Here is a 288,358-nt window from a genome sequence, read left to right on the forward strand (position 1 = left end):
GCTCAACTCTGTGGCTTCTACCAGTGAGAATCTCTGAGCCAGGGCACCCGGATATGTTTTTACTGATCTTAATATATAGATAATATATAGTCATGAAAATACTGAGATCTCGAGCTTTAAAGGACTTTCATTAGCAACCTTGACTTGCACCCAGAATTTGTCTGGTAACCAATGCTGCATCCTCAACCACCTGAGCCACTCAAATTCTAGACCAGCTGAAGCTTCTTAATTTTCTTCAAGGAGAGGATGTGTTGCAGTAGACTCAATAAGAGGTGACTAAGACATGAGTGATGATGAGTAAGACCTCCCACTCTTGGGAAGGTCACAACTATTACACAAGTAATTGCAAAGGCCCTTCCTATCAGTTGGACATGTTCCTTTGAACAGAAATTATGAGTCCAACCCTGTCACCAGATTCCAAATAAGGTTGGTGCAGGAGAGTGAAACAACTCCGAAGTAAACAAAGAACCTCAGATGTAAGTATGGTTTGAAACTTAAGGAAAATTTTCATTAGAGTTTATCTCATGCAACATAACATTAAGATCAAAAGGAAGAGGCTAGAGAAAATGAAAACTTTTTTGCATACTGGAGGTGGTTGATTAGTTAAAATTCAATGCCATATCCCCCTTCCCCAGCCTGGGTGTCCAGCTCCCTTTTTTTCTATCTTGTCTCCTATTTTATTTGTTAATACTATACTATGTTTATCTTATGTTGTAAGCCTCCCAGAGTTGTTGGATACAAGTTGGGTGGGAAAGAAAGAAAGAAAGAAAGAAAGAAAGAAAGAAAGAAAGAAAGAAAGAAAGAAAGAAAGAAAGAAAGAAAGAAAGATTCCTGAGAAGATCAATATTTCTACACAAATTAACTTTCTGTAGTGACAATCATCTATGTTAACAGTAAGAAAAATAAAATGGAACTGTGGAAAGCAAAAAAGAACTTTGATTTTGCTAACAAATTGTGGAAATGATTGGTGTATAAATTATGAAAAGAAAAAGAAAAGAAAATGATATTGAAATTGTAAGAGTGATACAATATTAAGAGATAATATGGCTATGCAGAAAGCATTTCATCAATATTACTCCAAATTCCATAAAGGGCAAAAGATATTTCTCTGGAGAAAATACATAAATACTTGAAGAAAGAAAATCTACTGAGGATTACGGAGGAACAGAAGCAGAGTGTGAATGGACCTATAACAATAAGGAAAGTTTGCACAGCTATAGAAAAGATTAAAACAGCAAAGGTGCCTGGACCAGATGGAATTACCAAGATCTCAATCAAAATGTTTTCAGGATGGACTTCCACAACCTTCAAAAAATAAGATAAACTCTATTGTAGAAGAAGAAAAGTGCGTGAGCGCTAGAAAAAGACTTTAACAAGAAACCATTGACCGATAACACTATTTTATTTTTATTTATTTTTATCTTGCCTTTATTACTTTTATCAATAATGCAAGATGGAAAACATACATAATCTCTGTCCTCCTGCTATTTCACACACAACAATAACCCTATAAAATGGATTAGGCTAAGAGAGAGTGACTGGCTCAAAGTCATCTAATCACTTTCATGTCTAAGGGAAGACTAGAATTCGTAGTTTTCTGGTTTCTACACCAGCACTTTAACCGATATACAGTAAGTTGCTTACAATGTTTTTGGTTGAGAGATTGAAAATAATTTAGAAAAATTTATACATGAGAATCAATGTGCATTTTAACCTTAAAAACAGTTACAGGAAAATTTAAGAAACGTGTTGGACATTTTAGAGCAATATACCAAAAAAATAAGCTACATTGCTTTTTTTTTTTTTTTGCTTTTTTTTTTTAGATGCGAAGAAGGCTTTTGACATTTTGAACTCTCCCTCCTGTTCAAATTTTTGGAAGATATGAACTTTGGAGAAAATTTTATTAAGTGGGAAAGATTGTTTTATACATCACACAAAGCACAAAAAATGGTTAAAACTTTTTTTTTATTAAAAAGTTGTTATTTTCCATTTATTCATACAAAATACAATTAAATTCCTACCCATTGGTACCGCCTACCCATTCCCCCCAGGCTGCGTCCACCCTCTCTAATCCTTCCCCACGTCCCTCCTCTTTCTCTCCTCCCCTCCTACTCTCTTCCCCTCCCCTTCTCCTCTAACCATCCTACTTCCTGCCTACTCCTTCCTCCCCTCTCATCCCGGTTAAAACTTTTTGAGATACAAAAAGGAACAAGACAGGGATGCCTGGGTTCATTTGTCTTATTCTATTTCCCGCCATTCAGTCAGCACTGAAGAAGCTTCTTGGATGAGAAGCAAAACATTTTCAAGGGGGGAAAAAAACCAAGAAATCCTTTTTGAAAAAGCACCATTGGGACAACCATGGACTGGATGATTGAAAATCTCCATAGAAATCTCTCTTGCTTATTTTAATTTTAGAAATATTGAATAGAGATATAAGATGAAAAAATTGTGGGAGTAACGATTAAGATTGAAAAAAATATATCATATTACCATGACAAATGTGAACTGTATCTTATTTCAAAATAATTAACTTAAGACATGGGATGCTGTTTCGTTTGGATGAAAGACCTGATTTGTTGAGAAATAGAAGACTCTAGAGTTAGGCATGATCTCAGATTTGGATTGCATAGATATTTGTGGTATGATAAAGTCAAGGTCAATGTAAATTTTAGAAATTTTAAATTTTAGAAATCATTATGTTAGATTTGCCACATTGAGAATATGGAATAAATACAAATCCAGGTTATGTCCAAAAAACAGATTTATGGCTTTCAGCCCAAGAAAGAATAGGTAAACACAAATGATTAACATATGTGAGATACTAGAATTCTGTCAAGGGGAATACAAAATAAAATCAAGAGAACAATTCTTGGCAGAAGTACATAAAAGCCAATGGATTTCCTATTTACAGTTACCAGAAAGATTCAAAGTAGCCAAATGAATTCATGGTATTGAATATTCTAAGGCTGAATTTGAAATGGAATTATGTGCAAAGAACGCACATGTGAGTACTATAAAGTATAAATTGTTACTGAAATCTTAAACAGAAGAAGAACAACTAAAGAAATTTATGATAAAATGGGCTAGAAATTTTGGTTACACTATGCCTACAATGTGGTTGAAGGCAATGAAATTTGTATCATGTTATCATCTTAAACAGAACTTTTGTGATTCCAGAAAATTGTTTAAAATGTATAAAGGTACTTCAAATCTATATTGGAAATGTTGGACGCAAATCTTCTGGATACTCTCTGGCTGTAATATGATTAAAATCCATTTTTAATCTTGACTTTTCTAAAATTGTTAAATGTAGTAACAGCTGTCACTGAGAAAACTGAAGCCAGTTCAAACTGGTGAAAAATGAATATGACTTTATAAAAGCAGATTTGAGGTAGTAGTCATAGATTTTCAAATATCCTTAATTTTGTTTCCCAGTGAGCATTAATCACAATTCAGAAATGACATCTTAATTGCAGATTTTGCTTAAATAAAGTGAATGGTTGTAAAATTAGTAATTTCAGTGTAATTGTTCTTCATTATCTGCATTTGATTATTTGCAAAAAAAATCATTATTGATGAACTACACAGTCTTCATTATTATGATATTTATTCTTACTGGTGAGAAAATTTTGCCAGAATACATAAAAAGCTAGGAAATGAAATGAAAAATTTCTCAGAAAACTTCATTTTTGTGTCATTTTGTTACAAATGCAACTTCCCAAAAAGTCAGTATATCTTCACTCTTCATTTGTAACCTCAGCTAGAAATGTATAGAGATTGTCTTGCAATATAGCCACAAAGAAACCTCATGACTTGGAAAATGAACAGCCTGTTTTGTCCAGTGCAATGGAGCCTCTTGACTTTTTGTGGACATCTGTGATTAATTAGGTGTCTAGCTGTCACAATACATTTCTTTGAAAAATTGAAATATGTCTATATTTCAGGTAAAATCTTAGATCAGACATAACTCGTCACATCCTACTAGAATTGGCTAATAATAGCAAAGACCCTGTGAATAATAGACCTTTAGGGTAGCTCCCTGATGCTGCTTCTTTTATTTTCACTTCAAGATATTTTTCTTCTTTTTATTTTATCTTCTTTTTTTTTTGCATATGCAAACTTGTTCTCCAAGTTCTTTAACTGATTCTATTTCATCCAATGAATTATCAAATATATTATCATACACACACACACACATCTATACTTCATGGAGAGGTCAATATTTAAAATGTAATATTTAATAATAATTTAAAATATTCATTTCCAACAAATAATTAAGCTGCACAAAAGAATTATCTATCTTCTATAAAACTGTTTAGATAATGACACACATTGATGTTCATATATATGACTAATTCTTCTCTCACGAAAATCAATGCATTTACATTTAATAAAATCAATGCATTTACATTACATTCAACCCAGGATTAAAATTTGGGGATTCTATACAGTTTTAAGGAATTCCATTATTGGTAGATGGGTCACATTTTAAGTGCTTAAATGCAAAATGATAGAACTGAAGAAATTTACACATTTACACATCAAAAAGGATGCCTCAAAAAAACAAGGTTTTTACACCAGGTTTAATTTAAGTCAATTCAGAAAGTTTCTTTCTATATCTACAACCCCATTTTGCTGTAAATAAACTTTTTTTTGGCATATATTAAATTAGACATCAGAAATTTGGCTTGCTTTCTTAAACTGAGGACAAATCGTTTTTAGCAATAAAAGTTGCTTTCTCTCTCAATGTATTAAATTTCTTGTTTCCTTTCTTACCCTAAATATTTTTTTTTATTTTAATTTCTTAAAATATATTTAACTCTTGCCATAAGGGAATAAACAAAACTGTTCATAATCAGTGGTAGCTCCAAACATACCAATCAATTCACCCTTCCTCCCCCCAAAGGACAAAAAGGATAAAGTGTATTTCTGGATACAACCTGTTCAACCTGTGCATTAGAAACAAAATAGTAACATAATTTACATTAATTTCAAGAGTCCATAAATTGGGATCGTGGTGTTGAAGGAAAAGTCTTCATCCTGGTTCATCCAAGCCAGGGTTAAACAACATGGTGACTGCTTTAGAAAGAAGGTTGCAGTTTATTGAAGAGCCAGACAGAAAGACGGCTCTGGCAGAAAAAAGGAGAGAAAAAGGGGGCTGGGCACAGGTGGGGAGTAGGTTTTTATACCTTCTGAATCCTTTTGTTTGAAAGTAGTTTCCTGTTCCTGTTTTAGGCTTTGTATTTCCCGTGCCACGTATTCTGACCTGAGTCTGGGTGTGCCTTTCTGGTATTCTTGATGGTGGTGGGTTAATCTTATTATGTCCCAAGGGTTATATCCTGCTTCCCTGGTGCTGGGGCTAATGACTCTTAGAGTTTGGGTGGGGTATGCAGATTTTAGGGGTCTTTGTCTTCTTGATCTCCTAGCTGGGGCCTTTCTGATGGTTTACATCTGCATTTGTACAGAGCTGGCTTCTGCTTGGGACAGAGAAGACTTGGGGCAGGGTTGGTTTCTGCTTTTAAAATCCTTTTGAGGAAATATATTTTTCTGCCCTTTTAATATTTCCTTCTCTGGGGGGCTGACTTCCCACAGTGTAATAAAATAATTGCCTGTTTATGCCTTTTTTTTTCTTTGTCAACCCCCACACCTGCCAAACTTTTTTGGATGCTTCAGAGACATGAGAGGACCTTTCTTGGAGAAAGACTATCACAGGAGAAGAGCTGCCACAGAAATATCTAAAAGAAAACAAGAAAGAGAGCTCGGGGGGGGGGGAGGTGTTATTTTTTTTTTAAATGTTTTTATTTGCTATCTTACTTGCTGAATAAGAAAAAAGTGACTTCTCTCCCCCCCCCCCAGAAGAGTCCCAAAGCATTGAAAATTTTCATTCCACTGTTTCCCCCCCCTTCTTTTCATCCTCTCATACTTTCAAAATGTGCTGAAAATGTTGTCTTTACTAACATTAAACTGATGCCTAAATTTATTCCTCAGCAAAATATATACCACCCAATGCTAATAGTGCCTTCAGGTTCTGGTAACATCTGACTCACAATAGGAATTTAGCTAGCTTCCAGTATGCAAATAAATTGTGACAGGGCAACCTTTCTTGCCCATTAAGATGGTCTGCTGCTTGTAATTAAATCAACATTTTGATGAGGTCATGGACCTATTTTATTTTTTGCACACACTGGACTTCTTATGCTAGGTGCTACAAACTGCAATTGCTGTGCATGTTTATTGGTTGGCAAAAAAACAAAAAAACAAAACGTGGGTCACTTTTTTTGAGTGATGTTGCTGCCTCACTATTACTGTTCTTGTCACCAGTTAACAAGAAAAAGTTGATTTTTGACAAACCACCACCTGAAAATTTAATTTTCTCTGTTCAAAATAGTCAAACTAGCTAGCTGTTGATGAACCACAGAAAATTTATGTTTTAATAATAATAACAATAACAATAGCTAAGTCCTTGTTTAGGACTCGAACTGTCATGTTTTTACCAGTCCCAGACTGTACATCAGATTGAAGATTAAATCAATAATAATAATAATAATAGGATTAATTCAAATTGCACATTGAATGCACTTGATTTAGTCAACTGATCGATTGCATGATGTTTAAATTATGTAATATTCAGCTGCTTTTCTATTATGTAATTTTTACGGTATGTTTCTGCTAGCCCAAAAAATGTGTAATCCTTCTCTGTAGACATTTAGCGGTGTAAATTTTAAAAAATGCAGTACAGAACTTAAATATTAAATTCTATTAAAATCAAGCTTTTAAAATGTGCTTTGGTTTCTTAATATGATGCTAAACTTGCTGCAAACAGTACTGTAGTGAAATGATATGAACTTGCAAAGCTTAACTATTGAAAGATAAATTGGATATAGATTCACTGTGATTCTTTAATATTTAAAAACAGAAATACAGTATAACAAGATTAATTTGTGGTCATTTGGGAAAGATATAATTCAAGAGACTTCTCATGTAGTTGAAGCAGGAACTACTTCAAAGGATATTGTAATGTGTAAAATATGTCTGGCTGTCTTAAGTATCTTTTGGGAATTTAAATGAGCCTGCATCATAAAATGCTCATTTCTGCTAGCAAATTCTTTTTCCACTTCTATAGCTAAAAGTCCCTTTACAGCTTTAGTAAAAATTAAATGTATTTTAAATGTACGGTAATTGTTTTCATTCAAATTCTTTTTCAGATCTGAGTTTAGATGAGGTAGATATAACCACTGACTTTTTTTTTAGGAGAGCATTTAATTTAGTGTCATTTTTACCTTGAAAAATTTGCAAGCCACTGTAATAGGTATGAAACAGTAAGTGTAATAGCTTTGTTTATAAAACTGATTTTAATGTATTTTAAATTCATGCAATGGCTAGAAATCTCAAGCTTTCTGAATTATTTGTACTGAAGCAAAGAGAACAGCAAAAGTGAAAATAGTTGAAGTAATAGCAAAAATAATAATGTAGGCATAAATAAAACATAAAAACTAATTAAAATCTCCATGCAGAAAAGTATTTTTATAAATTAAGATAGCTTACTATTAAACATTCTACTACAGCTAAAATAGAGAGTAAATATAAATAATCTTTAAGCAAGGATTTTCAAAATTGTTGTGTTTCTTTTCATCCAAAATTCCTTTTCACACATTCATTATTTTTCAGCCAGATAGATAAATTTAACATTAAAAAGAACCAACATTATAGTCAAGAATTGGAATGGGAAATGCATCTGAGCACAAAGAATATGAATGAATTTCAGTGTGTTCACACTCATAGAACAGTAAAATCTTCATTTTATAGGGAACTGAAATGCATTAATATGCAACACAGATTTGTTTTAAGATGGGCAGCCATACAAATATTTTAAATCAATAAATATAAATTAAGATTTGCATTGTTCAGAATTCAGCTGTGAGGTCTTTGAGCAAAGTCTGTTCACAAAAAGTATATTAAGGGAAGCTCTTGAAAGAAAAAGTATGTGGTATACAAAAGATGTATAATATGTTTACATTTTGGGAAAAGCGGACAAAAAGCATGTTTTTCATGTAGAAAGTTCCTTAACTGAAGTTGCAAAAAGATAAACAAAATCAATGACTTAAATAAAATTGGGAAAATCAGATGAAATCAATTTCTTTTGGAACATGCAAGTGATGTATGTTTAACCATTTCATAGCTGAAAGGACAGTGCATTGTCTTTTTTACCTCCAAGTGTGATAAGACAGTAGTAGGTGATATGATAGAAAACAGTTCGAAGAGAATCCTTCTTTGTGGGAAATGGGCAATACAAAAATGTGAAGAAGGGAGGGAGGGAGGGAGGGAGGGAGGAAGGAAGGAAGGAAGGAAGGAAGGAAGGAAGGAAGGAAGGAAGGAAGGAAGGAAGGAAGGAAGGAAGGAGATTTAACAGATTGCTTTATCCCTTAGCTTTGGGGAAAAAAATCTTCCCAAAATTATGCCATTGAAGTTAGAAGCTTAATTGCCAATTTTGTTGCCAACAGGACCTGGGACTGTTGCAGTTTATTGAAGAGCCAGACAGAAAGATGGTTCTGGCAGAAAAGAGGAGAAAAAAGAGGGGCTGAGCACATGTGGGGAGTAGATTTTTATACCCTCTGAAGCCTTTTGTTTGAAGTTGTTTCCTGTTCCTGTGTTGAGGCTTTGTATTTCCTGTGTCACGTATTCTGATCTGAGTCTGGCTGTGCCCTTCTGGTATTCTTATGGTGATGGGTTAGTCCTATTATGACCAAAAGTCATATCCTGCTTCCCTGGTGCTGGGGCTAATGACTCTTAGAGTTTGGGTGGGGTATGCAGATTTTAGATGTCTTTGTCTTCTTAAGCTTCTAGCTCCAACTTTCCTGATGGTTTACATCTGCATTGGTACAGAGCTGGCTTCTGCTTGGGACAGAGAGACTTGGGGGCAGAGTTGGTTTCTGCTTTTGAATTCCTTTTTTCTGTCCTTTTAATATTTCCTTCTCTGGGGGGCTGACTTCCCACAAGGCAGTCCTACCTACTGATTTTCGCAGTGCTGCCCCATTATGCCTCTACTTTGTCCTCAGTCCAATTGTTTCCACTATCAGGAGGAAGTATCCCTTGGGTTTAATTAAATTAGTAAGTGCCCAACTTCGCAAAGTATTCTGGGCAGCATACAACATAAAAAAAGTAAGCACACAAAAATAACAAAAGAATGATGCAAATCCAGAAAAAAGACTGTTGGGTACGATTAGAACATATAATTTTAGTTCTTATTAATATATATTATCCATGATCTTAGAAACAATTTGATTCCCTTTCTAGCAAATATGAGTTGAATTGAGTTTAACCTTGCCATTCAAATCAAGATCTTGATTGAGAGGGCAGGGAATATTTTGATGTGGAAAAAAGGACTTCCCACTACTGATTTTTTTTTTCTTCCATTCAATTGTGCCCAATTCTTCTTTTTTTTAAAAAAAATATTATTCTTAATACAATTAAAACAACAATGGACAAACATGACATTCCAGAGTGAATTTTCCTATCAGTTCCTATCATAGTACAAAAGTTTAATACATTGTTCTTAACCTCTATATAAGCCTCAACTTCTATACAATGCAATTATATATACAATTATATGTACAGTTATGTATATCTTTTAATTCTACCATTAACTTGAAGTCCGAGCAGTTCTTAATTCATACCAATGGTAAAATTTGCCCCAGATTTCGAAGTATTCGTGTTCTGTTTTGTCTTTCATAATCATTGTAAGCCTGTCCATCTCAGCACATGATAGAATTTTATGCAGGATCTCTTCTTCCATTGGAGTTCCCTTATTCTTCCAATTTTGAGCAAAAACCAGCCTGGAAGCCGTTAAAATGTGTAGCATTAAATAAAGTACGCCTTTGTCATGCTTTTGCGTAATTAAACCTAACAAACCCCACTCTTTGCCATTGCCATTGTCCTAGGTCTGAGAGAAAGTGACTGGCTTAAGGTACACTCAGCAGCTTTGTACCAAATGGAGAACTCTCAGTTTCCCAGTTTCTAACAAGATGCCTTAACCACTACACTAAATTTAATATACTTATTAAAAATAATAGGGCTTATTAGTAACTTATTTTTTTCTTTTTTTAATAAATATCTATGTTATTCAAACTAGACTCAAAATACTATTCCTTAAACAGGGGGATGTTGTTTCTAATATTCAATCTAATCTAATCTATCAATGTAATACCGTTCCTGGAAAAGCTCCATGGAAAGACCTTTTTCATGATGTTTTGACTTGGAATTTGATGGAAATGTGGGAAGCCATGGAGACAGTAGATCATGAGACATTGCTATACAATGAAAGGTAGAATAAACATCTTCATTTGCATTCCTTGACTGCCTAGTCCAGGGGTAGGCAACTTGGGCTCTTTTATGACTCGTGGACTTCAACTCCCAGAATTCCTGAGCCAGCCACGCTGAGGGGAAAGGGAGAGGTTTCCAAGCTGAGCCATGCTAGCTCAGGAATTCTGGGAGTTGAAGTCCACGAGTCATAAAAGAGCCAAGATTGCCTACCCCTGGACTAGTCTGTAAATAAATATAAAAACATGTGCCCATGACAATTTAGGCAAAATTATTTTCTACTTTGAAAGATTTTCTATAATAATTTCTCTTTTACCAAATTTAGTAAGAAATTGCTGGAAAAAAGCAAGAAAAATTCTCAGCTAGACACTAATAAAATATGCTGCTAGCAGTGTGCAAATTTAATAGGAAGCAATTGTGGAAAGGTCTTCCCTTAATCTAAGGAAGTATTTTTACATGTGTTAAAAGAATATGCAAATCCTATTTTAGGATTATCTTGGCCTCGTTTCTTAATCAGTGTGAAAATTAAATAAAAATGAGCATACATAAAAATTAATATAGCCATTATTAGGCTTCTTCAGCAACCGGATTGCCATTATTTTTAGGCTAGTTTCATTCGGGGGGGGGGAAACAGAGTGCATTTTTAACAGAAAGTTTGCTTAAAATAAAATGGCAGCTTACAACATCAACTTCATTTTGGCCTCAGGTTTGTTGGGGTCATAGCCAGGATTCTTGAAGGCTTCTGAAAACATTTTTTATGTTTAGTGACTGGTTTTTCTATCATTTTTTCTTCAGTAAAACAAATGAAACAGTCTAATTTTTAAACAGGCATCCCCCATGGAGGCTGTTTATGAGGCCCAAGTACATTTCCTCCCACTCTGAAATTTGTACAATAGCCTAAAATAGTTCCTTGCTTCTGGCAACAGTAAAAAAGTTTCTATTAAAATGTTGTTTCCTGGTGTGCTGTTCATAGGAAATCTGGCTCTATGTCCAATTTGCTTATCTCTTCCAAAATAAACTTTCAGAGAATGTGTTTTAATTAATGTCTTGAAATGATTATTGACACCCAACTGTTAGGGAGAATTATTTTCAAAAACTCAGTTGGAAAAAATAGGTAAAATTAGACCTGGTCTGTCATAGTTACTCCTCCTAATCCAATTAAATTACTATTCATTTAAACTTTGGCATTTATATAAACTTTCTATAATTCACCACACATGGGTTTGTGGGTGGGTGTGTCTGGGTGTATGGGTGTATGGGTGTATGGGTGAAGTCTTTGGATTCTCCTGAGATATCATGGAAATCTAAGGAAATTTGTGGGTGTGTATGTGTGTATTGAAGTCTTTGGGCCATCATGAGACATCATGGAAATCTAAGGAAATTTGTGGAGTTGATTCATCTATTCCACAGTGGATTTAGCTGGACAGGTCCCTACACTGGTGATATGTCAGCTGCATTTGCCATTTCAATGGAGTAAAACAGAGTTATGTGCTAGCCCCAGTCCTGTTCAGTCTATTCTTCCTTTGCATATTGTCTCATGCTATAGTATCCAGTGTCTGAAGGAGGGAGTGTACATCTTATACCAATTAGATGCTCTCTTTGACTTTGAACACACAGGTGAAGTAACTCCTTACAATCATCCACTAAGGAGGAAATTGCGTTAGCAATTCAACAATTGAAACCAGGGAAAGCACCGGGTACGGATGGGTTAACAGCTGCTTATTATAAAGCTTTAATGGAGGAGATGATTCAGCCATTAGGTGATCTTTTTAATGATATTTTACAGGGTCTAGAGATTCCTCCTTCATGGCGTAGTGCTTTTATATCATTGATTCCAAAGGAGGATCAAGATCTTACTTTACCAAAGAATTATAGGCCTATATCTCTTTTAAATGTGGATTATAAGATATTTGTAAAAATTTTAGTAAATAGGCTTAATGAGGGTTGTGCATCATCTTGTGCATAAAGATCAATCTGGGTTTATAACTGGAAGGTATATGAAAAATAATGTTAGACAAATTATCAATTTATTAGAATATTTAGATAAGAACAACCAAGTTCCTGCAGGGCTGATATTTTTAGATGCTGAAAAAGCTTTTGATCAACTGAATTGGCATTTTATGTTAAGAGTAATGGAAGAGATGAATTTTGGTGAAAAGATAGTACAAGCCCTTACGGTAATATATCAAAAACAAACGGCACAACTTATTGTTAATGGAGGTTTGTCAGAGGTTTTTACAATAGAGAAAGGTACTAGGCAGGGATGTCCATTATCACCGTTGTTGTTTGTTTTAACATTGGAAATATTGTTGATCAAAATTCGAGAGTCGCAGGAAATTAAAGGAATAGAAGTTAATAAAAAAGAATACAAATTAAGAGCTTTTGCGGATGACTTGGTGGTTACTTTGTCGCAACCTACTCATTCTGCAGAAAAGTTATTACAACTGATTCATTATTATGGTGTGGTTTCGGGTTTCAAGATTAATGTTAATAAGACTAAAATTTTACCTAAAAATATGACTAGTCAGGAGAAGCAGACTTTGGTTAATTTGACGGGTTTTGAAATTGTTAATAAGGTAAAATATTTGGGGGTGATGTTATCTGTTTCTAATGCAAAACTATTTAAAAATAACTATGAAAGGTTGTGGGTTAGGGTACAGAAAGACTTGAAGAATTGGGAGAAGTTGCAATTATCCCTCATGGGAAGAATTGCAGTGATAAAAATGAATATTCTACCCAAGTTTCTCTTTTTGTTTCAAATGTTACCGATTTTGAAGAATGAGATTAATCTAAGTGAATGGCAGAAAGGCCTTAATAAATTCATTTGGGCAGGGAAAAAGCCAAGGGTTAAGTTTAAAATTATGCAAGACTTCCGTGAGAGGGGTGGACTCAAGGTACCGAATTTGAAATTATACTATGATGCGGTGGTTCTAACACTAATTAGTGATTGGGTAAATTTGACAAATCCTGAGATATTACATTTAGAGGGATGGGATTTACTTTTTGGGTGGCATGCCTATTTAATATTTAATAAAAAAATTGATTGGGTCTTTAAAGCTCATATTCTAAGAATTTCTTTACTTAGGACCTGGAGAAAATATTATAAAAGTGATTTTAAAGTACCATTATGGGCTATACCTTGGCATGCGATAGAAGGAATAAAAAGAGGTGCTAAAATGGATATGGTATCTTATAGACAGTTACTTAGATGGGATGGACAAAACTGGCAGTTAAAATCACGGGAAGAGTTAGCACAAGAAAATATTATTTATTCTTGGTTCCAATATAGGCAACTAGTAGATAGATGGAAGGTGGATTGTAAGGTGGGTCTTCTTAGAGAAGATGAAAATTTTATTAAGCAAGTGAAGGATCAAAGACAAACCCACATTAAGAGGATTTATGGGGTTTTAGTTGAATTGGACTCAGAAACGGAACTAATTAAAGATTGTATGATCAGATGGGCGCAGAATTTTGGTGAGCCAGTTCCATTGGACACCTGGGAAACCATTTGGGTGAGAAATGTCAAATTTACACAAGCACAGAACTTAAGGGAGAATTTTTATAAAATGTTTTATAGATGGCACCTTGATCCACAAAAAATGTCTCTTATGTACCCTGACTTACAACCTAAATGTTGGAGATGTGGTTGTATGGATGCTACCTATTATCATATTTGGTGGTCGTGTAGAGAGATAAAAGCATTTTGGATTAAGATATGGTGGAATATCCAGAGAATTTTTACAGGGAGGGTAAAATTTACTCCGCAATTATTTTTGTTGGGTATAGTTACTGATTGTGATACAAAGGAGGTTATATTGATGTTAAATTTGATTACAGCCACGAGGCTGTTAGTAGGACAATATTGGAAGAAGGAATCTTTGCCTACATTGCAGGAATGGTTTCTTAAAGTGTCTTATTTGGCGGAAATGGCAAAGATTTCGGCTTTTTTAAAGGAACAAATGCAAGAGAAATTTCTTGCTGTTTGGGATAAATGGATAAAATTTATACAATTTAAATTGGATATAAAAAAATATCATATAGCTTTTTCATAATTTTTATTTTTATATATATACATATATATGTTAATGTTATATTTTTTTTCTTTTTCTTTCTTTCTTTCTATAAATATAATTTTTTAACTGTTTTTTAATTAAGCCTATATCCTGCTCTGGGAAGCTCAGGGGGGGAAGGGGGGGTGTTTGGGTGGGGGTGGGGGGAGGGGGGTTTTGTAGTGTAATGTTTAGTTTTTTTTCTCTTTGTATATGTTGTTTTTTGTTATTGTATTGTTTTGTTCTTTTTGTAAAATTTATAAAACTTTTTAATAAAAAAAAAAATCATCCAAGAAACTTTTGCTGATACTGTGCCCTTCTGGTACAGAAACAGTGATCTACAGTTGACGCAGCCACTATGCTCTTTGGCCTGATTATCAGTCTGAACAAGACTTATGTACTCTATCAGCCTGTGCCAAATTCCAATTCCATAAAACCAAAAATCACTATTGATGGCACCCAGCTGTCAAATGTAAACAGCTTAAAATTCTTGGGAAGCATCAGCTTTAATGACGGGCAAAGAAATTGACTCCAGGAGCAAACCAACAATGACAGCCAGGCTTTGGAGTAACTGTGAACTAGATTGCTCAATCAGAGCAATGTCTACATCTTCACAAAGCTGCAAGTCAACACACTTTCCTATATGGATGTGAGCCCTAGACCTGGTACTGATGACACATCAATCATCTGGAGAAATTTTACATGCATGCTCTCTGCTCTATCCTTGGCATTTGTTGGCAAGATTGTATCTGCAACTTAGAGGTCTTGGATGACATGAAGTCCACAGGTTTGAGTCACTCATTATCAGAGCTCAGATGTGATGGGTGAAGAATATCATTAGAATGAACAACCACTATATCAGGGGTCCCAACCCCCAGTCCATGGACTGGCACTGGGCCACGGCATTCCAGAAACTTGGACACACAAACAAGCAAAGCCCCTTCCACAAAATGCAGGCATGAAATGCATGAAACCATGCCATCTCCGGTCCGCAGATAAACCTCTGTCTGCGGAACCGGTCCCTGGTGCCCAAAAGGTTGGGGACCTCTGCACTATATACCTTCTCAGTGGTTCTGTTGGCATACTGGAGACTGGAAAGAAGCCTTGAGGTGATCCATACAAGTGTTACAAAAAAAAAACCTTTATTCCACTGTAAAATCAGTCCAGAGAATTAGATGAGAATGCTGGCAGAACTCACTGTCAAGGTCTGTGCTACTGGCTTTGAAGACAGTAATCACCAAAAACTAATGGAAAACCATGAGTGGCATCATTGAATAACACCCACAATTATTGCAACAATGGACTCCAATTTTGCTAGACTCTGAGCTTCCAGATTGGAACTGCAGAACCATCTTTGTGACCAGATATGAACTGCATAACAGCGTGCCTTCTTTGAACCCATAGCTACATATATGTATAAGTGAATACAGATTATATGTGAAGAGTGAGAAAGAGTTCAGATAAGATATTGATAAGCCCTATTAAAGCTTTAAATGAATTGTGCATTCAAATTAAATCAAATACTATGAAAAACATGTTTGGGTTTTTATTTGTTTGCGCTTTCAAGTCAGTTTTTGATTCCTTGTGACTGCCTGGACAAGTCCCTGCAGTTTCCTTGGCTATTACCTCCTTCCTAGAGCTCAGCGAGAATGACTGGTCCAAGGCCATCTAGGTGGCTTTATACCTAAGACTAGAACTCACAGTCTGACAGGATTCTACCCTGGCACCTTAGCCACTACACCAATGTTCCTCAGCCTCAATGACTTTAAGACGTGTGGACTTCAATTCCCCAAACTGTGGAATTCTGGGAGTTAACGTCCATTTATCTTAAAGTGGTTGAGAAATACTGCACTAAGCTAAACCGTTTCTCTATTAAAATATCGCAAACCTAAATTCCAATTCCATAGAACCAAAAAGCATTATTAATAATAACCAGCTGCCAAGTGTAAACAGATTAGTAAACAATATTGTATAGCTCCATTATAGAGCTTCTCAAGAAGGAGGTGGGCTTTTCAATTACATCATTTATTGTTTATTTTGCATATCTTTCAGCATTTATTTTGATATATACTTTGAACCAGGCATTTAAATTTCTAGTACTGTTGTTCTTTACAAGTGAAACTGGAATTATAATTTTCATTATGATGTTAGATATCTGTGTCATTTGGCTTCATTTGTTTTGATACAATAATTCTTATTCCTATTGTACACCATCCAGTAGGGCAAGCCTTCAGCTCCAACTGGGTTAATGTTGGTATGAAAATCAGTACAAAATGATTTTACTTTTGTGTAGAACAGATTCCTGATTCAGGAATGCAGGAAAAATTGGCACTAGTCATCATAAAAGTTACTGTAGCAATGTGAATGTTAAACAGGTCATAGTCACATTCCTAAAATAAAATTAAGGAAAAGAAATCAACCAAGTATGTTTTATTACGTAAAATAATTTACATTTTTAAATGCATATACAGGTAGTCCTCAATTTACAACCACAATTGAGCCCAAAATTTCCATTGCCAAACTAGGCAGTTCTCAAGTGAATCAGGAGGTCATTAAGTGATCTGGCTTCCCACATTGACTTTGCTAGAAGCTCCCTAGGAAGGTTGCAAATGACAATCCCAGGATCCTGGAATGCTGCAACCATCATAAATGCATGCCAGTTCCCAAGCACCCAAAGCTGGATCATGTGACTATGAGGATGCTGCAATAGTCATAAATGTGAGAACTGATTCATAAGTCACTTTTTCAGTACCATTTTAACTTTGTTGTTGTTAGTTGCGAAGTCGTGTCCAACCCATCGCGACCCCATGGACAATGTTCCTTCAGGCCTTCCTGTCCTCTACCATCTTCTGGAGTCCATTTAAGCTCACGCCTCCTGCCTCAGTGACTCCATCCAGCCACCTCATTCTCTGTCGTCTCCTTCTTCTATTGCCCTCAGTCTTTTCCAGCATTAGGCCCTTCTCCAGTGAGTCCTTCCTTCTCATTAGGTGGCCAAAGTATTTGAGTTTCAACTTCAGGATCTGGCCTTCTAAAGAGCAGTCAGGGTTGATCTTTTTTAGGACTGACTGGTATGAATGCCTTGCAATCCTAAGGACTCGCAGGAGTCTTCTCCAGCACCATAGTTCAAAGGCATCAATTCTTTTGCACTCAGCCTTTCTTATGGTCCAACTTTCACAGCCATACATTGCAACTGGAAAAACCATGGCCTTGACTATATGCACTTTTGATGGCATGGTAATATCTCTGCTTTTCAGTATGCTGTCTAGATTTGCCATAGCTTTCCTCCCCAGGAGCAAGCGTCTTTTAATTTCTTGGCTACAGTCCCCATCTGTGGAGATCTTGGAGCCCAGGAAAATAAAATTTGTCACTACCTCCATTTCTTCCCCATCTATTTGCCAGGAATTGAGAGAGCCAGATGCCAGGATCTTGGTTTTCTTAATGTTGAGTTTCAAGCCAACTTTTGCACTCTCCTTCTTCACCCGCATCAAGAGGCTCTTTAGTTCCTCTTCACTTTCTGCCATTAGAGTGGTATTATCTGCGTATCTTAGGTTGTTGATATTTCTCCCGGCAATCTTAATTTTAACTTTAAATGGTCATTAAACAAATAGTTATAAGCTGAAGACTACCTATAGAACTACTACTTCTAGGCTGAGAGCAACCAGTTGGAGTTTTCTGTAACTCTTTGCTGCCATCTAATAGTCATCTGGATTTTCGAAGATAAGTACTCCTAATCATTAAAGCATAATCTTGATTTTTATCAAGAACATAGAATTATCCATAGTGACTGGTAACAAGTTCCAGCCATGTTTGTAGATCCCTGGAGTTAAAGCTTGAATTCTGTGCTATAAAGAATTCAGATTAGGAATGATCCAATTCACATCCACACATAGTCAGAGTATGTCATTGAATCACCTTAAGTTTGATGCAACCTTTCAGTCCAACCTAGTTGACAAAACTTGCTATAGGACCGGGTCCGTGGAGAGAGGTTTTTCTACGGACCGGAGGGTGCGTGGTTTTCTGTGCTGCCTGCATCCCATAGATGGGGCTTTGTGCTAACCGGTTGCTGGCATGCCAAGGCCCAGTAGTGGTCCATGGACCAGGGGTTGAGTACCCCTGCTGTAAGAAATAAATTGGAATAGGGAATAGGCCTCTTGGAATATTTTGAGCAGATGGGGAAGAGATGTAATGAATGAACAGAATGAATAGTCTCCATAATTACTTGCTGAACACAGTATTCTTTTCTTTAGAAAAGTCACAGTAAACATTAACATCTGGAGATGGGAAAAAATAATGTGCCAAATGCTTAGGGTAGATCCAGAAGCATAGCTCACTTTCCAGTACGAATAATATTCCACTCACATGAAAGACAGGTTGTTTTAAAATACATTCTAATACATTTGCAAGCCAGAAACTCTTCTAGAGAACTGAAATATAGAATATGTAATGGGGTTACTAGATTGATGTTTAAACTGGATGGGGGAAGGAAGGGAAGACAGAAAATTGGGTGGTTGTACAGTTACATGTGAAACAGGTCACAAGTAGTTTATCAATTATTAATTACAATGTGCTCCAATTCTATTGTGTTTGTTGATAATCTGACCAATTCATACATCAGCATTCACAAAAGTTGAATTCCTTCATTATTCCATAACCACCTTGTTTTAGAGTGAAACTATCCTTTATTGCCTAAGGCTACTGATTACACTGATGTTATGGATCCATCGGGGCAGAAAACAGCTACGTTGAATGCTTTAATTTGTTTTGTTTTAAAGGAGAAAACTAATTACATTTGATACAATGATTGTATAGTAAGTGACAGCTGTCACATGAATATGCTATTGATAACAACAGCCTCAGGTATCAAGTGCTCTCTGTTACTTTCACACCTGCTGAAAAGCACATCTGAAGGTATGCTGAGAAGCATCTAATGCTTTCAGAAAATATTTGGACAGATAAGGTCATTCCCATGAATTTTAGTCACTTTAAACATGTCAGGCATGAATTGTGTTTGGCAAAAGATAGGGTTTTTGTTTTAAAGTTATTGAGATGCAATTAATACGATTAATACAAATAAAAGCTGTGGTGTTGCAGTGGTTAGAATGTGTATTGCAGCCTATTTCTGCTGACTGCTGACTGCCAGCAGTTCGGCAGTTCGATTCTCAAGTTGACTCAGCCTTCCATGCTTCTGAGGTTGGTAAAATGAAGACCCAGATTGTTGGGGGCAACAGGCTGACTTTGTAGACTGCATAGAGAGGGTTGTAAAGCACTATGAAGTGGTATATAAGTCTAAGTGTGGTTGCTAGTGCTATTACATTATGGCGTGGTGATATTTATGTAGTATTAACTAAAGATTATTAACAGTATGATAATTTAACTACCGTATTTGCCGGCGTATAAGGCAACCCGGTGGATAAAACAACCCCCGACTTCAACGCCAACTTCCATGCCTAGAAAGTCATCTTATCTGCCGGAAACTATCATAATTTCCAGCGTATAAGACGACTCAACGTATAAGACGACCCCCGACTTCAGCGCCGATTTCTGTGCTTTAGAAAGTCGTCTTATATGCCAGAAAATACAGTATCTTAAAATTTTAAAGATCAGAAAAAGGTATCAGTATTAACTATGGTTTCTAAAAAACATTAATGTTAATAAACATAAGATTGCTTAAATTGTATATATAATTGGGTGAAGCATTGAGCAAAAGTTGCAAAGTGCATTAAATTATTTTGTATAATAAAGGTTCCTGTGTTAAGCTCAATATTTAATACTAAGATCTCCATTCTCAAAAAAATAAATAAGTGCTTGACTTGTAACTTCCTTGTTCTTTATATCTTGATCAATTTTAAGTATTTATAAATATTTAAGCTTCCTTTGAAACTATGCTTTAAGTATTTACATTTAGTTTAATCCCTAATATATTGTGAATTCTTGTTTCAATTTGGTAAAAATTTCTGTTGGGATAATATGCTGTTAATTTTGGCATTGCTTCATATTCTCCAAGTTTAAGTACTCAGATTTTTTTGGAATTACGTCTTTCTTCCAATGTTGGGCAAAATTTATTCTCATTGCCATTAGTACTTAGCTCAATAAATTATGATATTCTGGAATTATGCCTACTTAAAATATGATTTTCTAACAAATGTAATTAATTTTCTGAATACTACTATTTTGGAAAGCTATTGCTACTCAGATAGGATACTTTTTAAAGAGAACAATGTATTGTTTTTCCCATTATAAAATGGCTTTCCAAATGTGCACATAATAATTGCATTTCCTCTATTTTATGTCTCAAGTGCAAAGAAGATTGCAGAGGAAGACTCCTTACATTATTATTTTATTTGAATTAAAATATAGGAAATGAATTGTAGTTGTATATTAACCAAAATGCAATGGAACCTTTTTGCATATTTTTGATATGTGAAGTTATCAACAAACAGCACTTCCCCCTTCTGTACAATAAATCCTTGTAATTCCCCAGAACTGAAACTTGACAATAAAGTATTATTATTGCTACAAGTCTTCGAGTGGTATGTATGCCGGAGTATTAGGCGACCCGGCGTATAAGACGACCCCCGTCTTTATCGCCGAGCCGCATTCCTAGAACGTCATCTTATACGCCGGAAACTACCAGTATTTCCGGCGTATAAGACGACTCGGCGTATAAGACGACCCCCGTCTTTGGCGCCGAGTTTAGCGCTTCCGGAAGTCGTCTTATACGCCGGCATATATGGTACTTATTAAGAGCATAAGCATTACAGAATACTTAATTTGTGTCAGGCACTGAACAGAAATGGGCAATATGGGAAAATGTTGAGAACTCCTTTCCTTAACTCCCAGTTAATTTTTAATATTCTAGAAAAAAATACAGTGTTTTCTTTACTATGCATTATGATTCTTTTAAGAAATGACAAATTACAAGCTTTAACATACAGATCTGTGTGATTCATCTAGTTAAACCTGCCTACCTAGTTTCTTAACAATCATAGAAGTTTAAGATACTAGACTTTTTAACTAGATATTTTACTATTGTAAGATTGCTTCCTAAAAACTATCTTCCGGGTACTTCTACTTTCTGATTTTTAATTTTTAGTTTTTACTTTATTGCCTCAATGCATAATGATTTCATTTACTTCCTTAGTTAAATTATTCTATTACTTGACTGACCTTAAGAATAAGAATTTTTTTCACTAATGTCCAGCATGATTTTTCCCCCTTTTTTACTTGCAAGCCATTAAATCCTTTAAGTATCCAATTATTCCTTACTGTCTTTAAGCTTCTTGTATATAGACATTGCTGGGACCTGCTTATTGCTATTCTTTTGTGATGACAAAATTTTTTTTAAATTACTGCACAACGTTTTTGTAATGGTTTTAATGAAGGTCATTGCATTTTTTTTTCTGTAAAGTGCATTTTTTTTCTTTTGTGTTTTTTTTCCCTTTGAATGAACATCTCTGTTTTGTCCTTTTGGAACAAACATACTTTCAATCCAACTGATATAGACTCTTAATCCTTACTATACATACTTTTACATACATAATAATGCATATTTTGGACAATCAATGTACACAGTTTGATTGACCCATTCATGAAGTTACAGTGTGAATTATTTGTCTGTCATATATTTTGTGATAATCCAACTGTTGGAGCATATAAACTGCTTTGTTCATTATAACAACATGTCAAATGTAGTTTATTCAATAAACTATGATTAAGCAGACCATATCCATGTAGCTAAAGAGAAGTAAACAAAAATTGTATAACATAGATGAAGCTTAGAAAATTCTTGAGAAATCATGTATTGCTGAACATGTCCAGAAGATAATAAGAAAAGACTGTTAGGTGTTGGTCTAGAGAAATTGCATTCTTATATCAACAATATTCAATACAATAATCTTTGATAGCAATATTAATTTAAAACATTTTATATATTTTAATTTCTCAACATTTTAGTTATCAGATACAGTCATAAAACTTGCTTTCTCTGCCTCTGCTGCCTCTTCCTATTTCATCCTCCAATCCTTCTGTGCAATAAAAAAAATGATGTACATATTAATTGTTCCACAGATTATTGTAATCTAATTTTACTTTTGATTAAGCTTCCAGTTCTGTTACATTCATTTATTGTCTAAAGGTTAAAAGCTACTCTCTCTTTACAAAAGATATGTTTACGATATTTATTTATTTGGGTGAGAATAGCACCCAAAATTACTAAACAATTCAATATAAATCAGATAAAAAATACTTTGAAGCTTAAAATGAAATACACAAAATAATAGTTATCAGGTTAAAATTTGGTTTCAGCAAACATCAGCTTTATTTATAAAATCTGATGAAAAAAAATAGCAGCTACAAAGCTGACTGAATCCTCCTGATGATCACTCTAAGGACTGGAAGAGTCTCTGTATAAGCCAATTCTCATTTTATCATTAAATATGAATAGAATATTTGGAAGGCATTTCCTAAAACTCTTCTGGAGATCTTAAAGTCTGGGCAGGCTCATAGATAGCTAATAAAACTATAGCAATAGAGAACTGAATGCAGCATGTAGTCCCTTACATTTAATAATCTGGCTGTAATAATTAGCATTACATGAATTCCCTTTTCAAAGACAGATCCCCAAAATCGTAGCCAAAGTTAGGCAGATCCTTTATGTTGTTGTTGCAAATGGTCCCGGACATTCTAAAAGCTGCCCAGGACCAGACAGAGTGGCCCCAGCCTTGTGCGCATGTGCAAGGCGCGAAGAAAGAAGAACTCTTATTGGTGCACTCTGTCCGGGTTTCAAGCCCTATAAAAAGGCCTGCGTGCCTTTTGCTTTTTGCTTGGAGTTGGAGTAGGAGAATAAAGCATTGTTAGTTGTCACCATGTGTCTTCATCATTCGCACGCGAATGAAGGATTTAACACTTTAGATCAGTGGTTCTCAACCTGTGGGTCGGGACCCCATTTGGGGTCAAACGACCATTTCACGGGGGTCGCCAAACAAGGCTGTCCGCCATTTTTTCCCCCTTTTCTTTGGCCACGCCCCTGGCACCCTGTGATCTATAAGTGGTTGGGGGTCACCACAACATGAGGAACTGTATTATGGGGTCGCGGCATTAGAAAGGTTGAGAACCACTGCTTTAGATCATTGCAGTAGTGGAAGATATATTTTCAGGAATATCTAAGAAAAACCTGCATAGACATTGGTTTAGGGCAGTGGTTTTTAATGCCGTGACCCCCAATCACTCGTAAGTCGAGGACTACCCAACTGGTCGTAAGTCGGGGACTACCCAACCGGTCATAAGTCGAGGACTACCCAACCGGTCGTAAGTCAAGGACTACCCAACCGGTCGTAAGTTGAGAACTTTCCCTGCCCGGGAGTGCCGCACGTGCGTGGTGCTGCCCCTGCTCCGGCCAAGGCGTAGCTGGCAAGCGGCAGAGACGGAACAGGCCGACCACCAGCTGGGCCACCAGCTGGCCCTGCCCAAGGGAGGTAAGGCACCCGCCGGGCCCCATGTGCACCAGCAACACTCCCTGTGCCCGCCAGCCTCCCACTCCCACCCCTGGCCCTCTTTTACTTACATTTTTAATAGTTGCTCAGCAGGGAGGGATGGAAACTTCCAGACAGCTCGCCTTCGCTGCAGACAACTTGCAGCACCGTTTGCAGAATGGGACTTTTAGCGGGCTCAGCAGGGCAGAGACAGCCTGGACAATTCCTATTGGCTTTTGAAAGCCAATAGAATTAGACTCTATTCAAGAGAGTCTATTCTATTGGCTTTCGAAAGCCAATAGAATAAAAGGGAGTAGCACAGCTAAGGAAAAGGGGGAAAAAATGGCGGACTGCATTGTTTGGCGACCCCTGTGAAATGGTCATTCGACCCCAAATGGGGTCGCGACCCACAGGCTGAGAACCGCTGGTTTAGGGAACACTCCTCTTCAACACGTTTTTAATAGGATGGCAGTTGGGATTCAGCTAAGAAATGTATCACCATAGTGAGAGAGGGTATCTTCAGAAATAGGCATCATTGATATTGTAACTTAATCTTTGCAGTCACATTCTTGTCCATTTGTGAAATCTAGGCATCCATGTTCATGAATGAATTCAAGAAAAACTGCATACATGAGGAGTCAAGGTGATAGAATCCCATCCAGCTTGAATCCATATTTTTTTCATATAAGTTGTCTGGAGGCAGTCATGCAATAATCAGTCAATACATGCAATATCCCTTGATATGTCTTGTGCTTGTTGCAGAGCACCTCCACTCAGATGAACTTTCAAACTGTAAATTTCTCAAGAGTGAAACAGGGAGTCAAGAAAACAATAAAAATGGCACAAAGTGAAACCCTGAAAATGCTCAAATGGTCTAAAAAGGAGAAAATAGCAAAGTTGTCAGTAAAATCAGATGAAAAATGAAAAGGATGTGATAAACAGTTTCATGTGCAATGCCCAAGTGTGCTTCTGTGTGGGAACTTCTCCAGGAAATGTATTTCTTTCAAAGCCTTAGTTAAAGATGTGTGCACCTAAACAACTTCTGCAGAATACACTTGCAGAATTCAAGCAGAATTAAGTGGAGGCCCTAATTTAACAGAACCTAACTACAACATGTTATTGTTAACAACAGCACAGTAGCAACTTAGGAAATGCTTCAGATTTACCAACTTATAAATGAAAGCAAAGTTTATCTTATGTATGTATACACATGCACAAGCACACACTCAAATATGAATTAGATGTCATGTTTCCAGATTATCCCACTCCATTGAGTTTGCCTGGAGCCCCAGAGTGCATTTGACAGGCCTCAAGTCAATCTTGCCACTTTGCTGTTATTATCAAATGACTGGGGTTTTGAAGCATGAATTTTGGAATCTCTTTAAGTGGCACAGCTGTAAACAACAAGACACTGTCCTGGGAATATTTCTTGCAATCTGTCCTCTAACCTGACAGAGGAATTTTATTTCTTTGGTTGAAAGCTTCCTCATCTTTACATTTCCCCTTTGGTTAACAGCAGGGGCAGTGCTTTGTTTTCAGCCTGCATACATCCCAATACAAAACTGGAAAATAACCAATTCCAAATCATTTCACCCAATGCTAAGTGCAGTTACTCATTGGTCAGTGTCAAGATACAGTGTTTGTAATGCAGACTGACATATGAAATATCACTGAAGTGTTAAAAATGAAACAAGCTTATTCTGGTTTAAAGCTAGCAAGTTAATCGAGTCCTCTTTATTATTACAAGATACTAATGGCATTGCTTTCTATATCTCCCCCCCCCCTTTTCCAGTCATGTTACCTGGCTTTAGCCAGATGTTGGTTGTTGTAATGGACAGCTAAAACCACATATGTGACTTTGCAATAGCTTCCAAATTATGCTAGCTGATGTATTTGGAACAGCACTCAGTATGCAGAAAACTTTCAGACCTGGGAATTTTTGTACGTAACTATAAAACTATATGTCACTTCAACTATAAAAATTATCCAACCAGCAATTATTGAGAATTCTAAAGGTTGACTAGTTTTGGAATGATGTATGGAATCTCTCCAAAAGTATCTCCACTTGAATTCTAGTGAAACCAATAAGACTTACTACTAATAGCTCCAATAATGATTTTTAAAAACATGAGCCAGCTGCTTGTTAATTTGCCACTAAGCCCTGTAATAACTTTATGTTGCTTCTTTTATTGCCAGATACATAGTACATGCCATTGCCAATAGAGCTTTGGGATAACAGCTCTAATTAGATTTCAGATTCGGGGGATTTTTTAAAAATTCCACCTTTATTATTATAATAATAATAATAGTAAAGTTGGAAGGGACCTTGGAGATCATCTAGTCCAACCCCCTACTCAGGCAGGAAACCCTACACCATTTCGGACAAATGGCTGTCCAGTCTCTTCTTAAAAACTTCCAGTGTTGGAGCATTTACTGCTTCTGGAGGCAGGCTGTTCCACTGATTAATTGTTCTCACTGTCAGGAAGTTTCTCCTTAGTTCTAGGTTGCTTCTCTCCGTGATTAGTTTCCACCCGTTGCTTCTTGTCCTGCCTTCAGGTGCTTTGGAAAATAGCTTAATTCCCTCTTCTTTATGGCAGCCCCTGAGATATTGGAATACTGCTATCATGTCCCCCCTTGTCCTTCTCTTCGTTAAACTAGACATACCCAATTCTCGCAACCGTTCCTTATATGTTTTAGCCTCCAGTCCCCTAATCATCTTTGTTGCTCTTCTCTGTACTCTTTCTAGAGTCTCAACATCTTTTTTACATCGTGGTGACCAAAACTGGATTTTTGCAAAAAATAACAACCCTGTGAAGTGAGTTGGGCTGAGGGAGAGTGAGAATCATGAATGTAGTTATCAGAAGTCCACTAAAGAAAGGGCTGAGTAGTGTGGTACCTATAAAAATATTTTGTAAAATTGAACCATTTTCCCCCTACTGTATATGCCGGCATATAAGGCCACTTCCGCAAGCGCTAAACTCGGCGCCAAAGATGGGGGTCGTCTTATACGCCAAGTCGTCTTATACGCCGGAAATATTGATAGTTTCCGGCGTATAAGACGACGTTCTAAGAATGCGGCTCGGTGACAAAGACGGGGGTCGTCTTATACGCCTGGTCGCCTTGTACGCCAGCATATACGGTAACCTGAAAATACTGTATGTGATCATCGTTAATGGGAAGAACAGATGCAAAGGTCATATATTTGACATACGCAGTTCCCATAACCATTGTTTGAAGACTTACAAACTTCCTCCCCCTATACACAGAAGTTCAAAGATGAATTGTGTTGTGTAGTGGGAACTACACAAATGTGAAGCCATTGAAGACACCGAGTTGAAATAATAGCTCTTTATTAGTTCTCACAGGAGCAGCTCTAGCAGCTGCTTGATTCAAATTTATACGGACCACCGCTAGGCGGTGGGCAATCAGTTTAAAGTACTCATTCCCGCCTAAAACAACGGCTTAAAGTTTATACAGACAGTCTATATTTCAAATAGAACAATCAGTTAACCGTTTTTTATAACAGACTTATGAATTAGCTTAATACATAACAAATTGATAATACACTCATTTACTATGGACATATGAACCATACAGAAGTTTCGTTACATTCTTAGGGCCAGAAGATCTGAAATTAACTTAATTAAGCAAGCTGAGTTCAGCACTTGTACATAACAGGGGTCCCTGAAAACGTAAAGCTCCAGTCTTGAGTTTTGTAAGCCATCTCATCCACCATTTCCCAAAAGATCATCTGTAGAAATATTAATAATAAAAATCACAATGATACTGTCAGGTCCCCAGAGAAATGTATTTTAATCCCATGCCTATTTTTCCCTTTCTGTAGCCTTTCTTTGTGGCCTGCCATTCTGTTGGGAGGGGGAGCTTTTGGGATTGCTTCATTCTGTCTGCAGGATGCCCTACCCCCCAGGGCAGGGGTAGGCAACCTCGGCTCTTTTATGACTCATGGACTTCAACTCCCAGAATTCCTGAGTCAGCTATGCTGACTCAGGAATTCTGGGAGTTGAAGTCCATGAGTCATAAAAGAGCCGAGGTTGCCTACCGGTGCCCTGAGGGGATGGAATGTCTCTCCTTTATCTGAGAGACAATTTGTGCTTGGAGCTAGGAGAAATCAAAAGTGAGAAAGACCTTGAGGAGCCCTCAGAAAAGACCAGCTACCAAAACACAATGCGACTTGTGGATTGGCTGGGATTCAAACAAACATCGGGATTCTGGGGGGAGATTCCCTACTGTCACTAGCCCCTAATAAAAGTTCCTTTTGAGACAATGCCTGTTTCAAAAGTTCTCCTTTCTTGGGTGGCTTAGCTGAGGTAGGTCCTTATAGATACCTATAATCTGAACTCATTGGCACAAGATTATACAGAGAGTGGCCCGTACTTAACTTTCAGCTTTATCTATCTATCCATTCTCTGAATTACTTTGATAAAGAGCCAGGTATGAAAACACTACATATATAAAAAAATATACATATAAAAAAGTTCTTCAGTTTGCCTTTACAGCATTATGTTAAAATCTGTCTAAAATTCTATATAATAATTCTTAAACATGGATAGACCTTTACATTTCGAATGATTCACAAAGTCCCATTTTATGTCATTCCTTATTAGTTTGAGCAGTTAACTTTAACGATGGTGCTACTTTTTCTTATTTATGGCCATTTCGTTTACCTGATGAAAAACTAAAGTTAACAGGTGATTGTTTATTCTCTGTAGACTGCTAGTGAGTAGCCTAAAAATTAATTTCCTTCATCTTTAATGAGGTGCTGTTATGTGCTTTTCCATATATTACTGCTTATATTAGTCATAGCTTCACTAAATGGACATATAGCATCAAATTTATTATCACAGGCATTTTCTTTAAAGTACATTAAAAGACAAATTGACACATAGCTGCTTCATTTGCAGAAGCCAATATTTTATGCAATATTGCCCTCTATGGGAGTACCTGATATTTTCTAGATCTGTCACTCCCTGTCTCTGTTTGTGCAGTTGTATTTGCCAAATTGCTCTGATTTTTAACACTTGCTTGGGGAAAAATTGTTATTTTATCTTTAGCCAATTTAGTTCAAAAAAAGTTTCTTCTAAAGCAATTGTACTGAAGGAGAAATTCATACTGCAGTTTAGAGACAGGGGAACAACAGACAGGTATTGGGAAGAAGGAATACAAGTAAATTCCATTCTGTGTATTTACGGGCATGCATTAAGAGTAAGTGGAGAAGCCAAAAGCTTGGAGCAGCACTTGGAAAAGAGATAAAAGTGCATAGTAACATCTAATTTTTCATAACTAATATTCAGAAGTATCTGGAGAAAGTAGCCAGGGAGGGATTAATAGCAATAGCAACAGCATGTAGACTTATATACCACTTCACAGGGCCTCACAACCCTCTCTAAGCAGTTTACAGAATTTATATTGCCCCCACATTTTTCCAACCTCAGAAGGATGGAAGGCTGAATCAATCTTGAGCTGGTGAGAATCGAACTGCTGAACTGCTGGCAGCAGAAGTAGCCTGCAGTACTGCATTCTAACCACTGCGCCACTACAGCTCTTGAGAGAATGAGAAAAGCACTGAAGGCACATAGAAAAGGGATGGATCTTCCATCGTGATGCCACAATGAAAGCTTCAAATCCTGTTGCTGCCTCTATTACTTTTTCATAATTACTGTTAATACCCTGATTTTCAGTGATAGCACAAACCATAAATTATTTCTCCTGCAACAAAATTAGTACTGCTGTAAACACCGAATGTGTTAAAAACAACTCCACTAGTGGAAATGAGAATCTTTATGAAGGTGAACAGAGTATCAATGATATGTTCATTTGTTTTTTTGTTTTTGTCTTTGTTTTTTTTTTTAAAAAAAATCCTTCCTCAGAGTGTATCCCTCAAAAAAGGCAAATCACAAGATATGACCCATCACTGGCTCGTTTCTGGAAAGCCCACAAATTTGTACTTAAGCTTAGTTTATATTTTTAAAATTACATAATGAGGAAAAGTGGAAGAACACCACAGAATGGTTTGAAAAATGGAAGGCATTGTCTGAGTATAGTATACTTAATGATATGGAGACATATTCTTGAAGGCACAATGTGATGAAAATTGCATACATATGTCTGCATGAAAGCCATTAGTCATAGCCTAGTTTTTCAAGAAAAAATAATGTATATAAGGATTTAATCATTATGAGAATACCACCTCTTTTTCAAGTATCACAGGTTTTCTGTTCAGGTGAATAGATTATATGAAAATAATGACTCCAGTAACGGTATCTTTGAATCCATATCTAAGGTTTAGACAGTTTTATGCTTTGAGTCAGGGTTTTTTTTTTCCCCCTTTAAATGGCACTTCCATGATTTTATTGTATAACGTATTTGCTTTGGATGGAATGGGTTTTTTTTTCTCTGAATGTCAGTATAGATAGATTTAGGTTATTATGACCATTATAGCCTGGGGGGAAAAAACTAAAATAAGTGGGTTATATGAAAATTCCTAAAACAATATGGCCATTGAAGAGTTTTAAATGTTGAATGGGATGGTATCACAATTGCATCACATAAGAATCCTCTGGTTTTGTTTTGGGGAAAGGCAGAATTTGCAGATGTTGATTGGGATGCACAGATCAGTGCCAAGACCTTCTGTTGCTCACAGTGAAGCTTTTTTCTTTTAAAGTCGTCTGTATATGTATGTCTTTGTCTGTGCATGCATGGGTGTGTTGTGTTTGAAAGGACAGTTGTAAGCACACAGTGCCATTCGGAAGAACATTGCTCTGCAAAAGATTTACAATTCTATTTCTGTTTTCATCCAAGAAATCACCAAATTTTGATGAATCAGAGTGTTCACACTATGCAGTGTTCTTTTTTCACTACTTCTACATTAAAAAAAAGAACAACCAGTTTTTAAAGTCTGTGTTGTTTGTGAGGTGTTGGGGGGGAGAGAGAGAGGGAGCCCAGTTTAACTGATAAGATGAAATAAGTAGTATAAATTCTTTTGTATGGCCGAAGGGGCAATTATATTAAGGATATTTTTTCTTAAGTTTCAAATCAGATGCCCTAGTAAAGATATCCTTCTAAGAGCCAAAGCAGAATGAAATGATCAGTAAAATGCAGTGGAAGCTTGAGATCTGAATCACAGTGAAAGGAAAAAGAAAAGATAAATGCTTTTCTAGTTTCACCTTTGAAAAAATGCTGTCTGTAGATATACTTTTATTCAGAAGTGGCCTGGGTTATTGAAAGCTCTCCCTCCAAGAGTATGTTAAAAGAGTTCCCCTTCGGGGCTTCTATACATCTAATTAGGGCTTATTCTAAGTTTTTCAACATATTTGAATAATTTAGGCAGAAGGAGGGAGAAATAAAATGAATCAATCACTTAAACCAAGAACTCTTAGAGTAAAGCCATTTCATTTCTGAACCATCAAGAAGCAATAAAACTTCCCGGATTGTAATTACATTCTACTATTTGGGTTACAGGAAATTTGTGTTTGATGTGAAAACTGGTTTGCCAAAAGCTTTTTTTTGATTTCTGTTTATTACAAACTATGTGCCTTTAGGCAAGTTGTGACCATGCTAGGCTTCAATTCTGTAGACCATTTGTTCTCTTGCGTGAGTTTTTGACTGTTTGCTCTTCAAAGAACATATCTAAAGTATTGCCATGTACTTTACCAGATGTGGAACAGTGCTCTACAGTGATATAAGCACTTGATTTCTGTTTCTCTCTTCCTATTCTTACAGAGCTCTTCTGACAGACATGTATAACTGCTGAATATATCAGTGATTGATGTTTAGTTCTTTTATTTATTTTCCACACTCCTAACACTATGATATCAGTAAGATAGCAATGACAACTATTCTGTTTAATCTTAGTCCTTAGTTGATTTTTTTAAAAGGGTGAGTTAGAATTATTCTATTCTATATTGTTTTGTGATCCCATGTACATTTATATGATCTTGTGAAATCAATGGAACTTGCTTCCAAGTAAGATTAGAATAAAAGTTTACTTGTATTTATTATAGGCCATCTCATATGTGTGTATATTACTTTCCATGAAATAGACTCTGAACTAATGAATAGCATATTGAAATACAATTCAAATAAATGTAATATAGTAGTACACATATATACTATCAAAGTCCAACACAGGTTGCTAAAATTTCATTTTCATGGGTAAAGAATGAAAGTGGAAGGATTTTTAAAACCTTTAAAAATTACTCATATCACCCCATTTCCCACACAAATATGGCTAGCCGAGAGACAGTTAAGGAAGATTAAAAAAACCAATTATAGCCAAGTCCAGAAAAGAAGCTAATTAGCACGTTAAAATGCATGTAACAAAATACAAATATAAGTCTTTGGGGTACAAGAAAAGATGAATTCCATAAGACATTTTTTGATCCACTTTTCAGACTAATACAAGAGGAATTTTCTTATCTGTACATGTACATTCAACTATTTCTGAAACAATTGCCAATACTATCATTCCTGTTTTTCCAGCCACACATTCTTTCTGTGTGGTTTCTTTTCTGCTGTAAAAACAGAATTTTTACACCATCTCACTATTTTGGTAATTTATGGAAAGTTAGTGCAATGACAATGTTAGCATTATCATTTAACTAAACATCAAAGTGTCTTCCAATAGTATCAACTGTACTGAAGAATGCATTAAAAAAAGATGGAAATCATCAGCATCTAGGCTAGAAGGAATCTTACCACTAATGCTTATTATAGTTAGCATTAGAATTGGGAGAAAAGTTTCTAGACAGTTTAATATTACATAACATGAAAGCCTTTTGTGGTTTATAGGTCTCGTTATCTTTTAAAGAAAGTGGGGCTTATAATGACTTATACATTTTCTCTTTACAAAAGAGAATGTATCCAGGGAGGGAGGGAATCCTGAACATAAATTTAAAAGACTTAATGGCACTTATTTTTTAAAAAGTTACCAAACTATTTTGTAAAAGTGGTTTATATCGAAAGACAATGAGAGTGGATTAAGCAGCAATATGAAGTTTTGCCAAAGAACAGGCACAGAGAGATACATGATTGTTTAGCATCACTAAATATTGTTCTGTAATTTCCTCTTCAATCCCTAAAGATGAACTTTCTTGCAAAGCATTCTTTTATTCTTTCTGTGAAAAACTAAAGTGATAATGCGATTTCAAAAAAATATATATGAAAAAATACACAGTCTTCCTGTTCCTGTTATTGCTTGGTATTGTATAGCTTATTTTTAAAACACTTATTGTGATCAACAGCTATGTAATATATTTGTGAAGCTGACAGGATGTAAATTAAGAAGAAACTAGAATCAGTCCTTTTTCCTTGCTAAGTTTTTAAAATTACTTTTCCAAAAATTTGGATCAGTTTGATAATTTGTATAATTTCTCTATGGAGTAGGAAGAACTGGAAGATTGCATAATTCTTTTGCCTCTTGTAATTCAACCACTTTGGTCCAAACCAATACTTTCCAGAATATTCCAACGCTCAAAAGGAAGAAAATGTAAATTGCTCATATGAGGTTGGAACCCTACCATATTTGGTGGAAAAAAATCTAATCAAACCCATTATTTTGTTCTTGGGACACTGTATAGATAAGGGAAAATAGGAGTGTCATCTCCCAAAATAAAATGTATAAATTAGTTTTACTTTTATAGAATATATTTTGCCATAAGTAATCTTCTTTTTTAAAAAAGAACAGATTTCATTAGCAGAATGGCAATTTTTTATCATATATATATACTTTGGTAGTAAGGAATATAGACTATGTATTTTTAATGTTGACTAGACAACCCATGACTTGTTGGTTCATTTTTCCTTCTTCTCTTTCTGACTTGCAGAACCTCCTCCCACTTCAGTGGGGGGACCAGGAATTAAAGAATTATGGACCATGAGAAAAACTGCTCTCCTAAGGCCCTTTCAAACATGGGCCACTCCAGCCAGCCCTACCTCGCCAGCAGACATATCTTGTTCTTCCTCTTTCTTGATACAAGGGCAATTCGGAAGTAAACCTCCACTTGAGCAGGTGTGAGAAATAGGAGGGATAGCGACACCCATTCTATGGCACTGTGCACAGTAGTTCAGTAGGCAGTGGGGTGTGGAAGGAGAAGGTTGTGTTGAAATTGACTCATCCACTAGATCAGTGGTTCTCAACCTGTGGGTCGGGACCCCATTTGGGGTCGAACGACCATTTCATGGGGGTCGCCAAACAACGCAGTCTGCCATTTTTTCCCCTTTTCCTTAGCTGTGCTACTCCCTTTTATTCTATTGGTTTTTGAAAGCCAATAGAATAGACTCTCTTGAATAGGGAGAGTTTCCACCCCTCTCTGCTGAGCAACTACTAAAAATGTAAGTAAAAGAGGGCCAGGGGCAGGAGGCCGGCGGCTGCAGGGAGGGGCGCGTGGAGGCCCGGCGGGTGCCTTACCTCCCTTGGGCTGGGCCAGCTGGTGGCCCAGCCAGTGGTCGGCCTGCTCCATCTCCGCGCTTGCCAGCTATGCCTCGGCCAGCGCAGGGAGCGGCACCACACATGCGCGGCGCTCCCAGGCAGGGAAAGTCCTCGACTTACGACCGGTTGGGTAGTCCTCAACTTACGACCGGTTGGGTAGTCCTCAACTTACGACCGGTTGGGTAGTCCTCAACTTATAACCAGTTGGGGTAGCGGCATTAAAAAGGTTGAGAACCACTGCACTAGATCAATTGAAAATGAACCCTGCCATAGAAAATCCCTCCAAATGTGAAGTGCATGCAGTAATAAAATTTCTGTGTGTGAAAAAAACTTTTGGCAGCTGCAATTCATCATGAACTGAGTAATGTTTACAGACTAAACATGATGAGTGAAGGTGTCATATGTCAGTGGTGTCACATGTTTAAAGATGGACGAACTCACATGGACAATGAGGCAAGAAGTGGCTGCCCATCTGTAGTCAGAGATGAACTCATGCAGGAAATTGACAAAAAGGTCTGCACTTTCTTTACACTTTCCCCAAATTTCTCAGACTGTTTTGTATGAAGTAGTGACAGAAAATTTGGGATACCGGAAGTTCTGTGTTTGTTGGGTACCAAAACTCCTTTCTGAGCAGCACAAAACACACTGAAAGAATTCACGATGCTGGCTTCGTTCCCAGGAGGGAGATTTTTTTGCAGAAGGAATTTCAAATCTTGTAAAATGTTATGACAAGTGCCTCAATTTGAATGACCATTATGTTGAAAAGTAATGTAATGCATTTTTCCTAGTATGTATAATAAAAATTCTGTATCTGCAAGTGTCTGTCATTGATAACCAAACAAAGGTTTATTTCCAAATTGCCTTCATATAATATGGACTTGTGCCTTTATGATCCTCAGAAAAGCCCTGGTGAAGTCTTCTCCTTCTCTTTCTTCTCCTCAGCTAGCCTACAGAACTGCCTGCCACTTTGCTGGTGGGAGGGAGAGCAAAGAAGCAGTGGGCCAATCTGAAAACTATACCCCACTTGCCATTCCAGCATATTCCCAAGGATCCTCTACCTCCAGAGAGAAAGTTATTGAAAAATATCTATTTACAAACTTTTATTATACCAGCATTTAAGATTATGGTCTATAACTTTCAATGTGTTTATTCTGTATTAATCTGAGTTTGGGTAATCTATATACTACTAAAATCTTTGTGTTTGTAACCTTTAATTTGGTTCTTTCAACCAAAGAACCTCAGATATGCTAAACTTACAGAATGCATTCAAAATTCTGAGATCCAAAATTCCAATGGATTTATATTTGGTAAAATTTGTAAAATATTTTGTGACATAAAAACCATAATGAATTATTTTGTGACACAATATAGAATGCCATAAAATACATCCTGTGGAAAACTTCTGATGTGCCATTCAGCATGAGCTACTTTCAAGGCAGATATATCTCTGAATGTCTTCCTGAATTTTTAAGAACTTTTCCAGTACATTAAAAGCTCTGTCATTGTTGAAGGCATTGAGGAATTGGTTAGGAAATATCTCTGAAACAATGAGATGATGGCTCATAGGTAATCTAGTAAAATAAAAAGATATAATTGTATTACATTTTTCCTGAAATATTAATAATGGATGAAATTGTGAGCTAGAGCACATTAAAAAAATATACAATAACATTATTTTTTTATTTTAACAAAATCCCTCACTCAGCCTTACACCATTATATTAATGGACTCCTAATTGATAAAGAAAGGCCTAAGAAAAACTGTGACATATTTATAAAACCCTCTAATATTCTGAATATACTTACTATATATATATATATATATATATATATATATATATATATATATATATATATATATATATTAATAGGATGATGATGATGCTCCTCATACATAAGTTCCATACATTTGGATTTGAAAAATATCAGAAAGTGTTATAAAGGTTAATGCTCTTGTTGAAGGAAAAGTCTTCAGTCCAAGCCTGGAATAAACAACATGGTGACTGCTTTAGAAAGAAGGTTGCAGTTTATTGAAGAGGAGAGTCAGATAGAAAGATGGCTGTGGGAGAAAAAAAGAGAGCACATGTAGGGAGTGGGTTTTTATACCCTCTGGGGCTCTTGAGGTTGTTTCCAGTTCCTGTTTGGGTCTTTGTATTTCCTATGTCATGTACTTTGACCTGAGTCTGAGTGTGCATCTGTGGGTTAATCCTATTACTGTATTTTCCGGGGTATAAGACGACTTTCTAAAGAATGCAAATCGGCTCCGAAGTCGGGGGTCATCTTATACGCCAAGTCGTCTAATATGCCGGAAAATACGGTATGTCCTGTCCTATTATGTCCTGTCTTATGTAGATTTTAGGTGTCTTTATCTTCCTAAGCTTCTAGCTGGGGGGCTCCAACCTTCCTAAATGGATTATTTACATCTGCATTTCTACAGAGCTGGTTTCTGCTTGGGATGGGAGACTTGGGGCTATTAAGAAAAATCTGGGCATGCTTTTCTGCCTCTTTAAGATCCTTTGAGGAAATATAATATTCTGCTCTTTTAATATTTCCTTCTCGGGGAGGGGGGTGACTGACTTCCCACACTCTGAATGAGCTCTTTTTGACAAAGCTTGTTGAAAACAACAAAAGCAGCTTTTCCATATATATTCAATAGAACATGAAAAGAAAAAAGAATTCAACTGCCCAATAAAAATAACTAAATGCTAGAAGGTTAACAAAAACATAACAGAACTATTCAAAATCAATTTTGACCCAATCTTACCCACAAGAGAGTTTATACTCCATTATGAAATTTTGAAGAGAACTATGAGGGCAGAATTGAATCCTTAGATAGATAATTGCCAAGGAATCCCTCTTTATTTTGGATGAGTTTAAATCTCAAGGCCAAATGGTCTGACCAAAAGTTTGCATATTATTTTTGAGAAATTTTAACTGGAAAAGTATCAGTTGTCCCTGTCTTCAAATAAACAAACAAAACAAGGGAACTGCAAATCAATTAGACTGCAATCCAGACCCATAAAGATTCTAAAATATATACTACTACAATTAGCCTGTAAGGACCTTAAAAAACATGATGATTACTAGTCAGAATGAATTTGTTAAGAACAAGTGCCACAAGAGTAAATTTACTTCTTTTTAAAATAGAATATCTTCCCTTTTAAAAAAAGTGGGAATGCTGTAGGCATACTGTTTCTTTATTTTAGCAAAGTATTTGATAAACTATCCCATGACAAGCTGATTAACAAGCTAGTTAAGCATGTGCTTGATGGCCTGATAATTAAGTAGATATATAGCTTGCTTGAAAATCATGTTCAAAAGTGCCTTCACAAAATAAGGAGAAGGTACCAAGTAGCATGAGACAAAGTTCAGTCTGAAATCTCATATCAGTTATGTCATTTATGGATGACGTGACCATGTCACTTATATAAAGGAATTTTAATTGTGAATAAGGGAATTCTAATCACATTTGCAGAGGAGAAAAATGGGAAGAAATACAATTCAAACTAAGATTGTTAGGTTAGCTAAATTAGCTAAAAGAATAGAATTAAGAGAGAAATATAAAATTATTTATTTAGTAAATCAGATATACAAATACAGAAAAAAGAATATATGGTTTGATAATAGTGCTTATGAAAAAAACACACACATCTGCATGCACACACACACCATAGTTATGATTAGGATAAAATATAGTTCTATTATTATGACAATAAAAATGATTATTTTTATGTACAGGTAGTCCTCAAGATATGACTGTAATGGAGCCTGCCCATTTGGTCACATATTGCATTAGTATCATTTCATCTAATGACCCACCACTCTCTCCAATGAAGCAGACCTATAGAGACCTCTCTAAGGCAGCAAAATGGAGCAGTTTATCTGGCAGCTGCCATTTTTTCCCTTCCTCTTTATGAGTAGTGACAAAATGGCAACCACATTTGGATTGCTACAGCAGGGCCCAAGGACACCTGCCCTTCCCTCCTTCCATAACATGAAGTCTGTAGAGTTTCAGAAGATATCTATGGGGGGGAGGCAGGGGGCACAAGGGTGAATGACCATAGGCCTGCTGCAGCTATTGTAATTTGAAATGGGGTCATAAGTAGCTTTTGGGGTGGGTGGTTGTAATTTTGAACATTCATTCAATGGAAGGAGTAGCCAACATCCCAGAAGACCACCTCAGGATCCAAAACAATCTTGACAAACTCAAACAATGGGCCCTATCCAACAAAATGAGTTTTGATGTGGAGAAAAGCAAAGTTTTACAGTTAGGCTGGAAAAATCAAAGGTACAAGTATAGATTGGGCAAGATCTGGCTTAAAAACAGTAACTGTGAGAGGGATCTTGGAGTCCTAGTGGACAATCGCTTAACCATGAACCAGCAGTATGCAGCAGCAGCCCAAAAAACTAATGTAATCAAGAGTTGTATAAACAGAGGCATACTGTAGAATCAAGATCACACGAGGTATTAGTACTGCTTTATAAAACCCTAGTAAGATCACATCTGGAAGACTGCAGCCAATTTTGGTCACCACATCACAAAAAAGATGTTGAGAGTTTGGAAAAAATTCAGAAAAAAGCAACTAAGATGATCAAAGGCCTGGAGACTAAAACATACGAAGAACAGTTGCAGGACTTGGGTTTGGCTAGTCTAAAGAAAAGAACAAATAGGGGAGACATGATAGCAGTATTCCAGTATCTGAGGGGCTGCCACAAGGAAGGGGGAGTCATGTTGTTCACCAGAGCACCAGAGGGAAGGATGACAAGCAATGGTTGGAAACTGATCAAAGAGAGAAGCAACCTGGAATTAAGGAGAAACTTCCTGAAGACAATCAACCAGTGGAACAGCTTGCCCCCAGAAATTGTGGGCACTCCATCACTGGAGGTTTTTAAAAAGGGACTACATAATTACTTGTCTATGATGGGGCTGGACTAGAAGACCTCCAAGGTTCCTTCCAGCTCTATTCTATTCTATTATAATCTGAAGGGACATGTCTTACAATAGAATCATAAAATCATGGTTGGAAGAAATCATGGTTGGAAGAAACTATACAAGGCAGGAACCTTCATACATCTCAGAAAACTGGTTGTCCAAACTTTTCTTGAAAACCTCTAGTGATAAGAGACTGGACAGCCATTTGTCCGAAATGGTGTAGGGTTTCCTGCCCGAGCAGGGGGTTGGACTAGATGACCTCCAAGGTCCCTTCCAACTTTACTATTATTATTATTATTATTATAAGAGTACCCACAATCATTTGTCCAAGATGAATTAAGATTCTAGCCTTGGACAGGATGTTAGATTATAAGATCTCTAAGCTATTCCACTTCTTAACAGTTCTCACTGACAGGAAAGTCCTCCATATTTCCATATTGGATCTCCCTCTAATAAGCTTCCACTCATTGTCCTTTTCCTACCCTCAGATGCTATGGAGAATAAATTGAGGGGGCTGCCACAAAGAAGAGGTGGTCAACCTATTTTTCAAAGCACTAGAAGGCAAGAAAAGAAACAATGGATGGAAACTAATCAAGGAGAGAAACAACCTGGAATAAAGGAGAAAAATTCCTAACAGTGAGAACAAATAACCAGAGAAATGGCTTGCCTCAAAGTTGTGGGTGCTCCATCACTGGAAACTTTTAAGAGACTGGGCAGCCATTTGTCTAGAATGATACAGGGTCTCCTGCTTGAGCAGGGGCTGGACTAGAAGACGTCCAAGGTCTGTTCCAACTCTGTTATTCTGTTCTGTTCTGTTCTATTTTTTCATTTTATTTCTTCACTATTCAAAAGCCAGATTCTCAAACTATGGTATCAAGTTGGTCTTAGCTTGATATAATACAACAACTACAGAGAATTCAAGTCAAGTAAATATATTTGGTTCTTTTTCCTCACCTTTCAGAGGGTTCCAAAAGAAGGCATATGATTTATCTTTTTATTTTTTTAAAAAAAATCTACTAATGTCAATAGATTTCAGTGTGGCAAATAGCAACAAACTAGAATATAATAAAAATGATATAGTATTAGACATAAATCTAAATAGTCAAACTATAAAACTTCAGGAATGGTCAATATATCAATGTTAATAAAATATTCAAATATCAGTGTCAGTCATATATTTATTTAAAGGAAATTGTTGGAATGTTAGAATGCTAACTCATGAAAGGTCTTTTCATCAACCATGCACAACACAGAGAATCTAGAGATTCTCATTCCCATACTGTCAACACAATAGTGACTTATAGACTATTTTGTTATATTTCTAATGAGATATGTCTCCAGGATTGGTTGCTCAGATCCCATAGTAATAACAAGAGCTTTTTTCTTGATATTATACAGTAAGGAAGGAAGTTGCTGGCTATGGAGAAGGAAAAAGCAAAAACCTACACTCCCATCTCTGAACTATGTGGTGAAAACTTTTAGCACACAGGAAAGAACCTACTTACCCAGACTTCTAATATATTGGGATAACTAGATAGAGTGACATTAGATCTTAGTTTTATTTTACATGTGCTCAAGGTGAGCATCTATTTTCAAAATAATCTTGGTATTGGTAGGTCTTAATGAACATTATTTAAACAAATATTTTTGGTGGCAATTTATGTTTGGTGGCATGCTAATAAGCTTTGACCTCTTCAGGTTGTTCAACAAGGAGTGCCAAAAGCTGCCCTTGAATTTCATTCTTTCTCAAATGAAGGCAAATACAGGTGACCCAGGATCTAACATGGGTCGGTCATAGGGACCAGTGGTTTAGTCTTCCCAGCTTTTGGACTCATGCTTGAGCCCATCCTCAGGAAACTTCTCTCTACCAGAATATGTGTTTGGGGCTACTCTGTGCATTGCATTTATATGGTGCCTGGTTGGGTATGGCTTCCCATTGGTTGATTGGGGTGTTGATGGCCTGCTATTGGCTATTCATCCTTTGTGCTGCCAAGTCCTCGGCTTCTAAGTATCTGATAAGCTGGTGGCAAATCCTCTTGACTGACAAGGGGCCTGTTTTCCAGGATTCAGTCATTTTCCTGGCTACCTTTGTATCTGCTCAGCCAACAACCTTAAGAGCTGTGAAATTGAGTATGTGTCTTTATTCATTGCAATGTGAGATTACCAACGAGCGTGTATCTCCTTGTCTGATCACTTGCCTGTGTTCTTGCAATCTGATGCTTAGCTTCCTCTCTGTCTGTCCTACATAGTCACAGGGGCAATCCATGCAGGGGAATCTAGTATATTACATTAGAAGTACCTCCGACCTCCAAGCAATCTTTGCAAAGCATGATTTGTCCTCGTATAGTAGCCTCTGGGTGGTGTGTGATGCCTGCTTGCAGATCTCAAATGCCTACTGCTCATTTTTCTTTTGATTAGATCCCCTCTAATTCTGGTTGCAGTAGAAGCAAATACCAACTACATAGGAAATAACTGCTACATCACCTGGGCTATCCTGACTGTATTAGGCAGACCCAGTAGTAAAGATATCCTTTAATGCTCCTACTTCAATGTTTTCCAGAAAAACTGCTTTTCTGAAAGTTGCAAGCACAAGATTGCATATAAGAGAAGAAGCACCTTCATGTTATTTTAGTCTTAAATTGCTTAGGCCTTAAAAGATAACTATAGCATATTGCATTGGTCCTGGAAATAACTGAGAATATGATGTAATTCTTTAAAAACCTGAAGTTAAAAAGTCAGAATTATGTTCTTCCTCAATGGCAGCTTCTTGTTTAATGCCTTATAGAAAATCTGCCCAGAAGATTTAAAGATATAGGTTTGTGTACCCAAGGAGCCATGATAGTTAGGCCTCCAATGGCAATGCTAGTTCAAAGAAAATCCTCAGATTTTGTATACTCTGTAAAGTATTGGTACAATACTTTTTATTCGTTTATAAATTGCTTACAAAGGTCCTGGAATTCGTAGAACAAATTACCAGGTAAGCTATTTTATGTATGTTTTTCTTCTTCTCAATGTTGTACCCTTTCTGCTAAGAAACAATGATTTGGGACAGACTAAAAGTATTGATTTTAGTATCTAAATTAAAATAAATTTCAGAAGACAAGCTTAGCCATTTGGCTGAAATCCCTCAGCAGGAGCATCTGTGCTAGTGGATTCTATTGATGTCCTATTAAATTCGAAGGAATAGCATGGTTTGTGTCTAACAAAACTTGGCTGAAAAGCAGGAAGACTCTGCCAAATCTTGGAATCTTACTTTCCATACAAAATGGAAAATGTTAATCTACATAAAGGTGTGCAAGATTCAGATTTCAATGGGGAATAACCAAGGATTATAGCTGGGAAACAGATTAGATTCAAGACAGTCAAAATTTAATTGGTTCTGCAATACATTTTTACTAGCTAAAAATGAAAGGAAAAAAAGAAAATACTGAGAAAATTTCAATTTGTTATTGTTGTTAATGTTAAACCTAATAAATAATAAATTTAAAGTTACAAATACTTTGTCATTTTACTCTCCTTTCACTTTTTAAAGTCCTTTTTTAAAAAGGCAGCACCGAGTTTGTGTTTGTAGGCTTATTTCAGTCTTTTGCAATTATCTTTTTCCAGTTCACATTTGAAGCATTTGTCAATGAAACAAAACATTAAGAAAATAAAACTAAGAAAATTGTATAAACTTCTTCTTCAGTCTGGCCCTTCTGGTTTATCCCTCAAATTTGTTTGTGTGACTAAAAATGAAAGGAAGGATAAGCATGAGTCGGAGGGATTGCCTTTATTATAAAGCTTCTTTGAATCAAATTGTTACTTTGCCAGTGATAGTTTTGTAACTGAATGCTCCTTCCTATTTCTGAAATGATTTTTTTTCTAATAAGAGCAAAAGATTCAAGATATACTCTGTGTAAAGTTCATGGATTACTCTTTAAGAAAGATATAATCAATTCTATCCTATATTTTCAGATAAAAGTGGACAATGCTGTTTATTTTTGTTGTGTTCAGTTTCTCACTTTTTCAAACCTAACTCAAGTTTCCTTGATTTTTACAACAAAACAAATATCTCCATTAGAAACAAGTCTGTACAAAAGCTTTCATGAGCATTTTTCTTATTTGAATTTTTCCTAACAATTTTTCTGAATTTAATATTTATATGTAATATATAAGTTCATCCATTTGTATTTTTGGTATTATTTTTCCTAATAAATCCATATATATTCTACATTATAATGCACATCACAAAATTTGGAAAAATGAAAACAGTGAAATAAGATAGAATTTCGTTGGCATAAAGTTTAGAAAATTGTGTATGAGAAATACAGAAAATCATATTTAATATTATATAATAATATTGATAATATTATATAAAATATTATTATATAGTAATATTATTAATATTATTATATAATAATATTATTTAATATTATTTCAGAACATATCCAGAAAAGATATGTTCTTTAAAAAACCAAAGAAATTAATCTATCAAATTTCAAGTTATGAAATCTTCCAAATGTAGACATCATTAGTTAAAATTCATCCATAGGTCTGTTTGCTTTGTTGCTTGTTTTTGGTGTACTTGAAAATTTCTGCACGTGTGGCAAGGTTTGTAAACATAGTCACATAAATAGGCATGGGGGTCTGAACATCTGTTTATATGATTATACTTAAACTTTACCACATGTACTATCCTTGATAACAGACAAGTACCAATTATAAAGTTTGCATATGCATTTAATTATTACGCTGCGAACATTTATTCTTAAACAATCTGAAAAAATAAAAATGAATATATTTAGCACCAATGTGGATACACACATCTGAAACAGCCATTTTAGATGTGTGCATCCACATTGGTGCTGTGTTATATTTTTTATATATGCTGTGTTATATTTTATATAAAATAAAAACTGAGCATATCATAGAGCATAGCACATCAACAGTCAGTAGATGGAAAATATGAATAGTTCCTAATGTATATTGAATGTGTTTATTCAACCATTTGAAATGCTCACTTTAAAAAAAATAAAAAGTGTCTGAACAGTTTTAGTTAAAAGCGTTTAGCCCACATCAGTTCTAGGAAAGGCAGAGAGAAATATTTGACCTGCATTTCTAATGGCTCAAGTATTAAGTTTCTATATTTTTTGAGTCATACCATGGACAGTACAAATCTGATGTGCATATGTTTATTATTTGTGTTAAGGTTTTATATATACCGGTATATAAATTATGTAATTTGTCCCAAATTCTGAGCTGCCTCTCACTTCATCAGAAAAGCTTCGGCCTATATATTTTTTTTTTTAATGTTAGTCAGAAAAGGTGCCGCTGCACCAAGATTCTTTCTGAAGTTAAGGAGAGCAGTTAATGTCTTTCCTTGCCACCGAGCATCACAGGCTGGCATGAAAACAATCACCAATCACTCTCTCTAAAGCGGAGATGAAAAAGGATGGGACAGATTGAATGGAAGGTTTAGTGATCTGTCAAGTTGCTTAACAGATGGCAAACACTAAGAGAAGGGAGGGAGGAAAGGACAAGGTAGGAGGGGCTCCTCCCAATGCTCTTGCTAAGGCAACTGCTCTCTGAAGAAAAAAAGAACCCTATTCAAAAAAAAAAAAAACCAACTGAACATGGGTGAATAAGGTCATAAGGCAAAGCTGAAAGAGCAATGGTATGCTGCAAGGACACGGCTGTGAAAGTGACCAATAAACTTTCATTTCTCATGTCCAGGAGCACCCAGAAGAAGCTGCTGGGGTTATCAAAACAGTAATGGAATAAGCAAAATTATGCTGATGTTCTCTCGGTCCATTGCACACACACACACAAAAAAAAAAAAAAAAAAAAAAAACAAGGGAATCTGGCCTGAGAGCCTCAACCAGTCAAGGCAACAGTGTACTGTTCAAAAATTAATAAAGGTAAATAAACAGTTAAAGTCTATCTCTAAGAAACTCATTGTCATCTGAAGTATCAAAAAACCCCACCTTGCAATATACTTAGTAATGGCAGATTCAGAAACATACAGCTGGCAGAACCCAACTTTCCTTCCCAGTATAAACTGACCTAGTGTGCAGCACAAGATTCAAACAGACTTTCAAAAGAACATCAAACTGGTGCTGAAATAACACATTTAATGCTCTTTTTCAGGACCAGAAAATCTACATTTAGAGGAAGCTTTACAAGCACCAGTGAGGCTTCCATACATAGCCTCTGTAAAAGCCAGATGTTGGGTGCTGTCTGCCAGCCCAGCCAAAAGGATCTTGGAAGGAATGCATCAAAGGGGGAAGAGATCAGTTTCAGAAACTAACAGGGACTGGCAGATCCCCACAACTGACTATGTCAACAACAATTGATGATGAAGAAAGAAATGAGAATTGGAAAATAAGGGATATCAGAGATTAACTTTAGGCTTAGTCAGGCATTAGCTGGGATGAGACAAAGATCATACATACTGTAGGACATTGCACAAGAAAAAGAAGTTACTGGTAGTCCTTGACTTACGACCACAATTGAGCCCCAAATTTCTGTTGTTAAGTGAGATATTTTAAGTGATTTTTGCTCCACTTTACAACCTTTCTTACCACAGTTGTTAAATGAATCATTGCAGTCGTAAAATTAGCACAGTTATTAAAAGTGTATTTGGCTTCCCCATTGACTTTGTTTCTCAAAAGGTTGCAAAAGGCAATCACATGACCTTGGGACACAACAACCGTCGTAAGTACAAACCAGTTGCCAGACATCTGAACTTTGATCACGTGATCATGGAGATGCTACAAAAGTCTTGTGAAAAATGGTCATAAGTCACCTTTTTCAGTGCCGTTGTAACTTTAAATGGTCACTAAATGAACTGTTGTAAATCGAGGACTACCTATACTATATCCAATGATTAGGGGAAACTAATGAGTACCAGTTTAAATACCTGCCCGGTATTTAAACCTGAGGGATTTATTTCTAGATCAAAGGAGTGGTGGTGATCCTTTGAATTCTATGCAAGATCAGTGGCATCTTGTCCATCTCAGTCAAGTAGAACTCTTCCACTCTGTGCCCGGCTCCACCCTCATACTTGGCAATTGTCTTTTTGGTGAGTGAAAAATCACCCTTCAAACTTTTTATTCCCTTCTTTTTATTTTTCAAAAAAGGGGGGGCGCGGGGGAAGGCGTCAGCTCCCCAAAACCTGCGAGTGGCATTTTTTCACTCCAAGATCGAAGGAAGAAGTCAAGTTAGCGCGGAGGTGGATCCCAACGTTAACCACAGCGACCGATTATGCAAATCCTGCCGGAATGGCTAATCAATCGGGCGGGGTGTGAGCGGAATCTAGCTGATCCCTGAATTCGCTGCTGTCGGAATGTGTGTTGCGCGTCGAACTCCACGCTCGTCCGGAGAGTCAGCATGACATCACAGCGGCTCCTAGTCCTTGAAAACCTTGAGGGTGAGGAGCTGAAGGAACGGGCTGCTTCTGCCCATCCTCCTCCTCCTCCAGAGCCGCCTCTATAATTCTATGTAGACGTGAGGAGGGGGCAGAGGCAGGAAAAATAAAAAAAGCATAGCCTGGCAAGGCGAAAGAAAACAGCCGCCGCCGCCGCAGCAGCAGCTGTTATACGGCTGATTAAGTAATCCTCCTCGCTTTTCTTTCCTCTCTCGCTCCTTCTTGCTGTGCCGAGACTGCTCCCTGGTGTAATTCCGAGGTCCAAAAAGAAAACGGCCTTTTTCCCGGCGTGCTGGTGAGAATGAATGAACGAGAGGGAGGGCGGCCGGCTTGAATCCTTCCAGGCGGACTTGTTTTGAAAAGACCAGGGCATTTCAATAAAATGTGACCGTGCCGGAGGAGTTCGGCGGAGAAGGGATGGAGCAGAGAGGACCTTCCAGGGATAGCATTTAAGACGTGGTGGGCAAAGGTTGCTCGCGAGGAAGCCCACGGAGCAAGTGAAGAGGGAGAAGAAAAAAAAAAAAGGAGATGGAAACTCTCCTACAGCACGTTACTTGAAGTCCAGGGAAGGCACCGCGTCCTCTTTGGACCGTTATTTTAAACGATAATCTCTCTGGGTAAGTTTATTTTGCAGTTTGCGCAGGACGTGGCTTAAGACAAGTTCCCACACGCGACTTGGGATGGGTTTATTTGGACCCCCCAACCCTGCCTTTCAACTCCAGGGGTAACGCAAGTAAAGCAGGAAGCTTTTTGAAAGAAAATAAATAAAAGAATTAAAAATAAAATTAAAAACAAAATCTTGGGGACCTGACATGGGGGAAGGGGGTGGGAGTCCTAATGCTTGCATTTAATTTTCAGAGATGGAGTTTTCCCATCCAACTGATGTAATAACAGTGATCATAAATATATTTATTTTCCCTGTAGTGATCGTGAATTAAATACGTTTATTTTTCCTGCTAATTACTTGTCTGGGTTGTCTCTGAGCTTCAAAATGTAGACTTATATTAGCTGTAAACTAGAGAACAAAACAGAGACTGGGAGAAACCGTGAGAAAATTGAATAAAGTTGTATATTGTGCTGCTTGCCCTATCATACTGTCAGCTGAATGATCCACATTCCCACCCAGTTTTTTAAATAAGCAGGTTTTCAAAAAGTTATGTTTACCTGGAACAATAACTTTTTTAATTTGTTTACCTTGGTAATTGAACTAGTAGGAAAGCAAAACAAGCATATTCATTTGGTTCCACAGGTTAGGTAGTTGAATAATGACTGCATGGGATATTGAGGGAAACTGATGTTCCATGTCAGCAACTTAGCAAACCTTAGACTGTACGAGAAGAATGCTCTGGTCTACTTTCAAATCGCTGTTTCCACCATTAGAAATTAAAATAAGTAAACAAATAAGAGAAGATTGGCAGTGATGTTCCTAAAAGGGAATCTTGCTATCCAGAAGTCAATCTTGCTAGATGAATACCTCTAGGGAAATTTCTCTTATATTTCTTTGTAAGCTAGCCTCTCATTCTTCCAGAGTAACTACTGCACAAAAATAAAATCCAAACAATGGAATAGCTTTTAATCCCCCATTTCCTATTAGTTATGCAACCTACGTTATATGTTGCATGCTAATCAGATGTTAAGTTCCAATGTTTCTCAAATAATGGGACTTATTTGTAACCCACTGGCTACAAGATTGGCTTAGAAGGGCTCCCACCACCCCAAAATCTCTTTCTTAAGAAACAATGAATTCTTGATCCAGGACTCTGAGAGTTACTATTTCTCTTTGTTAATCTATTTGGAATACAATCTGTGGGAGATTAATATCCTACTCTAAAGAAGTTTCACTGTGTTAGAAGAGAACCATAGTCCCAAGTTTTATCGAAGTGAAAAGCAGTCTACAGGAGTAGAGTAGAGTAGAGTAGAGTAGAGTAGAGTAGAGTAGAGTAGAGTAGAATAGAATAGAATAGAATAGAATAGAATAGAATAGAATAGAATAGAATAGAACCTTGGAGGTCTTCTACTCCAGCCCCCTGATCAAGCAGATGGACCCATACCATTTCTGACAAGTGACTGTCTAGCCTCTTCTTAAAAATCTCCAGTGATGGAGCGCCCACGATTTCTGAAGGCAAGCTGTTCCACTGGTTAATTGTCCTCACTGTCAGGAAGTTTCTCCTTAATTCTTGGTTGCTTCTGTCTTTGTTCAGTTTCCAACCATTTTTTTCTTGTCCTGCACCCTGGTGCTTTGGTGAATAACGTGATCCCTTCTTCTTTGTGGCAGGCCCTCAACTACTGGAATACTGCCGTCATGTCTCCCCTATTCTTTTCTTAAGACTAGTTAGACCTTTCTATAGTCTATAGCTAAAGTCTATAGTTTTCCAATTCCTATGAATGACTTTCAAATGGCTACGAATGTAGGGATTGAAAATGTTCTTTCTACCCCAGTGTTTCCCAAACTTGACAATTTTAAGGCATGAGGACTTCAACTCCCAGAATTCCACAGCCAGCAACGCTGGCTGTGGAATTCTGGGAGTTGAAGTCCACATGCCTTAAAATTGTCAAGTTTGGGAAACACTGTTCTACCCCTAGTTATATTCAACATTTCTCCTCAGATTAAACTTGCCGCGCACTCTGCCACCAGTTCTTAGATTTAGAGCCACTCTTAGATACCCAACCCAAGTTTATGGTTATTAGAAAGCCAATCATTCATATTTTAGCACCACCTGACAGAGAGTGCATCTTATAATGCTGCTGAATTGCTACCCCAATCTCATCACTATGGCAGAATTAAAGCCTGCAAATTAGTTTTAAATATAAATAATAATGGCTGAGTCATGCACTACTACTTTGCCATCAACTCCCATATCTCTTTACCAAAATTATATCTTAACAAGTGCACCTTAAAATAAACAACTCATAACACCAGCAGCTCCAATAAGCACCTCTAGACTGCCTAGATGCTGTCATATGTTCTGGATGGTTTGATAAAATGGTCCTCAGTTTCCTTTATGTTATGATGCAATGTTTGGAAAATCGTAATGAGTTTTAAAAATGGATGCAAGAATCTATCTCTTGACATAGGCAAAAGTAAATATTATTCTTGTCGCATGATTTACCTGCAGGAGACTCCTCAGTCACTATTGCAATGGCAAAATGTCTACTACGACAAGTGTTGACCAATTACAAGTCCCATAACTTTCCACTAGGTGTCTGTTGGAAAGTTGTGTACAATAAAGGCCATAGTAGAAAGATGTCCAGATTAATGTTCTACTCAGTAATTAGATTTGTTTCGTAAGGTTAGTGTTTGTATTGTTTCACACAGACTATATTGATTTGGATATATGCAGGTTAAATGATTAAGGTGATAGTTTTAAGCATATTTACCTGTAAGACCCAGCAAACTTGATATTTATTTATTAAATTTATATGCCATCCATCAATTTGATGTGATTTCCTTCAAATAACATGATACAAGTCGTATTATGCATTACTTAAGATTTAACATGGAACCATTAACACTATGCTGTGCACAGTGCAGAATTTTTTGGCAGAAAACATCCAATATTATTAAAACGAGTTTTTCTCTTAGGGAATTCCTCCTAGTGTTTGAAAAGTTTTCCAAGTAAAATAAGAATTTGTACAAGACAAATATTTCTATCTCCGTAGAATATTAACAGCAAATTATTTCTTTCAGGTTTTTGTCCTTCCTGTTTGCAAGACATCTGAGCATTGTTTTTATTTGAGGAAGGGTACTCATATTGTGTATAAGAAGTATTTGACCCCCCCCCAGTTATCTCATTGGACATAATTACTGAGTTCAACCTTGGTAGGCTAAGTAAGTTGATCTTTTCAATATTTAACCTAAATTTTAAATAGCATATTAATAGACTTCATAGACTCATGAAGAAATGGGAATCTTCATTAGTTTAAATATATTTTGAATTATATAGTAAAAAATAAATCACTGCCTATAAATAAGGATTTATCTGAACTCTCTCCCTCCCTCCCTCCCTCTCTCTCCCCCTCTCCCCCATCGCTCCCCCTCCCTCTCTCTCCATCTCTCTCTCTCTTCCTCTCTCTCTCCTCCTCTCTCCCTCTCTCTCTCTTCCTCTCTCTCTCCCCCTCTCTCTCTACCAAACTCTTGCTCACACACTATAGTTAAAATAACAATATCTTAACCCAATGTTCAACTGCAGTCATTTTCTTAATAGAATGAATCTCTCTATAGGAAAATACACATGAATTGTGATATGTAAAGTTTGGCCTGAACATCTTTTTGCTGGCATTGCAAATACAAAGATCAGACCGTTTATACAGCTGGATTTCATTTAGCTTGTCAATTTGTAGATATCATTATTTTTTCTTCCAACTGAAAATTTAGTTACCTACTATGTGCAATTGCTAGTAAAGTGTAATTGTGTGTTTATAAATAATATAAACCAATGTCCCTGTTGGATATTTGAAATACAACAGAGAGCTAAACTTTTATATAGCTCAGAAAAACGGGCGGTCATTTCCTATTTCCAAATTCGATAGAGCCTCAACTAGCAAAAATCAAATACTTAATGGCTGGCTGGAAGCCAGACCAGACACATATTGCTGCTGGAAAGAATGATGTCTGGACTGAATTTCATTAAGACATTATGTAAAAGCATGCTATTGTACCTGAGCTTTGTCTTGGAATAATTTATATTTCATATTGGCAAATCCACCATTTCTGCTAATAAGAAAGTAGCATGGTTTTATTCAGTAGGGAAGGACGAAAATACTCTACTTTCACACACAAAAGACATGCAGAAAAGTATATACCCATAAAAAAGAAAGGAAGACAAAATTCCCTTAATATCGTTGTATACAAAAGTAGAATTTAAGCTATAAAAAGAGACAGTGAAAAAAATATGATGCCTACAAAAACAAAACAGGATAAAAGTTTCCAATAACTCTTTGCATACAGACGCAAGGACCATGCTTTTACATTGGCTTACATTCAAAAATGTTAAACCTTCAGTTAGGTTATTTTATTCCATATGTTTCCCAAGAGAACATATTTAGATGAGGGCACGTCCACATAGACCTCTCCTACTTCAGTGGCTATTTTTTCTATAGTTGTGAATACGGGCAATGTATGGGGGATCTTGAGTTCAGATCTTAGTTTCTGTAATAAACAGTTGAGCTGGGTAGTTTTTTCTTCTTTAGCCCATCCTATTAAGCCGTCTTTGGATATTCCCAAGAATAATATCTACAGGTAGTGAAATAGGGGAAAAGTCCTGATCAAAGATTCTGCTCTCTTTTTGCTTGCACAGAACTGTATGAAATTCATTCCCTCGTATAAAAAAATTATAAGGAGTTGATTGAGAATACCACTGTGGGGGTGATTAAAGAATTTTTATCCATAATAAATACATTATTAAATCCACCCCTTTTCGGTCTACATGCAGTTCATCCTGAGTTCTGTTTTTCTAGACACAATAAAGTGGAATTGACTAGGTTAAGCAGAAGTACCTCGGAAAGGAAAGATTCATAACAGAGTGGGCTTTTATGGAACAAGGAGCCATAGAACCTGCACCAACTCAACTACCCACGAATAAACTATTTATATTTTTGCTATGGAATTTGGACTGTTTCCACATATTCATTTCCAATAGTCTGGGAGCTGCTTTTTTAAGTGGTGATGTATTAATAACTTGCCTCCAAGTAAAGTTCCTAAAGAGTGAGAAAGACCTATTCAATTATTGTACTTATGGAAAGCGTCTATATTTTTATGCATTGCACTATTTACAAGTGCATTCTTTGAATATGATGAAATAAGACTTTATATAGGATCCACTGTACTGTATTCGCTTAGCAAATCTCTAATTCAACCTACCAATCAATATTACTTTGTGCATAACTGTAATTTAATTTGTGGGCCATATATTGTATGACAGGTCATATACTCTTCAGAATAATCACTCTAGAAGTTATAGGGACTTATACGCACTTACTGCCTAGATCAGTGGTTCTCAACCTGTGGGTCGGGACCCCATTTGGGGTCGAACGACTATTTCACGGGTGTCGCCAAACAACGCAGTCCGCAATTTTTTTCCCCGTTTTCCTTAGCTGTGCTACTCCCTTTTATTCTATTGGCTTTTAAAAGCCAATAGAATAGACTCTCTTGAATAGAGCCTAATTCTATTGGCTTTCAAAAGCCAATAGGAATTGTCCAGGCTGTCTCTGCCCTGCTGAGCCCGCCAAAAGTCCCATTCTGCAAACGGTGCTGCACCAGTTGAGTAGTCCTCGACTTATGACCGGTTGAGTAGTCCTTGACTTATGACCGGTTGGGGATCGTGGCATTAAAAAGGTTGAGAACCACTGGCCTAGATAGATGTGAGGCACCCAATAGTGAGCACAGAGTTCTAAACAGAATAGCAAACTTGTACTTGATAGTTTTAGACATTTATACTGTAGAACAGGGGTCTCCAACCCCTGGACCATGGACTGGTACCGGGCCACGGCATGCCAGTAGCCGGTCCATTCAAACAAGCAAAGCGCCATCTGCTGGATGCAGGCAGCACACAAAACCACGCCTCCTCTGGTCCACGGAAAAACTTCTCTCCACGGAACCAGTCCCTGGTGCCCAAAAGGTTGGGGACCTCTGCTGTAGAACTTTAGCACTGTAGGGGTGTCTGCTAATCATGGAATAGAGTGTGAGATGATACCACTATTGATTCCTGGTGATAGGAATGCACCAGACATATGGATACAGACATATCTACTCATAAACCACTGAGTGCAGATACTCTGTACAATTACTGATGAACTTGAAGTCCAGTTGCTGAAATCAGCTTAGTATGTGGTACTTGATATTGGATCCCAGATATTATTGGCTTTCAACTCCTATCTATCTTTCACAGTGGTTGGGATCTTGGGGAGCTGTAGCCTATTCTCCTCTAGAAAGCTAAGATTGGAAATCAGTACGTCACGTGGAAGGAGACACCATGGATGTTAACTATTAATTAGGTAAAATGTGTCCATAAATTAATTTCAATGTAAGATCATGACTACAAATCTACCTGATGAGGATTCTTCACCTTGGTTACATCTGTAAAAAATCTTGAATCCTTGAAAAATCAAAGTGACAGTTTCTTCTCCAGATATTGTATTCCATTATTATTATTCTCGTTGTTTTTAAGAAATAATTATGCCCACAAATTTCTCTTGTCAAAGTAGATTCAAAGCTTCCTGACTGTTTTTATGGTGCCTTATTTGTTTGAAAATAGATTGAGACATATTCTTAAACTGTTTAGCCTTAGGCTAGACCTATTTTTTATCTTTGATCAGAGCAGTGATCATGATAAACAAGGATATTCACAACTTTAGCACATAAGCTCAGAATAGGGTCTTCCTTATCCACCCAACTCAGAGTGCCTAACTGCCAATCTATATTGTGCATAAATAAATATATATCTAGATATGTAAATAATTTGAAATTCAAAATCATATCCCTGATAGAGAAAGAGATCTTTCTTTCCCTAATAATGGGAGTGGCCATTTAAATCTCTTTGCTATTATGCAGCTAATATCTTTGGCAATGTACTGAAATACCACTTCTGTATTTAGAAATAGCAGTTAGTAGCAAAATGTTTGTGTAAGCTTTACTAATGGGAGAAGGAAAGAAGCACTATCTCTTTCAATTGTTTTTATACAGTTTGTGGTCATAGTATGGATTGGCTCAAGATGTTTAGTCTAAAGCAAAGCAATATCAAATGTGTTGTTTTTCCACTTTAAGCAAATCCTAATAGAAAAGAGATAGGGAACAAAGCATCAGCTCTTGAATGCCATGAAATGTGTGAAGGAGAACATTTGGCATCCTTTAATAGCACCCAAGAGTGTGCTGGAAAATGCAGCAATCCAACACAGTGTTGATACACTGAGAATGACTTCATGTTTCAAAGAAGTTGAAAATGTAATAGGGTGTGGTGAACATAACCAGTGGCAGAAGTAATGTGCAGTAGTCAGAAATTGAGTAACGTAACTCACAAAGCTCCAAATGGCTAAATGGATGTGAGGCTTTAATTTACTTTGCACAATTAGAAAGCTTGCAGACCAGTATCTCTCAATCTGGGCAACTTTAAGGTAGGTGGACTTCAATTCCCAGAATCCCCAGCCAGCCATGGTTGAGAAATATAAATTGGTCCTAATACAATTTAGGAACTTGAGAGATGGAGTGTTCTTCAACAGTTGCCATCCATCTTTTGTAATTTGTAAGCTAGCAAAGGAGAGCCAATGATAGTTATTGAAAACAGGTTCCAAAGTCAAATTGCTCAATTTTATTCTTATTTAAACAAAATCTAGTTTGTGTAATTTAGGCCTATTAGAATAAGGCTGCTTTCTTTCTTACATGTCATAGTTCTTCAGGGCCCTATTTAATCCCTGGTAAAATATTGAAATATTTCTTTTAGGAATTATTGATATTCTCTCTTCCTTTCCCCGAACCTGTTATGTTTTGTTAACTTTTAAACTGTAGTTCTTCAACCAAACAAAATAATTTCTGTGGGGTACTGTCCTAGTGCAGTGGTTCTCAACCTTTTTAATGCCGCGACCCCAACCGGTCGTAAGTCGAGGACTACTCAACCGGTCGTAAGTCGAGGACTACTCAACTGGTGTAGCACCGTTTGCAGAATGGGACTTTTGGTGGGCTCAGCAGGGCAGAGTCAGCCTGGACAATTCCTATTGGCTTTTGAAAGCCAATAGAATTAGACTCTATTCAAGAGAGTCTATTCTATTGGCTTTCAAAAGCCATTAGAATAAAAGGGAGTAGCACTGCTAAGGAAAAAGGGAAAAAAATGGCGGACTGCATTGTTTGGCGACCCCCGTGAAATGGTCGTTCGACCCCAAATGGGGTCCCGACCCACAGGTTGAGAACCACTGTCCTAGTGCATAATAAATACTTTTGTGGCTTGCAAACTCTGCTAATCTTGAAGAAAACTAAAACTGTATTTGCTTTGAAATAACTACATTATATTACTGATTCATATTCAACTTCATATAATAATATCTGAAAATTATTAGTTTCAATCTCAATTCCTTTTTATATACACTGCTGCTAGCTCTGGTACGATGCATCTGTTCATGTGATTATTATTATTTTCCTAAATGTAGAACTTTGTATTAGACTGATTGATTTTCATTTCATTTCATATTCAGACCTGTTTCCTGTTTGGAAATAAAAAAGTTATTTCTTCCTGTAGGTAATCAATATGTTCCGTATCAAGAAAGTTTGAGTTTATATATCTCCTGCTGTTCAGTTTATAGTTGTCCCAAACTTTAAATTGTTGCAGGCCAGCTCATCTTATGATACATTCAAATGAAACAAAGTTCAGCCTTTAATCATAAATCAAGATTGTGAAGATGGAATGGTATGCTAGAATATGTCATATTGCTGCCTTAGGAGATGAGTAATGATTTGATGAAAACCAAAGACCTTTATTTGTTACGTAGTACTTTGTAGCAAATGTATAAATGTACATTTAAGCACATGGGTCATACATCTTACTTCGCCATTTAGTTAGGGGAGAGCCAGTTTTGAACATGAAAAGAAATAGCTTTGGATCACAGTGTTTTTGTAGAGTGATATTTTTTACAGAGTAACAAGCTTGGGTATGCAATAAACTAATAAAAGAGTTGTCTTTAAGGACAGAGATTTTAACAATTCCTCTTTTAGCAGCCTCTAAAGCCATTTCTGACCTAAAACACAGTATCCATGCCACTCAAAAACTGAAATGTAAGCTAAAAAACAGAAAATCCAATCCTTACTCATTTGGTCTTTTTACCAACCGCTGTGATGCACCTATTTCTTAAGAGAACAGAATTTCAGAAATTCATAGAGATGTGCTAGTTTTATTTAGTTTTATTTTATTTTCCATTGGAGATGAAATTAGTAACTGATGGCATTGGAAGTTTGCTCTTCTGGAAGAGAGATAGAGAAGAGAAAAAGCAAAGATAAAAATGTGGCTGCAAGTATTTATCTCTCTATCAGTCCTACAAGACACCATTGAGATGTGCATACGTACATCTCAAATCTGATCTGCTATTGCTCAATATTTACCTGCCAGCCCAGCTATACTGTATTTTTATTCATGGCTATTAAAATGCAAAACTAATGTAAAAGACAACCACACATGAATTTATATAGATGTTTCTCATATATATATATATATATATATATATATATATATATATATATATATATATGAAACATCTATATAAATTCATGTGTGGTTGTCTTTTACATTTTAATATTCCAAAAATATTTACTACTAAAGTCCAGAACCAGATTTCACCACCAAGATTACTCCAAATCATTCCATTATAAATGACCCCAAATCACTTTTAAAAATTTAAATGCAACAAAGTGGAATTATTTCTGGAACTTCAGGAAACTTTACATTAAAAAGAGTTTTTTATAACTATAAGATAACTAGTGGATTATGAAGAGTTGCGGTCATAGTGCCTTCCTATTATTATTACAAACTTTTTAAAAATATATATTTATGGGCCCTTTACTTTTCCAGCCACGATAATGGTAAATATGTACATCATATGTACTGTAATATTCTAATGTAGTTTTACAAGTGATAGGCAATAAGATTCATCCAGTGATTCATAGGTATGTATATGTTTATATTCTGTATGGTGTAAAGGTCTGCAAAAAAATTTAAATCACTAAGAATATGCAAAATACTTTGAATCTGAAACATTTTGAATGTAAAATAACTATTTGAGCTATTAAAAAATGTTCCAACTATGCCACAAGTATCAATTTAGGACAATCTCATTTTGAGGTCAACATAGCCAAAAGATGGTCTTTCTGATTTCTGGGATAGTCAGGACAACCAGAACAATATGCTTCAAACTGTTCTGAACTCAGAAAGTATTCAGATTTAAAATATTCTGCATTTCACTAATAATTTCTAAGAGATGAATTAAAGGCACATTTTTAAACTTAAGAACCTGAATCTCAGGAAACACTACTACTCTTAGAACCTTTCCCTGAGATATTTTAAATTTTGGTACAATGAATCTGTCTAGATCAGGTGTAGGCAACCTTGGCTCTTTTATGACTCGTGGACTTCAACTCCCAGAATTTCTGAGCCAGCCTGGCTGACACAGGAATTCTGGGAGTTGAAGTCCACGAGTCATAAAAGAGCCAAGGTTGCCTACCCCTGGTCTAGATGTTGGTAGTATTTGCAGGAATAACACTTTCTAAATTTCTAATGGGTATGCAGCCTACAGAATGTAAATAAAGCCTGCAGAACATATGGTTATTCAGATTTTGGACACTATTTCCCAGCAACTTTGGTCATGACCTGTTTTGGTTAAGTAATGATTGTTCAGCTCCAATTCAAGTCCAAAATGAAAGGAATTGATACAGCATCACAATAAGCACTATAGGGTATCATAAATCATATTGTATTCTGTAATACAATAAGGTTAATTCTTTTCGATGTGTTCTCCATTGTATGAAATAATTTTAACTTTAATTTGAAACAGAAAAAGAGACAATTAGAATCAAAATATTATTTATCAGAGATACCATTCCTCCTGTTTTACTTTGATTTACCAAAGTTGTCCAGTTACCAGCTGTTCTCCTTAATAGCCATTGAGCATGTGTGCAAACACATGCTGCTGTTTGAGACTGTGCATTTGCATTGCCTGCTCTCTTTTATTTTTTACAAGCAACCTTAATGTTGCATTAATGCACGTATCTTGGCTGCAAGAGGGAAGCAAATAATACCTCAGAAACTTGATTGTGTTGTTGGCAGCCATACAAAAACAGCAGTAAATGTAATATATATGGACTTCACCAAAGCATTTGATAGTGTCTCACAAAAACTTACTTGGAAAATTCAATTAAATCAAATTGGCTCAGAGCAATGACTTGACACATGGTCCAGAATGGAGCCAAAACCCATTTTGAAATCTCGATGATACATTTTAAAATATTGACTTGTAATGTCTTGGGGATTGTCTAGGTGCTTGGCCACAGTTTTGTTTAGTGATTCAGCTTATGTCTTTATTACTTATTAGGAGAGACGTGATTCAGAAGAGAAATATTTGATTTGCAGATTTTAAAAATATGAGTACAGGCATTAAAAGGAATCATGGGACTGAGTGTTTTTGGTAATAAAAGCAATAAAGGAATTGTACATTGTGCCAAATTTAGCTCATCAGTTATTGATATCTTGCAATAAACCTCAAGCAATTCATTGGAACAATTATTCAATTACTTCAAGGTATAGTCCAAAAAAGATTTCTGTGCCATTAAACTCTAAATGGTATTCTGGTATTTGGAGTATAATTTTATGTATAATTTTGTATATGTAATGATAGGACGTTCTATAGAACACAACAAGGTTATTATCCTATTCACTAGGCCAAATATTCCATCTAAAGAGATATTTAGAAAGGTACAATTCACCAAAGAGTCGATGCAATTAAACTCTTAACAGCATTGTAGTAATTGGGAGTATAATTTTATCATTTTATGCATATAATAAGAGGAACCTCTTTGCGACACAATTACATTATTATACTATTGGGCTGGGTTAAATATCCTATTATTTGTGAAGTGGCTAGCCTTTTAGGTGGAGAAAAGAGAGCAGAATTGTATTTTTTGGTCCAATTTTTCAATTCATCCTCAGAAAATGGGTACCACAAAAAAGTTTGATTTTTGGGGTTTATCAATTATTGCTATATATGTTTAGGCTCTGACCTGTCAGAAATCTGAGTTGTCTTTTTCTCTTTCTTTCTTTCTTTCTTTCTTTCTTTCTTTCTTTCTTTCTTTCTTTCTTTCTTTCTTTCTTTCTTTCTTTCTTTCTTAATATGTGTATATTGTGACAGAACTAGTGATTATTGCTGGTGGATTGGTACTACACGCCCTTCCATATGGTCATTAAATTAAATAAAAAATGGTAAAGAAGTCAGTGCAGAATTTACTCAGCTAGTTATTGCCACTATGATGCTCATCTCTCTTTCAAAGCCATTGAGCTAGCATCATCCAGTCTATTTAAGTATCATGTGACCAGCATGATGTCTTTTGAGTTTTCTACCTCCACTTACGTGCTTTTGAACTGCTAGATTGACAGGAGCTGGGGTGAGAACAGGAGCTCACCCCACTGTGTGGTGTTCGGGTGTCAAAACTGAGCTGCTGGCTTTCCATCCGACAAATGCAGCATCTTAACCATTGAGCCACCACACCGACATTAAATTAAATGGATTATTATAAAACATTCAATTATGCCAGATGCCTGATTTAGAAATTGCTACTTAAGAAATGTTCAGGGAACATTGGTATGTATTTAAAAACGGTCACATCTTATTCTTTATTATGTTTTTCATGTCTCCAGGAATTAGATTTTAATTTTTCTTTTTTATAGAACTTTTTTTTATAAGTTCAAGACAGCAACACAAATTTTCTCACTAAACATTTTCAGCATGTGATAAAAAGGCCCCTCCCTGTATGTCTATATATTTTATATTATGATAATAAATTTGAAAGCCTTTGGAGAGATTCAGTGTAACTGCTTTATTGGGAAAAAAAGTACATAATCAGTTACTGGAGAAAGTAAGGTTTTCTTTAAGAAGGGAACATATTCATGAGATCACAGGTTAGGAAGTCTCACAACTTCAGTGTCCTTGAAAAATGGCTATAGTGTAGTGATAGTAATCTGCTTCCTTATCCAGTTGCTCTAGTGCAGGAGTAGGCAACCTTGGCTCTTTTATGACTCGTGGACTTCAACTCCCAGAATTCCTGAGCCAGCAACCAGGAATTCTGGGAGTTGATGTCCACGAGTCATAAAAGAGCCAAGGTTGCCTATCCCTGCTCTAGTGCAATGTAACATAATATGCTATGCAGAATGCAAAGAACAAAGTAGTCACATGGTAAGACTATGCAATAAACTTCCCTCCCCAACATAGTTTTTGGACTTAGGTTGAGAAAATGTTTGCACACTGCAAAAAAATCATGGTAATTTAATTATAATTGAACAAACTATATTTTCTGGGTCTGTACAATAGACAGATCCATAAAGTATAGAACCATAACGACTTGGTTTGTAGAGTATCCTAAGCAGAGTTAAATAGATTGTGTTATCACGTGAACATGTGAACTAAGTAAATATCAGGGTCCACACTAGACTCAGAACCAGAAAGTCCTGCATTTCCTGACCTAGTACTTTCTCATTCTGTTCCCTTTCTTTATCCTGACAATTGATTTGATTTGATAGTTAAGATGAATGATGAAGGTTTATCCAAATCAATTATCTATGTCAGTGGTGGCGAACCTATGGCACGCATGCCGAGGCAGCACTCGGAGCCCTCTCTGTGGGCACACGTGCCGTTGCCCCAGCCTTGTCTCCCCTCCTCTCCAGCAGCCCCCCTGGAGGAGAGTCACCCCTGAGCGTGGCCCATGCGGAGCAGCGCAGCCAAGAACATGGTAGCCAGGCAGCGTGGACAAGATTCTGCCCTCACACCCCATCATGCACAGTTGATGCTGCGGGGTGCAGGCAGAGGGTGTGACCGCCATAGTGCTGCTGGTCTGCCTGGGCGATCTGCAGTGGGCCCTGCGGGCAGACAGGGCAGGGGACAGTGGGGGTGGGGCAGGGGTGAAGTGGGGCGGGGCCAGTTTTTGGGCACTTGGTCTCTAAAAGGTTTGCCATCACTGATCTATGTTGTGCAGCCTTAGAGAAGCCAGCCTTGACTCTTTAAGTTATAATTGCTAAATTAGTCTCTAATTGAGTTGAGCTGTTTCAGATTAAAAAAAGAAAAGAAAAAAAAACCAAAGGCAATCATTCCATTTTTGAACCACTTACCTTTTATCGTAAGAGGAATGTTTAAGTTGTTACATTTTCCCTTTTCAAGCCTTAGTCCTGCATTAAAGAAATGTGCAGTTTGTTCATTGTGTCCTTTGTTACTTGCCTACATCTGATCCACTGTCGTGTATTCTGGGAAAGAGGGAACTGATATCTTCAAAGGAAAATGTTATTCTAATTTTTGTAATATCCCTTAATGAGAAATAAGTGAACAATGATCACCTTGTATTTGGCTCTGTAACAATTATAAAAGTTTTATCAGACTTTGGACAGAGGGTTTATCAATAGAGTGTGAATTGTGTGGCTTACGGAAAATAATTAAAGCAGTTTTCCATCTTGCATATAAAGAGTGACTCCCTTCTCAGTTGATATAAAAAGTTAATTAGACAGAGAGACCGTTTAAAATGCTTTTCCTAGCAAAAGGGAATTTTCTTGGCCTTCCTGTGATGATAAAGGGATAGTTTTGTTGTGTCTCTTAGCAGTTTTAACTGCTAATTGATTATCTGCCCTCAAGTTCCTTTTGACTCCTACTTAGCTTTACAGATATATTTTGCCCATGACAATCTGTTCCTAAACTGGGTTTTCAGGTCTTCTAATGGTCCACCCATGGCCACTATAATGCTATCCACTCACCTTGCTGCTTCTGCTTATTCCATCAAACTTTTCTTCTCTTTTTAAAATTTTTTTTCAGCATTAGACACTTCTCCAGAGAACTGTGACTTTGCATAATGTCTCCAAAATAGGTTAAGGTAAATTTATGCTTTGTCCTTCAAGGGAGAACTCTGGATTAATTTGCTCAGTGATCCATCAGTTTGATTTTTTGACTCTCCGTGCATTCTCAGGAGTCTTCTTGATGACCAAACTTCAAAACTTGAATAGTCTTCCTATCCTGCTTCTTCAAAGTCCAGTTTTCACTTTCTTCAAATACCACATACTATGGCTTACACCACGGGTGTCAATCTTGCCACGTCACGTGATGTGGGGGCGGCTTCGGTATGATGAAACCGGCCCGCGGACCGGCAGTTTGACACCCCTGGCTTACACAACTCCACTCTTTGAAATTGTAGATACATCATGACAATTTAATTCACTATCCAAGGTCTTCATGGCTGCTCTACCAAGTTTCTAGTCTGTGGTATATTTTTGGACTGTTTGTTCCTTTACTGTTGTTGGTTGATCAACCATAGCTAGGCAGATGCTGATATCTGCACTATCTTCACTGTTAATTCTAAGTCTTGCTATTTCTATCATCATCAATTCGGTTTTCTTTATATTTAATTTCTGCCCTATTCTTCCACTATTCTCCTTGACCTTTACTGCTACACCTTGCAGGTCTTCTGCATTTTTTGGCAGTCTAGTGTCATCACCATAGGGCAGATTATTGATGTTCCTTCCTTCAATTTTAAAATCATGCTCATCTTTTTCCAATCCAAATTCCCTTAACATATATTCAGCATAAAGTTTGAATTAATAATAGGAGAATATGCAGCCTTGTTCCACTCCTTTGTTAACCTGTGTTTCCTGCCCACCCGCCCCCATTTTAACAAAGTTATTAGGCAATGGTGAAAGTGAAAAGATTAGATGTGGAAGAAGTTCCTTGGTTGTAGAGGTGAAACGCTAAAGGATGTCATTAAATGTCTTGTCAGCTTCACTTTCAGCTGAAGGGTTTTGGGATGTTTTGCTGGGACCAAGCATGCCACTCTTCCTTGTTTTTCATTACAGTTTCTGCTGAAATGAGATTTTACACATGATTAGACCTGTGTCACACCAACAAGAGGGAAAGGAATACATTTTGAGGAAACTGGATGTATGTGCATGGGAGAGGAACAGGTTTTTTTTACTGGATGTGTGTACCTGGGAAATGAACAAATAATTTGAATTTCTTCAGAAATTGTGAAATTCCTTCAGAAAAGTAAGGTTGCCCCGACTGTATGTCTCCATAATTCAAAAGTTATGATGTTTTCAAAACTATTATCATTACTTCCACCTTTATACATGAGTTCTAGTTTATAATGTAAGGTTAGCCAAGGTGAGACTTTAAAATTTCATTTCTTTTAATGAGAAACATATTCATTTTATAGTTAGTTCAAATTCTGAGTTACTTTGAAATTCTTTATACACCTAGAAATCATTTTCTTCATATTCATTATTTTGAAATTACATAATTAAATTTCCATCTGTCAAATTCACATAGAGGTTATCTACATTATTCACAATTTAATTTTAAATCAAATTTCTTTTTCTTTCTTTCATAGTTTAGTATGAAACTGCATGAAAGACAGGAAATTATAGCCAATTTATATTATGTTCTTCACTTTTTTACAGGTCAAGAGTGAGAAATGATGTTAAGTAATGGGAAAAAAAAACCTTGCACCATCATTTATGAGTAATAAAATTATAATCATTTAGCAGTAAATTCTAGTATGGGATATCTTACCTTTTGCTTTTAGACTATTGTGATCTCTGGATTATTACATACCTACTTGTTTTACAACCAGTTCTTCTAGATAAACAGGTGATACTTTGATACCGATTGTTATTTAGAAAAAGTAGGAATATATTGCCCTCTAGTGCTGAAAAAAAATCTCTTATGAAAAACCAAATGGAGTTTAATTTAAAAATTCAAAACGTGTTCCCTAACAAATATGCAGACAAATTTGTGGTTTTGCTGCTGCTGGTGATCCTGCAAGGACAACTAATTGGTTGATTTGAGCAGCACATATCCCTAATGTGATTGTAAACTCCAAGTCTTGCATGTGATTTGAGTTAAGCTGCAGGAGTTAAGCTGCAGTTATTTATCATTGTCACCATTAAACTACATCCTTGTTTTTTCCTTCTTTGATTGATCTATAACTCAGTATAAAGAAAGCACTGGAAATAATAGTGCTCAATAAACAACTTAGAGAAAGTTTGGAATAATCAGGCTTGACCTATCCATTGTGGACTAATTACCCAAAAATAGAAATATCTATTTACGATTATATTTTTGTTAATTGGAAATATCTTAAATATGAATAGGATTGGATGTACAGTGCAAAGTTGCCTCAAAAATTATATCAAAGAATGTTCATTAAAATGATGTGTCAAATGGCAGGTAATAAGTAGTCCTGAACCGTCTAACCCTTCAAATACATTTATTAATGACTTCTAAATAGAGTAAGGATTAAACTGAGTAGCCTAAATGTCCCTTTACAAATCTATAGTTGTAGAGTTGAGTAGTTAAATCATTATGAAAATAACATACTCAAATAATACAAAAGTTTGGTTCTTTTTGGCTCTTTTATTAAACAGTTAGGTTTCTCCGTTTCAATGATGATACATTTGAAGAAATTAAAATTTATATTTTTATCTTGTAAAATAGTTAAAATTACCTCAGTACATACCCTATAAAACTGACAACTAGGGTAAAGTGTTTTTTGTTTTGTTTTTTACAAATCAGGACTAGTTAATAAAGGCACAACACCACAGGAACCAAATCCAAGTTCCTGATATTTGGTAATAGTAAGCCAAGCATGATTTAGTTTAATCATAAAGCTAAAGAGAATATTACAGAGAAGTTTATTCCTACAGCACTGAGCATAAATCACATAGGAATGTGATATGAAAGTATTGTACAGGGCTGGCCTAGAAACTAGGAAATTCAGTTCTAGGCCTGCCTTAGACATCAAAGTCAGTCACCCTCTCTCAGCCAACTCACCTCACGGGATGATTTTTGTGGAGAAAACAGGAAGAGGGAGTATTAGGTTTGCTATCTTACATTGATCAAAATATAAAAAGGAGAATAAAAAAAATAATATTCATATAGAACTGAGTACAAATTACATAAATACATACATACATGCTTACCACTTAGGTTTTGCATTACTTTTTATTCCAGTTCTCATTCTTTAAGATGCTATTTTGCTTTAAAACTATTTCACAATAATTACCCTATGTAGAGAGTGCCAGTTTTGCATTGATTTAATTATGATCTGGCCAAGAATATAAGTGTATTTAACTGCAGAAACCCATTTAGATGGTCTGTTGCCTTTTTTGCTTCCTACCCTTCAATTATATCTAAGAAAAAGTCTCATGGGCAGCTCCATTAGTTTTTTCTAGTAGTTGGCTACTAGATCCCCTATCATGAGGGGATCTTTTGAATAAGAGCCCAGAAGGATCTGAAAGTCCACTCCTAGCGTGAGAGCCTGGGAAAGGCTTGTGTGTTATTGGTGGATACTTGGGGCCCTCCACCCAGAGTGAAAGTCAGCTGGATGCATTGAGTGATCTACCCTCCCTCTGGCTGATGAGTGAGAGGGGACAGTTTAAGAGAAAAGTTACATCATATGGCATGGAGGAAGGTGACGCCCTGTTAAAACTGAGAGCTTGGACTATAGTGCCATGGGGACTCCCTTCCTCATTCATCTCCCCAGAATGTCTTAAGGGAGTGAATGGAGTGGCTGGAAAGGATGGCAGAGCCCTCTGCCCTGAGAGAGGGAGGTCAGAGGGAAAGGGTGAAGATTGCTTTAGAATATCTAGGGTGAGACAATGCATAAAGGTGATGATGGGCATGGGTTGCTACAGGAGCCAGAGGGCAGGCCGTTACAGATGCCCCAATGTGTGGTACCAGTGATGTGTTCTGGCCCCCCCAAACTCAGCCTTTGATAACAAAGCCTCAGAAGCCCAAGGTTCGGTCACTGGTGGTGAATGCCAGGTCAGTCAATAATAAAGCTTATCCAAGACCACACTGAGAAGGAACAAGTCGATCTGGTGTGTATAATCGGATCTGCTGACTCCAGAGGGGAGGAGTTCCCAACTCATTTAGGATTTGGCACCAGCAGACACCCCAGGGTAGGAGAAGAGGGTTGGCAGTGCTCATTTAAGAATCTTTTTTTGGCTTTCAGGGGTCTTGCTCCCAAGTTTCTGGTTGTGAGATCCTGTTCCTGAATCTGGGCTCATGGGATTATTTGGGATTGTTTCTACTATATCAGCCTCTGCTACATGGCAACCTCCCTGCCTGAACTGCTGGAGGCCATCTCAGGACTAGCAGTGGAGTTCCCCAGGTTTTTTGGTCCTAGGGAACTTCAACCAGCCACCTCTGCAGCCTAGAAGCTCATGGCTGCCATGGCAGCTATAGACCTATCCAGATCATTTTGGGTCTGACTCAGGACAGTGTCAAATGTAGGATCTTGTTGGAGCAATGCCAATGGTAAATCAACACAAAGTGGCGATCTCTCTCAATCAGCGTTGGTTCAATTGGCACTTCAGGGCACTATTCTCTATGTCTGGACCCTTGGGTGAAGGTCACTCCCACCGGGACGTCTCTTCCAGTTTTCTGACCCCCAGGGACCATCAAGATCAGTGTCTCTCTGAGGAAGGCTCCTGTTGCCCCTTGGGGGAATCAGGACAGAGGCATTGGTTTCCACGCCAATGTCTTTGGCTATGGGCTGGGGTCAGCTTGGCCATGCCGGATTCCCTTCTGAGTGGGCTGGGATTCTAGTTCTCCCTCCAGCTCAGGACTCTCACAGCTGCCTTCTGGCTTTGATGCAGCATCCTCACGGTTCACCATCTCTTCTTTTTCCCCCACAGGGAAGACACATGGTTGCACAATCCCCACAATAGGTTAACCCTCCAGGTGGATTGATACACAGATCTGGACAGAGTTAGCCTGCAATACTGTATTCTAACCACTTGCCACCAGGGCTCTTTATTAACATATAATAACATAAATATTAACTTATTTATGTTTTTAGTGTACATATACATATATCTTTTAAGATTGCAAGCTGCCCTGTGGTAAGATGGGCAGCCAATAAATTTTATGAATAAATAAATAAATAAAATGAGAATGGTTCTCTCATTTTCTCTTGTTGCCTAGGTTTTAATAATATGAATTTCTGATACCTGGAAGTATAAATTTATATAAAAATTCAGCTAATGGTGCTTATTATTGTGTCTTATAGAATATGAGAAATACTGTTGAACTGTACTTTTATGTAGCATGATAAATATAGGCCTGAAGTAAATAATAGGTATTTTGGGTAACAACTGTAAATGATAAGCATGTTCTTCACACATAAATTTTACCAGGAAGTCATCCCCTTGTCATCATCTCTCTCGGAATCAATAAAAATGTTCATAGGTGGGATTTATTTTTCTTTTAATAGAAGTTACTAGCTTATTTAATTAACACATTTTAATTGCTGTATGGATTTTCTTAACCTACTCTAATTTTCCACTTTGTTACAGATAATGCTAAGCGTCTCCTCCATTGATTATTGGCAACTGGTGCAGTCAAAGAACACAGCTTTCAATATAGATTTCCACCTCTTTGGACTTTCAGTATCTGAAATTTCATAGTCTTCACTTTTTCCCCAATACATGAATTGCAATGGTCACATGAATATTTGGAGAGTGGTATTAATACCATCTTGTGGTCTATTTACGATGGCACTTTAAAAGGAAGAAGCCAGTTGTCAGAAGTCTGGGGGAGATGAAACAAAAGAAATACCCTGCAGCAAAAAAACAAAACAATACAAAGATGAATGTGATCATGAAACTTCGTAGAAGTTTCCGAACACTCGTAATTCTCTTAGTCACCTTCTGTTTAGTGAGCATAGTCATTTCTGCTTATTACTTGTATACAGGTCACAAACAAGAAATTGCCCTCACTGATACTACAGGAGAAATGGAGTGTGAAGATCTGAAACTTTTGCCCTATAGAACCCTAGAACTTAAAACAGTGAAGCCAATTGATCCAACCAGGACTGATGCTATGGTGCTGCTTTTTGTGGAAAGCCAGTACTCTCAACTTGGCCAAGACATCATTGCCATCCTGGAGTCTAGTCGGTTTCAGTATCATATGGTGATTGCATCTGGGAAAGGAGATATTCCACCCCTGGCTGATAATGGCAAAGGGAAATACATCCTTGTAGTATATGAAAATATTTTGAAATACACATCCATGGATTCGTGGAACAGAGAACTCCTGGAAAAATACTGTGTGGAATACAGTGTTAGCATAATTGGTTTTCATAAAGCCAATGAGAATAGTTTGTTAAGTACTCAGCTTAAAGGATTCCCATTACATCTTTACAACAATATAGCTCTGCAGGATTGCTTAGTAAACCCCCAGTCCCCTCTTTTGCGTATAACCAAAGCCCCAAAGATTAAAAAAGGCCCATTACCTGGTGATGACTGGACTGTTTTCCAATATAACCATTCTACTTACCAACCAGTGCTTTTAACAGAATTTCAAGCTTCCAAACCATTCCCAGCATCACTTCCAAAGCTTAATCTCTATGCTACAGTGATTCAGGACCTGGGACTTCATGATGGAATTCAAAGAGTCCTTTTTGGAAACAACTTGAACTTTTGGCTGCACAAACTTATTTTTATAGATGCCATCTCCTTCTTGACAGGAAAAAGGCTTACATTATCCTTGGACAGATATATTCTTGTTGACATCGATGACATCTTTGTTGGAAAAGAAGGAACAAGGATGAACGTAAAAGATGTGAAGGTAAGTTGAGAATTTATGAGGCCTCCTCTCTGACAAATTTCTAAAAGCCAAGTCATCAGAGTCCTAGTATTCTTCTCAACTCTGTATCTTCAATTTTACACACATCGTCCTTAACAATTATTTAAAGAATGACAGCTAAGTGTTTACAATATTATTTTTGATTGCTTTTTTTAAAAAAAACCCCACATTTTTAGCATTTCATCTCTGCCAACTAGGCTCAGAACTTTCTTTCAAGGCATTCTAAATTGAATTATTTTGATTAATATGAACTTACCCATGTTCCATGATGTGTGGAAACTCAGATCTCATCAGTTCATTCATCCATACTAGCTCTCTATTATCATTGTTCTTCTTGCATTCTGAATTAAAGATAATTGAATTTATTTATACCCAGGTATCAGATTTATCTTTAACAATCTGGATTCCCTAAGATAATTAAGACAGATTGATTGGATAGAGCAATCAATTATATCTGCTGATCTTTACATTTTAGCACTAAGCCGTCATTAGATTGGTGGACTTGTAGGTTAATTCTGAATTTCATAGGCTCAATATAGGAATAGTTGAAAGAATATTTAAATAACTGACCTTGTAGCACTCAAATCACTAGAGTTTGCTTTGTGCTATGTTCTAATATTAAAAAGAAAGAAAATTATTTTGGCAGGTATCTTCAGGGATCCCAGAAAAGAAACTGGGAAAGACTTAGATATCTTTTGAAAATTAAACATTTACAAGTTGCACAAGCAGTATGTGTGATTAAACCCTCCCCCATTGGAATTATCAAAATTTGAGCAAACACCTAGTGAATTATTATTAGGTTAACCACATTTTTTATGAGAAAAAATTCTTTTGAAAACGCTTATATTATTTTCTAAAATAGCATAAAATAATCATTTTCCTACCTATGTATGTAATTTATGCATGCAACCTGGCTTCTTTTTTATCATTTGATTTGTTTTGGATGTTAGCCAAGACAACATCTGGGAAACATACATTTCAAAATCCAGTTGTTGTTTTTTTGTGAAGCCCAACATTAATATTAATAAAATAGTAGGATGGAATGTTAAGCAGTCCATTGTTAAATAAATAATGTATGCTTTATTAAGGATATGTAAAACGACGCTTGGGTAGTTTTATACAAGGATTATGTTCCACTTCGGAACATGATTAGATGTTATTAGAGCAGTCTTCTGATTTTCTAGTCTTGGTTATCCATCTGGACAAACTTGATCCAAGGAATTTCTGATTTAAATACAATAGTAATTCAAATCCATATAATATTTTCGGAGAGATATTAATGTAGTTACCATTTTAGTGTTATTTTAGTTATATATTGCTGTCAGATTATATACATAGTCAGCATTCCCATAAGTTCTCATAGCATAGAGATATAGATTATACATTATGTGATGCGTGAAGGCAAATATACATGTCCCAGGACCATGGTGGTGAACCTATGGCACGCGTGCCACAGGTGGCACGCAGAGCCCTCTCTGTGGGCACGTGAGCCGTCACCCCAGTCCTAGGCCTTCAGCTCAGTTTTATAAAAACCTTTTCACTTTAGGCCTCCACTGCCGTGTGCAAAAAAAAAAAAAAAACAGGTTCAATCAATCAATTTCAACTTGTCGCAGGGAAAAAAAAAGATCACGCAAAGTTGGAATTGATTGATTGAACTTTTTAGTCCCACCCAATCTGCCGTTACCACCGCAGTCACGCCCACCCAATGGTCCATGCCCACACGGCACCCGATGATACATAAGTGGGTTTTGGGTTGCAGTTTGGGCACTTGGTCTCTAAAGGTTTGCCATCACTGCCCCAGGATAATACTGCAGGATCCAATCTGAGGCGTCACCGGGACCGAAGATTTAATCTCCCAAGCTTCAGACTCATACTGGAGCCCATGCAGCACAGCCCAATCCAATGTGTGTTCTCTTACTCATTCTGGTGAGAGAGAAGTTCCTGAGGATGGGCTCCAGCACAAGTCCAAAACTTGGAAGATCCAGTTGGGACACCAAGGTTCAATAAGTGGTGCATGGGTGCTTTGGGGATGGGGAAGACCTTGGGAGGCCTGGAGCGGAGAAGCCTGGACCTGCGCTAGGACTCCCAGGCCACCCCTACATCTGAGTCACCCAATGCTCCAGTTAGTAAACTGCTTAACAATTACAGGGGAAGAGCAGAAGTTGGGACTATTAAATGAGGCAATAACGTGACTTGTGACTATAATGGGTAGGCTCCGTTATGGTCGTAACCTGAGAGTATCTGTACTTTTCTTTGGAGATTCTGCTAAATCACTTTCTAAACAGGAAGTAAATTAAATAGAATCATTCAAAACCAGACAATCTAAACGACCAAAGCCTCCTTCAGGAACTTGAAAACTTTTTATAAACTGACATTAGGCAAGTAATTAGATTGGGGAATTTGTGATAGTCATTTTCATTATAATACTCTCTCTCTCTCTCTTGGTCTATTTTCTTAGCCTCTTTGCTGTCTTAGAAATGACAGGCAGAAATCTCTCCTGTTCTTTCCCACTTTATATTAAAATAGAGAATTCATAGTATTTTAATTATACTTTTTAACTATTGGTTGCTGTTTTGAATTTTGAATGGTACTTTTTTTTAAAATATTCTTAATATACTTTAATATACTTGGTCTTAAACATGGAGACAATGCACATACAGACAATGTACATTAGTACTATATTATGCTTCTTATTTATTTTTCTACAACGTTAAACTTGTAGTTTGACAGTAAATATGTCAAAGTTGTAATAAGATGTTATAAAAGTATCTTTAAAGACTATCTAAGTGGGAACTAGCAGTTGCACCATAATGTAAATGCATAATCCCTATCCTGTTTAAGTTAAACCAAGGTTTTATTTGGACTGTGGAAGGATACAATTGGAAATGAAAAGCCCAATAAATCAAAACAGTGAATTTGCCTCCAGAGGAATGAAATAAATCTATCCAACAAAGTAAGACAAACCAGGAAGAGCTACTGCTCTTGAAATTAACTACTCAAAAATAAGATTTTAGTCTTCTCTAGAAAGCATTTTAAGTCTCCTTTTAGATGGAAAATTAATACAAAGCCTATTAATCAGTTAAGAACTTGAGTTGCGCATGTTCAAATTTCCAACTGCTAGATTAATCAATTGAGCAACTCTCTAGAAAGGACCTCAAAGCACCCAACACAATCCTTAAATATGTGTGCCATCAGGGCAACAGCTACATTGCTGCAGCAATTAAATTACATAAAGCTTAAGTTATATTTGTTGTTACATTGTGATCAGCTCTGTCTATAATCTGGAAGCTGACCAGTCTAAATTTCTAAAATACATACTCCATGCTCCTCACTCAACCTCACATACGTTTACTCAGTTAGAACTTGGCTGATGTTCTGAGAATTTGACTTGACAGATTTTGCTGGAATTGGATTAATTTAAAAAAAATGAGTGGGATAGTACTGAAACTTAATTCTTTCTACTAGTGTTTTTCATTTTTTCATTCTTCTAGTCCCACGGAGATATACGTCTATAGTAGATTGGCTGAGCCCACAGGCTAAGCCTGCAGATCTGATATATTTCTAATGAGGTCCTCTCCTTAGTCTTCAGATCCTAGCCCTCATGCTGCTTTCGGAAATCAGTTTTACAGTATGTCTTGCCACCTTCCAAAGAGATCCTCACCTGGAGTCTACCCACAATTTTCAATGTATGTGAGAAGACTTTTGCATTCTGTATTGCCTTTCAAGTAATTAAAAGGACAAATGCAAATTATTTCAAATTCATGGCTAGGTAACATAGTGACACAAAGCTATAGCACTTCTTCCCTCTTGAAAGATAATCTGTCTCAGTGATGGCGAACCTTTTAGAGACCGAGTGCCCAAACTGCAACCCAAAACCCACTTATGTATCGTCGGGTGCCAGTTGGGTGTGGCCCATTGAGTGGGCGTGGCTGCGGTGGTAACAGACTGGGTGGGACAAAAAAGTTCAATCAATTCCAACTTTGCGAGATCTTTTTTTTTTCCCGTGTGAAGTTGAACTTGATTGATTGATTGAACCTTTTTTTTTTCCACATGGAGGCCTAAAGCAAAAAGGTTTTATAAAACCCAGCTGAAGGCCTAGGACTGGGGCGATGGAGCGTGTGCCCACAGAAAGGGCTCTGCGTGCCACCTGTGGCATGCGTGCCATAGGTTCGCCACCACGGATCTTTCTCGTGAGATAAACAAAACCAAGCTTTATTTCTTTAAAAAAATGTAAAAACCCATTGTTATTGAGGTTTAAATATTAAATTTTATTTACTTATGTACAGTATGTGGTCACCCATTTGCCAAGTAACTTTGGTTGCATTGTCAATTTTAAATATTAAGGGGAAAAAATACATCAATCATAAAAAGCCAGGCATTAAAACTTGCAATGTCAGGATCAATTATTAATAAAACTCACTAACACTTGGGTCCTGTGCTGAAGGAAAAAGCCAGGTCTTGGGAGTATTTCTAAATATCAACAGAGTTGTGGCCATCCAGAGGCAAATATGCAGGATATAGAAACTATGCTGCTGTCCAAATCAGAAGGGAAAAGGCTGGTAACATAGTAAACGAAAGAAAAATCTCCAAATAAAATACAGTGTTTTGGATAAATCTCAAGAAGCTTATGCTACAAATGAAGCAACTGCCCTGTGTCTCTAAAGTATTAAAGGTTACAAGGCAAGAGTACAAAATATCAGTGATCCCAAAAATATTCCAAAAGAGGGAAAATATACCTTTTGTACTTGTGTTTAGGGTCCATAAATGCCGAGTTATAAATTCCTTAATCTGTGTGCAGATAAGTAGCGTTTATATGTTAGCACAATACAGAAACAATCCAACAGTGGGAGTAGCTATATAATCCCAGTGAGTTACATGGGCTGAAAAATGTGGGAAATGCCCCAAATGTGGCCATATGGATTAACTCCTATTCTAATGTTACTAGTAAATTATCCCTAACGTCCTAATCACAAAGGCAGATTCATAGATTGTATTAAGCTGTAATGAGGCATCTTTGTTTGGCTTTTGGCTTAGTGTAAACTGTGAACTACTGTCATTATGCAAGCTGCAGTCAATTTATGGCCAAGTTGGGGCTAAAACTTCCATCACTAAGTGATACAGTCATTAAGTGAGTCACCGTGTGACCCTCCTCAACTTTACAATTTTTTTGCCATGTTCGTTTAGTGAATTTCCCCATTGCCTTCACTTTGTAGAAGCTGGCCCGGAGGGTCACAAATGGCAATAATGTGGTCCCAAGATATTGCAACCATCACCAATGTGAGCTGGTGGCCTAACATCTGAAATTTGGTCATGTGACCAGGGGGATGCTGGGCATAAGTGTAACCCCTAGCCATGAGTCATTTTTTCCAGCACCATTGTCATTTTGAACAATCACTAAAAGAAAGGTTGTAAGTCAAGGACTATCTGTAAAAGCATATGTTTATTGTAAATTATCTTGAAAAAAAGTCTTACTAATTGTTTTGTAGAACACTTGTTATTTTATTATTTTTTATTATTATTTTAGCAGCAACAAACCTAGATTAGAGTACTGTATGACTCTAGTTCTCATTAATAAATGCAATGATTGATAAATAGTTGATTAATATCATTCATTACATTGATTATCCCTAAATTATGTTTGTATCAAAAAAAGCAATAAGCAGCAAGCATTATGAGAAGGATAAGAATTGTAGCCCCTACTATAACACAACCCAAAATGATATTGAGTTTGAATTTACCCTTTTTTTGGAAATTACTTTTTTAAAAAACAACAACAACAACCTTGCTGTCAAACTATTCTACCAATGGTGTTGATGGGTAGAGATTCCTTAGGTCTTCAGCAAAAAATATGTTCATCTTCTAAATGTAAACAACCAAGAACAACTTTAATAATTGCCTTAGAAAAAAATACCCTTTGGAGGCAGAATTGTTGCTTAACAACTGTTCAAACTTACAAGAGATTCAGGAAAAATTGCTTATGACCCATCCTTGAAGTTAAAACTGCTGCCCCACCTCCATAGTCACATGGTTGCATTTTGGGCACTTTGCACTCTATTTGCAGTTATGATTAGTTGCCAAGTTTCCTGCAATCATGTGATCCTCATTTGCAATCTTCTCTGCTGGTTTCCCCAGAAAGTCAATGGAGAAGCCAGCAAGGAAAGTTGCAAACTGCTTCTGGCCCCTCTATTCATAATGGAGGAGATACTTCTATTGGGGACTGAAGAAACAACTATCTTTTGGATGCCCCAGGGCCAGAGGTCCCATTCCCCTGTGCAGAAGGGAATTCCATCACTGGACTGGAAAAAACAGCTTGCATCCCAAAGTTCTGAGCTTCTTCTAATCTTTCTATTGTTCAGAAATAATAATGTTTGTAACTTTCCAGCCATACAAGTTTTTTTCAGCCTTTCTATCCATCGGGAATGTCTTGTTTCCTAGCTTTCTGACTGGAAATGCAATGTTTCTGAAGGGTAGAAAGGGTAGTACACAGAGGGGAGGGAAATCACCATGCTGGACCAGAAAAAGGATGCTTGCATCTTCAGGATCTGAGCTTCCTTTTTCCGGCCTAGCATGGTGGTTCCCTTCCACAGAGGAGAGAGGAAGACCTGTGATGGACCAGTAAAACAAAGCTCTGATTTTTTGGATCCAAATTTCCATTTTCTTACATAGCATAGGAATTCCCTTCTGCACATGGAGGAGAGCTGTTTGCCCTCTTTAAGCATGCAGTTTTCTCACTTCATCTGCCTAACAACCCACACGGTCACTTAGCAACCACAACTGGGACGGTCAGGATTACAGCCATTGAGTGGAGCGATAATCTACAGGCCTCTTAACAACAACAACAACAACAACAAAAGATTTACAACCAAAATTCTAAGTCCAATTATGGTTCTAAGTCAAGGACTATCTGTGGATATATAGGAAATATTATATGGTACAAGAATGTCGTTGTTGGATACATCACACTTCCATCTATCAAATTATACACTATAGTGCAGAAGAGAAGAAAGCTCATTATATCCCACTATGTACCTCTATTCTACCATTATATACAAATAAGGGTAAAAGCTGGAATCATAAAAAGTAATTTTCTTTGGGACTCTCCGTACTAGTTGCTAGTATTAATTCCAGGGATGCTGAAAAATTCTATGCCTTTTGCAGCAGAGATACAGAGAATGTAGATGCTGTTATTAAGTCTTCTGCCCTTTTATCTCTTGACTGTTTGTTATTATTTATTAGCAAGATTTATAAGGCTACACAGCACAACAGCATCACTCTGGGTGGCCTACAGCATTTAAAAAAATAACAACCCTCTATCTTCTCCTAGACTACAAAGCAACATATCAAAATAACCAAAATTGATCACTCAACTGGCCCCTAATGCCTGGGGGATTACCAGTTGCCCGCCCTTCCTTCCTTCCTTCCTTCCTTCCTTCCTTCCTTCCTTCCTTCCTTCCTTCCTCCCTCCCTCCCTCCCTCCCTCCCTTCCTGCTTGCCTTTCTCCCTTCCTTCCTCTTCCTTCCTTCCTTCCTTCCTTCCTTCCTTCCTTCCTTCCTTCCTTCCTTCCTTCCTTCCTTCCTTCCTTCCTTCTGCTTTTGCTTGCCTTTTGCCCATTTTGCTAGTTAAGTGTTATTGATGTGTGCTGATGTTTAATAAATAACCACCAACTATATATTTTTTGCTACTGAATAAGGTGGCGTATGTCTGCTCTGATCTGGACATAAGGACTGACTGGGAGCATGCTGGGGGCAGATTAAACTGCAAATCACCCATAATAAATTTCCAACATGTGTAACCTGTGGAGAGGCTTGCTGAAGCTTGCAGTTCATATTCAACAAGCCCCACTGTCTCCTTAAAAGTGTGGTATACATAAAAAGCACATACATACTTAAACAAATTCTCCCCGCTGCCCTTGGCAAAGTGTTCACTGCAGAAGCCTCTGGCAGCAATTTATCTAGTTGTTTAATCCCTTCTTCTGGGTCAGGACTCCAGTCCTTTTTTTTCCTCCTCCAACTGATTTATTGATTCTTCCTAGCTGGAGAAAGTTTTACAGCATCTCTCAACTCTAGCTAAGAATACCAACCAATTTCATCATTCCTTTGCACCTCACAAAATGCCCTTATTTACTTATTTATGTTATTATATCCCATCTTTGTCACCTCTTTAATAGGCCCAAGGAAGAGAATTCCAGCTGTGCAAAATGCTGCAGGAAGAAAGCCTTATGTTTTTTCCTCTGCTACTTCTTATTTACTCATGGAGAGTTCTCCTGTTTGCCTTAGGCATTATCTCCTATTCCCTTTCTCTACTTAGACTACCCATCCTCTTTCTTCCAGCTTAAAGTTCTGATCTTATTCTCTCTGCAGGTGTGCACCCACAGCTACAGACATTTTGTTGTTTTCCTAACTCTTGAGTTTTCATTCTTCCATTTTTAATCTTTGGGACAGACCCCTTTCTCTCTACCAATGTCCTGTTCTGTTTTCCTTACTAACACCAAGCTATCTACAGATAGTCCTTGACTTACAACAGTTCATTTAGTGACCGTTCAAAGTTACAACGGCACTGGAAAAAGTGACTTATGACCATTTTTCACACTTACAACTGTTGCAGCGTGAATTACATAGTCACGTGAAGTACATCTGGATGCTTAACAACTGACTCACATTTATGATGGTTGCAGGGTCCTGGAGCTATGTGACTTTCTGACAAGCAAACAATGGGGAAATCAGATTCACGGAAGAATCGTGTTACCAATTTAAGAGCTGCTGTGATTCATGTAACAAATGTGGGGAGAAAAATCGTAAAATGGGGCAAAACTCACTGAACAACATAAATTTTTGGCTCCGTTGTGGCTTGAGGACAAATTGAAGGCTACCTGCATTAAAAAAAAAAATACATTATCGCTTCCTTTATTCTTAGCCAGTGCTTAGAGTCCTATTTTCTCTGTGTCTGACCTTTTCATTATAGGCCTGTGCAGTCAGATCTCCAGCTGCAAGTTAACCACCTTCTGGCAATCTGCAGGCAGTTTGCACCGGAGACTGACATTTCCTGATACTACTACAGCCCAGGAATCCTACAGTAATAGACATTGATTATTTTACCTACTTTTATAACAGAGGTCCCAATCATACTTTTCAGTTTCTTGCGTCATTTATAAAGTAAGGAGCAGGGGTTAAAAAAAAAATTACAGTTATGTCTTTTTCACTGAGTGAGGATTTAGCATGGAGCTGTCTAGGTACACCTTAAATATTCTTTGTTCCTTGTGATCGATATCTTCTTATTGGAAAAAAAAAACGATATTTGGTTTAAGCGAAGATGATACCTGCCTAGGTAGTATTTTAAGATTAGTCGTAGATAATTTGCATTTAGTTTTAGCAGAACTTTTAGGACAGTGGTTCTCAACCTGTGGGTCGGGACCCCATTTGGGGTCGAACGACCATTTCACGGGGGTCGCCAAACAACGCAGTCCGCCATTTTTTCCCCTTTTCCTTAGCTGTGCTACTCCCTTTTATTCTATTGGCTTTTGAAAGCCAATAGAATAGACTTTCTTGAATAGAGTCTAATTCTATTGGCTTTCAAAAGCCAATAGGAATTGTCCAGGCTGTCTCTGCCCTGCTGAGCCCGCCAAAAGTCCCATTCTGCAAATGGTGCTGCACCAGTTGAGTAGTCCTCGACTTACGACCGGTTGAGTAGTCCTCAACTTACGACCGGTTGGAGGTTGAGAACCACTGTTTTAGGACTTTATGGGTTTTTTTTTCCCCTTTCAGGTAAGATTGGTTCCTCCAAGAATTTGTTAATCAAATATTTTACAAGCTGTAGTCCACTTACAAACCATTTGAATCCAGGCTGAGGTGTTGTTGTTTTTTTTCACAAAGAACACAATATTTGAAGAAAAGTGACATTTACAATAAGACAACACTAGTGAGACTTAGAGAAAGATCTGTGAACGCTTGGACAAAATGGAAAATCAATATATATGACCTTCTCAATGAGTTAAAGTACCCTCCTGAGCAAAAGAAAGAGAAGTTCAAAAGGAGACGAGGGAAATTGATTTTTCTAAGGAATATTGTATGGCTATGGTTTATATATTTCTTGATGCCTAATGATTCTGGAAAAATGGATTTCTGTTGTACAGGATCACTACTACCTGATTAAAATATTTAGGAATACCCTTGATACAATTTTCAGAGAGTCCATTACTTTAGAAATCATTTGGGGGAGATTGTTTATTTTAAATGTGCTTTCACAAAATCTCACTAAAACAGGAGAAAAATAGTGAAAATAGTAGTCTTTATCTTGACCTTAGTCTTTATGTAATCCTTCAAGGGGATTATTTCCAAACTAGCAGTTAATCATGTTTTAAATATTTTAAAAGTTTTTGCAAACATTTTTTTTTAATGTAATCCCTTGCATTTTGATGGAATTGGGGCAACTGAATGGAGCTGAGTGTTTACTGGCCGGATGCCCTTCCCAATTTCTCCACGGAGCTCACAGCAAATATTTTCTCTTTGTACCCAGAAAGAGAAATATTTGCCATTTTGTTGTTAGTTGCGAAGTTGTATCTGACCCATCGCCACCCCATGGACAATGTTTCTTCAGGCCTTCCTGTCCTCTACTGTTATGTCCCGAGCCTTTGCAAACGGCTCGGGCGTTTGCAGGCAGTCCCGGGCAGGTGCAAAGCTGCCCGGGACCAGACAGGCTGTCGCCAGCGCCGTGCGCATGCGCGGGTGCTGGCGCGGGAAAAGTAACCCATTTACCCGGGAGTTGCCTATATAAGAGGCTGCGAGGCGTTTGGGCGAGGCTGAAGCCATCTTCCTGTAAGCTGAACGCTGAATAAATGAAACTGAGAACTCCAGCTGCTTCTCGTGTCTGTTTTCCCGCCACGGACTCAACACTGGCGACGAGGATGGGATGCCTTGCACTACCTGGAAAGGAAGAAGTGTAAGCTTACCCAAGGAGTCCTGAGCGGCGAAAGAGGAACGGCGTCGACTCGGCAGCTGCCCGCCAATCCGGTGCGCCTTCGGGGGTAGGCTGGCTGATAGACCCGTCTCCTGAAGATCCGAAGATGGCGAAAATCGGAAGGCTTTCGGAATTCGACGTCTCACATCCAGAGCGGTGGGAGTCCTACGTATCCAGAATGGAGAACTACTTCAAGGCAAACCAAGTGAGGGAAGATAGCTTGAAGGCCGCCACCCTGCTTTGCGTTTGCGGCCAAGACGCCTTCGAAATCGCAGAAAATCTTGTAGCACCTGTTCCAGTAGAGTCTGTAAGCTACGCAGACCTGAAGAAGCTGCTGAAAGAGCACTTCCACCCCAAGGTGTCCGTTATCTCATGGCGCCACACCTTCGAGCAGAGGGATCAACGGTCCGGTGAAACAGCCAAGGAATACATCGCCGCGCTACGGAAGGCCGCCAAGCCCTGCGAGTTCAAGGACCTCGAGGAACGACTGAGGGACCGATTCGTGTGCGGGCTAAGGCATCGAGAGCTACAACAGAGACTTTTTGCCAAGGAAGAATTATCCTTCCAAGACGCCTTAAGGGAAGTCACCGCAGAAGAAGCAGCAGGCGGCGCCATCAAAAACATGCGGCCGATCAGAAACAGTGCAGAGGGTGCGTCCGTGCACCAGGAAGACGTCCGACGAAACTCCGAGGAGGATCCGGACGAGGAAGTCGACCGTCTACACCCCGCGAAGGAAGAGAACCAGAAGGGAAGCTCTTCGGCTCTGCTCAAGTGCATCGGCTGTGGAGGTCGCCACAGGAGAACCGACTGCAAGTTCCGCTCCGCTACCTGCCGGGCATGCGGCAAACAAGGGCATATTGCAGCTGTGTGTCTGAGCCGACGAAAGGCACAACCCCAAGAAGAACGCCTGAAAGGTACCAGATTCCCCAGCCAGAATAGGGTAGGGTTTTGCGCTTCGCGAAGAAGCATCTGTAGAACAGGCACACACAAGCCCATGAAGAAAAAGCTGTCACTCAACGTGAAGCTACAAGGGGTTCCATTATCTATGGAACTAGACACAGGGTCTGCCCTGTCCATCATTTCATTGCATACATTTAGGAAGATTTGTTCCAGTAGTGGGTCTAAGGCCAAGTTAAGGCCTTCTGATATTGTATTAACAGATTTTCAGAACTCAAGAGTGTGTGTTAAGGGGGAGGCCACCCTTAACGTGCAATACAAGAGCTTTGAAGGTCCACTAGACTTATTAGTAGTAGGGGGTGAACGAACGAGTCTCATAGGACTCGATTGGTTTGAGGCCCTGGGGATACACGTCACAGGACTCAACAGCTTACAAACACTCGACCTACAGGAAGTCTGCAAAGAATTTGCAGATGTTTTCAGCCCCCAGCTGGGCACATTCAAAGGACCACCTGTGTCCTTAAAGCTAGACCCCACTGTCACTCCCATTAGGATTAAAGCAAGAAGGGTCCCTTTTGCTTTAAAAAGTAAGATTGACACTGAACTAGACAAACTAATCCAACAGGGAATCCTAGAACCTGTTGATTCCAGCCCGTGGGAGACCCCCATTGTCACGCCTCTAAAGGCAAATGGGGACATTCGCATTTGTGCTGATTACAAATGCACACTCAATAAGGCATTGCAGCAACATGCCTATCCTGTTCCTGTGGTCAGTCACATCCTGGCCTCTCTCAAGGGGGGGCGTGTTTTTGCAAAGCTTGACCTAGCTCAAGCATATCAACAGCTGCCTGTTGATGATGATGCTGCCATAGCTCAGACCATTGTGACCCACAGGGGAGCCTTTAAAGTAAAAAGGCTACAGTTTGGAGTAAATGTCGCTCCTGGGATTTTCCAAAGCGTAATGGAAAACACACTACGAGGTATACCAGGGGTCTGCCCCTACTTTGACGATGTCTTGATTGCAGGAGACTCCACACACATTCTAGCTGAAAGACTTAGGGCTGTCCTGTTAAGATTCAGGGAATCAGGCCTCAAGCTCAGAAAAGACAAATGCAAGATCGGGGTGCCTTCTACTGAATTTCTGGGATTCAAAATTGATGCTGCTGGGATTCATCCTGCTGAATCCAAACTAACTGCTATTTTACAAGCACCCAGGCCAAAGTCTAAGGCCGAACTTCAGGCCTTCCTAGGCCTCCTGAATTTCTACAATTCTTTTCTTCCACATAAAGCTAGTGTAGCTGAGCCTCTTCACAGGCTACTAGACAAACAAGCTGTGTGGCTGTGGTCACAAGCACATGAGGCTTGCTTTAAAGAAGTCAAGGCCTTGCTCACTTCTAACAGTGTTCTTGCACATTTCAACGAGTCTCTTCCTGTGTGCATCGCTTGTGATGCATCCCCCTACGGGGTTGGAGCTGTCCTGAGTCACCTCAGGTCTGATGGAACTCAGGTTCCTATTGCATACTACTCCAGAACACTGTCTTCTGCCGAGCGCAACTACGCTCAGATAGACAGGGAGGCTCTGGCTGTTGTTGCTGGAATTAAAAAATTCCACGATTTTCTATATGGCAGGCATTTCACGGTCTTCACTGACCATAAGCCTCTGCTGGGACTGTTTACCACACGTAAGCAGACTCCCCACATCATTTCCCCTAGAATGCTTAGGTGGTCTATTTTCTTGTCTGCATATGATTTTTCATTACTCCACAAGCCTGGGAAAGAAATGGGCCATGCTGATGGCCTCAGTAGGTTGCCTCTGCCAGTAGTAGAAGCTGACCCCGCGCCAGCTGTCAACATTCTATCAATCCAAGCCTTGCCCGAGCTCCCTCTTAGTGCCAGGGATGTTACCGCTGAAACGGGTACAGATCACACACTTTCACGTGTCCGCTCCTGGGTCCTGTCCGGGTGGCCTGAGCACTGCCCTAGTCCTGAGTTTCAGAGTTTCTGGTCCAAAAGAAACGAACTGTCCCTTTCTCAGGGTTGTCTGCTTTGGGGAAACAGAGTTGTCATTCCCACCTCAATGAGGACTAGGGTCTTAGAATCCCTCCACGAGGGTCATCCTGGCATTGTCCGTATGAAGGCTCTTGCACGAAGCCACTTGTGGTGGCCTGCTTTAGATAAAGATATTGAGGCTAAGGTGCACGCATGCCACCTGTGCCAACGATCTCGCCCAGAGATGCCCCAAGCTCCTGTGCATAGATGGGAGGAAACACAGTCCCCATGGTCTAGGGTGCACATTGACTACGCTGGGCCCTTTCAGGGCCAGTTCTTCTTGGTCCTTGTTGACAGCCATTCAAAATGGCTTGAGGTTGTGCCTGTCTAATCCACCACCACTGCAAAGACTATTCAGGTACTGAAGGGGGATTTTTGCTGCACACGGGCTGCCAGATGTCATTGTGTCGACAACGGCCCTCAATTCACTTCCTCCGAATTCCAAGCTTTCTTACAGGCTAACATGATTCGTCATGCCACGTCTGCACCCTTCCACCCGTCCACCAACGGTATGGCTGAACGCATGGTGCGCATCGCAAAGGACGCCTTGAAGAGACTCACCTACGGGGACTGGCATCACAGGTTGGCTGACTTTCTCCTTTCTTATCGCACCACACCGTCCACTTCTACAGGGAGAAGCCCAGCTGAACTTCGTTGGGGGCGTCAACTTACTACTAAACTTGACCGGTTGCATCCGGACAGACTGCCTTCATCTACCTCACATCCTAGGGCACCTAGACAACTACTTGTGGGTGCCCCGGTTTGGGCTCGCAATTACGGGCCTGGTCATACATGGGTCCCCGCTTCTGTGTCCAGGATCACAGGTCCTCTCTCCTACGAGGTTGCCCTGGACAACGGTCGTGTCCTGCGTCGGCACATCGACCAACTTCGCTCTAGGCGAGACTTTTCTGCTGAGACTCCTGGGTCTTTTCCAGGGGGGGAGGGGGACCCTTTGGAGCAAAGGGAAGGGCAACGAGCTGCTGCCCATCTCCACTGAGGAGCCACAAACGGCCCATCCCAGGGTTCCGCGAGAGCTCCGAACAAGAATTCCATGAGCTACCTAACTACCAGGCATCCACGCCTACTCCAGCCAGGGAGTCACCCCGGGGGCATACTCACGTTCCACACACGTCACACAGCACTCCAGTCACAGAGGATACCCGGGGCATCCCAACAAATCATTCCCCGCAAGAGAGCTGGCACACAATCCCAAAGTTGGCCTGACCTTACCCCAAATCCTACAGGGGGTCAAACATACACAGAGCTAGTCGAGGAACCAAGTCCCGACTACAACAACCCTAGCACAAATCAGGGAACACCTGAGTTTTGGGAAAGTACAGAAACCCACACGAGCCCGAACACAGAATGGGGTTCAGGGAATGGACAGCCTCCTGACAGGTCTTGGACTGACCTAGGAGGTTCTACAGAGACGCCCAGCAGCGGCTATCACTTCAAGGGGCCTGAGGGTCTACAGCTAGGTAGGTCAACCAGGTCACAAAGTAACAGAAGCCCTGGCCTGACGAGCCCGGTGGGCAAGCAAGCAGGCCAGGCATCGGGGCACAGTCCTTGGAAGACACCAGGGCACAATAGAGAGAACAGGCTCACGCCTCCCTCCAGTCAGGGGACTTATGCCAGTAACCCACAGCTAAGAAGGTCACAGAGAGCAAAGAAATCTCCTAAGTACCTAGAAGACTACATAACATTGCTGGCAAGGCAAAGGCCAGTAAACAGTGGGAGCACTGGGGAGCAAAATGTCATATAAAAATAAATGTTGTATGTTGGTAGTAGTTTTAGCCCGGGGGAAAGGGGTGTTATGTCCCGAGCCTTGCAAACGGCTCGGGCGTTTGCAGGCAGTCCCGGGCAGGTGCAAAGCTGCCCGGGACCAGACAGGCTGTCGCCAGCGCCGTGCGCATGCGCGGGTGCTGGCGCGGGAAAAGTAACCCATTTACCCGGGAGTTGCTATATAAGAGGCTGCGAGGCGTTTGGGCGAGGCTGAAGCCATCTTCCTGTAAGCTGAACGCTGAATAAAAGAAACTGAGAACTCCAGCTGCTTCTCGTGTCTGTTTTCCCGCCAAGGACGCAACATCTACCATCTTCTGGAGCTCATGCCTACTGCTTCAGTGACTCCATCCAGCCACCTCATTATCTGTCGTCCCTTTCTTTTATTCCCCTCAATCTTTCTCAGCATTAGGCTCTTCTCCAGTGAGTCCTTCCTTCTCATTAGGTGGCCAAAGTATTTGAGTTTCAACTTCAGGATCTGGCCTTCTAAAGAGCAGTCAGGGTTGATCTCCTCTAGGACTGACCGGTTTGATCGCCTTGCAGTCCAAGGGACTCATAGGAGTCTTCTTCAGCACCATAGTTCAAAGGCATCAATTCTTTTGCGCTCAGCCTTTCTTATGGTCCAACTTTCACAGTCATACATTGCAACCAGACAAACAATGGCCTTGACCATATGTACTTTTGTTGGCAGGGTGATGTCTCTGCTTTTTAGTATGCTGTCTAGCCATAGCTTTCCTCCCCAGGAGCAAGCGTCTTTTAATTTCTTGACTGCAGTCCCCATCTGTGGTGATCTTGGAGCCCAGGAAGACAAAATCTGTCACTACCTCCATTTCTTCCCCATCTATTTGCCAGGAATTGAGAGGGCTGGATGCCATGACCTTGGTTTTCTTAATGTTGAATTTCAAGCTAACTTTTGCACTCTCCTTCTTCCCCCGCATCAAGAGGCTCTTTAGCTCCTGTTCATTTTCTGCCATTAGAGTGGTATCATCTGCATATCTTAGGTTGTTGATATTTCTCCCGGCAATCTTAATTCCAACTTTTGATTCATCTAGCCCTGCCTTTCTAGGATTAAATTTACAGCCTCCTGATTGTAAGATGAGAGCTTCATCCCTAGGCCACCACACCATTCATTGCAAACAATTTATGAGGCTGCAGAAAAGAAATCTAATCTCTGACAGGGAAAGAAACAACATAACACCCTTCATGGTTTGGATCCAGATTAAATTACTTGATCATACAGTAGTTCCTATTAAAATCACTCAATGATCTATTTATGATATTAATTGAGTGGCAGCTAAGTAACAGTAACTGTCTGGGGTAACATATCTTAAATCCATTCTTTGACCTTGTATGTAAAAATGCAGAATGGATTATTTTAGTCATTAGGTTTATACTGGATGGAAAAACAGAGGCCCATGCAAACATGTGGGACTAATGCTACTTCTTAAGCATTTATCCCACATGTTTGCATGGGCCTCTGTTTTCCATTACACTCAGATAATTATTCCAGTGAGTTTATTGATACAAAATGCAATATGGACTTTATTGATCAGCCAGTTTGTAGCATAGACAGATATTGACTTGATCTAAAAGCAATAAAAAGAACTATTGTCTCTATCTATCTATATCTATCTATCTATCTATCTATCTATCTATCTATCTATCTATCTATCTATCTATCATCCTTGAAGGGTTGGACATTGTTCTAGGATCTGGTAGAAGAGCATATACCTTAAAAGACAGTTTCAGTATTCAGAAGGATTCTGACAAAATTGAAATAAATGGCAGAAACCAGCAAGATGAATTTCAGCAAGAAGCAATGCAATGTCCTGTGCATGGATATAAATAATCAGGGTAGGTGTGTGTGTGTGTGTGTGTGTGTGTGTGTGTGTGTGTGAGAGAGAGAGAGAGAGAGAGAGAGAGAGAGAGAGAGAGAGAGAGAGAGAGAGAGAGAGAGAGAAAGAATATCTCAACATCCAAGAAATGGATTGGAGAGAAGCTATAAAATATGTCTGAGATTTTCAGTTATTATTTTATTCTGAAATGGTAAAGAATAAAATATAATCCATCTTATACTTAAAGGCAGCTTTTATAAGAGTGCTCCCCTGCATAATATTTGGTGCTGAGTGTAGTGATACCCTGTTTGCATGGCCAAATTCATTTTCCTATGGATTTCATGACCTTAAAACATTTAGTCTGCTTCGTATATTCCAAGCATTGATTGCCTTTTCTTGCTTTTCAAATGATATAAAATGCCATTAGTCTTTGACACCTTTTGGATTTTTGAAGGCCACTTTTTTTTTTACTTTCTCACCTGATCTTTGTTGTTAAAAGGTGCTTTGAACTCTGAAAGTATGCTGTCTTTCAGTGGCAAAAAGAATAAATTCAGTATAAGAGTCACACAGCTCTTTTGATTACATGGGATGAAGTAACCATAAATTCAGGAAATTGTATCCTTCAAGTGCTTGAGGAAATATGTTAGGTATAATAAATTTAATTTGCTAAATTCTGTGATCTTTTCAATAGAACCCAATAGATTTTTGATTTGCTACATAGGATGACAGGAAAGAAATAATATTCTATTTGTGGTCAATTATTTAAAAATAAAATTGCAAACTCATTTACAAAAATGGTGCATAATCTAACCCCTCACCCTCTAAAAAAAACATTTGGGTACCCTAGTACAAATACATCACTGACACTGATTGAGCATTTAAATCTAACAAAAGTCCATTAAATTTTCAAATATTCTATAATAATATGGATAGGGATTACAATGGAGGAAACATTATTGTGAATCTTGCTTGAAAGCCTAGAAGATTTTAAGACTAAGCCTTCTAAAATAAAAGAGATATCATGGTTCCGATAGATGAAACCCATCAAAAGAACAAGAACCCATCAAGGCAAGAATTCTTCCTTAAAGAACATTTTATTCAGGAAACAAAGTATCGGCACTACATAGTTGAACCCAAAACTAATTTCCCTTCCCCTGGATACAAAGTAACAAATTGCAACTCCCTCCCCCAACAAACAGTCATAAATCACATTCTCCAATTAGCCTGAAATGCAGGCTTTCTCTCCAGCCCCTCAGCCCGCCAAAATGTTATCAATTTGTCCTTGGGTTCCCACAAAGCAGCGTTTATTATTATGGCTAGATGACCTCAGCATTCATCCCAAACCCCCTTCTGCACCGGATCTCTAAATAGAAGGAAGAGCATGTTAAAAGCAAAAAGAGAAAATGGCTGCGATTTTCATCACTTGTCAGAGCGGGAACATTCAATGTTTACAGCGTTGACAAGGAATTTTTCTCAGGATGCAGTAAATTCATTAGAAATCAGGCTTTTTTTGTGGAGGGAGGCAAATAGAATAACATTTTGATTAAGAGTTCTGAAGTAGTTGGAAACTTCACATCTTTCTAGAATTTTTTGCCATGGATCAATATATCTGGTATTATCTATTTTATGTGGTTTGATGAGCATTGGCATGATTTCATAAGGAATGCTACCAGAGGTGTCATATTAAGGATGGTTAATGCTTAACTTTCTCTGTAAATTGCTTGGGTGGGTTAGGAAATGTGAAATCTGTTAGGAGGATCTAATCAGGAATGACAACTTTGGTTTTGATTATTTTGTTTTTGTTTATAAATTTGAAAATGAACAAGCTATACTTCTAAGAAATAGAGTTAAGCTGAGAAGTCTATTTTATGCAAATATCAAGGTTAGATGTTTCTAGTTTCTTACACTTTTTATGAGAATGAGGGAGAGAGAGAGAAAGCTCTTTGATAGACTATGGCACGGGTGTCAAACTTGATCACATCATGTGACATATTGTGATGTATCACGGTGTTTTTTCCTTTGCAGAGCCGGGGTGGGCATGGCTTGCATATGACGCATCTGGCCCACAGGCTGCCAGTTTGACACCCCTGGACTATGGGTTCTACCCCTCACTCCCCTGATGGGAAGAAATAGAAAATCACTCCTCACATAGTGGTCCTTTTACTAGGCCTCACCAATGAGTACAGGGGAAATAATGTCAGAAAAATGAAAAGCGGGAAAGTTTCTCGTTTTCTGCAGCATGCTGACATCAACCTCACCATGATTCCTGTCCATACCTCTATCTTGTTGGGAGCCCCACACCAACCCTGCTTTCACATTGGGTGGCTGTATAGCTCTCTAGCAATCATGAAGGAAAGGCAGGAACCTTGATGGTGGGTAGAGTTACCAATAGGGGTATCAATCTTTCTGAAGACCTTCCATGAAGATGCATTCTTATTGGATGACAAAAAGAAATAAAAATATTTCTCAGCTGCATGAGACTCTGTTCTTTTTGGCATCTAAAGGAGGAATGGCTATGTGTGGCCCTTTAACTGGATGGGAGGAGATATTCTGCAGTAGGCCCAGTTGGAACTCTGCAATCATTTTATTTCACCAGCATGAGAATTTTTCCATAAAATGGAGCATGCAGTGCTTTCCACTGGAAAATTCTAGTTTCCTGTTAAGTCATTTTAACTGAGCTTCAATCTGCTCAAGAACAAGGTAGACTTCAAGTTAGAGGTTTCACTACAAGAACCTGTCCTTGGTAATATTAATAGTAATAGTAGTAAAGTTGGAAGGGACCTTGGAGGTCATCTAGTCCAACCCCCTGCTCAGGCAGGAAACCCTACACCATTTCGGACAAATGGCTGTCCAGTCTCTTCTTAAAAACTTCCAGTGTTGGAGCATTTACTGCTTCTGGAGGCAGGTTGTTCCACTGATTAATTGGTCTCACTGTCAGGAAGTTTCTCCTTAGTTCTAGATTGCTTCTCTCCTTGATTAGTTTCCATATGTTGCTTCTTGTCCTGCCTTCAGGCGCTTTGGAGAATAGCTTGACTCCCTCTTCTTTGGGGCAGCCCCTGAGATATTGGAATACTGCCATCTTGTCCCCCCTCATCCTTCTCTTCATTAAACTAGACATACCCAATTCCAGCAACCGGTCCTTATATGCTTTAGCCTCCAGTCCCCTAATCATCTTTGTTGCTCTTCTCTGTACTCTTTCTAGAGTCTCAACATCTTTTTTACATCGTGGTGACCAAAACTGGATGCAGTATTCCAAGTGTGGCCTTACCAAGGCATTGAAGAGTGGTATTAATACTTCACGTGATCTTGATTCTATCCCTCTGTTAATGCAGCCTAATGCAGCCCATATAATAGTATTTAATAAGCAAACAGTCCATCTTAGAGGCGGGACAAACAACCCATAACAGTTTCGTTTCTTTATTTTCTTTGATGTTTTTTTGTCATTGATTTACTAATTTGTTATATTAGGACCTGCTAGAAATTAGTTGACTTAAAAAAAACCACATATGGATACAAAAATTAAATGCAGTTGGCTAATTGATCAACTGTCCTTTTGATCGTATTTTATTTGATGACGGATGGCTTACATGCCCAGTGAATAGAAAGGATGCAAATGAAATAAAATAAATAGAAGTTTCTGCCCCCTCTAAGTATTACCTAATGAAAATGTGCCCATTTTCAATTCCTATATCATAAGCGGGAAGCAAATGCCTTAATCAGCTGGTCATTGATCAAAATAAAATGAATTGATTGCTAGCCAGAACTTGCCTTTCCTGTTGTCATACTCTATAAAAGTCTGTACTTATCTCTATATAAATCATTATGTTATTCAACAAGAAGAAAAGGAAATAAAATGGAAACCAGCTACTTCTTGCAGAAGGCAGTAACACTCATGGCAGAAAGATTATCTTATCCAAGATGAAAATAATAGCTATTGTTTTAAAAACACTTGATAGGGTAATAAATGTTTCAGATCAAATGTCAGATGCAATACATTTCCACTCATAACAGCAGTATTTTTCTTCAATTTTGTCATTCAAATGCCCAGAAAAGAAAAAGTTCTCAGACCAAAAATATCAAAAATTGTTAACATTATACAAGGAATTTCTAAGTAATCCATTTCTGGGCAAATATTATTAATTCACTAAGTGCATACTAAAAGAGAAAAAGTGAAAGATGGCTATAGAACAAACTGCCATAACTATTTACCATCTGAATTGCTTGTGTACAATCTGCTAGATGGGGAGCCTAATTCAACGTTTGGAGTCAACTACTTATTTATCAAGTGTATTTTTCTTTATTTGCATTTAAAATTTAGGAGTTACTTACTTTTCTTTAAATGCGGCAGTACCCTTTGCCATATTTCCAATATATATCCCAAAGTCACTGGCAGTGACTTGTTATTAATCAATAACAATTATAAAATGAATGTTAAAAATGTCATTAGTAAAGAATATCTGCAAAGAGGGAGAAAAGTGCTAAAGACAAAACTGAATGGTGAAAAACCATCCAAGTTATAGATAACCTGGGCCATTCATTGCTGGAATTATTAACTGGACCCAAACTGAACTGGGTAGTTGGAGTGAAATATAAAAAAGCTAATTATTCATTATGCATTACATCCCATAGTGACATTGATAGATTACATCTGCCCCTCAGAAATGGAGGCAGAAATGTACTTGAAGTCAAACAGTCAAAGAATTAAAACATGAATTGGCTGGTTACATAAAAGAAGCCGAGAACAAGCATTGATGGGGCAATATAAGTTAAAAATTGGAATTTGCTGAATGTGCAAGAAACAAAGCATGAATAATGAAATAATGTAATAAAAACAAGAACAGAATGCTGATAAGAAAAAATATTACATGGTTCTACAAAAGATCAAGAGAAAAGTAGATTAAAAAAAACTGTCAAAGGGTTATAACTGGAACATTTATTTTAAAAAACTGAAGGCTTGATTTTAGCTACTCAAGAACAAACTGTTGGGACTAATCAGGACCAGAATTGAAAAAATTGTCAAATGATTCAAAGTGCAAATTGTGCATACATGCGGAAGAAACAGTATATCATATATTCTGTTCATGCGAGAAGATGGGACAAACTGATTATAAACAATAATACATGATATCAAAATGATTCATTGGAACATCTATAAAAATTACCATGTGCCAATACTGAAAAAATGGAACACAGAATTGCAAGTAGTAAAAAATCAGCAGATTAAAATATTCTGGGACTTCCAAATACAAACTGATAAAATCTCCAACAACTGGAGCACCACTTGAATACCATCGGCACTGAAAAAGCACCACTAGTCAGCTACATTTACTTTACTTGGAACAGCTTACACTCTGTGCCAATAATCCTATCAACAACATCTGCCCATCCAGTTCCTTGGAAAGGATTCGATAGGTGAATATAAATGTCAAATCCACTCTAAACATATGGCTGACTGTGAGCAACCACAATAATAACCCATCTTTAGACAAAAGCGTTTTTATAAAATTCAGTGGTTTTTGGCCACAAAAATGTACAAAAATACACTATTTTGTTTAACCTTGTTTAATGAAATGAGAGAGGCTTAGAAAAGACATAGAAACAAAAGCAATACAGGAGTTCTGTAAATGTTTTCATTGCAAACTAGAAATACAGTCTAGTCTACAGGTCAGCAACCCGCGGCTCCAGAGCCTCCTCCGCCATTTGCAGAGAGACACACACACAGAGAGAGAGAGAGATGCACTTGCTGTCTCTCTCTTCTCTCTCTCTCTCTCTCTCTCTCTCTCTCTGTGTGTGTGTGTGTGTAAAAAAGAGAGTGGCCTCACACTGTTCTCAGACAAGGTGACAAGCTTATTGGTCAGCTTGTCGGAGAACAGCATGAAGCCAGAAGATCAGAGAGGGGGAGAGAAAGAGAGGGAGGGAGAGAGAGAGAGAGAGAGAATTCATGCACATCAGCCTCTATTTCTTTTTAATTCAACTCTTCAATCAAGCTCTGCCCCCCCTTGTGTGTGTGCACGCGCATGCAAGTTTTATGGCTCCCAATGTTTTCTTTTCTCTGGGAAACGGGTCCAAGTGGCTCTTTGAGTGTTTAAGGTTGCCGGCCCCTGGTCTAGTCTAATTAAAAGAGTGATGAAAGGTAAGCAGACAGAAAAAATACAAATCTAACAATCAGTTGAGAAGAGAAAAGGAAATAACTTACTGTTGGTACGCAGAGATACTACCTGAAGCCTCAAAATGGCATTTTGATGGGGATGGGGAAAATTCTATGAACATAATTGAATTATAATGGGCTTTATTTCATATAATAGTATTTAATAAAAATTAACTCTTGATCTGAGCTTATCTATTATTAACTGCTGATAAATGTTGGATACCACTCAGAAGCCAAACTGGCCCTCAAAACATGAAAAAAAAATGTACCCTTATTAGAGAAGGAATAAAGAAGAATTTTGATGAGCTGAATTCAGCTGATAGAATAAGCAATCAAGTGGTAAGCTATTGAACAGGAGGTCTAAAAGAATCTTAACACAAAAGAACTTGCATAGTATTTTTTATTATCTATCTACCCATCCATATTATTAATTGTCTCCTACATCAATTAAGTTCTCAAATGAATGAATTCTGGGTAGCATATGGTAATTAAAGTTATATTTAGAAAACATAAAAATATGTACATAAAAGCAATATTAAAAACCATGCAACAGTCTGTAGCCAAGGTGTACTTGTAGTGTTACTGTACAGACTCTACCACACATTCAGGTCACCAAACCTGATGGCAAAACCAAAACTTTCTGGAAAACCAGCAGGTCTGGGATCAATCTGACCTGTGGAGGGACAATGAATAGAATAGGAATAGAACAGAACAGAATAGAATAGAATAGAATAGGAATAGAATAGGAATAGAGTAGAGTAGAGTAGAGTAGAGTAGAGTAGAGTAGAGTAGAGTAGAGTAGAGTAGAGTAGAGTAGAGTAGAGTAGAGTAGAATAGACCTTGGAGATCTTCTAGTCCAGCCCCCCTCTCAAGCAGGAGAACCTATACCATCTCAGACAAGTGACTGTCCAGTCTCTTCTTAAAAACCTCGAGTGATGGAGCGCTCACAATTTCTGAAGGCAAATTATTCAAAGGCAGGCACCATGACAGATGAGGTTCTCTTCCTGGATCTTGTCAGACACTACTCCCTATCACAGTGGTGGTGAACCTATGGCATGCATGCCAGAGGGGGCACTCAGAGCCCTCTCTGTGGGCACGTGCGCCTCGCTCTTTGGCTAGTTTTTTTGCAGGAAAAAGCCATTTCTCAAGCCCCTTCCTAATCAAAACAAGCCTCTGGAGCAAGCGCGCTGTTTTCAGCTTTGAATTATATCAAACCTGACACCAGAAACAGACTAACAGATGACCTGAGTGCTGCATGTGTTGCTCTCAAACTTACAAAGTATAAGTCAAAGTTAGACAAATTATCAGCATGCATACAACAGCAAAAATCACATTAATTGTTCAAAACCATGCGAAATGCAAACTTTTACCTTTCAGTAAAAAGTTGTTTGTATCATTGAAAGCTTTGACATTGTGTTTTTCTTTTAAGACAAAAGATGGTAATGTATGAGTTGTTTGTTCTAAACTAAAACCTCAGTATTCAGATTAAATTGCTGTGTTGGCACTTTGTGATAAATAAGTGGGTTTTCGGTTGCAGTTTGGGCACTCGGTCTCTAAAAGGTTCGCCATCACTGCCCTATCAGACACAAATCAGAGCAGCCGCTGCCACCACATCTAATGCGACAGGTACGTGTAATTGGGAAGACATAACACCTCATGAAGGTAATCACTTTATAAGTGATTACCAGCACTTCGAATTGAACTCTGAAGTATAATGGTAATTAATGCAACATAGAGGTAATCCTTGACTGAAAACTGTAATGGAGCATGCTTGTACGTCGTGATGATCATAAAGTGGGTGAGCAGACCCAATTTTATGACCGTTTTGCAGTGATCATTAAGCAAATGCAGCAGTGGTTAAGTGAACATGGGGGTCCTTAAACAAACACAGTGGTTGTTAAAACAAATCCATTGTTTGCCATTGGGAATTGTTGCGAAGAACTGGAAATAAATGCTGATTTTCAGCAAAACAATAGTAAACAATGGTCATGTGACCGCAGGATGCTGCCAATGTCTGTAAATGCTTTGTCATAACTTTCAAGTCTTGACCATCTGTATATATTTTTACTTTAAGGACTACCTATTTCCGGTAGTTTGGAGGGATCTAAACCCACAGGGTTTAGATTCCCTAGTTGCTGAATTTTACAAAGTCTTCGCAAAATGTTTTCAATTTCCTGCCACAGAAGAATACACACACATGCTTTCAGCCAATGCATTATTCATTAGCTCAATTCCTTTATTTATAGCTCTATGCATACTGCTAGCAACACATTTGCTAGAAGATTAAAATCTTGCTTTTTATTGCAAGAATTTATTATTATTTATTCAATAGTTTGACATCTGTGTCAATTTTAGCATGGCTTCACTTTCTATTTGTATGCTTTACATCTTATTAATGGATTTAATGGCTCTGTTATCTTTGTGTGGATACAGTGCCAGTGTACTTTTGACATATTGTGTCTTACAGAATGATACATTCTGGAAGTACAGTAGAAAACTCTTTGTTATAGGGAAAGCAAACACAAATATTATTCTCTGGTCGCATGGGAAAAAAATCATAATTTAATAATATCTTACAATTAAGTTCTTTCATTCCACATTTCATCGATGTTTTCTCCATGTTTTAATTAACATACCTATACCAAGATTTTGTGTTATGACTTGCTATTATCTTCTTACTATTTAGGATTGTTTGTTTTGCATTTTATCTCTTGCTGATTTCTTCTCTCCTATTATCTTTCCTGTTGCCATTCTTATTACTGATTTGGGCTGGGAATGTTACGCTGATTCATTTTATGCTTGTATTCATCTCAAGGGGGAAAAAAACCACGTGAATCTCCCTCTCTCAGCCATAAATTGGAGTGTGGCATAATATGTAGTGCCCCAAAGTTAATTCCAAAGTTCTTCAACATGGTCATTTCTGAGTAAATTGATAGGAAGAAATGCTGATCAAATTTGTGGTTGGCACAAAATTGCCTAGGACAGGTAATATTTAAGACTGAAAAAAATAAAAAGCTTGATATGTTAGAGAAGCAGATGAAAGTAACAGAATAAAATTTAACACAGATAAATGCAAAGTTATCAGTGTAGGAAACAAAAACTAAAAGTTCAGATATATAGGAAGTAGGATTCCTAGATTGTTAATAGCGCTCCTGAAAGACTATTGGAACAATATTTGATTTAAAGTGAATCTTCTGCTTGAATTATATGCAGTGTGTGCAGATTGGACTTCTTTAAGAAATAGTCAAGAAATTACAACAGATTCGTACACATTCAGTGAGAGTCATTGGGATTCTAAAATAAAGTTCTGTGAAAAAAGGTGGAAGAAAATTGCAGAGATAGGATATTTTAACTTTGAAAAATAAGGGAGATGAATTTGTTCTAGTAATTAAGGCATCAGTCTAGAATCCAGGGGACTGGATTCTAGTCCCACCTTACGTATTAAAGTCAGTTGAGTAACTTTGGGCCAGACACTCTCAGCCCAACTCATCTCACAAGGTTCTTGTGGGGAAATAGGAGGAGAAAGAAGGTATATTATGTGTGTTTGCTGCCTTGAGTTATTTATAAAAATAATGCAGATGGCATATAAATAAATAACAATATTTAAAGTACATCCCAGAGAAGAATTCAACATTATCATTGTCCTTAGTGGTCTCCCACTATTTTGTTTTTTTTTTCCAATATGTTTCTCATAATATCATTGCTCATAGATTCTTTCCTTTTAAATTATTTTAAAATAACTGCAGAGTGTGAGTTGTTCAATATTATACCAATTCTATTTATGTTTGTTTCACAATATATGTCAAAATTCATGCGTGCTATAAGCACAAGCACATAGTATTATGAAGTGCAATTTCACTGTATTTGTTATTAGGAAAGGGAACAGGTTTTCCCATTTGTTTTCATCATTATTTTTGCTATAACTGGAAACATGCTGCTAGTACATTATGTAGAAATAAAAGCAACTCAGACACACTGTAAATAATTCTAGGAGGCCACAGTAGATTATATATCCATTAATGGCTGGGAGAAGTTTTCTTCTAAAAGCAGAGAAGAAGCTTTCATATCCAGAACTGGAGAAAGCGTGTAAATCCTCTACCTAATAAAATTTGCAATTCCTTTATATGGTGAGGAAGAATATTTCCAATTCATGCCCTAGTCTATGAATTGGTTTCAAAGGCAATTAATGTTGCCCATTGAAAATGTAGCAAAACATAGTACAAGTAGTCCTCAACATACAGTAGTGGCTAAAATTGTGGAAACCTTTTGGGAAAAGTGTACAGTAGAAATGCCACCTTTGGTTAAGTTTCCACCAATTTTTCTTCTAATTTCTTTATAACTGTAGCCTTGTTCACTTAATAATACTATTTTACATCGCTTCCTAGGCGACCAGTCAACTCTTTTGACCATTACTTTCATTTTATTACATTTTACAAGCTCACTAAATGAAAGAACACAAAAAAACCCAACCAACTTGATAGTGATCACATAACACACTGACAAATGTCCTCCTCTCAGCTTCAATACATGACATCAATAATTGAATCCTACTGTGATCTGATTGGCTCATTGCCAAAACAAGATGACACTCGATTGGCTCTCTAAACTCTCATGCTCATTGGCTACAATCGGAAGAAGGAAAGCTACCTGATATCAACCTAAGCAAGTTGTGCTTCCTTTTTCTGGTTATTCGGCTATAGCTTTTCATAGAATACAGTACAGATAATTGAACAAACTATGTTGCATTACATTCTTGATTAAATTATCTTTCCATTGATATATAATTTTATTGTACTACTCCCAAAAAAAAGTGTATGTTATTGGCCTTCAAACCTCAAAAATACACTTTTTCCAAAAGGTTTCCACAATTTTGTCCACTTCTGTACAACAGATCATTTGGTGACTGTTCAAAATTACAACGGTACTGAAAAAAGTGACAATTTTTTACACTTACAACCATTGCAGCATGCCATTGGTCACATGATCAAAATTTGGATGTTTGGCAACTGGCTCATATTTATGACTCTTGCATTGTCCTGGGATCATGGGATCTCTTTCTGTAATCTTGTGACCAGCAAAGTGAATGGGGAAACCAGATTCACTTAATAATAATGTTCCTGACTTAACATCTGCCATGATTCACTTAACAACTGTGGCAAGAAAAGTCGTAAACTGCAGCAAAACTCACTTAACAAATATTTCATTTAGCAACAGAAATTTTGGGCTCAATTGCTGTCGTAAGTCAAGAACTAACTGTAGCAGCTGAGAGAAAGCTAGATGGGAAAAATGCTAAAAAGGGGGATGCTGCACTGTTTTCTTGTGATTCCTTAAAAAAATGTTCAGTGCATCCAGGATTTTAATATTAAAACTCTTTCAGAAATAAAGCCCACCAAGGAAGTAAAGTTTAGCAAGGTTATTATTTTTTCTTTCTAAAGGACAGTTTTCACATTATAGTAAGGGTTTTGGTCAAAAAGACTGTGCAGACTTGTAAGCACAGAAACTATGCACAAATTAAAGTTTATACTATTTTATTTTCAGAGTTACAAAAACAGTATTTAGTTTACCTTCTTTCCAGGTTTTTGTAAATTATCAATTTCAAAGTGTCCATCCATTTTTATTGGTGATCTTTTGTAGCATGCTAAGCTTTATACAGTTGTTAATGTATGTAGTTTTTTGGTCAATTTCTTTGGAAACTGTCTAATGCACATTTCATTAATATCATTAATTGTTGCACAATTTTTCTAATACATGCTTCTAAAATGCAGATTTGCTAGATATAAACTCTTCTATAATAATACACTTTTTATTATAGGCTCAGAAACCTGAATTCATTTTTATGACTGCATCTCTTGCAATAAATGGTTTTATTATGCAGACTTTGACCAGCTAAAGACTGATACAAAGAATATCAATTCAACATTGCAGTCAGATCCATTTTGAGAGTCATTAAATCTAAGGTGTCCAACTTTTTTACAAGGAAAAGGAGGACACAAATAAATTGAAAAAAAAAATATTGTAAATAAAAGACACATTTTATTCATTGCAACAGTAATACAGAATACACTATAATATGATAAATGCATAATAAAAAACATTTGTAACAATAACATTTTATATTGTAATTATGCTTACATGCCTATTAATTATTATTTAAATGAGTACTTTTTGAATGAATAATTGAATGAATATTTTTGTCAATATTTTTTCTAACAATGTATTGGAAATATCTGAAGAAGAAATATACTTCATATTGAATTTTACGGCAAGTGCTACAGCTAGAGTATCAACATTCAATCTCGATTTCTCACTTTTCCAAAAATCATTAGCAATTGAAAAAACCCTTTCAACTACTGCATTAGTTCCAGGGCAGCACAACATAAATTGAACAAGAATAAATAAATTTTCACATGGAATATGTTCATTTTTGAAATGGCTGAATATTTCCACCCATCTTTTATCAATTTCAATGTGTTTATTTTCCCATTGTATTAATTTTTCAGAATTTAAAAATACATTCAGCCTTCTAATTTCTTCAAAGAGACAGTTGTCGTCTGTTTTAATGTCTGGCATTTTTTTAGATAAAAACTCAACACAAGATTCAATATCTGTCCAATATACTTGTGATGAAGTCAAAAAACACCATTGAAAACTGTTATTTCCTGTGATGTTTGTTTCAGACCATTCTTCAATATACTGAAAACATGTGTAGTAAAAATTTTGCACTTCTTTGATAAACTTTCCTGTTATGCCCGGATTTGATTCCTCTAAGTTTGACAATTTTCTTTTTATAACTAAAGGAAGAATTTTTTCTTCAAATCGAGTTTTATATTGAAGGATAAAGTCATTCAAATAAGACTAACTTCTGTAGCTGAAATGTGTTCACCTTCAATCTTTTGAATTGTTTTGTGAAAAATAGATGCTTGATTATGTACAAAATACATTAATATCTCAGATATTTCATTATTGAAAAACGATTCCAGGTTTTTAGGACATTTGTCTAAACTTAAACAATATGAACGGAGGGGCTCAAATAATTGTAGAACACGCTCTATAGCAAGTGTTAGAGTAAGCCATCTAACTTTTGAATATCCCAAAAGTTTTTTGTATTGAACATTCGCTTCTTCACAAAATTGTTTTAAAGTAGCCACACGAATGGTAAAATGACTAAAATACAAATAAATTGTAGTTATTATTACTTCTACATCAATTGGCATGGCACATGATGCTGTGTTGATTGCATTTGACAAAATATGTGCATTACAACCTATTCCTAGTATTTTCTTTTGGAGTAAATCTTGTAATTTTACATACGCATTATTCACCCCTTTGCGTCTTCCCCCACCAAAATTTGTATTTGTATTATCAGCTGTTAGTGCAACAACTTTGGATTTCAAGTTATTTTCATTTATTACTCTTTATAGATGGTTTGACAAAATTTCAGCAGTTTTGCCCTCAATGGATTCTAAATTTAAAATTTTTACTTAAATGCCCTTGGTAACATTAAAATATCTTACTAGTATTGGATACAATTTAGTTTATAATGAAACTAAATTGTATCCAATACTAGTAAGATATTTACTAGTATAAAACCGTTACAAATGCTGCAGTTTCCAAGTCTTCTGTAAGTATTTTGTCACAGTAATTTTTAAATACTGATTTAATAATAGCCTCGCAGTTTGTCCTGGCGCATGAAAATTTAGCATCATAAAACTTTTTCAATAATTTAGTTGTACAATCCATACTACGAAAACTTTGATTGTGAATTATGGTATGGTATGGAATGCAAATGTTCCCTCCATTGCAGCTAACTGTTTTTCATCTTCAGAATGCTTTGAAGTTTTAAAAAAACTTGTTACTTTACAACTGGAAGCAGATGCATCTGATGATTGCTTATGTTTCTTGGTGGTCAAGTGTTTTGTAATAGCTGTTCTGCCCCCAACTGCAATGCAAAATTCTCCGCTGCAAATATTGCAGAAAACAATGTTATCCTTCTTTGATGTGATGAATGGAAATTCCTTATTCAATTTATCGTTGAAATGGCATTTCCTCTTTTTTGATTTTTCCATCCCTAAATGGAAGTTAGTCTCCTCCAGGTATCTTCAGGACTAACTAGGAGATGGTGTAGTTGGGTAGCAGGGAGGGGTGCAAAGTTCCTGCCAATTCACCTTCGCTGCAGACAACTTGCATGTGCAAAGTTTGCCGGCCGGGTGTTTTGGCTCGCTCAGCAGCAATTCCTATTGGCTTTTGAAAGCCAATAGGGGGAGTAGCACAGCTCATGCAAAAGTTGAAAAAAAAACCCATCAAAAAAGGTACCATTTTGAGCGTTCTATGAGAAAAAAAAAGCCCTGCAGATTAGTCTTCAAATATCGAAAAGGAGGACATGTAGCAGAACACTTTTCGAGGGAGGACAGAACTTACAAAAGGAAGACTGTCCTCCTTAAAGGAGGACGGTTGGTCACCTTATTAAATCTTCTTCCATAGACATCTACTATAAATTTATTTAGGTCCCTAGCTACAACCATCTTATAGAATGTACCACTTAGCTCCAACCATATTATTATTACTATTATTATTATTGTTGTTGTTGTTGTTGTTGTTATTTAAATCCTGTCTTTTTATATAGCAATAGCACTTAGGTTTTTAAGCCGCTTCATAGTGCTTTACAGCCCTCTTTAAATGGTTTATAGAATCAGCATATTGTCCCAACAATTTGGGTCCTCATTTTACAAACCTCGGAAGAATGGAAGGTCGAGTCAAACTTGAGGTCAGGATCGAACTGCTAGCAGTTGGCAGAATTAGCCTGCAATACTGCATTCTAACCACTGTGCCACCATGGCACACAAAAAGTCCCTGTGTGTGTGTGTGTGTGTAAAAAACATAAGGGCGAGGTAAGATGGACAGTCTATACATTTTATAAATATAAATATAAATAAATAAGGTGGCTTGCCTGATACTGTTGCCCATAGTCACCCAAAGGAGGCCTAAAACTCTCCTGCTTCCTAAGCTAGCATAGTAACCACTGCACTCAACTGGCTTTCTATATATGATATAGGCAGGCTCCAGGTTAAGAACAAGTGCTGTTCCTGCGTCTATTATTAACTGGAATTTGTATGTAAATCAGAATTCATACTTATTTATTTATTTATTTATGAGACTTATATACCGCTTTAAGTGGAAGCACTCTCTAAGCCAGTGGTTCTCAACCTATGGGTCGGGACCCCATTTGGAGTCGAATGACAGTTTCATGGGGGTCACCAAACTATGCTGTCCGCCATTTTTTTCCCTTTTCCCTAGCTGTCCTACTCCCTCTTATTGGTGGCCACACCCACTTGAGGGTCACCGCAACATGGGGAACTGTATTATGGAGTCACGGCAGTAGAAAGGTTGAGAATCACTGCTCTAAGCGGTGTACACCAGTAAGCATATATATATACATTGCCCCCAACAACTTATGGAGTGCTTGTTACTAAAAATGATGGATGATGTTATCCTTCCTCCAGTTGATGAACCACTGAAGCCGTGCAATATTTTCACAAACTGCTAGAAGCAGGCTGTATATTAAAAATGTGTAGCTTCATTATCATCGTTATACAAATACCAGTCTTACATATTAGTATGCCAAAGTCCAGAGCAAGTGCATATATTGTGACATTTTCATACTAACATCATCATGCACATTTCATAATTTTCCCTTGTTGAGCTCCAGGGATGCTCTGGATAACCTTTTGGTCTCCAAAGCTCAATAATATTAGCCTTCTTCATTATTTGAATATACTATCTCCAGTAGATACCATGTATGTATAGTAGATTTAAAAGCTGAAAAAGCATTGCAAAAGATGACAATTGCAGTCATTTTCATCTTCTTATTAAGAAAGCAACATGGTTGTACCATTGAAATATGTTCCACTTTACTTCGCTAACGGCTTCTCTTAAAATTGGTCACATCCGGTCATATCAAGCTCATGAAATAATTTGCAACAGAAAATAAGGGCAAAGCTACATTCCATACAATGAACCACTTCATAATTGAGTCTGTCTGATTGCTTTAGGTCTAAAATAAAAAGGGTTAAGCACATCTATAGTTTACATCATTCTTCCTAATAACCTTGTAGATTTCCACTCTGCACATTGTGCTGGTTCTTACTGCAGTCCAAGTGTGTTTACTTTTTACTTGAAAGGAAGTTCTGAAGTCTAAATTGGAGCTTATGTTCCAGTAAGTGCACTGGGGATTCCACATGTGAACTTGGACTCAATGAAGATAATTCCTTGGTAGGTTTATATAGGATTGAAACAGGAACACAATTAAATTGTATTTACTGTAGATATCTTAACTAAGATGTATGGTTTTATTTTATCAATTTAAAGAAGTAAATGATTTTAATGGATCTTCATATTATCCTTTTAGAAAGTTGTCACTGTCTCCAAATTTAAAAATTGTTGTGCATGTGACTTAAAACTACTTGATCCAACATTTTGGAAGACTTTTGCTGATGTGGGAATTTTTAGATAGTACTTAGAGTTCCTGTCTGTTACATTAGACAGCATCACATATTATGCCAGTATAAGGAAATAATTCTGAAAATGCACGCTTCACTGAAAAAAAAATGTGTAGGGGATAAAAAGCACTTAGCCTAGTTATAAGAAAAGGAATATTCTATGGTTTAACAACTCCCTGAAGACCAATTGCAAGTTCCACCATTAATCTTTATACAATATTTAAAACAAAAACAAAAACTTTGCATCCAACAACTGGATCCATTTGCAGTATTTTGTGTCTCACATAAGACATAGAATATTTTAATGGCTCATAAGTGGGTAGTAAAAATAGGCCCTAGTACTAATAAAGTTAAACATTACTTTTTAAAAAGTGGTATTTTTGACTCAGACTGAACAATTATTTTGTTTTTTAAATAAACTCTGCAAGGTAATTTTTGAAAAGTCTTAAAATCAGTAATACATTTGTGCGTATATATGTATATGTCAGAAAGAATTACTTATTACTTTAGTCATTAAATATATCTTACCAAATAAAAGACATTCTCATTATCTCTTAAATCTTTATTAAATATAGTCATTATCTACTTCGTTAATATCAGAACTTGATTCCTGGGGCTTCTGTAATGAATTATATGACAATTCTTTTGTTCAAATAAATACACTTATTTTTATTTTCTAAACAAATATATTTGTTGCCTAAAACTCTGGAATAATTTTGTTAGAATATATTAAGATAAATATTTACTAATGGCGATATTCTGTTTTCTAGATAATAATTCAATATTGTTATAACTTGTAAAGTAGCTCCATCAGGGAATCACATTGCCTGCTTTTAGATAAATGAAGTGAACACAATTGATGCACAGGACAAATACAACTTGACGGCATAGATTGATAAATTCATACAATATAGTAAATTACGGCTTTTCCTGGAGGTATTCACTTGTGTAGTTTACAAACAATCAAGTACTTAATAGGTCATATCTATAAGTTGGTTGCTATATAGTATTTTGCCCTTAAAATATTGCATAATATTATTTTCCTGTAATATTATTTAGGATGGCACCTGAAACATTCATTTTTCTGAAGAATAACAGCAAGAAAGAATTTTGCTTTGCTCTTGCTTGGAGCAAAAGTGACATCACAGTTATGAAAAGTATGATCGACAATATAGACTTTGGTTGAACTGACAGGAACTTTGTTACATTAGGAGCATTATAAATTTTCAGTAGTATAGTCAGAAAGGTTCATATTGACCAGTTAAGATAATATGAACCTTTTCTCTAAACTTTTAAAATGGATTTTCTCACTAGCATAGCACAAATACCTTAATCACGCAGATTGTTTCATGTGGATTCCACACAGTGGATACAATGCAGTCATTCATAACCAAGTTATATATCTATTACCACTTTAAACTATTCATCTTACTCAACTAAAATAGGTTTCAGAGAATCAGAGTTACAGGGGGCATTTAGGTCATTGAGCCCAATCCCTTGGTTAATGAAAGATTACAAATCAAAAGACAACTTTCTAATAATTGGTTTAATCCAGCCATAGAGAATCTATCACATTAGTTCCACATTGTTACAGGCAAGACATTAATTCAAAATTTTGAATCACTGTCATTAGTTCTCAAACAAACGATTGATTATTAAAATTAGAGTACAGCAGAATAAGGATTTTTACTGTTGCTACTTTTGGGGAAAGCAAATTTGTTGTTTTTTATTTGGTTTTGGTTTTTTAATTTATTTATATTATTTACTAGCTATACCCAGCCACGCATTGCTGTGGCTCAGTCTGGTTAAATGGAAAAGAAAGAAAAGAGAAAGCGCACGTTTGTAATATGTTTAATTTCACAATGCTTGTGGGTATACAATATTTTTTGTTGTTCCACTGTCTGTGCAGATACAGAGATTGTTTGAAATCATAGCGTGTGTTGCTTTTACGTCCAACAGATGGCGCTGTTTTTCACAAAAAGCATGTTTTTACCTGTCACAGATGTGACATCTATATACTAGTAGGTATATAAAAACATAAAACACACACGTATTCGAATGCAACATTGTGTCAAAATTTCAAAGCAATCGGTGAAGAACTTTCAGAGATTTAAGATTTTGAACAAACAAACATTTACATTTTTATTTATATATAGATAGATGTATCAAATTTAGAAACTGCCCATCTCACTCACAGAGCGATTCTGGGTAGTATATAATTGAAATCATGAAAACCTTATAAATATTAAACCCCGCTAGGAGCCAATTAAAACAACAATAGGATATTTAAAGTTAAAAGGATGGAGGGAGAGCCTTTAAAGTGTTAACTGTTCCAAGCTTGCATGCTCTTCTGTGAGTCCCTATTGGGGGCAGGTCTTCAGAGACGGTTGAAAGATCTGGAGACTGGAGATAGCCTCACATCTGGTTGGAGAATATTATATTGGATGGGACAAGGGCAGGAAGGCTATTTTTCTGTACCTCTCTAGTTGAAATTCTTTATCTGACGATGCGGATAACATATCCTCCATGCCTGACCGGATGGGATTAGCCAATATAATGAGGAGAAGACAGTTTTGCAGGTAGCCTGGCCCCAAGCCATGTACGGTTTTAAAGATCGTAACCAACACCTTGGCTTGAACCTGGAAGCAAACTAATTGTTTTTACGGCCATCATAATGCTTACTGAAATAAGACATTAAACAATGCTTTCTATGGGAGAGTATATGTTTTAAAAAAATCTAGATGGGATGATATTTCAAGAAAAATATTAAGATTTTACTACCTTTAGGTGTTCCTGATCAAATGAAAATGCAGTGAAGGCTTATAATTTGAAGTTGTGGTTTCTAAAGTAGATATTAAATGTTAAATATTAAAAATGTAGCTTTATTAAGTTATGAAGTGGAACTTCTTCAAAATAGGTGCGTAGAAGCAGCCATGCAATCCTAGGGAAGTGCATTGCTATATTAGGGTATGGCAGATATGAATTTGGAGTTCCCTGTTTATTCTATGCTGGAGCATGGGAAACAATAGTAACAGAAAATAAAATGTATAATTATACCAAGCCTAAAAAAACTTTGAAAATATTAAAATGCTGATTGAAAAACAGCCCTTCCAGGTATGTTGGACTACCTTATCAAGAATTCTAATTTAGCAATAGAGAATATCAGATGGGATACATTTTTCATTTAAAATGTACCATTCTTAATCTACCAGGTTTTCAATAATTCTTTCCAGTGAAAGAAAAGATGTTAATTACCTCCATATATTAGCAGGAGCTGGCTAATTAAGTCTCTTTTGGCAAGCAGATCCCACAGAAATCATTCAAGCCATAGAGAAATCTGGCATCTGTTAGCTATTCATCAGGTTAGAAGATCCTATGCAGAATAAGATATCACTGAATAACTGGCTCGCTCCTTTATTTGAATAAAAAAAAGTAGAAATCAGTCATTCAGACCACCCAATAACTGTTTACATTCCAGCTGGCACTTAAGTGTTGCATAGAAAAAACATAGGAGTTATAAATATCTAAATTAGATACGTGTATTTTTTTCTAAGGTTGAGATATGTTTATATTGTTAAAACACTTTTCATAATACCTAAATTTAAAGCTTCCTACTTTATTTAATCTATTGCAGCAGAAAATCAATCAATTTTTTATTTGGTCATAGATGAGCAAATAAAACAAGAAAATCACAATTAATTTGCAAAAAATAAAATAAAAAAATAATTCTCAATTAATTAGGAAAAAGAAAAACATAATTCTTCCACAATGTCTAAGAAAGTTTAAAAGATATACTACAGTGTACTGTACAAACTCTAGAACACTACTTAACTTTGGTCAAAGAAGTAAAATCAGACTGATCTGATAATAACAAGATAAAACAAATCAGTTTAGTTTAGGAAAGAATTCCTGGCAAGTGTTAGCATAGAGGAAACACTACAAAACAATGTGGTCCATCATTTCAATTATTTCTCCATCTCATAGATACAGTCCCTGTTCAAAAGCACATTTAAGTATTACCCTTCAGTAGCAGCTGTTTGGGAAGGCATTGAATCTAGCAAGGATAAATCTCTTCCAAATTTCAGAACTGTTATGTGGCTAAGGTATCTGGCTGATTGGAGAAGATATGCAGAGTAGCTCAAGAAGATGTTTCTAGGAAGAACTTATAAATCTGCTTGCAACCACAATTCAACGGCCTGTTGTTTGAGATCAAAGCCCATCAGGGTGATAGTTCGCCATGAACAGCCATAGAGTTGCACTTTGGCATGTAATATCTGGCATCAGAAAAACTGAAAGCTCTTGCTAATAATTAAAGGGACCAAGCTGGCTGGAAAAAAAGGAAAGCTTAAGCCAATAGGAGAAAATGAATATTCAGGCAAAAGTTTCTATTTTAAGTAGGCCAGCTTCATGGCAAAGCAATACATTCAGAATGCACTGAAGTACTTGAATCCTTTCAAGAAAAAAGAATGAGCCGTAGGAGCCCAACTGAGCTCCAAAAACAAGCTAGACTAGGATCTTAGCCAAAAACACTTTAATTGCTGCAGATATACGTTGGGCTCCTTTGGAAAAGCAGTAAGATTGTAAAGCTGACATTGTTTTTTGTGCATTTAGAATAACATAATTGGTGGGAGATTTACAGTTGCCTGTAGCAGGGAAAATAATCTGCAGATATTTAAAGGTCCTGACTTTCTCAATTAAATGATTATTTAGCCACCAGGCATGGGCCTTAGAGCACTTAGCAAAAACCACGACCTTGGTTTTGCAGTAATTAATTTCTAGCTATTCTTCTCAGTTATGTTCAACAAGTATGAAAAGCACCCATTTCAGGCCAATCTCTGAGAAAGTAGCATGACATCATTTTATAGAAAAAAACAGAAATGTGTCTATTTCCAATTTTGACACATGAAGAGATGGGCTATTTTATTTGTCTATAAGAGGAGGAGGAGGAGGATATCTGTTCAGTCAAATCTGATTCTTAGCGATTCTGTGGGCCAGGTCTCTCCACATCTTCCGATCTTATTCCATTTCTTTAAGTTTTTCTATGGTCTGGTCTCAGCTCTGATAATATCTAGCCACCATGTTCTTTGATGGCCTGGTTTCCTTTTATCACTAACTCTTCCAAACATAATTACTTTTTCCATTGAATCCCCCTCATGACATGGCAAAATTGAGACACTGTTTGTAATTTTGTCTTCCAGTGACATGTCTGATATTATATGCTGCAGTACTTGCTTGTATTAATTACCTTTGCTGTCCAAGGAATATATGCAGGAGCCTTCTCCAGCCTCAGTTCAAATGAGTCAATGTTCTTTCCATCTTGCTTTTTTAAGGTACAGCTTTCACAACCATAAGTAGCTACAGGGAACACAATAGAACAGATTAACCTACATTTGGTTGTGAGCCTGATGTCTTTGCTTTTCCGTATTCAGTTCATGTTCATCATTGATGTGTGACCCAGTGCAATCCAATGTTTTATTTTTGTGCTGCATTCACACTGTGAGCTATCTGCAATCCTAGGAAAATGATTTTTTCCACACATTCTCTCTCTTCAGTTACTATTTTGATGTTTCTATTCTCTCTGTTCAGTTACTATTTTGATGTTTCTATTTCTTGCAGTGGTCATTAGCTTGGTCCTTTTGATGTTCAAGAAGAGACAAAATTCTCACTTTCTTCTTTCATTTTGTTGATCAGATGCTTCAGGTCCTCTTTAGTTTCTGAAAGGAGGCCTATATTGCCTCTATCAAAAATTGCTGATGTTTCTTCCTCAAATCTTTACCCTGATTTTTGATTCTTCAAGATCTAGCTTACTCATGATCATTTTGGCATAAAGGTTGAATAAGAAGGGGAGAGAATGCAACCTTGTATCACTTCTTTATCTTAAAGCAATCGGGGTCTCCATATGGTGTTTGCACAGTGGCTTCTCTATTTGTGTACAGTAATTGCACCAATTTGACCTGATGTGCTCGTATCCCCAGATTCTGTAGAGCTCTCCTTAGCTTCTCAGGATCAACACAATCAAAGGCTTTCTTATAGTCAATGAAGCACATATAAATGATCTTTTGATAGTCACAAGATTTTTCAATGATCCAGAGCAGATTTCCGATATGCCATGACCCCCTTTGGAAGCCAGCCTGGACACCTGGTAATTCCCGTTTGATGGTTGGTGCTAGTCATTGAATAATTGTAAGAAGAATCTTGCTGATGTGAGCAATTGTGAGATAATTGGAACAATTTTTAGAGTTACCATTTTTGGGCAGTAGAATGCACTTAGCATTTCCAATCATGTCTTGGTTTCTCAAATTTTCTGGCACAGGTCTCTGAGGACTGTGGGTGGCACAGGTCTCAGGAATTCTGCAGGGCTATGATCACAATAGCTGGTTCTATTTCTATTTCAGGTCTCTAATGATTCTGGGTAGTATGGGACTCAGTTATTCTGCAGGGATAGTGTCAACACCTGGAATCTTGTTCTTTGGCAGTTGATTCTTTGCTCATATGATCTCTTCCTCAAGGATGTCTAGTTCTATTTCTACTTCTCTTTTCTCATCATCTGCATAGCTGTTCTGTATATACTTACCATCTGTTCTTGATGCCTTGTTGGACGGACAGTAATTTCCCTTGCTTGCTTCTAATGATCCCTTTATGAGCAATAAATATTTCTGACTTGCATAAATGCATTCCTTTGTGATCCTTCATGTAGTCCACTTCAAACTGTTTATGTCACTCATTGAATTTCCTGCCACAGTTCATCAGGCATCTTCTCAGCAATGTCCAGTAATTCAAACCTATTTTTTTATCTCTATATGTAGTAGGGGTTTTGGTGACATCAAACCTCTTAGGAGACACTGTCTTTTTGATAGAGCATAATTTGACCTTAATCTTTGCCACCAACAATTCATGGTCTGAATTGCAATAAACACTTGGATAGGTCTTAACAGGAAGGATTCAACTAGTCCGTCAATGACTACATAGGACATGGTCAATCTGATTATGGTGAAGTCCATTCAATGAGGTCCAAATGTACAAGAGGGTCTTATGCTCTTTGATATATCCATGATCCTAAATCTGTTTTCTTGGCAAAATTGTACCAAACAATCACCTGCATTGTTTTCCTCACCTAGCCTGAAACAACCAGTGATGCCTTTCTCCGCTTGTTTGCCAACTTTTTAAATAACTTTTCCAATATATTTATTATTAAATATAATGGGAGGATCACACAAATTTCTCATAATAGAGCTATCATAATTGTGATACAGAACCGTCCATATACTAATTTATACATATTAGTATACAAACATAAGGAGAAAAAATTGTTCACTTAATCATAGCTATGCATATGACTGTCACTAATTCAGTTACTGATTATATTTTTCTAGATAGGAAATATGAGTTTTAGCTAAATATGAGTTTTAGCTAAATTAAACTGGATTTTCACATTTAAACAAGGGGATCCTGTTTTAACTTGGATATTTATTCACATGGACTTTCAGGTTAGGAGTAAAGTTTCTTTAATTACTTTAGTTGATGTTTGCTTTTACCCTGTCTTGAGATTAATACTTCCAGAATTTAGAATTATTCTCACTTAGCTCATATTTACAGCTGTATCCATCATAAGGCTATACAAGTAATTATGGCCAACTATGTCTATTTAGCACAGATATAAAGAAAAGGGAAAAAAATTCCTTGAATTTCTCAAAGGATTCGATAACCTCTTCACTCTCCTTAGCTAGGAGGTGTTTTGACCTTTAATTAAAAGGCAAATTTGTTGTCTCCCATTTGGAGACAGCAAATAATGATCTCATTAAAATGAAGTTAGTGCTCAGCCCTTAAAGCAATGAGAGCTGAAGTCTCATTAGTAGCTAACAATCCAGAACACAGCATATAAATAAAGCTAATATGGCAGAGCAAAATGCCTTGGTGCATTAAATTTGAGCAGAATCAAATGTTTACAGTCAACGATGTCTGGGGCATGAAGTTTTAATGTACTTAATAAAGGAAAGCAAATTGCTTCCTATTAGCCATGAAATGTTCCTAGAGCACTAGCCCCCAAAAACTTTATTATGCAAATAGTTGTAATTAACAAGAACATTGTGAAAAAAATATCATGCCTGCTTAATAGATGCAGCAATTATGAAGAATAAAGTTAAGGCAACTCAAATAATAACAACAATATTGTTGAAACTTAAACCCTGTTGAGTACAGACAGACTATAAATCTATGTCTTATCCTATGGATGCTGAAGCATACACTTATAAAAAGTAATAAATATAATATTGATTCAACAAAAATTAATATAATGAGATCACTAATTTAGAAAGATTCTTAACAACATAAGTGCTCATTTGATCATATTGAGGAATATAAAAAAATAAACTGGGCATTTTTTGAAGGCAAACATTTCTGGTTACAGTTTGCTTGTGAACCAATACTTACATTATCAGAGCTGAAATATATCTGTGGTCATAATTTTATATAATTTTATGTTTTGCAATAATTATCTTCATACTGAACATTCAGGAAAGTTCATAAAGCCATGCATCATGCATTAAAAATATAATAAACCTCATTTCAACTTCTAAGGTAGATTATAGTATTCATTTTATTGAATTCACCCCAAGTCCTCTCAGAAGGTGATTACTACTAACATACTATTATTATTGTTGCTGTTATTATTTTATTTTCATAATGCCCTTCCTCCCAAAGGAGGCCAGAGCTATATGCAAAAAAGAACTATAAAATCAATCTTCAATTTTTAAACAATACTTTGATAAAATAGCAACAAAGCCATATAAAAATAAAGCAATATGTCACTTAAAAGGAAATTCATTTTAAAAAGTCTTAATTTTTTTACCACTAGTACTAAGGTGACCAACTTTTTTACAATGAAAAGGAGGACACAAATAAATTGAAGAAAAAAATATTGTAAATAAAAGAAACATTTTATTCATTGCAACAATAATACGGAATACACTATAATATGATAAATGCATAATAAAAAACATTTGTAATAATAACATTTTATATTGTAATTATGCTTACATGCCACGCCCCCGCCTGCAGCCACCCCGCCAGCACTGCTGCCCCGCCGTGTAGAGCGGGCCCCGTGGCTCCCAAAGCATCAGCTGCACCAGCTCCGGCCCCGGGGGGCAGCCCGCCATCGACATACCCCACTTGCAGCCGCCCCGCCAGCACCACCACCCACCCTGCACAGCCCCGTGTAGAGCAGGCCCCCCAGCTCCCACAGCACAGGGGGCAGCCGGCCACCGCCACCCCTCACACCTCCTCCCACAGCAGCCCCGCCTCCCCTGCCCCTTGCACCCGCAGCCATTATTGCCCTAGCAGGGCGGAAGATCAAGAGAAAGTTACCACGGTGTCACTGCTCCAGTCTCCTCAGGTATCTTCGGGACTAACTAGGAGATGGTAGAGTTGGGTAGCAGGGAGGGGTGCAAAGTTCCTGCCAATTCACCTTCCTACAGACAACTTACATGTGCAAAGTTTGCCAGCCGGGTGTTTTGGCGCGCTCAGCAGCAATTCCTATTGGCTTTCGAAAGCCAATAGGGGGAGTAGCACAGCTCATGAAAAAGTTGAAAAAAACCATCAAAAAAGGTGCCGGAACGCCGTTCTGAGCGTTCTATGAGAAAAAAAGCCCTGCAGATTAGTCTTTAAATATCGAAAAGGAGGACATGTAGGAGGACACTTTTCAAGGGAGGACAGAACTCACAAAAGGAGGACTATCCTCCCTAAAGGAGGACAGTTGGTCACCTTACTAGTACTTAACTGCTGAGTTAGAATTAACAAAAAGCAATGATGTACTAGTGCAGACTTCCCCGACCTTTTCAGCTTTGTAGATCAAGCACTTGCACTCAGCTCCATTTGCACAAGTGGCGGGTACGCACACTCGCCACTCGGACAAATGGAGCATGCAAGCACACACTCACCTGCTGTTTGTACGAAAGGGAATGTGCACATGTGCACTTGCCCCCCTTTTCCACTGCCCAGTTCCAAAAATCTCAAGGCCCAGTATTGGGCCATAGCCTGGGGTTTGAGGACCCATGTACTAGTGTATGTTGCATGAACTGCAGATCTATTTCTGCTTCAGTTGCCTCTATTCTGATCCACAATGCTGCTGTCCTGATTTAGTATGAGGCTTCCAACCTTCCTGGATTATTTATATCTGCATATCTACAGAGCTGGTTTCTGCTTGGGGGAGGGAGATTTGGGGCTATTAAGAAAACTGGGCCTGCTTTTCTGCCTCTTTAAGATCCTTTGAGGAAATATAATATTTTGCCCTTTTAATATTTCCTTCTCGGGGGGGGGGCTGTCTTCCCACATTAGACAGCAGAAGGAGTTCAGGACTCAGTCCAACTGAGCAATGCATGTATGAAATGATGACCAATTGGTGTTGCTGTTATTTAGTATGTTTCCTCCAAGTTTGCCCTTCCTGGTTCTGCCCTCTTGCCTTCGCTGCCTTCACCAGCAGGACAACACATCTGCTAGTCATGGTGCCTGAGCAGAAAGTATGAATCTGGCTATAGGACTCACCCCATAACAAGGTGCTTTCCATGTTCTGCCTCTCCTCCAAAACCCCATTATGCCCAACCCCCTTATAAAGTACTGAATAAAGTTTTTTTTAAAGATTGGAATCATTATGGGAGCTGAATCACATAAAGCATTTTTCTCTTTCCTTTCTTTATAAAATCACTGAGCTTTTACACCCATGCACAATCATTTCACTAGAGTATTACACCTGTTGAGTGCAATCTGATTTCAAGGTACATCAATCAGCTTTGTCTTATCTATGTAGAAGGGGGTTATGACCACGCCACTTGACATGCCTAACAAGTATCTTTCTGACCCACTTTGTACTGGTTACTTGAGTTTACATCTTGCATTATGAATTGATAACAGAGTTTACGCACCTGGAAGGTAACACAACACACTGTGTTGTGACATATTGTCTACTATTTAACATAGTTTCTATTTTGGTCTTCGGTTCTTGCTGTGTTTCATTATTGATGTGTATTACAGTATGAAAGAACCCTGTTGTAAATCCTTAAGTTATGAATTGTATTTAAACAGATGTGATTATATTATAGTAGTATTATTATATCATTGTAGACAACAGATTTATTGGTAAGTAGGAATCAGTAGGTTTATATTGTTCACGTATACAGGAATGGTCCAAAAGTATTCCCATTGTTTCGAATGGTCTAAATTCAGGTTGTTGAGTTAACATCTAGTGGATTCCTTGTATTCTTGATCAAATTCTCAGCTTATATGGAGACCAATCAATTAGGAGCTGTACAAATAAGACCAATCAATTAAGAGCTGTACAAATAAGGAATGATATATAAAGATGCCTCTCTGTGAATTGATCTTATATCCCTCATATGTGGGGAGAGGACTACTTATCAGTGCACAGGTGGTGAATTTTGTCAGTTTTCATAACACCTGCAAAGATCAGAGTTTCATATCTAAACGTATTTATAATTGTATTTATAATTTTAAACACTTTAATAATGAATGTAGTTAATCTTCACTATAAAAATGCATAGAAATGCATTGTCAGTTTATTAAGATAGTATATAGCATTTTTTGACATTATTCTTACACCCAGAACGATTTTACCGCCCCAAAAAACGTTGTAAAATCTTTTATAGCTGATTCTTTTAAAATCTAAATAAGATTCCTTTTTTTCCCCTATATGTTTTTTCAGGCTTTACTGGAAACTCAAATATTACTACGCACTCAGGTTGCAAATTTTACCTTCAACCTTGGATTTTCAGGAAAGTTTTACCATACAGGTAAGCAGGAACCACATAGTAGCACTTAAAAGCATATGAAAAATATTAAGAGATGTTTCATCATGTTGCAAGTACTTTAGCAAATATCAAAATCTACACAGTTGTCTCATGAAAATTCAACTATAAATCTTTATCTAATTAAATCAATTTATGTTTATTGATGTTTTTGGAATATGTAATTCTTTTTTAATGTGCATATTTCAATTTTGAGAATTTTAACTTTCCAAAATATTTGATGGAAACTGGAGGTTTATTTCAAAAGCATGCTAAAAATAAATAGAAAAATAGTCTGATCATTTTCTTAAGCAGATAATGTTAACAGAAGATTTATAAAGAGTAAATAGGACCATCAGGTATTTATATTAAGATTAGACAAAGTATAACTGAAGCCATAATTGACTTTGTTTCATTCTGTTATATAGAATGAAATAGAAAATGTAGACATCTGAGAGTTCTCACCTTTTAAACAAGAGTCATATTTGCATGATACACACCCTGCTGTGACTTCACATGGTTACAAATTAGTCTTACCAAAATACTGTCACATAAGCAAGGAGGCATCCTGGAAGGATTTGTTCGGCCCAGAGGAGAAAAGATGTGATTTAAAAGGAGTTTAAATTAAATGAAAAGAGGATTACTTCACATTTTAAGTCCTAAGTAATTAATTGATTTTGCCTCCACCCGCTGAGTCTGCAGATTAGTGTTACCTGCTTCCAGGTACATTTTGTGTATTTCTTGACTCTGCCTGCAGTTTCGTTTTAATGCCTGTTGAAAGTTTATTCATTTGCTGTCCATTTCCCCAACTATATTTCTTCATTAAAAGGCAGCTTTAAAAGTAAGCAAAGATTAAAGGCTTCCCAGCAGTCAGTGCAGTTTGCATAAATCCAGTCTGCTTCTCGCCAACTCAACTTCATTATTGACCTGCTTACTTTTCAAAAATTAATAGAAAAGATTAGTTAGCATTTGGCATTACTGCACAAATACTTTGCATTTTCAGCCTACTTTAAGTTGAAGAAAAAGAAATTAGAATTCATTACAGTAGTGTTGAAGGAAAAGTCTTCATTGTGGTTCAGTCCAAGCCAGGAACAAACAACATGGCGACTGCTTTAGAAAGAAGGTTGCAGTTTATTGAAGAGGAGAGCCAGACAGAAAGATGGCTCTGGAAGAAAAGAGAGAGAGAGCACATGTAGGGAGTGGGTTTTTATATCCTCTGGGGCTCTTGAGGTTGTTTCCTGTTCCTATTTGAGACTTTGTATTTCCTGTGTCATATACTTTGACCTGAGTCTGAGTGTGCCCCTTTGGTATCTGTGGGTTAATCCTATTATGTCCTGTCTTAGAGTTTGGGTGGGGTATGTAGATTTTAGGTGGCTTTGTCTTCTTAATCTTCTAGCTGGGGGCCTCCAACCTTCCTGGATTGTTTACATCTGCATTTCTACAGAGCTGGTTTCTGCTTGGAGGCTTGGGGCTATTAAGAAAACGGGGCATGCTTTTCTGCTTCTTTAAGATCCTTTGAGGAAATATAATATTTTGCCCTTTTAATATTTCCTTCTCTGGGGGGCTGACTTCCCAGAGAAGGAGTTCAGGACTCGGTCCATCTGAGCAGTGCACGTGTGAAACGATGACCAATTGATGTTGCTATTATTTAGATAGAAATTGAACAGGGTTGGAATATGCTGAATAATTTGCCATGTAGCTCAAACCCAATTAGTCATGTGGTGATAATATGGAGCCATAACTGTTTTCACATCATGAGCTACCAAGAAAAGCTAGCATAGTAGCATTTTTAACACTGCATTACTTCATTGGGTATGATAGCCTTTGGAAGTTTATAATAGCGTGCTAAATTTTATTTGTACTCAGCCTGTGGGAGCTGCATATTGCAGAGACATTTGAAAATATAAGGTAACTTTACTTTCCTTCATAATTATAGATTGTATTTGGAACAAGAGTCTTTACCTTGAATTATAGAAGCAAGTATATGTATGTGTTGCCTGCTTGAAAGCCAACTAAATTTTATTTTTAGGGCAGCATATATGAGACAATAAACCTGTACTAAAATGCACACAGAGAGAAACATACACACAAACACACGCCCACACAGTGACAAATAATAAAATAAAGGTCCAAGCAGGAATAGCATCTTATTGCTCCTTTTGTCATAATTGGGGTTTTATTTATTTATTTATTTATGAGACTTATATACCGCTTTAAGTGCAAGCACTCTCTAAGCGGTGTACACCAGTAAGCAATGTATATATAAATTTACATTGCCCCCAACAATCTGGGTCCTCATTTTACCTATCCCGGAAGGATGGAAGGCTGAGTCAACCTTGAGCCGGTGAGATTTGAACTGCTGACCTGCTGAACACAGTCAGCTAAAGTGGCCTGCAGTGCTGCACTCTAACTGCTGCGCCACCATGGTTCACTAAAAATATGCATAGCTTCTTGAGGATATGAAGGAGAGTGGCTACTAATCTTTAAAAAGCAACCCTTACAGCATGTGAATTAGTCAACAAAAAATGCCTTTGAGCATTGCCTTGAGTTCCCAACTGTGTGATTAGCCTCTGTAATGGTTGGCTATATATAATATAACTTCCTAGTTCGTTATATGGTGCTTTTTCAGGAATAAGAGAGGGCTGAATTAAATCTTAGTTTCTAAATTATTTCTATTAGCTTTACTTCTGTACTTGATGACTATATTTAAGATAAAAGTATAATAGATGCTCTCCACATTATTTTTTTGCTATCAAAGTTGTCACATTAAGGCAGGGGTCTGCAACCTTGACAACTTTAAGACTTGTGGACTTCAGCTCCCAGAATTCCTCAACCAGCTATGCTGGGAGCTGAAGTCCACAAGTCTTAAAGTTGTCAAAGTTGCAGATCTCTGCATTAAGGTAATAAAAGAAGGAATGAACTCAAAGGAAATATATTAGCTGCTGAAATGAACTTCAACTTTCAAAATCCTTTCTACTGGCAAGCAGCTAAAATGTCTGAAATCTCTTTCCTTTATCTTATATTATCACATGGAAGTATTTAAGTGAAAGGCCTGTTTTTGTGCATTTCACTCTCTATCCATTGATTTCTCTAGACACCTTAAAATATATTTTTCCACTGTTAGAAGCACAAGGTTTGGTAGTAAAGGAAAGTTTCAAAATCTAAACAACAATTCAGTGAAATTAAATTAATACAATTCAATACAATTAAAATACAAATGCATACAATTCAAAATAGAAACTAGTCTCAAAGCAACATAATATGGAGAAACATACTTTAGAGATAAGAGCAGAAAAATGAACCTTGAGAGTGTATTCACCAGAAATGGTGGCCAGGTGCAAATAAGTTCTCATTCATGAATTTATCACTCTGAGGATAATGTAATAGCTTATTGTAAGTAATAGAAGATTTTTTTTTCCAACTTCTTCAAGGGCATCCACATTTAAACAATTCAAACAACTCTTAAATTATTGAGCAAACATATTTTAAAATTGTGTTCCACATTCCTACTAAAGATTTTGCTCATGCTGACATCAACTTTCAACTTTTTGATATGATTATATTATTAGTTTTAGTTATTCCAGTCCATTGTAATCTCTTATAGCCGCGATGGCGAACCTATGGCACATGTGCCACAGGTGGCACGCAGAGCCTCCTCTGTGGGCACGTGCGCCATTGCCCCAGTCCTAGGCCTTCAGTTGGGTTTTATAAAACCTTTTTGCTTTGGGCCTCCACCGCCGTGTCCCCCCAAAAAATAATGTTCAAGCAATCAATCAATTTCAACTTCTCGCGGGAAAAAAAAAGATCTCGCAAAAATGGAATTGATTGATTGAACCTTTTTAGTCCCACCCAGTCTGTTGTTACTACTGCAGCCACGACCACCAAATTGGCCACACCCACCCAAGGGGCCACACTCACCCAATGGGCCATGCCCACCCGGCACCCAATGATACATAAGTGGGTTTTGGATTGCAGTTTGGGCACTCGATCTCTAAAAGGTTTGCCATCACTGTCCTATAGGAATATACTGATAAACTGTATATCATGTCGCATTTTTTTCTATTTGGAAATAGAAATTAGTCTGCATACTATCCATATAGAATGTAAAATGTTGCTAAGGCTTAAATATGGTGAATATGCTTATGATTATGTATTCTAGTACAAAATAGTACAAGTCCATGAGATATGTTTGTGATTTCCATTAAGCAGTTGCTGTACTATGTAGTCTTTTAAGTCCTACTTTTAAGGTTGGTATTGTTGCTTGTCATTTCAACTTAGAGGCAGCATGATCATTTTCCATACAAATGTATATATTATTGTCCAATTATAAATAAAACATGGGGAGTGTTCTTTAATATACAGTAAATGTGGCTTGTTTACCCAAACAAGTTTTTAAGGTAAGATGATGAACAGGTTTTGTTTTATCAGTTTTTGGGAAATTTTAGAAGTTTTATCAGCCTATGGAAACTTCGTGCTTTACTGATTTCCTCCATAATGCACAATTCTGATTCCTGAACACATGTCAAATATAGGATTTCAAAAAGAAAATAAGATTGTGGATCTGCCAGAAATTTATAGGTTAAAAAGATGGGATCCAGGAATATTGTAACATGATTGCATTCTACTTTACTTTGATACCATTATAATATCATGTTCAGAACAGGAATGATCAAACAACCAATCTCAAGTGTATCTCTAGCAGGAAAAAACAGTCTTTAGGGACTTATTACAGATCATCAACTATTCCTTCTTTTGCCCCTAAATAAACCACTGACATGATTCTGCAGGACGAAATCTGGAAGGTTCTGTTTGAAGAGATGGTGATTTGTATTCTGCTTGTGGGCATTTGAATTGAAATGCTTACTTTGGGGGATACCTCTCTGTCTAATTCTCATGACTTTTGTTGTTCAGAGTAATAATTTCATTAAACTATAATTAATAGACAATAATAAGAAAGAATAGTTGTTCTCATGAGAGAGCTTCAAAGGCATCTGTTTTATCACTATGATGGAGACAATAATGGATTAGATGGACTTTTGCTTTATTCAGAAAACATTACATCCTATAACGATATCTGTAACAGCATCAGACATCCACATCTGACTATCCCAGATCCTTGGGAAGGACAAAAAATGCCAAATCCAGTCTGAACTATATGACAAACCATAATAAAATCCTCCAGGGTTATTCATTGTCACCCTTATTATTTGTCATTGCTATGATCACACTTTCAATTATTTTGAAAAAAAATTCTTGGCTATCAAGCAGCAAAAAATGCTAATAATATGTCTCCTTTGTTTTCTATGGATGATACGAAGTTTCATGGAAAATCAGAAATTGAAATCCAGTCATTGATAAACATTATACTTTTTTTTACACAGATATAGAGTTTGACCTAAAAAAATGTGTTACAGTAGCAATCAATCAATAAATAAATCACACACAGTAATGCCAAATGACCAAACGTCAAGAGCCATCAAGATGAAGCCTACAAATATCTGGGCAGTTTATTGTTGGATAACAAAAAGAATGGACAGATTAAAAAGGTGATTAGTAAAGAATACATTCAAAGAGTGAGAAAATTGCTAAGGACAAAATTGAATGGTTGAAACATCTTCAAGGCTATCAATACCTGGGCCATACCTATGATACAATATACTGTTACAATTATTAACTGAACATAAACTGAACTGGACAAAACAAAAATATCCGGTAACTTATTGATCATATATTTCATCCCTGTAATAGGGATATGGATAAATTATACCTGCTCCTCAGAAATAGAAGCAGAGGTATACTTCAAGTCTAACTGTCAATCAAGAACAGTGTGCTTTGACTGATTATGTAAAATCAGCCAAGCATTGATGCAAGTTCAAAATTGGAGCTTTCTAAATGTACATTAAATAAAGTGACTATCAAAATAATGTAATAAAAATGGCAAGGAAAAGTATTGCGTAGTCAATTTCTACAAATGATCGAGGGTAAAGTGGATAAAGACTAAACCTGGATTGCAACTAGAACATTAAAAAAGAAACCTTGATTTTGACAGGCCAAGAGCAAGCTATTGGAATTAATGCAATCAAGACCACAATTGAAAATTCATCAAATCATTAATGTTTACTTCTTTAATTTAAATTTAAAAATAAATTTAAAGTGCAGACTGTGCAAAGAGACAGAAGATACAGTAAATTTCTTACACTCGGCTCATGCAAGAAGATTGAACAAACTAATTGTACAAACGATATAACACAGTGACCAAAATGATTCATTGAATCACCTATAAAAATTATCATGTACCAGTAATGAAAAATTGTGGGAATATTCAGTTAGAAAAAGTAGTAAAAAAATGAGCAGTGTAAAATATTGTAGGATTTCTGAATATAGACTGATAAAGTCTTGACTCATAACATGCCAAATATAACTGTGGTTGAAAAGAAAGCATGTGAGTAATTGATGTGGCAATACCCGAGATAGAAGACAAAGAATTGGAAAAGATGACAAAGTATCAGAATTCAAAAATCGAAATTGAAATGTTATGGCATAAATTGGTGGTTCTAGTGGTGGTCCTAGTGGTACATTGGGTGCCATACTTAGAAAAACTGCACATTGACAAAATTTCCATCTGTCAATTACCAAAGGCTGCACTAAACTCTGCTGATACATTATGAATCCTAGGTTCTTAGGAAGAACTTGATGCATATGAAGCTCAAGATCAGCTAAAGAACTGGTAGCTGTGACTACACATTGTTATGAATAATAAAGTAAAGTTTTATAAATACATTTTTAGGTGTATTTTGTGAATTTTTGGCTGCTAATCATGAAAGTAACCTTTAATTTAACTTACTGTGTACTCTTTTATAGAAAGCTTTTGTTTGGGCAATGTACACCATTCATACCTATTGGTTATGTTGCACACATGAAATAAACATTTGAAAGAAAACATGGAACTGTTGTTGAAGCATACCTGGTACACCAAGTACAACCAGGATACCTGTGGAGATCTAAAAGCAATGGCTCTGCTGCTGGAATGCAGCTTGGATATACCAAGTACTGTTGTTACATATACCAATGGGACAGCCATGCAAGACAAGTTCATTATATTAAAAAGAAATGGCCACTCTGAAAGAATTTAGTTCCTGGACAGAAGTATGTGGTACACAAACCACTTGTTGGTCTGACCAAGGTATTTTTGCTTTTGCTTCACATAAAACATGGACTGATGAAAAATTTTGTAAAAGTAATAAACAAGGAAGGTAAAAGTTTTCAGTATTTGAGACAGATGTTTCCAAGAATATCTGATGCCAAAATTAAGGAAGACATTTTTGTTGATCCACAGATCAGATACATCATCAACGACAAGCGGTTCGAAGATCTGTTAGTGGGGCCAGAGAAAATTGCCTGGAAAGCATTCAAGGATATCGTTGAGAATTTTCTTGGAAACTACAGAGCATCAAATTCAGCTAACAAATTTCTTACTACATATAAAACCATGAAGTGCAAGACCTGGCATTCAAGAAGTAACTAATGACTAGTACTGGCAATGGAATATGGATTTGCCCAAGTCAACCTACATCACAGTCCAATCCGTATAGACAATAAAAAGAGAGTACACAAACTAAGGCAAAGGTAGAATAAGATTTGTATAGAAATAACTGAGAGATGAAGCAGATACTACTATTAATAACAGTAGCAGTCATTTTGTGGCTTTAGATACTCAAAGCACTTCATGTGTAATTTTAAATATTGTAATAATTTTTAAGATATAAATATTATTGTTTTAGCCGTCTCACTACACGTGATCTTAACAGAGAGAGAATGGAAAATGAAATGAACTTGGAGGGATGGGGAATTTGACAGATTACACCAGGGGTAGGCAACCTTGGCTCTTTTATGACTCATGGACTTCAACTCCCAGAATTCCTGAGCCAGCCATGCTGAGGGGAAAGGGAGAGGTTTCCAAACTGAGCCATGATGGCTCAGGAATTCTGGGAGTTGAAGTCCACGAGTCATAAAAGAGCCAATGTTGCTTACCCCTGGATTAGACTGTGCGAAAGCCCTTTTTATGCATATCCACCCAGCACAATTCAGATGGTAGGCATTACACAAAGAAAGCTATCTTTTCATCGGATTGCAGCCCTATTTCAAACATGCATATAGATTCTAGGGATGCATGTTTCCTCTTGGACAGGACCTTATATTTGGTTTTAACATAGAGCTGAATGCAAAGCATTCAAGCCAAAAAAAAAATGTTGCTAGAATTCCTGGTGTTTTAATGCATTATATGCAGGTATTCCAAACCTGTTGAAGAAATATGTGATAAGCACATTACTTCCTGCTTGAATACGTTTTGGTAATAATTCTTCTTCAATATTGCCTTTAAATTTTATATGAAAACTCCATGTATTTTATACCCTCACTGATCTGAAAATAAATTGTATCATGACATCTTTTACAATGTAACATTTGCCTTTCATCTCTTAGGAACCGTTGAAGAAGATGAAGGAGACGATTTATTGTTGGGGTCTGTAGATGAATTCTGGTGGTTTCCTCACATGTGGAGCCACATGCAACCTCATCTGTTCCATAATGAGTCATCGCTAGTGGAGCAGATGGTTCTGAACAAGGAATTTGCACTAGTGAGTATCTCTGAAATATATGTAGGTGCAAAATTGGCTGCCCGTTAACATTTTACAGTAATTATTATTGAAGTAAGATGAGGATAAGAGTATTACTGTAGGTCTGATCAGAATAAAACTATATTTGGTAAGTTTTAAGAAAAACTGGTCACTTGGGTTTTCTAGATTCTATAAATGTAGTGGTGATTCTAGGACAGGGGTATGCAACCCAAAACACTCAAAGAGCCACTTGGACCTGTTTCCCACCAAAAACAAAACACCGGGAGCCGCAAAACCCTTTTGATATCTAAAATGAAGATAATGAAGATATATACTGCGTATATCCTTTTTTTACCTTTATTATAGGTGTGTGTGTTTGTGTATGTGTGTGTGTATATATATATATGTGTGTGTGTGTGTGTGTGTGTGTGTATGTGTGTGTGTGTATATATATATATATATATATATATATATATATATATATATATATATATATATATATATATATATATATACACATACACACACACACACACACAGGTAAAAAAAGGCAGTGTTATCTTCATTTTAGATGTCAAAAGGGTCTCTCTCTCTCTCTCCCTCCCTCTCTATCTGCCCTTGGTCTGCCACTCCTCTTCCCCCACTCTCTTCCTTTCTCTCTCTCTCTTTCCTCTCTCTCTCTCTCTCCCTCCCTCCATCTCTCTCTCTCTTTCTCTCCCCCCCCTCTTCTATCTGCTGCTCACCTGGCAAGCTTCAAGCTGTTGTCCAACAAGCTCAGGAGTAGGCAACCTCATCTCTTTTATGACTCATGGACTTCAACTCCCAGAATTCCTGAGTCAACCTAGCTGGGCTAGCTAGCTCTCTCCTGCCCTTCCTGCTTCCTGCTTCCTGCAGAGACGCAGCAAAGGGAGGAGCTCCGCCCAATAAGCTTTTCAGCTCCTCGGGGAACACTGTGAGTGCACTCTCTTTTATACATACACACACACAAAAACACAAACACACACAGAGAGAAAGATAGAGAGAGAGAGAGAGAGGCAGGGAAGCGCAATTGCCTCTCTCTGTCTCTGTCTCTCTCTGCAAAGGCAGAGGAGGCTGGGAGCCACATGGGAAGGCTCAAAGAGCCGCATGCGGCTCCGGAGCCGCAGGTTGCCGACCTGTGTTCTAGGAGCATGTCCTAACAGAGGGCTGGTTATGAATCAGATATTTTTCCAGTGACTTATGCCTCTGTACTCTCTCTGACCATATGATTTTCATCTCATACTTCTTTACTTTGAAACCATATTTGGATTGGACAATCCTTCAAGTAGAGAACTCTGTCCACAGTCATAGTTAAAGCAGGGTTTGGCACTCCTATAGCCTTATATTTCAAATCACTTTCATAACAGAAATTGCTTTATTTTAATTCAAAATGTATATGAAATCTTAGATTATATTTTTATATATTGGAATAGCTTTCATAGAATGGGTATGTATAAATAATGTAAAACAGACAAAAAGTGGTCACACAGTTCAATTTTTATTCCTTTTTGATATCTTGAAATTCTTCCCATTCCTCTTTGCTTTGAACATATTTTGAAGAATCTTAGGGTACAGAGATCACCTCAGATGGGGACTACAGCCAAGAAATTAAAAGATGCTTGCTCCTGGGGAGGAAAGCTATGGCAAATCTAAGCATACTAAAAAGCAGAGACATCACCCTGCCAACAAAAGTGCGTATAGTCCAGGCCATGGTTTTCCCAGTTGCAATGTATGGCTGTGAAAGTTGGACCATAAGAAAGGCTGAGCGCAAAAGAATTGAGGCCTTTGAATTATGGTGCTGGAGAAGACTCCTGCGAGTCCCTTGGACTGCAAGGCATTCAAACCGGTCAGTCCTAGAAGAGATCAACCCTGACTGCTCTTTAGAAGGCCAGATCCTGAAGTTGAAACTCAAATACTTTGGCCACCTAATGAGAAGGAAGGACTCACTGGAGAAGGGCCTAATGCTGGGAAAGATTGAGGGCAATAGAAGAAGGGGACGACAGAGAATGAGATGGCTGGATGGAGTCACTGAAGCAGTAGGTGTGAACTTAAATGGACTCCAGAAGATGGTAGAGGACAGGAAGACCTGGAGGAACGTTGTCCATGGGGTCGCGATGGGTCGGACATGACTTCGCAATTAACAAGGGTACAGAGAAGCAGTCCCATCATCAGAAACAGACCTCTGAATTTACCTCACTCACTGCCGGCTCCACGGTATATTAGGAATACATAATTGTTATTATCATTTACCAAATATACAATCAACAGAGTAAATGAAGTTCCAATTGATGAATTCAGAATTCCTATTTATTGGCTTTATTTCGTATTCATTTTGATGATGATAATGATGAATACTGTTTTCTAAATATATTATCTATTGTGAATTAATATTGCCACAATATTTTAGAAACAATAGTCAATAAGGGATGTCTGAAAAGCCTTCTAGATGGGTTTCTAATTTCCTCTTTTTCGATTCAAGCCCAGACTATAGTCTTGAAATTAAAAATGATTTTCCAACCTGATACCATTCAGTTATTTTGAAATTACAGTCTCCAAAATTCATATCCAAATTAGTCAAAGACTATGATGGCTGAGAATTCTGAGAACTGTATTTCTGACACATTTGGAGGGATGATTTTGTTAGAAGTTTCTGACTAGTTGCAAATCTGATAACTTCTCTACACTACTTACTTAAAGTAAGTTAATGATTTTAATATTGTCCATGAAAGTCTACCCATCAATATCAAGGGATCTGATTTCAATACAATAAACATGTTTCAGTTTTTTATCAACATAGGGTAAAAACTAAGAAATTAACAATTGGAGAAGATGACTAAAAAATAAATTGACTTGAAACCAGAATTGTTTTTGTTAGGAATAATAGGAGCTAATTACAAGAAGGAGAGCGGATATCTAATATTATATGTATTAACAACAGCAAGAATTGTGTTTGCCAAATATTGGAAAAATGAAAATTTACCAACTGAAGAAATATTAATTAGATTGTGCAGAATGGATAGATTGACTTTAAAGATTAAAGAGAAAGAAAATTCAGTTTACTTTAGAACATGGGATAATTTTTATCAATGGCTAGAAAAATGACTCAGAGAGAAAGGACTGTGATATGTTACCTCGAATACATACTAGTAAGAAGGATGACATGGAGTGATTAAATAATATTGTCTAAGATAATTAACCATACCTATCGTTATCATTTAGTATTATATCTATTATTGCTGTTTAAATATATGTACCCAGAAAATATGCTGTCTGCTAAATATTGAAAATGTTACCGGGGAAAAACCCAGTCCTAACCCCAACCCTGATCCCAACCCTAACCCAGACCCTCACTCCATTTTACCCTTAACCCCATAAAATTAATAAAACTTTTTTAAAAAAAGAAAGAAAATAAATTAACAATAATAATGTAAAAGAATTTATATCTAAAAATTGTAAGGATAATAAATATAGAATTAAAACATGGAGAGGTAAAATATATAAATCTATATTATGTATTCTGTTTTCTTAAAAAACTATAGAGTAACCAAAACTGCACAAGTACAGAACTTGAAATTATGGTAACAATATTAATAGACATGAATCATATAAAGCCTGATTGACTCTAGCTGGCAATCAGTTCCCAGAAGATTTTTGCCTGCTACCAAGCAAAACTTGGCAATATTATATTTCATGAAAAAATTGGAATTATGTATTAGTAAGTGGATATAAAATTGATCTGTATGGCTTGGTAAGCTGACTTTCTGAAGTAGAATACTGCAGATGTGTATGTAACATGAATAGGAAAAAAGAGCATTCCTTACAATTTCAGGGGCACACACATCCTAGGAAGGAGTTATTTTTATATATTCCTTCTAAGATAATTAAGGAAAGAGCACTATAGTCAGCCAGAAGTTAAGCCATTTAGCTACAGTAGATAAGGTTTATAGCTAGTATAGTGAGACAGACACAGGGTTGGAAAAAGCCCTATTCTGCAAAAACCTCAGCAAGAAAATTCTACGGGAAGAGTCTCAAATATGTCAAATAAGGACCAACAATGTGACAATAGGAATCCCATTTGCTGAGGCAGCCAGTGGAGTAAGCAAATGTCTGTGTTGCATAGATATACAATGGACGGCCACATCAAATGTTAGAGGAATGAGTCAGGGTAAATTAAATATTGTCAAATGTGAGATGATCAGGTTGAAAATTAATCTTCGTGGTGTCCCTGAGCTACACTGGTTGGACAATGGCTTTTTCCAATTTGAGGATTTCACCATCTATTATTCAGGACAGGATACAAGCAAAACAAGTAGAGTGGTGTTTATTGTAAGCAAGAACAGTGGAAAGCTTCTCAACTGTCAGTGACCAAATCATGAGCATCAGAATTCAACATCATAATGATTCAAATCTATGCCCCACAGAGCTTCATTTTAAAGATTGCTATGGATAAATATATACTGGATTTTACTTTTACTAGGTCTTCCTCCACTGTTAGAGATACAAAGGAATAATGCTCTTAGGAATGTGATATCTCTCCTATTTTTAGTTGCTATTCATTTTTTTTAAGCATGGCACCATCTACAAAGGATTTTTTGTCATTGTATTGCCATCACTATCTGCTCTTGAGAATTTCTTCCATTTCTATTTTTTTTATATAATATATTTTATTGATTTTTAACATGGTCACCTTAATATTTGGTAAACAGTGTGTTGTCTGGGTTTACATATAAAAACATTCATTAACAATTAGTTTCTATGATCTATAATCAACATAATAGCTTTACTTGATTTCCTCTCTTTCACATAATGTTCTCTTTGCCAACCTTAAGTTAATACAATTCTTGTTGTTTTGATAGATAACAATTGAGTATAAAATTATTTCTAATATTTCTACAGATAATAATCACATCAATATAATATTTCTTTTTTATCTAGTCATTCTGGTTGCCTCATCATAGATCCTGTTTACAGTTCTTGTTTACATTTATTTTTCCCACAATGTTCAAGACATTTTTACTGGTTAAGATTTTCTCAAAGTTAATTACATTTAAATATTTAAGTCTATTTTTCTCATGTAAGCCACCCCAATACTTTTACTTTTCTTAAGAAATAAATAAGACTAAAAAAGAAAAAAAGAATAAGAGTAAAGAAAAATAAAAAGGTAGTACTACTTAAAATACATGTTCCTCTTAAGCTAATGCATATTTATTTCCAAAAATTTTCCGTTCTTCTTTACCATGATTAAAAATATGTTTAATATTTTAATATTCCATTTAAATCTAGTCATCTGATCTTTTAACTCTTATTCAAAACATTTTTATCCATTTTAGTTTTCTTAAAGCCAAATACATTTAAATATCTAAAACATTTCCTTTATATAAGCTATTCCAACTTTTTTATATTATTCATATCAAGAAATAAAATAAAAAAGAGAAGAAAAAGAGAGTACTATGTTACTTGAGGGGCTTATCTCTCTTAAAATAAAATTCATATCCAAAATCTTTCTATTTTTTTAACCATATTCAAACAGGTGTTTCTTTTTTAAATATTCTCTCTGATAGGTCCCATCATCTATTTTCTTAATATTCACTTTAGCCTTTTTCTTTTGCCCAGTATCTTTCTTAATTGATATGTTCTACTGAATCAAAGAATCTTTCCATATTCTTGTAGATGTTACTGTAGATATAAAAGGTAGGTCAACTATAATGTTTTCGTAGGAAGCTTTTGTCCTTTCATGTTTGTTGAAAATCTTTTTCTTTCTTTTTCTCTGTTTTTCTTATCATTTCTTGTCTCTCCAGTTCTAATGATGTTTCTGACATCTCTGCAATCCATTTTATCCAATCTTTTTTCTTGTCCTCAAATTTGTTTTGTTGTCTTAAAGTATATTATCTTTTCGAAATCCAATGTTTCTTGTGAATTTTTTTCCACTTGCATTAAATCATACTTCTTTGTTTTGTTAGGTTCCATCTTTAAGTCTCTATCCTCGAATTTGTATTCAGTTACATGTTTTATCTGCTCCTTCTCTGTTGTTTTCTGGGATTTGTTTGTTGTAAAGTTAAATTTGAGACAGATTGGTTTATATTTTCAAAGTTATTTTGGATTTCTTTGTGGTTTGAAATCATTGTTTGAATTAGTTGTGGCATATCATATATCTCCTCTTGAAAGGTATTTGTTTTTTTTTCTTGATAAGTTCTTTCTACAAGTCTCTGATTTCCCACGATAGCCAAGAATCAAGTTTTTCTTTTCTCTGCAAATATTTTGGAGTCTCAGTTAAGTAGATATTTGTAATCCAAAGAGTTCAAAAATATTTTTTTTCTGAAGTTTATAATTCTCTCTTTGTCTGTAACCCAAATTGTTTTCTTTTTTGTCACAGCTGTTCTCTATTGTTAGAGCTTTGAAGGTCAGAAGCACAGATTAGTTTTTTCCAGATTTTGCCAAGTCCTACATGAGAACCATAGCTGTCATAGTCTTCATTCACCACTAGATGTCAGCACTAGTTCATTTTTCAATTTTCAAAATAAACAGTTGTCTTTAAAATGAGAATCTTAACCATTCAGCAATTTTAAACTTATCCAAATTTAGGTTTTATATTCATTTTATTTCATTTCTATATGTTTTAATCCTCCATAAAAGGTTTAATTTGCCACTTCCATTAGTAAAAAGAGTGGGGCAAAGATCCCCCTCCTTCACTTTTGGAGGTTTTTTTGCTTCTTGAGATTTTTTTTCCAGGAAATTAGTTGATAAGTAGGATAGGGAAAATTTATGTTCTTACCCAGATTCAAATGTGCTGATTACAATCAGCTTAAAGTAGCATTTTTTGACTTCGGTTGCTTGTAGCTTGGGCTAGACTCTGAAGTTAGGCTAGCCTTTCTCCTGTTGGTTTCTTCTCCCAGACCGATTGGGTCAACTGCTGTCTCTCCATGGTCCACAGGACTTTCATCCTTCTTTGCCACCTCTTTGGGTGACTTCTGGCCCATTTAGAGTCCCCTAACAGGAAGAAAATCAGCTTTAGGGTGCGGAGCCCCACAATCCCTCAGCTTCTGAACTACTGTGCAAAACCAGAAGTCTCTTCCATTCCTATTTTTAAGTAATCTTTTTTATTCCAGAATATAAAAACCTTTTACAATTGAGCTTCTTTGAAAACTTTCTTTAGAGAAAGAAATTGTTAAATCAATTTTTGTTCTTATAATTAGTCCTCAGATAGTTCTGCTATACATCCGGCATTATTACAATAAAAAAAAAATACGGACCTCAGTACTGTTTTGAAGAACTGTAGCTTCACATTTTCACTTGGTGCAAATTCAAACAAACAGCCCGTATCCTGGTTAATAGAAATTAAACTTTCCCATTCAGTCTGCACTTCTTTTGCACATGCAATGAGGTTTTTTTAGTTAGAAAAATACATCTTTTTTTCTACATTGTGCTCCTAATGGAATTGGAGTAACATGGGTCAACATGGTAGGAATGTTTTAGCACAGAAACTCTTAAGGAGACAAAATAAAGCCTGGAAAAAAAATGACAAATCAGAATTGACAGATACATTCATCCTACTTATGAATAGACATGTATATGATTGCACTCTCAGGCTATTTTGTTAACACATTTACTTGAAAGTAAGCTTCACTGAGCTGAATGAACTTATTTTTGAATAAATATGTCTCCAGAGGAGAATGTGAAATTGCCTCAGTTATGTCCAGGGTATGTGCTTTTTTTCTGAATTGTGATGAAATTATTATGCCCATCAGTAATGGACATCTCAAACTGCTAAAATGCACTTTGAATTATTGCTCCAAAAGGTGAGTGTATGGTTCTAACAGTCTTTTATAAATATATCATTTTGAAGAAAGAATTCAGAATGTAAAGCCACTGTTTATATGAAAACTACTATATCCTGGGGGGAAGGCAAGTTGTTTCTGACAAACAGCAGTATCATAGTAAGCACCCCACTTTTTTGTGGAAGGATTATTACATTCAGTCGAGACACAAAATATTTACACTTACATCACTGTCAAAAGCTTCTTGGCTTTTATTGTAGCCTCCCTTTCCTGTCAAATGGTTTTCTTCTCAACAACCAGTAGGGAAATGAGAAATTGAATGCAAAAATGCCAGGAAATGAACTGCTGCTATCAGTAAAAAATGTATTAATGCAATTCTACCTGGATTTGCATATATCTGAGACAACATTCTGAACTTGGAATTCAGAAAACAGGTTTCCTTTTCTTCTCCTATCCTGGAAACATCATATTTTTGCCAAATCAGTTCCGAAGCAGGTTTTGAGGATATGAAGGACATGTTATAGAGGTTATCTAGTCTAGAGTTCAGATGGTCTCTAACAGATTCCCTCCTTTTTGGAATGAGACAAACATGAGCCAGCAGTGTGCAGCAGCAGCAAAAAAGCTAATTCAATCCTTGGTTGTATAAACAGACAAATAGAATCAAAATCACATGAAATATTGATACTGCTTTATAAAGCCTTAGTGGGACCACATTTGAAATATTGGATCCACTTTTGGTCACTACATTACAAAAAAGTTGTTGAGACTTTGGAAAAAGTGCAAAGAGCAACTAAAACGATTAAGGGCCTAGAGACAAAAACATATAAAGAATGGTTGCAGTAATTGGATATGGCTAGCCTAGAGAAAAGAAAAACTAGGGTTGAAATAATAGCAGTATTCCAGTATTTGAGGAGGGGGTCAACTTATTTTACAAAGCACTGGAAGGCAAGAGAAGAAACAATGGATGGAAACTAATCAAGGAGAGAAGCAACCTGGAATTAAGGAGAAATTTCCTAACAGTACGGACAATTAACCAGTGGAACATGTTGCCTTCAGAAGTTGTAAGTGCTTCATTACTGGAGGTTTTTAAGAAAAGTGTCACAATCTGATCCTTACCGGAATCACGGTGAATGTAGCTCAAGAACGCAGATCTTCACTGGTGACAATGATTTAATTAGGATCAAATGAAACAATAACAAAGACCTCTAGCAGTAAGGCTCTTTGTCAAAATAAAGTTTGCTCTGGGAGCTACTGCCTCCCAGCGTTATTTAAACACATGTCCAAATTAACCCCATCCTTCAATCAATTCCCTATTAACCATGACCACACCTAGTGAAATGTAAACTCCACCCATCCACCCTCCCGCGTCTCGCCCTATCCCCATCTAGCCAGAATTCTTTCTCAATTAACATTACAATCCCTCCGTTCTCTTAAAACTCTCATGTATTAAAGTTCTTATGCCTCGACTGGAAATCATGTTCGTCAGCTATGCTTCGGCTATCCGCCAAACATCTGATTGGCGGTCTATAGTTCTTCTGCGCATGCATGTTGTTTCTTCATCACAGGCATTGCGTTTGCAGCTCTGCAGGACTGTCCATGATTCAGGCAATTTCGGAGGATGTCTGGCTCATGTTTTCCAACCCGGTAGCTTTTGGTTTCTATGCTGGCTTCCCCCCCGTCTCATATGTTGAGCCTGAGAGGGCTTGACAAAAAGACTGGACAGTCACCTGTCTGAAGTGATATAGGGTCTCCTGCTTGAGCAGGAGGTTGGACTAGAGGACCTCCAAGGATCCTTTCATCTCTATTCTGATTGATTGATTGATCGATCAATTGATTGAGATTTCTAGCAAAGGAGAGCTTACCACATCATCAAGTTGGAAAGGGTCTTGGAGGTCATCTAGTCCAACCCCCTGCTCAGGCAGGAAACCCTATACCATTTCAGACAAATGGCTGTCCAGTCTCTTCTTAAAAACTTCCAGTGTTGGAGCATTCACCGCTTCTGGAGGCAGATTGTTCCACTGGTTAATTGTTCTAACTGTCAGGAAGTTTCTCCTTAGTTCTAGGTTGCTTCTTTCTTTGGTTAGTTTCCATCCATTGCTTCTTATCCTGCCTTCAGGTGCTTTGGAAACTAGCTTGACTCCCTCTTCTTTGAGGCAACCCCTGAGATATTGGAACACTGCACCAGATATTCATAGTCAGGAATTCCTTTCGATGGCTAACCTAAGTCCCCTTCTTTGTAGGCCTGTTATCTTTGTAAATGAAGCATAGTTTGATCCTTCCTTAGTCCTTCTTTTTCATGTAACAAGAAAAAAGGCAAGAGGTGAAGAGATTATAAACAGATGGATGGGAAGTTGACATAGTAGTGCAACATACAGTACCCGCCACATTGGAGATTTTGCTGACAACTGTTTCAACAAATTAGGCCCTTTTTCCGTCATCATTTCCAAAATTTTTCTTTTTTATTTATTTTTTAATTAAGTTTATCGTGATATAAAGTGCAAATAAAATAAAGATACAAGGGAAAGGAGAAAGGGGAAGGCAGAGGAAGGTATGGCGCAGGGGAAAAAAGCATTGACTTCCAACTTCTTTTAGAGCAGTAAATACAGAATAGAATTATAGATTTTGCCTTTGCAATCTTAACAAGTAGTAACCGTTTCTATAACAACAAACTAATTTAATCAGCAAAAGCCAATGTTAAGATTTCATTTTTTTTTCTATCTCAAGTCCAGAAGTGGTTTCCAGGCAGAAATAAAACTGGATATATTCTTTCCTTTTATTAAAACAGCTAATTTTGCCATCTCTGCCAGTCCCATCACTTTTTCCATCCATTTTTTCTATCGTGCAGATTGATGTATTTTTTCCATTTCTCTGCATATAAAATTCTCACTGAAGTCAACATATGCAGTAACAATGTTCCAAATCTTTTCCCCCAAACTCTTTATCCAGTAATTATAAAAGAAAATCTGCAACTTTCGATTTTATATTCATTTTAAGATCTTCGGCATCATAATATGGATATGTCCCCAATATTTCTTTGCTCTATTACAAGTCTACCAAAAATGATAAACAGTACCTTCTTTAGAATTATATTTCTAACATGCATTTGAAACACCTTTAGACATCGTTGACAATGCATCAGGTGTTCAGTATCAATGAGACATCATTTTATAAAAGGCTCTTTTTTTTCAAATTATTTCCAAAATGTCACTTGTGATCATTAACAATACAAAGGTGCATTGTCAAGGTTATAAGTGAAGATACAAAATAAATTTAATATTTTAAAAGGCTGAAAAATTGCAATGGGATAAATTGATAGAAAACAACGAAATGTTTCTCTCTCCCAATACCTTTGCACAAATAATGCATAAAGCTGACATAGTAAGAATGAAATAAAGTAAAATAATCTCCTAGGGCAGTGGTGGCGAGCCTACGGCACGTGTGTCAGAGGCGGCACTCAGAGCTCTCTCGATGGGCATGCGCACCATGCCCCGGAGATGGCAACCGTCCCTCTTCAACCAGACGCTTGCTAACTCGCCAAGGTCCATGTGGCTGGATGCATCCCAGTACCCATGTGCTCGCTGGCCTCTGTGTGCAGGGACCAATTGTGTCAGGCAGCAGCCGTCCCAGCCCCTGCCTCACCTTGCCCTGCGACAATGGCTCCTCTGCCCTGCCCTGTCCTGCTTTGCCTTGCCTTGCCTCATCCCACAGGACGAGCCTCCTGCCCCCTTCCCAACTTGTCAGAGACCCCCTGGATCTTCCCCAACCCTGCCCAGCCCCCACAGGTGTCCCTCCCCACAGCAACATCGAGGTGCTCACGCCCACCTTGGCCACACCCACCTAGTCTGCCATAACCACCACAGCCATGCCCACCCAGTGGGCCACACCCACCTGGCACCTGGTGATAAATAAGTGGGTTTTGGGTTGCAGTTTGGGCACTCGGTCTCTAAAAGGTTCACCATCACTGCCCTAAGGAATCTCCTTGCCTGTCTGAGAAAAAGTACTAGGAAAAAAAATGTGTCCTTGTGCTAAAAGTAGAAAGAGCTTATGTAAATCTTTTAATTCAGCAAGGTGACAGCTGACAGCCAACATTTCACCTCTCTCTTTTTGGACAAGACTCAAAGCAATTCAGCAGGGATCTTGTTGTTATGTCAACAGAGGGCAAACATATTTTATTTGCCTTAGACTCCTGGAAGCATAAATTTACTGCGCTAAATTGTTATTGCACTTCCTGTGGAAAAAACTGCAGCCATAGGGAGAGAGCACTGTTGTGTGGGTGAGCTTCATTCAGAAATATTCTAGCCTTGACTCTTCTTCATTTAGCATCTCTCATAGTAAAAGAGAAACGTTTTTTTCTCACAGGATAAGACTGCAGCCACCATTCCATCCCAGTGCTGACTCAAAATTAAACTTCTTTGTACATTTGAGTTTTTTATTCCAACCAAATCAAAACAAAATATGCCCTGGACACATATTTTTAAATTATATAAAATGCAAGTATACTTGAAAGTATATAAACAATTAGCATTTAGGGTTTTCTGTTCACTCTTATCACAAATCTCCTTGGATATATGAGCCTAAACTTAAAACTTATTATATCAAGATGCATATATATAGAAGGAAGATTGTATGGAACGTATTGGATTTCTTAAACAGAATTCATTTCTATGGAAAAGTGATATATTTATTTAAGACTTTTTTGGGGGGGTGTTGCTCAACTCATTTTCAATAAAGCCCTCAACCCCCTGGCAGTCAAACAACAGTCAATCAAACTTCATGCACTCCATCCCATTCTGAGTTTCCTAGGTCCATTGGCAAAACCAAGGCCTTGCTAAAGAATATTAAAGTGGAGACCATTCTTATCTCCACAGGATGATGTTCTATAGGGAAGAAGCCACCACATAGAAGGCCCTTGCTCTTGATCCTGGTAGATGTACTGCCTTAGAAGAGTGGATCCATAGCATTCCCTGTCTCCCCACTCTAGTAGGTTGGCTAGATGTGATTGGGAAAAGATGTCCTCCAAATAATCTGGTTCCACAATTTAGCAACAATTTATTATGGCTTTCAATATATTGTTTGATTGTCTGATTAGATTTTAAGGAAGGCCATCTGGCTCCCAAAAATTTCTGGGCAGGTTACATATTTTAAATTAATATATGTCAGATGATAGACAGATGATAGATAGATGATAGATAGATAGATAGATAGAAAGATAGATGTTAAAAAAGAACTTGATTGTCTAGAAAAACCACATAACTTCTCCCCACCCACACCCTAAAAATAATAATTACCAGTGTCTCCACAAACACCTATGTCCCAAGCTTGGCAACCCAGCACATCTTAAGAGTCTTCTAGAACATTTAAAGGGTGGGAGCCATATATATTTCTGGAGGCTACTATTCTGGAAGTTAGGCACTGCAACAGAGTTCACATGCTTTTTTGTTCTGCAAAATGACAACATTTTACACACACACACACACACGTAAAGTAAGGAGTTTTATAAAACTTTTATTCTAGCAAAACTATTGTTCCAGCAAAGGACATCTTATATCTGAAGACAGCCATTACATTTTGCTGAAATCCTTTCTTCTCTTATCAAAACAAATATAAACCTTCCAAGAACTCTCTATTTTTTCTCCCAAGGCTCTTATCATCTTGGACATAGTTGGACCAATATGGAATACAAAGGAATAGCTATTTATTTTGATCTCAGTGCTTTATTTCCTTTGATGTGGCTGTAAACCTGTAAATGTGGAGATAACCTTGGTAAACGAATGAATGAAAGGAAAAAAGACAACTCAGTCCTTGGGAAATGAAGACCTAATACAGGCTGTCAGGATTCTGTTATTATATCCTATAATAATGAAATAGTATTCTGTTTTTTTGAAGAGCTGGCATCAGTCTTGCTTTTTTTTAATTGTTCATCCTCATTCCTACATCAAGTTCATCTCCATATTCCTTTACAGTGGCATAGAATTGCTGTTGCTTTTTGGAAACTATATCACACAATTTGGCTCTTATTCAGCTTATGAATATCAAGATACCACTGAGTATGCTTATTCAATCATCTCTGATATTGAATTCATTTAATTGTAACATAGTATAACCAACTTTTTGCCAGGTTTTTTATTAGGATTTCATGGGAGACTTTATCAAATATTTTGCTGGAACTAAAATGTCCACCACATCCCATGGTTAACTAAACTGGTTCCTATATCAAGAAAAAGATTAAGTTGGTTTAACATAACAAGGTCTTCATTTAACCAACTTAGCTCTTCTGCTAATCAACGTATTTTTCTTTAAAAAAAAGATCTCAAAATAATTGTTTAATAATCTAGTTTGGAGTTTGCTGAGTGGACAAGTGGATGACCCTTTATTACCCATCCCCCCCATTTTTGAAGATAGATAATATTTGCAGTTGAAAGGCTCTTTGATCCTATACTCTACTCAGTGTTTTTCAAACTTGGCAACTTTAATATGTGTGGAGTACAACATGCTGGCTGGGAAATTCTGGAAATTGAAGTTCACACATTTAAAGTTGCCAAGTTTGAAAAACGGTGCTCTACACCCATCTGCCATGATTTCACAATATTCTCAGAAAGTTTATGTCCTCAACATATTTGAAGACCCTTGAATGTAATTTATCTGGGCTAGAGATTTGCTTATAGTAGCCAAGTATTTCCTGACTATCACTTTACTTACTTTGGAGTATAACAGTCTTTTTATGTCACTTGATTAGTTAAGATCCATTTGATCACAGTTGCTCTTTTGGGACAAGATCACAAGTAAATGAAAGCATTTGAAGTATTTTTCCCTTTTCCCATTACCTCTTCTATTCTATTTTTTCCAAACAGTGGGCTTGCTCCTTCCTTTTCATTCTTCTTAGTATTAACCTAGTGAAAAAGTTATTTATATTTCCTTTACCTTCTTTTGCAAGGCTATATCTTTTTTAACTTTGGCCTTTCTCACCTATTCTGTTCATAGCTGGTTCGTTTCCTTGGCAATTTCACTATCTTCTGTTTCACTGATATATTTCTTTCAATTCTTGGCTCAGTTGAAATGAGTTGTACATTCACTGGCATAATGTACAATTGCACATTTACTATTTTTAGTGTGTACCTCCTATACTACTTTTGACTTAAACACTTCTGTACAACACTTAGTACTATTTTAAATTTGTTTTCTAATTTTTGGCTGTCCCTGTACAAAAATTCCATTTCTGCAGAGTCACTACTTCCCAAGCTTCCTACTGATTTTTCCACTTCAATTAACTTTTTCTAATTGGTTAGGATACAATTTAGGAATGCTGCTCCCCATGACTTTTCTTCGGTCTTCTTTATAAAGAAACCTTCAACAGGACCAAATCTTTGCGGGAGCTTGCAATCTTTCTGAACTGATTTTCTAATAGTTGTTTAGATATTAGAAATGTCCCATTATTACTATGTTCCATTCCTCAATGTTCTCTAATCTGCTCCAGAAAAGCATTATCCAGATTATATGACTGGCCCATTAGTGGACTGCAGGATAAAACATATGAAGAACAGATGCAGGAATTGGATATGTCTAGCCTAGGGGGGGGGGACATAATTGCAGTGTTCCAATATCTAAGGGGCTGCCATGAAGAAGAAGGGGTCAATCTATTCTCCAAACCACCCGAAGGCAGGACAAGAAGCAATGGAACTAAGGAGGAATTTCCTGACAGTTAGAACAATTAATCATTGGAACAGCTTGCTTCCAAATATTGGGTGCTCCAGCACTGGAGGTTTTTAAGAAGAGATTGGACAACCATTTGTCTGAAATGGTATAGGATTTCCTTCTTGAGCAAGGTCCTTTCCAGCTCTGTTATTCTGTTATTCTGTTTATTTTCCATAGCATGACCCTGTAGAATATCGTTATTATTTCTTCTTCCTATCAATTTTACCCAAATGCTTTTGATTTTGATTGGATGTCATGGTCATACTCCTGGATTTCACAAATACATTCATTCTGCCCTTTTGACTGGCATATTGTTTTGAATAAGTTACCCTTATTCATTCTTTCATTCCATCAATGTGCTTTATCCCAACAAACTTCAGTAATGTCCAGTAAATCATGTTCACCATACCGCTTTAAGATTTATAATTCCTTCTGTTTGTTCTCCATGCTCCATAGTTTTGTACACACACTTTGGTTTACATTCTTAAAACCAAAAGCTCTGTTCTTTTTGAATTGGCTGATTTTATACAAAAGCCAAATGTGGATTTTATACACATTTATCAATCCCCTTCATCCTACAGGGTGATATTCCAACCATTTCAAGCTCAAAGTAGTTTCACATTCAAAACACATTCCGATCATTCTGAAGGTGTTTCACATTTAAAGTTACTAATTTAAACATTCATACCAAAGTACTGAAGTCCAAGGGATACTGAAATAAACTCCCCCCCCCCAAAAAAATAATTCCATGTTGTTAATATTGAACAAAAATCAGGCATATTTGTATCACTGTCTAAACCAGTGGTTCTCAACCTGTGGGTCGGGACCCCATTTGGGGTCAAACGACCATTTCACGGGGGTCGCCAAACAACGCAGTCTGCCATTTTTTTTCCCTTTTCCTTAGCTGTGCTACTCCCTTTTATTCTATTGGCTTTTGAAAGCCAATAGAATAGACTCTCGTGAATAGAGTCTAATTCTATTGGCTTGCAAAAGCCAATAGGAATTGTCCAGGCTGTCTCTGCCCTGCTGAGCCCGCCAAAAGTCCCATTCTGCAAACAGTGCTGCACCAGTTGAGTAGTCTTCGACTTACGACAGGTTGAGTAGTCCTTGACTTACGACCGGTTGGGGGTCGCGGCATTAAAAAGGTTGAGAACCACTGGTCTAAACCCAGCAGTATAAAATCTTTATTTTGGAATATTTCAGTTTTTAGTAATTTAGGCTGATGACAGTACAACATAAGTGATGAACATTATTAATGCCTAACTCTGATATTGCTTGGGGAAATTTGAGTGATCCAATATCAACTATTCTCTGTTTATTTTACATTTTCAGTATAGACCATCAAACCTTCCCGTTTTTAAAAATAGCCTGGTTTGTTATATATTGAATGTCATTTCAAGGAAGTATAAAGAGGATATTAAAAAAGTTCAATTACATGCTACCGTTTGTCTACCTTATTTCATTTTATTGTGCTGATTTATCAATCTAACATATAAACAGGGATGTTTTATTTATTCTGACAATAATAGGCAGTGTTCTCCTACAGAAACTTAATGTATCTTCTTGAGAATTTCCCATGTATCATCAAAGTATCCTGCACCTAATTGTCTTTCCAGAGATTCTTATAATTAGCACCTTTATTGCTTGATATCTTTCTTCTGTCTTTTGTTATTTTCATGTTCCATCACATTTTAAATAGAGAAGGAGCACTGTAGCAAGTCATTCTTATCAAGTGACTATCAAATGACGACTAATTTTTTTCATCATAAAATATGACCATTGCTGATAATGATAGTTCCTAATAAAGTAATAATTGTTTAATACCAAAAACTAGCTTAGATGAGGGAAAACTGAAAAAAAAAATGGGACCCAGATTCATTTAATGTAATGTAAACCCTGGATCTGGATATTATCTGTCTGTCTTAGGAAAGCTACCATTTGTTATCTAGTTTTTATTACTAAAGAGAGGGAGATGCTAGTCATGATGGTATTAATTACATCCAGTATCAGAAGCAAGATGCTTCTCAGTACCATTTCCTGGGGATTATTAGTTTTCAGACTCATTTAGCAGTTTTCCACTGTAGAAATAATATGTTACACTATATATCATCTTTTTTGTGACCCATCACAAAATTCTCTCTAAAGATATAAGTAGAAATCCGTTTCTTTTCCCATATACTGCATGCTTGTTTAAGGGTTTTAATTACTGTAAGTATTTTTTTTTATATCTGATCATATTTAAAAACATCTGCAAATATATTGTAATTCTGGTGTTTTTTTAACGTACATGTGCCTTCCTCTCTTTTGCCCACTCTCAGGAACATGGTATTCCAACTGACATTGGCTACGCTGTGGCTCCACATCATTCTGGTGTCTATCCAGTTCATGTTCAGCTTTATGAAGCTTGGAAGAAGGTCTGGGGTATTAAAGTGACCAGCACCGAAGAATACCCTCATCTGAAACCTGCACGGTACAGACGGGGCTTCATCCACAATGGCATCATGGTACATTGCATTTCCATTATTTCATAATTGCTCCTGTGCAAAAATAACCAAAGCAGATTTATTTATTTGTTTGTTTGTTTATAACATTTATATAGCTGCCCATCTCATAAAAAAACTCTGGATGGATCAATCAAAAATTAAAACAACATAAAAGCCATGTTAAAACTATAAAAACTATAAATATTAAAAACAAAAACTTGGTGCCAAGTCAAGCTTCTGATATACAGTCACCTTATCCTATCATAGCACTTAAGGAAAAAGCCAGGTCTTTAGTGTTTTGCGAAAGGCTAGGAGGTTAAGGACCTATTGAATTTCAAGAGGCAAAGTGTTCCACAGGGCACACATCACCATGGGAAAGGCATGTTTCCTGACTATCATAAGATAGCAATATTTAAGGGAGGGGACTAGGACAAATAAATGTTAGGGAAAGGTGGTCCTGCAGATAACTTGGCCCACACTGCTTGCATTTTTTTTAATTGAACAGTCTATTCACAACTGGGCTAAATTTTCTTACAAGAATTTAGTGAAAGCTTGAAGGATATTTACAATATATATATCCTGCTGGCATATTTGTTTAAGTAATAGGTGCACACTTTTCTTCATGTTAATCATTTTATAGGTACCAAGTATTGGCAAATTTAGTAATTCATCTTGCATCATATCTAAAATACAGTTAGATTAGAACTTTAGAAAAATGAATAATATGAATCTACAAACAACCTACAGTTACAACTCTGTATAGATTACAACATGTTTTATTTTTTCAACCAACTTAGAAAGCATGCACATTTCTTCCGCCCAGTAGGTATTCAGAAACAGAAGTAATATTTCCAACCCAAGGTAAAGACAGGGCAGCTGTTTATATGATCTCCTGAATGTCATGGCAAAAGGTCAGAGCAGTTGGGTTGAGATCATATCCTCATAGGATTAACTTGGTCCATCAGTTAGCTAAAAAAGACTAGCTAGCTGGCAGCTATAATAACCATGTAGTGAGAGGGAACAGATTGGAACATAAGAACAGATGAACATTATCTCCAAATGAAATGTCAAGGGAATTTTAGGCAGATGAGACTCAGAAACAATTATTAAAATCCATCACTATTCTATCAGTAAAAAAGTTGCTCTCGTGATTACAACATTATTTCAAGAAAAGTTTGAGTGTGCCCAAACAAAGCTACACTACTATAAGGCTTCCAGAAATATTTCTTGTGAATAAATATTTTGAATGAAGACAGTTTCAAACTTTCTGTAAACATGAAGATTGTTTTTCACCTAAATAATAACTCATATTTCCATAAGTATGGTTGGTTACAGAGGCCAAATGGGTATCTATTTTTTTTAGAAATAACTCCATATATTTTGAGAAGATGATTGCTTAGAGAACTTTTAGAGAATTCAGTCTTTAGTATTATAAGCTAGCACTATTTTGGGCTCACACATATTACAGTAATATTCTGCTGCTACATAAATATGGGCAAAGATTATGATAAACAGGCATTTGTCTAAAAAGATAAATTTGAATAAATGTATTGAGGAAGTATGGTTGTTAGTCAAAACAATTCTCCACAGGGTCAGTATTCGGAGCTGACCTCATCTGCTTTTTCCAAGTTCTGTACTTTTTTGGTGGGTCCACTATAAATCTTTACATCTCATCCCTGCTCTCCCTGTTACCAGTTCTTTATAAAAATGCAAGTAATGACAAGATTGAGGAATAAAAACAGCATTCTTTACAAACTTTGTATTCACTTTTTTGATGAAAACCACCTGTATGGGACCTCAGTGGGAAGAAGAAAGACTGTTGCTTGGAATTATTATGGAACCGCTAGGCTAAGCTAGCATTGCTTGGAATAAAACATGTCGGTATCTTTATGAGCTTCCCAATGGAAAGCTACTGGGATAATCCAAATTCTGGACTAGATGGATCTGTCATCTGTCCAACAACATTTGTTTTAGATTCTCACATTTATAATCATTTTGTGTTTCTTAGCACTGCATGTGTCATGTAGGCATCATGTTTAAAGCATGTTTCCCTCTGTGAAAGACAAAAAGGAGACCTATGTTAAGATACATTTCTCATCTGTAGTTTTACAAATACTTATATTTAAGATAATTAACATTAACACATTCTTGAACCCAGTTAAACTTTGTCAATTTTTTATTTAAATAAAGGTTTTTAAAAAAGCTAGCTAGGTAACCTAAATTATTACTCAGATTCTATAAATCATATATGACTGTATTTATGTTTAAAGCAAGGATTATTCCAATCAGCATGCGATGGTCTTAAAAAAGTTTCAAGACGATATCTATTCAATGGGGAGAAGGGCCTGATTACCTGATTATTACCATATGTTACGACATGGACATCAACTGACCTTGCTGTATCCGATGGCAGGAAAAATTTCGGTCACAGATTGAAAACTGTAGTTTTAGCTATTAGCATCTTACAGCTGAGGGAATCACATACCAATGCATCATACACCAGTGCATGCATGAATAAGTAGTTATCCATACCAAAAGCTTGCTTGTTGTTGTTGGTTTATCTTAGGTACTCCCTCGACAGACATGTGGACTTTTCACCCATACAATTTTTTACAAAGAGTATCCTGGTGGCCCTCAAGAACTAGACAAAAGTATCCAAGGAGGTGAACTGTTTCTTACCATCCTTCTTAATCCTGTAGGTATTTTCTGTGTTTGAAGAGTAATAATAATACTTGCTGTATTATGATAGTAATATATACTATAGTAACATAATGCATGAGCGTATTTAGAAAGCAGAAATTATTTCTTTCTGAATAAATTTTTGTCTGCCATTAATATCAAGTATTTTTAAAAGAAAAGATTAGATGATAATGAAGATTAAAATATCATATTTACATTACATAATATTGGAGGCTTTCCCAAAATACCTTTATGCAACTATCCTGTGAAAACAGGTTAATATATCTTCAAGCTGTAGACAGAGAATAAGCATTTCTTATGTAATGGCACCTAATGGTAGGCCATTCAAGCGAGAATTTTCTGATTTGCAGCTCATTGCTTTCAGTTCTCTTATACCACAAATATTTCAAGTTGACATGAATTTATTTTTTTAAAAAGCAGCAAATAACAATAATAAGACAAAAGAAAGCAAAGGTAGTACCAATAGTAAACAATCTCAAAACAACTGGAGCACCACTTGAACGCCATCAGCATGGACAAAATCACCATCAGTCAATTGCAAAAGAGAGAACTAAATTAGCTACTAGATTTAAGTTGAAAAATACAGATGACTTTGTCCTATACACCAAGGCTCTCTAACCTAAGCCATCATTATCCATTATAGATAATGGTGTATCCTACTATTTTTGTTTGGAGTGATTGCAATTAATAAATGTGATTTTTAAAAAAAGAAATATAGCTAAACCAAATTTATATAAATACTATTCATTATACTGCTCTAAATGATTCAGTCCATGAAAACCATCCTTGCTTCCTTCATGAGCATGTACTGTTTCATTTATCTTTTGGTCACCCTGGCCAAATGACTAGGAAAATTGGATTTTCAACAGTTGCAGTTACCACTATAAGTAAAAATATTAATTCAGAATATGTGCAGAGTGAAAGAGACAGGCTTACAAGAAAATCATATTTCAGGTATTCTACAAAAGTAAGTTTCCAGTAAAGTAGTTTTTTTAATACATAAAATTGTAAGTTTCCATCATATTTTATTTGTTTTACTGATAGACATGATATATTTATTTCTTGCCCAAATCTAATCTCTCATTTTAGAGAGTCATGGTCCTGAAAAATTTGAGATCTCCTGCTTACACAAATAACACTAACTGTCTTGTCAACTCTCTATTAACTTTTTAATGTTTCCCAAAACACAGACATATATTTGAAGCTATGTATTATTATCTTATCTCATTTCCTTATTCTTAGAAACATCTCATAGAATTTAAGATTGAATTTCATATTGTTTTTATTAATAATGCAGGATGATGGTTGTTTAGAATATTCTAAATAAAGGTAGATATGTCTAGTGTCAATTGTATAATAATTATCATTCATTGTAATCTATCACACACTCATGAGCAGTTACGCACTGTCATATCTAAAACTAAACTGAGCCAGCGAATTTGCTTTTCTTCAACATCTCATTTTCATTCTGTAAGTCATCAGTCAATTCTTCATTTTTGGATTATCAATATTCAGTTTATCCCAGATGTTAGACAAAAAGAAAGGGTTTTTCATGGATTAATCATAGAAATAGCAGTGTACTGCTATTAGCAAATTTGCGTACTGCTCCATAGTGCTTTATAGCACTCTCTGAGCAGTTTACAAATGTTAGCATATTGCCCCAACAATCTGGGTCCTCGTTTTACTGATCTCAAAAGGATGGAAGGCTGAGTCAATCTTCAGCTGATCAGGATTGAACTCCAGACTATGGACAGAGTTAGCTTGAACAATTGCATCATGACAGCTCATTAACCCATTCAAGTAATCTGTATTTTGCAGTGTCATTGTCCATGTTTAGTCTTACTGCTGCATTCTTACATATTTAGACCATGAATAAATGTCAATAAATATTTTCTTAATTTGTCCTTTTAAGTTTTCATTTAATGTTGTATTTCTGTCATGATTTTTTTGTCCATGCTATGTCTAGTATTGCAGGTTTTTTATTAGAAGATAGCCCAATTTCTAGCTTGCTAGACAAGTAGCATCTTACCAAAAAGATAAAATTATAGCTCTAAGAAACAAGTGGGTCATGATTTTATAAGCTTCCTGAATATGGGTTGTGAAATTTATTTTTAAGCAGTTGTGTAATAAAATAATTACTTCTGTATCTCATGGGTGAAATATAACTTGACTTCAAAGAGTTTGGAGAAGATTTAAATATTTGGAACACTAAAGCATTATTAAATGTATAATATGACCTACATTTCAGGCTAAAGAGAACTTTAATGATGCCTTTATTATTAAGAAAATTTCTGTCTCCAAACTTGCTTATCACTGCCACTACAGTGCGATTAGAAAATGTTCTATTCCTGCCTTTGCTTCACTTTAATCCTCTCCTACATATTTCCACTTCTGCTTAAGCTTCTTACAATTTCCCTGAACGACCACTTGCTAAAATTTATGATGTTTTGAACTCTGAAACGCAATATTCTTCTCATTTTGTGTCACAACCTACTGAAAATATTGACTGATAACCATTTCAAGCGGTGAATTCCATGCATATCTAAACATAAGTTTCAACCAGTATGTTCTTAAGTGGCAAATTTATTTATATTCTGCCTTTCCTCTCAGGAGATGAAATCAGCCGTGTCCCATCAAAGCCAAAGCTTACTTAGCTTCACCTGTATGTCTGTTTTTAAGCTGCCCTTTGGGCCTTGCAGTGTTGCTTCCTAAGTTCACATAAAGAGGAACAAACACAAGTTTTTACCTGAATCTCAGAAGTGTTGTCTCTTTTAAAGTCAAACAGAATACTCACTGTTTTCCTTCTAGGATAAATATGGTGAATTGGACAGCAACATGATGCTTGCCTCATCCTCTCCTCAGTTCAATCTATCATGACCAGATCAGTCTCCATAAATTTTAATTCATCTATATCCTATTCATACTTCATTTTGGTATTTCTCTAGGTTTTTCTTTAGTTTGTTATGAGAGCCATTTTGTGCCACGAACATGTTTCAAGTAACTGGACATATTTAGACAGACATTTTTCAGATCATCCTTTAAAATTGGACAAACAGGGAAAGTTAAATTAAAATGGCCATGTATTTTGGCATTAATGATTAAAGTGTTATCATTTCTATATTTTGGTTGCACCACAATAACTACAATAATTATTAAACAGGAACCGAAATGGATTCCAAAGAAGTAGCAATCTAATGGCAAGTGCTCTTCTCAGTTACATAATCTTCAGGCAATCTGAAATAAATATCAGCAAAAGAGGTGCCAAATCTGATCTAAAAAAAAATGTTCTGTACTTCCAAAATTTCCTAAGCAGTGGATAATTAATCTGGATCAGGAATTATATACTCAGTAAATTGTGTTCTTTCTTTCTTTAATTTATAAACAATCTGAATCCCAAATGAGTCTGGAGAACTTTCACCTAAAAACATATTTATATATAAAATTTATTAAAAAATAAAACTGACCAGAAGAATTCAAACTAACAAAGCAAAACAAACAAGCAAAAGGACAAAAGGGGGCTCCACAATCTTGCCCTGTCCCCAAGGCCTTGGAGAACATTTTCCTGGAGGATCTAAAGTGGGAGCCTCACAAATTTCTGGAAGCATTCATTCCAGAGGAATTGAAAGAGCTTCTGTTCCTGGCCTTCCTGGGTCCTACGATGTGACACTCTTTAAATGATAGGCTGCAGAATATGCCCACTGTGCTGAACCATACCAGTCAAGCAGACACAACTCGAGATAGGTAGTTCCTCAGACAGGCTAGTCCTAAGCTTCAGATGTTTTTTAAAGATGATAACTAGCACTTTGAACAGCACCTAGTAGCCAATTGGTAAGCAACGCAGCTTACAAAGCAGTGGAGTGACACGCATATAATACCACGCCCCCATCTCTCCCCACACCACCGCATTCAGAACCAATTTTACAAACTGCAGATCACACTTTGCAGTAATGCAATTATGAGGTGACCACAGAAGTGCAACCCATTGAGAGTCAACAGTGGAATACTGAGGATGTGGGGGGAGGGGGAATAAACACAGCCACTCAGTGTTGTAGGGATTGAGCCTCAGTCTGTTCCTTCCAATCCAGACCTGCACAGTTCCAGGCACTGGGTCTGTATCAGGGTGTTCTTCAATAACTCTTGACCTCGTATTACCTGTTCATTTTTAAGCTTCATTATTAGTATTTCCAGTGAGCAGGATGGTTTTACTTCACCTAATACTAAATTATTTGTTGTTTTTCTGTTGGTCCAAAATATTATCAACTATTGTCTCAAGTATCATAATTGAAAGAAAAAATCAACTGAATTTTTTTCTTTACTCAGCATTGTTGTTGACTCAGGCTTCACATCTATTTGTTATAACTGGAAAAATTATACCTTTCACAATGTGTACCTTTATTGTCACTTTGAAATTTCTGCATTTTAATGTATTTTATAGATTTATCAATCCTGCCTACAGTCACATTCTGTAAATTTTTGAGTCTAGAACAGTGATGATGAACCTTTTAAAGACCGAATGCCTAAACTGCAATCCAAAACCCACTTATTTATCACAAAGTGCCAACACAGCAATTTAATCTGAATACTGAGGTTTTAGTTTAGAACAAACAACTCATACATTAACACCTTTTGTCTTAAAAGAAAAATACAATGACAAAACTTTCAATGATACAAACAACTTTTTACTGAAAGGTAAAAGTTTGCATTTGGCATGCTTTTGAACAATTAATGTGATTTTTGCTGTTGTATGCATGCTGATAATTTGTCTAACTTTGACTTATACTTTGTAAGTTTGAGAGCAACACATGCAGCACTCAGGTCATCCGTTAGTCAGTTTCTGGTGTCAGGTTTGATATAATTCAAAGCTGAAAACAGTGCGCTCGCTCCAGAGGCTTGCTTTGGCTAGGAAGGGGCTTGAGAAATGGCTTTTTCCTGCAAAAACCTAGCCAAAGAGTGAGGTGCATGTGCCCACAGAGAGGGCTCTGAGTCCCCCGTCTGGCACGCATGCCATAGGTTCGCCACCACTGGTCTAGAAAGATAAAGCCTTGTCACTTCAACATCTTCTGTTTTTTGTGTTGGCCCTGCTTGTGTGTATGTATGGCGGGGGATATTTGTTTGCTTTCTATTTTCTTTTTGGTTTATTTAACAAATATAAATTGCCTTTTGCACTATGATATTTTAGTACACTGCCTCCCAAACTTTAATTTAACATTGGCTAGTTAATCAGATTCTGTGTGTGGTTTGACAGTCTCAACTGGTCATAGAATATCATTCAACTGCAGTATTTATGATAACAAACCTTTCTGCAGAGACAATATTTTTGCCATAAAATATTTAATCACATTATTTGTAAGCGTAATTAAGATAGGGCAGACAGAGGTTTAGGGAGGGATAACAAAATAAGCCTTTTGCTATAATAACCATGCTCCATTCCTTTAAATGCCTGAATATATAAAATATTTTTTAAAAAGTTAGTTGTCATAAATGCTGTTGTGATGTTCATGTCAGCATTTTGGACAAAATTGTTAGATTCTGTTGATACTTCTGAGGGCAGGGCAAAGCTGCTGACCCTTTGACTGATTGAAATCTCATTGCTGGTGAGAAAGTAATTTTTTTTTTAATAAGGGGCAAAGCAACTTTTATTGCCTAGAAGGCTACTATAGACTTTGTCCATTTCTTAGTGACTGGATCCCAACTATAGGAAGAAGCAGGGAAGTTGTGCAGGAGGCAGACTTGGGGGTTTTTAGGGAGTTGAATCAATGGTTTAATATCTGCAAATTTGAACCATCTGTTTTGCATTTAGAACACTTTAAAACACATTTTAAAAATTCACTTTTTGGATTCCAGCCATCCTGGGAGGCCTGAAGGGTTACAGGCAGCCACATTTTATAGTAGTTACAGTTTGCAAATATTCAAGGGCATTAATGTAATGCTGAGAAATTACAGCATTCTATATGCCAGCACTTTGCCGGCATTTGTTATTCCAGGGACATCTAAAATTAGGCCACTAGCTCAAGCAGGGCAAAAGTCTTCCTGGCACAATTTTCCCCTAATGTTCCATGAGAAACACAGAATCCAGGAGAAACCCAAATTGCTCTTTCTGGAGGGAGTCAACCCTATCAAGAACTAGCACTGATATCAACCTGGATTCAGTCATCCTCTCAATCAACAGAATTGTTACTTGCTAAAATTAAGACTCTTTCTTCATCTTTATAGCTTCCACATACCAACTGTTTTTTTTTAATAAAAAAAACCACTTCATCTACCAATTTATCTGGGATAACAGATGTAGTACTGGGTATCATTAGAGGAATGACCTTCCATAGCAGCTTCATGTGGATGATAAAGTGGGAGAGAAAATTGGACCTGCAGCACCTCATATGCCTGATGTTTTGACTGCTTCTTTCCCATACACACAAACAAGAACCATCCACTCACAAAGGAGCAGAATCATCATAAAATAGGATCCAATTTGCAACCTGAAGAAAAAAAAACCTAAAGGACATCATTGACTACAGCAGATCCGCCCTGCTCCCTTATTGAAGAGAATCATCAGCTGGTAGATGACCTGAATGTGTTCTATTGTGCATTTAAGAAGAGACCATTGTCATCTACTGCTACCTACCCTACCTCAGATACACCAACAGTAAGTATTTTTTTTCTACAACTATCTTCACTCCTCTGGACCCATTGTCATCTACTGCTACCTACCCTACCTCAGCTACACCAACAGTAAGTATTTTTATTCTACAACTATCACCACTCCTCTGGACCCATTGTCATCTACTGCTACCTACCCTACCTCAGATACACCAACAGTAAGTATTTTTTCTACAACTATCACCATTCCTCTGGACCCCCACCTTTGGTGAGCTTAGAAAAAGATTTGTAAGGTCTATTTAATAGACAAAAAATCAGAAAAGCACCAGGCCCAGATGGAGTGACTCCTTCTTGCTTAAAAGCCTGAGCTGAAGAACTGACCCCCATCTTCTCACAGATTCTTAATAAATCAATAGAGATGTGTATGGAGAATAATCAAATTCCCAAGATGGAAATGAGATGGATCTCCCCTGATGCCAAATGATCAAGAGGATGCCCTTGAAATACATGGAGCAGAAAATTAATAAACTACTTAAAGACTTTAACATCACATGGGAAGACACTGACATACTTGCCCCAAACCAAAAATACTGGTGATCCCTTGCTGCCCGATATGCTACATAGCATAGGAGGATCTAATGCTAATGCTGCATATACTGTAGATGGGAGATTGAACAACTGGGCCTGTGGTGTATCTGTAAAATATGGAGATGAACATACTTAAAACTGTACAGATGAGAGTGGATTTTAGGAGGAGTCCTTCTATTTTACTTCACTATATTCGACAGCATGGTATCAGCAATAGACTCCTTCAAGTTTTGGGGTTCAATACTCTCCCAGGACTTGAAATGGATGCTCAACATTAGAACCATCATTAAAAAGGCACAACAAAGAATGTTCCTCCTGTGTCAATTCAGGAAATTCAGACTGCCCCAGGAACTGTTGATACAGTTTTACAGAGCAATTATTGAGTCTGTAATTTGCACTTCTATAACTGTCTGGTTTGGTACAGCAACCAAATTGGACAGGTCAGACTCCAACGGTTAGTTAAGATTGCAGAAAGAAGAACTGCAAGCAGCCTGCTTTCCATAGAAGACCTCTGCTTTTGCACGGGTAAAAAGGAGGACTTTAAAAGATATCTGCAGAACCCTTTCATGATGTAGGCTGATGCAACATCTGACTCTCCAATGGGCACTTCCCTGTTGTTATTCATCTATCTTTTATCACTATATGCCAGCTCTATCTTTTTGTCCATGATAGATTATTATCTCTTCATGCAGATACACTGGCATTGCCTTAGCCCAAGATGTCCAGTGATCCTGATGCCAGGCTATCAATATGAGATAGGAGAGATGGAAGTGGGGCTTGGGTCATACTCCTGCAACAGCTTGAGTTTAGATAGCCTTGCAATCTCCTGATTACAGGAGAAAATATTCCTATTACAGCAGCGGTTCTCAACCTTTTTAATGCCACAACCCCCAACCGGTTGTAAGTTGAGGACTACTCAACTGGTCGTAAGTTGAGGACTACTCAACTGGTGCAGCACCGTTTGCAGAATGGGACTTTTGGCGTGCTCAGCAGGGCAGAGACAGCCTGGACAATTCCTATTGGCTTTTGAAAGCCAATAGAATTAGACTCTATTCAAGAGAGTCTATTCTATTGGCTTTTAAAAGCCAATAGAATAAAAGGGAGTAGCACAGCTAAGGAAAAGGGGAAAAAAATGGTGGACTACGTTGTTTGGCGACCCCCGTGAAATGGTCGTTCGACCCCAAATGGGGTCCCGACCCACAGGTTGAGAACCACTGTATTACAGGTATTCCAATTGCTTCTTAATAATATTAGAAAGGGATAAAATCAGCTTATATCACACTAAAATGCATTTTTATTCTGGATTATACTGAATCCATATACTTAACAGGTCATCTTACTACTGTATACTTAATTGGAAATAATTTTCGTTCTTTTAACTAGGATTAATCTATAAGTATTTTGATTTTAAAGATATATCCACTTTTTTACTTTTAACAGGAATTTTGTGCACCCATAAAATAAGTCAGAAGCCTAGAAGAAGCTCTGCTTAGCATTATTTTAGCATTTATTTGCTTTATTTTTATTATGCCCTACTCCGTAAATACTCATAATCGTGAGGGATCTGGAATGCAGTCATTTGTTTCCATTTTGTTTCTTCCATTGGTAGGTTAGCTAAATGCCCATAGTCATTGGGACTCAGGTAGTACCATGTAATTATATGATACTCTTGTTGGAAAGTCACAATCCTAGTCAGGCAAATTTTTCCTAGTTTGTTCAGTGGTCACAATTGTAGGTATAAGCAAAGCAGGAGCATGTAGGATCCCCAAATTGCCAAATTTTGGCAAAACCTTCTGTCAGACTATGACTAGCAGGTATTTCTTCTATTTATATTTGTATGCGTGTTTACAGTTATTTTTCACAATATCTAATTGGATGAATGGAAAGGAACAAAGCAGGCAAGTGAAATACATGATTCATGGAATTATCCCTAAAGTAAGACTTTCTTGTGTCTGAGCCTATGAAGCAACTTGGCAAAGTATATAATCATATTATTCTGCAATGATATGACACACATCAATGTAACAGGTACTTATGAGGTCATTTCTTCTAAGGGAAACCTATTGTAATATTTACATGAATGGCATCAATTAATAGTAGAGACACAATGCACGTGGAATGTCTATATCACTTCTAATTCATTTTTAAATGTGCAAAACCCTATCATTCCTAGCCAATATCTACAATATGATTATTTTGGGAAGGGGGGGGGTTGTTAATGGAAAACTAAGGCAGCAACCTTCAATTCCTATAGTAGTATGGCCTACCTGTTACTCCAATACAAGTACAAATTCCGTTTTTAATGTTTGGTCTAATATCTGTTAAGTGAAAGAAGAGTCCTTACTTTCTGATCTCTGAGTTCCAAGTGGCAGCCATCTTGATAATCTGCCAAATTTCCTATTTCTACAGCTGACCAAATTGAATATGGATTTTTAATAAAATTCTTCACAAGATGTTTACCTATTTCTTTCTTGCCCATAATATATCCTTGCCAACTTGCCAGTGTACTACCTTGTTATTTCCTATCTGTTTCAACCCTATGAGAGAAACAGCCAGATAGTATTCTATAGCCAAATAAGCTAAGCCCAGGAGTGCAAGATAGAATTTCAGGCGGTGCAATAAAGACTGGCTTGTGTCCTTTCATGATGAGTCACAAGTTACAATTATTTTTGTAGGGGGTGTGAACATTAATCAAACATTTCCTAGGGGTTTGGGGCATAGAAAAGGTTGGGAAACGCTGAACTGAAAGATTAATTTCAACTTCAGATTCAAATATAACAGCAAACACTCAGCTAATGGTTCGCAGTTTAAGGTTTAATTGCAATATCAGCATTCATTATCATGCAAAGAAAAGCATAATCTAAAAGTCATTAAGTTTAGGAGATAAGAATGTGATGAACACAGAATAGGCTTTTTATTAAGACTGATATCAAATATTATTTTGTTTTTTTCTGAAAAATAAGAGTTATATATCCAATAAATAACAGTAGAATTAGGAGTAAGGGAAGCCTGACTTGCATGCATTATCCTTAAAGGACAGGAGTTCTTTTTTAATTTAACTAATTGAATTGCACATAGCAAAAATAAAACCAGCTAGAGCAATATGTCCTGAGATACTGTTCAGGCTTAACTCTACTATCTGTCATCAGAAGATAGCACTTTCAGGGCCTACAAAGGTATTGAACAAAGTTCACCTAATTGCAACAGGTAATTGGACAATTATCTTTAGGCAAAAACACTAAATTGATGACAGGACAAAACTCAGTGAGGTTTTAAAAGTTATGGTTCGGTTCAGTGAACAGGGATACCTTTAATATTCACTTTCTAGCATGCAATGGAAAATTATTGGGTTGGATGATTTAGAATATAGGTTTTCAAAGTACAAAATAATGTCTTGATTTGTAGTTATGTCTTAAGAGACTTTTATAGAATCAGCAGTGCAAAATATAAAAGGGAACCGCGTGAAATACCTATTTTCCAAAACTGCTATTACAACCAGTTAAACTCTGTGTGAATCTCCCAAATGGAGTGTAAATAAAAATGCTGCCTATGTGAAAATCTGTAATGTTTTCAGTTCTCTTTGCCATTATTTAGTAGAAACGTGGGAGTTCAGATTTTTTTTTTTTTTAGATTTGTCCTCAATGTTATTCCTGGATATACAAGTCAATATATTAATTTCTATTTCACTTTCTCATTTCTGTTTTCCAATCTGAACTTTAGTTTTTAACAAATTCATGAAATGCATTCTATCAGTATGAATATTTTTATAAGTACTTTGACATTTTTTTCAAGAAAGCCTCTTAATATGAAGCATTAACGTTGTGCACACTGGATTCTAAGATATGGATTCATTGGCCTCTTTGCAATTTGTTTTTTGTCTTGTAAATGCACATACAGACATCTAGTTGTATACATGTAGTTGTACATACAGGTACAATGGAATTGTGACCCACAAATAGCTCAGTATGACAACAGTAAGTAAAATGATTTCCTGTTAAGAGTTTCTGAACCAAACCTAATTAAGCTTATTTTGAAGTTTCTGTCAAAGTTGGTCATTTTATTATATTTATTGATGCATTGGACCATAAGAAAGGCTGAATGCAAAAGAATTGAGGCCTTTGAACTATGGTGCTGGAGAAGACTCCTGCAAGTCCCTTGGACTGCAAGGCAATCAAACCTGTCAGTCCTAAAGGAGATCAACCCTGACTGCTCTTTAGAAGGCCAGATCCTGAAGTTGAAACTCAATTACTTTAGCCACCTAATGAGAAGGAAAGACTCATGGGAGAAGAGCCTAAGGCTGGGAAAGATTGAGGGCAATAGAAGAAAGGGACGACAGAGAATGAGATGGCTGGATGGAGTCACTGAAGCAGTAGGTGTGAGCTTAAATGGACTCCAGAAGATGGTAGAGGACAGGAAGGCCTGGAGGAACGTTGTCCATGGGGTTGCGATGGGTGAGACATGACTTCGCATTTAACAACAACAACAATGCATTGGATGTATAGATTATCCCAATAACTATAGAAAGCTTACAGACTATCAATAAAAATAATTACTTCAATAAAATTATGTGATTTTTCTGGACTTTTACCAAAGAAACTGGAAATGGTGCTCCAGAAGGCAATTTCCACACTCCCACCAGGTGATATTTTAGATAGAAAAATCAGCATGTACTGTTATACTGTATAATTATATACACTGTTGCTATATAATTGTGCTTATTTTTCCTACTAATTTCAGATTGAATATATCTTCATCTTTTGTTCTTTCAATAAGTTTCATATAGCTACAGCATAAAGCAATTTTCAACATTGCAAATTGATTTCTTGGATATCCAGGATATCTAATGCAGAGGTCCCCAACCTTTTGGGTATCAGGGACCGGTTCTGTGAAGAAAGGTTTTTCCATGGATCAGAGAATGCATGGTTCTATGTGCTACCTGCATCCCATGGATGAGGCTTTGCTTGTTTGTGCAGACCGGTTGGTGGCATGCCGCAGCTCGGTACCGGTCCACAGACTGGAGGTTGGGGACCCCTGATCTAATGCATCCAAGGTCAAATAAAATATTGTTTTAAACATGCAGTAGATGGACTATTCGCACAAGAAAATATTTCAACATTTTATATTATTTTGAATGTTTATTAACATCTTTTAAGATTAGCTCATCTCAGAGATTTAACAACTCATTATTTACCCATTCTGCCTATAACGATAACAATGATTACAAGATGCTGAAAAATGGTACAAATGGCACAAAAAGAAAATCAACATAATTAATGTTCTATTTGAAGGCTGCACTAAGAAGGCAAAAAACCCTCTTTATTTTAGATTAAAACTGACATTGTTCATAAACCACAGGGTATAAGGAGATAGGGTTGATTTAGATAATAATCTTCACCTATTATAATATTTCAGTTTGTAGCTCCTGACTTTTTCACTTGCTATTTTATTTCTGTTTCATTTTGTAGTTCTGTTTACACACATACATACAAAACTAGTACACACCTCCTTTCAGAAATGGAAATCATTTTCTTTTTTTGAACTTCAGACTTTTTTTTTTACTAATTGCATCCAAATAGAAAACTGCGACAGAATCGAATCCTTCTTTCAAATAGAAAGATTTCAGCATCAGATCTTTCTAAACCATTGGCATCATGATTGCACTTTTCTATTGGAAGCAATGTTTTCTAAAGTGTGGAATAAAATTTAATCTCACGTTCATCTAGGAGCAGAGAGAAAAAGAGAGACAGACAGACAGGGGGAGGGGGAAGAGGAAGAGGAGGAATTAGAATATAGAATACATATATTTATTTTAAAAAATCATGTATCATTTCATATATTCTCTGTTACTTTCTATAAGTTGTAACTTGGAAAAACATTCTGACAAAGAATACAGAAGTATAATGAGCTTTTTTCTATTAGTTAAATAAATGTCAGCAAGAATTAGAATGCAACTTCCTCCAAAAGGAATCTGAAATTTTTCCATCTAATACTTGATCATACATGAATATATTTTTTAAAAAAATAATCCTTTTATTATTAGTAGTAATTCAATTTGAGCAACTAGGCATATAATTATAGACTAACAGTTTTCATGAAAGAAAGCAAGAAAGTTTTCTGTAATCTTTGACTAGCACACAGAAAAAGTAAGAGGAATTCCAAATGCTTTTTCACCAGTACTTTTCATTCAGTCTGGCATATTGAAAGCATCTCCTGAAATGAAGCTATACATCACATATGTTCATTGTCTACAAGGTTTCCTACAATGTGTTTCTCAATTCATCTCCCTTGTTCCAAAGACTATAAAGAGCAAGTTCATAAAAAAATTAAAGATAAGCTAATAAAACACCTCTAAAATTACCTTTTTTGCAGTGAGGAATAAGACATTTATTTGTCATGAAATTATCCTTGTTGTGTTAAGAGCTGCAATAATAATCAGACACCCAATCATCCAACAAGTGGAGGTGGAAAAAAATTGGTGTTTGAGAAAAATAAACTTGGTTGTTAGTATATTTATAGATAATCATATAAGGAATGCTTATAATATTAGAACTGTAGTAGGTAGGAACTCATGCATATATGTATACTTTTTGTATGAAATGATGTGTTGTGGGCTGAAAACACGAACAATTTGCAACAAAATTTAGGTAGGTCAATATTAATGTGGACTGAAAAACTGAAAATCAACCTAGGATAGTCCAAAATAATTGTATTTGGAAAATAAAGAAAACAAATAATTTCAAGTAGTAGACAGATACCTTTGAATACCTTAATAGAACATTTACTAAAGATAGGGAAATGGATAAAGAAATGTTGAGCTATACAAACACTGGTAGGGGATTAGATATATGTGGTGTCTTGTGAGAAATGAACATTCATAGAAATAAGCAAAACTAGCACTGAACAGAAGACCTAGAACAAGAGAGTTGGAAGTGACCTTGGAGGTCTTCTAATCCAACTCTCTCCTTAGTTCTAAGTGGTTCTCTCTTAGTTTCTATCCATCGTTTTTTGTCTTGCTTTTTGGTGCTTTGGAAAATTGCTTGACCCTCTTGTCTTTGTAGGAGCCCCTCAAATATTGGAACACTGCTATCATGTCTCCCCTAGTCCTTGTTTCCATTAGATTAGATATACCCAATTCCTGTAACCATTCTTCATATATTTTAGCCTCCAGCCCCTTAATCGTTCTTGTTGCTCTTGTCTGCACTCTTTCCAGAGTCTCAACATCTTTTTTTATATTGTGGTGATCAGAACTGGATGCAATATTCCAAATGTAGTCTTACTAAGGCTTTGTAAAGCAGTACTAGATCTTCACATACTGTATATCTTGATTCTGTCCCTCTATTAATGCAGCCTAGGATCGCATTGGCTTTTTTTGGCTGCTGTTGCTGTTGGCTCGTATTTAAGTAATTGTCCACTAGGACTCCAAAATCCCTCTCACAATTACTGGCACTAAGCCAGGTTTCACCTAGTGTGTACCTGTACAGTTAGTTTTTCTTGCCTAAGTGTAAAATCTTACATTTATTTCATTACAATAGGGCCCAATGTTCAAGTCTCTCAAGATCTTTTTGGATCTTGAGCTTGTCTCCTGGGGTGTTGGCTGTTTCGGCCAGCTTAGTGTCGTCTGCAGATTTGATGCATTTGCCTTCTATTCCCTCATCTAGATCATTTATGAAAACATTGCAAAGTACGGAGCCTACAACAGAACCTTTGGGTACCCCACTGCTTATTTCCCTTCATGTAGATATAGTCCTGTTGAGGGTTACATGCTGATTACGATTTGTCAGCTAATTACAAACCCATCTGGAGGTGGTGCTGTCTATCCCATATTTTTGCCAAGAAGTAGGTCGTGGTCTACTTTATCAAATAAATTATTGAAATCTAACTATACTATGTCCTCAGCACTTTGCTGAACCACTAATTTAGTCACTTTGTTGAAGAATGAAATAAGATTTGTTTGGCATGATCTGTTATTGAGAAACAGATGTTGGCTTCTAGTTATAACATTGTTTGCTTCCAGGTATTTGCAGATTTGTTGCTTGATTATCTTTGCCAAGATCTTCCCAGATATTGATGTCAGGCTAATTGGTCTATAATTTTTTGGATCTGTTTTTTTTTTCTCCTTTTTTTGAAGATGGGAACAACATCAGCTCTTTTCCAGTTCTCTGGTAGTTCCCCACTTGCCCATGAACTTTGAAAGATAAATTTCAATGGTTCTGAAATCACGTCTGCCAGTTTTTTCAGAACTCTATGATGTAGTCCATCAGGAGTCCATGTTTTGAATCTGTCTAGAGCTGACAGGTGTTCTCCTGCCTTAATATTTGCATATTTTAATTTGCACTCCTAACCTGTAATTTACGGTTTTGGTTTTGGTAAGTTGAGTAGCATCTCCTATTTGTGAGAAGACAGATGTAAAGTATGAATTAAGCAGTTCTGCTCTCTTTCTACTACCTGTTACATTTTTGCTATCTTCTGCCATTAGTAGACCTTTTGTTTCTTTGACTTTTTTCTTGTTTTTTATGTGTTGAAATAAACTTTTTTATACAGTTTTTTAAATTTGTTGCAAGTCTTACTTCGTTCAAAGCCTTAGCTTTCCTAACTTTATCTTTGCAGGTTTGGGCTATTTGTTGGTATTCTGCCTTAAGTATGTGCCCCTTTTTCCATTTTTTATACTTATTCTTTTTATCTCTCTCAGTTGGTCTGAGAGTTCTTTGTGCAACCATGTTGGGTTTTTTTTATTTTTTAGTGGTATTGAACTGGACTAGGTTTTATAATCGTAATTTTCAGAGTTTCCCAAGCTTCTTGAGTTGATTTCCCCTTTAAGGATTTTCATCCATGGGATTCTTTCCAAGATTTCTCTGAGTTTGTTAAAATCAGTCTTTTAAAGTTTAAGACACTGGCTAGATTATGTTCTGTTGCTTGTGTCTCTTTTATATTGAATTCTAATATGACATAGTCACTGTCCCCTAAAGTTCTTGCAACTTCAGTTGCTTCTACCACTTCTTCTCTGTTGGTAAGAATAAGGTCCAGTAGTTCCTGTAGTTGCTTCATCCAGCTTTGGGATGATGAAATTATCAGCTACGTTAGACAGGTATCTGTTTAATGTCCCATTTGTTGCAGAATTTGCCTCCCAGTTGATGTCAGGGTAGTCAAAGTCCCCCATTACTATTATCGTATGTTTCATACACATGTTAGTTAACTGATTAGCAAAAAATTCATTCATTAAATTAGCAAAAATTTCATATATTAAAAGATACTTCCACTCCTTGTTATATAGAAGACAGAATTGGTTATGTTTTTAAAAAACATAAGAATAGTTTGTATGCAGTGAGAATGGGTTATTTAAAAAGCATATTTGGAGCAAAAAATAAGAAATAGATAAAAAAATATAGGGATATTGAATGCATATGGACCGGATACAAAATTGAGTGAGTGTTAGGAAGTAAGTTTGTTGGGGTGACTTGCCTTTATTGAATGAATGAATGAATGAATAGGTTCCACAACAAATGTAAGTAGTAAAAATGAAACGAATGAGAGAAAGAAAGCAGAGAAAGATGAGTGGAGATGTTCCATTCTCAGAAAGAGAGTCAGGAGAACCTCAAACAACAAAAGGCAATGCATGAATTAAAGCTGAAATATCTTTTAAAACAAGCCTTTTTATATTCTTCTTAAATATCAGAATTTCTAAATTTTAGAACTTCTCTATTTTTCTCTAACTATCAGTGAAGTGTCATGTGTCATGTGGCTTCAGTTGGCAGAGAATGCAGCAATGTAAGCATTTATGTGTGTTTCTAGAAGAACACATGTGATATTGTACATCTGCTCTGTGAGTTGAATTGCTTACATATTTGCTTCTGGGACTAATTCATGGTGCTGATTTTAACTTTGAAAACCCTGCATGGGGTGGGACTGGTTATTTAAAGGACCACTTCTACTTATCTCTTGCTCCCACCTGACACCCAGATCTAGCAAAGCGGGCATAATGTCAGTCCCGTTGGTTAAAGAACTCCACACTGGATCTTTCCTGCTCCATTTTATAGAACATTCTTTCCCTTGAAATGAGGCTAGTTCTTAAGATCTGGTAATGTCACCAGACATGGAGACCATAGGAAACTGGCAAAATATTGAGAATAGCTCCAGTATAATTAACAGCTGGTCTTCATCCAATCTCTCTTCATTTTTGTGCCTTTTATAATTTTAACATTTTATTTGCTGTATGATGCCAAGAATCATTTGATTATGCGATGGGCAGACATATAGATATAATGAATAAATATCAAAGAGAAGAATACATCCCAGAATACAAGAGAGTGAATAATTTATTTCATTTACAGGAAAAAGATTCTACTTGAATGTTAAGGAAAAACTTCCTAATGTTAAGACAAGCAGAAAGGTGGAATAATTAACCAAAGAGGTGATGACTACCTCCTATTAAGTTTATTTGAGTTTAGCACAGGAAATTGGATTTGATGGATCATATTATCACTAACTATGATCCTTTGATTTTATGTTGTTTCCATAAAAATAAGTGAAATATAAAGATCCATAAATTCTACATATTTAAAGTTTTTCATACTGTTCTTTTGAATAAAGTGATATTAGGTAACTATACCAAACATTGCCTTTATATTGTAGCAGGAACTCCAGTAACGCTGAGACAAAAGTGGGTTTCTAGTTAAACTACAGATAGAATCATCACTATTTAATTACTGCTTTTTGATACTATCTTTGTTAAGGTCTGATGGCCAGAAATATGTCTTAAAACTTGGCAGGAAGCAGCCACCATCCAAATACTAACTCTAATTGTCTGCACTGTCTTGTCCTGAAGCCAAATAATTAGAATATATAATGGGGACATAGAGACAGTTCAGATAATATTCAGCAGGAAGTATTATCCTTAAATCAAGGAAGCATATATGAAAAAGAAAGGAAAATCTAACAGGAAATAGCAATAGCATTTATATATTGCTTCACAGTGCTTTACAGCCCTCTCTAAGTGGTTTACAGAATCAACATATTGCCCCCAACAATCTGGGTCTGGTGAGAATCGAACTCGTGGCAGTTGGCAGAGTTAGCATTCTAACCACTGCACCACCACAACTCATGTAAATAGTGCATTCTAACTACAGCACCACCACGGCTCATGTAAATATTGTATAAATTGTAAATATTACAATTATAATTGTTTTATATACAAAAGAGTTTTGTAAAAAAAGTACTATGGCAACATATCCTGAAAGTATGTTTGAAATATGACTAACTAAACACTGTTTTGAGATAATGGGTGGAAAGCTAAAACTTATATGTATGTGTTTGTTTTGTTTATAAATATTTATTTATTTAAAAAATAAATAAAATATTTAAATTATTATCTAAGAGCTATTTTCTTGACAAATTCTAAAATACATTTTAGAAATATTTTCATTTCCTTCGGTTGAGATTACTTATAGAGAGCTAAATCAAAAATGATCCTAAAGTGATTTCATGGGTAATCATGATACTGCCATTCTTTCAAGTGAATTTACACCAAGTCTTAATGTTTCAGCTGTTTTTTTTTTTTTTAAAAAAAAAAAAGACTACAAACTCATTAAGTATTGCTTATAAGAGAGTCAAAGATGCAAGATGAAAACAGCCTGAACGACCTTTTATGAAATAAAGTGCATTCAGCACTAATAGAGCTAAGAATAGGTCATGAGGGAAATTCCTTCTAAGTTCCTTCCATCTTCACCATATGGATGTACTAAAAGCTTTTTAAATAATTTAGCAAACTGATGGACATGTTTTTAAACACTATTAAACCCACTGTAAAAGAACTGGCACATTGGCAGGAAGTGTAGGAGTGAAAATGGAAAACACGTAGCTTCTATCTTGTGGTTATTCTAGAAAGCAGAAAGGGATGGTGTAAAAGCAACTCTTAAGTTATGGCAGGTTTGCCAGATTTCAATTTAACTTTGTGTCCAAGAAACACTTAAAGCAAAGCTATACATCAGGGCCACACAATTCAATTCAAAAGCAGAAAGGGACTTCTGCTGCTATTTTCAGACATGAAAATAGACTCCTTAAAACAGCCATGTCTTTTCCCATGCACACCCATTATTCTGTTCAGGTAGTACGTGATCTCAGCAAAAAAAATATTTGGCTTAAGGAGTTCAAGAGATATACTTGGTTGTGCCTTCATATATTATGCCCAATGGATTCAGCCGGTTCACATCACTTCAGCAGAACCGGTAGCTAATTTTGTGTTGCCCAGGCCCAGAATGGACTTCCGGAAGTGGCATCCACACAGAGAACCAGTTGTTTACATATATGAATCCCACCACTTGTTATGCCCTATGACAGTGATGGCAAACCTTTTATACACCGAGTGCCCCAAAACCGCCCCCGCTCTACCTCCCACCCTGCCTGCTCCGCCCGTAGGGCCATGCACCGCCTCCATGGCCCACCACAGTAGTTTGCCCAGGCAGCCCTGCAGCGCCATGGCAGCCATGTCCTCTGCCCACACCCCGCAGCATCATCTACACCCTATTGGGCACAAGCGCGGAGTCTTGTCCCTGCTGCCAGCTATGTCCTTGGCTGCGCTGCTCCAAGCGGACTGTGCCCATGGGCGACTCTCTTCCAGGAGGGCTGATGGTGAAGATGGGGCTGCAGAAGGAGGCAGGGCTGTTGTGACGGCGTGTGTGCCCACAGAGAAGGCTCCAAGTGCCGCTTCTGACACGCGTGCCATAGGTTCGCCACCACTGCCCTATGAGGCACTGCATACCCGAACTACATATCCTGAAAAATGTAGAACATAGAAATGTTATAAAAGCCCTGTGACTGTCTTCTTGCTAACACTGGTGGGAGTAGGAAAATGTATTAATGAAACAGTTCATATCCCCAACCACTTGAAAAGAAACATATGAGTGGTCCATTCTTTTGTTCAGATCCCTCCACAATTACACACAAATAACCTAACACCTAGATTTGTGCTGAAAAACTGTTTCCTGTTGCCCAGGTAATCCTAAGGACTGAAGCTGCATTCTTACAGAACCTAACAACCATGACAGCTCTACATGTATAGACAATGAGACTCCTTTCTCGTGTCTCCTGAACGTGCACTACAAAGGAAGGTTGTTTATAATGTTAAAAATACAGCAGAGAGTGATTTTTTTTCCCATTTGAATCATTAATGCTAAATGCTGGAATCACCAAAATATTATTTAGTTGTAGAAGAAAGAGGTGAAAATTGATACAGGGTGCACTCCAGTTGAATCTCTGAAGGAAAACAGGTTCTACATTTAAATATATAAAAAGGACAGCCAGTTACATATACTGCTTCCTTTAAAATGCATTTGTATGTTTTCATATTCAGACTCACTTCTTGCTAAGGAATAGTACTGTAGTTATGTTATTTATAGTTTTCCTTAAATCATCCAGATGTAATCATGCTGAGTAAGATCTGTATCAATTGAGCAAATGTTCTTATACAGTACTTAGTTATGTTCACGAATGCAATGCTACCAAGGATAATTCAAGCACAATCAATGTGATAGACAAAGATAAGTCCATGACATCCATACTTCCCCACTCTGAGAAATTTCCTAAACAGTTTTTAAAACTTCAGCTTATTACCATTATTATTATTATATTAATATTATTATTATTAAAAAGGGAAGGGGTTGCCCATTCATATAAATCATAGTGAGATTTTCTTTTTCTAATCATCAACAGAACATCTTTAAAGTACAGTTATTTGTCTTGGAAAGATGGCTGCTGTGGACAGATGAGGTCCGACACAAACAGAATTGTTCTTCCTGATAAATGTTGAATGTATGGAGAAATACAGCTATGTTCCTTTGTTTTCCATGTTGAGATTTGATTAGTACACTGGAGTAAAATGTTATATCAGAGAATTCCTTATGCTCCCTATATGTGAGTAGGAGAAATGGTTCCCACAATAACATTCCTTCTAGGAAGTTATTATGTTAGGAGTTTCCAAACAATGCCGTAACGGTATAACTGCTACAAATTTTTAATTGCTACTTTGCTATTATTGCAATAGTGGCATTAATTTGTATTTCCATTAAAAAGGCATATTTTTGTTTAAATAGAAGTGAATGAAGCAGAGCAGAGTCTTATAATTACATCCTGTTAATTTTAAGAATGCTGCAATTTGTTTATTTCCGATATATACCTTGATTTTGATCAATCTTACAATAAATCCTTAGATTAGATAAGGAACATCTCTTAATAAAGTAGTAACTTTGCCTTTATGAAAGTTATTTTCCATTATACTCTTCGGAAAGCCGTAATCATTCAAAAGTAAATAAAATAACATTGTAGAAAAGATAGAAGACATATTTCCTTCAAACAAAAGTTTGTGTATCATATAAATCTGGAAGACACCTTATCACTTACTATGAGTTTTAAAAGAGTAAATCAACTTTGAGAAAATCAAACAGACCTTCACTTTAGGGCCAAACTGAATTTTAAAAATATATGTGGGCAAAGAGAAATACTTTTGAAGACAAATTATACTTTTCAGAAGTGTAAACAAATTCTGTGAGTTTCTATTATATCATAACCATCAAAAGTGTGGAAAGTGAATGCATTATGGCTCTGTCTGGATTTTCTGTAACAATCCAATTATGGGAGCATTTTAAAAATTCAGACTGTGAGAAATTTAGAAAATGCAAGTAATTCTCAGGGGTGAAGGTAAAAGAAAATTTCTTGGCGATCCAAGCTATATGTGACAACATACAAAGAATATTGCTATTCTCTTTTGTTATTGTTTCAATTTTAACAGAATACATCTATTAAAATCTACACAGCATACCTTTGAATAGCAATTGCTAGTAGATCCCTTTAAAAACAGGCAATTATACATATCCAGATCTGAAATATACCTAATGCCACCCAGTGACATCCTCCTGCTATTACAAGTCACTAACATTTGTGTGTTTATTTTCAGATCAGTATCTTCATGACCCACTTGTCTAACTATGGGAATGACCGACTGGGGTTATACACATTTGTCAATCTGGCCAGTTTTGTGCAAAGCTGGACCAACCTAAAGCTGCAGACACTACGTCCAATTCAATTGGCTCACAAATATTTTGAGCTCTTTCCAGAACAGAAGAACCCACTCTGGCAGGTAAGAACCAGTGGTGGGATTCAGCCAGTTTGCACCACTTTGGCAGAACTGGTAGTTAATTTTTTGTTGCCCAGGCCCAGAACAGACTTCCGGAAGTGGCATCCACACAGAGAACCGGTTGTTCACATATTTGAATCCCACCACTGGTAAGATCTATTTGATTGAACAGCATGATCCCAATATTTATTTGCAATATTGTTGCAGTGAGGACCGCTTGGCCAAAAAAAAATAAAGAAAAATAGAAAAGACATTTTAATCTGTTTTACATAGCTTGATAGATTCATTTAATTTCCTTTTCAAAATCAGCATGATTTTCTAAGAGCACATTGCTTGGCAGAGAAGAAACTGATGGTTACATGACCTTCATTAACACCTACCCGAAAAATCAGGCTCTAAAGCAGGGCTTTTCGACCAGTGGTACGGGTACCACCTGTGGTATATTGCACCTGGCAGGTGGCACGTGACCATCCTAGAAAAGTGGTAATGGGGGAGGGGAATGAGCTGAACCGGTGGCAGCACCGCACAAGCCTGAGTGAGAGATGGCTGGAGTTGCAGGGCTGTCAGAGCTCAGCAGAAGCACCAGGATCAGTGCCGCTTCCCAGCTGATCGGTGCTTTTTGGGGGCTGTCAGGGCTCAGTGGAAGTGCCAGGATCAGCGCCAGGCTGCAGCTGGAGCTCGGCGCTGATCCTGGCGCTTCTGCTGAGCCCAGAAGAAGCGCCGATCAGCTGGAATGTTGCAGCATCTCCAGGATCTTGTGATTTACATTCAGATGCTTGGCAACTGATTTATATTTATGGTGGTCACAGTGTCCCAGGGTCATGTGAAGTGACCAAAACCTGCTGCAACCACCCAGCAGAAAGGGGGAAACCAAACACCCCCCCACCCCACCCCCACTGCCAATTCTCAACAGAAATGCTCACAACAATGAAAACTTCAGACAGGAGGAAGAGCGCAGCCGGATGGACAGGCAGGTGCCTTGCTCAGCTGTGGCTTGGGGGGCACTTTTTTCAGTACCATTGTAACTTCAAACAGTCACTAAGCAAACTGTTGTAAGTCGAGGACTACCTGTACTTTATCACTTTTTTCCTTTTTTTTTTTTTTTTGGTCATCAGGTTTTTGACATCTTGCTAGGTAACTGGTGGTACTCAGATGTTGCCATATCCTAAAAGTGGTACAATGGGTGGAAAGGTCGAAAAGCCCTGCTCTAAAGTATCAGCTCTCAGCTTGGTTGATATTAATGAAAAAAAAAAAAAGAAGTCAAGATGAGAAAGAAAAAAGCTTTTGTTTTCCTACTGTATTGCTTTGCAGTAACTTGTTTTGATGAATTAGCTATGAAGTGAATTAACAATGAAATAAAGTAGACAACTATGTTATAGAATAATTAGGCTTTAAACAATGAATGTGAGGAAGGTTCCTGACACCTTTTCATATTTTCTAAAGAATAAGAAACAGCCTAGAAGACACTCTTTATACCAAAGGAAAAATATTGTAATGGAGGATGCACACATGGAAATTAATAGACCTGTCCTTCTAATCCCTACTGTGTATTTAAAGGTAGTTTCCATGTGATAACCAGATTTTTAAAAGAAAATATACAGATATTTAAATGGCACCAGAAATCTATTTATATTGTCTGGTTGTCAAAATCCAAGTACTGCAATATAGGAGTGGCCAAAATTGTGGAAAAGTGTACAGTAGAAATGCCACCTTTGGTTAAGTTTCCACCAATTTTTCTTCTAATTTCTTTATAACTGTAGCCTTGTTCACTTAATAATACTATTTTACATCACTTTCTGGGCAACCAGTCAACTCTTTGCACCATTACGGTACTTTAATTTTATTACGTTTTACAAGCTCACTAAATGAAAGAACACAAAAAAACCCAACCAACTTGATAGCGATCACATAACACACTGACAAATGTCCTCCTCTTAGCTTCAGTACATGATATCAATAACTGAATCCTACTGTGATCTGATTAGCTCATTGCCAAAATAAGATGACACCCGATTGGCTCTCTAAACACTCATGCTCATTGGCTTACAATCAGATGAAGGAAAGCTACCTGGTATGAACCTAAGCAAGTTGTGCTTCCTTTTTCTGGTTATTTGGCTATAACTTTTCATAGAATACAGTACAAATAATTGAACAACCTTTGTTGTATTACATTCTTGATTAAATTATCTTTCCATTGATATATAATTTTATGGTACTAATCCCCAAAAAAAGTAGTGTTATTAGCCATCAAACCTCAAAAATACACTTTTCCCAAAAGGTTTCCACAATTTTGGCCACTACTGTAGTGTGAAAGAATATTATTGTTTCTTCACACAAATATTTATGTACTTCAATACTTTGTCCTAAAACTTAATTAGTATAGTACACTGTAATAATATGTATTTTAAACAAACATTCACCTTATTACATCTCCAATACAATATTATTTTTGACAATCCTTTTCTACATAAACATAATGGAGTCCAAGATATTGGTCCTCATATTGTTATATTATTATTTTGCTTTAGAATTCAAATCAGGAATTCATGTATCTCTGAAGTAGAGTATCTTTGATTTTTCTACAAAAAAGCAACCATTTGCTCCAAAGAACTTTTCAGTTGGACAGAATATTAAATATTTGAAAATTATCTCAAAGTAATTTAGTCTTTTTAATTTTCAGAATCCATGTGATGACAGACGTCATCGTGATATCTGGTCTAGAGACAAAACTTGTGGTCACCTACCAAAATTTCTTGTGATCGGACCCCAAAAAACAGGTAAGAGAATTATACAGTAAAAAAAAACAGAAACAACAACAATAATTGCTTTTAAAAATAGTAAAACAATTTTGTCTAGGATGCATTGATTTTGTAAGCCTACTGAAGTGGAAAAGCCATGACAAGCAATTTAGGCTTTTTCCCAGGACCCCCAAACTAACATTGTTTTGCCAATACTATGACTGTTTTCCTTTAATAATAGTAATAGTAATTTTATAATGATCAATATAAAATATTTGCTAGTACAATGTAATGAATATAAATTCCTAACATTAGCAAAGTTTTATTATAAATGTGTAGACAATTTTAAGAAACAACTTAAGTCTTTCACATAAACTTACATAAAATTAATATATCATTCCATAAGTGGGACTTTTTCTTCCTGTTGGAATATATTTCTTGAAAGCCATTTTTTATGTTTTTAATCCCTCTTTAAATTAAATATGGCTTTTTCTGCATTATTATATATTCCTGACTGTTTTCTTTTCCTTGTAGGAACAACAGCACTCTATTTATTTCTCCTTATGAATCCCTCCATAATTAGTAATCTTCCTAACCCAAAAACCTTTGAGGAAGTTCAGTTCTTTAATGGAAACAACTATCATAAGGGAATTGATTGGTAAGAATAAAAAGACGAAAGTTTTTAGCATATACTGAATCTCAGAGGACTCATTATAGAAGTATTTGCGATACCTAAATTATTTTTAGATGAATTTTCTGTGCACAGTGCAATATGTATCAGTTAGCAATTAGGTCACACCGATGAGATTTTTATCTAAGTATGATTTTCTTTATTTGACATTATAATGCCAATATTTGTATTCTTTATAATCAAATGCCATTCGGAAAAAAGCTGTATAACTTGTTTGTTATTCATCTCTTTCCATTTGTTTTTAATTGGATGTTTTAAATGACATATAAATAACAGTAATAAAGAAAAAAAGTTATAGGCTGAAAATATTTAAGAAAAGTAAGTAAAATTAATCAGAATTATCATATGAATGTAACTTAATGAAACATCTATATTTAGAATGTGCTTGTCTGGTCTTCTGCCTCATTTCAAAAATATTACTATGTAGTTGAGGAGAATAGTGGAACCAGCAAACTTACATTATCGCAGCGTTGTTGTTTTTTAATTTTACATGACAAGATGTTAAAGAGGATAATGAAAAAGGCTATTTTAAAGATGCTATTTGCAGTATATATGGGTACTGAGAATCAATCCATTAAATACATCAATAAATGTATTAGAAGGAGAGAATTAGCTTCAAAGAATAGTTGAAAATAAAATCTAAAATAATACTAATATTTCAGTATTTATAATACAACTGGTATGGAACTTGGGAGAAACATACATGGACAGTTCCACATTAAAAAGTCATAACATATTGTATATAATAACATACTGTAAATCAGGGATCTTCAAACTTGGCCCTTTTATGACTTGTGGATTTCAACTTCCAGAATTCCTCAGCCAGGCACATCATGTGACACGATCAAGCTTGACACCCATGATCTAGGGCAGTGTTTCCCAAACTTGACAATTTTAAGGCATGAGGACTTCAACTCCCAGAATTCCACAGCCAGCAATGCTGGCTGTGGAATTCTGGGAGTTGAAGTCCCCATGCCTTAAAATTGTCAAGTTTGGGAAACACTGATCTAGGGCATGACACCCATGCTGTCTCAGGAATTCTGGGAATTGAAGTCCACGAGTCATAAAAGAGCCAGGTTGCCTACCCCTGGTCTAGAATGAGAGAAATTGTACAATATACTCTGCTTTAATAAGGACTTCTTCTTCTCAAAATAATAGCACCTGAGATCATACAATTATATTTACTTTCACTTAGATAGATACACCCCTTACTTATGTTTTCAAAAGTTTATTTTGGCAAGGTGAAAAAATGTTTTTTTTTAACCCTCATAATTGCTGATTTTGTATTTTTACTTGCAGGTATATGAATTTTTTTCCTACCCCTTCAAATATCACCGCTGATATTCTGTTTGAGAAAAGCGCCAACTATTTCCATTCTGAAGATGCTCCCAAACGTGCAGCGTCCTTGATACCCAAAGCAAAAATCATCACCATACTCATCAATCCATCCGACAGAGCATATTCCTGGTATCAGGTAAGATTCTTGGAATGAAAATGGTGAGTTCACAAGTATAAGAAATCAAACCAAAGCCATCACTTTCACAGCAAGCTAACTATTTCTAGTGCTTTATTTAATGTAATAAATTACACAGATGAAGCAAATAATGTGGTTTTTGTCTGCTATCATTGTGTTAGACACAAAAATAGTCACAAATTGAAATCCACTCTGAGTTACAAATAGAAAGGAAGTTTATTAGATTTCACATCCAAGTCTAAAAAAATAACGGTTTGCAAAGCATGGTGGATTCAGGAAGGCAATGCAATGTAGCCAAGCACTGAACCACACCCCAAATTCCAAAATCACATATTATTATACATCCTATCGCGACGCCCCATTCCCTCCCCGATGGCCCCATTGGCTTAGGCTTTGGAGGTTACAATCTATCAGAAGCGCCTAAACAGAATACATTATCTCCGCCCCTGTTTGCTTACATTATACTAATAAGATCCCTCCCCTACTATCCTGTTTACTCAGACCATATATGTACACGCTTATCACTTCTAAAAGAGAGATGTCTCCTATCTTCTACACCTGTTAGATCCAGTAGGGGTACCAGGTACCAACAGGTACTTAAAAACAATTCCTAGATGGTGACTCACACTGGGCCCCATGGTAACTCCTGTTCTCCCCCCTTCCCCCACCTGAGGCTTGTATGTTCCCTATATACTCAAAGCATCTACTCAGGCAATTGATTATACAATAATAATTATAAAATATAAAATATGATTACATGAGGATAATACTAAAAGTATATATTTTTATTTTTAAATATTCTCGCTACTTCCAGTTTTTTCCACAATCCACCCTTTTTTCTTTTTACCCATTCTTTAAAAATAAAACATTAAAATTTTTCCAAATTTCTTTGTATTTCTAAGGTCTTTTCATATTCTACAAAATTAGTTTCTTCATTGATTTGTGTAAGGTTATATATTTTTCTCCCTAGTGATTCCTTCTGATTAATGTGTATTATTCCTTCTACAGTTCTTTGAACAATATTCTTAATAAGAGGGATGAGACAGGGTTAAAAATATTAATCCCATAATGATTATTATAAGCATGAATAAAGCTTGCTTCCAGTTTCTAAAAATTCCCCCTAAAAATCCCCCTTCATCTAAAAGACCAGTCCAAGTCTGGACTGGAACATGTACAAGTTCTCATTTCAGTGGTTAATTGCTGTACCACTGTACCTGTTTCATCTATTTGTAAGCAACAATTAGTTAAATTAAACTTCCCACATACCCCTCCTTCTTTAGCTAATATATAATCTAATGCTAATCTATTTTGATACACAGCCAATCTAAGCTTATCAGTAGTTTTTGCCAAAATATTTAAAGCAGTATCTATTTTTCTTCCAACTAATTCTAATACAGCCTGTAATCTTATTATTCTGTTTAACATATAAATGGGTGTTCTATATCCCCAAGATCCATCTTCGGCCCAAGTAGCAGGCCCATAGACACACACGATCTTTTCTGGTGTCCACTCCTTTCCTCTCATTGTTTCAACATTACATGGAATATCTATCCCAAATCCATAACTTACTACTTCAGCATGGTTCTTAGTGATTTCCAACTCCATCGTATTAGTTTCGTATATTCTGTTAAATTTGGTAATACCACTACATCTTGGATAACCCCCTCCAGTGTAATCACACACACAACTCCACCCTCAACATTTAACAGATCCCCCACAAGGTGGCCATTGATTGGGGTTCCCATTTGCAAAGTTCAAATTAGTGGGACATATATATTTATGATTTTGTTTATATGCTGAGATCCAACTAGAGTCCCCACACTTTGTGGCAAGAGGAGATAAACTTAATATTGTACAGGTATCAAACCATATTAAAGCCTTTTCTGTCCCTTTTTCTAATATTTTTGTGGAATTAACATATATTAATCTTTCTTCACCTTCACATCTCTGTTTTGCTCCTGTTTTAGCTAGACCTACATATATACTAATATTGAAATATGTTGGCATTGATGGATCATAACATTGTATCTTCTTGTCTTCTCCCTTACAAACTGAGTATTGTGTGTTATTTAATTGACACATAGATTGAAATATACATCCCTTAGGTGCTTGGGTATGACATACCAAGGTTTTAATTACTGCGTTTCCTTTGGTGGCATTCGTAATGCAGGCTTCACATCCTTCTGTTTTTGTTGCTTTCCTATATCGTTCTCTAGAAAGGGAAAGATAGATAACCATGGACAAATATACAATACTAAGGATTTGCATTTTAGTCACTCTCGTTGTTCGTCCTGGACTAGTTATCTTTTAAAGTATATCTTACCACTCCGGTCAATATCTCAGTATATTCCTCAAAAGGTTTCAATTTCTTCTCAATGAGTACTATATCATTTGGTCCAAAATGTTCTTCACATCTGGTACATCTTACACAGTCAATACAATGGAAACAGCAACAACAATCAGCATGGCATGGGATTTTGGGCACAAGACAAGGAAAATAGCAAACCCTAATTCCACCCAGTCATAGATCTGGTTTGGACATTCGATTACTGTCGCTTGAGTGTGATCTTTAAAGGTTCTGGATTTGGAACACAGGTCCACTGTTCTTTTGGTTCAGCTACTGGTCCCTTCACTCGGTGTGTAGTGGGTCCACCCTTTTTCTTTTGTCCAGACTGCAGTTTCAGAGGTCAGCAACACTGGAATGGTCCTTCCCACTTAGGTTGCAGTTTTTCCTCCTTCCACGTTCGGATCAGGATCCACTGTCCCACCTCAAACGTGTGGACAGGAAATTTCAAAAGGGGTGTTTGGACCAGCAAGCCTTGTTTCCTGAGATAAGACAAAGCAGAAAACAGCCCCAGTATCTAATTCTTTATAAATATGTCATTAGTTTTCATATTGTGGAATTTCCTACTTGAGATAATTTAAAATCAACTTGAATGCATTGAAATAGCCTCACCATTAGATGTTATAGAGCATTTTATGTATTTGTCTACATATCATATAACCAACCACATATTAACTATAGAAAAGTATCAATTATTCCTCCCCTAGCCATTCCTTTTGTCCGTATTTACAAACACATTGCTTAGTAAAGAGCCAACAAAGGAGCGCTCACCAAACCCTGCTTGAGTTTGTTTGCATACAAATCTTTATTCAAAACAACATAGTTCATTTATAATCCCAAATTTATTCTCAACTCCTTCATTTTAAACAAGGGTTGAATTACAGTTCCTTCAAGTCTCCTAGATATTATGTTGTTATCAATCTCCTAGATATTATGTTGTTATCAGTGTGTCCTGAACACAGACATAAAAACATAAAAAATAAAACAACAACAGTATAGGTGTATTCAAGTTCTTCTCATATTTCATTACTATAAGAATGGGTATTAAATTTCACATCCACCCCACCTTCCTCCCAAAGCAGAATTCCAAGCGGAGAAAAAAAACGAGCAGCCCCCCCCCTTTTCTTTCTGTCTCTCACTCTTAAAGCAACACAGCCAGCTGAAAACAAAAGGGGGGGAATAGCTTTCTCTCCTTCACACGAATTTGCCATAAATTCTCTCATACATTCTCCATGGAACTCTTCTCATGCAAACACTTGCTAAAACAATAAAATCTGCAGTTTAGATGGGGGAGAAACTCACATACACACCCACACACCCACCCACACACACACACACAGAGAGAGAGAGAGAGAGAGAGGATCAGCATATCCACACATTCACTTCCATTCAAACTGCTTGTATAAACACTTTCACATAGAGATATTTCATTTCATACTTTCTCTTGACAAATCAATAACTATTATTATAATTTCAAGGAGCTGTTCAAAAGCCAATGAGCTCCTTTCCCTCCCCTAGTAAAAACTATCCTCTTCTTCCCACACTGAGTAAACTTGCTGTTCTCTCTTGCGTTTAGGGCAATCTTTTTTTAAAAGTGGCCCTTCATTCCACATCCAAAGCACGTTCTATCCCTATTCTGGTATCCACCCCGAAATCCTCCAAATCCCCTTCCTCTACTCCCATTAACATACTGGTTCCTTTCATCCCTCCTACTCTTCTTATCCCCAAACTCTCTTCTAGGAGGCTTTTCCAGCTTCATCTTGCTGTACTGTTGCTACCATCATCTTACTTTCTGCCTTACTTTCTCTGTATCCCTCTGAACATACACTTTCCTCCTTCTCTGGCTGTTGTTGGGGCCAGGCTCCTATTCCTCCCAGCAAACAAAGCAACACAAATTCACCACATCATCTTTAGTCAAATTTAATCTATCAATTATCTTATTATAAGGCAACTTACCCCAATTACTTAGTAGGAGTCCTAAAGGACTGCCTGTATCTATGCTCAACCTAGGATTCTTCCTAGTTTTCTTCACACATTTCCTTCTGGGAACACTCCGAGAATTGCCCATACTGGTTTACCGTACTGTTATCTTATCCTTACCAACCTAATGAGACCAACTTTCGCTTCACCAAGTGCCTGCTTCTCCCTTTTTCTCCACCAATCCTCTCATGAGGGTATGGCAAAAAGGGTCAGCTCCCACACCGTCTTGCTACCCCCTGTGGTACTTGGGATGTCTAATGTACTCCTCTCACAGATCTCAGATTCAAACAGTCCTACCCAGCCCTCCCCCACCGCCTAGGTGGTTTTCATCTGGCCACCCCAGATCTTACTCACCTAGGTCCGTGCACAAAGTTGCCCGGTTTTTCCTGAGGCCGGCAATCTCTATTCCTGGTTCCCTCACCCTTCATTTCTATTTGCAACTTCTATTTAGGTTCATAGGGCTGTAGGTTTCGTTCAGCACCCACCTCTCCTGGTGTTCGAAGCTGGACTGTCGAACTCGACAAGGCATGCTTTCCACATTGTCCTCCAAGTTAGGGAGTCCCAAACGAAATCCCATTGAGTCCCGGATTTCGGCACCAAAATTGTTAGACACAAAAATAGTCACAAATTGAAATCCACTCTGAGTTACAAATAGAAAGGAAGTTTATTAGACTTCACATCCAAGTCTAAAAAAAATAACGGTTTGCAAAGTGTGGTGGATTCAGGAAGGCAATGCAATGTAGCCAAGCACTGAACCCCACACCCCAAATTCCAAAACACATATTATTATACATCCTATCGCGACGCCCCATTCCCTCCCCCATGGCCCCATTGGCTTAGGCTTTGGAGGTTACAATCTATCAGAAGCGCCTAAACAGAATACATTATCTCTGCCCCTGTTTGCTTACATTATACTAATAAGATCCCTCCCCTACTATGCTGTTTACTCAGACCATATATGTACATGCTTATCACTTCTAAAAAAGAGATGTCTCCCATCTTCTACACCTGTTAGATCCAGTAGGGGTACCAGGTACCAACAGGTACTTAAAAACAATTCCTAGATGGTGACTCACACTGGGCCCCATGGTAACTCCTGTTCTCCCCCCTTCCTCCACCTGAGGCTTGTATGTTCCCTATATACTCAAAGCATCTACTCAGGCAATTGATTATACAATAATAATTATAAAATATAAGATATGATTACATGAGGATAATACTAAAAGTATATATTTTTATTTTTAAATATTCTCGCTACTTCCAGTTTTTTCCACAATTGCTATCAGAAGGCCCTGGGAAGAAACTATTAGCAATGGACTCTATATCGCTGCAACAAAATGTTGCATAGTTCTCTCTTTAGAGTGAAGCTTTTGTGGCAACCTCCTGCTCTATTGCAGTATTAATTTATAATATAAGTGAAGCTCAGATAATGACATTTGAGTTTAATTGATGATGACAGTCTGAAATCTACAACTTCGTGCAATTCCCAGTTCTTTCATTTCTTTAAATCCTTCTCACTTAGTTCCCATATTACTGAGGATAATGACTTCTATTGAGGCACTGTGCGATAATCAGTTACCGCTATCTAATTAAAACAGCATTATTTAAAACTTATAAAAGCCTTAATAAAATTCTTCTGTTATTTCCCTTATGTGACTGCATGATCTTCACAGAATTGTAGAGATGTCAGGGACCACAAAAATCATTTCATGCAATCTTTTGCAAGGAAAACAAGAAGAAAAGTAAGAAGAAATATTAATTTGTCAGGAGAACACATATCCGAACTCCAGAAAAAAAATCCCTTAAACACATAATAATCTTATATCTCTAGAGAAAGAAGTTTGAAAGAGAGGTTCACTCAAAGGTCTTCAGGTTAAAGGGAGCTTTTGCACAAAATGTAATTTTTAAAGGGGATATTTCAAATTGAATCAACATAAGACTTTAAAAGTCACCAGCAGCATTTTATATTCAGCTTGTCACTGAAAAAGAGTGACACTGAAAAATGTAAGCGCTGTTTTGTAGTACCTACTAAAAAACAGTAGGTACTACAAAACAAGTATGCTACAAAATGTAGGCATAGCCTCACAATCTATTTTTTTATTATCGTAAAGTTATTGTAGAAAAAAATAAGACTCTTGGGTATCTAAAAAACTATCATTTATAATAGGATCATTTTTGTGGTACGTATGCCATGACAAACCTATTAGTCTTCCAGTTACTGTAAGATACTTTATTATATTTCATTAGACGGGGCAGCTGGAAAATCAAGTAAACTCTTTAAAAGTGTATTAGGAAATTCTCAGCTACTCTTTCTTTTATGGTTATTTAACTTTGGATTTTTCCCAATTAGCATCAGCGTTCTCATGAGGACTCTATTGCTCTAAAGTTCAATTTCTATGAAGTAATTACTTCGAATGATGGGGCACCATCTGAATTAAAGGGCCTACAGAAGAAATGCTTGATTCCTGGCTGGTATGCTGTCCATATAGAAAGGTGGCTAAAATATTTCCCCTCTTCACAGGTAATTGGCTTTTCGCTAAATAATTTTCTGTGATAAATGTCCATCATTACTTTATAAATTGTGTAATATTTAATATGTTTAATAATGGATTGTAAGATGTTTTAACAATGAAGTGATAAGCCTCTTGTTCTTTTTCTTAAAACACAAAGCACTTTAGACACAGAAATTAATTTATGTCCTAAAATGTAGAATTACTTTCAGAAGAATTGGGATCTCTTACCAATTAAATGCTGGAGATACGTACTGAGGAAATTCGAACTATTTTTGTAAAATAAATCTAGCCGTTTCAAGGGAAGAGACTTAGGTAAGGATTGGATTTTATCCAAAATCCAAGTTTCTAGCACAGTGGTTCTCAACCTGTGGGTCGGGACCCCATTTGGGGTCGAATGACTATTTCACGGGGGTCGCCAAACCATGCTGTCCGCCATTTTTTTCCCTTTTCCCTAGCTGTCGTACTCCCTCTTATTGGTGGCCACACCCACTTGGGGGTCACCACAACATGGGGAACTGTATTATGGAGTCACAGCATTAGAAAGGTTGAGAATCACTGTTCTAGCAGGTCATTTTATGCTAACCATTATGCTTATGTTAGAATGAAAAGAAGACATGAAACAAAATGAACTATTCAGTGAACCTCAAAGAAGAATAACATGTATGTGCATATCTAATTTCTAGTATTATATATCTGGCTTGGAAAAGCATTTTCGCCAGTATAGATGAATCTTGAATTAGGAAGATTGGCAGGGAGGCCAAGGGAGCTTAGCATATCGGTGGTGGTGGAAGAGGGTTCCATTTCTTATTGTTTGCATTTTGGTCGCATCAAAGAGGAAGGAAGTCTTAAATGAAATTAATGACTTCAAACCAATTGAACTCAATCAACAATTGTGCATGACGCATATATTCTACTGGTTTTTTGAAGGCTGATGCTTGATCTTCCATTTGTGGTACATGAGCTTACAGTAAAGAGTGAGCTGCTGTCAGCCAGTTGGATAATTTATCTGCACAGCTGTCACTTTGCCAGGCCAGCAGCCAGATCAGTGGGCTGGCTAGTTTTAGACTCTTTTCACTTTGTATAATAAACTTGCTTAAACTGTGAGGGAAACTAGACTATATTGTGTACACACACACACATCTGTTCAGATATCTTGCCTTGCTAAGCAAACTAATGTACAGAACTGATAGGCAGACATAACTTTTTCACCTGGCATAAAAGTCTTCTCTTCGCTTATTGTTGATAAGCTTAATTTGGATAATACTATTTTAACTGAGAAATTTTGTGGTCTGGGATTGACATTGACTTCAGGGATTTTAAGAGGAAAGTCTTATTGATTACCCGTAGAACTCATAATTTTATCATTGCTTTCAATCAGCAAAGTGACTTTTCAGACTGAAATCCCTAAAGCAATTGGGTATTCAAAGTTCCCAGCTCTGCTTCTGAGCTCAAGCTAAGTTGTCAGTATCTGGTTCATCTATCAGTGGTTCCATTTCTGATTCCATTTACTGAAATTATTTCACAAACTCTGTGGAACAAATCTAAAATTGGCGTTATCCGGAGCTGTGTAGAGTGTGGATTTTGTCTCATGTTTTAAATAAAAATTATTTTATGTATTCTTAAAGGCATATTCAAAAGTTCATTGTACTGTTTCTGAGACTTATTTGGGAAACTCTATTTATTTCAGAAATTTTAATATTCAAGAGCAGGAAATTTTAATTTTCTTAGTTTAAGTCTATGCCATTAGGACAGTGGTTCTCAACCTGTGGGTCGGGACCCCATTTGGGGGTCGAACGACCATTTCATGGGGGTCGCCAAACAATGCAGTCCGCCATTTTTTCCCCCTTTTCCTTAGCTGTGCTACTTTCTTGAATAGAGTCTAATTCTATTGGCTTTCAAAAGCCAATAGGAATTGTCCAGGCTGTCTCTGCCCTGCTGAGCCCGCCAAAAGTCCCTTTCTGCAAACGGTGCTGCACCAGTTGAGTAGTCCTCGACTTACGACCGGTTGAGTAGTCCTCGACTTACGACCGGTTGGGGGTCGCAGCATTAAAAAGGTTGAGAACCACTGCATTAGGAGTATCTTCCTTTTTCAAGCAAGGTTAATAAATAAATAAATAATAAGTAAACTTTTTTCCTAATGCAACTTTGTCTCATGGTCTATCTTAAGATTATCCTATTTGGTCCTTTTTTTAAAGTTGGAGGGCGGAATTATCCTCCCTGTATTCAAGAAATGAGGCACAGTGATCAGTAGTATTCCTGGTCCAATTTGATCGCTGTGATCGTGCTCATTTAATGGTATGGGAAAACCAAATTTGACAAGATAGTCCAAAGCAATCCTGAAACTTCACAACAGATGTGTTTGTCTTGCTATGGCAAGGAAAATGAGACAATCCCAACTTTTTTCCAAAAGCATAAATAATGCTGCAATATTTCATACTTCCTTTGAGTTTTATATGTAAATAAACAATTTGCGTTATATCTACAGTTATTAATTATTGATGGACAGCAATTAAGAAGTGACCCAGCTACTGTGATGGATGGAGTTCAGAAGTTTCTGAGCGTTTCTCCTCATTATAACTATTCTGATGCGTTAACGTGAGTTGCATTTCTTCTTTTCTCCTCATCCTATACATCTTTATTTTGCATTAGTATCATGTTATGTTTGTAGTAGTAGCTTACTTTTTAAAAAGTCTGCTAACAGACTGCAAATATGAAGATTGCCTAGCTGTGATTGCTTTTTTTTTTTTTTTTGCAACATCTTCATATTTTTCTTACTTTAAGTGGCTATAGAAATGGACGCTGAAATGAGAAACAGCACAGTTGATGTTATCTGCACCAAGAAAAACCTATTTTCTGCTTTAACAGCTAACATTCCCATTTATATAATTGTGACCAAAGAACTCTATAGAGCATAATGTACAGATAGTCCTCGACTTACAAGAGTTCATTTAGTGACTGTTCAAAGTTACAATGGCACTGAAAAAAGTGAGTCATGACCAGTTTTTACACTTAGGACTGTTGCAGCATACCCATGGTCACGTGATCAAAATTCAAACGCTTGGCAACTGACTCCTATTTATGACGATTTCAGTGTCCCGGGATCATGTGATCAGCTTTTGTGACCTTGTAACAAGCAAAGTCAGTAGGGAAGCCAGATTCACTTAAGAACTGTGTGACTAATTTTAACAACTGTAGTGAATTACTTTTTTTTTTTTTGGTAAAAATTTTTATTTTCAACTTTACAATACATAACAATCTTACAAATACTTCAGATAAAAAATAAAACAAATTGATACACACCACATTCGGTCTTGCCCGCCCATTTTGCCCCAAATCGCATCCCACCTCAAACCAACTTACTTCTTTCCCTCTTTTTCTTCACTCACCCCCTCTCCTCCTTCACCTCAACCTTCCTACATACTTCTCACCCTCTTCTCCTCCTTCTTGATGCGGTCCAGGGGAAATGCCCGAGCAGTTCCTCTCTCAAAATTAAAACATTAATATTATATACAATAAGACTATTTCTACTTTATCTGAACTACTTAAACTTCAACCCATCCACCCCCCCACCCCCCTCCCCCCACCCCTCTCCCCCCCGACTTCCCAGAGCAAAATATATTAAACATAATCTATTTAAGTTTACTAATTATACAATGAACAAAATCATAAAAACCCTTAATTCTCTTCAAACTTTAACATCATAAGTTTATAAACAAAATCATTACTCATAGAATAAGTGAAACTTTGTAGTTCCATATTTCTTCTGAACATATTCTATCCATCTTCTCCATACATTAAAATATCTCTCTTGTGAATGGTCCTTTAAATAAGCAGAAATTTTATCCATTTCTGCTAAATTAGAAACCTTAAATACCCATTCTTCTAAAGAAGGCAGAGTATCCTTCTTCCAATATTGACCCACCAGTAATCTTGCTGCTGTTATTAAATTCAACATTAAGATAGTTTCTTTAACATTAAAGTCCACAAAAATTCCCAAAAGAAACAGTTGGGGAGTAAACTTAATCTTCCTTTTAAAAACCTTTTGAATGTTCCCCCAAATCATAATCCAGAAGGCTTTAATAACTTTACAAGTCCACCAAACATGAAAATAGGTTGCATCCAAGTAACCACATCTCCAACATTTAGGTTGTAGGTTTGGGTACGTACAGGACAACTTTTTAGGATCCAAATGCCATCTATAAAACATTTTGTAAAAATTTTCCCTCAAATTCTGGGCCTGCGTAAATTTAACATTTCTAGTTCAAATTACCGCCCATAAGTTCAACGAGATCGGTTCTTGAATATTCTGGGCCCATTTAATCATACAATCTTTAACTAACTCTGTTTCTGAATCCAATTTTATTAACTCATTATAAATTCTTTTAATATGGGCACATTTCTGATCCTTGATCTGAATTACCAAATTTTCATCTACTAAAGTAATTCCCACTTTGTTATCCAAAGTCCATCTCTGCACAATTTGCAAATATTGAAACCACGATTGTAAAATGTTTTCTTGTCTTAACACATCAGAAGACTTTAATTGCCAGTCAGTACCCGACCAAGTAAGTAACTCTTTATACGAAATGTTGTCAAAATTCACCCCCTTGGAAACCCCCTGGATTGCTTGTCCAGGGATCCCCCAAATAGGTATTTTATAATTTAACTTATAATAATATTTTTTCCAAACTCAAAGTAAAGCATATCTTAAAATATGTGACTTAAAGACCAAATCTACTTTCTTATCAAAAATTAAATATGCATACAATACAATGGTTAATTGTATTTTGTATGAATAAATGGAAAATAAAAACTTTTTAATAAAAAAAAATATACATGCTAACCATATAATAAATCCCACCCTTCAAGAACAAGAATATCTCTATTTGTTAAACTGAGCCAGTCACTTACTAAAGTTAAAGTGGCCGCATCATAATATAATTTCAAATTTGGTTCTTTAAGTCCACCTCTTTCTCAAGCATCTTGTAAAATCTTAAACTTTACCCTTGATTTCTTCCCGCCCCAAATAAATTTATTAATACCCTTCTGCGACTCATCCAAATTAGCATCCTTCTTTAAACTGTAGTGAATTACTTAACAACTGTAGCAGGAAAGGTTGTAAAATGGGGAAAAATTCACAGAATAAATATCTTGCTTAGCAATAAAAATTTGGGATTCTATTGTGGTCATAAGTTGTGGGATACCTCTGGTTAACATTAAGCTCCTTTTAATAGCTTCATAGCCCATTTATATATTTCACTAGACCAATGCCTAGTGAACTAAATGATGTTGAATTCCGTCTACATCTTTCAAAGAATCTACCAAAGAAATAATTATTGCCAATTAACATGTTCTTCCAAATATATTTCCTTGAAAACAAATATATGGTTTGCAATATAATTCTACAGCTTCATTCTTTTCTCGCGCACAGCAAGCAATATTGTTTCCCCCCTTGGGAAATTATTGAAAACCAGCACAAAAGACTTTGCTATGTACAAGGAAGATTGGAAAATCCAAGCTAGGAGTGAACTCTCCGTATATGCATTTAATCAATGATTTATTTAGTTTTAATTGATACCATTACTAAAGATTATTTGGGCAGGGAGGATTAATGCAGTAATAGACTGAGCTGGAAAAGTAATTTCTTTTTGTCTGATATGTGCTGTCGTGAGTGTATTTATAGGAATATTGCTATTATTGGAAAAAGCCCAAGGCAAAAAAAAAAAAAGTGGGGCCAAGCTCATTATTTCTATATTCTAACCAATAATTCATTGGCCTTCCAAGGCATCTGCCAAATTTAATTAAACTTTTCAGTGTTTTTTACAGCTGCCTTTTCACTGTTCTAAGTATGTCACAGGTCCCAAAACAATATATTCAATAGCAAGAACTGTCTTTGGTTTATTCCCTAATGTGCATTCTGAAATCCACTGAAATGTATCCATCTCCAACTTTGAAAAGTAAATTAACCACTCTCTGCCAATATGATTTACTGCAATAAATAGGTTGTTGTGAGATGTTGTCACCTCCCTATCCCCACCTTCACTTAAGCAATATTTTAGGTTTGATCCTCAGAAAGGATTTTGGTGTCAGCTGCTGGATGGAGGAAAAATAAAATGTCTGGGGAAAAGTAAAGGCCGAAAATATCCTCCCATGGATCAAGAGGTATTATTTTTAATTGAAATTGTATTGTTATTTGCTGTAATATTTAGTATGGCCTGAGAAAGGGAAATTGCTACTATGGCTGTGTGTGTATGTATGTTAAAAAGAGATGTTTCTGATTCAGAAGCATTGTAAATGCGGTATCTGAAAAAGATATTGAAAAAGATTTATTCAGTTTAAAGAGGTGCAACCATTCAGGCATTTGTAAGCATCTTTTGCAAATAATTTTCAAAAGTTGTCCGACCCTAATAATAACCATATCATCAATGAGAGCAGTGTGAACTCCACATTTTGGAAGAACCTTCTTTTTTCTTCTCTTTTTATTATTGCTGCACTACTTTTATTTCTACTTTTCCTTCAGATGTAATCTGTATAGTCATCACCAAGAATAGCCATTACTTATTCTCGGGCCTTTCATTTCTCAAGTGAGCAGATAAATGACAGAGAAGGCCTTGAGGCCCAGAGTATTTGAAAGCTGGGAACTGCCCCTCCCACCGGAAGAAGCTTCTCATGAAAGTGTAGGATTCCCAACTTTTAATGTTGATCCTGATTAATGTTATTTTTATTGTGAATATGTGATGCCAATTACTATTTTTATACTTAATTTATCATAAATACAAACCCAAAATAATTATGTGAACAAATGGTAACGTTAGTTCCCAGATTAGCCTCCTTTTTTAATAAATTTATGGATTCAGATGTTGATATAACATATATAGTCATGTATAAGCCCATCCATGGATAAGCCAACTCTTGAATTTTTAATGCAAATACAATAAAAATTGCACCCCCCATAGATAAGTTGACCTGCATTTTTTGTGGTATTTACATTAAAAATTTAAGGGTGGGCTTATCCATGGATGGGCTTATATGCAAGTATATATATAGAAAATACTAGTCATGGATAAGCCCATCTGCAAATAAGCCAGGTCAAGTTTTTGGGTGCATTGTGGCACCTAAAATTATTGGCTTGTGCACAAGTATATGTGGTAATGGATCATTGCATACTATTGTTCAGGTATTGGGAAGTGATCTAGGTTTTGACACCAATTGTCAAACTGACTTCCCTTTTTTTCCTGCCTTTTCCTTGCCATGGGAATATTTCTTCCCATTTGCTCAACAGCCTTGAGACTATAGAGCAGTGATGGCGAACCTTTTAGAGATTGAGTGCCCAAACCACAACCCAAAAACCAATTATTTACCGCAAAGTGCCAGGGCCGCATCAGCATTGTGGTGCTCTCAGGGCAGGCGGGGGGCATGGCCCACTGGATGGATGTGGCTGCAGTGATCACGGCAGACTGGGTGGGTGTGGCCACCTTGATGTTGCTCATGGGGGAATGCCTGTGGGGGCTGGGCAGGATTGGGGGAGATCCAGGGGGTCCCTGGTGGGTGGGGTGGTGGGCAGGAGGCTCGTCCTGCAGGGTGAGGCAGGGGGTAGGGCAGGGGTGTCATTGCTATGGGGCAAGGTGAGGCAGGGTGGCTGCTGCCTGACACCATCAGCCCCCGCACACAGAGGCCAGCGAGCGCATGGGGGCGTGCTCTACCTCCTCTACTCGAGCTTGGTAGTCAGCTGCTTCGCCTCCTTTGTGCTGGGTGGGGCTGCCGCTCCGGGCGCCAGAGGTGGTCTAATGCACCTATGCAAGCTGCTGGTGGTGGTGGCAGGCATGCCCACAGAGAAGGCTCTGAGTGCCACCCTGGCACCCATGCCATAGGTTCGCCATCACTGCTATAGAGGTACACCATTATGTAATACAAAAAATAAGATAAGATATCCCCATCTTCTGAAGCACATGGTTGTGCAAGATAATGATTTGTTAGCTTTATATCCTGCTTTTCTTTCTAAACATTCTAAACAATACATAGAGAGTTTAGAATTATTTCTGCTGCAATAAGAACCTAAAATTGGATTGAGCTTTTAACGAATGTCCGTGTCTGAGTATTAATTTAAACCTGAGTTTCCCCACTCCTAATCCAATACTTCAAACATTACAATCACACTTATTCTTATATGCAGTTGTTCTACAAGATCAGACAATTAATCTGTGATCAATTTATAGTTAAATTGCATAACTTTTGCATAACTTGGAATTATCTTTAAATCATTGGATATTTTATAGAAATCCTAACATGAAACTAAAACATTGTTAACTGTCTGAAAGTTTCTTTTTTTCCCCTTATTCTCAGTCTAGGGCATTCCTTTCAAATTACTACAGAGATCACAATGTGGAACTGTCCAACTTGCTGCACAGACTGGGACAACCTTTGCCATCCTGGCTAAGACAAGAGCTTCAGAAACTGAGATAGCACAGAACAGAAGTGAAAACTCTTTGTTCCGCCCTTCACTCCCTGGCTCAACCTGAGCTGTCAATTGAAAATCTGATGCTATTATTATTAAGGATTTTTTTTAAAAAGGCTGCACAAAAACAAGCAAATAAAATAATCAGAGCTTTGAAGTATTATCCTATACCCATTATGGGGTTCACATATATTCTGCATACCCTGAAACTGTACATATATGACTATATGTCCTACAGTTATCACCATATATATGACAAATTACAATCTGTGGGGACAGTACAAAGAATGGATGCATCTCACCATGGATTGCAAGGTTCGTAAAAATAAATAAATAAATTATAGCTTCACTTTTAATCAGTGATTTACTCTCCAAAGGTATATCTTCTAAAGGTAGAGTTGCTTTTTGCTCGCTTGCTTTTTCCTTCTTAACAATACTGAAAATACTTCAAATATATACTAATCTTTTGGCCAGCAGTTTCCCAGCTCTTCAGGTAGCTCTTTAGTATGATACAGTAAAACCATGCTATATCTAGCTTTTAATTCCTGATCAAAGGATATCTGTCAAGTGAATGCAATTACATGGAGAAAGAGAATGGAGCAAGGTAGTTTCAGCCCCACTAAATTAACCATATCATCTGCTAAGGCAGTGGTTCTCAACCTGTGGGTCGGGACTCCATTTGGGGTCGAACGACCATTTCACGGGGGTCGCCAAACCACGCTGTCTGCCATTTTTTTCCCTTTTCCCTAGCTGTCCTACTCCCTCTTATTGGTGGCCACACCCACTTGGGGGTCACCACAACATGGGGAACTGTATTATGGGGTCACGGCATTAGAAAGTTTGAGAACCACTGTGCTAAGGAATAGTCCACAACTTTCAAGTAATATGTCTCCACATGTACGGGTCCTACAATCAACATTTCCTCTTGCTGCCAATGTCCATAATAATAATATTTTAAAAGTGTATTTCTGATGTCTGCGGTGGGTTCCATAAACCCCACAGAGTTGTTCTGCAGACAAGGGATGCTGTTTGACAGTCCTACAAATGAGATCCTCAAGACTCAAAACAGTGTTAACCCTGCTAAAGACTAGATCAGGAGAAAAAAAAAAAGTCTGTGCAGAAGTGCTGTTCATTATTCATGTTGATTCTGAGATGTCCATAGGACAGTTATAGTATTTGTGAATTAGACCTGTCCACTTAGCCATCTTGAAACCACCACTGTTCATTCCTTTTAGTGACTTCAACAATAGATTAAAAAGAAAGCCTAGTGGAAGATTAAAAGGGGAAAGCTATTGCCCTCCCCACCTCCTAAGTTGTATACAACGGGCTAATAATGATCCAGACTCCATGGCATCCACAGGAAGGATAAAAAAAGTCAAGATATCAGCTGCAACAATTGAAGCTTTGTGCCTTTTTTACATGCATAACATTAAAAGGGGACAGGGTTTCAACTGCAAGATTGCAGTCACCATCTTGCCTTTTTAAAAACCTTTCAAATGTTTCACTAGAATTCACTTTGGACCCCGTCTAGCGTTGTCTACACCCCAACCATTCTAGGCTACAAACTTTTTTTTAGGTTGCAATTCATCATATAGCTTTGATTTATATAAAGTTTCAGTCTGGATTGTTAGTATAATCAGCCATCGTGGTGGCAATGACATTGCAAGGAAGAGCTGAGAAATTGCTTTCTCAATTTCTATTCAAGAAGGGTAGTGTCATTAACCCAGGTCGAGATTTGTCCCAAAGTATATCATATTCCATTATTTTTAAATGCTGGAGAACACATATTCTGTACAACCAATCTGTTGCATATTGGACAAGCTGAAATTTCTGAACTTGTTTCAGTGGTAGCTTAATGTACATTGATTTTCGCAATAATCCAAACATTTGTTCTGAATTTATCAGATGCTTCCTTATGTTAAACCAAGCATTTAAACAACTGAGAAAATGTTTCCTTCTGCTCAGCTGAGATTTGTTCCGTGGACTAAATCAATATAAAAGTTTATTTTATACCTTATTTTCCTTAGCTGCTGCAGAATCTAGCAACAAACATCTCCAAAGCAGTTTTGTTATGAGGAATCTTTCCACTGCAACTGTAACACATTTTGTACAGAGGAATTGCTGCTTATGCTTTTTGTACACAGATCGTCCTCAACCTATGACCACAATTGAGTCCAAAATTTGTTGTTAAGTGAGACATTTGTTAAGTGAGTTTTGCCCCCATTTTACAACCCTATTTTCCATAGTTGTTAAGTGAATCACTGCAATTCATAAGTTAGTAAGATGGTTGTTAAGTGAATCTGGCTTTCCCGTTGATTTTGCTTGTCAAAAGATTGCAAAAGATGATCACATGAAGCTGGGACACTGCAGTGGTCCTAAGTATGAACTAGTTGCCCATCGTCTGACTTTTTAATCACATCATCTTAGGGATGCTACAAAGGTTCACAAGTATGAAAAATGGTCATAAGTCACTTTTTCAGTGCTGTTGTAACTTTGAACACTCACTAAATGAATGGTTAGAAATCAAGGACAACCTGTAAGCTATCCATATTGGATCCTTGCAGGAAATAGACTGATATCCAATAAAATTTTTAGTTTGGGTTGAAGAACAAATAGATTGGTTGCCTCAGACTCTAGAAAGAGTACAGAGAAGAGCAACAAAGATGATTAGGGGACTGGAGGCTAAAACATATAAGGAATGGTTGCTGGAATTGGGTATGTCTAGTTTAATGAAGAGAAGGATGAGGGGGGACATGATAGCAGTGTTCCAATATCTCAGGGGCTGCCACAAAGAAGAGGGAGTCAAGCTATTCTCCAAGGTGCCTGAGGGTAGGACAAGAAGCAACAGATGGAAGCTGATCAAGGAGAGAAGCAACTTAGAACTAAGGAGAAACTTCCTGACAGTTAGAACAATTAACCAATGGAACAACCTGCCTCCAGGAGCAGTGAATGCTCCAACACTGGAAGTTTTTAAGAAGAGACTGGACAGCCATTTGTCCGAAATGGTGTAGGGTTCCTGCCTGAGCAGGGGGTTGGACTCAATGACCTCCAAGGTCCCTTCCAACTTTATTATTATTATTATTATTATTATTATTATTATTATTATTATTATTATTATTATTATTATTATTATTATTATTATTATTAAAATACCCAACTTTGTCTCACATACAACTCTGAAGGGTTTTCCATCCACTTAAAATAAATTTTCCTTATATTAATATATTACTGAAGCAATAAACCTGGTTCCCATTCATTTAATTCTGAATGAAAAGATTCTTATATTGTGTATCTTCCCTCCCCCAGAAACTGTGTTGAAAATTATCTGTGTTGCTAATTCCTTTACCCTGTTTTCATGGTTGCCTAAAATTCAGGTTATTTCCCAAAGCTTTTGCAAGCAAATGACAATATTAATTCTCATTCTTTTCCTAAGAATCTCCCACCACATTTAAACAACAATTCAGCTGTTTAAAGGTTTGGGGAAACCTTTAGTCTCAAAGTGTACAGTATCTATGCTGCAGAAAATTAGCTTAACCTTAGCACTTTTATGGAATTATGGGTCCCAGGATTCTATGAAGGAGAGGAAGTCATAGTAATTAAATTGAAATTAACCGAATGGCCATTTCTAACATCAAAATGCTATCAAAGAGAATTAGCTACATTTTTTTAAAAAAATGTTTTGTTTTGTTTTTTTCTGCATCCAGTGCATCCATCCCATGCAGTTTCAGAAATGTGGATTCCAGGACTCAACATTTCCCAGTGTTACTTCAACTACAGTGATGAATAAAGATTCACAAGTGACTACAATTCTTCCACCTGCAGAAGCTGGATTTTGTAAAAATAGACACAGAGACAGAAACTATAGTCTTCCCACTGGAAACTGATTCTGATACTTTCATATTAACTGCCTTGAAATGAATTATTTTCTATCTAACCATTGCAAATCCCAATTCTCTCCACATATATTTGATGCTGAAACTACAGGAGATATAATTTTCCACTTCTAGATTTATTTGGGGTTTATTTTATTTATCTGCTTAGGGAAGGGCATCAAACTTGTGCCTCACTTTTTTTCTCCTTCGCACTTCTATATAATAAACACTTCTCTGCACTTTTTCTGAGGGAACTTTCCATCATTTCACAGGATTTCTAAATATTTGGTTAAAAGCGTATTTCTCTAATCCCAGGTGCTCTCTCTTTTTATATGTCAATTTCTCCACTGACATCATTTCTCTTATTGTTCACAAGGTCACTCAGCATTGAAGAATAAGAATAAGGTTCATTCCCAGCATAATTCAAAAACAAGCAACCTAGACATAATCCAACATTGCCTTACCCGTCAATTGTTAGCTTCAATCTGAATCATGCTGATCCTATTTAATTAGCTAAATATGATTAATATGTCACTACCACACCTTATCTTTGGCCAAGCTTGCTGCTTACTCTCATTCAAAGAAAGTTGTGTCAGCTCCAGGATAGAAACAATTAACAAAGCATAATACAACTTCAGAAGGAAAAATAGTTTCTCTGCTATTTAGAGTGTGTGACCATAGCTTCTATCAGGCAGTTCATTCTGACATTCACAAGCAAAGGCCATAACACCATGGTTGCATTTTGAAAGAGGATGGATCTAAATTCTTGAAAAGATAATGGGAATGTTTCTCCGTTCTTCCTGATTATTCTAAGTACAACACACAGAATTCTGTAGCCTGCCAGTGGCATGATCAGGAAATATACAATTGTATTGCATCACAATAGCATTGGGAACTGATTTACAGCTACTGGAAAACTTAAACTATCCAATTTCATTCCTAATCTTTCCTCCCTTCCCCATTATCTAAGAAGTGTCCATGGTATTTGTGCAACCAAATGTTTGTTTGGCCTCTTGAATAGGATTACCATGAATCCTAGTTTAACCAGCACTGTCCTGATTTTGTCATCTCCTCAAAGTATTCCAGTGAATCACAAAAAATACTATTACACAGCATTTGAAGAGATGGAATACAGGTTAATCACCTATCACGATGGTGGCGAACCTATGGCACGGGTGCCAGAGGCGGCACTCAGAGTCCTCTCTGTGGGCACGCGCACCGTCACCCCAGTCCTGGGCCTTCAGCTGGGTTTTATAAAACCTTTTCTCTTTAGGCCTCCGCCGCCGTGTGCAAAAAAAAAAAAAAAGTTCAATCAGTCAATTTCAACTCGGGGGGAAAAATATCTTGCAAAGTTGGAATTGATTGATTGACCTTTTTAGTCCCACCCAGTCTGCCATTACCACTGCAGCCACGCCCATCCAATAGGCCATGCCCACTCAATGGGCCACACTCACCCGGCACTCAACGATACATAAGTGAGTTTTGGGTTGCAGTTTGGGCACTCACTCTCTAAAAGGTTCGCCATCATTGACCTATCACAATTCACTCCTTTAAATGGCTGCCCTCTTGGGCAGGTTGAAAATTAGCTGAGGGGGTCAAAATTCATTATCTTACCTGTGGAAGCTTTTCAGGTGATGCCTACTCTCCCTGACTTTATGTGGATAAACCTGAAGATTATGCAGCTCAAGTATAACTGCTCAAAATTGCTAAGTCTGCTTGTTTATCCAGTAAATCTCTAGACTGTCCTATTCCAAATGACTCTGGACAGCTGCAATATTTAAAAGTAATTTTTTTGGCTTTGGTTTGCTTTTTGCCAACTGCTGGCATCTGCCATTACAATAGTGCTTTCTCTCCACCACTTTCCCTTTTTCCTTTGTCAAAGCAACCTTTAAGCACAGCAAGCCAGTCTAAAAACTTACTTAGCCTGGTATTTTATTTCTTCATTACTTTCAAACATTCACAGGCCTATCCATTCATCTCAATCCAAGACCTGAGGGAACAGATAGTCCATCGGAATGCTTTGAATCAGGAAAAGCTCCTCTGAGTGATTAAACACTCCCCTCTAGCACAAGCAGAGGAGTTGTAAATTCTGGTTAGGATGGATCCTGTATCTATAGGATCTGGGACCACAATAGAACTATCTCATGTCATTTCAGCAAGATTTCAGAATCCTCTTGTAAAATTGTACTCTTGTGCAGGAAGTCCTTGTTTAGGGACTGCCTTGGGCAGTTTGAAGTTGCAATAGTAATTTTGAAATCAATGCCTGCATTTACAATATTTGGAGCATCTCTCCCACTCACATGTTTGCCATTTCAGCAACAGTTAGTGGGCATTGTCTTGTGCTTGACCTGTTGGTTCTTCCTCTCTCCCTCAACTTCCTTCCCAAGTGGAGATTTTGCCTAAGCAAAGTCTCTTTTTGAGCTGCTTTTCTCCACAGTGCAGCAGGTATCTATAAAGTGCTAACTGCAAGTTAACAAGTTTAGTTCTGTGACCTTAATAAGTTGATTAGAACCTTTTGGCCAGCTGGCAGTGCTGCCTGACACTGACAAGACATTAATCAGTTCCACATTAAAGGGTTTTGTTTGTCTCCCGATGTAGCTCATGGCTCACAGCTTTGTTTGCATGCTAGGCAAAGAGATGGTGCTAGTGCACTTCTTTCAATGTGTATATCTTGATAGGTTCCTGCTTTCTCTCTTGCAATGCCTTCCTTTCCAATGAATGTAAATACAAACTTTAATTCTCATCCTGCTGATTATCCCAGTGCCAGGATGAGCTTCCAACATGCAGGGGAGTAAGAATAATGTGCTATAAGATTTGCCCTTTTATCCAGCTTCCTTGTGAGGCAAGCTCCAGGAACCTTTGTGGCCATTTTGGCTCACGTGGCTGTTTGGAGTCATATCTTTCTGACACTATAAGGAAAGATGAGATAAAATTTTAAGCACAGTCACAGTCATGTGATTTTCACTTAGAGACAACTTCAACCAAGTCACAGGAACCAATTGCAGCCGCTAAACAAAGACTACCTGTAATTTCACCCTCTATGGATTGCTCAGATCAGGCAATATCTTCCATAGTTTGAACCATTCTTCAAAGGAAGAATTTTTGTTAGTTGCAAAGTCGTGTCCGACCCATCGCGACCTCATGGACAATGTTCCTCCAGGCCGTCCTGTCCTCTACCATCTTCTGGAGTCCATTTAAGCTCAGAGAAATGTAATGTGTCAACCTAAGGGTGAAATCCAGTTCTGCAGAATCCATAAGCAGGGATTGGAGAGGCAAATTTGTTCCACACTGAGTGTGATTTACTAGTAAATGCTATGTATAGTTCATACTTTACTTTTTCCTTGTAAACTAGACCTAACTCACAATAATAGACTATTCATAAAGCAGGCAGGGTAAGTTAAAAATAGATTACTAACACATTTACTTATTTATTCAGATTCAGGCACTACTCTACTCCAAAACATCCTTGGGCAGCTTACAATATTAAACAAAAAACAAATTAAAAACACAATGCGATATAATATAGCTGCAGATCTGCAGAAGCTGCTGCAAATTTCATGTGCCTTCTTCCTGAAATAGACATATATTTCCAAGGTTCAGCTCCTCAAATTTTTGTAGGTATATTTGTAGGCATACATTTTCACTATAGAAAAGTTGTGTGTTTTAATGCATAACCCAGCGTTTCTCAATGTTTGTGTGATGGCAACCCCGTCACACAAACGTGCCGCGCATGTGTGGCGCGGCAGGCATGCGTGGCGGCGCCCCCATGTGCAGCACACATGCGCGGGGCTGCCCCCATGCGCAGCGTGCATGCACGGCGCTGCCCCCATGCGCCGCGTGCATGCACGGTGCCGGCCCCTGAGGGGGAAAAATGGTGGATCGCCTTGTTTGGCGACCCCCGTAAAATGGTCGATCGACCCCAAATAGGGTCGCGACCCATAGGTTGAGAACCGCTGGCATAACCCATAAGCATTCCCCATCATGTACTAATTTAATATTATTTGCTAGTACTTCTTACAAATATTTTATTGCAATATCCTCTTGGTTTTACATTTATTTCCCCAAATAAGCCTCATTTTAAAACATTGAATTTGAACACTAAAAGGGGAGAAATTAGATTAACTTGTAGCTGTATGAAATTTGGTTTATACAAACTGCATTTGTAGTCTTAGGAAATTCTCTAAAAACATAATTACCGTATATGCCGGCGTACAAGGCGACCCGGCATATCAGACGATCCCCGTCTTTATCGCGGAGCCACATTCCTAGAACGTCGTCTTATACGCCAGAAACTACCACTATTTCCGGCGTATAAGACGACTCGGCATATGAGACGACCCCCGTTTTGGCACCAATTTCAGCGTTGGCGAAAGTTGCCTTATACCCTGGCATTTACGGTATATGTTTGTCTCTCTGCTTTGCATATATAACTAATATAAGAGTGCACCATTCTACCAAAGTAATTTAATTTGAGCATGAATCAAGAATGCTATATTAACCTATTGAAATAGTCTCTTTTAGTGCTTCAAGCAAACATTTAAGGTTTTTATCTTTTAACAACCAAGATATGACTCTTGTCATTTTTTTATTTTTTATTTTTTTTAAAGGCTAGAATCAGATCATACAGTAGTGGCCAAAATTGTGGAAACCTTTTGGGAAAAGTGTACAGTAGAAATGCCACCTTTGGTTAAGTTTCCACCAATTTTTGTTCTAATTTCTTTATAACTGTAGCCTTGTTCACTTAATAATACTATTTTACATCACTTTCTGGGCAACCAGTCAACTCTTTGCATCATTACTTTCATTTTATTACATTTTACAAGCTCACTAAATGAAAGAAAAAAAATCAACCAACTTGATAGCGATCACATAACACACTGACAAATGTCCTCTCAGCTTCAATACATGACATCAGTAACTGAATCCTACTGTGATTTGATTGGCTCATTGCCAAAACAAGATGAACCTGATTGGCTCTTTAAACACTCATGCTCATTGGCTACAATCAATTGAAGGAAAGCTACCTGATATCAACCTAAGCAAGTTGTGCTTCCTTATTCTGGTTATTTGGCTATAACCTTTCATAGAATACAGTATAGATAATTGAACAAACTTTGTTGCATTACATTCTTGATTAAATTAACTTTCCATTGATATATAATTTTATGGTACTACTCCCCAAAAAGCGGTGTTATTAGCCGTCAAACGTCAAAATATACTTTTCCCAAAAGGTTTTCACAATTTTAGCCATTACTGTAACAACGAGCACTGAAAGAAATTGAGATTTACAGGTAGTTCTGTGCTCACAATGGCAGTTGGGACTGGTATTGTGGTCACTGAGCAAGGTGGTCATAAAGTGCAATGTCACATGACCACATTGCTTAATGACAACAATCCTGGCAGTCCCAATCATATCCCCAAGACATGTGGGTCATTAAGTGGGAAGAGAAAGAAATCCCTGGTGAGGAGCACAGAGGTGCCACAGCAGATGCAGGTGCTTCACAGAGAGTAGAAACGACTAGGGGAAAACATAGCAGAGTTGGCACAGACCACATGCAAATTCAGATATTAGTCTTCCCAGGTAGACCAACCAGAATTCTACTTTATTGTAAGGCTACATGAACAGAATTTTCAAGTATAAATCTCTGCTGTCTCCTTTACAGGCTGAGAAGATATGGAGAGTCTCCCCTGAACTTTTTTTTTCAACCCATCTAGCAGCTATAGGGTATGCCCTCTCTTATCTGACCATTCCTATGCAGCATTTCTTTACCCCAGTTTTCAAGGTCTTTCTTACATACCATTTCAGGGAAAGCTGGGAGAAGGGCAGGTGCAGGAAGCACACAAGTCAAGGGAGGACCTGGGAGAATTGGTGCTGCTGCTGGTGGAAGGTGGAAGAAAAAGCCGGAACAAGTGACTTTCTCTGCCAGCTTTCCCACCTATTTTGCTTGAGGGAAGCAGGAAGGGAATATCACAAATAGTAGTCTGTGACTGACGCCTTGCTACGTAATTGTGAACTAGATCTCCACGCACATGGATCATGAACAGATGACCATAGAGGTGCTCCAATGGCCAGAATTTTAGAATTGGTCATATGTCCACTTTTTCAGCCCCACCGTAACTTCGAATGAACAATATTTGCTAACTTTCTCCAGATCAAAATTTTACTTAAGGAGAAGTTTTGGTTAAATATTCATGACTAAATGTTTTTCTGACTGAATTAAAAGCCTTAATTGGGTAGCATGATTTTTATTAGATTTATCATTATAAGAAAATGAAACATTCTGGTAAAAATGCAGTAAACCACTTTATTGAAAATAGCAATTTTAAGAAAGGATTTTATTTTGCTAAGATATATCCTCAGCCTGGAATGTAATAAAGTCAATTTCTTGTGCAATAAAACTGTGTTTAATTTGGGTGTTGGTCATATTCAGTCCAGACTGACTTCTTCAGGTGAGCTAAATCTGAAGTGACAATAAGGAAGACAATTTCTCATTCTACAGTACAAAAATTCCCTAAAGTTCAGACAGTCTATATTTAAATATTAAAAGGTACATAGAAAAAGCAAATATAATCATAGAAAGAATTTATACTACAGCTTGAATTTGTAGATTGCTTCTAGTTTTAATTCATTATGACTATTCTGACCCTGAGTTAAAAATGCCTTCTTTTAAATCAAGTCAGATAGATAACTCAATAGAAATGATTTCATAACAAAAAAACCTATTTTAATCAGAAAGATTACTTGCATTCATGCTGTGGTTATTACTTCTGTAAAATACATCTTTTGTCCATTCCTATAGGTAAAAGAATGATGCTCTCTTCCATACCATTTTTATAACGGCGCAGGCTCATCGGGTGACATCTGATGGCCCATGCTTCTTTCAGACAAAGTCATTCCAATATGGCTTGTGTCCAGGAAGTCTCCCAATGCCCTTTAGAAACTCCTCCCACTGACCCATCAACATACCCAGCATTTAACCCAATAACTGCCAGATATTCTAACACACTGATACATGCTCATTAGTTAGGGTTACATAGAGCTATATGAGGTTACATAGAGCTATACGAAGTTACATAGAGCTATACCAGGGGTAGACAACCCAAAACACTTAAAGAGCCACTTGGACCCGTTTCCCACCAAAAACAAAACACTGGGAGCCGCAAAACCATTTTGATATCTAAAATGAAGATAACACTGTATATATCCTTTTTTACCTTTATTATAGGTGTGTGTGTGTTTGTGTGTGTGTATGTATGTGTGTGTGTATATATATATGTACATGTATATGTATATGTATGTATGCATATATATATACATACACACACACACACACAGAGGTAAAAAAAGGATATATGCAGTGTTATCTTCATTTTAGATGTCAAAAGGGTCTCTCTCTCTCTCTCCCTCTCTATCTGCCCTTGGTCTGCCACTCCTCTTTCCCTGCTCTCTTTCTTTCTCTCTCTCTCTTTCCTCTCTCTCTCTCTCTCTCCCTTTCTCTCTCTCTCTTTCTCCCCCCCCTCTCCTATCTGCTGCTCACCTGACAAGCTTCAGGCTGTTGTCCAACAAGATCAGGGGTAGGCAACCTCGTCTCTTTTATGACTCATGGACTTCAACTCCCAGAATTCCTGAGTCAGCCTAGCTGGGCTAGCTAGCTCTCTCCTGCCCTTCCTGCTTCCTGCAGAGATGCAGCAAAGGGAGGAGCTCCACCCAGTAAGCTTTTCAGCTCCTTGGAGAATACCGTGAGTGCACTCTCTTTTACACACACACACACACAAAAAAAAAACCCACACACACACACACAGAGAGAGAGAGAGAGAGAGAGAGAGAGAGAGAGAGAGAGAGAGAAGCAGGAAGCGCGATTCCTCTCTCTGTCTCTGTCTCTCTCTGCAAAGGCAGAGGAGGCTGGGAGCCGCAGGGGAAGGCTCAAAGAGCCGCATGTGGCTCCGGAGCCGCAGGTTGCCGACCTGTGAGCTATACAGTTCAGAACAATGACTAATTAAATTATCAGCAACTATTGTCTCCATTTCTTATTACAAATCAAGCATACATGAACACAAATGCAAATATATTGTTTTAGGCTACTGGAGAAATCTGAGCCCAAATATGTACTTCTAGAATTTAGTAGGGTAGGTGTAAAATGAAGTCAAAATTATGCATTTAATGATGTCTCAGTTGGATTATATATAATCCCATTTCTCCTTGTTTTTTTTTTAATTTCTTTGTGTAAACTTTGTCTTTCATTTAATTAAAACACAAGTCATGAAATTAAACTGATGAAATTAAAGCTGACACAACGGGGAAATTTTGCATCTGGCAAACCTTACTTTGCATCAAAGTCTCAAAATATGTTCGTGGATAAATGTTCCTACTAATATAAAACATCCTGACCTGAAACCTGAACAAATACATGGTGTTGACATTACCTTTAGGAGAAAAGTGAGATAGCTCCTATCCTAAATAAAACCATTTTGTACATCCATTTTGCTGCAAGATTTACTTTTAAAGTATACGTGTGGATGATTCCATATAATTATGAAAAGCATAAAAATATTTAAGGGAACAATAAAAAAGACTAGAAATATATTTAAAAATATTTGTTTACATCAAAAATAGTCTCACCTGGTGTTTAGCAGTCAAAAGTCCTGGTTTCAAATAGTTTTCTTTCTAATAATCCCACTGTTGTAGAGTAGAAAAGGTCCCCTGCTTTGAGAGGCATCACTTTTTATTTTGTAATATTCCAAGAATGAGTCTGAAGTAAAAGACAGGGATGTGGTAATTTTGGCACATTAATGCTGTGCCAAAATAAGTTTTCTAATTTCTCAAAAGTTTTCTTTCTCTGAGGGAAAAAAAAAGAGGTTTTGACCTAACTTTATTGTCAAGGTGATTGAATCTTTTTATCAATTTTATTTTGGGATTTTTGAGATTTATTTAATTATTTATTTCTGAACCACCCATTTCTCTCAAAGAGGAGCTCTGTGTACAATGTACAGTGTACAATACAATCAATAAATTAAAATGTATAAAAATGAACATTAAAATAAAAAATTAAATTACAGTGAAAAATTTAAAATTATAGAAAAATGACAAACATCCATAGAGGGAAAATCCTATGATGGCTTTTTAAGGTTGAAGTGTTAGTTACATTATTGTTGGACAAGAAAAAGGGATCTTAGCATGAACCTGTTTCTGTTTATGCAGTTTCCAATCATTCTGAAGTGTCTCTGGCTGCCCATAATATCCAGCCTGACAAGAGAAAATTAAGAACCCTTGAGATTTTCATAATGTGTAGGAAATCAGGGAGTCAATTCAAAGCACTTTTCAGAATTGTGTTATAACTGGCTGTTAGTTATTAGTTGTTAATTATTTACTATAGGAAGAATAATATCATAGGGCTGGATGGAGATCTTGTAGACTTGCCCAAGGTAAGAAGCCTTACAGTAGTGGCCAAAATTGTGGAAACCTTTTGGGAAAAGTGTACAGTAGAAATGCCACCTTTGGTTAAAGTTCCACTAATTTTTCTTCTAATTTCTTTATAACTGTAGCCTTGTTCACTTAATAATACTATTTTAGATCGCTTTCTGGGCAACCAGTCAACTCTTTGCACCATTACTTTAATTTTATTACGTTTTACAAACTCACTAAATGAAAGAAAAAAAACCCCAACCAACTTGACAGCGATCACATAACACACTGACAAATGTCCTCCTCTCAGCTTCAATAGATGACATCAATAACTGAATCCTACTGTGATCTGATTGGCTCGTTGCCAAAACAAGATGACACCTGATTGGCTCTTTAAACACCCATGCTCATTGGCTACAACCAGATGAAGGAAAGCTACCTGGTATCAACCTAATCAAGTTGTGCTTCCTTTTCTGATTATTTGGCTATAACTTTTCATAGAATACAGTACAGATAATTAAACAAATTTTGTTGCATTACATTCTTGATTAAATTATCTTTCCATTGATATTACTCCCAAAAAAGTGGTGTTATTAGCCATCAAACCTCAAACATACACTTTTCCCAAAAGGTTTCCACAATGTTGGCCACTATTGTATATCTTACTAGACAAGTGATCATCCAATCTTTTCAGCAATGATGCACCCACAACTCTATCAGGTAAGATGTTCCATTGGTTAATTGATCTCACCTTAGTTCCAAATTGGATCTGATTCCATGATTCTATGAAACACTATTGGATTACTTCTTCCAGGTCTAATGCATATTTGATTCAGATATTGGATTCTTGTGTTTATTCATATATCATAATTTCTGCAAACCATATTAAGCAAGCATCATGGTAGTGTAATGGTTAGAATGCAGTATTGCAGGCTAACTCGCCCACTGCCAGGAGTTTAATTCTGGCTTGCTCAAGGTTGACTTGACCTTCCATTCTTCTGAGGTCAGTAAAATGAAGACCCAGAATTGTTGGGACCAATATGCTAACTTTGTAAACTGCTAAGAGAGTGCTGTAAATGAAGCAGTATATACTATGAATCAGTACGTAAATCTAGTTCTATTGCTATTGTTTTAAAGACTGTAATTGTTTTTCTCTATGAACTAATTATTGTGATCCTTCATGAGCAAGGCATGTGACTGAACAAAAAAAATCAAAATGAGATTTAAATTTATGGTTTTTAATAAAAGGTTATGGGCAATATTTGGTTTTGCTCAAATGGAATGGTGTAATTTTAATCCAATAATCTGCAATTCATTCCATTGTCCCAGTCTACAAAACATGGGTTAAATGTGTCTAAGAACTATAGTAGATAAGGGAATTGACAATTCCTCATTCCACTGGAAAAAAAAGACCTGCCCTTTGTAATTTTTTGAACCTACAGAGAGAATGTAGACTCAGTAAGGTCAAGCACACCCGATCTTTAACTAGCTTAGGACAGCTAATTAAATAGAGGAATGTTACTGAGTATTCTTTCTAGACTATCATAATTTTGTGTAGATCCCTCCTGCTTTTATGATCTAAGCTGAAATTTGAAATTTTGGCCATAATGTATAGTTACTGTTCAAGCATCAATATCCTATTTTCTACTACTTAATTTTTTAAAAAATATTACTGCAAATGTTGAAAAAAATAAATAAAACGTAGCATATAATAGGGGCTTCTACTTATAAACACCTTGCTAATTCATTTTTAACTTCAGAATCAAAATAGCAGCAGTGCATTTAACCTTCAGTGTGATTTGCTGAATTGCTAATAGTCAGTGCTACATCTAAGAGAATTAATGAAAATACTTTATGATAGTATGAAGTCTTTTAAGTTAAGAACAGAAAAAGGTCAGAAAAATGCTGACTTTTTGATACATTAATTTGTTATGTTTTTATAATTGTATAAGCTCATTGAAAAGAGAGGAAGAATGTGTAGGATGGAGACAAAGTCAGCAACTGTTCATTTGTTAATATGTTCCCACACTGACAAATTGAAATTGGAAAAAGGGTTGGAGAGAGGGAATAAAACTATCATTTATGATTATTTATGATCCTATAATTTATGTTATAAGTAGCCAATACATCTTCACACATTATTTCTCAATGAGAAAAGAATTAAACCTGTGGCTTTATTCAGGGACTGATCATTTATCAGAATGGAATCACAAATACATTAAGAAGCCTGTATTTATAAATCTGGCTTTATTTATCAAGGATAATCGCTGTGATTTGGTATTTATCAAATAACAATCTGTTGTTAGTGCTTTAGGTCTGACTCTCATTCATCAAGCAGGAAATTTGATCAGAGGATCTATAAGTTATGCTTTAGCTCTATTTCTAGAATGAATCACCACTACTTTTGGGCTTAAATTGATCAAATCTATGTTAAGGTATTTTGTGTGAATTGAGATATCTTTCCTTTTTTAGGATTAAATCCCCTCCATGTGTTCCAAAAGTTAACTCTCTGAATAAAGGGGGGGAGGTGAGGAAACATCATCAACTATTTGGAATTTTCTTCCCTCCTTCATATTTTAGAGATGCTTACCATGAGGCAATTACTTATCTCCTCACCAGAACTATCCCTGTCCTGATCTTGTATTTGAATTGTAATTTTATTTCTTCCAACTCTTTTACATAATTTAATGAATTCTTAAAACAATATCCAATATACCTTGGATTTTGATTACTTTTAAATCTAAGTTTTAATTTAATATTATCTACCCAACTTTGAGATTAATTTTCTTCGTGACTTTAGTGTGCTTGATGTCAGTTTGGAAGATGCCCAGATCATCTGTAGTGATCATCTTAATCCAGACTCTTGATATTATTTCCATAGGGCATCTTGATTCCTTCAGTTTTCACTAGTTTCCCTCTGTTGATGGTGAGGATAGTACATTTATTCAATCCAAACTCCATTATAATATCTTGATTGTATATGTAGATAGTGTTTTTTTAATATATTTAATATATTTTATTAACTTTTTACAAGAACAATCTTTAGTGCTTAGTGAACAATGTGTTGTCTGAGTTCATATATTTAAAAACAATCAATAATAATTAATTTCTATAGTTGATCAATATGTTAGTTGATAATATATTTCCTTGATCATCTCTTCTTCCAGCAATATTTTCCTTTTGTCTACATTAAAGGAATATAATTCTTAATACTTTCAATACATATAGAGTGGAGTATAAATATTTTTCTAATATTTATACATATAATAATAACATCAACATATAACATCTTTTCTAATCAGATATTAGTCTTCCCAGCTTATGTTTCAACTGTATTTATAGAAGTCATCTTATTAAGTCATTATATGTCTTGTTTTCATGGTTCTTATTTAAGCTTCGTTTCCTCTCAGTATTGAAACCACTATTATCGTAATTTTCTCAAAATTCATTACCTTTTTATTCAAATATACCGTATCAATATTTTTACATTTCATATATTATAAAAATATTATACTACTTATATATTATATCCCTCTTACTGTTGGGTCCCTTTACGTCCAAGCTTTATCTATTCTTTTGACCATGTTCAAACAAGTATTTAATCATATAATACGCCATCCAGCAATTTTACTATATTGCCCCTTTATATCCAAACTTTATAATTTTTAACTGTATTCAAACAGTTGTTTAGTCATATAGTATTCCATCTGGTATGTTGAATCACATATCTTAAATCTAGTTCTAATCTTTTTTTGCTAGGTCAGTAGGTTTAGCTTGCCAGATTGTATTTTTGTAGATATTGTTGAGCATAAAAAAGACAAATTGAGTAGAATATTCTTTTTTATCTCCCACGCTTTAATGATTCTTCTGACAGCTCTTTAATCCATTTTATTAAATCTTCTTTTTTGACTTCAAGTTTGTTTTGAGGTCCTGTTTGTATTAAGTTGAAGTTCTCTTCATTTGTAGCTTTCATATTTAAGTCATTTCTTCTGTTTTGTTCATTCTTTATCATCATTTTTTTTGTGTTATTTAATTGTAAGTTTAGGTTAGAGATATGTTCATTTATGTTATCAAAGTTGTTTTTAATCTCATTGTGATTTAAGACAATTGTCATTTGAATCTGTTTCAGCATTGCCTATATTTTCTCCTGGAATGTATTTGCTTTGTTTTGAGTCATTGTTCCTGAAGATCTCTGATGTTCCACCTGGGGTCTTCAGGAGGAAGACCCCAGTGGTTTTGTCACTTTTTGATAAATATATGACATCCATTTTGTATCCCTCCTCTAGGTAGTTTTTTACCAGTGCCATAATCTCTTTAATTATCAAACCAGCCCATCTTAAAATCCAAACAACCAAATCTTGTGTAGTTCTTATCTTTATATATGTTTTTTGTAATCAAATATGTTCCAATTATCAAAGCACCACTGAAAACAGTGTTTTGTAACAGTACTTTTTTTCAGGAATCTTATAATTATCAGCCAGCCAAGATTTCAGTCCAAAGTGTTTAACCACCTGAGAGCTTTCCAATGACTTCCCCTTTAGAAGATTAGCCAAAGGCCAAGGTTTTTCTCTCTCTGCAAACAGTTCTTAAACTTAAAAATGCAACTCAGTGTGTTTATAATCCCAGAAGGTCAACAGTTTCTAAACATATATAGTTTCACTCTGTGTTAGATAGCCCAATGTTTTGTTCCCAGCTGTTTTTTGCTATTTCTGGGCATCTTGCCAAATTCTGAGTCAATGCTATAGTTTTCTCTAATCTTCCACTAGATGTCAGTAGTTGTTCATTTTCCAACTTTTAAAACAAAGAGTTGTTGTTGTAGTTGTTATTATTATTTATAATTTCATCAATACTTGTTCAGGTATGGAATTTTAACAGTTTTCTTAGTTTTCAAATTTGTCCAGACTGTACTATTTTTAACCTCATTTCAATATATTTTTGTTTCCCATGAGAATTTAATTTGCTGCTTCCATCTATGGGAGGGTGAGAGTTTGTTCTCTCCCTTCTCATTTTGCTTCTTGGGGATCTTTTCCAGGAAATCAGATACAAAATAGAGAGAAGATCGAATTCCTCATCCAGTTCCAAGCACGCTGTTCACCGTTATTCTGGTTGGTGCTTTTGGACTTCAACTGCAGGTAGCTTGGGCTGGTCACCGCAGTATGGCCAGCCTTTCTCCTGTAAGATTAGAAGGCTTCCCCAGTTCAAGCAGGATGACCACCATCATTCCACGATCATCGGATGCCTCTCTTTTTTCGTCACCTCTCCGAGGTGACTTTAGATCCATTTAAGGTCCCCTGGCAGGGCGAAACTAGCCATGGGGTGCAGAGCTCTGCAATTCATGGGCCTTGTGCTATGGTGAAAAACTGGAAGTCTATATATGTAGGCAGTGTTGAGCAGCGATTCTATTTCAGATGGTGTTTTTCTGTACAGCATCAGATCATTCATATAAGGGAGGAAGGATAGCCTGCCAGATGTTGGATAGCGATGGCCTGACTTGTTCAGTATTATTGACAGGGGAATCAATGCAATGACAAACAGTTGTAGTTATAGTGAGTCATCTTGAAATATTAACCTCTCCCAGTCTATCACCATTGACCGACAGCTCTTTTCCATTGTGCCATTGATCTTTGTGCAATGCTTCTGATGTTTCTACTGACTCCTGTTTTTTCTAGGCACTTGATTATCAATCATTATTATTAATTATTATTATTTTCACTCTATTCCTCTCATTTGCAATAGCCTGATCTTTCCAATATCTTTTCTCATGACCTATTAGAATGGGAATGAGATAAAAATATATATTGAAAAGTACTTTAATCAGGCATGAAGATGTTCAAGTGGCTTGTAGAAGAGTAATCAGCAGTGATTCATTCAGACCTCATCAAATTAATCATTAAGCAAAATCTCTAACTACATGAACAGCATTAACTATAATAGCTTGACTATACATATTCTAGCAAATGACATTTTGATAGACTACCTTTTTGTAGCTAAGGAGCCATTCCCCAATTGGACTGCATAATTTAAATTGCTAAAAAGGATTCCTTCCTAGTTATTTAAACACCAAGGCCCGTATCTTGCTAGATGTGATTAATTGGAGTTCTTCCCACATGGCATCACTGCCTTTGATGGAGCAGGTTGTCTCAAACAAGTGATGCAGCCAATTGCTCACTGTTGCAGCCTTTATAGCTTAGTTATTTATGTTGATTTATTCTCTTCAAAATGGAAACCATAAAGCAAAATGATCATAGTTCTGGAAGTATAAAGGCATTAAGCAAGTCTCAAATAATATTATATGAAAAACATTTTTTTAAAATGCTTACAAATAATGGAAAAGGAAATTTGCATTACATTGAGAATTCATGAAATGAACAGACTATCAATAGGAAAAGAATTATCTATGATTTTTGTTTTTCAGTCTTCCCCAAACTAATGTTCTGCAGAGGAATTAAACTATAATTTTCAGCACTTCCAAAAATTGTATCTCAGCATACTTACTGTAGATTCCTCTTACATTCTTTACTCACAAAAAACTCACTTTTAGCTAATATTTGTTTTAAAGAAATGGATGGATGGATGGATGGATGGGGAAGGAACAAAAATCTGAAGGAAATCAGTTTGTAGTGCTAAAAAAGCCAGAAGACCTTAGGCTTAGATATATGTACATCTATACATAGCACATAAATAAGAAGAACTAGACATTTTTACTCAGAAAGATAAATATGGTATGATCAGCATTAGTAAAATTTGATGGGAAAGTAATGATTGGTAGCTAGCATTGAAAGGCTACAAAAGAAACAGCTCCAAGAAAAAAGCTAACCGTACTATACTATGCAATCTATTCATCCATCCATCCATCTATCTACAGTAGGCATGTCAAACTGCTGGCCCGCGGGCTGGATGCATCATGAGGAAACCACACCCACCCCATTGCCAGCAATGGGGAAGTCACGATACGTCACGCGATGTCAAATGATGTTGCGAGTTTGACATGTCTGATCTACAGTATCCATCCATAGGCATTTGGGATTGGAGCACAGAAATCACTTTGAAAATGTTTGGATATAAAATGAGAAACAAAAGTGAAAAATGGGAGAAACAAAATATCTTAAGGGTTTATTGCAAACTGCAATAAGAGTTAAAAGTTAAGAGCCGAGGTGGCGCAGCAGTTAGAGTGCAGTACTGCATGCCACTTTAGCTGACTGTTCAGCAGGTCAGCGGTTCAAATCTCACCGGCTCAAGGTTGACTCAGTCTTCCATCCTTCCGGGGTAGGTAAAATGAGGACCCAGATTGTTGGGGGCAATGTAAACATATATATACATTGCTTACTGGTGTACACCGCTTAGAGAGTGCTTGCACTTAAAGCAGTATATAAGTCTCATAAATAAATAAACTGCCTAGGCAAGAAGATCCAAACGATGCCTTTCAATGTCATATGAGCAGTCCTACACTGAGGCCTGCAGTACTAATAATGTGAGTGTCCAATTATTCTGACATCTGATGGAAATCTAACTCTTCCAAAAGTCAATAACAGATTGTTCTCTTTCTGGAAACTTCAATGGTCAGTAAGTGGAAACAGGAATAAGTGAGGCTGCTATTCTGGAGAGAATTTTCACCAATAGGAAAAGAAATGATTAGAAAGTACATGTGGGACGTTTGGAGAGAAATTATCATACGGTATTATTCTTGAATTAGTGATATTCAAAGGAGGAGGGACGGAAAAGCATCAGACCTACATAGTAGGATGGTTTCTCATGAAGGATGGTTTCTCATGAACTCGAAGGAAGATAAAAATGTATAATCCTGAAGGAGGTCTACAAAGAATAGGAAATCTTATAAAACGACATACTAAGTATGACATCTATGATGAAAGATGTTTTAAATCAGTGGTTCTCAACCTGTGGGTCGGGACCCCATTTGGGGTCAAACGACCATTTCACGGGGGTCGCCAAACAACGCAGTCCACCATTTTTCCCCCCTTTTCCTTAGCTGTGCTACTCCCTTTTATTCTATTGCCTTTTTTTATTATTGAAAATTTTTTAAAAGTTTTACAAATAAACAACCAAAAACAAATCAACCCTCACCCAATCCCTCCCAAACCCACCCCTCCCTCCCCCCTCCCCGAACTTCCCAGAACTGAATATAGGCTTATTTAAAATTTTTAAAAACCTAAACAAATTTTTACAACTTATAGAACAATTAATAATAAGATATATGTGACATAAGCATTAAAAAGAAAAATACTTAAAAAAAGAAGGAAAAAAGAGGAAAGAGAGAAAGAAAAAGAAAAAGAAAGAAAGATAAAAAAATAAAAGAAAAAAAAGAAGGGAGACAACAAAAGACGGGAAAAAGAAAAGAAAAAACAATCTATACAAGTTATGAAAAAGCTAAATGCTATTTTTCCATATCCAAATTATATTGTATAAAATTTATCCATTTTTCCCATATATTCTATTGGCTTTTAAAAGCCAATAGAATAGACTCTGTTGAATAGAGTCTAATTCTATTGGCTTTCAAAAGCCAATAGGAATTGTCCAGGCTGTCTCTGCCCTGCTGAGCCCGCCAAAAGTCCCGTTCTGCAAACGGTGCTGCACCAGTTGAGTAGTCCTCGACTTACAACCGGTTGAGTAGTCCTCGACTTATGACCGATTGGGGGTCGCGGCATTAAAAAGGTTGAGAACCACTGTTTTAAATAATCATTAAAAAAACAAAATGCAAACATGGGTAGATTTGTTGAAAGAAAGTGGTAATAGGTGAAGGGGAGTGACAGAACTTCTTGAACCTAATGGAGCCATGACTGATTTCTTCAAATCAATTACATTTTTTGTTATGATTATTAGGTTAATAAATCAAGAGAATGTCATATTCAGGGCTAGAGTCTCAGGAAAGCTTCTCACCATAGTTAAATCAATAAAATGATTAATAAGATGTAGTATTACATACAGTGACAAAAAAATCAGGAGTTTGGTTGGCACTTTTGCCATTTGAGAAATTATATTAAAAGTCACAAGCTGTCATAAGCTTCAGCTCACATCACCAGAGGTATCTGGGCACAAGACACTCTTCAGATAATAGAAGAGTGAAGAAAACATGTTCCATCCTGACCCAATAGTGGAATTAAATTTAATGTATTTTAGCTAGAGAACGATAAATTCAGATGGAACTTCGGGGGGGGGAGGAAAGTGTTTTAACTGTAAGAGGAATCTTGACAGATTGTTGCACAGATTGGTTGGCTATCTATTGAGGATACATCCTACTCTTGTGGAATAAATGAAGGACTTTCACAAATTCCAGAGGGTTTAGCTGAGAGATTTATTGCGCAGGTTCAGAAGCAATTCTGAACCCCAAGGGCGGGTTCAGACTACAGTTTTATACTTTCCCTTTCTCAGGAACAAAGGAACACACATAGAAATCTACATTGTAATACATTAGGTTCGTTTCTCACAGGCATACAACGGAGAATTTGAGAATTTGAGAACCCCTGACATAGACTATGAGTAGAGGAATTCAGAACTTAGAAGCTCTAAGTACTAAGAGGAATGTGACAAAGCTGCGCTGGGCTCTCTGTTGTTCAATATTTTACCAGTGGCTTGGAAGAGGGAGTTGAGAGGACACTTATAAATCTGCAAATAACAAATCTGGGACATTTTAAGTTTAAGGGAAACGCTTTAAAATGTAGAGATAGACCCTAGAAGTGAATTGAAATTAATAGACTGGACTTTTTTTTAAAGAGTTAAATGCAACATTCTGCATCTCAATAGAAAAAATATAAGGCCCCAAACTAGTTGGGGGGCATCTTACTTGGCATTACAATGTGTGAAAAAAATATGGGTGTCCTTAACAGTCAGAAATTCAACATGACCCAGACTTCCAGAGCAGAAATGGCCAGTAAATAATTTCATCGCTTATCATTCACCCCCTTTTTTTAATCTTCCCCTCCTTATTTCTTTCTCAGAACTATGCTCCATGCAAAGTGCGCTGTAATCCATGAAGACTAATACAATATGAAAATGGTTAAAGACGGCTTCTCTCTGGAAAGTTTATCATATTTTTTTCTTTTTCTTTTAAATAACCATTCCTGTTCCTTTTTATAGACCACCCAAAGACAGTTTCTTGGCGGAACAAAGAACACTTGACTGTCTTCATTTCAAACAATTAAAAAATCAGCTGAACTCACAACTGAACTTCCTATAAAGGACAATGGCCTGGGACAAGAGGCAAGAATGAGCAAGCCATAGGGGATGTGGGGGTCACAGCTTCCATTAGAGACTTTCAAAGCACCCTTAAATTGTGGGATTTGAAAAACAACAGAAACATTATCGATTTTTAGTATCATGATTAGCTTCTTAAGCTTCTAAACTGGTTGAATGTCAGTTCCAGTTATGTCATTGCATAGGGATATAGACAAAAGTGCACTGCTTTTGGTCTCACTGGATTTTAATAGCTAGATAGCAAACACTAACGGGTTCAATGCTCAGTGGTTAAAGAAGCTGAGCTTGTCAACTGGAAAGCTGACAGGTTGGAGACCCAACCACAGCGCAATAGGGTGAGCTTGTTACTTGCTTCAGCTCATACAAACCTAGCAGTTGCAAATGTGCATAGACAAATATGTACCACTTCAGAGGGAAGATAATAGCATTCCTCGGTGTAGAGCAGGGGTAGTCAACCTTGGCTCTTTTATGACTCGTGGACTTCAATTCCCAGAATTCCTGAGCTGGCTCAGGAATTCTGGGAATTGAAGTCCACGAGTCATAAAAGAGCCAAGGTTGACTACCCCTGGTGTAGAGTCATGCTGACCCCATGATCACAGAAGCGACTTCAGATAATATTGGCTCCCTTGGCTAAGAAACAGAGGTGAGCACCGCCCCCTAGAGTCAGACATGGCTAGACAGAGGAAAACCTTAACTTTTACTTTAAACCCTAACTGAAGAACTATGAAAGAACCTGGTAACGGTCTTAAAATAATATTATGCAGATTCCCTCCTTTAATATGAATTTTGACTCCTGGAGTCCTGAGCAACAGCTGGAGAATTCCGAGAGTCACGACCCGCGCAAAGCTTCCAGGTCAGGAAAGGCGCCCGCCTGCTCCAGCACCTCCTGCACCGTCTCGAGGCCCAGCAGGTTGGGCAGCCGCATATCGGGGTACTCGATCCCGCGGCACAGCAGCAGCGAGGCAGGGATGGGCTTGCAGTTGGACCGCTTGTAGGAAAACTCGGGCTCCCCGAAGAGGAAGAGCCCGCCGGCCGGGCCGAGGCAAGCCGCGGAGAGGCAAAGCAGACGCGGGAGAAGCTCGCCGGGGCGCATCTTGCCGAGGGGCGCGGAGGGGAAGCGCGCGCGGGCGCTCTCTGAGCGGGGCCCGTTCGGGAACCCCCGAAGCTGCCGGGAGAAGCGGAGGGAGCGACGGGCGGCGCCGAGCTTTCCCCTCCTGCCGGCGGCCACGCGCGGCTTCCCCGAAGCGCTCCCACTTCTCGACGGAGGCGCAGCCCGCCACTCTCCCCGCTGGAGCTCCCGCGGGCATCCTTTATGCAAATGACGAAGGGGATTGGGAGGGCAAAGAGGCGGGGCTATCGGACGAAAAGGCGGCGTGGATTGGTCATCGCTTTCGCGAGGGTCGTGGCGGCTTCATTTTTTCGGGGGGAGGGGCGAGTGAGGGGGGAGGAGCCCTGGCCGAAGGGACCTTCTCAACGCCCGTCTCCGAAGCCGTTGCCTCGGAAGAATCCCGGAGGTGCTCCAGGTTGCGTCGTGGGACTGAAAGCGGGCGACCCTCCGGGTTTTGGTCATATTAAGTTAGTGCAGTCAGATGACATCTCAGTTTATGACCATACTGATTTATGAGGGCAATCCCAGACCCAATTGTGGTCAAAGCCAGGGGTCTTCAAACTTGGCCTTTTATAACTTGTGGACTTTAACTCCCAGAATTCCTCGACCAGCGTGCCTGGCTGAGGAATTCTGGGAGTTGAAGTCCACAAGTCACAAAAGGGCCAAGTTTGAAGACCCCTGTCATAAACTAAGGAATACAGGTAGCTTCTCCCTTTCGAGAGCCATGTTTGTAGTCAATGCTTATAGATAGTGTGACTATGGACTATGATTTCTTTTTGTGATAAAGACTGATGTAAAATATGAGTTAAGCAGCTCTGCTTTCTGCCTGTTGCCTATTATTTCCTTGCCATCTTCTCTCTTTAGCAGAGCTACAGTTTCCTTGATTTTTTTGTTGTTGTTAATATGTTGGAAGAATTTTTTATTACTATTCATGATTTCTTTTGCAAGTCTTTGTTTGTTCTGAGCCTTTGCTTTCCTGACTTCATCATTACATGTTCTGGCTGTCTGCTGATAATCGGCCTTAGTTATGTGCCCCTCTTTCCATTTTTTGTATTTGTCCTTTTTGTCTTTCAGTTTACTGGTTTCTTCTTGAATTTCTTGTTGTTGTTTTTCAGTGGTATTGTGCTGATATGGGCTTTTATGATCACATTTTTGAGAGTTTCCCACGCTTCTTGGGTTGTTTTCTGCTTTAGGATTTTTATCCATGGGATCTTTCCTAGGCTCTCTCTGAGTTTGTTAAAATCAGCTCTTTTGAAGTTCAAGACACTGGTCGGATTGTTTTCTGTTGCTAGTGTTTGCGTTATATTAAATTCCAGTATGATGTGGTCACTTTCGCCCAAGATTCTGGCAACTTCAACTCCCTTTGTCACTTCTCTATTAGTTAGAATTAAATCAAGTATGGCTTTACATCTAGTAAAGATTATAAAGGTGCAGAAAAAACTGTTCATTAAATCTGAAGTTCTATTAAATCTAATTGGCAAAATTTACATCATTATTTCATTGACATTTTGCACCATTTGCAGCCATCTACATCATTTGCATTTTAAATCAAGATGCAGACAAATAATAATAAAGTTGGAAGGACCTTGGAGGTTATTGAGTCCAACCCCCTGCTCAGGCAGGAAACCCTACACCATTTTGGACAAATGGCTGTCCAGACTCTTCTTAAAAACTTCCTGTGTTGGAGCATTCACCTTCTGGAGGCAGGTTGTTCCACTTGTTAATTGTTCTAACTGTCAGGAAGTTTCTCCTTAGTTCTAGGTTGCTTCTCTCCTTGATTAGTTTCCACCCGCTGCTTCTTGTCCTGCCTTCAGGTGCTTTGGAAAATAGCTTGACTCCCTCTTCTTTGTGGCAGCCCCTGAGATATTGGAACACTGCTATCCTGTCCCCCCTTGTCCTTCTCTTCATTAAACTAGACATACCCAATTCCAGCAACCGTTCCTTATATGTTTTAGCCTCCAGTCCTCTAATCATCTTTGTTCCTCTTCTCTATACTCTTTCTAGAGTCTCAGAATCTTTTTTGCATTATATACACTACATAGTTTTGAGAACCATTTTGTAAGGACTATAATTTGTTGTTTAGGGGAATGGGTGTGATGTTAAAAATAAAATTCAATCAGTTGCAACTGAAGTTCTGTGAAAAAAGGTGGAAGAAAATTGCAGAGATAGGATATTTTAACTTTGAAAAATAAGGGAGATGAATTTGTTTTAGTGATTAAGGCACCAATCTAGAATCCAGGGGACTGGATTTAGTCCCATCTTACATATTAGATCAGTTGGGTAACTTTGGGCCATACACTCTCAGCCCAACTCATGTCACAAGGTTGTTGTGGGGAAATAGGAGGAGAAAGAAGGTATATTGTGTGTGTTTGCTGCCTTGAGTTAATTATGAAAATAATGCAGATGGGATATAAATAAATAATAATATTTAAAGTACATCCCAGAGAAGAATTCAATATTATTATTGTCCTTGGTGGTCTCTCACTCTTTTGGTTTTTTTCAATATGTTTCTCATAATATTACTGCTCACGGATTCTTTCCTTTTAAATTATTTTAAAATAACTGCAGAGTGTGAGTTGTTCAATATTATACCAACTCTATTTATGTTTGTTTCACAATATATGTCAAAATTCATGCGTGCTATAAGCACAAGCACATAGTATTATGAAGTGCAATTTCACTGTATTTGTTATTAGGAAAGGGAGCAGGTTTTCCCATTTGTTTTCATCATTATTTTTGCTATAACTGGAAACATGCTGCTAATACATTATGTAGAAATAAAAGCAACTCAGACACACTGTAAATAATTCTAGGAGGCCACAGTAGATTATATATCCATTAATGGCTGGGAGAAGTTTTCTTCTCAAAGCAGAGAAGAAGCTTTCATATCCAGAACTGGAGAAAGCGTGTAAATCCTCTACCTAATAAAATTTGCAATTCCTTTATATGGTGAGGAAGAATATTTCCAATTCATGCCCTAGTCTATAAATTGGTTCCAAAGGCAATTATTGTCGCCCATTGAAAATGTAGCAAAACATAGTACAAGGTCCTCAACATACAACAGATCATTTGGTGATCGTTCAAAGTTACAACAGTACTGAAAAAAGTGACGATCATTTTTCACACTTACAACCATTGCAGCATGCCATTAGTCACGTGATCAAAATTTGGATGTTTGGCAACTGGCTCATATTTATGACTCTTGCATTGTCCTGGGATCATGGGATCTCTTTCTGTAACCTTCTGACCAGCAAAGTGAATGGGGAAGCCAGATTCACATAATAATAATGTTCCTGACTTAACATCTGCCATGATTCACTTAACAACTGTGGCAAGAAAAGTTGTAAACTGCGGCAAAACTCACTTAACAAATTTTTCATTTAGCAACAGAAATTTTGGGCTCAATTGCTGTCGTAAGTCAAGAACTAACTGTAGTAGCTGAGAGAAAGCTAGATGGGAAAAGTGCCAAAAAGGGGGATGCTGCACTGTTTTCTTGTGATTCCTTAAAAAAAATGTTCAGTGCATCCAGGATTTTAATATTAAAACTCTTTCAGAAATAAAGCCCACCGAGGAAGTAAAGTTTAGCAAGGTTATTATTTTTCTTTCTAAAGGGCAGTTTTCATATTATAGTATGTGAAATAGTTTTGGTCAAAAAGACTGTACAGACTTGTAAGCATAGAAACTATGCACAAATTAAAGTTTATACCACTTTATTTTCAGTGTTACAAAAACAGTATTTAGGTTTACCTTCTTTTCAGTTTTTTATAAATTATCAATTTCAAAGTGTCCATCCATTTTTGTTGGTGTTCTTTTGTAGCATGCTAAGCTTTATATAGTTGTTAATGTATGTAGTTTTCTGGTCAATTTCTTTGGAAACTGTCTAATGCACGTTTCATTAATATCATTAATTGTTGCACAATTTTTCTAATACATTAAGGTGACCAACCGTCCTCCTTTAGGGAGGACAGTCCTTCTTTTGTAAGTTCTGTCTTCCCTTGAAAAGTGTCTTCCTACATGTCCTCCTTTTTGATATTTGAAGACTAATCTGCAGGGCTTTTTTTTCCCTCATAGAACGCTCAGAACGGCGTTCCAGTATCTTTTTTTGATGGTTTTTTTTTTCAACTTTTGCAAGAGCTGTGCTACTTCTGCTATTGGCTTTCAAAAGCCAATAGAAATTACTGCTGAGCGCGCCAAAACACCTGGCTGGCAAACTTTGCACATGCAAGTTGTCTGCAGCAAAGGCAAATTGGCAGGAACTTTGCACCCCTCCCTGCTATCCAACTCCACCATCTCCTAGTTAGTCCCGAAGATAACTGGAGGAGACTGGAGCGGCGACGCCACGGTAAGTTTCTCTTGATGTTTGGCCCTGCTAGGGCAATAATGGCTGCGGGTGCAAGAGGCAGGGGCGGCAGGGCTGCTGCGGGCAGGGGTGTGAGGGGCGGTGGTGGCTGGCTGCCCCTGTGCTGTGGGAGCCACGGGGCCTGCTCTACACGGGGCTGCGCAGGGTGGGCGATGGTGCTGGAGGGGTGGCTGCAGATGGGGTGTGTTGGCGGGCTGCCTCCCGGGGCCGGAGCCGGCGCAACTGGTGCTTTGGGAGCTGCAGGGCCCGCTCTACATGGGGTAGCGATGCTGGCGGGGCGGCTGCAGGTGGGGGTGTGGTGAGCAGTTGACCTTCCATGGGCCGGGCCAGCTGATGGTCTATCCAGTGCTGGACCTGCGCTGCCACCACCTCTCCCTGCACACCTACGTGGCCGTCCTGGAGTGCCTGGCCCACAGCACCTGCCTCCACTGCCCACCCCGTGCAGTACTCATTTAAATAATAATTAATAGGTATGTAAACATAATTACAATATAAAATTTTATTGTTACAAATGTTTTTATTATGCATTTATCATATTATAGCGTATTCTGTATTATTGTTGCAATGAATAAAATGTTTCTTTTATTTACGATATTTTTTTCTTCAATTTATTTGTGTCCTCCTTTTCATGTAAAAAAGTTGGACACCTTATAATACATGCTTCTAAAATACAAATTTGCTAGATTTAAATTTTCTTTAGAAACCTGAATTCATTTTTCTGACCACATCTCTTGCAATAAATGGTTTTATTATGCAGATTTTGACCAGGTAAAGACTGATACAAAGAATATCAATTCAATATTGCAGTCAGATGCATTTTGGGGGTCATTAAATCTTCTTTATTTGCATCCTAAATGTTTACCACAAACAGTATCTATTTGCTATTTTAATACTACATCTTATTTATTGTTAGAATAGCATTATATAATTGTATTTGTAAAAGATTGCATTTTTTTATTACATTTATTGTTGTAAATACTCAACATAGCATGGTGTTTAAACTAGATATTTGAAACCAGAACTTTAGAAGCTGTTTCAGAGGACTCAAGACAGGAGTCAGCAAATACTTATTTATTGCTTCCACATGTCAAAAAGTAGTATTCAGATCTCACAAACAGTGGTACTGTATTCTTTTAAAAAGTATCTATTTATCTTAATATCATGTACAGTGTTAACCAGGAATTTTAAGTGTGACCTGGAAATTGAAACTGGGTAAGGTATTGACATTTCAGGATTCTAATAATGAGTTTGTAAATGGTGTGAAAAGTAACCCTCTTGATGAAATAACTAATCACTAAAGGCTCTAGTTTTGCAGGCAAGAGTTTCTATTGTGCTGAGGTTTAGTCCTTTCTACTTTAAAAATAAATAAAGCTACCTGTTTTCCTTTCTCATACATCATGCTTTAACATAATTCTCATTCCTTTACACCAGCCAATTTAAGTTGGCAAAATTCCTGACATACAAACCTGCTTGGTACATAACTGTTAAATATGAGACTGTCAGAGACAGAGAGAGAGAAAATCTCTTACTGAGATTTTTAAAAGATCTTTTCATCTTGTTTACAAAGAAATATTATTAACGATTTCATTACATTGATTGCTGCTGTTACTTATTCATAACAACAAGTTAGATCAATTCATAATTATTCTAAAGCAGTCTTAAACTTTTTTACATAGTATTATGTAACATAGAAATTACAATCTATATGTAATATGGAAATGCATAATCTGATTGGCTGCATGTTTCTAAACTTTGCAATATGTAATGTGACAGATGCAGAAAAATTGTTGAATTCAAGACTTGGGTAATCATATATTGTTAAATTTTAATTAAGTTTAAATATAAATGTTTAATTTGTTTAAGAATTTAAACAATATTTCTATAGCAATTTTTCTCGATGTTGGCAACTTTAAGTTTTTGGACTTCAACTGCCATGTTGCCTGGGAATTGAAATCCATACTTCTTAAAATTGCAAAGGTTGAAAACACTGCTTTGTGGTTTATATCTGAAAAGCTAAGTGTGAACCTCAGCTTGGAAAGAAGTATGGATCTTTCTTGTAGCATTTGTCTACTGAAGCACTATAGTAGAGTGATCAGTACTGATTGGCCATTTTATAACAGACTGTTAACTAAAACTGAATTAATTGAATGCGCCGATCGACACTTTAGAGCAGAAAAAGCAGGGGTGCAAATTTCAGCACATAAATCAGTGTGCTTTCCAAGAATTTTTTTTCCTATCACAAACTTTTTAAAACTTTGGGCAGAACAAAACTGGATTGAACTCTATAGAATATAAATATTAGACTTGAATATTTTAAGGGCATGACTTGCATGCTAAGGATTGGCTTCCTGCTTTGCATATAGAAAAAATTATAATGTGCTAGAACTGTGGGCTGCTGTGTGAACTTTTCTTTTAAAGATCTAGCTTATTGGGGAAAAGAAGTGCTTTATTGACAATTTTATGGATACATATATTTATAAAGAGCACGATGTCTTATAATCTTAATAAACATAGAAAAGATGATAATCAGTTTAGATCTTATTTTAAATTTTAAAAATTTCACACAAACTTGATCACTGGCTCTGCATGATTTAACAGAAGCAACGGAACAGGTTTGCTAAATTAAACAGGATAACAGAAGTTTATTAAATACACCATAGCAAGGCTGCTTGCTATATACCATGACAACATAAACAGTCCCTAGTTTTTTAAAAGTTGCATTGGTTTAGCTGTTATTCTGTTGTTCATTATACTGACTTGTTAAATGCTCTTTAACTTTATAATGAGTATAAGCATAGGGTCTTGCTGATTCTCCCATACTGTATTTTAACAAAGCTGATAATAAAACACACATTTGGAGCCTCCTATTAAGATTTCCACAAAACGTGGTGGTTATAGAAAGAATTTAAATCAGATCTTATAGCTCCCCCATGTGGAAATTTAAAACATTGAATGTAAGAATGAAATAAAATTAGCAACAATACTATTTAAAATTATTAAAAAAATTATGTTATGTTTTTATAATTTATATTTTGGAGGCAAACTCTTCAATAAGTACCTTTGACAATCTGATTTTAGATGGTAAGATTACAAAATAATAAATACTTTATAAAGTGGTTACTTGTTATTTTAACCCAAATAACCCAAATTACAATATTAAAAAGCATAAATGTCATTTGTATCTTGTTAAAATATCTGAAGTTTCAAAAAATGTATATATAATGGAAAGCTTCTATGATTAACAATCTTGGGTCCAGTAATTAGAGACCCAGATTTCTCATTTTTGTTAGGAAGCCTAAGATTTTAATACAGAAAAAAGTACTTCTCTCTATTTTGATACAATCTTTTGTTTTACTTAGATATTATCAATTTCTCCTTATTTTCTTCTAGATTTCAATTTCTTGAACTACTTTATAAAACTATGGTTATGTATTTTTTCTCAGGCAGAAACTAGGAATGTCAGTCGTGTAAAAATTCATCTTGAATGCGAACTTGTATCATTATTTTAAGATATGTCATGTATGCTCTTAAATTTGCTTTTAAGACTATCAGCATTTTATCTATGAACTGTTGTTAGATATGACTTGAATCAGTCCTGATTCATTGTTCAGGTATACATTAACTTATTCAGATATACATTAGCATATATTTGAGTATTTTTTACCGAGCTGCGATGACATAGTGGTTAAAGTGGAATATTTTAAGCTAACTCTGCCCACAGCCAGAAGTTTGATTCTGACCAGCTCAAGGTTGACTCAGCCTTCCATCCTTCCAAGGTCGGTAAAATGAAGACCCAAATTGTTGGGAAAATATTCTGACTCTGTAAAGTATAAACCCGTATATAAAACTAAGTGCTATTGCTAAGCGCTATATACATTGAAGTTATCTTTTCAAAATTAAATCTCCCATCTTTATCAGCTTTAGGTCTTTTTCAAGTAATATGTGGCCTATTTTAATATTAATGTATGAACATTATTAGAATTATTTAAAAATTACTTTTAAACATTCTCTTCTGCAAATAGTTAGTTTTATTAAGCATAGACATTTTTATTCTAGATATTCTTTCTCTTTAATTTCAAGCTGGATATTACCTAACATGTGTTTCTGTGCTTAGGGACAACTCTGTGAATGTCCTGGAGTGACCCAGCCAGAGCCCTGACTGGAACTCTATGGAGCATCTCTGGAGGGATCTGAAAATGTCTCAGAGTCATGTGATTCCCTTTTTCAATCTTCTGATAAGTCAATGGAGACACAAAATTCACTTAACAATTGCACACTCACTGTTGGTTCTTAGTCAAGTGATCGTCCACTAGGACTCCAAAGTCCCTCTCACAGTTGCTGTTTTTAAGCCAAGTCTTCTTCTTGATTAATATATTATATTGTATAATGTATCCTCATATCACAGCTTTACAAGCATCCCAAATTGGTACCCTTGCCCAGATTGGTACCCTTGTTGTCAAATTGGTACCCTTGCCCAGGTTATTGTTAAAATAAACTTGGAATACTTTTTATATTCTTTAACAAGCTGTGATTGCTGCAAAACAGGCTTGTTTAATTCCCATTTGAAAGACTGGGATCCAAATTTAAGATATAAGGTCATTGGGTTAGGGGCAAAAGAAGATTTTGGAAAAATATTATCTTTAATTGTTTTATGGAACAATTTTTTTTGTAATGCACATCACATCAATTCTAGAAAAAGATTTATGTCTCTCAAGAGAAAAAAAGGGTAGCCTTTTGCCAGTCCACTTTTAAATCTCTGTACATCAATCAAACCTAAGATATCAGTCAGTTCAAAAAAGGTTGGGACAGTTTCCTTTGTGTTTCTTTAATTCCTTTGCCAACTAATTTATCCAACTGTGGAATACATCAATACTGAAAAGAATAGGACAGTAACTGTTCAGACATGTATTTAAAAAACTTAGCTTTTTCTTGATATGTGATATATAAACCCACTGCACTAAATTTTATTCCCTGTAGCTCAGTTTGTACAATTGCATATCTACCTTGGTCATCAGCAAACAATAAGTATGGTTATAATTGGGGGTTTTTATACAGAGCTACCTCCTTAGTTTTCTTCTTACAATTGGCAGAGATATATTCAGAAGAGCTCAAAGAACCCCAATTGTGCCCTTCAAAGTCATCAAAGAAATTGTCTGAAAATCAGTTTCCAAGATCTTCATCTCAACAACAATCAGAATTTCAAAAGAGTGCAAGAAAAAATAATGGTATTCTTTTAATCAACTCAACAGAGAATAAACTCAACAGAGAAATGTGTTTTCCAGAAAATAGATTTTTCTAAAGTCCTAGAACTTGGAAAATAAAGCTAGAGCTATAGCAACAGAAGTTGGACTATGCCAAATATTTTAGCAATCATAACGTTACACTGCAACCTCAAGCATTTTAATGTTTTTAAAGAAGCATTAAAATTGCGTTTTCAGCATTTCAGCATTTAACATAGAATGCGAATGTTTAAATCCAATTCAACATGATGCCAGTTTGTACTATAAATTTCAAGTAATATGTGTCCATAATTTGTCATGGTTTATTAGTGGCTATCACAAATGTTGGAAAAGTACATGTCCCTTTATTGTTTAAGGGATAAATCAGCAAGTGCCTTGCAGGAATGAAACAGGGAGGTGTGAGATCTTGCAAAAGCAGGCTAACAAGAGACAATAGAGAATAAAGGGCTTAAAGATGAATTGCTGTATTCTGAAAAACAGGAATTGATTTCTGCTGAGGTTTGAATTTTAGATCTCCTTATTGCAACATTCACTTTAAAAAAAATAAAATAGGAAGTAGGTTTACATATGAGCCAATCTGGGGGACGTTTTGTGGAAGCAAAATTGTGAATTGTGGCTGTTGGTTAAAATGAAATGAACTTTATACATATTTCCTTTCTTGCTTCACACTTTCAACCATTATTTATCAGTATGTTCCATGCATTGTGTGTATGTTACAGAAATTGGATTACTAGCAATAAAATACAAGCATTCTGAATATAAACAATTGTTAAAAAGAATAAATACTTTCAAAACAGGAAGGTTGGTTGAAGTGGGTTAGTGAGCTCCATTTTTTAAATTAGAAAGTTTAAATGATTTAATTAAAAAATAATCAAGATTTTGTATGGTCCCTTAGATCTGATTAGATGCTGTTTAACCTATGTGAAGTTGCTTATACTGTATGATTCACTTTAGATTTGCAGTTTTGTAATCTTAACACCAGAACAAAAATATACATAATATGGATGAAACTTACATTTAATTTTCTTTTTGACTAGCTCTGACTGCAACTGTATAATATAAAACTGAAATAACTTTTCAGGAAATTTTAAACCTCACTGGAACAGTGAGTGACTGGAAAGGAAAGGAAAGGAAAGGAAGGAAAAAAGAAAAGAAAAAAGAGGGAGGGAAGGAGGAAGGAAGGAAGGAAGGAAGGAAGGAAGGAAGGAAGGAAGGAAGGAAGGAAGGAAGGAAAGTCAGAGGGAGCATTTATAGTAGGTCTGCTTACAGCCATGCTGATCTGGTTTTTGTCAGTCAAAATTGTATCATTCTTACTTCCAACCCTGTTTGGATTTCTAACTCAAAAAAGAATAAAAGAATCAGAGAAAGAAGAGAAAAAAGATTGATACTAATATATTTAGTATCATAAAATGGTAGTCTTTCAACAGTTGGTTATATTGAATATGGTACCAGCAAGTATATGTTTAAAAAGTTAGTTGTGTCTTTCAGCAGGAAGAAATTCATCATAAAAGTGGGTCTCAAGAAGAAAGATGGACTGTTGCCTTATATAAGCTGGAATAGACATAGTGTCAGGGCCCACTTCAAAACCTCATCCTAAGAAAGCAGAACTCGTGGAAGCAGTTTCTTCCAAAAGGAACTTTTATTAGAAGAAGCTGAAAGCAGGCATAATAGACAGGATCTGAGGGTTTCCCACTCAGATCAATAGGTTAAAAGTGTCCCAAGCAAAGCCCACCCCAAAGTTTATCCGGCCAGTTCGAATGGGCCAATCCCCAGGTATTAAGTCCGTTGTGGGAAAGACCAGATAACACCAGGCTGTCTCAGGGTTGCAGAGATGTTTTGTCGGCTCTTCACACCTTCCGAAAGCGGAGATAAACCAGTTGCTGGAGACGCATTCCTTTCTTCTCCCCTCCCCCTTCTAGCTGACATCAAGGGGAAAGATAGTTGACAAAGAAAGTATGCAGAAACAGCAAAGTATTACAGTGTAGCGATAGAGGAAATCAGAGCAATAGCCCGCAGTGCTCCCCCCCTCCAGGAGCATGGCAGAACCCAAAAGTATAGAAAGAGTAGAGTTAGGATTAAAGGTAGAAAGGGGTCCCCTTAGAATATGGGTTCTGACACATAGGACAAATAGAAAAAATAAGAAGAAACATGTAAATATATCTTTATGGTATGCATCACAGATTTTACATATTTACATTTTTAAAGTAGAAGATCAACACTATTTCTACCACATAAATTTTATTGACTGTGCAGAGAGTGCTTCCACTAAAGCTATCTTTGAGTGTATTTTTATTCTGAATGTTCCTGTCTATAAAAGAAGGACATTTTTTTCTAGTTCCTTCCTCTTCTTCCATCACCATTTCCGCTGCAGTATCAGGGGATTTCTGTAATATTTTAAAATGAATGCTAAAAGGAATCTGAGGGAAGAGAAAATGAGGAATCTATTCTTTGGATCAGAAACCTTTGCTAAATAGGAATAGTAATTCTGTTCAAGAAAGGGAGAGTCTGGTTCCATCTATTATTTTATAATTATTCATTTCACTCATTCTCTTGTTAATATGTAACCTATCCCTTCTAGGTGTTTCTGTTGCTGTTCCAGTGCTATTTATCACAAGTGTCCAACATTCTTATTATTCATTCACTGACCAAAGAATGGAAAAGAAAAAAAATAAGGCTTTTCTTCTTGTTTGGGGGACATTTTTAACACGGAGTGAAGTGAAGCATGTGTACAGTGAAAGACATGAACTCAGAACTACTATTAATATAAGAAATTGGTGTGCTCAAAGTAACAGGGAAACCTGCAAACTACACACTGAGAAGCAGGTACAGTAGGTAGTAAGAGATAAATGGAAGGAAAACAATATGAACCAGTTTTTCATTTGAAATCCTTTTTTGTATTTCTGATCCTTAAATCAAATAATCCAAGAAACAAATTGATTTGATTTAATGCTATAAGGACAAGAACATCCTAATCTTTATATTTGCCTGCTTGATTAAAAGAATGGGTACCAGTGACAAAAAAAAATCCACTGATGCTTATAATCATACATAAAACTATGAACTTTGGTAAGTTTCAGGGGTAGTCCTAGTTTAGAAATGAGATCTCTTTTATGCTGCTGTTTTTTAAAGTTGTTTAATCTTTCTGTTAACAGAAGAAGAGAAAGTCTGATCTCTTGGTAATCTCATGCTTACTTATTGGCTAGAATGCAAAGAAAAGAGTATTAAAGTGGTTTTGTTAACTACTTCCTGAAGATTTCTACCAATGGCCTAAGACAGGGGTCCCCAACCCCCAGCCTGTGGACCGGTATCGGGCTGTGGCATGCCAGCAACCAGGCCGCACAAACAAGCAAAGCCCCATCCGCAGGATGCAGGCAGCACACAAAACCACGCCCCCTCTGGTCCACAGAAAAACCTCTCTCCATGTAACCGGTCCCTGGTGCCCAAAAGGTTGGAGACCTCTGGTCTAAGAAGAAGTCCTTGGAAAAGTTTTGTTCAGGCTCATGTTCAGACTATGGACGTTCTTCTGGGAGTGTACAAACCAGTCAGGGCAACTGGGAAGCTGGAGCTGCAGCACCAGCAGTTCGGATGGAGATAGGAAGATGCCTAGCAGACACTTCCTTTAGGTTTGTGGGGTCTGGACATACGTTCTTTGTTCTTTGTGTTCTTTCTGTCACTGTGGGTCTGGACAGATGTTCTTTGTTCTTTCTGTTCTTTCTGTCACTGTGGGATCTGGACAGATGTTCTTTGTTCTTTCTGTCACTGCATGTCACCGTCTTACATGAAATACTGAATCTTCATAATAATTGCTATTAATTACGATTTAGAAAAATAATCTTGACCGAATAACAAATCAAATCTTAATTGCTGCTATTAAAGTGTTTATAAAACTATACCAAACAGGCTCTTTTATTTAAAGGCCAGAAGAGTTCTGACATTTTTAAGTTTATCTACAGATAGCCCTTGCTTACAACCACTCATGTATATATGACCAAACCTTGGAGTTACAACTGTCATAGCATACCCATGGTCATGTGATCATGATTCTGACACTTGGCAACTCACAGTTGCAACGGTCCCAGTATCCCACAGCGACGTGATCAGCCTTTGGAAACTTTACCGCTGGCTTCTGACAATTGAAGTCAGTAGGGAAGCCAGCAGGGGGCGGCAAAAGATGATCACATGACACTGCCCTTAACAATTGTGTGGAATTTGCTTAATAATGGAACTGCCATTGTAATTCGACATGGTCTTTTGCAACGTGGCACTTTACAACCTCATTGCTTATTTAGTGATCCCAATTACCATCATTAAGTGACAGCTACCTGCATAAACAATTGAGTCTTTCCTTTAACAATTCCTTTTTGTTTTTCTTGTTAAGCTTTATTAAATTTATTGGGATTTCTATTTTGAATGCATTTTAATAGTCTTGTGAGTTGTTAATAGCATAGTTTAAAGGGACAATGTATGCAAAGCCATTGGGCAGGTAATCCTTTTCACACTTACAGTCGTTGCATCATCCCCATGGCCATGTGATCAGAATTCAGAAGCTTGGTAACGGACTCATGTTTATGACGGTTATAGTGTCCAGAGTCTCCTTTTGCGACCTCCTGACAAGCAAAGTCAATGGGGAAGCCAAATTCATTTAATAACCGTGTTACTAACTTAACAACTGCAGTGATTCACTTAACGGTGGCAAGAGAGGTTGTAAAATGTGGCAAAATTCACTTAACAAATGTTTCACTTAGCAACAGAAATGTGGTCATACGTTGAGAACTACCTGTACTTGAAAATGTATTATTTGTGAGGGCAAGGAGACAAGTTTATTTATAGAGTTATTTATCAAATTTCTATATTATGAATTAATTATTACCATGGTCTTAGATGTTAGTTCTGGATGGGTGTGCCATGTCTGATCCTCAGTCTTTCTCTCTTCTGTGACTTTTTAGGATCTCTACAGAAAAGAAAGATCATGTATGACATATTTTAATCAAATAAATACATGGAAACGTTGCTTCTAGGACAGTGGTGGTGAACCTATGGCATGCGTGCCAGAGGTGACACTCAAAGCCCTCTCTGTGGGCACACACGCCATGCTCCAGAGATGGCAAGCGTCCCATCTGCTAACTTGCCGAGGTCCCATGTGGCCGGATGCATCCCAGCATGGCTGGTTTCCCTCCCCCCATCCCATCCCTCCTGACCTCGCATGCTCTCTTTTTCCCTGGACACTACCCACTGCATCGCCTCCTCAGCTGTCGGCCGGCCATCCAGCTGAGAGGCAGCTTCTCTGAACTGCTGGTGGTGGGCTGCGGAGCCCCAGAGTGCGCTGGTCGAGGGGCCGGCAGACTGTGGCTGTTGATGGACACTGTTGGCCCCCATGCACTCACTGGCCTGTGTGCATGGGCTGATGGTGTCAGTGACCTCGCTTTGCCCTGCAGCAGTGGCAACTCCACCTTGCCTCACCTCACCATGCAGGACGAACCTCCTGCCCACTGTCCCACCTGCCAAAGACCCTCTCCCCCAAACCTGCCCAGCCCCCACAGGCATCCCTCCCCATGAGCGACATCGAGGTGACTTCCTGTTCTTCCAGTTCCCACAGACTCCCATTATGCCTGCTTCTAGAAGGTGCGTTTGAAAAGACTGGAATAGCCCTGTAAATACAATAATTCATCATCCTCTAGCTATTGATCTCAAATGGACAGGTTTACAAAGGAAAGTTGTGGCTAATGTATCACTTTCTGCAAAGCTATTATTTTCCTCCAAATCTCTAAATCTGTGGAAGGATTCAGCTTTGGTCTATTGGAAGTCCTCACTTAATCATAGTTATTGGAACTGGAATTTCTATTGTTAAATGATGCAGTCGTAAATTGTTATGTCATGTGACTGCATCGCCTAGCAACAGCACCCCACTGCCATCATTAAAGGTTGTGCATTGTTAAGCAAAGACCCCACATGACTAGGTTTGGCAACTTCCTGGTAGCTTCCCACAAGCAAAGTCAACGGGGAAGCTGGCATGAGGTTGCAAATTCCAGGCTAGAGGATTGAAACTCCATAGTGGGATTCTGGGGAAAAAAAGTAGCAGAAGTGACTTGTAACCTTTCCTGCTGGCGTCCCCTTTGACTGTGCTTGTGGGCAGCTGGCAGGGAAGGTGACAAGTGATAGTCCTGTGACCACAACATGCTGCAATTGTGTAATTGTCAAGCACCCATATTGTCAATGTTATAACAATGGATGTTCCTGCTCTGACAACTGATGGAAATTGCAGCCATTTTTACTTTGCTTTCAATGTGCTTTTTCTTCTGTTTAGAGATCAGGTGTTGAAGGAGGGATGGGGTGAATACTTGAGCTCAGCTAGCCGTAATAATAATAATGCAGCTCCGTGGGAACTCAAGGACACAAACCGATAACGTTTTGGCGGGCTGAGGAGAGAGCCCGCACTCCGGGTTAATTGGAGAATGTGAATTATGACTGCTTAGTGGGGGTGGGACTTGCAACTTGTTACTTTTTATCTGGGGGAAGGGAATCTAGTTTTGGGTTCAACTAGGTAGTGCCGATACTTTGTTTCCTGAATAAAATGTTTTTTAAGGAAGAATTCTTGCCTTGAAGTTCTTCAATGGTTTTCATCTATCGGAACCATGACATATATTGTGTTTACATGTCCATGGAAATGCTGTAACAGTCAGAACTTTTGGGGACCAGTTGTCAGTCCCATTCGTTCAGCACTGTTGCAACTGCTGTACTACAAAAGACTGCGGCTTTGATTCAGATCCCTTTGCTGCTTTCCCTTTCCATTTTGGGAAGAAGAAGAGTGGCTTTAAGTTTTGTCTTTTGTTTCAGGGTGAAACTCCTTGTACCCAGTATTTTCTGACTTCTTTAACTTTTACCTTAATTTTTATTTAGCAAATTTATAGTCTATTGTTTATGATGCTTTAAGGCAGTTAACAGCAATAAATAGAAAAAAATAGCCATACAAATAATTGTACAAAACAAATCAAAACCTTAAAAAGTTACAAATGATAGTAAGCAATAGACTGTATATTTATAACTATATATTCTTCCTTTTAGAGATAGCCATATCCTCAGCACTGCCTACATATTGCATAGCCAGAAAAGCAGGTGCATGTGCTGGTTGCTTGGCTACTGACTCAGGCTTGTTTCCTGATAAATTGAATAGGTTCTAAGTAAGCTACAGAACTTCAGTCAACCATGACAGCACTTCCATGAGATTGAATAAACCTCCACTTTATTAAATGCATTCCTAAGGAGACACGTTGTGGACCTTTAAAAGCCCAATAAGGTGAAGAAAGATTGAATATCCATGGACACGTTCCATAGACTAAGCCCATTGCTGGAAATGCTGGCCCCCTTAAGTGCTTGTAGATGGTGTTTTCCTCAGGAGGTATTTAGGAAGTCTCACTTCTGATTTCACAGCGGTCCTCAAGAGAAGCATTATATAAAATGGAATACAGTATCACTTAAATCAGAGCCAGCAGTGTGCAGCAGTAGCCAAAAACAATGCAGTCCTAGATTGCATTAAACCAGGGATGTCAAACTGCTGGCCCACAGGCCGGACGCGTCACAGTGAAACCATGCCCACCCCATTGCCGGCAATGGAAGAAAAGCTCTGATATGTTTATTTATTTATTTATTTCTAAAATTTATATGCCGCCCAATCCCAAGGGACTCAGGGCGGCGTACAAAATTAAAATAGTAATATGACAATAAAGCAATAAAATAAATACATTCATACAGCGTGTCCGATCATATCCCGCCCCCCCCGGGGACATCAGCCCCAGGCCTGCCAGAACAGGAGAGTTTTAATGGCTTTCTTAAAGGCTGGCAGGGTGGGAGTAGTTCGAACCTCGGGGGGAAGTTGATTCCACCAGGTCGGAGCTACCACAGAAAAGGCCCGTCCCCGAGGGCCCACCAGCCGACATTGTCTGGCCGACGGGACCTGAAGGAGGCTCAATCTGCGGGACCTCACCGGTCTCTGGGAACTGTGCGGCAGTATGCGGTCCTGTAAGTAACCTGGCCCTATGCCATGAAGGGCTTTAAAGGTGATAACCAACACCTTGAATTGCGTCCGGAGACCCACAGGACGCCAGTGCAGCTCGCGGAGGATAGGTGATACGTGGGCGTACCTTGGCGCGCCCACAATCGCTCTCGCGGCTGCGTTCTGAACCAACTGCAGCCTCCGAACGCTCTTCAAGGGTAGCCCCATGTAGAGCGCATTACAGTAATCCAGTCTTGAGGTGACAAGGGCATGAGTGACTGTGAGTAAAGCCTCCCGGTCCAAATAAGGCCGCAACTGGTGCACTAGGCGAACCTGTGCAAAGGTCCCCCTGGCCACAGCCGATAGATGTTGTTCCAAATTTATCTGTGAGTCCAGGAGGACACCCAAGTTGCGTGCCTGCACTGAGGGAGGTAAATTTACCCCCCCCCAGGACTAATGATGGACCATCCAGTTGACCTTTGGGAGGCAAGACCCAGAGCCACTCGGTCTTGTCAGGGTTGAGTCTAAGCCTGTTCACCCCCCATCCAGACCCTCACATCTTCCAGGTACCGGCACATCACGTCGACTGCTTCACTGAAAGGACACGGGGTGGAGATATACAATTGGGTATCATCCGCGTACTGATGATACCTCACCCCGTGTCGCCGAATGATCTCACCCAGCGGTTTCATGTAGATGTTAAAAAGGAGGGGGGACAGGACCAAGCCCTGAGGCACCCCATGATCGAGGCGCCTAGGGATCGATCTCTATCCGCCCACTAACACCGACTGCAACCTGTCAGAGAGGTAGGAGGAGAACCACCGCAATACGGTGCCACCCACCCCCACCTCTCCGAGACAACGCAGAAGGATACCATGGTCGATGGTATCGAAAGCCGCTGTTCCACGACGTCACATGATGTCATGAGTTTGACATGTCTGCATTAAACAGTGATATAGACTCAAGATCATGTGAAGTGTTAGTGCCGCTTTATAAAGCCTTACTAACACCATACTTACTGTATACAGTTTTGGACACCATATTATAAAAAAAATGTTGAGACTCTGCAGAAAAGAACAACAAAGATGATTAGAGGGCTGGAGGCCAAAACACATGTAGAACAGTTGCAGGAATTGCATTATGTCTAGTATAGTGAAAAGAAGTACTAAGGGTGACATGAAAAATATTTGAGGGTCTGCCACAAAGAAGAGAGGGTCAAAGCATCAGAAGGCAAGATGAGAAATGATGGGAACTAATCAAGGAGAAGTAACCTAGAACTATGGAGAAATTTCCTAACAGAACTGTTAACCAGTGGAATGGCTTGCCTTCAGAAGCTGTGGGCAAGACTGGGTAACCACTGGTATGGAATGGCATAGGGTCTCCTGCTTGAAACGGGGGTTAGACTAGAAGACCTCCAAGGTTCCTTCCTAATCTATTATTCTGTTCTGTTCCATTAATTGCATTACAAGATGATGAAGGCACAAATCATTATGCTTCCCAATCCAAAGCCAACCATAGCTGGTACTCAAGATCTCATTGCACAAAGATTTCTTGGCCCCGATTGCCAACCGTTAAATTCCTGAAAGGCAGGAAAGTCCAGGAGAACTCCTGAATTGTAACTCTTCTCCATAAGGTGATTCCAGGTAGAGATAAAGATTGAATATTTCCAGTGAACCCATAACCATTTCTTGCTAGTGTTTAAACTAAGCCAGTTTTTTTTTTTATCCAGTCTTCACAAACCCCAAGTCAGTACTTCCAGACTTGATGCTCTGGCCAAGGCAGTGCTCCCTACAGTATATTCAATGCTGAACAGATTGAACTCTTGTCTGTTTTCTCACAACTATCCCAAACAGTGAACCTTTCATTGACTCCAAATGATATGTCACCACTAGCTAGCACCAGGCAGGTAAAAGACCCTTGTTCAAACGTTCCTGGCTGCCTTGCAACTCCACTAGCATCAACTAAGGCAGTGATGGCGAACCTTTTAGAGACCGAGTGCCCAAACTGCAACCCAAAACCCACTTACGCATCGTCAAGTGCTGAGTGGGTGTGGCCCATTGGCTGGGTGTGGCCCATTGGGTGGGCATGGCCAATTGGGTGGGCGTGGCTGCTGTGGTAATGGCAGACTGGGTGGGACTAAAAAGTTAAATCAATCAATTCCAACTTTGCAAGATCTTTTTTTCCCACGAGAAGTTGAAATTGACTGATTGAACTTTTTTTTTTTTTTTTTGCACATGGCGGCAGAGGCCTAAAGCGAAAAGGTTTTATAAAACCCAGCTGAAGGCCTAGGACTGGGGCAATGGCGCGCATGCCCACAGAGAGGACTCTGAGTGCCACCTCTGGCACCCGTGCATAGGTTCACCACCACTGAACTAAGAAATTGGTAAAGAGGAATGATTCACCAAAGATGATGAGCAACACCTTATCTGAAAATAAGCATCACTGAATTCATGATTCTTTAAGGTAAAAATGCTTATAGACTTAGTTCTATTCAATGGCGTGCTAGATTTATTCTCACTTCCTTCTTCGGAGAGAGACAGTCTGGGGAGCCTTCCTCATGAGGTAAAGTCTACTCATGGAGGATCCTGATTTCTCTTGGTCCATAGATAAAGTCCCCGTTGTAAAACCACAGTGGGTTTCAAAAAAGATGTTCAAACCCACAGAAGGCAGTGGTTTTCTCTTGACTCTGTTTCGGCTACTTACTTTCACTATTTGCATCTCCTACCTATTGATAAGGGGAAAAAATGTTCTCCTTTTGTGTAAGATATTCAGCATTAATGAGACCTTTGTCCATTCAAGACGAAATCCCCCAATTACTTTTGTGTTTAAGCAATGCACAATTTACATTGCAGAGAAAATCTACTTCCCATGGTGTTACTCTGATATGGGGGGTGGGGAGCCAATGGAATTAGATCATGTAATTTATACATGATTTTCCTTTTATAAAGGCTGTCACTTCATTCCACTGAGCCCTAGCTCTATTACAATACCATTTATATAGCAACTAAGGCACATTAGCCTATAAGGGGATTGACTTGCACTAAAGTATGTTTCTTACTCACAAATCTATTTCTAATTGTCTAAATAGATCAGGTTAGGGAAAGTATTTTACAAAATTAGATTTTGTTTGAGATTTGATTTCCCATACCTGGAGAGAGAAGAGGATGACCAGCAACAAAGTGGATTGACTTAGTTACAATGGCAATGATACTCCAGCAGACTTGGTCATAGGAGACTTGAAAGAAGAGATATGGGATAGATTGTCATGAGGGGAAAAAAATCAATCCATATGATTGCTATGTAAGTATGTATTATGTATGACTTGATCATACATAATAATTGACTCCCATGTTTCATCCTTCTTTTTTTCAGTGAATTTCAGCGATAATTTTTAATCTGCTTTCAGTCAGCTTTCTCCTATTTTTGTTACACAATATTTCTAGCTGACATGGCTTCTTACTATTTCACTGTCAGTCAGTTGACTTCTTACTGAGTGCCACAGAGACATAAGAGCCTCAACATTCAATCTTATTGACAAAAATATTAAAATGCTTTGTTTTTTCAGTCTCTCAGACCTTTTCCTTCCCAATGTGTGTGCATATTAATAAATGTAGAATTTAGAAAATGTAGTAGACATATTGTACAATTCCAGTGTAGCTTACATCTAAGGCAGTGGTTCTCAATCTGTGGGTCGGGACCCCATTTGGGGTCGAACGACCATTTCATGGGGGTTGCCAAACAACACAGTCCGCCATTTTTCCCCCTTTTCCTTAGCTGTGCTACTCCCTTTTATTCTATTGGCTTTTGAAAGCCAATAGAATAGACTCTCTTGAATAGAGTCTAATTCTATTGGCTTTCAAAAGCCAATAGGAATTGTCCAGGCTGTCTCTGCCCTAATGAGCCCGCCAAAAGTTCCATTCTGCAAATGGTGCTGCACCAGTTGAGTAGTCCTCGACTTACAACTGGTTGAGTAGTCCTCGACTTACGACCGGTTGGGGGTCACGGCATTAAAAAGGTTGAGAACCACTGATCTAAGGAATCTAAGACAGGACTTAAGTGTCTGGAAAATGCTCTCAGGGTGATAATCCCCTGTGGAACAGCTTTGATCTTGGTGGGCAAGAACAGTCCTTGCTATTGTAGCCTCGTAGACAATGGTTAAAATATGTGTTACGGGGAAGACCATTGCTGTTTAAGGTGGTTTAGAAATCTTACAAATAATGAATAAATAAACTTCTGAGGTTGCTATCAATCATTCTTTTTAATCTTTTAGGATACTCTCTTAACATTTTAATTTATTACCCTCTGCTTAAGATTGGCATTTTCCTTTGTAATAGACTCATTTCTACTTTTAAAAAATAATTTCTAAATCAGAGCAGAAGATTTTTGATGGTTGACAACTAGTTAAGGGACAGTGTTGTTCATGAATATCTCATTGGAGACTCATCCATAAAACTGTTGGTCAATCCCTTTCACCCTTAATGAACAATGTTTTTTTAAAAACAAATTTTATTGGTTTTTCCAGTTTTACATTAAGTATTCGGGAAGCAGCGTGGTGACTGGATAATCAGTGGTTCGATAACAAAGTCTTTGGTGCATATCTCAGGTTACATCATCAGAAATTCCTTCTCTATTTCCCTTAACATTTGCTATATCACATTTAGGCTAGTAGATTTCTAATTATAACAAACTTAGTTAAAATATTTATCAATATATTTTTTGCTTATACATATCCATGTCCTGTTTTGAGTTTTACCTAATTTTTAATTACAATATTCCAATTTAACTTTAATATCCATCGTGTTTGAGTTTCGGGTAATCCAAATTTCCTTTATTTCACTACATAGAAGTTATCATATCTAGAATATACATATTACTTACTTAAATATATTCTTATCTTATTTCATAAACATTCTCTATTTCTCATCCTAATACATCATCACTTACTAATAGAGTAATGAACAATGTTTTTTTCCCTATAAGGAAAGAGGTGTAAACATGTAAGAGAGTTTTTTGATGTCACTGTCAGCATTTCTGGAAAAATTTCATGTCCAGCAAGACTTCATCTAGATTTGCTATTGTTTAAGGGAAGTGAGAGTAAAGCATACGGTATATTAGTAGTTCATATGACAACTCTTGCATTTATTGAATAAACAGGAAATGGGACAAGGATCGTGTGATTAGTTTGTGAATTGCTGGTTCATTTTAATGGGGGAATATAAAAAAGAAAGTTCTTATCAATATTACAACATAGTTACGACTCAGATCTTCACCTAACCCAGGGGTAGGCAACCTTGGCTCTTTTACGACTCGTGGATTTTAACTCCCAGAATTTCTGAGCCACCATAGGGAGTTGAAGTCCACGAGTCATAAAAGAGCCAAGGTTGCCTACCCGACCTAACCAGTTCCTCTGTAACATTGTGCTCCCAGGGGTGACATCTGTACCCACCTTTTTGGCCTCCTGAAAGGTGAAGAAACCACCCCAGCCTTTGGTCGACCAGTCTACCCCCAAAAAAGAATATAATATTCTCAAAGACAGTATTTCAGGGCTGTTGCTCACTCATCTGCCTTCTGTTCAGTGATTAAAATATATCAAGTTCATGTCACTTTTGACTGATTCAATTGGTGCCTGGTTTACATGAACTTAACTTAACTTTCAGTAAAGCTAAAGGGGAAAAAAACAGAACAAAAAGTATTTTTAAGTCACTTAGGGAGATTCCAGAGCAGATTCAGAAACTGAAACAGCAGGACTACTAGTGGTTTTTGGAAATGTAAATCTAAACAACAGATCTTTCAGAAAAATACTTTCATGCTTTCCAGACATGCCAACTACTTAGAAATTCCAACTAATGTTTTTTAAAAACTGAATTGGCAGGAAAGCGTATAAACACCAGGCCGCAGTGGAAAATCAGAATTTCCAGAACATGAACAAAAGATCATTTGTTTTCTAGATCCTAGAGGATATAGCAATGCAACTTCACTTTTTTGTAGTAGCTGAGTGTAATATTAAATCTAGGATCTGCAATTACTCTGAAATTGTTGAGCATTGTCCAAAATGAAGAAATCATTGGCTACTTTTCTAATAGGGAATACATTTTGAAAGTGGATTATTGTCGCTATTGCTCCAAATCAAACCCTAATACTAATCATATAAGAATAAACAGAATTTTCAATAAAAAGCTGGAATTTTCAATAAAAGAGCTGTGGATGACAATAAAACAGCAAACAACTTCGAATTAAATCAGACTTATGAGCCACCCATAATGAACAGAGGATATCACTAAACACATTCTTCATCCAGTCTGTATTACACCTGATCCAAATGGATATGCAATCTTCAGTTTACATAAATTATTTTAATTTCAAAAGTTCACACATATGCCCTGGCAGTCATCGGATACCCTGCTGGTATAATGAACTGGTCAAAAGAGGACATGGAAGCTACCAATGTGAAGACCCAGAAGCTCTTCAAAATGTACAGAAGTTTCCACCCCCAAGTCCAACCTACATGCACTGTACACCAGCCAAAAAAAGGCTACTACACTAATTAGGACCCAAGGTGCAAACTATGCAAAATGGCTTTGGAGACAGTCCAACACATAGTGGCAGGGTGCAAGATGCAGGCAAGAATATCAGTAGGTGGCATTGTGCAGGAACATTTGCAGAGTGTATGGGCTAGCTAGACTCTGCCAAGTCCCGATGGACGATCCCACAGAAAGTCATCAAGACTAACAGAGAATAATGGAGAAATGGAGATGGGCATCATCCCCTTAGAGTCAGACATGACTGGGCAGGAGAAACCTTTACCTATATTCCATAAAGCATAAACTCCTGGACTTTCTAATGCAGTGGTTCTCAACCTGTGGGTCGGGACCCCATTTGGGGTCGAACGACCATTTCACGGGGGTCGCCAAACAACGCAGTCCGCCATTCCCCCCCCCTTTTCCTTAGCTGTGCTACTCCCTTTTATTCTATTGGCTTTTGAAAGCAAATAGAATAGACTCTCTTGAATAAAGTCTAATTCTATTGGCTTTCAAAAGCCAATAGGAATTGTCCAGGCTGTCTCTGCCCTGCTGAGCCCGCCAAAAGTCCCATTCTGCAAACAGTGCTGCACTAGTTGAGTAGTCCTCAACTTACTACCGGTTGAGTAGTCCTCGACTTACGACCGGTTGGGGGTCGCGGCATTAAAAAGGTTGAGAACCACTGTTCTAATGCATGCTGCAAAATATGAGGAAATACAACCAAACATTAGGACCAGTGCATACCTATTGTTTATTTATCAAATTGGTGCGCCACCCAGCTCGCGGTGACTCTGGATGGTTCACACAAAAACAAGACAATTTCACGTAAAAATAAATTGCAAGAATAACAATAAGACAGGAACAAAGCAATAGCCTGATGCAATGATTGACATTATTGCTGCTAATGATCAACCTGAAATAATATGATCTCATAAAATATTCTGGAAGATTGCATGAGTTGAAAGAAACAAGAGTACAGAATAAGTAACCGATCAGAACAATAAGCATCTATTTAGAAGAACGTCCCTCGGTTTCGGATAAGTCCATTTTTCTATACTTATTAAACAATGGAGAAAAAAACTACTTTTATGTAAGACGTGACACAGTTTCTACAATGCAGTCCTTGCTACCTAGAAAGTTAAACTGGGTATTTTCAGCTGAGCTGATGCAGAAAGTAGAAGGCAATTATTATTTTTTTAACCCTAGTTCGCCAGATTCGATGGGGAAGAAGCACCACAGTGCACTCATTTGCAAGCAGCAGAATATTTTGAGTCAGCAAAATATCAAAGGAAAGCATCATATTGCAAATAAACGTCTTTCTAGACAGGAGCACGAGTGAGGAAAGACAGCCCACGGTTGATGTGTCGTTCCTCCCTCTCCGCGAAATTGAACGCGGGGAATGAAGTGAAAATCTTTTAATAATTACAGAATAACAAAGCTGGAAAGGGACCTTGGAGGAGCCCCAACTGTGCTGGTTGAAAAATGTAAAAAAACGCGGTGCGCTCTGAACTGAGAAGGCTGCGCAGTTGCTTTAAATCAGGGCTACCCCGTCCCTCCAGGCCAACTTGAGGCAGTTTGCGCAGAAAAACTTAAAATTGAGGCGCAACTGCTAAGCCTAAGAAGGGGGGGACCGCCTGGGGGGCAGCGAGAGGTGTGGCTATCGGGAAGGAAATATCGAAATCTAAATCTGTCTTCGACTGAGGGGAAGCCACCGCCCACACGCCCCAAACGCTGCCGCCTTCCGCTCGGGGACGCCGCGCTGGCTCGTTCGCAGCCGCTTCTTCCGAGGAGGCGAATCCGACGTTGCGGAACCGTCGGAGAAGTTGCGGGAGGCAGCCGGGGGCTTTGGGAAGCTCGCCGAGTGAGTAATAACGCCAGAGGCGTGCCTTTTGTTTCCGCGTTTCTTTTAATTCGTTTTTTTTTTTCCTTTAAAGATTAAAGCTAAATTCATGAAGCTACCTAGCAACCAACTCGGCGTAGAAAGCCGTTCCGTGTGAGTTTGCGAATCAGCCTGCGTTTTTGTTTTATTTTATTTTTTTTTATGTATTGCCCTCTGTGGGGTAACTGGAATTTTAACAGGTGCAGGAAGACGAAGAAGACAGCAAGAAGACGCGGCGGTAATGTAGACCTGAACTGTCCTGTGATGATGTTTAAGTTATGTATGTACTGATGATATGAGAGGCGTCTAAGGTGACTCTTACGAAGAAAAACATGCTAGGAAAATGTCATGTGCCTTTAAATATAATATCTCAAATGTTAAAGGTGAAATGGCGATATTGTGCTTTGGGGAAATACATCAATTGTGTAGAACCACTACTGCTCCCTTTTATGGGAATCTTACAAAGATTTCATTTGTAAGTGATGAAGTCAGATATCCACACAGGACTTAGCCCAAAGTCATATGTGGGCATGTATGCTCATACATGCTTTACATTCGTGCAATGCAGTATATTGCATGTAATGCTTTTGCTGGTAATTTTCATTTAAAGAGTGAATCAATTATGTTGACTAGACTAAGCCCCATCCTATCATTCGGTTACTATGAGTCCTCACATTTCTTGTGATGTGCAAGATGTGATGAATTCATATGCTTTTTTTTTTAACCAGAAAAAAACACAGTAACTTTGCTAATAAAAATATGTCACATCTTTCGCTTTGTCTGCTGTTCTCCTAGTGTTTATGTTTGCATTGGCACCTTTTTTTCCTGGCTTCACTCATCGCTTAGCAGAGTTAGACTTAATCCTGTTATAAATAGTTTAGACTTTATTCTCAGTCTCTGAAAGAACATATTAGTTTCAGTTTCTGTTGGTTTCCTGTCTGTGTGATTTGTCTGCATTGCTGAGGAATAGGCAGAGAGAAAGTAAATCTGGATATTCTCCTAATGAATAGGAGTTGTGTGGCTATGAAACACTGGTGGAAATAGAATTATGAAAATAAAATAATTCTTTATTGCTAATACAACATGGACTGCTCATCATGGTCATGTTCTTGTCTATACACATTGTGTATAACTGCTATAGACGTCTACCTGCTAGTGATAGATCTGTTGGTTCTTGGAATACAGGTAGTACTGAACTTACGGCAAGTTATGAGCCCAAAATTTATGTTGCTAAGTGAAACATTGGTTAACCGAGTTTTGCCACATTTTACAACTTTTCTTGCCACAGTTGTTAAGTGAATCATTGCAGTTAAGTTATTAACATGGTTATTAAATGAACCTGAGTTCCCCATTGAATTTGCTTGTCAGAAGGTCACAAAAGCTGATCACGTGACTCCCCAGGACACTGCAACCGTCGTAAATATGAACCACTTGCCAAGCATCTGAATTTTGATCACGTGACCATGGGGATGCTGCAATGGTCGTGTGAAAACCGGTCATAAGTCACTTTTTTCACTGCCATGGTAACTTTGAACGGTCACTAAATGAATTGTTCTTCAAGGTCCACTGTGCATTGGCAACAAGTTGAATCTATAGTCTTGGATGCAATGAGAAGTTGTCTTATCTGAAGTTTCCAGTTCATTCAACCTAGTATTCTCAACACTGATTGGCAGTGGTTCATCCAGAATTGCAGCTGGAGCATCCTCAGCCATTGCCATAGAGCAGGGGTAGGCAACCTTGGCTCTTTTATGACTCGTGGACGTCAACTCCCAGAATTCCTGAGCCAGCTTGGCTGGCTCAGGAATTCTGGGAGTTGACGTCCACGAGTCATAAAAGAGCCAAGGTTGCCTACCCCTGCCATAGAACTACAGCCCCACTGGGTCTATCTATTTCAAGGGCCATTTTTCCTTTAATCTATTGGACATCAGAGATATGATTGGTTGGGTAGGGAAATTCTCTGGAAAGGGAAAGGAATCTGTAGGCAGGAGACCATTTCAGAATTCTTCACTTGTGTTCTTTGGTGTCTAAACTTAAAGCAAATGTAGAACATGTAATCCTATGTAGTCTGCCCCAATTTGTCACAAATAAGAGATAATCATGTTGCCTGTGCATGCTTACTCCTACAAGAAATGAATGGGTAAAGTGCACTATAGTTTGTCTTTGCAATGGGTATTAATCACTGAGAAATTATGATAGCATTCCTAGAATATTCAAGGGAATCTAAAGAAGCAGAAGAAAGTGGCCTAGCCCATAATCAAGTAATCTAAATAAATAATGTAATCATGAAAGTGGTGAATTAAAATGGAGAAAAAAATAAATATTTTTAGGATGAGCTCATTATAAAGATTGCAATCACATCATCATTTTAGGTCAGTGATGGCGAACCTTTTAGAGACCGAGTGCCCAAACTGCAACCCAAAACCCACTTATGCATTGTCGGGTGCCGGGTGGGTGTGGCCCATTAGGTGGGTGTGGCCCATTGGGTGGGCGTCGCTGTGGTGGTAACAGCAGACTAGGTGGAACTAAAAAGTTCAATCAATCAATTCCAACTTTGCAAGAACTTTTTTTCCCCGAGAGAAATTGAAATTGACTGATTGAACCTTTTTTTTTTTTTTTTTGTATACGGCGGCAGAGGCCTAAAGCGAAAAGGTTTTATAAAACCCAGCTGAAGACCTAGGACTGGAGCGGCGGCGCACGTGCCCACAGAGAGGGCTCTGAGTGCCACCTCTGGCACCCGTGCCATAGGTTCGCCACATTTCTTTTAGGTCCTCCCCCATTCTGTAATTTATTATAATCTGTAATTTCACTCTTCCATGGCAGTCACACTGCTCATTGTTTTGTATTTTAATTTGCTTGAAATCTGTGCACATTAGTTATGACAAGAAATGATAAATCTGTTTCTTCTTTGATACAAAGGTCAAATTAACCTGAATGTGTTAGTTTTCACAATTGTTTCCTTTCTCAGGACAGAACTAAATGTGAATAACAGTAACAGATTTAGAAAATAAACTCTATGTGCTTTGTTCAAACATTTTGTGGAATAATTCCATTTAATTCTGGCTAGCCATGGCATAGATATTGTTTGGAAAGTTACCGAGGTGAATATACCAAGTATGCATTTTTAAGATCAGTTATATTAGTTAATTTATTAAAACATTTTTAAGATCAGTTATATTAGTTAATTTATTAAAACATTTCCTACCGGTGGACTTTTGTTACAGATGTCTAGATGAATATAACATATATCTATGATATATTCAGATTTGGGTTTGCACTTGTTCTTCTGAACTGATAAGCAGAAGTTTATGTGTTTGATTTACCAAGAGCTGATTCAGCATGATCAGTGGTAAGGGATGCTGACAGTTACAATTTAACAACTTTTATAGGGCTATGAATTCCACAGTCTTGCTAATATCCACTCATTTGTGACTGCATCCCATTGAATTTGTGGGAATGACTTCTTTTTAAAACTATTGTATCGTGCCTCTACATTGAAATATATAGGTCAGTGGTGGCGAACCTATGGCATGAGTGCCAAAGGAGGCACCCAGAGCCCTCTCTGTGGGCATGCGCGCCATGCCCCGGAGATGGCAACCATCCCTTTTCAACCAGCTGCCCGCTAACTCACCGAGGTCCCATATGGCCAGATGTATCCCAGCACCCATGCGCTCACTGGCCTCTGTGTGCAGGGGCTGATGATGTCAGGCAGCAGCCGCCCCAACCTGCCTCACCTTGCCCTGTGACAATGGCATCTCCACCCTGCCTTGCCTTGCCTCGCTCCACCCCACAGGACAAGCCTCCTGCCCACTACCTCACCTGCCAGAGACCCCCGGGATCTCCAACCCTGCCTGGCCCCCACTGGCGTCCCTCCCCATGAGCAACATTGAGGTGATCACGTCCACCTTGGCCACACCCACCCAATCTGCCATGATCACCACAGCCACGCCCACCAAGGGACCACGCCCACCTGGCACCCAGCGATAAATAAGTGGGTTTTGGGTTGCAGTTTGGGCACTCGGTCTCTAAAAGGTTCGCCATCACTGATATAGGTTCACGTAGCAAAGCTATAATCTAGACCAGGGCTTTTCAACCTTTTCACCCATTGTGCCACTTTTAGGATATGGCAACATCCGAGTACCACCAGTCACCTAGCAAGGTGTCAAAAACTTGATGACCAAAAAAAAAAGGGAAAAAAGTGATAAAGTACAGGGAGTCCTCGACTTACAACAGTTCACTTAGTGTCTGTTCGAAGTTACAATGGCACTGAAAAAAGTGCCCCCCCAAGCCACAGCTGAGCAAGACACCTGCCTGCCCGCCTGGCTGCGTTCTTCCTCCTGTCCGAGGTTTTCATTGTTGTGAGCATTTCTGTTGAGGATTGGCAGCAGGGGTGGGATGAGGGTGTTTGGTTTTTATTCCCCCCCCATTTGCTGGGTGGTTGCAGCAGGTTTTGGTCACTTCACATGACCCTGGGACACTGTCATAAATATGAATCAGTTGCCAAGCATCTGAATGTAAATCACAAGACCCTGGAGATGCTGCAACATTCCAGCTGATCGGCGCTTCTTCTGGGCTCAGCAGAAAGCATCAGGATCAGTGCTGCTTTCCAGCTGATTGATGCTTCTTCAGGGCTCAGCAGAAGCGCTAGGATCAGTGCTGAGTTCCAGCTGGAGCGTGGCGCTGATCCTGGCACTTCCGCTGAGCCCTGACAGCCCTGCATCTCCAGCCATCTCTCGCTCAGGCTTGTGCGGTGCTGCCATCGGTTCAGCTCATTCCCCTCCCCCGCTACCACTTTTCTAGGATGGTCGCGTACCACCTGCCAGGTACCAATGTACCATAGGTAGTACCCGTACCACTGGTTGAAAAGCCCTGATCTAGACATTAGGGAGTGCCAAATACACTAAAACCTATGATTTCCAAGTTGCTAGAAAAAGTTCTAGCTATTCTCAAAATGCTGTTGCAGTGTGCCTGTTCATAATAGAAATCTCCTGGGTTATTTAGCTAAAACATCTGAAATAAATAAGCAACTTGATTTAAAATGGGTATGGCAAAACAACCAGGCAACTAACCATGATAGCAGTATTCCAATATCTCAGGGGCTGCCATAAAGAAGAGGGAATTAAGCTATTTTCCAAAGCACCTGAAGGCAGGACAAGAAGCAACGGGTGGAAACTAATCAAGGAGAGAAGCAACCTAGAACTAAGGAGAAACTTCCTGACAGTGAGAACAATTAATCAGTGGAACAGCTTGCCTCCAGAATCAGTAAATGCTCCAACACTGGAAGTTTTTAAGAAGAGACTGGACAGCCATTTGTCCAAAATGGTGTAGGGTTTCCTGCCTGAGCAGGGGGTTGGACTAGATGACCTCCAAGGTCCCTTCCAACTTTACTACTATTACTATTACTAACATGGTGAGCATCAGAGCAAATGTTCTGGAAATGTAACATGTTCTGATTAAATGTACTTTTTCTCTGATTTTTCTACTTCTAGGTCAATTGGTTTATGGCATGCAGAGGAGACATCCTTCGTAAAAGGTTCAGATATAAAAGTGTTAAAAAGAAAATGTAAATTTGATATGTCAATCTTTGTCCGCAACTGATCTGGATAAAGACCATCAGGATCAAGGGAAACTAATCAGGTGCGGCAACATTCCTTTCTTGGGTTCCTTTTGTCCTTTTGCTATGCTTCTCTTTTATTTTCTCATGTGCTCCAGTGTTTAAAGCCAGATATGTAAACTCTGGTTTTCAAGGGATTGAGATTAGGAACCAAAAAAAGAAAATAGCTCTTAGTATAGTTCCTGAAGCTTTGGATTCTCAGATATGGATTTAGCTCTGATTTGAACTGAATAACATAAGTGTGCCCATGTTGAATCCACAGCTTTCATAATGGGATATAAACTATATTTTATATACATTTGGGTATAAATTATATTTTGTGGTCAGTATATAGTCTAGCTCAGTGGTTTTCAGCCTTTTCTTCATCATGGACCCACCTTTAAAAATCTTTTGTGGCCATGAACCATGGTCAGGAACCACCAAGACTTAAGATTTAACACAGTGCTTCTCAACCTTTTTAATGCCGCGACACCAACCGGTCATAAGTCGAGGACTACTCACCCGGTCGTAAGTCGAGGATTACTCAACTGGTGCAGCACCGTTTGCAGAATGGGACTTTTGGTGGACTCAGCAGGGCAGAGACAGCCTGGACAAGTCCTATTGGCTTTTGAAAGCCAATAGAATTAGACTCTATTCAAGAGAGTCTATTCTATTGGCTTTCAAAAGCCAATAGAATAAAAGGGAGTAGCACAGCTAAGGAAAAGGGGGAAAAAATGGCGGACTGCATTGTTTGGTGACCCCCGTGAAATGGTCGTTCGACCCCAAATGGGGTCCCGACCCACAGGTTGAGAACTACTGATTTAACATATTAGCATACTAACATGCATCAAGCTTTTTTGGACCCCCTGTGATAACATTGCAGCCCCCTGGGGGTAGAGAACCACTTGTCTAGCTGAATGCATAAGAAATAATGTCCAACTGTCATTAAAGCTACTTCTAGCTGTCTGTGTGATATTTGTAAATATTGACTGCTTTTTAATTTTTTAACCAAATTACTTAGAATTACCAAATGTCTTATGCGTTATAGCATTCTAATCACATTGAATTTTGTTTAATCTTTTAGATAATCATGATTTTTCCAATTTGGAGTCTTTGTTTTATCTCGATTGCTGGAGCTAAAAGTCTTTCTGCTGAAAAGATCATTCCGTTTTGTGATGTTGCTCATTGCAATTTTCATAGGAAGAGTCTGCACACAATTCCACTGGGTCTATCAAATGCTGTTTTGGGACTGGACCTGACCTCCAATAGCATTGTGCATATTGGAGATGTTGATCTAAAGTTTGCAGTCAATCTTAGAACACTTTTGCTTCAATCTAATTCAATTCAGACAATTGACGACCATGCATTTGACTTCCTTGGAAAGCTGGAGCATTTGGATTTATCATGGAATAACCTGACCTACTTGTCACCCTTTTGGTTCAAAAATCTTTCTTCTTTACAGAAGTTAAACATAAAGGGGAATTCCTACTTGAAACTCGGCAAATTTCCATTATTTTCTGGCTTACAAAAGCTAAGATATCTATACTTAGGAAACAATAAATTCTCTACTTTACAGACAAAAGATTTTGAAGGAATTTCAGTTCTTGAAGAACTGGAAATTGAAGGACAGAGTCTTCAACAATATTCACCAGGAGCTCTACAATCTCTTGAGCGCATAAATCACATTATTTTGAATGTAACTGTCAGCTCCACATTGCGTCAGATTTTAAATGATGTTAAAAATTCTGTGGTGTTTCTTGAACTGAGAAATATACACCGTAACCTTTCACCCCTTATCGGTTATTTCAGAGAGATTCCAATGATTGCTCAAAAGCTTGGATTTAGAGATAGTGAATTTTTAGAAAATGAAGTTTTTCCCTTAATGGAAGCATTATCTGATATGAGCCAGCTACAAGAGTTAGAAATTATAGATAGCACTTTACAAGGCACTGGCCATTTCTATACTAGTCGGCGTATTTCCCGTAATGGACTTATAATAACAATTCGGAATTTAAAAATAGATTCGTTTTACTTATTTTCAGATCTTTCATCCGTGTGGTATCTTGTAGAGAATATTACCAAACTGACCATTGAAAATACAAAAGTTTTTCTAGTGCCTTGCAATTTTGCAAAAACATTCCTTTCATTACAGTATCTTGATTTCAATTCAAATTTGTTACAGGATTTGTTTTTGGAGCATTCATTGTGTCCAGGCAGTTGGCCTAAACTGCAGACTCTCAATGTTAGTCAGAATTCTTTAACCCATATTGATAGAACAGCAAGAAGTGTGGCTCATTTAGTCAGTCTTACTAACCTAGATATCAGTCAGAATAACTTGGAACAAATGCCAGAATCGTGCCTTTGGCCAAGAAGCTTGAAATATTTAAACATCTCTGGCTGCAGAGTAGAGAAACTGACAGGTTGCATCCCGGACTCTTTAGAAATTCTGGATGCAAGCAACAATTTCCTCTATGATTTTAAAGTGAGCCTGCCTCATCTTCAGGAACTTTACCTTAAAAATAATAGATTAAAAGTTCTGCCAGATGCTGCCTTCATCCCTCATGTAAGTTTTTTGACCATTAGAGAAAACAATGTGTTCATGTTCTCTGAGCAGGAACTGGAGACGTTTATAGAACTGAAGATGCTGGATGCCCGTTACAACAGCTTTCAATGCAAGTGTGAATTTGTTTCCTTTGTACAGTCTTATCCAAGAAGAGATAATATCTTTAGTGGTTGGCCTGAAAATTACATCTGTGATTCTCCAGATTATGTAAAAGGGGAGCAAATCGGAGTTGCCCGGCTACAACTGACTGACTGTCATTTCACTTCTTTCGTGTCCATCCTTTGTATTCTGATCATCCTGATCATTTTGGTGGCAGCCTTTCTTTGCTACAAGTTTCATGTCATCTGGTATATGCGCATGACCTTAGCCTGGCTTAAAGCAAAACGCAAGCCTCAAAGGACCCATGACCAGGCAGTCTGCTATGATGCGTTCATTTCCTACAGTGAACAAGATTCTGAATGGGTGGAAAATGTGATGGTCCAGATGTTGGAGCAAGCAAACCCTCCCTTTAAACTCTGTCTTCATAAAAGAGATTTTATGCCTGGCAAATGGATTGTAGACAATATTATTGACTCCATTGAGAAGAGCTCTAAAACCCTTTTTGTGCTTTCGGAGAATTTTGTACGGAGTGAGTGGTGCAAGTATGAATTAGATTTTTCTCACTTCCGTTTTTTTGATGAGAATAATGACACAGCCATTTTGGTCCTCCTGGAACCTATTCCAACAAAAACAATTCCGGAAAGGTTTTGCAAACTCCGAAAATTAATGAATACCAAAACTTACCTTGAATGGCCAAGTGATAAAGATCAACAACAGTTATTTTGGTTTAATTTGAAAATGGCAATAAAAGCCTAGCTGAGAAGTTGGTATAATAGGCCATTTCCATTAATTTTAGCAGCACCTCTGGTGTGAATAATTTGTTATGGTTCAGGAGATTCAGTCAGGCCAATCCATTAGCAGGAGGCAAGTAGGCTTCCAGAAGTTTGATTCCTTGAACCCCAGACATTTCCTTCATCGTGTAGTTTGACTGCTTTTCTCTCAGCAGAAATATCGGGAACATGCAACACTAGCTCTGTCCAAATTTTGCACATGTATCTCAACTCTTCAGATATTTATGAGAAAGAAGAAATCAGCAGGGGAATGTGGAGCAGCTAATGTGCTGGAAGATACAGTTCTAGCAAAGTCTTGAGAACCAATTGAGAAAGATTGAAACAATTGATAGATAACATTTATGGATTGCATTAAGCCATTTTTTGCTACACTATGCCATATTTAACAAGATTTTATCTGAATTCATGCATCATGCTAAGCTGTAAATCTTGATTTACAAATCACAGGGGCCACATAGTAAGCCAAACCCAAAGAAACTGCATTATGTTTAGTGTGATGTGTCCACTGAGTTAATTTAGGTGTGCCAAGCAAATGAGGCCAGCAGGGGAACCAACACAGATAGTTCTCAGTCATGATTAATTATAAAAAATAGCATCTGTTACATTCAGTGTTGAACAAGAGCATATACTATATGATCGTTTTTTGTTTAAATATTAAACAATAAGTATAACTATACTGTAACTTAAATCCTTTTAGAGCTTTTCTATTTTTTTTTTTTTTTAGGATTTGGTGATTGCTAAAAGCAAACAACCACTTGCTAGCACATAATCAATCAGTCAATTGCTAGATAGCATTTTATTGGTTTTTATTATCTTTCGAAAGCTCCCTGGAGCCATTAGAGAGAGGCAGCATAAATATCAGTTAAATACATAAAACAAATAAGTTGTTTAGTTGAACGTATCCTAAGGTGATCCATAAGCTAGGACTTCATGTCGTCTTCACTGTTTGAGAAAATGTTCAGCACATTTGCATTAAGCTTCATTTATTTTTTGAAGGGCAAAAAGGCACTTCCTGGAGGTATTTTAGTTTACTGATTGTAACATATGAAAAATGTATTTTCTGATAAAATTTTGTACTTACTGATTTAAATAAATATTTGGTACTTCTATATTCCAGCTATTCCTTTGGATCATCAAGAGATAGGATCTATAACACTGTTAAGCTAAAACACAGGGCTGTATCTAGTTTCCATTGGAGTCAGCCATTCAGTGCTTTCTATAGCCAACTTCTGCAGAAATAAAAATCTTTTAAAAATGACTTCTGTGGGAGTTAATTAAATTAAAATTAAATATGCCTTCAGGTGTTGTCCATTTATCGTAATTGTGTCTTACAAGTGTGCAAACTCTCTTGATTTCAATAGGAGTTGAGTGCATTTAATTCCATGGAATTGTGCCCATAGTTAATTCTGACAAGGGCAAAACATTTTGGTAATGCTAAGAATCATATAGAAAAGCTGACAAGACATTTATTTCAATGCAGGATATTTTCAACATCTATTTATTGAATTGTGATTGTCAACGTTTTTAATCTTTGGTGGTCTGACCATCACTACCCAAACCCTTGCAGAGAAGGGGGGGGATTAATACTGCTTAAGTTTACCTGCAACCTGGCATGTAGATTTCAAAAAAGAAAAAACTATAAAGGAAGCCACAGAAAGGCGCAGGGTTCTTGATTTGGCAGGAGATGCTGCTGGAGTGAGAGACGACTGGATGAGGCATGGATTACAGAAGGCACGGCTAGAAGAGACAGAAGGCAGTCAATCCACGGCCAGGGAGAAGAAATAGGAAGGTGCCTTAGGCAGCTAAGGCCAAAGAACAACCTGCAGAAAAGAATAGCACGCATCCTCAAAAGCCAACAGTGCAATTCAAGTCTGGACATTAGTGGGGTAAACTCCTTGTCATTTAGATGTTGGAGATCTTAGCAAAAGAATATTGAGAGGAGAGGCTGTTAACACACCTAGGCCTGTAGATAAGTAAGTGTGGGAGGAGTAATTTTTTTTTAACAGAAAAGCCTTTTTATACTGTTGGCTGGGGATGCTAGAAATAGAAAGCTGCATATCTTAATGTTGACCAGTTGAGAAACACTGCATAATGAAAATAATAGAAATGTAAGTCATTTAAATTAATTTCTACATATTAAGTTATATTTATGCTTGGTTACTATACACACATATCATAAAGTCTTGTAAATATACTGTGTACACAGGTAGTTCTTAAAGCAGTTCATTTAGTGACCAAAGTTACAATAGCACTGAAAAAAGCTATTTATTTCACACGCCTGTTGCTGCATCCCCATGGTCATGTGATCAAAATTCAGACATTTGGAAACTGATTCATATTTATGACTGCAAATCCTGGGGTCATGTGATCCCCTTTTACGACCTCTGACAAGCAAAATCAATGGGGAAGTCAGATTCACTTAACAACTATGTTACTAACTTAACAACAGCAGTGATTCACTTAACAACTGTGACAAGAAAGGTCATGAAATGGGGCAAAACCCATTTAACAAATGTCTCATTTAGCAACAGAAATTATTGTAAGTGGAGGGCTACCTATACATTTGCAGTGTAATAAAGTACTGTCTTCATTCTGCGCTGAGGTGTGTCTGGCTTCATTCACATACATGCTCACCATCTTGACAATACTTAAAAGATTCCAAGGAGATTTTCACTGCATTTACAAACCTATATAAAAGTTGCTTTTGTAAATGCGTTGCAAAACTGCTATATTTTTATAGTAGCTATACCATTGCACTTTAGACAGCAATGAATGAAGGTGAAGTTTCGTTCTCCAAGCTTGTGGGTTGGTTTCTGAACAGGCTAGATAACTTCTTCAGTGATGTTTAGGCAATAAATCCTTCAGTGGCTGCCCCATGCTTCATGGGATCAAGGACAAACATGAGAACACCTGGCAGACAAGTGTAGGTGGAGCTCATTTCAAGCCAGAGTCAAGCAAATGCTTGGGACGAAAGTTGGTAGTAGTAGACCAAGAGGGAGTGTGAAGATATTGAGTCTACTGCAGGGTGAGATGTGCAAAGTGAGAAAACAAGAATGGAATTACCAGGGGGAAAGTGTGAGATGTTCGACAATGAGTTTGCTGAGAATGAAGAAAAGGACCTCAATAGCAATACCTGTCGTACCAGGCTAACATGTTCTTCCAGGGTTGTAGTATAGATAAGAATATCGTCGAGATATACGAGGATATAGGTGCCCCGAACGGCATGACCCGGTATTGAAAACTACCTAACGGGCAGTTGAACGCTGTCTTCCACTCCACGGCATATTCGTACTCGATAGTACGCCTCCCGAAGGTCCAATTTGGTAAATATCTGCCCTTTCCCTAATTGGGCTAGTAGGTCTTTCATGAGCGGGAGTGGGTACTGATGTTCAACACACACAGCGTTAAGACCCCGGAAGTCGACGCAGAGATGAAGCAATCCATCCGCTTAGACTTATATACCACTTCATCATGCTTTCTAAGCAGTTTAGAAAGCAGAGTCAGCCTATGGCCCCCAACCATCTGGATTCTCATTTTACTGACTTCGGAAGGATGGAAGGCTGAGTCAACTTTGAGCCAGTGAGGATCGAACCACTGCCGTCAGCAGAATTAGCCTGCAATACTGCATTCTAACCACTGCACCACCACGGCTCTAAAACAAGATCAAATTGTCTATGAAAAGAGCACATACTGTAACAAAACCTGGTCAGAAGCAAGCAACTAATGCTATTTACATTCATAAAGAAGAATCTAATTGCATACATCATTGACAGCTGTAAGCCTGCTGTTAAATATTCAGTAATGAAAGTGATGTTAAGTGTTCCAATATTATACAATGCTCCAGAGTGATTTCTGAGGAGATTTGGTAATTAGATCTGAAGAAAAATCAGTGGTTTTTCAAAAATGTAAAATTGTGGTGAAGTATAGCTGAATATGGTAGCCTCAAATAGGTACATTTTTATAACAAGTCTGCTTTTGCCCTCCATGTTTTATGTTTTCCTAGAAAGGTCAAGTTTGGAAAGCCTTTACGTGGAATCTGCCTGTGTATCACTCGTGTGGTTTTATTTATGGCCAGTAAATAATTTCATCTTTTCTTACCATTCACTCCCTTTTTTAAATCTTCCTCTCCTTACTTCTTTCTCAGAACTACACTCCATGCAATGTGAGCTGTGATCCATGAATGCTTATGATATAAGAAAAATTTTAAAGAAGGCTGCCCTCCTGAAAGTTTATCTTTTTTTTTCCTGTTCATGTTCCTGTTTATAGACCACCCAAAGACATTTTCTTTCCCGAACAAAGAATACTGTGGCCATTATCTTCATTTCAAAAAATTAAAAAATCAACTGGATTCACAATTGAACTTCCTATAAAGGACAATGGTTTTGGACAAGAGGCAAGAATGGGCAAGCCATAGGGCAGAGGTAGGCAACCTTGGCTCTTTTATGACATGTGGACTTCAACTCCCAGAATTCCTGAGCCAGCCATGCTGAGGGGAAAGGGAGAGGTTTCCAAGCTGGCTCAGGAATTCTGGGAGTTGAAGTCCATGAGTCATAAAAGAGCCAAGGTTGCCTACCCTTGCCATAGGGGATATGAGATCACAGCTTCCATTAGAGACTCCCAAAGCGCCCTTAAATTATAGGATTTGAAAACCATCAGCAACATTATCAATCTTTAGTATCATGATTAGCTTCTTAAGCACTTATAAACTGAGGAGCTCTAAACTGATTAAATGTCAATTTCAGTTGTGTGATCCTAATATTTCATAGGGAGGTAGACAAGATACACTGAATTTGCTGTCCCTATACTTTAATAATGAGATAACAAACATTAACTGAAAAGCTAAGATAGAAACTGGAAAAAGTCTTAAAATAATATTATGCAGACTTCCTCTATTAATATGAATTTTGACTCCTGGAATCCTGACAATAGATGGGAAATTTTGAGAGCCAAAACCTGGGAGTCACAGAGTTTCCAGGTCAGGAAGAGCAGATGGAGTAGCTCTGAGTTGGTAACTTAAAAAAAAGAGGGGAAAGAGGAAGGCCACTGGGATGCAGTAGAACAAAAATCACTAGAAAGGATGTTTAGTTTATGGCGTTACCCATTTTCATAACTGAGACAACTGTTATCCTTGCTCACTAACTTTAAATGGAAGATACGGTTTGCTGGATTTCAATTCCAATGGTTTAGAAGTACATAACTTCTAATAAGCTAACAATTTATACCAGAATTTGAAACAAGAGTAGTTTCCATTCTTTCATTCTATTTTAGTGAAATTGGCTGAGCACTCAAGTTCTTTTAACTTTAGCACTTTGACTACCCCCTACTGGATCATTTGTGAGATACAAATGGCATCTTAAAAATAAATTCATTTTATTACAAGATACACTTTTATCAAAGTCTAGACCAGGGGTAGGCAACCTTGGCTCTTTTATGACTCGTGGACTTCAACTCCCAGAATTCCTGAGCCAGCCATGTCTAGACTCCTGAAAATCAACACATTTGTTAGTCTCTAAAACAATGTTTCTCAACATTGGAACGAAGATGTGTGCTATCAACTCCCAATTTCTCAGCATCCACAGCTCTTCATGATGTTAAGATTGTTCTAAATACCTGCTGGCTGGGCAGATCTGGGAGTTGAAATCCACACATCTTCACATTGTTAAGGTCAAGAAATAATGCTCTTAAGGATCACAAGACTCTTTGTCTTGCCCCCTACAACAAAGAGCACTGTTTTCCCATTTGAGTTTCTATGAGATGCTGCTCTAATAGGCAGCATAGCTGCTATATAGATAGAAAATATTGTTGGATTACTTGTGTTTTACTATGACTCTTTTAACATTTAAAAAAAACATTCCTGTTGCTTACAAGAACTAAAAAAAAACAAGAACAGGGTTTTTACTTCAGTTGTGCATACTGCCCACCACGTGCTTTCTGCATGGTCCCAGAGCTGTACTAGAGAGGGCTAATGGGTAAATGTTTAAATATTTGTATTGGGACAACTTTCAAGGGATATTTCATGCCAACGTTCTTATGGAGAGCTGGGATTTCCTGCACTACAGCCCTGAAATCCATCAAGGAATATGATTTGAGTATCTATCTTTCATTGCTTATAGAAAGGAGCAGAAGTTGCTTTGCTTTTCTAAGAGTTGGAATCCTGAATAAAAATCTTTGTAGATTGTATTCTTTGGGTCAAAGGGTCACAATGTTTAATACCTATACTTTGGAAGCAGGAACAAGGACAATATTGGATATAAGGATCCATATATTCTACACAGGAACACCCTTAAATGAGTAACATGCAAAAACACCCATCACTGACATTGTGTGAAAGATATTTGATCCTTTCTTTCTAAAATTAATGAAAAGAGTTCACTGCAAAGTAGATGATATACTACCATAAGAAAGAAAAATACGCAGTTGTTCATCACAAGAAAAAGGCTGAAATGAAAATAATAGTGTGCAAATGTAAAAAAAAAAAAACCTGCTGAAAGCATTTTAAACTAAGTTCTTCCCATCAGTACTCTTGAAGAATAAATTTTATCTGTTTTCTTCTTCAAATTGTTGCAACAGAATTGGGATGGGACAACCAGAATACTGATTCTCTGGCACATAACAGAGTCTCAATAAACCGTTACTAAGGAAGTGTGTATGAAAAATCTCCCCTGAAATGGTTGTAATTTTCCATGCCAGCATATAAAACCTGGCAAATTAAAAGGAAAAAAATCCTGGAAGAAAGCATCAGTAAACTGCTTCCATATTGCTTACAAGAGAACTCCATGGACCAGCTACCAGAAATCATGTACTCCAAAAACATAAAACACATTTTTAAAAATAAAAATGATACTTTACACCTAACTATGAAAAATCTGGAGTGCCGAGTTTACTTCTGTATGTCAGACTAACCAAAGAATAGATGTGAAAAACTGTGTAGTGAGAATTCTCTTGCCTTTCCAAGTTTGACAGGCCAAGAATCCATTACAACTCTGAGTCCAATGCAGCATTTGGGGCTTCCTCACTCAGAAGATCTTACCTTCTTTAATAGTCTTATGCCCAAGTAATTCAAATTTTTTATGCAGTATCCAGTGTTATAGGAATTAAAATTCATATTTGAGTGAATATGCTATTACATGATGCAGGATTTTATTGAAGCACAATCAATCATTGTTTAAATTATAGCATAATAATTTAGTATACATCAGAAATTTATTGGTAGTTAACTAGTAATAAACTATATATTTTGTGAATGACTATTTAAAAGCCTGGTTAAGTTCTACTTTGGAGATTACCTGTTTTTCACACATACAGTATACTTAATAGATCTGATTTACTAAGATGATCCAAGATGTCAGTTGAATGTACAACATATACAACAACATTTCAACTAGTGCAGCATTTTAACTAACTTAAGAGGCAGTGAATTTCTCATATATCTTTTATTACAAAGACGACAAAAAAGATACAATAAAAATGGATCCTATGGATTTCAGAGCTGTTTTCACAAAATCTAAAGACAAAAACACAACAAAGTATAAACTGTAATGTAAAGTTTATGTACAGGAATATAAGGTTTATCTGGAATATTTACAAGGTTTGTTAAAGTAATATTTTACAACTCTTTTTTCAAATAATCACTACTTTACAGTTAGGCTACAGAAACTAATTTGTGAAGCACAAAACAGAGTACTTCAATTTAGCAATAGCACTTAAAAATTATATGCCGCTTCACAATGCTTTACAGCCTTCTATGAGCGGTTTACAGAGTCAGTATATTACCCCCAACAATCTGTGTCCTCATTTAGCAACCTCGGAAGGATGGAAGACTGAGTCAACCTTGAGCTGGTGAGAATCGAACTGCTGGCAGTCAGCAGAATTAGCTGCAATACTGGATTCTAATCACTGCACCACAACTCTACTAATTTAAAACAATTAGTACTAAGCTTTCTATAAAATATTATGTGCAAATGAGTAATACGTATTTATGAATGTAGTTCTTGCACAAGTAGCACATGCGCATGGATAATTTCTCTATAATTAATAAAACTAGATAGCACATTCCTGATTAGATAAAATTAGGCCTAATAGTCAAAGGTAAAACAAGTCATTGTAAGAGCTATAGTCTATAGCAAGCTTCCAATGCAACTATGAATGTTGATAGACGCCAGTCCCATAAAATGCAGTCACTTCTCCACAAGAAGTGTGCATGAGATTTCAGCCTAATGCACACCAAGCTCATGGGCTTTAGAGGCCTTAAACACATATAATTCTGCAGAGGATTTGAGGAAAGAAATTCTCAAAGTATTCTTGAGCTGTTTTTGCTTGTCTTTGAGTCATAATTTCTGTAAGAGTAAACTGTATACAAATAAAGTTTGTCTTTTAAATGCCAGGTAGCAAAATAATTCCCACTTAGTAAAAACTTGGACATTGTTATCTGCCACATTGTGATTCCCACATTTGTTTTTACTTGAACAAAATCAAACTTAACAACTTGATTCCAGTTCCCAGATGGACACATAACCAATGCAGAAAGGTTAACCAGACAGAATGTATGATTAGAAATGAGTATGAATAATTAAAAGAGGATCAAATTACATTTTGCAACAATCTAAATGACACAGTTTGGAAATAATTATACAGAAGAAAAATTATGTTTGGGGCAACTATAGTTTATTAAATGTACACAATTAGAAGGGGGGGAGTCTCTTTTCTTCTTAAAAGAAGTGGCTCCTTCATGCTGCAGGGCATTTATGGCTGCGGAAAGAAGATGTAAAAGAACTTTAAGGCATGGCGACTAAAGGCGACCAGAGACGCCAACAATTAGCACTGCAGCTTGCGGATGCTGCGTGAAAACCTCTTAAAGGCTCGCTGGCCTTTCTGCCATCGCTTGACGGAGGTGATCACCAACTCCCCAGCCAGCCTCTGTCCCATGACTAAATATGGTGCATTGATATCGTTCATCTCGTCACAGGTGCACTGGAGGCCGCCTTTGAGCCAAAGCACTGTCTTCTTTAGATCCCTCTCCGTCACCCCATTCAGCTTGTAGATGGTTTTGCTCTTTGTCTCCGGAGTGATCTTGGTGTCTCCATTGATGTAGGCGATCTCCTTCACTTTTATCTTTAGAGCTAATAGGGATAGTGGGGAGCAGAGCAGGGGTGGGGGAGTGGGGTAAAAGAAAGGAAGAGAGAGAAGGAAAGATTTTTTTTTTTCTCCCTCTCATTCTGCCACATAAAGAGAATCCAGCGAGGCAGGTCTTCTCTTGCTAATTAAACTGTCAGTTTCTGACAAAACGGTCAGCAGGTGGCTCCATTTCTAAAGGCATCAAGAGCATGAAAGTAATTTCAGTCCGAATCAATCTTGGGGTGTATTTCTTTCACTTTCAAAGAAAAAAATAATGCCTTTGCTAAATGAGCCTCTTCCTCTAGATTTTGTTGGTTGTTTTTGTATGTTAAAGTTTTAAGAGTGGCACAAACCTGAAAGTGGGAAGGGGGAACAGCCATCTTTCCTGAAAATAGTTTGGCTTAATTTATAAAACTCATTGGTTAATCAGTGTATTTTGTCTATTGCATTTGAAAGAATGAGCAAAAATAATTGGGTTTTATAGATAAATTAGATTTGGTGCAATAATTGAAAAGAGGAAAATAGTATCATGCTTACCAAGAAAAGCCAAACATCTGCTGGTGGATATGTCAGATGAAAACTCAATACTAGTTAATGAATAATAACTCACTGTCTATGCTATTCTTTAATGATAAGGGCATTAATCCCTATACATTTGTGATCACGCTGTAATGAAATAACTATTGCAGTTAGAATATAATAAAATTACAACATGCATTTATCATTTATGCCTGTTAGTTTATGACATTTTACCTGTCTTATTCAGAAGGATTTTCTAAATATTCTTATCCCGAATTGATATATTATTTGTCTTAACTCTGTAAAGCAATTTTCTGCTTTCTTCACAGCCAACGCTCATTAGTTCCTGGCATTTCAGATTTTCAAAAGACAGATTCATCTCTTTTTAAGAAAAGATGCCAGTTTCCTACCAATATGGAATGTAAAAAGTCTGCCACAGTTGTTGGGGGCTTGTTGTAAATTAATGTAACAATGCTGTACATTTACAATTGTTATACCAGCTTAAAATTTGATAGTGAAGACTATCAAAGTGTTTCTCAGGTTTCCTCTCATATTTTTGTGGTTGTCTTGTATTCTGGAAAAGTCAGGAGCAATATCTATTTTATTCTTCCCATGAAGCCCTCCCTCCCTCCCTGCTGCATAAGAAATGGGGACTGGGCAGGATAAAACCTGTTTTCAAATTCATAGCAGGACCGAAGCAGAGGCCTCCCTCCTTAGCCCCCTTCCTCTGCAGGTGGGCAGAAGGGAAACAGAATGAAACCAAGGCCTCCAGTATGACTATGCCACTGGGCTCCATTTCACATCAGCAACAAATCACAAAATTCAACGCTGCCACATTCATATTATTTATATTTCTGCAACTCTGAAATACCTGATATTGCAGTTTCAGAGGGTAATAAAAAAGATATACAGTATATGCCTATATACAACTAGCTAATTCCTGGATTCTGTTACTATCTCAGGCAGAGGTAAGCAGCCTTGGCTCTTTTATGACACGTGGACTCAAGGAATTCTGGGAGTTGAACTTCACGAATCATAAAAGAGCCAAGGTTGCCTACCCATGACCTAAGGCAGTGGTTCTCAACCTGTGGGTCGGGACCCCATTTGGGGTCGAACGACCATTTCACGGGGGTCGCCAAACAACGCAGTCCGCCATTTTTTCCCCCTTTTCCTTAGCTGTGCTACTTCCTTTTATTTCTATTGGCTTTTGAAAGCCAATAGAATAGACTCTCTTGAATAGAGTCTAATTCTATTGGCTTTCAAAAGCCAATAGTAATTGTCCAGGCTGTCTCTGCCCTGCTGAGCCCGCCAAAAGTCCCATTCTGCAAACGGTGCTGCACCAGTTGAGTAGTCCTCAACTTACGACCGGTTGAGTAGTCCTTGACTTACGACCGGTTGGGGGTCGCGGCATTAAAAAGGTTGAGAACCACTGACCTAAGGTGACCAAATGTAAAAACCAGTTGGTTTATATAGACAGAGGTACTGGAATTAGAATCACTGGTAAAACTATTGAGAACTAAACCAGTTTTTGTTGTCAGCTATGGGACAACCAATATCCATGAAGGAGAACAGGATCCCCCCCCCCATTCAAGCATCAAGATTAGTTTGGACTTCCAGCTAAGAAAACTTTAGAATCCCATTTCTTTCTACCTAGGAAGGAGTTGAGGCCACAGTGGACAAAGTTGTAAAGAAAAGAGAACAACCATAGAAAGGCCAGAGCACCCAACATGTTTATTACAAAGAGCAGTTCTAAACAGCCTCCTAGTCTGATAGACTAAATAGAAACCTAATCATAATCCCATGATTAGGTGAATTAGGATCCACTGTTGAAATAAAAGCTTAAATGCATTTGCCATTTAAAACTGACCACAACTTCCTTGCTTACAACACGGATTATTATTGCAATCAGCGAACAAAGCCCCCAGTTTTCAATCAGAGCCTCTCCCTCATACTTACCAAAGTCATTTTTGCACAAGTTTTCTACAATTTCGTTGTCATCTTCATTCTTGTTTTTGCAGGCATCACAAACTTTTGGCACTGCAAGGAGTAAGTTTTAAAAGAACCTTTAGAGGACTTTCAAAGTGCAAGCATTATTCCAAGTCACAGTGCAACTTCAGAAGTAGAAGCTCACAGATCCCAGATCTGTGTAATACTGTAGGGTTGTTTAAAGCTATTATCCTATATAGTACACGCTTAGTTTAAATAAGCTCTTATCAGGATCCTAATCCTGTCATAGCCTAAACTTGTTCTTAAGAATGTTTATTCAGGATTCCCCAGTTTAACCTTCCACAGCTTAATATTCATAAGGTCTACAGTTGCAGACCTAGGGGATTACTTTGAATAAATTTGCTTAAGAACAAGTTTAGGAGAGGAGAGGATGTGGATAGGACAATTTTAAACACCCATATTTAAAACTACAGAAGATCTTACTGAATCCAATCTAGCTTCATTCTGGTAAAGAGACTGCGCTGAACTTTCCAAATCTGGGAAAGCAAAATCTAAAATTGTTTTGGTTTCTACCATTAATGGTGTCTTGCAAATCAATTTTTTTTTTTTTTTTTGGTGCTGTGGTACTTTTTTGCTGTATGAAAATTTGAGATGTGATGTTCTAAAGTTCTTAGAAACGAATTTACATTATACGCTGTAAAGTTCATTTTATTTCTCCAAATTTATATCTGTGACGAAAAAAACATGGTATGTAGAAAGTTGATACTTTATCCTTTTAAATGACATTACAAAGAAGTATTCTTAGCAAACTTATTCTTCCTATGTATTCCACTGAGATGCTTAGGGTGGCAGCCTAAGACTGCAATCTTATTCATGTACTGGAAGGAGATCTTTGAATGATTTCTACCCAAGTAAAAGTGCCCCAAATCATTGTCTCAAAATATGCCCCAAATAACCATTTACTTCAAAAGAAAGCCGCTTGAACGTAGACGAGCTTCTAATTCAATATGAAAAAGACCAATTGCAGAGGAATTCTACTTTGATGCTCTAAAGATTTATGATAAAGTACAGTCTAAAGCTGTAATCTTGTCTTCCTCATCAGGAGAGACTTTCGGATTTAGTTCCAAGAGAGGCTGGCGCCACGGCCCCATTGCTAAACCTGCACAGCTGCTCTTACCTTCTCTAGGGGTCGGGAGGACGTGGTCGCTGCTAGCCAGGGGGATGCACAGGTCGTTGTCCTGGGGAAAGCGGCTGCAATCCAGCATGTCGGGCCAAGGGAAACCGAAGGCGGACATCACCGGGGCGCAGCTGTTCTTCACCTGTTCACAAAGCGAATGGCAGGGCTCAATAGTTTCGTCCAAGTCGACGATGCAGACGGGCGCGAAGAGGGAGCAGAGGAACTTGCGCGTGTCCGGGTGGCACTGCTTCTGCACCAACGGGATCCAGGCGCCCGCCTGCTCCAGCACCTCCTGCACCGTCTCGTGGCCCAGCAGGTTGGGCAGCCGCATATCGGGGTACTCGATCCCGCGGCACAGCAGCAGCGAGGCGGGGATGGGCTTGCAGTTGGACCGCTTGTAGGAAAACTCGGGCTCTCCGAAGAGGAAGAGCCCGCCGGCCGGGCCGAGGCAAGCCGCGGAGAGGCAAAGCAGACGCGGGAGAAGCTCGCCGGGGCGCATCTTGCCGAGGGGCGCGGAGGGGAAGTGCGCGCGCGCGCTCTCTGAGCGGGGCCCGTTCGGGAACCCCCGAAGCTGCCGGGAGAAGCGGAGGGAGCGACGGGCGGCGCAGAGCTTTCCCCTCCCGCCGGCCGGCCACGCGCGGCTTCCCCGAAGCGCTCCCGCTTCTCGACGGAGGCGCAGCCCGCCACTCTCCCCGCTGGAGCTCCCGCGGGCATCCTTTATGCAAATGGCGAAGGGGATTGGGAGGGCAAAGAGGCGGGGCTATCGGACGAAAAGGCGGCGTGGATTGGTCATCGCTTTCGCGAGGGTCGTGGCGGCTTCATTTTTCGGGGAGGGCGAGTGGGGGAGGGGGAGGAGCCCTGGCCGACGGGACCTTCTCATTGCGGGTCTTCGAAGACGCTGCCTCGGAAGGATCCTGGACGGCGCTGCTTCTGGTTGCGTCGCGGGACTGAGAGCGGGCGGCCCTCCGGGGTTTGTTCTCCATCACAAAACATCTTGCCTGGCTGCCAAAAAGGGAGAGAAACAGAAATGTTGCTTCTTTCACTACGGCTGGCGGTCCTGGCGCCACTCGGGAAGAGAAAAGCTCGGGCTTGAAGTCAGAGAGGCTACAAGCACGCCGTCGCCGTAGCGCTCGGCAATCTCTCCCTCCCTCCCGCTCTCTCTCTCTCTCTCTCTCCCTCCCTCCTTCCCTCTCTCTCTCCTCCCCCTCTGTCTCTCCCTCCCTGTCTCCTTTCTCTCTCCCACTCCCTCCCTCCCCCTTCTCTCCCCCCTCTCTCTTCCCTCCCTCTGTACCTTTCCCTCCCTCTCTCTTCCTCCCCTTCTTTCTCTCTCTCCTTTTCTCTCCCCCTCTCTCTCCCCCTCCCTCTCGGTCCCAACAAATTGGATCTGCCTCCCGCGGAAACGAAGGTGGAAAAAAAACCAACCGAAACCGGGGGGGGGGGGGGGAGAGACAGGGTCAAATACACAAAATGTCCACCAAAATGATCAGACGGTTCAATGCTTTCCTTTAGCAAGTTTAAAAGAATTCGGTTTCTTTACCTTAGAAAGAAAGATAACGGAACCGAAGCGTAGAAAACAGAGCCTGGCCTGGAGAAAGCGCAGGAGAGTTTCTCTTCCTTTCTCAAAACAGCAGAGCCGCGAAAGCCGAGGGAAATGCAGAAGTAGAGAAGAAAAGCCCTTGTTCAGAGAGCAGATCATTTAGCCTGAGGACTAGAGAGGTGAAGGGCCTCTAATTTGGATTACTACGCAAGTAGATATAAATGGGGGGGGCAGGTCTGTAAAGAAGTATTTTATCTGGAAGACTCTGCTGGGCTGGGTTCCAAATGCCACTTGTAAGAGAAGTCCAGCAGAGATGGTGGGATACTTCTCTTATCGCCTGATATTTTCTTAATATCACACATTTCATTGATCTTTTTTAAAAAAACATTGGTAAGAAAAAAGAACAATGCGGAATTTAAATTCAAAATGATTCAATATTTAATAAACTAAATATATGCTAATATAGATAGAAAAATAATTACAAAGAAATCAAATATATATATACATTGCTTACTGGTGTACACCGCTTAGAGAGTGCTTGCACTTAAAGCGGTATATAAGTCTCATAAATAAATAAATAAATAAATAAATAAATAAATAAATAAATAATGTAGTGTTCCCTACTTTCTTTCTACCAGTATAAAGTCAGTGCAAAAAATTTGTTAAGCCAGGCTTAAAAGTCTGAACAACATCATTACAGGAAAACAAAATCACCTTTTCTTATTACAATCCAGGCACAATGAACCCAAAGCTTCCCTAATAGATATAATTTAATAGCACATATGTATCTTTAAACTTTTAACTTCTTTCACAGAACCTGGTATACCATTAAACAAAGTTTCAGTAAAGAGAACTAGCAGTGGGTGTGACCAAAGTCTATGAATTAATGTACTTTCCATGTGATTGTGCCATGGCAACATAAGAAAAAGGACAATAGCCAAACTTTTGAAAACATTCACTGGAGAATCATAAAGTTTTGTTGGGTTAACCCATTTTTTAAATTATAATTGGCATATTTCACATTTTTTAAAACTCAAGAACTTGGTATTGTAATATATGATCCCCTGTTCAAAATTTCTTTTATGTAATCCAGTGTGTGTGTATGTGTGTTTGTGTGAAAGAGTTGTATTTTAGTTTTGCTTCTATGAAAATCTTAAATATGTGTAAATCTAGTAAATTTAAGAGGCTACTAAAGCATGCAGACAAAATAAAGACCATAACAAAACTAATGATCTAACTATATTCTACCATGCAATTTTTTGGTAGATTATATTCCAGTACTATCAAATAAATTTTGTAATGTGAAGGATCATGCTAACGGTTTAAATGTTCATGAGAAAATTTTAGGAAGATCAATTCCATTTAAAAGACCATCAGTCTGCTCAAATGATATTTCTGTATTTGCATTAATATAAAGCTGAATAAAACTGGAAATTATGTAATAGTTCCAATTTTTTGTCCCACTTGAGTCTCTTATGAGTCTTAGGTCATATTGTTTTAAACAAGAAACCAACAATTTGCAAATATTTCTTTTTCTGTTTCCAATACATCTGGTTTAATTTAATGAAAATTCCATATCCAAAGCATGCAATTGGCCTAGCTCCAATTTTAAAGGAATGATATGATTCTAAAGTATGCTTTTACACACTTCAGAGACAATTTCCATAAGTGCCAATCATATGTTTGGAAAGAAAAATAAACATATCAACATGTGGTGAACCGTTATGGATGATAAACTAAAAGAAATCTGTCAATAATACATCAAAATATCATTTCCCTTTAACCTGAATTATCTTGTTGAAAGTCAATGAATCTATTACTGAATTACAATTCTTGTCATGTAACACCTTCAAGTAGATTAACCATGGATTTAGAGATTACCCCTAGTCCAAATACAAAAATATGCCATATAGGAATTTAGTTCAGTTTAGTTTAGTTCAACTTAGCTTAATTTGGCTAAATTTAGTTGTATCCATGTATCAACATTAACTTCTCATATGCTTGCATGACAACAGTCCAACTCTTAAAGAGGAGTTTCTGTTTTTAAATTTTGTTATGATCTTCATTGTACCCAATACTAAATTAAAAACCAAGTACAGTTAGAAGGTCTTCCTGTAAATTGAAAATGTTTATCAAACAATTATATAAAATATATAAATGATTTCTAGTCAAACCACAAGTGCTTGTCCAAGCTATTTCTCTGTCTCCATTATTAACCACAACTGTTTCATAATAATATTCAGTGTCCAACATTTCTTGTGCAGCTATGAAACCTGAGGGTTTATATTTCTACCCCTTTGGCCATTTTTGAATTTCTACTTATCAAACTTTGATCCAGAGAATTTTTATCATCCCCAAAAGATTTTTTACTGTTTCTCTTATGGGATAAAATTAGTTTCTTGGAAAAAACTCCAAAACTCTTTAGGCAGAAGCAGTTTCACTTTGTAAACCATCTTTGCCCTATTAGATGTTCTTCACAGTTGTTGAACTTTTGAGGTTTGTCATTCCTAAGAACTAGTTTTCTGTTTAGATGAATTGTTTGTAAAGTTACACATTTTTCAACTTTACCCAATAAGTTTAGTATTGTGTTGAAAAAATCTTCTTTATTTTTTAGCCCATTTTATCTAGTTGAAATGATTACTTTCAAAACTGATTTCTGTGGAGCAGGAAACAAAAATCCAGTGAATTTTCCTAGGTGGGGCTACTTACTTGAGTTACAGAGAAGTTTAAAAGCATGCCTGTGAATATTCTGTTGCTGATTTCTCATTATTCCAGTCATTTTCAGTGCTTCTTCAACACATCCCATGAGAAGACATCTTGAGGAAACCTCTCCTATTGTTCTTTTCCAAATACAAACATGGATGTAGTTAAGGAGGCTGCATAATATTGGAGAAAAATATAACAGAAAATGCATGGATTCTCCTTGCAGCCCCATACAAGGTCACTTTACAATGATAAGGTAAGCTCCAAATTTCTGCCCAGAAGAAATTTTAAAGATTTTGAACATTAGCTGGGAAAACAGAAGCAGGGCAAGACTACTATTCTATAAGGACGTTGAAGGAGAATATATTTTGGCATAACTTGAAACTGAAATATGCTTGGTATTTTAAAGTTCGTCTTCATTAAATAATGCACATGTCTCTATGGCAATTGCATAGATGTTGCACTTTTCTTTAGTTCATATGTAATTTGATAACTGTATATTTTCTTCAGTAATTTGGGATTACTATAGTCTCAGGACCAGCTCTATTCTTACACAGTGAGGCCAAACTTTACAAAAATAGATTGTATATCGCTAGTTATTTTATATATTAACATTGTGCTTTGCTGCCAGGGAAGGTGAGAGAACCCATAAGACAAAAGGGTCCCAATAGCAATGAAAGTATTTCCTTAACAAGATGGGAGCCATGATGTTATTCTAATATTTTCATTAAAAAAGAGGAGGAAAGTCATATTTTCTTCTTTCTACTAATGATAAATGCAGAAAGGTAACTGGGTGATGCTACAGAATAAGGAATTTGAATTGAGATACCATAGCTAAACAAATTGAAAACATCAACACCCATTGGACCATTATTGGCTAAAAGAGGCAGCCATATTTTCTATTTTTCATCAAAGACTATTACTATAGATCAGCGGTTCTCAACCTGTGGGTCGTGACCCCATTTGGGGTCGAACGACCATTTCACGGGGGTCACCAAACAATGCAGTCCGCCATTTTCCCCCCCTTTTCCTTAGCTGTGCTACTCCCTTTTATTCTATTGGCTTTTGAAAGCCAATAGAATAGACTCTCTTGAATAGAGTCTAATTCGATTGGCTTTCAAAAGCCAATAGGAATTGTCCAGGCTGTCTCTGCCCTGCTGAGCCCGCCAAAAGCCCCAGTCTGCAAACGGTGCTGCAAGTTGTCTGCAGCGAAGGTGAGCTGTCTGGAAGCTTCCACCCCTCCCTGCTGAGCAACTACTAAAAATGTAAGTAAAAGAGGGCCAGGGGTGAGAGGTGGGAGGCCAGCGGGCGCAGGGAGGGTTGCTGGCACATGTGGGGCCCGGCGGGTGCCTTACCTCCCTTGGGCTAGGCCAACTGGTGGCCCAGCCAGTGGTCGCCCTGCGCCGTCACCGCCCCTTGCCAGCTACGCCTCGGCCGGCGCAGGGGGCAGCACCAAGCATCGCGGTGCTCCTGGGCAGGGAAAGTCCTTGACTTACGATCAGTTGGGTAGTCCTTAACTTATGACCGGTTGTGGTCGCGGCATTAAAAAGGTTGAGAACCACTGCTATAGATTTTATATAACATGTTTTAATTAAAAATGAGTAAAACATATCAAATGATTTAAATGATGACCTTCATTAGCAGACAGCATAAACATATTTGAACAGGTCATACATTTTGGACCATAATTTGTTTCCTCTTATATTTAAGCCCTTTTCCAGTCCTGTGTATGTGCAGATGCTGAAGGTATGAAAAACTGCATGGGCAGCTTTTGATGTAAACATGTAGTTTAAGTAAGGTGACCAACTTTTTTACAATGAAAAGGACACAAATAAATTGAAGAAAAAAATATTGTAAAAGCTGGCCCGGCCCATGGAAGGTCAACTGCCTGCCGCGCCCCTGCCCACAGCCGCCCCGCCAGCATCACTGCCCCGTGTAGAGCAGGCACCGCAGCTCCCAAAGCACCAGCCGCACCGGCTCTGGGGGAGTAGCCTGCCGTCGACACACCCCTCCTGCAGCCGCCCCACCAGCACCACCACCCACCATGCGCAGACCCGTGAAGGGAGGGCCCCGCGGCTCCCACAGCACGGGGGCAGCCGGCTGCTGCCGCCCCTCACACCCCTGCCCGCAGCACCCCCATCGCCCCTGCCTCTTGTGCCCGCAGCCATTATTGCCCTAGCAGAGCCGAAGATCAAGAGAAACTTACCGCTCCAGTCTCCTCCAGGTATCTTTGGGGCTAACTAGGAGATGGTGTAGTTGGGTAGCAGGGAGGGTGCAAAATTCCTGCCAATTCACCTTCGCTGCAGACAGCTTGCAGGTGCAAAGTTTGTCGGCCGTGTGTTTTGGCGCGCTTAGCAGCAATTCCTATTGGCTTTCGAAAGCCAATAAGGGGAGTAGCACAACTCATGCAAAAGTTGGAAAAAAAACCATCAAAAAAAGGTGCTGGAACGCCGTTGTGAGCGTTCTATGAGAAAAAAAAAAGCCCTGCAGATTAGTCTTCAAATATCAAAAAGGAGGACATGTAGGAGGACACTTCGAGGGAGGACAGAACTTACAAAAGGAGGACTGTCCTCCCTAAAGGAGGACAGTTGGTCACCTTAAGTTTAAGCTCCAAAATCTGCAATAAGATAGGACTTGAATCAGAAATGATTTATATGTAAACATATGTTAGTTTGCAAATTTATAGGTCAAAAGAAGGCATTTGGGTAAAAATTTAGAAATAAGAAAAAAAACCAGGAAGATGATATAATATTATATCTCTGTGTTCTGCAAAAGTCTCTCTCTATAATTATTATCTGCATTTTGAACCAATTATCATGTATGAACAATCTTCAAAAACAGTTCCACATAATGTATTGCAGGAATTCAGTGTTGAAGGGTATTTTGTACATTTTAGCTGCTTTTGGAATGTTACCATATTTAGTCCAAATATTTTGCTGAAGCCAACTATCCAATATACATTAATGCTCATATTTTGATGCACATGCAAAACTTGCTTAGCTCAGTTATCTTTCTCCAACATTTTCTTCACACATGATAGTCCTGTAATATAGGAAGCTAAAAATCCCTTTGTCTAGAGCAGTGTTTCTCAACCTTGATAATTTTAAGGCATGTGGACTTCAACTCCCAGAATTCCACAGCCAGCAACGCTGGCTGTGGAATTCTGGGAGTTGAAGTCCACATGCCTTAAAATTATCAAGGTTGAGAAACACTGCTCTAGACATAGGCCAAGCTAAGGGTTAAGCTGGGGATCTAGCCTTTCACATGTTTTTCCCTTTAAGGAATATGAAGGAGGTTTGATATTAAATTACATCTCTCCCAGAAAAGAATTTGACAATCTCTGTTTTTCAGCTTCCAGCATAATTTTTTTTCCTCATCTTCTCTCCATGAAATGGTTTTCAAAATAGGCTAGCACGTTGCATGAAGCTCTAGTTTTTACTTTTAAAAAAACATATTGTATTTCAGCCTTTCTTAAGTGGAATAGTATTTCAGGATTGTAAATTTAAAAGCAATACTGATACGTATGCACCACCTGGAAAAATATACAAGGCTGTTTGCAAAGGAAGACCAGAGTTTTTCAGGATAGGGCAGTAATGTTGATTGATTTTTAGAAATAAGGATAACCCACTGTAAAAATTTTGATCTAGAAAAAATATTGTGCAAAGCCAGTCCAGATCATTTAATTCAGATGAAGTTGAACCAGACCATTCACTGGAAGCATTAATAGTGAAGTAAAGTTTAGATATTTTGGACACATAGTGCTAAGGCAATAGTCATTAGATAAGACCCTGATATTTGAAAAAATCAAACAGAATAAAGAAAAAGAATAACAGATACAACCTGGCTAGATACTATTACTGATAGCACCAGCATGAGTGTCAATGCTGCAAATACTGTATATTTTTGCTTTGACAATATGCAGAACTGTCTGGTATTTTTGGGGTTAATACAGAGCTTAGAGGGTAGGGGTAAAGCCCGGGAAAGAAAGAGGAAGGAAACCTTTGCTCTTCACACTAATTGGATAATGTGATATATGATAGCTAATTTAGGGAGGGAATATGCTGATAATTTAACTGCTCAGAGGAAGAGAACTTAGATCTTAGCATAGACTTTGTTATGCCTGTGCCGACATTTTGAAGCAATAAAAGACTTTTAGGGAAATCAATGCCTGGAAGTTCTTTGAAGTGTTTCATTAGCCAGAACCATAACAACATGCTAAGATCCCAATCCTTTTCAAACGACCTGGAGTCCCAAATTCCATCCACTGCCTATAGGCTTGAGAGGAGCTGGTAAAGATTTGGGGAAGATCTCATTATGGAGAAAGAAAGATAACCCTTAACATATGCTTTTGTTTACTTTACAGGATCTGTCCTTCTTGTAAGGGGAGCCGGATGTCAATGCTGCAAATACTGTATATTTTTGCTTTGACAATATGCAGTATTTGCAGCGTTGACAATGAGTTTCTAAGAACGCAATTACAGAAAAATAATCCTCTAAAATAGTATATATTACATCATTAAGATCTAAATTTGGCGTTGCCATTTGCAACCTATTTTATTTCACAACTGCATGAAATAGGTCATTATCATATGATTCTTCAGAGGCAAAATGAAGATGAGACATAAGAGATAATTTGCAGAATAACAGACAATGCAAGTAGTGTAATTACAAATAGTACTTGAGAGTGTTCTGTTACAATATTTGTCTTCTACACAAATCATCTACCATTTGACAGTGAAGGGTCATATACATTGTGATAAGTATTATTTTCATTCAGTGTAAGACAGGGGTATTAAACTGCCGTCCTACAGGCCGGTTTCATCATACTGGAGCCGCGCCCACCCCATTGCCGGCAGTGGCGAAAAAGCTCAGATACGTTGCGTGACATCACATGACATCGCGAGTTTGACATGCCTGATGTAAGAGGTTAACCAGCATATTAACTGCTGCAAGAGAAACAGACAACCTGATACACTCCATTGGTTTTGAATTATAATTTCAACCTATTTGTTGGGCATACTAGATATAGTTGCTTCAAGCAACTGATTGCGACCCTGTTCCTAAATTTGCCACTCACATCAATCTGCCTGTCTCCTCATTCACCATCTGGAGCATCCAGTTCATCATACCTAAGTAGAATTTCACTATATGTGCAACTTTGAGAAGTGTCTTCAGAACAATGTGTATAAATGATGTCCATAAATGGTTGGCAAGAGAACTGGTGCTAGCAGGAAAAGCTGTTTTTTGCTGTTCCAAGTAGCTGGTTCCCTTAGACCACCCTACAGAGATCAGATTGATGCACTTGACATATTCTGCCTTGCATCTCCTAGGTTAGTCTGCTGTCCTTCAGCAGAGTACAAGGTGCTACACTCTCACTGAGTGTTGAAGTAAAATTTAAGTGCCAGCCTTCTTGGCTTCTGTATGAAGAATGGAAAATAGCATCTTCTTTTTTGCATCAAACAAGGTATAACGAATGAGCCCTGGGACTGCCATTGTGTAAGAAATGTGTAAGAAGAACTAATCTGGATGACAAGAAGAAAATGTGGACAAAGAGGAAAATAGTTGAATGGAAGAGAAGCTTTGTCAAGTGACTTCTTCCCAAGCAAATCCTTTCTGCTTTCACTCTTCACCCTGACTCATCCAGCTTCAGTCTCCCTTTACTGCATGTGTTCATTCCAATAACCAGTTCCTTTTTCACGCTTAATTGGGAATGAAACTAATGAGATATTTATGACCCTTGGCTTTATTTTCCCATGTACTTAACACACTAGACTTCACTCGATCCTCAAGAGCCTTTCTCCTGCCCAAAAGATCTCTGGGATTAATTTAACCTCTTGGTGCCAAGAAAGAAATTCCTTGTTTTTATCTGAAGTGGCTTTTATAAATGATAAATACTGGATGGTTTGTCTTCACCTCCCTTTCTATGAGGAAAATGAAGGGATACTCCTAATGTTTTATCTGTTACGAAGTAAAGAGCAGTCAAGTTTGTGCCTTATGTATTGGAGTCACTATTACTTGTGGACATAAAACCGAAAGCCACACTGGACTTCCTCTTAAGAGTATTATAATCTGTGGAGACTCTACAGCTCAGACAACAGTTCCAGGAGCTCTTCAGATTTCTCATTTAAAAAGCAATATTTGATATAAGCATTGTTGTAAAACAGCTTTTTAGGACACATATAAAACCATGCAAAGTACTGTTGTTGATCTTTTATTCTCATCATCATATTGTTAGAACTGCTCTTTATCTGTATGAGATGCTTTCTTATTAATGTATTATAGCAGTGGTGGCGAACCTATGACACGCATGCCAGAGGCAGCACTCAAAGCCCTCTCTGTTGGCACATGCGCCACCACTGCGAGCAGCAGGTCCATGAGGCCGCCACCACCGCCCAGAGCAGGAGCCTCGCCCAGCACAAAGGCGAAGCGGCTGACTAGCAAGCTTGAGTAGAGGTGGTAAGGCAGAGGTCACCAACCATTGTCAATTGGTGGAATGGAAGAAAAGGGAGGGAGAAGCATTTTACATGCGTGCATACGCACACAGGGCTGCGAGCACGCACATGCTGCAAATGGGGCGGGGCTAGTGCCTGCGGGATACTAGCCTGCCCCGTCCTTGCATGGTGCAGCACCTTGTATCTGCACCCTGCAGAGAGGCGGTGGCCATTTTTGCACCTTGCAGCACAGTGGCCCGGTTTTTGCGTGCCAGAAGTGGCATTGATGCGTCCCTGGCATTTTGTGATAAATAAGTGGGTTTTGGGTTGCAGTTTGGGACTCGGTCTCTAAAAGGTTCGCCATCACTGTATTATAGCATTTCTATTTAGTAGTTGTATGGATTAATGCAGTTCAAGATTGCAACAGGACTCTTGCTCATGTTCCCTGGAACTAGTTGGAAGAATCACATTGTATGCCATCTAAGCCAGGAGCCATAGCCTTGTTCTTCATAATAATTATGATTTTATGAATGTGCCTGAATAGATAGTATTGCTTATCAACTGTGCTACACAAATAATGGAAAAACCAATCCTCAAAGCTGTTTAAAAATTGAGAAGAAAATATTAACCTATAAACCATCTTTTTGGCTCTGTGGACACGCAGTGATGGTGGTGCAGAGAGGGGGTGAGGGGATGGTTTTGCACGCGCGCCCACCACTTGCACAAATGGAATTTTGCATGCTCACCCACTGCTTGCACGGCCTGGTTCCCAACAGACCGCAGACTGGTATCAGGATGTGGACCGGTACCAGGCCATGGACCAGGGGTTGGGACCCTTGCTATAAACCATAGATAGATATTGGGAATCAGTTAATTAAATGCTGCTGAAGCCAGTTAGCCAATGGAGAGCGATACTAGTTTTTGTCTTCTCAAGATTCGATGGACTCTTTGTCAATAATCCTAATCCTTAAACTTACTTGACTATCCTTGGTTTTGTACAAAGACTGTAATATGTGAATAGGTCAATCACGAATATACGTATGTATATACTGTATGCATATAACAGATACATACATACATACAACAGATAGCAGAGATCTATGATGTTTGCACTTAAATATGGGAAAATTCAAAATCTGCAGATACTGATAGCCTTATTAGTACTAATTATAATGACCCAAAATGATGTCATTTTGAATTCCCACCAAAAGCAGATGTTTTTGTAATACATCTGATGTATAGAAGTGTTCTTCTGAAGAATTCCAAACTTTTCCCTACATATAATTAAGATATGATTCAGTTATGGAATCTGATCATTTTTCCTATGAAACAATAGGGGGATGGATTTTATGAAATAAATTGTTGCTTACTGCTATTTTATAATTGCAATTTTTTTGTTGTAAATCTTAATGATTATGGTTACGATTCAGTGAGGTTATGCAATATGTAATCATTTCCTCAGCTGAAGCAAATGTATTTTGCAGACTCGTGTGGACCAAAGTTCTGAAGTTTACAAATCTGGTAATTTCTTTATCTAAGAATAAGATCCTTACATTCAGTTCAATTGCCTTTACCCTTTCATCTGTTTCCTTTCTTCCTTCCCCAGCTAAAATGTCCCTGCTCTTTATGCTTCTGAAGAACCAGTAATTTATTGCGCCAGTGATCTATGGCAACCTCATGAAGTCACTTTAAACAGAAACACTCTCAAATTGCACTCAGCCCAAATTACTGAATGAAAATTTGAACAAATGAGGCTCAGAAAGGCTAGAATCTCTGCCATGACCCCTCCGGATTGTCTGGTGAGTTTGGAAAGAGGAGTCACTGACTTAGTTGGAGTCCTTCTAGTCACAGATAAGAAAGTCAGCACAAAAAGGCGGAAGTAGTAGAAACCATGGTATTTTTTTTTCACATTTTTCAATTAAGAAACAACAACCACAACAAAGGGATATACAGTCAAACAATCTGATTTGGCTTCTTAAATAAAAATAAATGTTCATGATCATAGTTTTCTTTAAAGTATTAAAATTAATTTTCACATGTCACTTTCAATTAATGCTTTAATAGTACTTCAAATACTGTTTTAAAAACCAAAGCAATATTTAAAAGGATGTGGATAGCTTATTTTAACAGCTTTTTTTTGGTCATTATAATAGTCTATGACTTTAAATTTCATTTACCTGGGATTTTTAAAACATTTTACTGATCATGTTGAAACTCAGCCTGTAATTATTCTCCCCATAGTCCATAGCTATTTCTTAATTCTTGAAGGTGACACATCTAGTTAAATCGTCAAAAACCCTTAAGGTGGCTTCAGTTTTATTAATTTTAGCCTCTTAAGACAGCAGAAGTAATTAACAGTGCAAATTTATGTTTGGTGCTCAGAATTATCATAGCCTAAAGTGTTTTAATCCTTCAAAAGATGGTCTTATAAAATCATCTAATTATCTTTAAGCAATTAATTAATTAGGGCTCATGAATCTAAGATGAAAATCTAGATGAGTACTAAATGACAGAAAAATGATAGGAAAACTTTAGCCTCTTTACTCCCATTCAGATGTTTGTAGACTAGATATGGTTGGCTTAAAATAATTAATGCATAGCAAAAATGTAGTTTAAATTCAATACATGATTTCAGTTTATTGTGTATTTGTATTGATAAAGTATGAGAAGCTTCCCTTATATACTTCATTTATCAAATTTCTATTTCCAAAATGAGGATTTTAAAATATTTATTTATTTATTTATTTTTTAAAAAAACACTCTCCTTCATTGATACCAATTATTTAGCATATGACGAGAACAGGACAGAAGAAAGCTATGACAGTATGGCAGTGGTCTCCTAATTGGGCATCCAATTCAGTTATCCAGCCAATCACCTCTGGAGTTTGCTTCATGCAGATCTTCTAGGAACCAGAGAAAGCATGTTGTGGGCCATCTTGCACAATATGTTTAATAGTTTGCAATCAGCATCACAATCTCAACAAGGAGAATCTTTCCATTCCACTGATAGAGAGCAGAGGCTTCTTCCAGATCACCCCTAATTTTGTTCAAATAGATAGCAATTGAACCCTTCTTTTAAGAGAATTTGTGTGGAAAATAAGGTAAATCAAAAATAAAGCAGCTGGACAAAAACTGCAAGCCGTGCATTCAGAGGAGAAACTCATATAATTACCATTGAGGAAATAAAATTAGAATGATGAGCTATGTCCCATGTAATGTGTACTTTGTTTCTTGTACCTTATAAAATCACAATTATATTGTGGATATTTAATAAACAGCTGGCCTGTGTGTTAGTATTTTTTGGGCAAACGAGGTAGGGAAAAAGTTATTAAAAATGATGCAATCTACAGTTTTCTGTATCAACAGCTATATCAACAGTTTAGTCTTAAATATATTTACTTACTGGCAAATCTAAATTTCAGTGAAGCTATTGAGATCTAAACAGCCATCATCATGTTTATTACTATTATGGTTGGTTGCACACTCCATCAGATGTGTAGGCTGAATTTAGTATTTTATCAGATCCTTTCCAAGAACCCAGGATTGGCAAGTCTTGATGTTTCATGTATTAAAGATTATTGTTGCAGGATGTAAGCTGTTTAGACTAAAGCTGCCTTTTGCAATTGCTAGTAATGGTGATTTTGCTAATGCTAATAGTGTTCAACAGTAGTGCTATAGAACAGGGGTCCCAACAAACAAGTGGATTTTAAACCTGAACTTTTTTTACTAGGCATTATGTCTGAAAAGATTAATGAGCAGAAATTATATTTAATTCTCCATATTACCACAGCAGCAAGAATAATTTTTGCACAGTACTGGAAGAATGAAGGATTGCCATCAGAAGAAGAAATAATCATGAAAATATTGGAATGTGCAGAGTTGAACAGACTAACTATGAGGCTGAAAGACAAAGAAGATACGGACTATTATAAAATTTGGAATTTATTCTATTCTTGGTTAGAGAAAAGAATGAAGGATTAGGAAGTGAACATGTATTAGCTTAGCAAACACCAGACAACTTGTCTGATTGGAAAAATTAACAAATGTTGATGGGAAAAAAATTAATAAAAAAGACCGTTGTTAGAACAGGGGTCCCAAAACCACGCACTCTCCGGTCTGCAGAAAACCCTTTCTCTACGGAACCGGTTCCTGGTGTCCAAAAGTTTGGGGACCTCTGCTAGAGAAATAGGCACTTTGGTGGATTGCACCCAAAGTGCCTATTACTATTGCTACTACCTTTGCAAGCAAATGGTATTACAGATCTTCCAATGTACCATTATTGCTACTTTGTGATCTGCTATTTGTAGTCAATCCATGCTACCATGCAGCAGCTTACCAGGTGGTCCACTATTTCTTCAGCTTCTTTGTAGAAGCGGCATTTGTTGCTGTCTTCTCAATTCTAGCTTTGTATGCATTTGTTCTTAAGGCTTGGTCATGGAGCCAGAGTTAGCTCCTCTGTCTCTTTCTTCAACTTTCCTGCTCTTGCCATTGGCCAGATCTTATTATCTGCTTTGCCTGCTATTTTTTAATGCACTGATAATGTAACATTATTAATATTATTACTGATATACAATGTGCACAGTCAGCCAGATGTTTGGACTGCATTTGGCAATTTTATCCACCTATCAAGTCGTTATTATTTTATTGTTATTAGCCCAATAAAATAAACGTGCAATATGTATCCTAAAAATGGCACTTCAAATATCCCATACATCTACTTTTGCTGTCCTGTATCTATTCTATATCTCAATTCTTTTTTGTTGACTTTTGACTCTTTGTAATTGTTGGAGACTGGTAATCAAATTGTGATTTTAGAAATATCCATAACTTAACAAGATTCCATCTCATATTGTTTTCCTACCATGATCTGTCTGATTCTTTATGGCTAGGCCCTAACATTTATACTATTAAAAGCATTATTTCCCAGTTAGTTTTGAAAAAGAAATGATGATTAAGCTAATGTACATCTCATTTATTCCGTAAATACAGGTGTACTTTGAGGATTTTGCTACTACTTTTCTGATGCTGCTGCTGTTCTCAATTTGGAAAGAGCCTTGTCATTCTCTTCTGCACTCCCAGCTAGGATTTGAATAAAAGGGATAAATTCTCCAAATATTGCAGTATTGACAAAAACTGCAACAACATTAAGGGGCTTATCAAGTGTATGTATATATTTAATATACCCTAGTAAAACAGTTTTCTGTATGAAGTTTTATAATTGCATAACCCAGTCTTTGCTTATTTTTCCCTCTTCATCTCAGGCCAAGCAATTAGCCATTCTTTATGTATGGGAAACCTAGTTAAAATTCTTTTGTTACTTTAATCAACTTAAAGGCATTGCACGTGAATAAATGAAAGCCGTTTCCTGAATATTTATAGCTTCCTCAGACTAGCTACAGGTTATATCAACACAGCAGAATGTTAATACAGCAGAAACTCATATGGTGAACATCGGTGTAAATCAGTGGTGGGATTCAAATATGTGAACAACCGGTTCTCTGTGTGGATGCCGCTTCCAGAAGTCTGTACTGGGTCTGGGCAACAGCTGCTGAACTGGTGTGAACTGGCTGAATCCCACCACTGGTGTAAATAAACATATACATCAGTTACTAGTCAAATAATTGTGGTTTAATGCTAATTTACATTTTCTGTAATCTGTCACTTTATGGCAAAAATCTTAGTGTATTTTGGGGAATAGGTAAAAGTCTCACTGGATCTTAGATTTGGGAGATCATCTGGTAACAATTACATGAAAGCTTGGGAATGAAATAATGAAGAAGAAAGAAAAAATATGTTTGTTTAACTTTTCTGTGAAAATCAGAACAATTAAAGAGGAAGAGATTTCTGTATATGAAGAATCATAGTTTTGTTGTTTGAAAGTGGAAAGGTTCATTGCAGCAATCACCACTTCTGTATATTGTAGGTAGATATAATTATACATATGCAAAGTTGCTGTTTCTTAAATATTGTGCCCTTAATCTGTGGAATGCTTACTTTATTGTTCTTTTTAAAATATATATTAGAATATGAAAGCAATTAAAAGACCACAGGCTGTATTTAGGGCTATTAAAGCAAGAAGCAATATAGTGCTTTTTGACCGCTTGCGGACTAGCTGAAAAAAATGTTTATGTTTTGCTGTATCTTTTTTATATTGCATTTCTTTATCTGCTTACTGCTTGATCTGCTAAATACTACTCTTAGCACACTGAGTACTATTCTGAATTCCTTTTGAAAGATATGAATATATTTTTTAAAAAAATATATTTGCTTTACAAAGCTTCTATAATTAAAAACATGAATATACCACTAATAACAAATTCAAGAAAAAAGAGTACAAAGATGAATTTATCAAGAGCAAGAGAGTCAGTATCATTAGGGCAGCTTTCATACAAAATTTTGTGATTTTGATTAATATTTTGAGAAATTTACCTCAAGGAAAAAACATCAAAAGAGTCCAAGTCAATTTTTATCAATCTGTCCAAGGCAAAATAACTGGTTAGTGCAACAATACAAACAAACAAACCATCAAATAACTGTTTCCCCAGAAATGTTTAAATTGTTCAGTGTGATTAAAGAGATTTCTTTCAAAAAAAAAAAAAAAAAAAACCCACTCTCCATTTGTTTTCAGCATTTGCCAGTGGAGTCGTCCAGGGGTTGCCTGTTTCAAGAGGTTTGTTTTCTAAGTTGATAGTAGCTAAAGATAGGCAACTGTAAGAAGTTTTTCTTTTTCTTTTAATCCAAACAGAGCATATGAAATAGGCAAGATGTTTTACTTAAATATTTAAATATGTTCCTTAATAAATGTGTGTGAAATAACATATACAAAGTAACTATATTTGGAATTAGTTTGCATAAATAACCAGGCATTTTCACAGAGCACATCAAAGGACAGTCCTCTCCAAGTCTTTCAGAGGCCTTTTCTGCTCTTCACGAAAATCATATAAATGAGTAAACAATAGAGCAGTGGTTCTCAACCTTTCTAATGCCGCGACCCCATAATACAGTTCCCCATGTTGTGGTGACCCCCAACCACTTATACATCACCGGGTGCCAGGGGCGTGGCCAAAGAAAAGGGGGGGAAAATGGCGGACAGCCTTGTTTGGCGACCCCCGTGAAATGGTCGTTCGACCCCAAATGGGGTCCCGACCCACAGGTTGAGAACCACTGCAATAGAGGTATGCCTGTCTTGAAAATGTTTCAGAAGCACCTGGTTATCTTCTGGCTAATATCTTTATTCCTATTCACACTGATCCAGCTGCTGAATCTTTATATAGCTGACACTTGACAATTCAATTCAATTTTTATTGCAGTAATGATTCAGTACAGGTGCTGTAGTCCTTGACTTACAACAGTTTGTTTAGTGACCGTTCTAAGTTACAATAGCATTAAAAAAAATTGACTCTTGGCCTGTTATTACACTTAATGACCGTTACACCATCCCCATGATCAGGTAATCAAAATTTGGACACTTGGCAACTGACTCATATTTATGAGGGTTGCAGCGTCCTGGAGTCATGTGATCACTTTTTGTGACCTTTTGACAAACCAAGTTAATGGGGAAGCCAGATTTACTTAACAACCGTATTATTAACTTGACATCTGCAATGATTCACTTAACTGCGACAAGAAAGGTCGTAAAACGGGACAAAACTCATTTAACAAATGTCTCATTTAGCAACAGAAATTTTGCTCTCAATTGTGCTCATAAGTTGAGGACTCCCTGTATAGAACAAATCTACCAAGAAACTCTTTAAAAGTAGAAGAGGAAGGCTAGATATGAAATGCAAGCTAAAAGGACAGAATGCAGCTTGCAGTATTATTACCATTATTGTTATCAACATAAACAGCACCTGTACAGCTCAGAAACAAAATATTCATTCTGAGTAAACAACAGTTACAAAACTGTAATACAAAGACAAGTAGGCAAAAAGTAAAATCCATCTATATGTTATTTAGACTTATTCAAGGGTTAGTCATAGTTGTATTATATTAAAGAATGAAGGAGTTAGTCAACTTGAATCTTTTTTTAAAATATATTTTATTGACTTTTTACAATAACAATCTTTAGTACTTGGTAAACAACATGTTGTCTGGGTTCATATATTTAACATCAATAATAATTAATTTCTATAATTTCATAACCAATATACTAAGAATACCTTTCCTTGATGGTCTCTTCTTCCAATAATATTCTCCTTTTACCAACATTGAGCAAATATAGTTCTTAGTACTTTCAATACATATAGAGTTAAAAATAAACATTTTTCTAGTATTTATACAAATAACAATAACATCAATATGTAGCATCTTTTCCAATCAGCTTATTTTACAACTGCTTTTGCAAAAATAGTCAACATGAATCTTATCTTGCTGAGAACAGCAGAATTTAACAATGTCCAGGAAGTTAGAGTCCACTTGATCCAAAATAAGAGTGTCTTATTTAGAATGTTTCATAATGACTTGGATATTTTACCAGATAAGGGAATACAAAATTTTTTTTAATATCCTTATAAAAACATCAACACAATAAAATATAGTCAATAGATATGATAAACCTTTACCACATAGACACAGTCATGCAACTGTAGGATTTTTTTTTTGGTGTGTGTGTGTGTGGGGGGGTAACTGCCTTAGAGAATAGCTGAAGGCAGTACATTAAATTGAATGTTAAAGGCAGTGTTAATATATTTCTTGGATACTACGATATAATTTAAGTATCTTGCTGGTCTGAAAATACAGAATTTACAGAATTTGAGTTTTTTAATACACTGCTGTCTAAATCAAATGGGATACAGAATGCTGTACATTATTTATAAGAAAGATGGTTCTTATCTTAAAAGACGGCTGGAACTGTAGAGAAGTTTAGAGACAGTATACGTATCCTATTAAAGCAGACATTGCTTTTTAGATCTGTTGATTTCTACAATCACATATAAGCAAAGAAAAGAGAAGAAGGCAGGTATGGAGGATCCTTGTATTAAATGTGAGACATGTCAGAACATATCACTGAAATGTAAAGGTACCTGATTATTTAGCAATATGTTTATAGTTTTCTCCAATCTAAGCTAATAAATAATCTCAATCCATAAGAGTTTTTTAAAATATAATATAATATAATCCTTTAAAATATAATTAAAATATAATTCCATAATATGACTCTAGAACAGTGGTTCTCAACCTTTTTAATGCCGCGACCCCCAACAGGTCGTAAGTCGAGGACTACTCAACCGGTCATAAGTTGAGGACTACTCAACTGGTGCAGCACCGTTTGCAGAATGGGACTTTTGACGGGCTCAGCAGGGCAGAGACAGCCTGGACAATTCCTATTGGCTTTTGAAAGCCAATAGAATTAGACTCTATTCAAGAGAGTCTAATTCTATTGGCTTTCAAAAGCCAATAGAATAAAAGGGAGTAGCACAGCTAAGGAAAAGGGGGGAAAATGGTGGACTGCATTGTTTGGTGACCCCCGTGAAATGGTCGTTCGACCCCAAATGGGGTCCCGACCCACAGGTTGAGAACCACTGCTCTAGAAATAATTTTTTTTTCTAAAAAAAGAACTATCCCCCAAATCAAAAAAAGTTTTATTTTTTCGTCAAGAAATTACCCTTTACCAAGACATGAAATCTCTATTATATATGTAAGGCATTCTTCAAGTCAGGTTCTGATTTACGTTCTAGGCCAGCTATTATTCACTTAACATGTTAATATTTCTAGTGTCTGTGCAAGGCTTAACTTCACTAGATTCCACTAAGATAGCTTCCTTCCTTCCTTCCTTCCTTCCTTCCTTCCTTCCTTCCTTCCTTCCTTCCTTCCTTCCTTCCTTCCTTCCTTCCTTCCTTCCTCCTTCCCTCCCTCCCTCTCTCCCTCCCTCCTTCTTTTTTACCATTAATAACTGTCCTGCAAATGAAAGAAAAATTCAAAACATACTTTACTTGACAGTAGGACTAATGTTTCATTAAAAAGTGTTACATTTTGAAAAAAGGAAGAGCAGTACAATTCTACATTCAGACACAAAATCATAGAATTAAACTTCCAAATCAACATGATATAAAAGTAATTGGGAAAAGCACAGGAAAAGTGGCATTGTGCTTTTGTTCTTAAATTCTTGGCTAACTTTACTAACTTTAGTAAAACCTCTATTAATCCTCAGCAGAGAAATGCCCTTACACACCCTATAGTGCTGCATGGAAGCTGTTTATCACTATAACTGCTTACAAAATTCTTTGGGGTGTTTTTTATGATAGGGTCAGAAATGACCCTCTATTAAATACACCTTAAGTAATGTTAAAGGAATATCACAGATCTTAATATTTACACATATAGAAATAAATGTACATATTGCAGCTTCTAAGACTTGATGTCATTACTGAAATTTATATAGAGCAGTGTTTCTCAACCTTGACAATTTTAAGGCATGTGGACTGTAACTCCCAGAATTCCATAGCCAGCAATGCTGGCTGTGGAATTCTGGGAGTTGCAGTCCACATGCCTTAAAATTGTCAAGGTTGAAAAACACTGATATAGAGGGATGAGATGCAATTTTTTAACTATCTCAGTGAGCATCAATAGTATAAAAAGAGGAGAAAAAAAAAGAGAATGACCTCTTGATGGCGCTTGTGCACAAAATAATTGCTGCTATTTTATTAAGACTTTTTCATTATTATTTTCAGTTCAGGTCTTCTGCTTTTCAGTTTCTCTTGAGGCTGCATCTTTAGGAGAATCCTTTTTTTGGCACTGAATTAAATGTCTAGATTATTCAGGGAGACCAGCATACATGATTCAAATTAAAGACTTTTTAAAAAATCTGCCCCCAGGAAGAATGGTTTCCTTTGCTATACCATCAAGACGTTCTTTAAGGTTTAATACATTCCATTATAACAACGCATACATGAATAATAAATCATTTGTATCTCTAAATAAGATCTCTGGAAGTGGGGTAGTGGAGGAATGATAAAATAGAGCACTATTTTTCTTACCTGTTTTAAGTCTCAGTTGTTGTTGTTAGTTGCGAAGTCATGTCCGACCCATTGCAACCCCATGGACAACGTTCCTCCAGGCCTTCCTGTCCTCTACCATCTTCTGGAGTCCATTTAAGCTCACGTTAAGTCCCAGTATACCTGGGTAACTAGTTCAGCTTGGTGTAACTGTAGGGTTTAACTCTTAGGATCATAACTGTTTTTAACTGTTCCCATGGCTGTACCTGTCAAATGTTACTGTGAAAAACTCATTTTGAAAATTGATTATAGGTTCGACAAATCACAGTGATGTTTATTTTTGCTGGGACCTTCCATTTTTACAGTACTTACAATTATTTATTCTTGATTTCTCTCTCATTTGCAGTGATAGCATGCACATAGACCAATATGTTCATACTGATATTATAATAATTAATACTACAATACATACTTTAAAAATATTTATTAAAAACATTTCAATTTTATCAGATTTAGAAGAGTAGAAGGGGGCAAGACATGCTGCACGGTTTTTCCTGATAAAATTGTTACATTTAGCAGGAAGTACAAACATTATTTGATCTCCCACCTGCCTGCTTCCTTTCTTGTTTTTTAAATTAAAAATATCTTCATTTTGTACCAGTTTTAATTGTATGAGTAGAGTTGCCAAACAGGCAAAGGAGGATACCAGACAATTGAAAAGAAGGACAACTGGAGGAGAAGGAAGACACATTAACTATTTTACTTTTTTACATCTATAACAAAAATTCCAGTGAAAAACACTCCTCCCCATGCACGCAGGCTGAAATTATATGTAATATGTAATCACCTTTTCCATTCTCACAAAGACTGATTTTTCAATGCAGAAAGTACTAGATGCAAATCTTCTGATTTTGCCTTCAGTGTCTCTTGGTTGGATACGCTACACACATGAAAGAAACATGGAACTGTTGCTGAAGCACATCCAGTACATGAAGTACAACTGAAATATCTGTGGAGATCTAAAAGTTTGGATATACCAAGTGCTGTTACATACATGTCATGGGACAGCTGTGCAAGAGAGTCACATTACACTAAAAAGAAATGGTCACGCCAGAAGAATTTGGCTCCAGGATAGAAAAATGTGGCAAACGAATCATTTGTTGATCTGACAAAGATATTTTTGTTTCACATAAAATTCAGACTGATGAAAATTTTCATTATTTGAGACAAATATTTCCAGGAATAACTGATGCCAAGATTAAGCCAGGCCTTTTTGTTGATCCACAGATTGGATACATCATCGGTGATAAGTGTTTCAAAGATCTGTTAGTGGGGCCAGAGAAAATCACCTGGAAGCATTCAATGAGGTCACTGAGTATTTTCTTGGCAAGTAGAGAGCACCAAGCCACATTTATTTTTTACACTCACACTTGAACTTCTTTCCCGAAAATCTAGTACGGAATATAATGAAAGTTTTCACCAAGATATTGCCACAGTGGAAAAATTGTATCAGGCCATCTGGCTGACTATTGTTGAGCTGTGAGATGCTTGGACAATCAGCAGCAAAACATGTTTTGCCCTGTGGAACACATGCAGCATGTTGGAAACATTACCAATTAAAGACATTATAGTCATTAAAAAGTTAATTTGATATTTCTCAAGATTCCCACAGGATGCAGTCAATCTGAAATTATATTTGTGTTCAATTTGAAGGAGTCTATCATAACCACCAAAAGTTTTTTCAGGCTGCAAAACATTTGAACAAATTTGTTGTCCGGTGTAGTTTTCCTTATTGTTTCATCATATTATCTTCAGGGGAAAAAAAAAACTACCTGATAGAGAAGGAGCAGCTTAGGAGTTCAAAATCATTACCCTGCATATGGATTAAATAGGATATTTCCTCTAGGCTTCTGAAATGCATGTGGTCTCTGGGCAGTTTTTAGGAGCCCCTCTTCCACATATTGTGCTATTGAGATTTGATGCAAACTATTGAATAACCATGGTCTGACTTACTATGAATGTTGATAAGAAAGCAAATTAAATAAATGCTTCTAAATTCTGATAGACTTAATGCTTACTTTTAACCTCTCTTCTAATCTTCCTAACAGGGTGAAATGATTTGAACATACCAGTCCCGCTATCAATGAAATCATTGTATCCATATCAGGCAATTGCCTACTAGTGAAACCATCATTCAAAACAAATGAAGCTCATTGTTGCATTGTTGTTGTCAGCCAGGCAGTATGGAAGAGTCTGACGGACTTCCTATAATTCTGCGCTTCTTGAATTTTAAACCCAATGGTGTAATAATGCCACAGAAAAGTTATTTATGCACACATTTTATAGATTACCATACTTCCACAGCTCCTGTGGCAGCTTACAGTATAACTAAGGTGACCAACTTTTTTACAATGAAAAGTAGGACACAAATAAGTTGAAAAAAAATATCATAAATAAAAGAAACATTTTATTCATTGCAACAATAATACAGAATAAGCTATAATATGATAAATGCAGAGTGGGCCCCGTGGCTCCCAAAGCACCAGCTGTGCCGGTTCCGGCCCTGGGGGGCAGCCCGCCATCGACACACCCCGCCTGCACCTGCCCTGCCAGCACCACCTCCCACCCTGCACAGCCCTGTGTAGAGTGGGCCCCATGGTTCCCACAGCATGCAGGGAAGCCAGCCACTGCCGCCCGTCACACCCCCACCCACAGCAGCCCCACTGCCCCTGCCTCTTGCGCCCACAGCCATTATTGCCCTAGCAGGGCCAAAGATCAAGAGAAACTTACCGTGGTGTCGCCGCGCCATTCTCCTCCAGATATCTTCGGGACTAGGAGATGGTGTAGCTCGGTAGCAGGGAGGGGTGCAAAGCTCCCGCCAATTTGCCTTTGCTGCAGACAACTTGCATGTGCAAAGTTTGCCAGCTGTGCTCAGCAGCAATTCCTATTGGCTTTCGAAAGCCAACAGCTTATGCAAAAGTTGAAAAAAAAAACCATCAAAAAAAGGTGCCGGAACGCCATTCTGAGCTTTCTATGAGAAAAAAAAAGCCCTGCAGATTAGTCTTCAAATATCGAAAAGGAGGACATGTAGGAGGACACTTTTCAAGGGAGGACGGAACTTACAAAAGGAGGACTGTCCTCCCTAAAGGAGGACAGTTGGTCACCTTATATAACCCAAACATGAAATGAACAAATTAAGTATTTTTCAAAGTGATGCAATTCATAAAAGGGCTGATTATATACATTTAGGGATCGTTGTGACATGCTTTTTGTTCTTTTCAGTTAGGTGACTGCTGATTGCATCATTGCACTTCTGCCTTATACGGTAACAGTAGAAAGACCATTACAGGTAGTCCTCGTCTTACGATCACAATTGAGCCCAAACTTTCTGTTGCTAAGTGAGACATTTGCTATATGTTTTGCCCCATTTTACAACCTTTCTTGCATGTTAAGTAAATCACTTGTTGTTAAGTTAGTAACACAATTGTCAAGCGAATCTGGCTTCTCTATTGACTTTGCTTGTCAGAAGTTTGCAAAAATGTGATCACATGCTCCAGGACACTGCAGCCAGTCATAAATACGAGTCTGTTGCCAAGTGTCTGAATTTTGATCACATGACCATGGGGACGCTGCATAAGTGTGAAAAATGGTCAGAAGTCACTTTTTTCAGGGCCATTGTTACTTTGAATGGTCACTAAACAAACTGTTGTAAGTCGTGGACTACCTGTATTTGTGCCTTCCGGATGAAATCCCTTTAGTCAGTTCTCCTTGCTTCCTTGGATATTTGAGGAGCCAAGAAAGAAAATTTCAGGAGATCAACTCTTCTATATGAAGTAGCATGAGGAGATGTGTGCATGAAAATGTCACTTTTAAATACATCCCTATTTTTATAACCCTGCCTTGTAACCAAGAAAGCAACTGATTCATGTTTAGGCAGCATTTTAACTGTATGAAGAAATCCATTAAAGCAGACATGCTCAACATTTTGGACTTGTGATATATTTGTTCGAGGCATCACCAGTAGAGCTGTTTCGTTTCTTTCTCCAAACTTGAAGAAGATTTAGTAGGATTTATGGGATTTAACAGTGCTTTTTTTAAAAAAAATAAAAAGGTGCTGGAACTCGGTTCTGGGAGTTCTATGACAAAAAAAAGCCCTGGGATTTAATATAAAGATATTCTATTTCATTAGGTGACACCATGAGACAAAGGGTTTGAAAATTCTGGAAGATCATATTTTCAAAGGATTAGCTCTCTGGATAATTATGTTTCTAGAAGAGAAATATCTTCTTCAAGGAATTGCAATATTAACTAATCCTTAATTCTTCTTAGATATGCATATAGGAAATATGTACCAGATAATGATTTAAATTCATTAATACGAAAAATAAACTTATAATCAGAATTTCAACATTTTTAAAACTATCATTGGTTCCCTCCATATGTTTTCATAGATTAGAAGCATTTTCTTACAAAACAAATGTGAAGGCAGTCTTTTCTTTACAACATATTTTTATATGCATAAAGCAAAAGTGAAAATTAAATGAGTTTTCTGATTATTTTGCAAAACTTTTTAAAAACAAAAACATGTTTGAATGGATCCTATGACATAAAATGAAGGAATAAATAATACTTTGGAAAGGCAAAATTAACATGACAAAATAGGATGGCCAATGTTTAGCCATCAAGCTTTATTTTGCCTGCTTAAACCTGCATCTACCCCTCACTAGATAATTGTGATTGGAAAACCTAAGAAAGCCTTGATGCAATGGACACTAATCCAAAGTCAGGTAAAAAATTAATTCATTGCAGCAAGATTTTACCATGTGCTAAAAAATACAGAGAATTCTTCAGCAAAGACATATTTACCTATTATAAGCTCTTTATAGTGTCCCATATATAAACATTCTAAAGGCAATAAAAGACCTGGTTCATGCAAGAATTACAATTAACACCAATTTGTAATTCAACCATGTATCTGCAGAAGAAATGTCACCTAATACAGCAGTTTCTTCTCTTCCTCTACAAGTTCAAAAACATACAGAGGTTAAACAAAAGGCTGTGAATAAATTTGATCTGATTTATAAGCTGTGAAATGTATAGAGCAGAAACAAAATGACAGGATAGACATATCTTAAGTTGTGAATAACAGTCTCTAAATATTAATGGAGAATGGGTAACTTTTTAAACAAATAATAAGATATGTTTTTCCTTCCAGATGTAATAAAACATTTGTTTTAAGAATTGCAATCTTAGAATGGAATCAAAGCATTTCACTTAACCCTTATATTTGTTTTCAAGAGTCTTTATTATTCACTGCATTTTTGTGTGTGGCATGAAATGTTGAATCCACTACACTCATCAAAGGCAAAATGCATGGTGATCCATTATGCTAACTGCAAATGTTTTAAAAGTAAATACTTGGGTGTCCACAAAAGAAGCAAATGGAAGGCAGGCTATGTGCATTGTGATGTCATTGCATTAATGGAACCAGTTTGAGTCATTTGCATCATGACTGTAAATCGCTCACAGTCACTTGGATAGGGAGATGGGCGGTGTCTAAATTTGATAAATATATAAATATCATTATGGCTTCTACCTAATATCTATGGCTAAGGTGTTTTTTTAATGAAACACTTAACATCTTTACCAAAATCTTTTGCATATAGAATGTAGAAAATATTATAGTACTGTACATTTTATAATGAAAGTTCAGCTATATGTTTTTTAATAAAAATATGACAAATACTTGCCTTAATTTTCAAAATATTAATAGCTTTTACATTTCAAATCTTGGGTTTTTTTGTGACTATAGTTGTGAGTCGATGGAAGAATATTGTAAATTGTCTAGAAATGTATACTTCCATTTTAATTATTACTCATGTGCAAGTTCTGAGGCTAAATCACAGTGGTCTCTTAGAAATCATGTGAAACTAGTTGCCTTATATACTATTACTACTTGCAGAATGATTCAAGGCTCAAATCTTTTAGAAACCTTCAATAATATAAAATTATGTGGAGACAGCTGTTTTAAATATATGCCTTGTCCCCATTTTCCCCTCTGGCCAGGTTGCATGTTTTTTTTTTTTTTTTACTATGAACAAAGCAGCTGGATAAAATCATTTTCAATCTTTCATTTGACTCTCAGTACCTAGGATACTTCTTTATACATGGGGTGTTTTCATGTTGTCTCACAAAACAGTTTTAGAATATGAATACATAGTATAAACATTTGTCTTTGCTAAAACCCAACCTCAAATCACTGCCGTTCTCAAGGGTTTAATTTAACTGCATAAATATATTGCATTAAGTAGGGCAGAGCCTCAGGTTTGTGATATTACCTGGGAAAAAGTCAGGCATATTTGAAATTTTAGTGGCTGGCAATATGAAAAAGAAAGATAACTCTCTTATGGATCTGTTGTGACTCAATTTATTAAAATCTCTGTGGAAATAACACATTTTTAAAAAATATATGTCAGCAGATTAATATGAGAAATGATTGTTGGAACTGATTATTATCTCAGATAATAGCCCTGGCTGGAATATTCTATGATAAGAGATTGATATCTGTTGCCTTTTATACTAAGCTGTCTGTTCAAAAAGTGAATTTTGAAAAACATACAGTATATGTTTCTCACCAGGAAAAGTGATTTTTTTTTTGGACTAAATAAAAGTATGTATGCATGTATGTACAGTATGTACTATGTCTGTTCATTTTTTCCCCACTTATCCTTTGCCTTCCCTTTTACATCCCTCAACTTTATAAAGCATAATATATTTTTCTTGATTATGAATCACATTCAGAAACTTTAGTTAAAGCAAGAGTCAGAATAGGTCTGTCAGTTCTGTATCAGTTTATTAAATCATATTAGCAGGTGTATATGTGAATTCCTACATACACTGAATTTCCTTGCAACTATTAGAATAAATATTATTATTGGTTGGACAAAACTCAGCAGCACTTATTCGTGCGGCTGCTGATAAAAACAGGATCGCTAACATGATCGCCAACGTCCGATAACGGATATGGCACAAGAAGAAGAAGATTCCTTTATAATGAACATACTCTATCCAATGTGGTTTGATTTGAGATACACAAGTTCTTTATGATTTCCAACAAAAGGCTTGTCAATTAATTGTGGGAGTTGACATGTATTTACACTAGGAATCTTTGGGGAAGGGGCAAGCATTCAATCAGTGTGTCAAATGAGTTGGAAAAGAAGTAAAAATGCCATCAGAATGATAAAAGCTTGTGCTGCAGATATTGCTGATATAATTTTAGTAATGTCAAAATATGGATGTAGGTTGCATATGGATTGGCTGTGTAATTTAATGTGGGTGAAGACTGTCTTTGTACCTTGCTTGGACAAATACCGTTATTGTTCCCTCATGCAAAGGGACAGCCAACAAGGGTACATGAAAAACAACAGAGAATGTGCTAAGTGTGTCTGGAAAGATAACAGCAGAACTCAGATCAGTAGGTTACAAAAGATAAGAATGAGACAAATTTGGAAAGCACAGTGAAGCTAAGTGCAGGCTGTGCAGAACAGTTGTTTTTCAACAAGTGACTGAAAAATATGAACATGTGGTGTCCTGCTCTCTCTCTCTCTCTCTCTCTCTCTCTCTCTCTCTCTCTCTCTCACACACACACACACA

At 37.4% G+C, this 288,358-nt stretch overlaps 3 protein-coding genes and 1 non-coding gene across 8 annotated transcripts; 3 read left to right on the top strand and 1 right to left on the bottom strand.

Moving 5' to 3' along the window:
• The first annotated feature begins 46,423 nt into the window (after positions 1–46,423).
• On the top strand, positions 46,424–190,837 carry NDST4 (N-deacetylase and N-sulfotransferase 4). 3 transcript variants are annotated; one of them, XM_039346990.1, is made up of 15 exons: positions 46,424–47,237; positions 67,692–68,964; positions 114,853–114,940; positions 123,416–123,570; positions 141,353–141,538; positions 144,084–144,212; positions 166,347–166,529; positions 169,207–169,303; positions 169,799–169,922; positions 171,255–171,429; positions 178,104–178,274; positions 180,752–180,861; positions 184,326–184,428; positions 186,610–187,036; positions 190,426–190,837. In XM_039346990.1, the coding sequence occupies exons 2-14, from the start codon at positions 67,936–67,938 to the stop codon at positions 186,727–186,729; spliced, it is 2,670 nt and encodes an 889-aa protein (XP_039202924.1). In that variant the 5' UTR covers positions 46,424–47,237; positions 67,692–67,935; the 3' UTR covers positions 186,730–187,036; positions 190,426–190,837. The 3 variants fall into 3 exon arrangements, with proteins under 3 accessions (XP_039202924.1, XP_039202925.1, XP_039202926.1); XM_039346991.1 differs by lacking the exon at positions 144,084–144,212; XM_039346992.1 differs by lacking the exons at positions 114,853–114,940; positions 123,416–123,570.
• Positions 190,838–218,234: 27,397 nt separating this feature from the next.
• Positions 218,235–218,363, top strand: LOC120309607. The gene has a single exon (XR_005557128.1). It is a non-coding gene; the product is annotated as a small nucleolar RNA SNORA66 (small nucleolar RNA).
• An 18,393-nt stretch (positions 218,364–236,756) lies between these two features.
• On the top strand, positions 236,757–247,592 carry TLR2 (toll like receptor 2). 3 transcript variants are annotated; one of them, XM_039346993.1, is made up of 3 exons: positions 236,757–237,282; positions 242,787–242,934; positions 243,975–247,592. In XM_039346993.1, exon 3 carries the CDS (start codon positions 243,981–243,983, stop codon positions 246,306–246,308), a length of 2,328 nt encoding a protein of 775 aa, XP_039202927.1. In that variant the 5' UTR covers positions 236,757–237,282; positions 242,787–242,934; positions 243,975–243,980; the 3' UTR covers positions 246,309–247,592. The 3 variants fall into 3 exon arrangements, with proteins under 3 accessions (XP_039202927.1, XP_039202929.1, XP_039202928.1); XM_039346995.1 differs by lacking the exon at positions 236,757–237,282 and adding an exon at positions 237,287–237,414; XM_039346994.1 differs by lacking the exon at positions 236,757–237,282 and adding an exon at positions 237,416–237,538.
• A 6,175-nt stretch (positions 247,593–253,767) lies between these two features.
• Positions 253,768–259,834, bottom strand: SFRP2 (secreted frizzled related protein 2). The gene is made up of 3 exons (XM_039346996.1): positions 259,101–259,834; positions 257,933–258,013; positions 253,768–255,462 (listed from the first exon to the last, which is right to left on the bottom strand). Exons 1-3 carry the CDS (start codon positions 259,597–259,599, stop codon positions 255,158–255,160), a joined length of 885 nt encoding a protein of 294 aa, XP_039202930.1. The 5' UTR covers positions 259,600–259,834; the 3' UTR covers positions 253,768–255,157.
• Between the last annotated feature and the right edge of the window lie 28,524 nt (positions 259,835–288,358).

The sequence above is a fragment of the Crotalus tigris genome, unplaced genomic scaffold (assembly GCF_016545835.1).
Source record: "Crotalus tigris isolate CLP2741 ecotype Arizona unplaced genomic scaffold, ASM1654583v1 scf7180000018043.2394770, whole genome shotgun sequence".
Taxonomy (NCBI): Eukaryota; Metazoa; Chordata; class Lepidosauria; order Squamata; family Viperidae; genus Crotalus; species Crotalus tigris.

What these genes read in the sequence shown, in the direction of transcription:
- NDST4 (XM_039346990.1), top strand. Translation starts at nt 67,936, where the DNA reads ATGAAACAAAAGAAATACCCTGCAGCAAAAAAACAAAACAATACAAAG. An exon ending in TGAACGTAAAAGATGTGAAG is followed by an intron (nt 68,965 to 114,852) that starts GTAAGTTGAGAA and finishes ATGTTTTTTCAG; the next exon opens with GCTTTACTGGAAACTCAAAT. An exon ending in TATCATAAGGGAATTGATTG is followed by an intron (nt 169,923 to 171,254) that starts GTAAGAATAAAA and finishes TTTTACTTGCAG; the next exon opens with GTATATGAATTTTTTTCCTA.
- TLR2 (XM_039346993.1), top strand. Translation starts at nt 243,981, where the DNA reads ATGATTTTTCCAATTTGGAGTCTTTGTTTTATCTCGATTGCTGGAGCT.
- SFRP2 (XM_039346996.1), bottom strand. Translation starts at nt 259,599, where the DNA reads ATGCGCCCCGGCGAGCTTCTCCCGCGTCTGCTTTGCCTCTCCGCGGCT. An exon ending in CCTCCCGACCCCTAGAGAAG is followed by an intron (nt 258,014 to 259,100) that starts GTAAGAGCAGCT and finishes TACTCCTTGCAG; the next exon opens with TGCCAAAAGTTTGTGATGCC. An exon ending in CTTGTGCAAAAATGACTTTG is followed by an intron (nt 255,463 to 257,932) that starts GTAAGTATGAGG and finishes TATCCCTATTAG; the next exon opens with CTCTAAAGATAAAAGTGAAG.